General features: G+C 39.8%; 1 protein-coding gene and 4 long non-coding RNA genes across 5 annotated transcripts in view; 2 read left to right on the plus strand and 3 right to left on the minus strand.

Moving 5' to 3' along the window:
* Positions 1–13,900: 13,900 nt before the first annotated feature.
* On the minus strand, positions 13,901–15,265 carry LOC103094708 (uncharacterized). Its single transcript, XR_460074.3, has 2 exons — positions 15,162–15,265; positions 13,901–14,319 (listed from the first exon to the last, which is right to left on the minus strand). It is a non-coding gene; the product is annotated as an uncharacterized LOC103094708 (long non-coding RNA).
* A 39,784-nt stretch (positions 15,266–55,049) lies between these two features.
* On the minus strand, positions 55,050–92,725 carry LOC103095015 (uncharacterized). Its single transcript, XR_460075.3, has 3 exons — positions 92,547–92,725; positions 63,007–65,514; positions 55,050–62,480 (listed from the first exon to the last, which is right to left on the minus strand). It is a non-coding gene; the product is annotated as an uncharacterized LOC103095015 (long non-coding RNA).
* A 32,480-nt stretch (positions 92,726–125,205) lies between these two features.
* LOC103095139 (uncharacterized) lies at positions 125,206–184,077 on the plus strand. The gene is made up of 3 exons (XR_460076.3): positions 125,206–129,455; positions 179,820–179,957; positions 180,138–184,077. It is a non-coding gene; the product is annotated as an uncharacterized LOC103095139 (long non-coding RNA).
* Positions 184,078–198,529: 14,452 nt separating this feature from the next.
* On the plus strand, positions 198,530–234,526 carry LOC130453885 (uncharacterized). Its single transcript, XR_008911530.1, has 3 exons — positions 198,530–199,372; positions 231,347–231,429; positions 233,981–234,526. It is a non-coding gene; the product is annotated as an uncharacterized LOC130453885 (long non-coding RNA).
* A 50,169-nt stretch (positions 234,527–284,695) lies between these two features.
* The window catches only part of PCDH15 (protocadherin related 15), a 1,570,906-nt gene continuing 1,567,243 nt past the window's right edge, over positions 284,696–288,358 (minus strand). Inside the window, exons 34-35 of the mRNA XM_056795634.1 lie at positions 288,173–288,281; positions 284,696–286,706 (exon numbers count right to left, since the gene is read on the minus strand). Coding sequence (XP_056651612.1) covers positions 285,780–286,706; positions 288,173–288,281 — 1,036 coding nt within the window. The 3' untranslated portion in view covers positions 284,696–285,779. The remainder of the gene's footprint in view (positions 286,707–288,172; positions 288,282–288,358) is intronic.

Consider the following 288,358-nt stretch of genomic DNA (forward strand, 5'->3'; position numbering starts at 1 on the left):
ATGTTTCAGTTGATTGGCACAAGTCCCTATACAATGAAAGGTCGAGTCACAGAATAAAAAATACTTAAGAAAACTGTTAAAAGTCATGCTTCGTTGACCAGGTGCTCACCCATAAGGACCCCATTGGATTTAGGTTTTAAAACAAGGATCTTCGGCATAAATGGTGGAGGGAGGAAGAGCTAAATTATTCACCTTATCTTTAATAATACGGAGTGTTAGGATTTCCTTGGCCCCAGCCATAGAATGCTAGAGTTGGAAGGGATTTCTGAGATCATCTGGCCAAACCCTCTCATTTTATAACTGAATAAGCAGACTTTCAATCCAACCATGACTACACATAGAGCTGGTCATAGCCTTGCTTTTGCCATAACCCACAAGTGTTCCGCTTCCATGTTCACTAACTGAATTTCCTTCATCTGATCATAATCGGTTGTTATTTCACCGCTCCTTCTGCCTCGCCACTCCAAACTGTGATCTTTGTCCTCATTGTGATTTCCAAGCCCACAGACTCTCTGCTCCTTCCCAGGGCATCACCTCTACACTGGTGAAGCTCTCTTCCTCTTCCTCATGCTGACCCCTTTGGTGAACACGCTCAACTCGACATTGTCCTGTATTTGGAGTCTGTGTGCCCTTTATCTATTGAAAATCTTGCCCTTTGAAACTTCAGTTTCACATTATACCAACCATCTCTTGCTGCTGAATGAAGCTGGAGAAAATTCTAGAACTCGACTACCTGGGTCTACTAGAACTTTATGTTGCATAATCTCAACTGGGTACTTACTGTGAAAAGGCAGTCCTTGTATGCTCCCATAATTCATTTGCCATCCCACTCACTCCAGCAGCCTTTTAGACTTTCTCTTCCCCCCTGAGACCTCCCAGGACTCTCCCTCTTCCCATCCTCTCAGCAGAGAGGCTTCAAACATAGTTCACTGAACAACAATTGAGGCCATTTTCAGACCCGTAACAAGGAAAACCCTTTCCCATGCTGTCACTGTCAGCAGATTTCATCCTCTCTCAACTCCAGTTTCTTCATTCCAGAATCTTCATTCTTTCCATCTACTAACTGCTTCCCTGCTGCCACAGAGAGGTCCATGGCTCCTGGATCCCCAGACAGCCCTCGTTTCATCCATCCATCTCTGCCGATTGTCATCGCATCTCTTCTTGTTTGTCTCTAAACTTCCTTCCATTCTCTTTTTAACTCTACACAGTCTGATTTTGGGTCTCAGGGTTCAACTGTAACTGCTGCCTGCCTCACTGAATTATCTCATTGGAGGACCTCTTCTCAATGGCCTGTTTACTCCACTGAGAGGGTTGGACAAGTCGCTCTTTCTCTGCTTTTGGCTCTGTTGATCACCATATCCTTTGTTCTCTCCTCCCTAGGTTTTTGTTAACGTGGCTCTCTCCTGGTTCTACTCCTCCTTTCTCTCCTGAATCTTCATGCAGGTCATTTCTTTTAGTCATAGAGGCCCTCTAGGCCACTATTCACTTTGTGATTTCACCAACTCTGAGTTCAGTTATAATCTCAATCCCCCTCCCCTTATCCTGTCCAGTCAGTTAGTTACCAATCCTTATTTCTATATTACCGTCTCGCATTTCTTCCCACTCCAGTCCATTCTCCGCTCACTTGTCAGAGCCTAGCACAGCAGCAAGCACTTAATAAGTGTTTAGAAAAAAAAAAAAACTAGTTGATTGACTCTAGAAAAATTAAATAATTTTAACACAGAGTCATGATAGAACCAGCATAAAAATTCAATTTTCATGTTCCTCCTCACAGGATACTACTTTAAAAAAAATATACATTGGGTATTTTTTTCTTAATTAAAAACAACATCATTAACATTTTTTTTTGTTCAAACCAGAGATTTAGAGGAATAAGAATCAAAGGAAGCCTAGATTTGACAGGACCCTACCATATTCTGGGTAGATGTGGAGATGTCATTAATTCTAGGATGGGGTCAGAGATAAGAATCCCCAGGCACAATGGACCAATAAGCGAAAGCAACATCTCTCAGGATATTGGTTTATGTTTTCATTTCGTTGGCTTATGTTCCATTATGATAGAACTTCATATAATGATAGATACAATCACTTTGTTATTTTTATTTATCTCTTTTTCTTTATCAGCAGAGAGGATTCAGTTTCAGAAGAAGGGATTTAAGGAGGAGATACACACATATTATGTAAAACCAAAACCCATTAATAAAGAAATGGACCTTTAGTTTTATGCAGCTCTTAAATAAGGGAACATTATGAATCATAGACTTGGGGCTCAAAGATAACTTTGAGATTATTTAATCCTACCCTCTCATTTTATAGGTGAAGAACCCCAGAGATGGGAAGCAGTTTGCCCAAGATATTAGGGATAGAAGTTGGACACAGTTTTTGTGATTACAAACCCAGGACTCTCTCCATTACATTCCACTCTTCCTTTTCACATTCTATGTCTTTGCGTTGACGTGCAGTTTTTGCATTCACAGAATCATTGATCTTAGAGCTAAAAGAGATCTCAGCTGTCAACTAGTCCAACCTGCCCCCATCTAGGACCTACAGAGTCTGAAATGAATCATTTAACTTTGTTGAATCTCAGTTCTCTTCACTGTTCTGTGGAAGGGTAAAAATTCTTCCACTGCCCACTTCATAGGGTTTTTGTGCCAAAATTACTTTGTCTACCTTGAAGTGTTATGGAAATGTGACTCATTATGAATCATTGTCATCTGCTAATATTATACCATTGTTCATCCCATCTTTGTTCATCTTCATTTTCTGAACATAGCCCTTTTGTTTTGGTTAGCATTGCTCAGTTTTGTTTTGTTTTTTAATTAAAACTCTTACCTTCCATCTTGGAGTCAATACTGTGTATTGGCTCCAAGGCAGAAGAGTGGTCAGGGCTAGGCAATGGGGGTCAAGTGGCTTGCACAGGCTCACACAGCTGGGAAGTGTCTAAGGCCAGATTTGAACCTAGGGCCTCCCATCTCTAGGCCTGGCTCCCAATCCACTGAGTCACCCAGCTGCCACCCCGCCCCCCATTTCTCAAGTTTTATTTCCATCTGGGATCTAACTTCCCTGACACTATTTCCAGAAATTCAGACCTTTCTTATTAGTCCTTGATGATTTGTTTTCCCTTCCACCTTTTTCTTAAATGAAAAAAAAAAACTTTGCAAACCTCATTCAATAATCTGTGTCTATCCTGTTTTTCTGTTTCTTATTTCCTACATATTTTTGAATTCCTTTAAATTCTTATATTTTGGACATTTAAGTTGCTCCTACTTTTCCTTACTATTACAAATAATACAGTTATCAATATCTGTGAACATATAGTCATTTTAAAAACAAATAAACAGTATCCTTAGTATATTTTTAATTATGGGATTATTTGGTCATGGTCATAGACTTAGTGCTGGAAGGAACCTTAGAGACCATTTAGTCCAACTTACTCTTTATATAGGTCAGGAAATAAACACAGAGAAATTAAGTCTAAGGTTATGATTATTATATACCTCCAGGAGTATCCTATAATATACTCTAGAATGATTCCCCCCCCCCAGTTTTGAACTCTCCTAGTTATGGATGATGATCTGTTGATGGGTATATGTCTGATCTAGGGAAGTATTTCTTATTCATATTTATATTCTTCTTAGAAACTAATAGAAGGCCCCACAGAAGTGACCAAATACATTTTTATTGAAAGAACAGATGAGTGAAGATTTCAGAAAAGTCTAAATATTTAAAAAATATATTTAATATAAATATAAAAATATTATATAATACTAAAATATAATAATATAAAATAAAATAATAAAATATAAAATAAAGTGCAGTGGAAAGACACATTCAACAAAAAACTAAAAAGATTTTTAGTTTAATCATAGATTGGCATATATTCTGTTACATTAGGCAAATCACTTAACCTCTCTAGGATTTACTTTCTTGGGGATTCAGTCGCTCCCCTCATGTTGTGAAACTGGGTTGGGTCCTCCCGTCTTTTTTCTACATCTTTTACAGGTAAGGCAGAAACCTGGTCCTTGTTTGCCTGTGGTTTGGAAATCTCTGAGATAATGCAGTTGCTAGGGCAGCCACCATGTTGGAAAACATGCACTGTGCAACTATTCTGGCAACCATGTGCTGAGTTTCTTGGTGCCCTTGATGCATTCTTCTTCCTATTATGGAGGAGTTCCAGCCTTTGATTCTGTGGGCATGTTTTCCAATCAAAAACCTTTTATGATGTCTTGGGGAGGGACTGGATGATGATGTCACCAAGAGTATCTAAGTCATGTGAGAGAAGAAGCTAGTATCTTATGCCCTCTCTTCTGTCCTTGCCTAACTCCTGAGTTGCTTGTGCTTAAGCCTCTGTCTATCGGGCTTAGTCTAGCTATCTGGCTGCTTCCTTTCTTGTGCCCATGCCTTCTGCCCTGCTCAAGTTCTGTGACATCTGTTTCGACTGTAAAGGGAGTCTGCTGGCTGGTTAGAAATCTTGAGTGGTCATTAAAAGTTAATATTTTAAAACAAAAATAAGGCCTCCAGAGACCTTGATTCATTACAGAGTAGATAACAGACACCTAAGGTGTTAGGGTTTTAAACAGGGCAAATAAACACACATACACACATATGAAATTATTCCTTTATTAGGAGCGAAGAATTTTTCACAGCAAATTTGATGGCAGCTTGCCATTAGTTGACTTAAGATCAGATATGTTCTTGGTGGTCTTTAACAAGCAAGCCTTCTACCTCTTGAGTTTAGTTGAGGCAGAAGGGCTGAGGAATAAATTATCTAGAGAACAGAACCAGCCATGGAAAGAAAACCCCAGACATGGAGAGGGAAGCTCTCTGCTCCCTAGGTGGGGAGAAGAAGAAAGGGTAAGGAGGGGATTCCCCACTGCCCCAAACATTGACAAAGCATCTCATGGCTGAGCTTTTGTCCAGGAGGAGACATCATGCTCAGCAGGAAAGATGATAGCTGAGTCAAGTCAAGGCTCTCAAGCATATAGCTTTGAGGGGCATGACATGGCAGCAGAGAAGAGAGTCAGTGATACATTTTAAAGGGAATTAGCTGGTGCAGGTGGGATTTTGGCCTTGGAAAGGTCACTGTACCTGGACTGGAAAGTGCAGTGTTAGGACATCATGAGATGAAAGAGGCATTGGGCTCTGCAGTGGTGGTGGTATGTATTGCCTTTGCAACCTGTCAACCAATTGTAGACCTCTCTACTGGTCAACTCTAAGTATGTGTTGATCCCCCACCCCGATGCTATGTGAATTTATGGGAAAATGTATCCTAGGTTCATGGAGTAGCTAGTGGTAGGGAAATGATGTATAACTACTGTTCTTAAAATGCCATCTCAGTTAATGCCTTTGCTTTGAGCTATTTGTGGCAACTGGTGGATTATTAAAAGGAAGCACATTGGTGGGGACTCATGACACTTTAAGGAATGCAGACCACAAATACCCTGAGCCTGGGGGTAGCAACCCACCTGGTGACCTAACCTATGAATGCAAGTGGAGTATGGCCCCAGAGGGGGTGTTACGTTTCATCTATAAAATGGAATTAATACCGCCCCAATATTTATCACTGTGTTGGTGTGAGGATGGAATAAGATAAATAGATGTGAAAGCACTTTGCCAGTGCAAAGAACAGTGTTGAGGAGCCCACTCTAAGAATGCAAGGTATTAAAATAAATTGAAAGCAGCTTAAGGCAGTACTTTTTTGTACTGTGAGGCACTCGAATGAAGATATTGTTCTGAAAGAACATTCTTGCCCTCTTGAGACACCCCCTCCTTTTAAGGTTGCTCAATTGGCAATTATGATTCCATTGTAAATAGTTGGCACTTAAATTACTCATAATTTTCAAAGAATGTAGTACAATGGATCCTTCAGTAGGGTTTAGGGGGGTCTAGCAGGAGGCCTAATTTTTTTTTATATCAGGTACTTAAATGTTTGGCATGTTTCCATAAAGCCACAGCACAAAGTTGAAACAGACTTGGCTTCAAAATGCAGTTCTGCACCCATCATTAATTTTTTTTTCCTGGCCTTTTCCTTGCACTCATAAAACTGCTAAAATGGCCCTTATTGCCAGCACATTGATAAAAAAAAAGCTCATATAGGAGCTGAAGATCAAAGTAGAATTTCCTCTGACTATTGTTAACTTTTGGTTAGATGAATCTTCAAAATGCATTACTAATGATTGCTTCCCTTTTTTTCCTCCTCCTCCAACCCTGTGAACTGACTATGGTGATCTAATCTGGGTATGGAACAGGGCGGGGAGGGAGACAATGAGAAGAAGCCACAGGAAGAAAAGAAAAAAGTAGGAGGGGGAGGAGATAGACAGAAGAAAAGGTGAGCCAAGAGCCTGGAAGGAAATGGAGAAGGATAGGCACTTGCCAGGTTGACTCACATTTCTCTATCAGAATTTATATAGGGGAGATTTCCCAGGGCAACAATTGCTTCTCTTTGGATACAGTGACTTGTCTGTTGTGAAGTGGGCCAAAATGTCCCCCATCCCTTATCTTCCCCCCCTCCCCAGCAGAGATGGGGCCCAAGCACAAACTGCAAAATGTCCAGGGCTGGAAGAGTTCTTAACATTAGTTCAAACCCTCTTTTAGAGATGAGAAAACTGAGCTCCTCCAAAGTGGTGACTTGTCAGGTCAATGGCATCGTAGATGTAGAATTATAAAGACCCCTCAGAGGCCATCTAGCCCAATTGCTTCATTTTATAGATGAGGTGATGAGACCTAAAAGGTGAAATGACAGGCTATAAAGTGTCCGACTGGAACCTGAGTCAGGTTTGACATAAGGAAACACCACATGAAGAGATAAATGGAAATGAACAAGATGCTCTCAGTCTGGAGAGCTTTAAGCAAGAAAGCATCATCCCTTGTCAAATACAACATAGAGGGATGGTTTGGAGGTATACGCTGGCCTAAATGGCCACTGATAGCCCAGCCCACGAGGAAAACCTTGTTTCCACATTTCTTTGACTCTAAATCTGTCCCCTAAATTGCATTGCCTAGTATAAGAAATGACTGAGCCAGGATTAAAACTAGGGATTCTCATTCCCAATCCATGTGTCCTGAATGTCAGGGGGGATGAATTTTGTTTTTCTTGACAGCAGTTCTGTCTTTGACTGAGATTTACCTGTGGACTGAACTCTTGCTATGTCCAAAGTAGGTAACCACAGCAAGCAGCTCATGGTCCAGCCTCAGAGGAACTTGTGACACTTGTAAATGGGAAAGTGTGGTTCCAGTTCTCTGTCCCAGACTGTCCTCCATCTCTGGGTCATCATGTGGCCAAGAGGACTCTGGAATCTGGTAACTAGGTCTTACCCCCCACCCCAGTGGGTCACTTTGATTTTGTGGAGGCAGCTGGATGAGAAGGGTTGCTAACACTATGGATCTCCCTCCCTCCCTTCCTTACACCTTAGTCCATTCAGACCCATTCCAGGTTACCTGAGTGAGAATAACCCCCAGGATTCCTTTCTCTTCACCTTACTCCATCTCCAAAACCTGTGTGTGTGTGTGTGTGTGTGTTGTTGGAGGATGGGGGAGTTGGGAGGTCAAGGAGATTTTGTCTTCTGTCAATACCCCTGTATTTCTGATTGAACTCAGGTCCCTTACCTCTACAGGAGGGAACCTAGCATCCAGTTTCACTCAGTTCCTCAGGTCTAATCGCTATTTCCCAGTGGTAGCAGGCTGGATCCCTTCCATCCTGGAAGAGTAGAATGGCTGCTCTTATCACTTTTGTGAGCCAAGAGTCATTAACCATCCTGATGAGTTAAAGGCCCATTAGGCCTTGCATCTGCCCTACTGCCACAGTTTCTAGATCCCTTGGCACATCTGCTCTGCTAATGTCATTTTGCCCTAGTGCTCTGCCCATAGGACCTTTGGACCTTTTGATCTGCTTTGTAATTGAACTCATATATTTGATTAGTTTGTGTTCCTTGAAAGGAGGGATTATTTCACTTTAACAATTCATATCACTGGTACTTGGCAAAGTACTTAAAAAATGTCCTTCCTTCCTCCCTCCCTCCCTCCCTCCTTCCCTCCCTCCCTCTCTCCCTCCCTTCCTCCCTCCCTCCCTCCCTCCCTTCCTCCCTTCCTTCCTTCCTCCCTCCCTCCCTCCCTCCCTCCCTCCCTCCCTCCCTCCCTCCCTTCCTCCTTTCCTTCCTTCCTTCCTTCCTTCCTTCCTTCCTTCCTTCCTTCCTTCCTTCCTTCCTTCCTTCCTTCCTTCCTTCCTTCCTTCCTTCCTTCCTTCCTTCCTTCCTTCCTTCCTTTCTTCCTTCCTTTCTTCCTTCTTTCCTTCCTTCCTGCCAGCCTTCTTTTTCTCTCTCCCTTTCTCCCTTTTTTCTCTCTTCCTAGAAAAAAATCCTGTAACTTTCCAGTAAGAATATATAGGAAATCCGAATTTTTAAAATAATAGCATGTGTACATGGTCATTTTGGTTTTAAAAATTAGGAAAAATACACCAGGGTTTGGGTCAATGATGTAAACAGACCTGGCCTATGATACTAACTGAATGACCTAGAACAAGTCATTTACTCTCCCTACCTCAGTTTCTTCATGTGCTTGAAGAGGTTGGACTATGTGGTCTTTCAGTTCTTTTCTAGCTCAAGATCTAGGATCCGTTATATCCCAACCAGAACTCTAGTCCACTTTGAACAGTTCAAGTTCTGGCCAAGGACTATCTTCCAGGACTGGCTGTTTGAGAAAGGATTTGACCTGTTATTCCTCATGGCTCCATTTTGGCCTCCCCCTTGTCTGTGTGATGCCCTGTCTGTTGATGAACTACAACTTTTCCTTCCTAATGGGAATTTAAAATCTCTATCTTGGGACCTTTACTACCTCTGATAGATTTATAAGTTAAAAAATGTTTGCATTGTTTCTTTGTCAGTTCTTTCCTCTTCTTTGTATTATTAGAGAAGAAGAATTGAACATGCATTTTCTTTGGCTTTTCATCATATACTTAAACATTCTGAAGTTTCCTAGCAGGCCTATTTCTTGAGAGCCTGTTACAGCTGGTTTTCATTCCTGCTACTAGGTGGCCTGCAGAAATACATTTTTTTACATGTATGGATTTTTGTGGGGGAGGGGTAGAATTGGTACATAAAGGTAGATCTCCATTTTTGTGCATGCATTCCTAGACGTAAAACATTAGAAGTGAATCATTTTTTACCAAGAAAGGAAAACTAGATGTGACAATTTCCTTTAAAATTATTTTAACTTGCAAGTTTCTTGTATAATTACTTTCATTTCTGAATACATCCCTGTTCCTTCCCTACCTAATGAGCTGTCTCTTATAATGGAGGATCAAAAAGACATAGAGAAAAGACAGGGCAGCCAAACAACCACTAGATCCATCGAACCAAAAAGTACCTCCCATCTTACGTGCCAGAGTCCGTCATCTCTGCAAAGGAGAGAAGCTGCTGTATTTGACAGCTCCACTCCATGGCCAAGCGTCTCTGCTTTTCTGATTGAACTTTTTTTGTATTGCAGACTCTGATGTTCTAGCTTTTGTAGTTCCTTAAAGCTGGAAGAGCCATGAGAGACTGGGGGTTCTGAATCTTTTAGTGTGTGTCTTGTATACTTCTGATAGTTGGGTGAAGCCTACAGACTTCTCAGGATAATGTTTTAAGTGTGTAAAATAAAAGACAGAATATTACAATGGAAACCAATGACATAAAAGTGGTTTCTTTGGTTTTGTTTTTGTGTTTACAAAACTGATAGACCTTGGCTTATCCAATTGATTTAATTCAACTACCTTGTTTTATTTTTTTACTTTTTTACTTGGATTTTTTCCCAATTGTTTTAGGAACATTTTTTTTCTGACATTTTGCAATTCAGATTCCCTTCCTCCTTCCCTTCCCTCCCTCCCTCCTCCAGGTGGTAAATAGTCTGATACAGGTAATATCAATGCTTTCGTGCAATGTATATGCCCATAATAATAATTTTTTAAAAACCTCATGAAGGAAATAAAATGAAAGATGGCATGCTTTGATCTGCAATCAGATTCCTTATTTGGCTGTGAATAGGTTTAAACGTTTTTTTCAGCATAAGTCCCTTGGCAACCCCCTCATTTTGGAAATAAAGAAAACTGAGGTCCAATGAGTCAAGTATCTTCTACGAGGTCACTTAACAGCCGAGATGAGACTAGAACTGAGGTGTCCCCATTCCCAGTCCAAGTCCTGATATAGTATCAATGTGCTCCTCCCCATCCTGACACAATAGCAGCTTGTTTTAGAAGATAATTCACTGACATAAATAGAGATGTCCAATAGATTTGACGTGCTCTCCTTTGGGGGGACCCCATTTGCCCTTCTGCTGGGGTCCAGGAAACTTGCTCCTTATGCCTTTTTTTTGATGATCTCTCTCTCCCAGGGCTCCTAGCTACTCTAAGCTGAGCTTCCTTTCCTTGGCAGAAGATCTGCCCCAAGTGATGGACACAAAACACATTTGTCTGAAGGATCAGCAAGTTTGGGAAGGTTACATTGTGGTGAGGGACAAGGGGAGGAGCCTGCTTTCTAGAAAGGTCCAAGATCCTCGCCTGCTCTGATCTCAAGCCTGATCCAAGCTCAAGTTGCTTGGGGAAACCTGTGTCCTTTCTTTCAAAGATAATCAGTAACAGACATTCAAGTGTCTGCAGAAAAGGGGTGGGGGAAGCTGCTGCCTGCCTGGATGCTCCCCAGGGAGTGGGGGGGGTATTGTGAGGAGACAGACAGGCTGTGCGTGGCAGTGGCAGCCCCCAATGACGCACACCATGACAGGAGACATCACATCATAGCTGGGGCTCCGGAGTGGCTGCAGCCATTGATACAAAGCCTTGTACCCCAGAGCTTGCTGCTACTTCAGCCAGAACGGCGTCCCACTCGATAATCAGGACCATGCCAGCGTTCCTAGCATGCACTCCTCACCCTCATTAAAATGAAATGGAAAGGCAATTAAAATCCCCATTGGAAAGCAAATGGGGCAGCTCCCCATTTCCCTTGTCTCTGCTTTCTACATGGAATGTCTTCTTGACTTTTGGGGGACTCCTTTGTCACTCATCCAGAAAATGTTTTATGGGGATTGGGTGTGACGAGTTTTAATTTTGAAAGTTGTTTCAGTGGAAAATTGCCCTCTTGATGATTTGTGAATGGAACCTTGTGGGCCACTCGTTCTAGCCATCAGATAAACTTAAGAAGTTTTAGTGGACTCATAGAAACCTCAAGCTGGACATCCCTTCAAGGTCATTGACTTCAGTCATCTCATTTTACAGATGAGGTAACTGAGGCTTGACATTCCGAGATGGAAAATATTGGAAAAGCAGTGTAGACCAATGGTTAGCCCTCCACACCTGCCATCAGAGGAGAATCGAGTACAAATCTTGCTTCTGATGCTGAATGATTCCAGGCAAGTCCCAGCACCTCTCTGAGCCTTGTTGGATGAAGTAGGCCCAAGAGGTGATACACGTGAGATCCAGAATAAGACCAAACATACACGTTCAAATGTTTGAGTTGGGAATAATAATACTCCCAGAATATACGTCTTGGGAATGACTGTGAAAATCAAATCAGACATATGCAGCTCTTTCTGTGAAACTCAGCATCGAAGCCAGTTCTTGTTATGGGATCCCAAATCCAGAACTAGAAGGAACCTCAGAGGTCTTGGACTCCAGCGCCCTCCCTTTTCCATAGGAGGAGACTGAAGTTCACAAAGGTTAAGTGAATGTTCTCTAGATTGGATAAGTATCCCTTGTTCTTCCAAGAACTTGAAAACTAGTTAGGTATTTGGACGGCACTTGGTCTCTCACGTCAGGCTCATGATTCTTCCTTGAGAGACACTCTGGATAATGTTATTGCCATTGGGCAAATGAGGAAACTTGGGATCAGTTAGCTTCAGTGACTTGGCCATGACCGCCCAACAAGGAAGGATTCGGACGTAGGTCTCCCTGACTGGAGGTCTACTACATTCCCCGATTGTGGAAGGGACTGTTAACTTTTCAAAATGCCAACCAGACACTAACATGGAAGGATTCACCACTTTCCAACACTTGTTTTTCTCTATTCTTGTGATCCGTAGACCACAGATCCTCTTCCAGTGTACAAGATCAGACCCCACCATGATTAGGTTTCAAAATGAGAGAGACCAAAAACAACATCGAGGGGTGATTTTTAACGCTGGAAGAGCCACCCACATTTGGTGCTTCTATATTTAAAGTCATCATGCCTTGAATTACTTTCCAGGCATTTATGTTTTCTTTCCTTTTTCTTTTTTGTTCCTCATTTTCGACTTTACTTTCTCCACATAATTGAACTTGAGAATCTATCTCCCTGATCCTTGGGTCTTTGGATCCCTGAGGAGCCTCGGAGTCCTGTAGCAGCATTTCATGGGAGTGTTTGGAGCAGTGAACAATGTCTTGGTCTGCCTAATTCTCCTAGTCTTTATCAAGCCAGAATCTTTCTGCCTCCTTACGGTGGGACCCAAGCTCCCCACCGCCTCACAAGACATCACAAGCCTCTCTGAAGTGGGCAGTATTCTATGGAAATGCACCTTTGGAAGCCACTGATAACAGGGTGACCCCCCCCCCCTTTACACACACACACCTTTGAATTTCTGAGTTCCTTTGATGGAGCTCAAGCAGAGATTGTGCTGGTGGGCTGGCATTTGGATGGGGCTCAGTAATGTAAAAGAAACTGACTCTGGTTGACTCCAGAACTTTGTTAACTCAGTGACCCATCCTGACTTCAGAGGAGTGGTGAAGAAGGCAGAAAAAGACTGAACATACATGTGCAGACATGACCAATGCAATACATATATGTACATGTATGTGTACATATATGTATATATGTCTCCCCCCTCCCCCACCTGCATTTATTTGTTTGAAGGGAGGCCTGTATATATGGGTATGGGTGAGCTGAGATACCAAATAGGAATGTCCTTCTTCCCATCTTCCCCCAGAACAGGAGAAAAGAATATTGGAAAAGCATTTAAAAATACATAGAAGAAGACACAAAAGAAATTCAGAAGGAGACACAAATGGAGCTATTTGATCTTGCCTCTTAAAGTTTATATATATATATATGTGTGTGTGTGTGTATATATATAATACATATATAAACACAAGTGGTAACCAAAAGGAATTATTTTCTTACCCATTCTTTGTTTCTATATTGCAATATTTCTGTGCATAAATTTTATTTTACATTTATTTAATTTTGTTCACTTATTTTATTTTTATTTTATGTATATATTAATTTATTAATTAAAAAAGAAATTGTGTGAAATTCACGAAGGGGAATTTTCTTGGAGTTTTGTCTCCTACCAAAAGGAGGAAGGGTAGCTCCTATCTTAATGGTCAGAGGAAGCTTCATTGAGGAGAATAGATTGACAGGAAGCAAGCTTTAAAGCAGAGATGGGAGGGCTTTAATTGCATCTTGAAGGAAGTCAAGGAAGGCAGCAGCTCAAAGAGAAGAGGAAGAGAAAGCCTGGCATGGGAGACAGCTAGTGTAAATGTATGGAGTCGGGAGATTCATGGTTACACATGACCAATGGCAAGTTAGGCTATTTAAATGTATTCTAGAATGCTTACAGGAAACGGAAGTGTAAGAAAAATGGAACTTTAGGATGGGGCCAAGTCATGTAAGGCTTTAGATGCCAACCAAAGTGTTTTAGATTAAACTTAGAAGCAATAGGCAACTGTACTGAGCAAGGGTGGCATGGTTAGACCTGTACTTGAGGAAAATCATGTTGGCAAATGGAGCGTAAGATGGATAAGAGTGAGGAGAGACTTGAAGCCCAGAGACCAATTAGAAGGGTCCTGGGACAGTCCAGGCAAATGGAGACAGGGGTCTGTAGCCAGGTGAGTAGAGAAGGCAAAAAAATAAGAGGTAGCAAAGGCAGGAACAGCAGATTTGGATAAGAAATAAGAGAGGTGCTCTTCTTATCACCATTTTAATCTGGCACAGTTCAACCTAATACAACCAATAAGTATTTATTAATCACTGATTATTTGCAAAACACTGTTCTAGATATTTAAAGACAAGGGGATAAAACGACTTGACCCTCAAGGAGTTGGCAGTTATTCAGATTGCAGTCAAGGGCTGCCTCCAAAGCAATACAGGTCCTTATCATGGCTGTCGCTATATATCATTTTTCTTTTTAACAAATTGAAGGTTTGCAACAAGTGTTCAAGCAGGTCTTTTTGGGTGCCATCTCCCAACGGCGTGGTGTCTCTGTGTCCTATTTTGGTAATTCCTACAAGTTTTCAATGATTATTTTATCTTTTATGGTGATCTTTGATGTTACTGCTGTAATTCTTTTGGGGTACCACAAAACCTATCCATATAAGATGATGATCTTAAGAAAGAGAGAGAAAAAGAGAGAGAATGTAAATAAAATATATATCATTATTTACATAATCTATCTATATGTGTATATATATGTTATAAAAATAAATAAAATGCTCCTCCAACTGGCAGTTCCTTCATCTCTCTCCCTCTCCTCAGTCATCATTATTCCCCTGAGACAGACAAAAAAATTGAAGAGTATTATTAATTGCTCAAGCGGTGATAGCTTTTGAGAAGGTTGACTCCAGTTTCTGCTATCTTAAAGCATTCCATGCTACAGAGAAATCTTTCATGAAAAGAAAAGCCAATTGAGGCAGCAAATCCCATTGTTTTTCTATTTTAAGACATTGCCACAGCCACTCTAACCTTCAGCAACCAGCACCCTGATCAGTCAGACCACAGACCTTCCACCAATCCAAAGATGATGTTTCACTGAAGACCCAGAACGTGGCTAACATTTTTTTAGAAATAAAATATTTTTAATCAAGGCGTGCCCATTTTTAAACTAACATAATACTATTACACACTTAATAGACTATAATAATTTAAATGTAACTTTTATATGCTCTGGGAAACCAAAACATTGAGTGATTCACTCGTTTGAAGTGGTCCAGGAGTGGAGCCCACAGCGTCTCTGAGTTACGATAGACAGCTTGGAGTAGCTGCTTGAAAATTAGCCTCGGAACTTGGAAAATCTGAGTTCAGATCCTCCCTCTGACACCTACTGGTTGGGCTACCATAGTCAAGAGGTTGAACCTCTCAGGGCCCTAGGGCCTCGTGCTGACCTGCTTTGGAGGAGGCCATTTCCTCCCTGGGGATACCCAACCAAAGACCAAAGAAAGCAAAGACAACCTCAAATATTTGATATTGACTGTTGGAGACTTTCCTATCTCTCCTGAGGTCCTTGATCCTTGCCTCTCCAGCAGCTCTGATAGAATAAGTGTTTAAGTGATGGAATGAATGAATAAATGCTATGTTCTCACATATTATTAAGTCACTCAGGACTCTGTTCCGTGACTCCCTGAGGCATAAAGAGGTGGAAGCCACTTGCCTGGTGTCCCACAGCTAGTTAGCGTCTGAGGGAGGACTCAGCCTTGGGTTTGCCAGCCCCCAAGTCCCTATCTGGGCTCCTCTTCCTTTCATGTGACATATAAAAAATAAATCTCAAATGCCTACAGAGGAGGAGGTCCAGGGTACCTGCTTCTCAGGTTTCAGTCGGGGGCTGTTTACAGGCCAGATTTTTTATTATGATGGGTTGATCATTTCCCATCCGCAATGGCTCAGCGCTTCCTTGGCAGTCAAAGGCAGGCCTGTTTTCATTCCTTGTCTGCACACTCAGAGGCTGTGAATCTTCAGGCAGCGCCCACTCCACCCTCCACAAACATTTCATGGAAATCAAAAACATCTGGCACTCAGCCAGGCAGCCAGCCAGCAGCTGCCCCCTCTGGCTTTGATGGTCATCTAGGGAGATGGCCAGGCAGCTGCTTTAAAGGAGCTGTGGCTCCAGAGCAGAGCTCCACCTTAAGAAGCTCAGAGCTTTGAAGAGGCCTTTTGTTTTCATTCGTTTCCAGAAGGAGTTCCATAAAGGCTGGAGTTCCCTGGCCCTCATCAACATGGCGGAGTCCATTAATTCAGTGCAATGACCTGTCAGCTTAGTGGGGACAAGACTCAGGGGAGCCCAGGCTTAGCTCTTGCTAAGCAGCTTTGGAGTTCCCGGGCTGAAGGGGCCTCAAGAGACCAACCTGGCAGTCACAGGATGGGGTCTCCAGGGTGGCTCCCCTGACCTACCTTTTCAAAGTTCTGCTCATTCACCAGGGGATTTCTGTAGTGTTATCAGGGCCCTTTGAGGCTCCCCAAACACTCCATTTCCATAGAATACTGCTTCAGGGAGGTCTCTGATGTATTCTGTGGGGAGTTCAGGTCGCACACAGCAGGAAAGGGAAAAAAAAAGAATTCTTTCTCTGGAGAAGTTTGAAGGTTTATTCAGACCAAGACAGTGTAAACACCTTTTCCCCAAGCTCTGCAGGCTGTATTTGCAACCAGTTGCCACCTAGAACAGGATAGCTGTCGCAGTGGCATCAAAAGGGCAAAGAGCATCAAAGCCCCTGAATGCCAGAGTGCTGGCTTGGAAGAGATCGTAGAGACTCCCATCTAATCGAAGGGACCTCAGGGGCTCCCAGGGGAGTTCAGTAGCTACCTACTCCAACCCAAGACCAGGAGAATGTGTGTTACCACCTTCCACAAATCTAGGCATGCAGGGAGAGCTCATTCTCTCCCAAAGCAGCCCATTCCCCTTTGGGACAGCTCTAACGAACAGCAAACTAACTATTCCTGACATCAAGCCCATGTCGGCCTCTTTGCAAGGTCCTTTTAATGTGCCCAGACAGAGGCAATCCAATGACTCTTCCACATGGCAACGTTTCAGATCCTTGAAGAAGACAATCACACCCACCAGGCCTCCCTTCTCCAGGCAAACTTTTCTCCATTTGGCATGAGCACAAGGCCCTTCATCATCCTAGTAGCCCTTCTTTGGACACGGCAGCTTCCCAACGTCCTTTCCAACTGTGGTGTCCAGAATAAAAATTAGTGCTTTAGTTGTGGCCCAATTAGAGTCAGAAGTCTTGGGTTTGAATCTCAACTCTGCTCTCTGCCTAAAAGACCTTAGAGAAATCATTCTCCTTCTGTTGGACTCAGTTTCATCACTTTTAAAATAAGGAGATTGGACTTGATCAGGGGCTGTTCACCTTTTTTTGTATCATGGACCTCTTGGACAGACTAGCAAAGTCTGTGGAGTTTTCTTAGAATGATTTAAAAAAATAAAACTCTCACCTTCCATCTTGGAATCACTACTGCATATTGGTTCCAAGGCAGAAGAGTGGCAAGAGCTGGGCCATGGGGGTCAAGTGACTTGCCCAGGATTACACAGCTAGAAAGTGTCTGAGTCCAGATTTGAACCTAGGACCTCCCATCTCTAGACCAGGCTCTCAATCCATTGAGCCACCCATCTGCCCCCAAGAATGATGTTTTAAAATGTACAAGATAAGATGCTTTTAATTACAAAAGAAGCCATTCATAGTGAAATATCACCAAAATATTTTTAAAATATATTTTCATGAATTCCAGGTTAAGAATTTCTAGACTAAATGATCTTTTTAGTAACTTACTATAATAATGGAGGTGACATAAAACCCTTGGCCTCAAGCCAAAATGAAAAGCTACTAAAACTCAAGCTCAGTGCCTGCTCCTCCTTCACATATTCACTGTATGCCTCATCAGTTGAAGTCAGTGATTCCTGGATCTTGTGCTATCATTTGCCACCCCACAAAGGGAACCTCAGCCTGGGTTTGGCTTCCTCAGCTGTCTAAGGGCTTCTCAATGGACTCTTGGACGTGGACTCTTATTTCATCTTCTCCGAGTCAGGCTCATCAATTGTGCCAATCTGAAGTATTAGTGCTTGCACCACTCTCTGGGGACCTCATCCCCCTCCTTGTTAAATCTTCTTTGTCATATCAGAAGACATGGACTTCATTCCACTAACTCTCTGTTTGACCTTGGACAATCCACCTCCTTCCTCTAGGCTATACTTTTATTACCTGTCCCCTAAGGAAGTTGTGCTGGCAATCCTTTGGACCCTCCCCACTGCAACTGTCTATGATTGTGCGCATTCTAACAGTCATGATCTAGAAACAAACCTCTTGCATTTCTTGTACAGCCCAAAGGAGTGACTCAGATGATGGCCATTTCAGACCAGATTAGCAGGAAGGGCAACGTCCTGGGGCAACATTGAGGGTGATATTTTGGGCCAGGAGCCCCATATTAGGTACATGCCTTCACATAAAGCTGTTCTGGTCTTGAAACTTGCAATGGGTATTACTGGCTAAAGATTATTCTCGTGGATGCCTGCATCTTAGGTTCATCAGAAGCTCACGTTTGGTATTGAAGAGTGCTGGAAAGTTCTCTTTTGTTGTATTGCCCAAGAAGCCACTGTATTAAAAGGCACATGAGCAGAAGATCCTCACCTATTTGGGTCATAGATGCTTTTAGAAGTCTGGTGAAACCCTTTTTAGAATCATATTTTAAAATATATAAACAAAAATACCAGAAATTAGATGGCTCAGTGGATAGAGTGCTTGCGGCCTGGTGTCAGCAAGATCTGAGTTTGAATTTGGATCCAGGTACTTATTATTAGCTATGAGATTCTGAATCAGTCACTTAATCTTTGTCTACCTCAATCTTCTTATCTTATCTTAAATGGATATAATAGTAACATCCACTTCATAGGGTTGTTGTTGGGGACAAATGAGATAATTATTTGTAAAGCATTTTACAAACCTTAAAGCACTACATGAATATGAGCTACTATAGAAGTGTTCATGTCTGCTGTTTAGTTGTTTCAGTTGAATCATCATGATCCAATTTGAGGCATTCTTGACAAAGATATTCAAGGTTTTTGACAATTATGTCTCTAGCTCATTTTATGGATGAGGAAACTGAGGTCAATAGCATTAAGTGACTTGCCCAGGATTATGCAGCTAGTGAGTGACTTAGACAAGATTTAAACTTAAGAAGATGAATCTTCTTGTTTCCAGACAAGCATTTTATCCATTGCTGCCCATATCCTAGCTGCCCATAAATGCTAACTATAGAATTACAAAGAAAACATGTCCATTGATATACTTTTAGTAGACCTTTGGACTATTCTAGCCATTCTGGAAAAAAAATTATAACAATACTCCAAGAGCTATTAAACTGGGGTATCTTTGAACCAATGTGTCTTTACAGTTAGCGTGAGACGTTGTTCTTCATGTAGCCACCAGATGGCATTGCTAGCCACTAACCTGATCTTCTTTATAAAAAGACCAGATTCTGAAAAATCCTACCATGATTTGGGTAGCTTTATGCTTCATCTCAATCTAAAAAGTGTGCCAGAGAAGTACCACCTCCTTCTATGGTCTCCAGTAAATAAGCGACTTCCTTTACATTGCTCTCTCTTTAGTTGGATGATTGTATTTATTTCATAAATAACTAGGGATTGTGTTTAGTTTAGATTTCTTTGTTGAGATCCTACTAACTGGAAACCTACTTCCTCTCGGACCTTTTATATTAACGGAGTTCTGCTCATTTGGCCTTGGTATGATGGAGTTAGCCATGCCAGAAATAAAGAGATGTGCAGATCCTGTATAAAATGGTATGCCCCTTAGTGTTTGATTGGTTAAAATAATTAAAATAATATATAAAAGGAGTAGGAGCTTTGGACTTGAAACTCACTTCCCTTCCTGAAGTCATGGCCTTAAACTACCTCTGCTGGTGGAGACAGAAACTCCTGTGGCTCTTTTTTGTCTGGGTTTTCTCTCTGCTCATGCTCGGCCTCCAGCTTCTCCTGTCTTGCTGTTCACTTCTCATCCAAAGGCATCATAGTCTAATAAAGAGGAGCTGGGGTCAGGGTCAGAGCAGACCTTCTCTCCCCCAATTAGCACTCTGTCTTTCCATCTCTTTAAAATCTCCCTGTTCCACTCCTTCTCTCCTTGAGCTCACAAACAAGGAGCTCTATTACTTTCCCTGTTTTTGTCATCCTTGAGTCTGCCTGCTAAAGTGAACATATTTGTGATCGGCAGAAAGACTTCCGAGTGACAGAATCTGGAAAGTTATTCATTTGAACCTGAATCCATTAATGAAGTATTCTTCAGCCATCTGTTGGTAAAAAGTTGAAGCCCATGTCCCACAGGCCAAGAAAGAGATAAACATTTTTGCCTTTTCCTAAAAGAGGGATAGATCCAGGAGTGGTACAGAATGGACCACTTCATTCAGAATGTTGCATCGTTCTTTGAATTTATATCCTAGCCACCAAGCCAGACTCAGTAGGCATTTGGCAATCCTTCACAAAAGGTGTACGATAGAAAAATTCTGTGTTTTGCTGATGAAGCTGGCCTTGAAAAGAGCAGATTCATCATACTTTGCTCTAGTCATATGTAGGACGGAGTTTGTCTTTGTTAAAGGCTTACAATGGGATGGGAAAAGAGCTGGCCCCGACAGCAGGAGGGACGTGGTTTCAGATATGAAGACTGATTGATAGGATGGTGATATGGCATCATCTCGCCAGCAGTGATACTGATATCATTTCATCACACATGATCGTTGTTGTCAGGTACTTGAAGTACTTTCTTTTGGGGAAGGAGTCGGCCTTGTTCTTCATGGCCCCACAGAACATGAGCAGGAGTCCTGAGGGAAGGTGTAGAGGGACAGAGTCAGGCTTAAGGTAAGAACCAAAAAACCTTCCCACCAGTTCGAGCTCTGCCCAAGTAGGAAGGGATGGGGTACTTTAGGAGGTAGTAGCACTTCAGTCAAGGAGCATGGGCAGTGTGACCTCTGCCAAATGGGTTGTAGAAGGACTTTGTGGTTTCTGCCATAGGTTGGACAACATATGTATGGAGGACCCTGACTGACCAATCTGGAAATCCTGGCTCTGTACTTGCTAGTTGAGTGAGCAAGCGATGAACCGTGCCCCCGTGAGTCTCAGTTACCTTATCTGTAAAATGGAAATGGCAATACTTATATTCCCTGATTCACAAGTTTGTGGGGAATCAAAAGCTTTCATAACTACTTCCTGCATTATGGAAAGGGCCAAGGCTCGAGTTAGAAGCCTTGCTTTGGAATAATCAGAGCTCTGTCATTTATACATTTGAAATCTTGAGCAAGTCCCTGCCTGTTTCCAGCCCTGCCTCAGGTTCCTTCCCTACAAAGGGAGATTATAGCTCAAACTCCGAAAATCATACACAAATGTAAGCTGCCATTATTGCCATTTGGTACTACCTAGCCCGGAAGCCAAGTCCTGCAGTGATTCAAGGCCCTCCGTGTCTGAATGAGATCCCAACTGTGCTCCCAGTTCTGTCAATGGTGGCTTTGTTTTGTTCTCTTCAAACTTGGAAGTATATCTATATGTATGAAAATGGTAGTTTTATCCCTGAAGATAGACCAGGAAAAAGAAAATGCCTCTTTTCACTTTAACCCTAAAGAAGGGAAAGGTTTGTTTTGTTTGTAAAGCCCGTCCCCCTCTCATGTCATGGGAAACTTGGAGTCGGAGAATGCTTTCAGAAGAATAGCAGCGTTATTGCTGTTCAGTAGACACTGACGTCGCCTTGCTTTCTGTTTAGAGTCCCCAGAATGCCAGCCAAAGCCACTGAGTCCTCTAAGTGTGTGCATCCCATCTACCTCCTGCTGCCTGGAGAAGCCAGTGGTGAGTGTGACTATGGTAGTAGCACCTGAGGTTGGGAGATGTGTTGGAGACAGAAGCCAGTCAGAGACAGTTGAGGAATAAGCAGTTGAGAAAGTAGATGTAAAAAGCGGGGACAATATTAAAAGAGAGGAAAGAAGGCAAGAGGTTGAAAGAATGATCAATTCAAGAGAAGATCTTTTTCTTTCCCTGCTTTGAACTGGGGACATTCCAGCAGTTATAGCCAGAGGGTAAGAAGGCAGTGGAGAAGGAAAAACTGAGAGTGGAAGAGCCGTAGGGAATGGCCAATGAGGCAAGTTTCTGAAAGAGAATGGAGATGACAGTCAGCAGTGCAAGGAGAAGAAGAATCTTTGGCAAAGAATAGGACATCTCAGCCTCCAAGAGGCGAGGACAGGAAGGAAGGAGACTTAAGACTCCTCACATTTAACACTAGAGAGCTTACAGAGCCCTTTGCATACATTGTTTTATTTTATCACTATGATCATGTAAAGGTGATACTGTTATTCCCTCTATTTGACATAGGAGGAAGCTGAGAAGGGATACATAAAGTCATGTGCCTGGGGATCCATGACTGGGTATGTCAGGGAAACGTGGACTTTACAGATAGCTGCTATCAATCCTATTATTGTTGTTGTTACTATTATTATTGCTATTACTAGCATTGCTACTATTATTTTAGTTATTGCACTATGTATGTTATTGCTACTATTTTATTTATTCTATTATTATCCTCTATTATTATTACTTCTACTATTGTTGTTATTACTGTCTCTGTTAATATTACTATTATCATCATCATCAACTCATTCTTTTCATTTTTGGATGGAAATCAGGTTAAAAAATATTCTTAGAATGAGTCATTGCACTGCCTTCCTATTTATTCCTTTTTATAGATTTCTTCTTTGTGGATCATTGAACAAGTGGATAAAATAACTTTTTTTTTTTTGGTAACTGAATAAAAGAATTGACCTCCAAGCCTATCTTCTCTTGCTCACTGAAAGCATCTTCAAGATCATTTGGGTACTTGGCAGAATGATGGGAACAGGAATGAGGATAATGACTTTTATAATTTTTTTTGGACATATGGGTTCAAATCTCAACTCCAGGCTGTATGACCTTAGAAAAATCATTTTCCTTTCTGTGCTTCAATTTCATTCTCTGTAAAATTGAGTGGTTGGATAAGATGAGTTCTGTGGGCCCTTCTAGATTAATATGAACATGCTTTGTATCTCTAATTTCAGATCTTGTCCTACTCTCTGAAATATATGGGACTATGAGTTCTACTTCTTTTATGGCACCATGAGACCGAGAAGATGTTTAATGAATGTTTGTTGGTGAAGGAAGTTTATTTTTGCCCAAGGCTTGTGGCCTCCAGGAAAAGTCTGATTTAATTTCCTCAAGATCTGGCATTGTGTGATGCACTTATTTAAATAGGATGTGTAGGGTTGTTTTTATTCTAGAGTCTGGCACAAGTCAGAGGAAGTGAATAAGGAAATGTTAGAAATTGGCCTAAGGACTTAGACATTTCCTTTGACCTCAGCAGCTATACTTAAGCCCTATTTTAATGCCTAGAAACTGGCCTGTACATCCACTATTGACATTCTGATGTCAGTTTAAGATGTATTAAACCTTGGATTTAATATGATTTCTATCCCAAATTCTTTCCTCAAACTTTAAAGAAAAAAATGTGAATAAAAAAAAGACCTTTCTATTACTTTCTGTTTCCTTATTCTGATTTTCCAAGTTGGAAAAACATTGAATTGCATTATTCTCTATCTAAGTTACCATTGTTTCTTCCTTCTTTCTTTCTTTCTTTCTCTCTTTCTTTCTTTCTCTCTCTCTTTCTCTCTCTCTCTTTCTTTCTCTCTTTCTTTCTTTCTCTCTTTCTTTCTTTCTCTCTCTCTTTCTTTCTTTCTTTCTTTCTTTCTTTCTTTCTTTCTTTCTTTCTTTCTTTCTTTCTTTCTTTCTTTCTTTCTTTCTTTCTTTCTTTCTTTCTTTCTCTTTCTTTTTCTTCCTTCCTTCCTTCTTTTATATCCTTCCTTCTTTATCTCACATGACTGAGATATTATTCTTGCTCTCATTCACTGATATCTGGTGTTGTGTCTGGGTTCTCAAAACATGTTCTTAGAATGTACAACAAAGTCTCAGAACTGGGTGCTATATCAGAGATGCATTCCCACCTCCTTCCCTTTATTAGTTACTTAGAAAATTATCATGCATTAAATATTTATGTGCTAGACAATGGAGTAAGCATTGAGAATACAAATATAATTTCAGAAAAAGACAGTTCCTGCCCTAGAGGAGCTTGCATGGTAATGAGAGAATATAACACAAAAGAGGAAGAAAAGGTGAGGGATAACAAAGGTCATAGCCTAGTGGAGGGGATGTAGGGTGGTAGGTAGGTAGTCCATTTTGCAGTCTGGGAAGGAAGGGGACTTGACTAGCCTGTACATCCTTCTTAAATATAGACTTTTGGAAGAGCCATCCAATCATAGGAAGAACCTGAAGGAATGGAAGGCACTTTTGTGGTGTGAATTCCAGGGCTAGAATGAGTTTCAAGGATGAAGAAATTTCTGGGGCTTGGAGAGAGGAAGTCTAGAGGGAGGCTTGGCTAGGAATAAGGATAGTTGTAATCAAGCACTGTGAAAACATTGCAAAATTTTAGGTCATGGTTATACAGACACCTACATTTACCCTTGACTGCTTCCCTCCTAGTTAGCAAGAGATAACACAGGGCCATGATACACCTGAATCATGGAACTCCAGAAACCCAGATGATTCTTTAGCATTCTTTCATCTCATTTCCCTGATCTAACTTCAATTCTCTAAACAATATAATAGGTAGTCAACCCAAGGGGATTCCAGGTAGCAGTCCGTCCTCTTTCTTAAGGCCTCATGTTGCCCTCAGAATCCATGGTGTGTGGTGGTTGACTTAGCTACATCCTTGCCGAGCTAGATGGTTCTCTTTAGTTTAGTTACCATGGATTGTTATGTTTCTCACTGGAGCAGGTGCAAAGCATGTGATGATGAATCTTTTTTAATGCAATTTTCATTGATAAAGTCATATCTGTCTCTGATTTTAAACCATCTGACATGGTCAACATCTTTGGCATCAAGAATTTTGCCTTTCTGGAAGCAGCTAGGTACCTCAGTGGATTGAGAGCCAGGCCTAGAGATGGGATATGTGGGTTCAAATGTGGTCTCAGACAGTTCCTACCTGCTTGACCCTGGGCAAGTCACTTAACTCCCCATTGCCTGTCTCTAACTGCTTTCTGCCTTGGAACCAGTCACTGATTCTTAGAAAGAAGGTAAGGATTTAGAAGAAAGAGAAGAAATATTTGCCTTTCTGTCTTCACTGGCTGTGTGTGGCGGAAGAGGTATAGGCTTTAGTACTTGAAGAAGCAGGCAGGGATAAAAGTTAGTCCCCAGGATGATGACTTTGGAGTCTGGACTAGAAGCAGCGATACTGGGCTGGATAGCATTGCCATTCCTGGAGGTCTTGCTTCAGGTCGCCACATTTGCTATCTTTGAAGAGAATCCCTTCCCATAGTAATACTCATAATAGTCTAATCTGATAAGACACTTTCAAAGAGTTCATCGAGAATATCATAAAGAGAGAGGACATTTCATTGTCTGCAACATTTCACTGTAAATTTAAAACTTAATTTTCCTACAAATACTTGGACGTTCATCCCCACCTTTCCATTCTTAGATACATTTAACATGTAAAACATCATGAATTTAAGCCATTTATCCCTGTTTAGTCCCTCACCATAGTTTATCTTTTTATACATCTCTTAATTCCTATGTTGGAACTTCAAAATTTTTCTGTAGTTCTGGTCTTTTCGTCAGGAAGGAATGGAAGTCCTCTATTTCATTAAAGATCAGTTTTTCTCCCCTGTAGCATTATACTCAGTTTTGCTGGGTAAGTAATTCATGGATGTAAGCCCATATTTTTTGCCTTCTGAAATATTATTCTCTGTTGTTTTATACTGATGGTTTCTAAATTGTCTGTGATTTTATCTGTGGTTCCTTGGTACTTGAATTCTTTCTTCCTAGTTGTCTGTAGTATTTTTTCTTTGACTTGGAAGCTCTGAGTTTTAGTTATGATGTTCATTTTTTAGTTTTATTCAAGGGATGACTGGTGAATTTTCCCTGTTTCCACTTTTCCTTCTGATTCTGAGAAATTTGCAAAGTTCTATTCTATGATTTCATGAAATATGAATCAAGGCTCTTCTTTTGATCATTGTGTTCAAAGAGTCTGATTAATCTCAATTTTTTTCCTTGATATGTTTTACAAACCAATTATTTTTCATTTTTTGGCCTTTTGACTTCATCTGAATTAGAATTTTCAGGGAGTTTGTTTCTTGGACAAGGTTTAGTATCTCTTGTACCAAACTGCTACTTCCTTTTCCAATTCTTTCTTCTATAACTCTCATTTCTTTTCTAATTTTTCATCAAGTACTCTCATTCCATTTATAAAACAAGTAAATATCCTAATCTCTTTTTAAAACTCTTGTTTTATCTCTTCCATGGATTCTAGTTTAGTTTGTGCACAAGCTGTATTATTCTCAGAGACTTTGCTTATAGATGTTTTACAATCATTCTCTTGTTTTGTATTTGTATCTTGAGTATCCCTGCCACCGTAATAGCTCTTTGTGGTGGGTTAATTTTTTTTATTTGTCCACTCTTTCAGCCTACTTTTTTTGACTTAAGACGATGATAGGGTTAGATTCTACGGCCCTTCTGGAAGGGAGGTCTAAACTGGTCTTCTTGCTACTTTTCTGGGAGTATTGAGTGCTAATGCATCAAGATTTCAGACACAAGCTGGAGATATGCCAGTTTCCAGTGCTGTCCGAGGGATCTGATCCAGAGGAAAGTCTGGTTTGTACTCTGCATGTTCCTGACTTGGATTTGGGTCTGAAAAAGAGTAGATGCTACTAGACTCCACTTGTAACAGCTGACTAGAAAACTGTTGGTTCAAAGTATCAGAATTGTAGTCTCTGCTTTGGTCTAGCTTTCCTGGCTTGGTTATTCTCTGCAGGTTAGGCTTGATGCTAGAACTGAGTTCCTGGTTCGAGTTTGGGGGTCTGAGCACCACTGCTGCTGCTGGTGGTTTCTTAGCTTTCTTCTTTCTTGGTGTACCATATAGAAGCTCCAAACGTCCAAAAGACACCATGTCCAGGACTCCTTGTCACCCCAAATGGAGGTGTGAGGACAGAGATGCCCATTTATACTCATCCTTGTGGCAGGGCCTTGGTATGAGTCCTAAGGTACCCTGGTATGGGTCTGGGCCTTCCTTTGTGCTGGGGCTCAATCTTTCCCCCTGGGTGGATGCCGGAGTGCCCATATTTATTAATTTACGTGGCTTATGGTCTGCTTTGAGTTTTTCTAATCATACTCTCTTTCCTGTTTCAGTTTACTTTTAAAAACCCTGTCTGTGTTTCCTACCATCAATCATTAATTTAGCCTTGATTTGTTAATACCTCTGTCTGGGGCCTGATGTTAGCGACATGATTGTGCCATGGGCCGATGTCTCATGTCATTAGCTGGAGTTTCTGCATTGGAGGCCTTCCGCCATCCAGACGAGGAATTGTTTTCTATGAGCTGTCATGTCGAGAAAGGTCATTATCCTAAGAAACAACAACAACAACAAAAGCCCCAACCCCGACCTAATTGACAGAGTCAGGCACGTCCGTCCCCTAGGCTTGGCGTCAGGGCTCTGAGCAGTTACCAATTGATTTCTATCAGCGTTGTGTGAGATGATAAATTTTAATCAAAGCATTTTGCTCTCTGTAGGCCTGCCTTTCCTTTCCATAATGGACCTTTCCCATTCATGCTTTCCCTCATCTGCCTTTTTATGACTGTGATGGGCTTTGATTTACTTCAGGCAGGCTGTGATGCTCTGGATTCAATTATTCCATTTAACTTGAAATAGACATTGCTACAAGTCTCACTGATACGGAGACCATCTGGTGTCGATTAATTACATCAGGAGGTGGCATGTGTGCGGGGATGAAGAAACCGAGCACATCCGAGGCTCCATTGGCTGCTGATAGATGGACTCTCTCTGCCTCTCTGTCCCTCCCTCTCTCGCCCACCTCTGTCTCTATCTGCCTTCCCCCTCTCGTCCTTTACCTCTCCCTCTCCCTGATGTCCTCTTTAAACAATATCAAAGCAGAGCCAAAAACCTTGAATAACCTGGACATCTTCTTGATTCTCACTGACTCAATGCCATCATTCCTGGAGCCCCGAACAAAGCCTCCAGACACCAAGCTTTCTGGCCAGTTGATAATGTCTTTGAGGACAACTTTGATTTATCAGGAGATGCATGTAGTGAATAGAAACCCATTTCCTCTATGGCATGTGCAGAGAGTTTAATAAAGAATGTCTTAAGGAGATCTGGATAAAGAATTGATTTCACTTGGAAAAGTACAACTTTCTTTCCCCTCCACCTTAAAAGAAGCCTGTGTATTCTTTGCCCATTTGGGTAAATTCCAGCCACCAGTTTTCATTCATTTATAAAACCTACATATGGAGATGATGATGATGATGATGATGATGATGATGATGATGTCTCACATTTATGTAATACTTAAAATTTACATACATTATCTCTTGGGAGCTTCCCAGCAACCCTAGAGATTCATGCAATTATAATGCCCCTTTCCCCCCTCATGATCAAGTTGTAGCTCAGAGATGTTGAATTTTATGATAGCACAATAGAGTACAGAACCTGCAATCAGGAACACCCGAGTTCAAATCTACCTTCAAACACTTATGAACTGTGTGACCTAGACAAGTCACTTAATCCCTACTTGCTTCACTTTCTTCCTCTGTAAAATGAGATTAATAATAGCACCCACTTCCCAGGACTGTGGGGAGGATGAAGTGAGATATCATGTATAAAAAGCTCAGTAATTAAAGCACTATGTACATGTTTGCTATTATTGTTGTTGTTGTTATGCTATAGGTCAAAGCACAAGAAAATGGCTGAAGCCAAATTAGAACCAAGATTTTTCTGACTGTGACTCTAGTAAGCATTCAATCTACTATAAACTGCTAAGAGTGATGATGGAAGAATGTAGCACCAGGACAGGAATAATTGATTTGCTTTAAATAGGAATCAGGCATGTACTCTTTTTATTTATTTATTTTTTTAATTTTAATTTTAATTTAAGTTTTTAATTTTTTAAATTTTTAAATTTTTTTAAATTTAAGATTCACTTTATTTTAACAAACATTATGGAGTTATATTCTTGGCCCAATGCTAGAAATAGGGAGAAGTATAACAGTCTCTTGCCCTCAAGAGATGTGCAATTAGTGGTCTGTGTTCAAGGTGAGGGTAAAGAATAAAGCTTTTGTACCAAGAAATCAATCCAAAATCTTTTGAAGAGGAAGCAGGGATGGGAAGAGGTTTGGGAAAGGACTAGTAAAGAAGGTAGTGCCTTGAAGGAAGCTAGAGGATTCTATGAATAAGTGAGAGAGGTGTGCTTTTCAGGCATGGAGGACCACTTGGGCAAATTTATGGAACTGGGAGATGGAATATTGTCTTTGGGGAAGAGTTAAAAGTGGAAAGATTCTGAAGAGTAGTATGTAATAAGAAGGAAAGTTAGGTGGGAGTTAGATTGTATAGGACTTTAATTGTTAGGGTAAAATGAGTATTTTATAGTAGTGACAAATTATGGAAGATGTGTGTCACTTAATTTCCCTAATTTTGCTGCTTAGAATTCATAGCCCTCCCAAAGACACAAGTGTATGTCTTTGTACAACCTTACCACTAATGACTATTCCCATCTTAGTTATTTTTGCCAATTTGAAGAGTCTGAGATGAAACCTCCTGGTTATTTTGATTTACATTTCTTTTGTTATATGTCATTTGGAAAATTTTTTCATATAGAGGTAATAGTTTGCCATTCTTTTTTTGGGAATCATTTGTTCATAACATTTGATAATTATTGGTGAATGCCCTTTGATCTTATATTATTTATGTTAGTTTTTTTACATATCTTGGCTATTGGACTCTTAGAAATATTTAAAACCTTTTCCATCCAGTATGCTTCTTCCCTTCTTGTCATAATTGCATTCATTTTGAGCATTCAAAAGAAATTCAATTGCTAATTGCATTTTTCTCATCTCTTTTGTAATTGCCTCTTTTCCTTGATTTGTTAAGTATTTACTTCTGTGTCATAGCTATGAATATTACTTGATTTGGTTCTGTTCTAACTTTTTAATGCTGTTATCTTTAATATTAAAGTTACATGTATATATGTTGAATTTATTATGGAATATTATATAAGGGTATTACTTAGATCTAATTTCTTCTGCCAGACTGATTCCCTGCCTTCTCAACAATTCTTGTCAAATATAGATTTTTTTCCCTCCTAGGTAATTTATATTTTTCAGGTCTATTGAAAAGTGGATTATTCTTTCTTATTCTTCATTCTCTAGGATGTTCCACCAAACAATTTTTCTATGTTTAATCAGTACTAGATAGTTTTAATGATCACTGCTTTATAATATAGTGCAAATTGCTAAGCTGTCTTAATTCCTATTTTATTTCATTATTTCCTTGTTTTTCTAGATCTCTTGTTCCTCCAAATGAATTTAGAATGTCAATTTGGCAGTATGTGGAGGCTGGATTGGAGAGAGGAGCAATAGGGAGGCTAACTAGGGACTCCTTTAATCAACTTGGGAAATGTTAAAGTCATCAACTATCTTAAAATTTATTTTTCTTTTTAGTTCCAAATTTTCTTCCTTTCTCCATACCCTCTCCCACCAGTGAGAAAGTAAGAAATATGATACTCAGTATTATACATATGATGTCAAGTAAAACAAATGTTCTCATTAACCATGTTGCCCCCCACACCCAAAAAAAGGTAAGAAAAATAAAGTGAAAAGAATATGTTTCAATCTGAATTCAGTTTTTACCAGATCTCTTTCTGGAGGTAAATAGCATTTTCCATCATGAGTCCTTTGGAATTGTCTTGGATCATTGTCTTGATCAGAGTAGCTCAGTCATTCATAACTGATCATCCTTAAAATATTGCTGTCACTGTGTAGTGTTCTCCTGATTCTGCTCACGTCATTTGCATCAGTTCATATGATTTTCCCCTAGCTTTTCTGAAAACATCTTGCTCGCTATTTTGTTTTAGCACAATAGTATTCCATCATGATCATATGCTACAACTTAATCGACCATTCTCCAATTGATGGGCATCCCTTCGGTTTCCTATTCTTTGCTACCTCAAAAATACCTGAACTCTGAATTATCAATCACTTGATCAATAAATAGGTATTTATTAAATAACTACTATGTGCCAGGCACTGTGCTAGGAACTGACAATATAATTTTTTTGAACCCATTGCTATGTTGATAATATTTGCATTAGAGTGTTCATTTAGAGTCTCTCCTCTGTCATGTCCCCTCAACCGCTATAATTTTTTTGAAATGAGCTTTCATTCTAATGGAAGAGGAATCAAGTACTTATAAAAATATATGTTGAATGAAAATCTACACACTTACAGGAATGTATGGGTGTTTAGGGAGGACTACCATCTGTGGTTGGAGAGCAGCTGTTCTATGCACCATGGATCCACCTAGTCACCCAGGGAGGACTAGCACCCCTTGTAGGAGAGCTTGCCAAGCCCTTTCTGGGGCTGCTCATCCACCTTTAGTCTCCACCTTATATCCTACTCTCACCTGTGGCTCCAAGAAACTGTAGCATGTGCAGTGGCAACACTGGTAAAACCATCTCAGCAGACGGGCTAAACCAGGTTGAGAGTAATCAAGATTGCAAACGCATCAGTGAGTTAGGGGGATCCTATGAAGGCTGTCCCTTACAGAATGGGTGGAGGAGAACAATTTGGTCCAGTGGTCATGAATGTGACTGAAGTGGGTACTGTGGAGTGCTAAGAGCTTGGTCAGATTTGGAAGAAGCCAACATCCTCCACTGAGTCCTGTGCCACAGCCTATTGTCCAAACTTTTGTCTTGCAACTAGACTTAGTGGAAGAGAGTGAGACAAATAATGGCTTTGTGTAACTGAGCTTCACTTAAATCCAATTCATGAGGAGTCAAGACATGGCTCTGTGAGACCACTGGTCGTCTTGGAAAGGAAGGATAAACAACATCTAATAAGTGCTTAATCAATGTTGATTTGAAGTGAATGTTTGATGATTAAATTTAATGATTCATTCCCTGTCTCCATGCTTTTGCAGTGGCTGTGCTCCCGGCTTAGAATGTTGTCCCTCCTCACCTTCTCCTCTGGACTTCCCCCTTCTTTCAGCTCAAATACCATGTCTAGAAGAGGTCTCCCTGGGTCCCTCTGGCTGATAGTGACTTCCCCCTTAAAATGACCTGTCTCTATAAGTATATACACAGCTCTTATAAGCTGAATACAGATTGCTGGTTCCGAGGCAAGTTATTTAAGGGCAGAAACTATTTGCTTTTGTAACTTCTTGATTTAGTTTACCTAAAGTGCTTAATTAATACTTACTGCATTTTTAAATATAATTGCCTAAGGTCTCTGTTTACAAATACACAAAGGAAATATTTACATTTGTGTTTCTTTTCCTCTTCCTTGCCCCAGGGTCAGTATAACTTGTTTATTTAAAATACCACAGGGAAAAGTGAAGGTGGGTTTGAGAAAGGTATTTCTCTTAATCTAGATTCCCCTATTTCCAGTGCCTAATAACAGCTAAAATGCCCCTTTATGTTAGATCACTAGGTAGGAACAAAACAGATGCCACCTTCTGAATTCAGCCTGGGCTAAAAAAAATCACCAGGATGGATTCTGGAGAGGCTTGGGCATATAGCCCACCTATGGGCCCCTTCTGACATTTAAAAAAAATTATTACATATTAAAAGGATATATGGCAGTGGCAAGATTGCTGCATTTGGAATCAAAGGACCTAGTTCAAATTCCTGCTTTGCCACCATCTATATAGGGGAACTGTGGCAAGCCCTTTAGCTTCTTGGGGTCTGAGTTTCCTCATCTATAAAATGAGGTGTTTCGGATTTGATATAGAATTGTAGAAACTGATTTAGCTGGAACTTCAGCAGCCTCTAGTCCAACTCAACATGAAAGGAATTGGCCCTCTAATATGCCACCACTTCTTGAGGCAATCCTTTTCTTTATTGGATTGTTAAGAAGCTCTTCCAGACATCACACTGAAATTGGGTTCTTTATAACTTCCCATTATTCCTGGTCATCCCTTCTGGAATCAAAGCGCCTTCTACAAATTTAAAGACCTTTAGCCCTGCTGAGTCTTCTCTTCTCCAGTTAAATCTGCCTCATTCTTTCTGCAGATCCTCATATGGAATGAAGATGAGGTCTTTTACCACCCTGGCTGCCCCTTTCTGGGCATTCTCCAACTCATCAATGTCCTTCCTAAAAAGTGATGCCTAGAACAGAAAACCCAGTTTTCTCCTGATGATCTCTGGAATCCCATGAGAAGGCCTTCTGGATAACTGGCCAAAGATACACCATTGGCACTGGAGAATAGAAAAATCACATAAAAGTCCCTAGAAATTAATCCAACCAACCAAACTAGGGATGAGCCCGTCACTTGACCGGGAGATGACAGATCTACAGTTAGTCCTTGAACCCACGCTCCAAACTTTTCCATTCTGGTAGGGCCTGTCAGAGCTTGTGTCCTGCTGGCATGCTTCAAGTTCCTATGGTCTCCTCCCTGCCAGGGGAATAAATCAGTAAAGTAATCATGGGAGTTTTGGGGCAAGAAACCTGTGGTCAATCCAGATCATTGCCTTAGCGTTTCTGAGGGTCTCTCCACTGGCTGTCGATGCCATTTCCCCTCTTCATTATCTCAGTGGAGTCTCTCAACTTCTGAGAAGGGTTGGTAGAATGAATGAAATGATAACTGAATTATCTTCTTACAACACCTCTACAAAGAAACAGAGAACAATTAATTCAGCAAACCCTTCTGAAGTGTCTTCATTCCAGATGTATTGGAATGAAAACTGCTTTCTAAAGAGGACAGACCTGGCTCCAATCCACCTTCAACATATGCTAACTGTGTGACCCTGGACAAGTCTTCTAAATTCTTTAAGCCTACTCACAACCCTCTTTTAGTGGAAGTTCTGGAGCTGCTGATGAATTGGTTTGGCCGAATGAGTGTCCTCACTGATAAAATGATAGATCAGCTATCTTTCTTTGCCACCCCCATGGCAAATAAGAAGAAGAAGGAGGAGGAGGAGGAGGAGGAAGAATAGGAGGAGGAAGAGGTGGAGAAGGAGGAAGAGAAGGAAGAAGCAGCAGCATTGGGTGCTGGAGATCTCTGGGACAAAGGGAAAAAGAAAAACAAAATAGCCCCTGATACCTTCAAGGAGTTTATATAATATTAGAGAGAAAATATGGACAGAGATAAGATATTATATTTGCATGTAAATTATAATATATTACTTGTAATCTATGATATAATATATTCTATAATAAACAGTACAGACCTCAAGGTCTCTGTTATTATACAATTCTTAATAATTCTGATATTCTCCCTCAGATTGCTAGCTAGCTAGCTAGCTAAAACCCTGGGAATTTGAATCCAACCAAGCAAGATAGTCCTGGCTCTCAAGGAACTTATATTTTAATTAATCCTCATACTACCTAAGAGGATCAGGAAGACCTGAATTCAAATGCTGCCTCAGATACATTACCTGTATGATCCTAAGCAAGTCACTTAATCTCCTTTGGTCTCAATTTTCTCATTTGTAAAACAAAGATAATAACACCACCTGCCTTCCAGGGTTGTTGTACAGATCAAATGAACTACTATGTAAAGTGCTTCATAAATTTTCAAGTGCTGTAGAAATGCTATTAGGGCAACCAGGTGGGGTAGTGGGCAGAGTGCTGGCCTGGAGTCAGGAAGATTCATCTCCCTGATTTCAAATCTAGCCTCAGAAACTTCCTAGCTGTGTGTCCCTGGGCAAGTCACTTAACCCTGTTAACATCAGTTTCTTCATCTATAAAATGAACTGGAGTAGGAAATGGCAAACCATTCCACTATTTTTGCTAAGAAAATCCCAAATGAGGTAACAGAGTTGAGCATGACTGAAAATGACTGAACAACAACATAAATGCTATTATTATTGCTATTAATAAATAATTATTATTATTGTGGAAGAAAGTTTATAAAGGAGAAGTGGAAGGGGGTGAGGCAAAGTGGGAAGTGACCAGCAAGGAGGAGGGCTTGTCCACAGGGAGAATCCAGGGGAAGTATGACTGGCCGGTCTCAGGGAGGTCTCCTTTGCTGAAATGGGAATCACCATTCAGGGAAGGAAGATCTCACCTTGCCCAGCAAATTCTTCTTAATAAGGTATAGATATATATTTTTGTCTGGAGTTTTAAACGTCTTTATCCTTTCTGTCTCATGGAATTTCCAGCATCCTTATTGCTCACATCTTCCCTAAGGTTTAGGTTACCTCAGCACTAAATTATGATACAGAATTGACCTACGTTGTTGAAGACCATCTTCTAGGGATGGACCGCGCAGCTGTTGTCCAAGAGATAGCCTAGCAAAGTTCAGAGAGGCCCCACATCAGCTTGGCAGTAGGCAATGAATGGCTTTGGGTGACTACCAAATTCTTGAAGGTTCTTCCTTAATTGTAGGGAGCTTGAGATCTGTACTATTTCAGGCACGTGGGGCTTGAACCCATTACATATCTTTGAAAAATTTGATGTGTTAAACTTCTTTCTTCTTGCTCATTTATACTATGGAAAAGCATTGTGGATCCTTTGCATACTTGTATGGGTGCAAGAGTTGAGGACCAGAACTGGAGTGCCCAGGGCTGCTGGACGTTTTAAATACTGATTTGAATAGAGTTTATTTTTATGATTATGTCTGCGGATGACAAAAAACTGGAGGAATAATTGGGACACTGACAGATGTTGAGATAACAGGGAGCCTCTGGAATCTTACTGAATAGGGGCCATGCTATGGCCAGCTTTGTGCTTTAAGAAGAGCACTTTGATTAACTGAGTGGAGTATGGCCTGGCAAGGGGAAAGACTGGAAGAAGGAAGAAGCGGAAGACAATGAAATAATTAAGGCATGAGGTCATGATGTCCTTCATCAAGGTGGGGGCAAAAAAAATGAGCATATACAAAAGGTATTGTAAAGATAGAACTGACAGGACTGGCAACACAGTGGATATGAGGTGTTAGGGTGATGGGAGCTGAGGTTGACACTGAGGTTGCTTAGGAAGATACTGGCGGGAGTACAGAGATTCGGGGGAAAGATACTAAGTTCTGTTTTGGAAAGGTCAAGTTTAAGATGTCTATGAGACATCCAGTTGTAGATATCCAATAGGCAGTTGAAGATGTGAAATTAAGAGGGTTAGGCCTGGATACATTTGAGAATCATCTTCTTAGAGATGATAATTGAATCATGGGAGATGATGGGATCATGAGGCAAAATAGAGAGGAAACCTCTCATCCTTCCTTCTGCTGAGAAGAGAGCTCCCTTCCTTCCTTCCTTCCTTCCTTCCTTCCTTCCTTCCTTCCTTCCTTCCTTCCTTCCTTCCTTCCTTCCTTCCTTCCTTCCTTCCTTCCTTCCTTCCTTCCTTCCTTCCTTCCCTCCTTCCTTCCTTCCTTCCTTCTTCCCTTCCCTCCTTTCCTTCCCTCCTTCCTTCCCTCCTTCCTTCCTTCCTTCCTTCCTTCCTTCCTTCCTTCCTTCCTTCCTTCCTTCCTTCCTTCCTTCCTTCCTTCCTTCCTTCCTTCCTTCCTTCCTTCCTCCCTTCCCTCCTTCCTTCCCTCCTTTCCTTCCTTCCTTCCTTCCTTCCTTCCTTCCTTCCTTCCTTCCTTCCTTCCTTCCTTCCTTCCTTCCTTCCTTCCTTCCTTCCCTCCTTCCTTCCTTCTTCCCTTCCCTCCTTTCCTTCCCTCCTTCCTTCCCTCCTTTCCTTCCCTCCTTCCTTCCTTCCTTCCTTCCTTCCTTCCTTCCTTCCTTCCTTCCTTCCTTCCTTCCTCCCTTCCCTCCTTCCCTCCCTCCCTTCCTTCCTTCCTTCCTTCCTTCCTTCCTTCCTTCCTTCCTTCCTTCCTTCCTTCCTTCCTTCCTTCCTTCCCTCCTTCCTTCCTTCTTCCCTTCCCTCCTTTCCTTCCCTCCTTCCTTCCCTCCTTTCCTTCCCTCCTTCCTTCCTTCCTTCCTTCCTTCCTTCCTTCCTTCCTTCCTTCCTTCCTTCCTTCCTTCCTTCCTTCCTTCCTTCCTTCCTTCCTTCCTTCCTTCCTTCCCTCCTTCCTTCTTCCCTTCCCTCCTTTCCTTCCCTCCTTCCTTCCTTCCTTCCTTCCTTCCTTCCATCTTTTTCATGTCAGACTTTCTGCTTGGAGCTAGAAATATAATGTAAAAAAATCCAGTACTTTCTGAGAAGGAGCTCGCATGCTGTTGAGGGTGGAGGAGAATAAGTACAAAAAAAGAGTAAATAAAAAATGTATACAATGTGAAAACAAAGACACACACACACACACACACACACACACACACACACACATATTTGGGCATTAGCAGCTCAAAGGATAGCCTTCCTCTAGTTTTCCTACCTAATCTTAGCTTGGGAAGGATCTGGGTTCCTTTGAAGGTAGAGAAGTGGAAGGAAGGAATGTTTGGGGGCTTGGAGTCAGGAAATTGAATACCATGTACATGGAACATCCCAAAGTCCAGTGTGGCAGGCATGTAGAATGCAGACAACAGGATGATGTGTGACAGCCCTGAAAGGCAGTTGGAGATGGTGCCAAGCTGAGGAGTTTACATTTTCCTTTATTTTTATTTTTTTTAACCCTCACCTTCTGTCTTGGAGTCAATACTGTGTATTAGCTCCAAGGCAGAAGAGTGGTCAGGGCTAGGCAATGGGGATCAAGTGACTTGCCCAGGGTCACACAGCTAGGTAGTGTCTGAGACCAGATTTGAACCCAGGACATCCCATCTCTAGGCCTGGCTCTCCATCCACTGAGCCACCCAGCTGCCCCCTACATTTTCCTTTAGAGACAGTCAGGATCTGCCATCTTTTGTTGACCTGCCACAATATGGTTCCGCTTGTGATTTAGAATGGAGACTTGAAGTGGACTTTGAGTTAGGGGCTGTTGCAGTAGTCTGGGGCGGGGGGATGAGGATCTGCATTGTGGTCCCCTTGGATGTCTCCCTCGTTCTCGGTGGAGGTCGCCCCCATGTCCAATAGATGCCTCCGACATCACTAGGGGTATGCTCCCTCCTTCCCCCCACCACAAATGTCCCCCTCAGGCCTTGGCTTGCTACATCTATGGCTCAAACGCACCTCGAAATGAAAGGCTGTTTTTAACCACCCAAAGGCCTTCCCTGATGGATCCCTGGAATGTCCTGGGTGTGCCAGCTCCCAAAGTGCTCAAGCACAGTGTGGTAGTGGCTGCCTGATGAGGCCTTCTCCAGACCCCTCTCCTTCCCTTTCTAAAGATAGAGCAGCGCTCGGCGATGAGCTCCTTTTGGCTCTGAACAGGAAAAGCTCCTGCTTGTGGCATTAGCAAGTTTACAAATCACCATCATTATCCTCAAGCCAGTGCCCAGTCACAAAAAGGAAATCACTTCTCCGGAAATGATGGGTCTGACGGATTGCCCTGAAACCCCCCACAGTAAAGGCTTGGGGGCTGGGGAGAGGCCGGGCCGTGGGAAGCTCTCGTATGTCCTTTGCCTGCTTGAACTTTGCGAGTTATCTGGGGGGGGGTTGCCTCCTGGCTGATCTCCTTATCACTCATTGACTCTGCTCCTTAGATGAAAGGTGCTGCTCGATCCAACAGAGGAATGCACTCCCTCCTTCCTCTCCCTCCCTGTGAGCATCGCAGCAGCAGATGGATCCGGTTTTCTGCTTTTGAAAGTCATTTCAGATAGGATCCAGTCATAATACAGAGTGTCCCAAAAGTCTTCGTGCAGAGTTAAACTTATAAATAACTGGACTCCAATTTGGGGGAGACCTTGTATATATATCTAAAATCACCCCCAAGAAATCATGCTTGAGCCCTCGATCATCGGTCATGACTTTGAGGGGCTGCTTTAAAGAGAGCCAAATTGTCCTTTAACAGAAGAGGAAAAAAGGGATGTTTATTTTTCAGAGTCACTTGAATGGTGATAACTCAGGGCCTGGGGCGGGAATGGCCTCCACCTGGGGACCAGCTCTTGAATGAGGACGCTCTCCCCTCCGGCAGGCCAGCATCTTCTCTGCACCAGAGCCTGACAGAGCTCTGCAAGGTGGCGGGATTTGTCCGCCACATCCAATGGGTGTCAAAGGCACCGAGCCCAAACCCTGCTGAATGGCTCTCTAGCGGCCCAGATGGGGTCTTTCTTCTGTTTTCACTTTGGAGTGAGAAAACCCAAGGAAGCATTGGTGGAGTTTAGAACTCTGGACTTGGAATCAGAAGACTCGAGTTCAAATCGCTGCCTGGATCTTTACTTGTTCGTATGTTCATATGATTTTAAGCAGGACCCCTCACCTCCCCGGCCCCCGGGGCCACCAATGAGACACCTTATGAGACACCTGCCAGCTCTCCACCTAGGATGCGAGGACGGAGCTTTGGGGAGTGCAAAGAACCCTGGGGGAGCGGTTGGGATGTCTGGACTCAAAGGAGGGGCTCTGCGTGACTCCAGACAAGCAGCTAAAGCACTCTTTGACTCTTTCTTCATCTGTAAAATGGACATAACCATCACTGGCCCAGAACTTAGCCCATATGATCGCCTTCGAGCCTCAGAACAGACCGGGGGGGATGTGCAATGGTGAATTATCAATCCTTATTAGACCAGGACAGGAGAGCTGAAGGGTTAGAGACAAAACCCTGCATTCCAATCCCACCTTGAGTCTGTGAGGCCCTGAGCAAGGCTTGGCACTTTCTGCTGTCCCAGGAACACTTTCAGATCTTAAATTGGGGATCGATTTTTCTTTGGATTAACGGAGAGAGTAACTAGGAACTCTCTAGGCTCATGAAATCACAGTCTGGGTCTGAAAAAAGTATATAAGACGTGTTTCCTAAATACACACACACACACACACACACACACACACACACACACACGTATCAGCTCTCTCTGCTTCTGTGCTTCTGGCTCCAGGCATTTGTGGTGGTTCAGTTCATGTCTTTGTCATTCTGACTCTTGGGGACTCCATGGACAAAATGGGGTTTTCTTGGCAAAGATACTGGAGTCATTTCCTTTGTCAGTTTGTCATTTTCTTTCCAATGTGTCCCCATTTTACAGATGACTTCTGAGATACCTGCCAGCTCTACACAATGGTGTCCAAGGTCTCAAGTGATTCTCCTGGGGTGATCCTTAAGGTTTATGTCAACCCAACATTTTAGCTACTGAGTGCAGGGATTGTGCTGGGTACTGAAATGAGAGAGACAGAGACAGAGAGGGAGAGGGAGAGACAGAGAGGGAGAGACACAGAGAGGGGATGAGAGAGAGAGAGAGACAGAGACAGAGAGGTAAAGAGACAGACAGAGAGACAGACAGAGAGAGGTAGAGAGACAGAGAGGGAGAGACACAGAGAGAGAGACAGACAGAGAGGGAGAGACACAGAGAGACAGAGAGAGGTAGAGAGACAGACAGAGAGGGAGAGACACAGAGAGACACAGAGAGAGACACATACACACACAGAGACGACAGAGAGAGACAGAGACACAGAGAGAGAGACAGAGAGAGAAACAAAGGAAGGAAAGAAGGAAGGAAGGAAAAAGAGAAAGAAGAAGGAGGAAGAGGAGAGGATGGAGGGAGGGCGAGAAAGAGGAAGGGTTTGTTGACACATTAAGTAGTTAATAAATGCTTGCTAATAAAATTTATATAGAAACTTGAGATTTGCAAACAATACATATATACATACATATATTATATATGTATACATATATATTTTTTTCATTTGACCCTCACAACCACTCTTTTTAATGATGAAGAAACTGAGGCTGTAAGAGGTTAAATGACTTGCCCAAAGTCACACAGACAGTGTCAGAGGTTGGTTTTGAATTCGGTTTTCCCTGATAAGTCCAGGGCTTGTTGACTGACAGCCCTCATTCTTCCTTGGGGAGCTTCGATTCTACTGAGAGTGATATGAATCTAAGATTTTCAAAATAATTTGAAAATGCACAATTTAGCAACCTTTGAAAGATTCTCAGCAAAATCACTTTGTGCTTTGAGATCATATTGCTGCTAAATTCTCACCTAGAAGGTAACAGCAATGTTTCCCCTGTAACTAAAAATCACTGCATAGCTTTACGTGAAGGCATCACGGAGGCCAAGAATTGGTCATTACAGCTCCAGCATTTTCATCCCTCTGAATTTTTCTTAAAGTGAAAAAGGGAAAGTCGACAGTCAGAGATTTAAGGGCTTTAGTTCAAAACTTCTGGACTGATCTTTGCTCTAACTTCCTGATAATGAGGGACAAATTACGATGGCTAATCAAAACCATGCTGAATCAGTGCCTTCCAGCTGCCAGTGCCTTAGGGTACCAGTGTGGGGTGGGAGGGAGTGATTGGGCTCACAGAGGTGACAACAACAGAAATGTGTCTGACGACACCATGTTTGCTTGGTGGGTTGGTGGTTCCTCCAGTCTGGGCAGAAGACAGCACAAAAGGCCAAATGGGATATTGACTGGGCTACCTAACCCTCATTCTGAAAGAACCCAGTGGATGAGACAGGGCTTCCTTCCCCCTTTGTTCCTAAGATCATTCCTGGGAAGTGAGAAACCACTGGCCTTGTCCTTCAAGGTTCTCATTTTAAAAAGCTTTCATGACATCGTCACAAAAATCCTCAACATTTCTTTATTTACAAGTTTATGTAGCAAACATCAGTGGAACAAATAAGAGTGTAAGTGTCTACAGATGTTCAAATTATTGAGCTAGGAAATGAAGATATAAAGAAAATAATAAAAAATAACAGTCCGTGGCCTCAAGTAGCTTATCTTCTGTTAGGAAGAAACAGCATGTTCATAGAGAAGTAAACAAAGTCATCTCATGGAGGCAAGTGATAAGGGGAAAAATGGGGATTAGTAAAAGCTTCCCATTGGAGTGGGTCCTGGGGTATTTACTTTTTTCCCCTTTTAATTGTCTTCTTTTCTCTGAAAGAAAAAAGAAAGCATGAGGATCCCCTCTTAAAAGGATCTTCCTGGGTTCAAATTTTGACCTCAGCTGCTCTGGGCAAGTTGCTAACAAAACCCTCAACCCCATGGGTTAGCTCTTTTTTTCTCTTCTGCTTTGGAACCAACTTGCCATATTGATTCTAAGACATAAGGTAAGGGCTTAAATTTTTAAATAAAAGGATCCGCACATATTCTCTTTCCTATTTTCTTAAAGTTTGAACTTAGATTTACTTCTGAAAGGACATGGGAAAAATTATCATCATTATTGCTACCTCCACCACCACCACCATCATCATTTTTTGGTATGGCTTTCTTTCCAGTAACATGAGCTACAGCCTCTCTTCAATTTAGCATCTTCAAGATCCCTTAGAGAAATCAGTTCATCTTTAGATGCGTCAGGTTTGCCTGTGCGGTAAATCATAGTTATATTCTTGAATGAAATGTGAATGACTTAGCAGGTAAATAAATACAGTGTTTTCGATCATTTGGTAATCATCCTGTGGTACTCCCTTCCCTGCCTTTGACTACCTAAATTAGCTCAACTTTACTTATATATTCTGATGTCATCTCAAAATAATTTATAGTTGTTTTTCTTTTTTTTTTAAACCCTTACCTTCCATCTTGGAGTCAATACTGTGTGTTGGCTCCAAGGCAGAAGAGTGGTAAAGGCGAGGCAATGGGGGTCAAGTGACTTTCCCAGGGTCACACAGCGGGGAAGTGTCTGAGGCCAGATTTGAACCGAGGACCTCTTGTCTCTAGGCCTGGCTCTCAATCCACTGAGCTACCCAGCTGCCCCTATAGTTGTTTTTCTAAAATGCAACATCTGAAATTAGAAAGTTTCTCAGGTGACTCGATTTTATTTCTGAAATCCTTATAATTCTAAAGGAAAACATTCTCGCAGAAGTTGGAACTCCAAACTTTAAAAAAAGAATGTCAAAAATTGTTTTTACATATAAGGGAAAAATAAAATATTATTGAAAGAAAGAAATATAAAGACAACATTCCCATTAAGATCCTAGAGAAATGGAATCTCGATCTCTCATGGCAATCCATTACACTTCAGGAGAACCAACATTTTAATGACCTTTTTCCTTAGTCTACATTTGTCTCTCCGTGACGCCATATCTAGCAGCCAAATGGTTCAGACGACAGAGCTCTGTGACTGGAGTCAAGAAAGCCAGAGTTCAAATCTGGCCTTAAATACTCCCTTAACTTCTGCCTGATCCTCTGGAGAAGGAAATGGCAAACCACAGAAGAATCTGTCAAGAAACTCTATACTGGGTCACAACGAGTTGGATAAGAGTAAATGATTGAACCACCATGACTTCATACCTATATCTCTTTATTTTCTTTCATCATATTTTATAATTTACTTATATTTAAATATCTAAGTAGATCAGAGCACGTGTCAGAGGTGTTATTTACCTAGATTTTAGCAAAAAAACTTTTGATAAAACAGATGACTTTTATGGAAAAAGACAGAGAAGAATGGGCTAGACTGTCGTTAGATGGGTTTGAAGCTGACCTAATAAGTAGACTCAGAGAGGAGTTAGTCATTAAAGGTTTGCTACCTGCTTGGAAGGAGATCATGAGAGACGCAGCCCATGAGTCTGTGCTTGGCCCTCTGCTCTTTCACGTTTTTATTAAAGGCTCAAATAATCGCCAGGCAGCCTACGTTTACAATTCACAGATGACACAAAGCGCAGGCACTGCCATGCGCCACAAGGATTCAGAAGGATCACGGCAGTGGAGAGCTCTGGGCTCAGGCTAATGACATGGACTAGAACAGGGATAAATGGAGAGTCTGGGATCCAAAGCCAATATCGGAACCCTATTGGGACAGTGGGGTGAAACCTCAACTGGGCTGGAAAGCAATGCTTTGCCTTTCCTGGACAGAAGTTTAGCCTGAGATGGAAGGACTGGATGAAGAGAAGCAGAGAGTTTGAATAAACGGCAGGGTAAAGAGCCTTGTTTGATTTTCTGAGCACCACAATTGAAGAAGACCATTGATAAACCCAAGAGTGCACATGCTAAGAGCGACTTGTAGCTGAATGATGAAGAGGGAAGAGCATATATGGCCCTTGGCTCGATGGACGTTAGCCTCTCAGGGCCAATTCCTGACCCCAGATGCCCAGATGTGAACACAGCAGCCCAGATGTGGTCTGAGTGGAGAGATCACCTCCTAAGCCCTGGACACTCTTCTCTAATACAGGCTGAGACTCAAGCAGCTTTCCTGGCAGCCGTGCCATCGACAGTGCCATTCAGAGGATCCGTAGCCAAAAATGGCTTCTCCCCCAGATATGTGGTCTCTGAAAGAACACCGTAATTCAATTTGTAAAGAAAAAACATGTTTTTGTTGCAGAAATGCAACACTAATTTATTGAAGTTGTGGAGAGAATGCTTTCAATTAGCAAAGCATATCAATATGACGTTTAAAGTTTGAAGAAGCAAGCCAGGACTGTAGGATTAACCCTGCATGTCACTTGGCTGGTTTGAGACAGTTTATGCAACACTGGCACAAAGGTGTGGATCTGTTAGGGGGAAAAAGAGTCACTAGTAGAGTTTGTAAGCAACTCATTTTCTTTTTTTTAGAATTAGTTTCATTAATTTTTTTCTCTAGTAGTATGCAGGCATGTTTAAAATGACCACGTCCAAAATTAAACCTTCTCTTATACAAAAAAAGGGAAAAAAATCCCAGTTTAGTTGTGTGTGTGTGTGTGTGTGTGTGTGTGTGTGTGTGTGTGTGTGTGACACTTTGCTCCCCTAACCCCATCCTGCTCCTAAGAGGAAGTATCTTTCATTATCTGTTCCCTAGGACCCAGTATTGATTTTTATAGTTATTGATAGATGTTTCTTTTTCACTGAATCATTTCTTCATATTCTGATCCTGCTTATTTCACTGGCTGTCAGTTTCCAAAAACTGGTCTAAGCCTCTCTGAGCCCCTCAGTTTGTTATTTTAATAGCATGGTACCCTGCCAACCCATTTGTTTGCCGTAGTTTGCGATCGATTCTCCAGCTTCCACTTTTAATCCAAATATAGTGAGTAAACATTGACTAAGGGCCTGGTCTACTCAAGGCGCCCCCCCCCTTTTAAGCACCTAAACCCTTCGGGTGGTGGTGTGTGGCTGCTGTGAGTCACACATCCCCAGGCTTTCCAACATTCTGAAAGTAAGAATCACTAGCAGCAATGGCCATGCAGGTGGTACGGACAAGTGAGGAGGCTGAAGCACCTTCTAAACCAGGAGATGCCAGCACAAGAGCCATCAGTATCGTAATCCAAGAAATGGAAGGCCAGTGAGACTGGTCCCGTCCCAGATACACAGAAGGAAAGAAAGCGCAGCCAGGCCTTTCTGGCTCCAGGGGGATCCTGAACATGTCTGTCCTTGCTTGTTCTCTTTTCAAAGAAGACCAATGATGTCATCATGATGATGTCTTGATTTCTGGGGGAAGTGGGTTTTAGTGAAGCAGATTGTGCAAAGTCATCAGCCTCACTTCCAGAATCAGGACCATCAGGAGGCCGGGCCAGTGACCAGGGGTGCAGGGGATGACCATGAGCTTTTTGACATTTAACCAAGCTCTATGCACTCTAGAACACTGGCTTTCCCTGCCTTCATGGCTGTTGGAACAAATTGTTCTTGTCTGCCTCTTCCACCAGGAGAAGTCTTCACTTGCTTGGGGCAAACATCCTTTAGATTGCCCACAGGGGTAAAGCCTCTCCATTGTCCTCCATTTGGTTTTACTGGAGTGGGGCCACTGTACAAGCTCCAACTTTTCGGAGTCACAGGTGAGAGTCAGCTACAGGACCCCAAAGGTAGGCGAGCAAAAGTCTCGGCAATCCTCTCACCCAAGGGACCAATTAATTTCTTCTAAACACCCCATATACCTAGAGACTGTGCCAAAGGCCTCTAGCCTCCTGGAGGGACTCGTTTCCCTTTGTGCTTCTGAGAGGGCATTAATAAGTCTTGTACGGAGTGGGGAGGATAAGGGAAGATAAGATGGGCTCTCCCATATTGGAGGGAGTCACCATATTGGTGAAGTCATGGGATGATTGGTGTGTACAGAGTTTAAATCAATTGTTCCAAAAGTTTATGGTCTATTGTGTGTGTGTGTGTGTGTGTGTGTGTGTGTGTGTGTGTGTGTGAGCATATGTTTCAAGAAAGTACCAGACTTGGCCCAGGCCAAGTCTCTGGGGAAGTTTGAAAAAGCAGAATATGTCATATTTTCTGTTAGGGATAAGAAGGGAACATGGAAGACTTTGAAGGTTTATTTTTTGCACAACTCTTGGATTGAATACATTCAAGTCTGCCCTCAGTGCTTCTACTTTGGCCTCGTTTCTCCAGCACGTAAGCTTCTAGAGTACAAAGTTGGACTGCACATGTGTGTATGCGTGTGTCTGCTTTGGTGAGTGTGTATCTGTGAGTCGGTGCACTCCCACTGTTTGTCTTCCTGAGACAATTTCAGGCAAATGTTGTGTAGAATTTGTCTCCCATGAGCCCTCCCTCTTTTCCGCCACTTTTTAGTTTGTCTTTGCACTGTGAGATGGTTTTTGAAAATGCTGTGGCGGATAAGAAGGAAGCTATGATGTCTGTTGGTTTCTGAGTTAGTGCCCTTTAACAGTGATTCAGTGTTCTTATTAAGATTGTTTTATCTAGTTCCAGGCCTTCCCAGAATTTCACTGTGGCAGATTTTCTGTCACTTAAGAGAAAAAGAAATGAAAAGGAAATTCAGAGCCATTCTTCCTCCTCCGATATTTCCTAGATGGATCCATTTTAGATGAATCTGATTGACTTCAGTAGAAAGAAGCCTCAATCTGCTCAGGTTTCTGTCACTTTTTTCCCCAGAGAAAGGGATCTTTTATACAAGGATTTCAATTGAGACTTGTTTCTTAAATGATTTCACAATAGCTCCCTTCACGTACTTTACTTTCCAGACAAACTGGACTGTCTGTTTGCTTCTCCCCAGACTCAATAGTCTCAGGCTCTTCTGCATTCCAGGAGTACTTTCCCTTCTCACCTCTGTCTCTTAGAATCCCTTGTTTCCTTTAAAAGTCAACTTAAAAACCACCTCCTACCCAAAGTCTTTTCTGTTCCCCACACCAGTGCCTCATGCCTTCCCTCTGATGCCTTATGGCTATTTCATATGTGTTTATTTGGATACACATTGTCTCCTTTGATAGAATAGAAACCCCTCAAAAGCAACGACTCCCTTATTTTTGTCTTTGTGTCCTCAATGCCCAGTACAGTGCCTGGTTCGAGTGAGCAACCGTGACTGACTGGCATCTGGCCTTTTGCTTAGGGGCCTTTGGTAAGGGTCAGCTGCTGCCTCTTTGGATAGCCTAGACTACATTATGATAGCTCTAATTATTATAAGACTTCCCTACAAACCTGAGTTTGTTCCTTTGAATCTTCTATCTCTTGTGTCTATTTGTGCCTTCTAAGGTTAAGCAGAGCAAGATGAAATTCTCTTTCCCATGATCTCCCTTCAAATACTGGAGAAGAATGGGCATATCCATATGAGGTCTTGGCTTTTCCTGGATAACCATTGCCATTTTCTTCAAGTGTTCCTCATTTAGCATGTGCTGTGGGCTCTCTCACAACCTGTACTCACGCTCCCAGGGTGGGATCCTTGGAGGGATAGTTGCCCAGTTCTTCTCTCACAGTCTTCGGGGTATAGTCTTCAGTAACTTATAGGAATGGAATTTGCATGACGAATATTTGGAAAGACCATTTAGTAGGAAGCTTTCTTCATGAGCCAGAAAAGCACCACAGGATCCTGGGTAGTGTGGGCGCAAACTTCAGGTACACAGGTGGTGAGACCTATGTCTACAGAGTCCATGTGACAAAGGGTTCTCCTGACTCCTGGCCTCCTTCGTTGGATTTTCATGAAGTTCATTCTTTCTGTTGGTCTGGCAGCTCAGGTTAAGCCCGGTCAAGAGTGTCCTGGTAAATATTAACAACTCTGCTCCAAAAATCAACTTCATAAGTCAAAGAAATGAGAGGCATAGCTTGTAAGGAATTCCTCTGCCCAAGGGTTCCCATTTCTGATGACTGTAAGTTGAATATCAGTCAACAGTGTCATATGGCAACTCAACAAGTTGATGCTATCATGGGCTTGGCTCGTTGCTTAATAAATGCTGGTTGAATAAAAAGTGAAAAATGTAAATAAAGGAACAAAGAGAAGGCAAGCAAAACACAAAGTCAGCATGATTCACTCCTCATTTCTGATTTTTAAAAGGTGCCCTAATGGAAAGGTTGCTATGAAGGCTAAGTGCATAGATCTGACTTTTCCTTCCTTATTAGATTAGCAGTTATTCATTTGTATTCTGTTACATCTTTGTAACAGCTCTAAGAGTCTTATCACATATTTTGTGATATGTCAGAATGGGAAGAATGTTATAAAAAGAGAAGAAATAGAGCAAGAAATAGAATAGATCAAAAGCCAAGAAACTAAAATAGCCTGAAAGGTGTTTCTTTTAGGGGGAAAAACCTTTGATCATGACAAAAGAAAGCTCAAGAAGGATGCAATCAAAGGTAATTTAATATTGTTATATCATTATCAACTGCAACAAAAAAAAAATCCAAATTGATTCAAGGATTGATCTAGCTTATTTTGACATTTGTTTTTGTTCTAGTTACATTTTTCCCACTCTAGAGATGGTCAGAAAAGCCAGAAACAATTAATGGAATCTGGTTTTGTTATGTAAGCCCCTTTGAATCATTAGATTCAATGAGCTCAGCTTTTTGAGTCATGGTGAATGGATTTCATGGCACTTCTCAGAATTGTTAAACTCATAGATTACTCTTCCTCTGATGAATCCATCTGACATCCCATTAAGATCTTCCATAATCAGATTTCCTGAGCCATCAGGCAGTGACTGAGACTGAGTACATATATGCCTGATGTCCATGGAAATAGTTAATTCAGTTAAATAACCAGGAAATTCCAACCCAGCATAGTGGTCAAATATGATTTGCTGTTTCTTGGGCTAACTACAACAACAATAATAACTCTCATTTGTATGGTACTTTAAAGTTTTCAAACCTATCACATCTCACTTAATTTTAAATTCGATTGAAACCTACTAGGATCCAAAAAAAAAAAGGAAGAGGAGGAGGAGAATGAGGAGGGGGAGAAAGAGATGGAGAGGGAGAAATAGTCACTCTTTAAGAAGTTTACATTGTACAAGGAGGATACGACATATATGAAGATGAGAAAACACAAAATATATACGGAGTAAGGCAAATATAACTTCAGGAGGGAAAACTTAGTAACAGCTGAAGGGGATCAGGAAATCTCTTGAAATGAACTTTCTGAACTTGAAGGAGATGAACAGATTCTCAGATGCACAGCTTAGGAGGGAGTATTTTCCAAGCATTTGGTATGGCCTCTGCCAATGCACTAGTTTCTTGGGATTTTTTTTTCAAAGATCAGAATTGGATGTGATTCCATTGATTGTATTGGTGTTGAACTCATGAAGCACACTTCATACAAGGAATTTCTCCATGAGAGCATAATGAAGGATGGCATCAAAAAAAAGTGTGATCAGAAAAGAATGAAAGACTGGTCACGGACCACTATTCTGTTCTACCTTTAGCTTATATTACCCTCTTCCAGGCATTCTCTGTTGCAACAGAGATAAATTGCCTCCTCCTCTGAAATAAATCCTTCACTTTTCTGCCTTTCAGCTTTTGATTAAGCCTCTTTCTTTTTGTCCATTAATTAAAGCTGCTATTAAAGTTCAGCTTCAGTGCCATCTCCTCCAGGAAGCCTTCCTTCATCTCCCTGTAAAGGATGACCACATCTCTCAGACTGTGCTTAGTGGCTGGTTGTTCTCTGATAAATTCACAGTGCTTGGCACATAGTAGATGCTCATCAATACTATTTTTTTAAACTGTTACCTTCCATTTTAGAATCAATACTGTGTATTGGTTCCAAGGCAGAAGAGTGACGAGGGCTAAGCAATGGGGGTCAAGTGACTTGCCCAGGATCACACAGCTATGATGTGTGATAGACCAGATTTGAGCCCGGGACCTCCCGTCTCTAGGCCTGGCTCTCAGTCCACTGAGGTACCCAGCTGCCCCCTCACCAATACTGTTTGACTTCAGCAAGCCTGTTTCTTAGTGTCTCTCATCTCTGGGTGTTTTATCTCCCTACTAGAATTCGAGCCTTTGGGAGGTCCAGGACTGTGTTTTATCTAACCTTTGAACCTCCCCCCAAAGCTGAACATAACCCTCTTCCCAAGTGAGCTCTTAAAGCATGTTTGATGAGAGAATGAATCAGAGACCTGGGACTGCCCTGGGTGAGACAGAGATCAGCCGCGCCCCTGACCCCAGGGAAGACGAGGCTGAATCTAAGGGCTTGTGGAATGACTATTTGGGGCTGCCCGAGGCTGGGGGCGGTTCCCGTGCAGTGCATGGCCCAGGCAGGAGCTCTTTGGAATCCTCCGTGGAGACAAGTAAACACTGTCCATACCGGCTTGCCCTGCTCGTGGTCCTGAGCCCTGTGGAAACATGGCGTCTGGGGGGAAGCGGGGAGCTGGGGGCTGAGCCAGGACTTCTGCGAGATGGACCCAGCCCCCCCTCCCCCCGGAAGCCAGGCGCCTAGGAGCCACAGGAGCCCGAGGAGCAAGCGCTCCCATCGCCCTGCTGGCTTTTGTCTTCCATTCCCTCTCAGAGCTCCCTAGTCCTCTGGCTTCAGATGGAGTGGAAAGGATGCGCTTGAAGCTTTCTCAGAGGAGTCGGTTAACTGGCCAGCAGCGCCCCCTGGCGGTTGAATTTCTTAGAATTCAAACATAGTCATCAATCACATCATTCACTTCTCTGAACCAATCGCGGCACCTCTAACCCGCCAATTCCCAGAACTGGAAGGAGCCCCAGAGGCCGTCTAATTCCTCCGTACCTGCCGAGGATCTCCTCCACAGCCCACGGGGCCGGCCGTCATCCGCGCGTTTCTTTCACATCTTTGTTCAGTAACATCCACAGTGAAGTGCTGGCCCGGATAACTTCCTCTTTCCGTAGAAAATGCAGCCTCTACACTACAGAGACTAAAGGTTTGGCAGGAAATGCTGCTCTCCGTGCCTCCCACAGGATATACGTTTATGAAGCCGTCATACCTGTAATGGCCATCCATAGTGCCTTGGATGAAGGGCCTGCCCTTCTGGGGAAGGTTTGAGGAAGACCTGAAGGCAAGAGAAGGTCCCGATGGATGGAGCATCCACCTGACCATTCCCTTGGCCAGCCACAGGATAGGGATTTCTCTAGAACCCATGTGAAAATGGGGGATGATAAACAAGGACGGGCTAATTCCGTAGTGAGAACCAGGGACAAGAGAAAGATGTCAAATCCTTCCACCGGTGGTCTGGGGGGAACCACATCCAGGATGCCAGGGTGTGACTATCTGGTGATCTGAATTATGGACGGGAATGTTAGAGTCCACAAAGTCAGAGATCCACTAGAATATCAAAAACCAACATAGTTCATATTTATTCGAATTCAGTATGGATTAGGAATGGAGCAGGAGACCAAGATCAAGCCAGACTGATATAGTCCTTTTGAAAAAAGAGTTCATCATAGATTTAAGAGTGCTGGCCATGAAGACAGGAAGTTCCCCTTCTGAGCTATACTGCCGTGGCTGAGCCACTTCCATTCTTACTACTCCATTTTACCCTCTAAGATTACAAACTGCAGAGTAAATGCCAATTTTCATAGGTAGAGTTGCCTATACCAGGTCCATTCTATGGGAAAAAAATAGGGCAACAGGGATATGGCATCTCCTATTCTGGCATGTTTATTCTAGAGTTTGAATAAATGGTTTGAATTAAAGGAAAAGATTGAATGAAAATCACCAAATGAATATATAAGAAAATATATTATTTTTTTTCCTACTCGGGTCAACACTAGGGACTTGCTCAGCTCCTTTACACCATTTTCAGGTAGTGTCTGTATTTAGCATTCCATAAAGGAATGTGTGGATTGAGCCACCTTTCATCCAGCCAACATCAGGCCAGTCAGGAGTCCTTTGGAGAAAAGGGGATTCCAGGAAAGGTTTTCCATGACCCCTCCTTTTTTTATCCACCCAAGAGGTTGAGGAATGAAGCCATTTTAAAGAAAGCTAAATGTCTAAGGTGCCAGCTCCACTTGAACTTGATGCCAATTGCTTCAACTCTAAGAGGAAATTATTGTTATTTCCCCAAATTCCATTTTGCATCATTGAATCAATATTATTTTATGATGAAAATGTCATTTCCAAAGGTAGAGTATCTGAAAAGGTACTTTGGGGAAGGGAATTGACCGCCTAGATGTTAGGTCCAGGATCTTTTGAGACTGTGTACTGCACAATTTATCCTAAGAAGAAAGGAATTCACATTTTAAGGGGATCCTAGAATGATAGAGTTAAGGCTGGGGAGCACCTTAAAGGTGATCTAGTCTACCGTACCTCCCTCCCATCACCCCTTTATATATGAGGAAACTGAGTTCCAGAAAGAGCAGGTTAGACAGATCCAAGATTTGAATTCAGGCCCTCTACCTCCAAGCCCAGTGTTCTTTGCATTGTCCCATGTAGTAACATACCAAATAAGGACAACAAGACTGGTTTTGGATATTCTCTCTCTCTCTCTTTTTTTTTTAATAGATGGGCTGTTTTATGGTGGGGTGATATTTATGGTCAAAGAGTTTTGTCTTGGATCAAAATGTAGGTTTTTCAATAAATGAATTAACCACCTTCCAGCTTGTAGAATGTACCCATTAGCATAATAACAAGATTGAATTTACTATTGACTTTCTCCACCTTTCACAAGGACTTGGCTCTGTTCATATTATTGTCCTTACATGTGGAATATAAGCTCTTCAAGGGCAGGGACCAGTTTCTTTATGTCCCCAGTACCTGGCACAGTGCCTGGCACATAGTAGGTGCTTTAATAAACACTTGTTGATTTTTTTCCAATCAAATGGAGAGAAGATGATTCATTTGGACCCTTAAACTTCCCTTATCTCCACAGAAGATGCTCTGAATAAATGCTTGGCATTTGTACAATCTTTATAAACTGAGGTCCAAGCTGATGGAAGTGTAGCTCACCATTGGTTTAGAAAACAAGCCAATGTTCTTGAATCCAAGATGGAGGAGGTATGCCGAGACAAAGTTTCCTCTGCACATGCAAAAGAGAGCTGAGTTTTAGGGCCTCCCAGAGCCAACAGTCCATTGGTTCTGGGCGCAGCAGTTGAACAATGGATTGGCAAGCTGTTCCCAAGGACTAGGGAAGGACTGAGAGGCCGAGTCTCATGGAGACTAGTTGAAGGAACTGGGATGCTTAGGCTGGAGAAGAGAAAGCCGGGCTGACGTCTTCAGGTATCTGAGGGGTGATTTGTCTGTCTCTCTGTAGACCTGGGATGTGGCTGCTTTCATTTGGTCCCCAAAGGCAGAACCAGAAGAAATGGGGAGACGTTATCAATAGGAACATACAAGCTGGAGAGGAGGAAGAACTCTTTAAATATTAGCAATACCTCAAAAAGCCAATGGAGGAGCAGCTAGCTGACTCCATGGATAGAGAGCCAGGCCTGAGGGATCTGGGTTCCAATTTGGCCTCAGAGACTTTTTTAGTCCCGTAGCCCCTGGGACAAGTCCCCTCACGCCCATGGCCTAGCCCTTACTCCTCTGCCTTGGAACGAATATACAGTATTCTAAAGTGGAAGGAAAGGATTTAAACAAACACCAACCTTAAGAGTTAGTGGATTCTCCCTTCCTAGAACATTTCACTAGACCTGCCTCTGCCTCCCCTAGGCTTTTGAAGGAATAAAGGGAAGTGTTTATGAAGTCCCTACTGTGCGCCAGGTTCTGAGCCTGGCATTTCACAAATGTTCTCTGTTAATTCTGACGAGAAGCCTGAGAAGTAGGTAGCCATGTTAACCTCCATTTTACAGGGGAAGACACTGAGGCAGACAGGTTAAGTGATTGTAAAGCCTCACACATGGAGCAAATATTGGAGGCACAACTTGAACTCGGGTCCATTGCTACAATAGCTGCCTCGTTGCTTTTTTGGATCCAAGGGAGACCCTTCCCTGGATCCCGGAGGAAGTGTGGAGGAAAGTTCAGAAACTCGAATTCAGAGCCCAGGACCTTAGGGGCTATATGGGGTGCTGGAACTTCCCAAGCAGCATCAGCATCTAGGCAGCGCGGCTTCAGGAACAGCTGAGAGCATGGATTCTTCCCGAGAACAAGTGGCGGCAGGAAAAGCTGGGAGGAAGCTTCGGAAGCAGCCCTGGGGAAAGGGAAGTGGGGCTGGTGCCGGTGTGTTGGCCATGGCCACCCAGCGGGACCAGGTTTGGTGAGTCCTGGCTCCAACAGAGGGAGCGGAAGAAGGCACAGAGCAAGGGATCTTCTCTGTTCTGCGTTGAAATAAGGCTGCGGAGAAGGCTAGGTCTCTGCGAGGACTCCCCAGATGATGAGTATTCATTCCAGTGAGCATTTGTTTACAAACAACCCAGGGGGAAGGCCAGACCGTGCCCCCTCCCCCCAATTTCCCATCACATCACGTGGTTCCTTTGGAAGTCACATGGTACCTTTACACTCGCCACTCCAGGATCATTTCAAATCGTCTCTGACTCTCCATCTTCCTCTTGCTTCATTGGTGGCCCGTCACAGTCCGAGACTTCTCTCTTACCAACGTGAGGCTTATGCCGTGGTTGCCTGGGAGAGAGCCTCGATGGATGAGAAGGTGTGGATGGGTTACAACTGGTAATGGTGGAAGGAGATTCCAGATCCCTGAGATTCTGGATCCTCCAAAGGGTTGAAAAGTCTTAGTACCTGGGAAGGTTCTTCATAGGCCAAATGCTAATCAATGAGCCAACAATTCAGAGTCCTCCCTGCACTGTGGTTATTCCCTGAGACCCATTCAGACAGGTCTGAGCTCTAAACCCACGGCTGACCCAGGATCTGTGCTCTCGGGAGGACTTGACTTGACCTCTCCTTGTCTGCAAAAGGAAGGCTAACTGAGAGACAGGCAGCAGATAGTCTTTCACTAAGAAAGATCTGAATTCAAATTGTGCCCCTGACTCTACAGACTGCAGAACTCCTGGGAAGGGTACAAAAACCTGTCAGTGCACCAGCCAGCTCTCTAAGATCATACATTTCAAATGAGTGGTCAGCCTATATCAGTGGTGGGAGATTCCCTGTTAAGAGTTCCTTAGACAAAAAGAAGAGGAAAGGAAAGGAAAGGAAAGGAAAGGAAAGGAAAGGAAAGGAAAGGAAAGGAAAGGAAAGGAAAGGAAAGGAAAGGAAAGGAAAGGAAAGGAAAGGAAAGGAAAGGAAAGGAAAGGAAAGGAAAGGAAAGGAAAGGAAAGGAAAGGAAAGGAAAGGAAAGGAAAGGAAAGGAAAGGAAAGGAAAGGAAAGGAAAGGAAAGGAAAGGAAAGGAAAGGAAAGGAAAGGAAAGGAAAGGAAAGGAAAGGAAAGGAAAGGAAAGGAAAGGAAAGGAAAGGAAAGGAAAGGAAAATCCTCTCACATTCATCCTCCTGTGATTGCTGTACTTTGTAAACTTGACCTTGAGGCAGAATTATGAGCCCTCTTGATCACTGGTTAGGTGGTCCTGGTTTCTTTGACCTGATGACAGATTGCTCATCTGCCACAAGAATGAATGAGTCTATTGATGCTTTGTAGTGGAATCATTTTTTCTAACCTTCCCTCCATTTTTTTTAACAAATCAGTAAATCTCTGCCTCGCTTCTCCCTCTAGCCTCCACCACTCAGATTTGACTTTTGCCATTTGTATAGTAAAAATGTTATTTCTCCTGGTTTTTACATCAAAAGATCAAACAATTCTCAGCTAGTAGAAGTTCAAAGATTCTTATTGTCATATATAGAAAATTTTCAATTTGACCGTGTGGTAAAAAAACAAAACTGAAAGCTAAGTGGTGACTATTATTATTATTAGAATATCCTATTCAGTTCTTTGCATTTGATTGAGTTTCAAACTGGTCAAAACACATCTCCTAGGTTTCTTCATGATATACTCTTTTTAAACCACTACATAAACTGAGTTGATGGTGTCCCATTCAAAGGAGAGAGATAGGCTGTCAGGCCTACCCTACCCTTTTCCTTTTCCTTTTCTTGACCTTCAATTTGTTAAATTTCTATGGTTGGATCTGAATATTTAATTGGTGGTTGCCAGGGATTTAATTTCTAAATCCCAAAATGAATTACTCAAGTAAATGGAATTAATGGTAGTTTATTTTACAATAGAGCAAAGATATTAAGGAAGAGAGAAAAGGGGAGAGAGAGAGAGGGGGAGAGAGAAAGAGAGAGCGAGACAGAGAGAGATAGAGACAGAGAGACAGACAGAGACAGAGACAGAGACAGAGAGATAGAGAAAGAAAGAAAGCTCTGGCTTCCTCTGAGCCAGGCAGAAATTCTAAGGTACCAAACAGGGGAAAGGAGTCTCAAGGTGATGGGCCTTTCTCAGAGGTTCACACCTCCAGAAAGGGCAAGGAACTAAGTCAGTCTTTATACTCACTACAGTGACTGTCTAAAAGGAAAGCAGTCTGAGGTCTCCCGCATGTCTCCAGGGGTCCAGTTCCACAGCCAAGTGTCTTCACTCCAAGTCTGAGTGTCTGTCTTCCAGTCTCTCCTCTGAGTAACTCTTCATTCTTCATTGATTCTTGTGTGCCTCTGTTTCCTCTATTTAAAGAACTTTTTCTCTTGTGTCACCTCCCCTAAATTTTTATGTCTACCAATCACAGCAGATGCTGCTCTCCAGGACTGCCCACTTAATGTATGAAATGGGTGTCCCACCTTTTGTAGTTAGTTTACACCTTTTTGGTTAGTTAACACCTTTTTGGTTAGTTAACACCTTTTTGTAGTTAAAATGGGTAGGTCTACTTTAAATACTGAGTTAACGCTTTTGGGATTAAAATTTAAAAATAACCAGGGGATTGCAACTTAATCTTCACAATCAAGGAAGAGCTAAGTATCTTCAATCTGGGGAGAGCTAAATCCAATCTTCACAAATTCCATTCCCATCCTCAGTTTCCTTTTCTTCTTCCGTATCTTTATGCTCATCTTCTTTCTCCTCCTGCTTCCTTCACCTTTTCTCATCCTAATCTTCCTTCTTATCCTCCTCATCAAATTTTGACTCTGTATAAGAGAGGACTTCCTTACCATTAGAACTGGCTAAAAACTGAGTATTCAAATAAACTCAACATCACTTGTTAGGGAAGGTGTCAAGGGCATTCTGCTTCAAGTACAGGCCAAACTGAATGACTGCTGAGGTCTCTTCCAGTTGTGACTCAGTGATTGCCTTTATCTTCTTCAAACACACATCATGTGCCTACTAAGCATACAGCACTGTGCTAGTCAGAGTAGGGTCTTTTGAGGAAATTCCCAAGCAATCTTTGGGCTTCATCTACTGGCATTTCTGGAAATTTGTGTTTATAAGGAGTTTTCTGCAAGTATGCAAAAATACCACAATCTCAATTTCTCCCTATGTTTTCATGCTAGCTGGCATTTTTTTTTTTGGTTATTGATGCCATTGCTGCTGTGGCTCCTTTTTATGGTCTTCTGACTCTTGCCATGGCTCAGAAGGAGGCAGCCACTTGTGAATCTTTGAAGGCAAAACTATTAATGGTTTGGCAACTCTAGCTTAAGCCACAATTTTGGTTCTCATGCACAATCACCATTAAATGGGGAAAGGCGGAATTTTTCTTTTACCTTGGCCTAGCTGTTTTAATCTGTGGGAGCCATCTTTTTTTACAGTGAGAAGATTTGCCTTACTTTCTCTCGAATTTCGGGAATTCAAGCTCTAAGTAGTTTCCCAAATCAGTTTTCTTTTGCAACAACAAAGTAAGGCGGTATATGTGTAACATTTACCATTTGAAGTGGTGAGTCAGATGTCCAAATGCTGAGATTTGGAAGGAATGTTCCAGAGGACTCATGTTTTCCAATGTTGCTTCCCCCAGAGTTTGGGTTTTACATATGACCCATGTCACCCTCAGCCAACAAACAAATTTCCATATTAGTCAATTCCATAATGATGTCCAGAAAGTCCCCCCAGAAGAAGAGAGTTGAGGTCATATTCCTGTCCTCCCCAATCGTTGTCAAGCAAACTGCCACATATGCTGGGCACAAAAAAGGAAGACGAAAAAAATCATACCAAAAAATAATAGCATGATGTTTCCATGGATCAACCTGGACAATGAACAGAAGAAGGCTTGACCAGCAGGAATAAATCCTCTGTGTCATTTCCCTCAGTGATGGGAGTTGAAATCTAGCCATGCTTGCTCAAGGTGACTGTTGTCTTTGTTTGCCGCACAGTGTCCAGCCAATATATCAGTGGTCTACCTTTCTTTTCCTTAACATTGCAAGGGTACTAGTGGAGTTCTCAGGCTATCACCCATGGCTTTTGGATTTACCATCTGGCCAGCCCATCTTCTCTTGTGGTCCTCTTCTTTTTGATGCCTCATGGTATTCAGAGTTTCTAAACATTGCATCCATTCACACTCACCCTACACTCTTCTGAAGCTTCCTGTGTGACTTTCATTTTAAATCCTTGGAAGATGGCAGCATTTTATGTCTCACTGCTATGGAACAGCATTGGTAGAATGTTAATATCAAAAATATGAATTTTTTCACGGGAAGCTTAGGGTCAGTAAAAGAGTTTTACTGTTCTCCAAAAGAAATTCAGACTGTTCTTTCCCTCCTGTTCTCTTGTTCTAACTCATTGACAATCTGTATGATCTGTCCCAGATGTACATGTGATTAGACAAGCTCCATAAAGTATCCATAGAAATGCATATTGAAATTGAGGAAAGAGATCTTCTTCCATTCAGCCTTTCCTGTGTGAATGAACAGGATCTTCCTTTGAGTGACTGCACCTTTCTTCTAGTGTGCTCCACAATATTATGGAGCTTGAAGTGGTTAACACATGGTCATTCACAAAGAGAAGTGTCTGGGGACCTTTTGATGATCTCCCCCATCAGGTAGCAGTAGCTCTGGTAAGCACGCACCTTCTTGAATGCCTCAGCAAATATTTATTCCCAGAAGGCCGTTAAACAGAGCTATTGCCATTGTCATATCTCCCAAGGATTCTTGACTGGTTGTTCTAGTCCTATTTTTCCCTATATAAACTCCACTGGTTTCATTAATGTTCCAGAAGATACCCTGGCGGCGGCCTCATATTGTCTCTCTTAGCTCTCGCTCTTGCTCTATAAGATAACTCCTTTTTGATCATAGATGAGCTCACCTCAACTTTGGCACTATTTCTTAAATTCCAGATATTGTTAAAGTTGGCCCTAGTCTTCATCTGCTCATCGTTCTCCTTTGTGTCACCCATTATGATGAGATGTTCTTCACTCTACCTTCCTGTGAATGTCACCAATGTTTATTGGCACTTCTGGTTTGGGGGATGGGGAGAGATCAGTAGACTAACTCTTCTGTCTTATACCAGCATAAGAATGCTTCCCAAGCAGGTAACAGAACAGAAAAGATGGCTCTACCATCTAAACGGGTGTGAATTCTTCTGATTTAATGCTCTGGTTTGCTCTAAGTTACGTGGATTGGATCGGGTGAGATTGCTTTCTACCCTTTTGATGGGATTGCCAGTTACTTTCAAGACTAACTAGCTTCATCACTGGCAGAATTTCCAATGTCCCTAGACATAGCTTTCCTCTTGAAAGGAGTGGAGGAAGGAAGGAGCCGAGACCCTGATTTGGGTCTTATTAGGATGCATATAACTAGGAAGATATGGCCTGCCAAGACCAGAAGTTATTGGCATGGCTATAGCCAGGTCTCTTGCAAAATTTGTTTGCTCTTGACTCTGCTTTCTGTCCCTTCCAACTAACAAGGAGAGGAGGTATCTCCTGGTGCTGCTGTGAATGTCCAGCTTCTCTCTTCCTTTCAGCAATGGGGTGGCAGCAACCGCTTGGGGCTCTGCTCTAAAATGGGCTTTGGACCCATTCCCTCAGATTCCTTCCCTTCTCTGTCCCTTTCCCTAGGGTTGAAGAGAAGATTAAAGATGATACTATGCAACTCATGCTTGGCACCTGTTTCCTGTTGTCTTTTTCTCCCTGCTAGGACTTGGGATGTCCATGAATCTTCTTGCCCAAGTTTGTCCCACTGGACCTGGGAGGTATAATCTAATGCCATTTTCTTTTTAGGAATAATTGTGTGTCTTTTCTATTAAAAAAAAGTTTTCTTCTTGCCTTTTGTTCATGCATAATATTCATTCTCCCCCTTTCCCCCTTGCCCAGCAAGCCTTTCCTTGGAATAGAAACAAAGAACGAAAAATCCAAACAGTCCAGCAGACGTGCCCAGCATGTTAACAGTGACTACAGCATGCATGCACATTTTCTCTTCTCTCCACCGAGGCCAAGCACGATCATCACACAATCTCTGCTTCATTTCATTGTTCTTCCCATATCTCTTATATTGTGGTAGCATTCGCTCACCTCACTGGCCATCATTTCAGAGGATTGCAAACTTTCAGCCCTTGGAGCGGGCTAGATTATGCCATACTTTCTGGGCCCCAATGAAGGCTCCCTCTTGTTCTGTAGTCATGGGGCTCAGGTTCCAGGCGCCCTGTGACCTACGTCTAGTGGCCCCTCACTAATCTGTGGAGGCTGCAGACACATTAACAGGTGGGAGAAATGCGGGTTCCCCATCCTTAAAGGCTACTTAAGGGCACAGCTGTGAGGCTGCTGAGACGGAGCACCCCATGATCTGCAGCTGCATGGTAGCCCTGGGAGAATATTTCTTGAAGGGGGGTGTACATAGAGGGGAAAGGAAAGAGAATTAGCATTTATTCTGCCCGTAATATATAACAGGCACTATATTAAGCACATTAGGGATATCATAATGTGATCCTTACAAGAACCCTGAGAGTGAGGTGCTGTTATCTCCCGTTCTGAGCTTGACAGAACTTCAGTGACTTGCCTAGGATCACACAGTTTAGTAATGGTCCTAGGGTCAGATTTGAACTCAGGCCCAGTGCTTTATCCACTGTGTCACCTACCTTCCAGAGGAGGGAGAAACATTTTATAAAAATAAATGTGATATAAAACATAGGAAGGTATCTCATATGTACGTACACACACACACACACACACACACATATGTAAAGGTCCTCTGTGTGGATGGTACTCCAGGGTCCGGCTTTATAATTGGCTGACAATGAAAGAACATTGCAGGAGGGGGTCTCTCCTTACTCAGGAAGGTCGAAAGAGAAGGAAGGGCGGACAAAGCTGACCATCGCAGTCCCCCACTCAGGAAGCTTCGGTGTCTCGCTCGGGCCTCTGGAGCAGAACATCCATCTGCAGCTACGTGCTTGAAGCCCATCAATCTGACCATGATCTCTCTTTCCAAGAGGATGGACCGTACTCCAAGCTGGCCTACTTGCTCTGCTGTGTATATGGAAGTTGGTCTCCCTTTTCCTTGTCCTTCGTATAGACTCCCCCCCCCCCCCAGTGCCTGGGATGCCTTCCCTCCTCTCCTCTTCCTCTTGGTATGTTTCAGTCCTTTCAAGTACCCCCCAATGGATGGGGAAGGCATTTGAAAGGGCGAATGATTGTGATTCTCTCTGGGTTCCATTCACATTCCATTTACATCACTTTCATTCTCTTCTCTCTGACCACTTTGGTGACTTTCAAAGAGAAAACATTTCAAAAACTGGACTCAAACAATAGGGGCTGAAATCAAGGGGACCCGCTGGACAGAAACATGCCGCTTTACTATGAAACATCCCCATGATTGAAAACTACCCATATGTTAGGTCTCTTTCCGAGAGTGGGAGAGCAAAAGTCCTCTGTCCTGTCAAGGTCTCTAATATCCTAGTACTGGGCATTCCAGCCAATTCTGGACATTCCATTCCATTCAGCAAATGTGCCTTAGTTACCCACTGTGTGTGGGGCACTGTACTGGATCCCAGGAATGCAGAGACCACCATGCATTCAATCGGAGCTTCCCCCAAAGATTGTAATGGCATAATGTCGGCGCAGTAATTAGGGGTGCAGGGGATTCAGGGAAGGCCAAATGGGAGGTGGCACCGGAGCTGAGCCTGGAAGGAAGATAGAGGGGAGCAAGGGGAACCTTTTAGGCATAGGGTCTGGTCCACAAGGCGTGAACACAGAAGGTGAATAGTGTATAGGAGTAAAAGCAAGTAGGCCTCCTTGACTGGATCAGAGTGAAGAGTCAGGGAGATGAGGAGGTGATAGGAAATGAAGTTGAAAAGATAGATTAGAGACAGATAATATTACCCTCATTTTACAGATAAAGAAGCTCAAGGCTCAGACTGTGGCCCATGGTTATGTATCTACTAAAGTGGCAGGATTGGCATCCATAGCTCCATACAGAATTTCTAGGTGAGTGCAGAGAGCGTTCTATTCCTACAATTTATCCAAAGAAATGTGCTTTTCTTAGTCCTTGGCACTGTAACCATGTGGTTTTCATTTTGAGATTGAGCCACAAGAAAAAAACCACGTGTTTATAGTCTTGAAACAGCAAAAGGAAAATTCATTCTCTCGGTGTTTTAAAGAATGAGAAGGGTATTAGCAATGACTCGAGACTTTTCTTGGTTGTTGACTTGAATTCCATTTTGACATTCATGATTGTTCAGCCAGCAATTCAAGAGGCAAAGATAATGGCAAACAATCCACATTTTGACTTTCGCTTGGGGAAAAATAAGCCTTTAGATCCATGATGTAATGCTCAACCCCAGCCCCCACAGACTAGAACAGCTCAATAACTCCACGGAATGATGATTCTAGTAGAATGAAAACTCTTTGAGGTCAGGGACTGTTTCAGTTTGATCTTAGCAGTGTTACCCACTGCATGGCTGAATGCCCGAGTGAATGATTCTTTGCTTCATGAGCTGAAATAAAGCAAAGGCATATTCGGGGTGAGAGCGAGAGTTTGCCAATGAAGACTAACTCTAGAGAAGATACATCAAGGGCATCCTAGAGATGTCAGATCACAATGGGATGGCTTGGGTGGCCTTATGAATTGGAAGGGACCACATAGGCTGTCTAGTTCGGTCCTTACATTTACCAAGAAGGAGGAGGATAAATAAAGTCATTTACCCAGAGTCACAAGGGCCGACACCAAGTTGGATGGGCAACCACGAAGGGTTAGAAGCAGCCCCAATCTGTAAGGCTCTCCTTGGGCCAAGAGAAGGGCTTCTTCCACAACATCATATACCTCTGATCTGTGTGAACCCCTGATCAGAAGATCGGAGGCTTCTTCATATCTCCCCTTCCTTCCCTTTATCCTCAAATTTGGTTCTCTAACTTGCAAATTGGTGATTCAGGTACTTTATATTAACCCAGAAGTACCATCAAGGACACATTTTCCACAGATACATGTGCACAAACCCCACGATGGACTGACATTAATTTTACCTTGTCTCCTTTCCACACCATCTTCCAAATGGAGCTAAGGTGTTGGGTATCCGTAGGGGGGAGGGAGAGTGTTCATTGCCACCTGGTTTGGGTCGTCTGTCTTCCAGGGCAAGGCAGATAGAAAACGTTATGGGTGAAGAGCCTAGACTTATGTAAGTCATTTACTGTCTGGAGAACTCGCTCTCACTTACGTTAGGGCCTGGCAGAAATCCCAGCAGGAGACTGGATCCCGAGTAGATGCGATTGCAGTCCATCCTGAGTGCAGGGGGCCCTTGCAGCTGTGGGAATAGATTGGGGCCGGAGTCCACTCTCCAATGACTCCCCCGAGCCTGGTGGTTATCACTCAGAATGTGGGTATGAGAATAGGATCAGGGAGGCAGGCTCAAGCTGCTGCCTTCTGATCCTTCACTGCTTGCATGAATTTGTGGCTGAATCACTTTGCCTGCTCATCCCAGCCAATTTTTCTCTGTCAATCTCTTTTTTTGTGATTTCAGATAATTAAAGTGAAGAAAATGGGGGCAGCTGGGTGGCTCAGTGGATAGAGAGCCAGGCCTAGAGATGGGAGGTCCTGAGTTCAAATTTGGCCTCAGACACTTCCCAATTGGGTGACCTTGGACAAGTCCCTTAACCCCCATTGCCTAGCCCTTACCACTCTTCTGGCTTGGAACCAGTACACAGCATTCATTCCAAGATGGGATGTAAGGGGTTGAAAAAATAAAGCGAAGAAAAAAAAATATATATATAGGTAACGTTGAAATAAAAAGTCAGAAGACCTTCAGATCTTTGGCCAGGAGAAGACAGAAGATGTGCCCACTGTCACACGATAGGAGGATGAACAGAGCTGAGCTGGCATGCCAGCAGGCCGCAAGTGTGAGAGCATTATTTGAACGTATAGAGGGAGTCAAGACGGAACTGTCTCGTAGTGTATATGGAAATGTCTATTCCACTCGCTATTTGATCGCTTCAGAATGAACTTTTTATAACAAATCGAAGCTTCTTGAGGGCAGGGAGCTGTTTTCTTTTTTCTTTGTAGTCTCAAGGCCCAATACAGTTGCTGGCCCACAGTAGGCGATGGGTAAATGCCTATTAATTGCTGGATTGATAGGCGGCTCTCTGTCGAGACCTTCAACATGCCTCAAGTCCTTTAGACCCATTATCTGGTTTGAATGTCATCTCCAAGCAACCGGAGGATGTACATGTTATGGGTGATTGTGGCCCTGCAGCCGAGGCTCTGATAGGGGGTCCCACGGCTCCAGGAAGAGTGCTAAAAGTCCCAGGGCACGAACGTCCCAGAAACGAGTGGCTGTTGACTTGGGTCCCAGAATCCAGAGCCTCTTGGCCTTTCATTGCCTCAGCCTCCGGGCCCTGGCCCAGATGTCTCTCCCATCTCCTGTAGCACCTGGCTCCAGGGCAAAGCTTTGTTCAATGCTCTAAGTTGATTTAGTTGGTAAACAGTCCTGAAGGAGGATCGCAACTGCTTCATTTAAGAGAACAGCCCCAGGATTGTCTGGGCTGCCCTGTGGACGAGGCATTAGCTGTGCTCTGGTTGGCTGCAGAGGGCAGAATGCAGAGGACTGGCTGGGCATCGCAAGGAAGTGAGAAAGACGTAGAAAAGACGTAGAAAAACTGTGGGCCATCCCAGGGCAGGCCAGGCTGCCTCAGGAAGTGGGGACAGGTGGTGGGGGCCGCCCACAGGCCATCTTCAAGCCAAGCCGGATGAGGATCCCGTGTGGGACCAGGCTGTCTTGCTTACGTTCTCCTTCCAACTCTGAGGTTCTGGGACATTATTCATTGCACATGGTAATGGTTTAAGGGAAAGTGATAATAGTTAGCATTTATATAGCACCTACTATGTGCCAGGCACTGTGCTAAGTGTTTTATGATAATGATCTCATTTGAGCTTCTCAACAACCCTGGGAGGTATGTGCTACCATTATCCCCATCAAAAGATAAGGAAACGGAGACAAAAAGAAGTTAAGTGACTTGTCCAGGGTCACAAAGTTTAGGAAGTCTCTGAGGTTGGATTTGAATTTAGGTCTTCCTTATTCCTACCTCTGCACTCTATCCACTGTGCCACCTATGTGCCCCTAAGTGTCTTTATTTTTAATTTTTTTTTTCTAAAGCCTTCCCTTCCATCTTAAAATTGGTTCTAAGTATTGATTCCAAGACAGAAGAGTGGTAAGGACTAGGCAATGGGGATAAAGTGACTTGCCCAGGGCCATACAGCTAGGAAGTGTCTAAGGCCAGATTTGAACCCAAGACCTCCCATCTCCAGGCCTGCCCCCCCCCCCATTTACTTTAAGTTTAAATTATACTCAGCTAATGAGGAAATCGAGCTGCCAAGCTTGGGTGCCTTCCCAGCATTCCATGGTTCATTGGTCAGTGTGAGATGTAGGACTGGAACCCAGATCTGTGGGACTTTCAGGCCAGTGCTCTGTCCTCTCCACATTCTCCATGCCAGGCTGAAGTGAGGTTGTCTTCAGAACCTTCGTTGTGCCTGAAAAACAACTACAACAAGCATGTGTCTGACCAAAGAAAGAAAATGAGTGTTAGGCAAGCGGTCTTCTGGCCTGATTGCTCCCTTCCCAGGAGGGCTGTTTACCCAATGGCTCATTCAACCACCTGAATAGAATCTATTTATTTTATTCCTTCTCGGGGCTGGGCGGGGTGGGAGGAGGCCGGAGGAGAGTTTGGGGGACCTTCGCCAGGGCTCTGGGCTTTGGGCTGTAAAAGGGAAGAGAGAGGGAGGACCAAAGGAAAAGAGACATGATTGTTCGGTGGGCAAGTATGCTTGCAGGATTGTTTCCTGTGGGTCCGCGTATTTAGTACATGCGTGTGCGTGCTCACACACACACACACACACACACACACAGGAGACGGGCTCAGGAATGTGGTTCTTTTTATAGCTCCATCCTCTGTGTGAAGGGGGACCCTGGCGACATCTGAGCTGCGAGGACTGCCAGCGAGCGGAACACAGTAGTGATGGCGCATCCCTGTCTGAGAACTGGGTGGGCAGGAATTTTTCATTTCATAAATCATTACCAGCAGCTGCTCCGACTGCACAGCCCTGGGAAGCTCTTAAACCAATAAAAACGGCCCAGAAAAGAAGGGAGAAAAGGGCCTTCCCTTTGTCCCTTCGGAAAGGCTTTCAGGGCTCCGGATTCAGTTTTTTAAGAGGCCCCAAACTCCCCGGTTACTGCTCACTCGCAGGCCAAGTCCTCATCCTGGGCATTTTGTTTTCCTTCTTGATAAAGACTCTGAAGGCCGCCTGGAGCAGCAAATCCGTGCAGAAGCCCTCCTTTCATGGCTCCGGCTGAAGGCGGTGCTTCCTGCCCAGAATACTCCATCCCTGTCTTGCAGAGACATATCTGTCCTTGGACACTCCCTGCACTCTCTCTCTCAGGCCAGTGGTGGGCAGGAGGTTCTTTGCATGTCTTTCTTCACCCCTATTTAAGTAGCACAGGTCACAGCACATAGGAGCCAGAGTCAGGGAGCCCCGAGTCTAAATCTGACCTCAGACACTTATCAGCTGGGTGGCCCTGGCTAAATCCTTCTATACCTGCCTCAGGTTAGGGGGATCTGTAAAACGGGGATCAGTCATAACAGCTACCCCACAGGGTTTGTTGTGAGGATCAAATGAGACATTTCCTCCTCCACCCCTCCCCCAAACTGGTCCAGGCCACAAGAATCCCTGTTTTGTGGCTTCCTTACCCCATCCTCATTCCCCTCAAAGGACTCCTCCAAGTCATCTTAGCTACGTGGCACACAGATACGTGACTCACGTCCGCTGGGGAAAGTGGCTGGAGCACACCCTTCTCTAAAAAAAATGTGCCATAGCAACCAATCAGTCAGCAAGGGTTGATGAAGTGGCTGCTCTGTGCCAAGCTTTATTCTATTGGAATACAAAAACAATACACGAAAGTCCTTGTCCTCAGGGACCTCATGTTCTGTCAGGGAAAACACACAGCTTAGTAGATGAGGGTTTAGCCTCGTTGTCTGGCACTGATTACTTAGTTAAGATCCTTCAGATATCTCAGAATGGCGTAGGAATAGTTGTATACAAGAATATGTTAAATCAGGATATTATATATAATATCATACAATACAATATCATATAATATCATACAATATATCACATCATATAATATAATATACCATATCATTTATATCATATAATAAATATAATATAATTAATATAATATAATGTAATATAACATAACATAGCATAACATAACATAGCATAGCATAACATAACATAACATAACATAATATAACATAATATAACATAACATAACATAACATAATATAATATAAAATAATATAATATAATGTAATGTAATGTAATGTAATGTAATATAATGTAATATAACATAATATAAACAGGTTACATCAGAAACATTTTCTGTTGAGTGTTAAAAGAATTTTGTGCAATTACTTATCTTTGAGAGAAAAATGATATGTGACCATAAGACACATATAACTCTACTGAAGGTTTGTTATTTGTTATACGACAGCACATGCATATAGGATATATTCTGTAATGAAAGTGAGTTGTACAAAGGTTTGGAAGAGGAAAAAAAAGAAAATCTTTGGGTAAAATGGAAAAAAAAAACAGAAATAAAAAGCACTATGGATGTACATAGAGAATTATGTGTATTTATGCAATAATATCTATTCCTATTGAATAAATATAAAATAGATGAGGAAAAATGAAGTTAAGTGACTTGCCCAGAGTCACACGGGTAGTAATTTTCAGAGTCTGTATTTGACAATTCTACTCTCTGCTGTTTCTTTGTAAACAATTATATTCCATTTATGTTTTCATGAAGAAGGCCATGATGGTGACATTTTTCACAAAACAGCAGACTTTTATTGTTAGGAGGAACTTCAACAAAGTCCATCTAGTTTTTCTTGTACTAGAACAAGAACTAGAACATTTAGGAGAAACATAATGGGACCCAGCAGTTAAAATAAAACCTAAATATTGTACTTTGGGGAGACACCACTGAACTTTGTCTCTGGAGACCTTGTGGCCTCTCTTATGTAGCTCAGCTCCAAAAGGAGGTGTTTGCTATCCTCTTGGCATGCTTTAGCATTAGGTGATGCCAAGAGTAAATCATCCATATATTGTATTAAATTACTGTGTTTAAATTTAATGGCATCAGTATCATGACCTTTTTCTTCTTTATCAATTCTGCCAGTTAAATATTTTAATTCTTTCTGGATCTTTTCTAGCAGATCATTATTTTTTTTTATTATTTAAAAAGGAAACCCTCACCTTCTGTCTTGGAATCAATACTGGGTATGGCTTCCAAGGCAGAAGAGTGGTAAGGGCTAGGCAATGGGGGTTAAGTGACTTGCCCAGGGTCACACAGCTGGGAAGTGTCTGAGGCAAGATTTGAACCCAGGACCTCCCATCTCTAAGCCTGGCTCTCAATCCACTGAGCTACCCAGCTTTCCCCTAGATTGTTAGTTTTTTATTGTTTTTCTTTATTGTCTTTAAAGACATAAGCAGCAGGTTGCCTCAACTCATCAATATCCATTTGAAACCACTTTGGGTAATGTGATTTAAAGTAATCCTGAGCTACTCTCGAACAGAGAACATCTTTGGGGGTGAGAGAGAATCCTCCACCTTTCCAAGCAGCCCATTCTCCTTGGGCTTAGCTCTGATGGTTACAAGCATTTCCCTCCCTTAAACCTAAAGTTGCCTCCTTGCAGCTTCTACTATTTTTTTACTTTTGATAATTTGCCAGTTTTGCTTATAATGCCCAAGCTATTTGTTTGTTTGTTTATAGGTTAGCCAGAGGAATAATCTGAAAGATTTGTTGCAATCTCTGTCCAAATGCAAACCGTCTTTACTCTTTACATCCCAAGTCAGCAGAGTATCCTGTGGGTCATTGAGGTGGAAGAGTGGATAGAGTTAGAGCCCTGGGGCCAGAGGACCTGAATTCAAATCCAGCCTCAGACACCAACTAGCTGTGTGACCCTGGGCAAGTCACTTAAACCCCTTTGCCTCCATTTTTCATATTTAAAATGACCTGGAGAAGGAAATGACAAATCACTGCAGTATCTTCATCAAGAAAACCCTCCATGGAGTCCCAAAGAGTTGGAAATGTCTGAAAAATGGGCGAGCATCCCTGAAAAAAAATGTCGATTTGCTCTTGTAGTTGCAGATAGTAGCTGATATCTTCTTCTGAAGCCATCACCAAAGGAAGAACACAGGGCACACTAGATATTTAAGCCCATCTTTTAATTTTTCATAGCAATCATGAAGATGAATGATTAGGCTGAGAGTGCCAGCTGGATCCTGTTCCTGGCAAATGGCCTTCCATTCTCCATATCCCTGGGTTGGTGCTCGCTCAATAGGTTTCTGATTGGATTTTCCTGAATTCGCCCAGTGCCGATGTTCTCCTACCATCATGTAAACCACACTGGACGGCTAACCGTTGTAATTAGGCTTGGAGAAAAATGAGAACCAACTCAGTGGAAACTGGTGTGTTCGAGATACTGGCTGAGCTCTGGCTGTGTGGTTCTTTGCATCTTCTTTGATCAAAAGAAAGAGAAAATCTGTGAAAATTAAATCCATAAGAGCCGGCCCCTACGCGGGAGAGTGCGATGGAGAAATACTGATGCAAGCCGAGACTCGAGCCAGAGATTCGCTTTACTGTCCCCAAAGGGCAACCCATTCGCGAAAGGGTGTGTTGCACAAAGAGAGTTTGTGTCTCTCTCATTATGGCTCTGAGCAGCAAGTATCACTGGGCTCGTTTCCTGCCACTCTGGGCCCCTGGGAAACAGTGTCTGATTATCATGAGAGAATGGAGTGACTGAGCTCAAGTCGTTCTCCTTGATTATTGCAACTGGCTCCGAATGGGCTTTGGATCCTCTCAGATTTATCCTTTGTCAGGTGGCCCCATTTGTGCCCCCCAAGTCCAGTCTGTTGCTGCTCTTCCCGAGAAGCTGGTAGTAAAATACAAACTTCTCCTCTGGGTGTGGAAAGCCTTTCTCATGTTGCCTCTAAATATCCTTTCCAGTCTGACGTGGTCGTAGACTCTCGTGTACTGGGCATCCCTGCCAGATGCTCCTCCTCACCGTCCCCCTGACAGGAGGTGATCCCTTCAGCCTTTGCACTGGATGCCTCACACGGTTGGACCTCCCTCCACAAGGTCTCTCCTGATCCTTCCAGACTCTGCCCCACCCCAAATTATATTTACTTCTGTAAGTTTTGATGGAAGGTAACATGGCGCAGTGGATAATGAGGTCGTCTTGGGGGGTGGAAGACCTGTGTTCCAGATCTTGCTCTGACCCAGAGGAAATTTGCTTAATTGAATTTAGTTCTCCCAGGAGACTCTTTAATACTAAATTTGGGGGTGATTATTAGTCTGATCTACCTTTAGAAGAGGGATTTCCTTTCTGGCAATTCCCTAAGCCAATAAAATCATAGTTTTAGCTCCTTCCCTCCCATCCCCATGTTGATTTTTTAAAATTAACTTATCCACGTATAAACTGTTTCTCAGAAAGGGAGGCACACACACCTGAAGGGACTGTTCAATTTTTTCTTTGAATCTCCAGGATTTAGTTTAAAACAATAAGCATTTATTTATTAAACACCTTCTATAGGCCCGACATTGTTCTAAAAGCTGGTAATATAAATGCAAACAAAGAAATAAACCCCTGTTCTCTCTTTAAAATTACCTAGGAATGCTCAGTGGTTTGAGAGTCAGGCCCAGAGATGGGAGGTCCTGGGTTCAAATTTGACCCCAGACACTTCCTAGCTGTGTGATTCTTGGCAAATCACTTAACCCCTATTGCCTAGCCCTTATCCCCAGTATTGATTCCAAGACAGAAGGTGAAGGTTTAAAAATAAATAAAATAAAATTACCCATGAGCCTCAATGAATAAATCTAATGTTTTTTCCTCTTATATCTCACGTTTTCATTTTATTTCATTTCTTTTTTATCTGTATAGAGATTTTACATTATTAATCACCTCTTCTTCATGATACTCTCCTCTCTTAGTTTCTAATGACACTGTTTTCTCCTGGTTCTCTTCTGACATCTCCTCAGGTCCCAGAACAGAGCAGTGGAAGTCATCTCCAGTAAGTGAATCTGACCTGGGTGAAGATCTAGCAAAGCACACTGAGGAGGAATAAGTGTATGGCGTGTCAGATAGGACAGAAGAAATAACAAGAAGAGGAGAATATTTGACTCAGCCAAAGGCTGGAGAAAGGACAAGGATAGAAACTGAGGAAACACCATTAGATTTGAAAATTGAGAGACCGATGGCAACTTTAGAGGGTGTAAAGCTGCTCAAAGATGAGGCTGAAAGCTAGAATACAGAGAGTTAAAGAAGTAGAGACACTGATTATAGACAGACTTCTGAAGGAGCCTGGCCACAAAAAGGAAGAGAGATATAGGATGACAGTTACTGAGGATGGATGGATCAAATGAAGGGGTTCTTTTTTGGAAGGAGAAAACACAGGAATGTTTTGTTAAAAGATATTTTATTTTCCCAATTTCATGTAAAAACATTTTTCTACATACGTTTTTCTGAAGTTATAAGATCCAAGTTGTCTCCCTCTCTCCCTTCCCTCCCCCTCCTGGAGATGGTAAGCAATTTGATCTGGGTTATACATGTATTATCATGCAAAACATATTTCCATATTGTTTATTGTTGTAAGAGAATACTTATAAAGCCAAAACCCCAAAATAAAAACACAAATAAACTAAAGTGGAAAATCTCATGCTTTGATCTGCCTGCCAACTCCAACAGTTCTTTCTCTGGAGGTGGAGAGCATTCCTTGTCATAAATCCTTTGGAATTAATTGTCCCGGATCGTTGTATTGCTGAGAGTAGCTATGTCAGTCACAGATGATCATCATACAATATCGCTGTTGCACAGGAATGGTTCTGAACAGTAGGGAGGCACACAGTAGACAGGGAGAGATCGATAAATGGGGGACATGATAGGCTGTGATGGGAATCCATGTTCATGTAGAAAGGTTTTCCTTGGAAAGAACCACCACCTCATTAGGTGAGACAAGAGTGAAAGGAAGGGAGAGTGGCTGAAGGCAATTGAGTGTTGTGAGATGAAGTGGAAGCAAAGGGAGAAGATGGAATTTTTTTTACAAGGTCTAAATTTTTTCAGTTGAAATATGAGACAAGGTTCTCAGCTAAGAGGGTGGGGAAAGGGGGAGCCAGATGCGATATGAAAAGGGATATGAAGGTCTGGAGAAGATGCTGTGACTAGTGGGATAGTGAAGTGATTAGGGAGGTATAAAAGCATTGCCTTGCTGCAGTGAGAGCCCCGTTGAAATTATGTAACAAATTTGTAGTCAAGCCAGTTTGCATGATATCTTGGTTGGTTTTTTTTTTGTTTGTTTTTTTTTTTAGATTTCATTCAGTATCATGCAATTAGGAGAAAAAGTCATGGATGGAGGGAATAATCTAAGGCTGAGGCTAAGCAGATCAAGATCTTCCATAGAATTAGGGTACAAGGGATTGGAGAGAAGGCAGTGTAGAGCTGAACTGTTTCTCCAAGAAATGTCTTTTCCCAGGGAAGGGAGGAAAGTAGCTCAGTCAGGGTAGAGGAGGTTCTGGGAAAGAAGAGAGCGACAGAGGAATTAGAGGTCACTGTGAAGATGAAGGAGAGGGTTTGGTGTTGCAAGACACAGGGAGAGGTGGATGACACCAGTTTAAGGTCAGGTAAAGGAAATTCAGATTCATGATGTAGGAGAAGCTTTGTGGGTCATAGGAAGATCAAGAGTATGACCATCTCTGGAATAATTGGGTGGGAAGCAGATCTAGATCATAGAAAATGAGTGAGTTGGGAGGTAAGGATATTTGAGGGCATATAGTGTCAATATATGAGTTCAAGACCCCTTGTATGAAGGCAGGAGTTGAGGAGAAGAGAAAGACTATGATACAGGCACTGACATATGTGAGGAAAAAAGCATGTTTTAGATGTCAATATTGTTGTTGTTGTTTAGTCATATCAGTTGTGTCTGATTCTGTAGGATCCTGTGGACCATCCTGTGTCCAATGAGTTTCTTGGCAAAGACACTGGAGTGGTTTACCATTTCTTTCTTCTGAAGATTAAGGAAAACAGAGATGAGTGACTTGCTTAGGGTCACACAGCTAGTAAGTAGATCTGAACTCAGGAAGATGAGTCTTCCTGACTTCAGGCCCAGAAATTTCACCACTGTACCACCTGGCTGTCCCTGAAGAGATGAGAGAATGTTCATCACTGAGGATTCATTTCAAATAGTGTATCTTTGTCTCTAGGGGCTCAGCCTCCCTGTAGAACCATCCCAGAGCATCCAATACCAGTGAGTAGCTGGAAAGGGTTATAGGGGAATAGACCCCACAGAGGCACAAGACTACACATAGGGAGTGGTAGGAAGTGGGAGAGCAATGGACCCTCCAGACCAGAGGGGCTAGGAGTCCCCTAGATGTGCTGACTGGCTGGATGTTAAGTCTAGAATTCTTCAGCCACCCTAGCTTCCCTTTTTGTTCAATTATGAACACACCATTTCACTGTTACTAGCTGTCATGATACCACCTAATTCTCGTTGATAACTGTCACCTGGCTTGGGTACTTCTGTCTTTAAGTACTTAAAGATCTAGATGTGTTTGTCAGTGGATTCTTCGTGGCATGAACCATACAGAGTAAATCAAAGTTTTCATTTCCCTGAAGAACCATAGCTAGAAATCTTTGGACTCAGGCGGCATAGGGATAAAGAGGAATTTCAACTGTGTGCAGCCCTCACGGGGAAAATGTGCACCCAAGGGGGAAGCTAGATGGTTCAGTGGATAGAGTCAGGCCTAGAAAGGAGAGGTCCTGGGTTCAAATCTGGATTCAGACACTTCCTAGCTGAGTCACCCTGGGCAAGTCACTTAACCCCCATTGCCTAGTCTTTACCACTCTTCTCATTTGGAATCAATACTCTGTGTTGAGTCTAAGACAGAAGATAAAGATTTTTTTTTTTAAAGGAGCCCCTACAATTCAAATGATCATGTGAGGGTGGAATGAGCAGTTTGGAGTAAGTTTGTCTAAGGTGTGGTCACTAGGGCTAACCAGTGTGCATTGGAATGGTGCTCTCCACTTTGGGGCAAAGCCCTAATTGTCCAGCCTAGATCTGTGTCCATTCCCCAGATCCCAAGCTCGACATTTGTAAGTTATTGCTAATCCTCGTGGCATTTCCCCTTTTCATTCACATTTTCAATGTCTGACTTCTCAGGGGAGATTTTATTCATTAAGTTGAAGTGCGTCACTGTGGAGAAGCCAAGCTCAAGGCCCCTGTGTGCTTTTGGGCAGCAGCAGCAGGTTTAATTTACTTATTTTTAACATCGGAAGCATCTGAGTTCTTGCTTCTCTTCTGTCCTTTCTTTGTCTTTTATAGAGCGGATCCTTAGCTGACTGCCTCGGCTGTGTGCCTGGGTGTGGGGGATTGGGCAGGGGGTTATAATATTTCTAAAAAATCATATTGGAAGGGAAATTATTTCCCCACAAATATTCAAGTGATGGACAAAGTTGAGGAGTAAAGACTAGGATCTGAGCACGATCGCAGCCTTAGCCCGCTGTCATGGGACTCAACTCTTTGCCAGACATTTTCTCTGGCAGTTACTGCTATTTCTCTGTATTTCCTGAGGTTTCCACAACTAGCCATTTTTAGGAGGGGACGGTAGTTAAAATAATAGTGCTTTTAAGGAATCTGAAGATTAGTGATTAGGATTGTGGCCAAGGGGTGTATTTCCTGCTATCTGTGAGAACGTAGGATGTCAAATTCCCTCATAATTATTACAAAAACAAACCCCTGTATGATTCTTTTTTCCTAGAAGATTGATAAGAAAAATTCTCACTAGACCATAGAGCCGCAAGAGCAAATGGGCTGTTATTATGTCTTAAGAGAACAAAACAGGAAACCAACCAATCGTCTCCAACCTTCATCTCCCCTCAAAAGTCAATTTGCAGGGCAGAATGAAACATCCTGGAGATGTGAGGGCTGGGAGCGAGGCTTAAAAAATGTCAGTGAAGAAGGTTGCTTGTAGGTCATCTTGGGGCTTTTCTTCTTTCCCAGATAACATCTGGAAAATACTCTATTTTCCTACAGATTATTAATCGCAAGTGGTTTAAAGTGGTTTGGGCAATAATGAAGACACATTTACAACTGGTTAAATGGAAACATTCAAAGAGTAGTCATTAATGGTTTCATGCCAACTTGAAAGGAGGTGACTAGTGGTGGGTCCAAGAGATCTGAACTTGACCTCGTACCATTTAACATTTTTATGAATGATTTGGATATAGGTAGAGATGGGACTCTTATTAGATTTAGAGATCATCACACACAACTGAGGTAGCTAACTACTAACCTACAGAGGACAGAATCAGGATTCACAAATATATCGAAAGCCTAGAGTGTTGGGCCAAATTAAAGTAAGGTGGAATTTGATCTGAAGGTATCAAGTCTTATATTTAGACTTAGAAAAAAAAATCGACTTCACAATGCAAGATTTAGGAGATATGGGTAACCATTTCAGTTGGGGGCAGGGGGAATAGAACACCATGAACGTGGCAGAGTGGAGAAAAAAGTGGATTTGAAGGGAGAAGGTGTAGATTTGAATACTGACTGCTACTTACTAGCTATGAGACCTTGAAAAAATTGCTTTCTATTTTTTTGAACCCTTGCCTTCCAATGTAGAATCAATCCTGTGTATTGGTAGTAAGGCAGAAGAGCAGTAAGGACTAGGCAGTGCAGGGTTAAGTGACTTGCTCAGACTCCCACAGCTAGGAAGTGTGTTTGTATACCTGGCTCTGTATCCACTGAGCCACCCAGCTGTTCCCTGATTTCTATTTCTGTGCCTAAATTTTCTCTTCTGTCAAATGAGATGTAAGACTGGATGGTCTCGAAGATCCCATCTAGCTCTAATATCTCACCATTCTAGGCATTAAAGTAGGGCATGTTGATGCATCTTGGAGATTTATAGAAGAGATAGTAAAGGGCCAGAATTCTCTCCTCTTTCTTCATTTGTAATTACCTTCTTAGATATCTCAGCCTCAAATTCTTAAGGATTGCTTTAAGAGCATAATTGTCAGGGAAAGATTGGTCTATCTGAATCTCCCCATTTATTCTATTCAGAAGATAGCTAGGAGGCTGCAAGCAGGGATAGGTGATGGAGCTCCATTCCAAAAAAAAAAAAAAACAGTTGTTTTTTCCCCCTTTCTTAATTACCTTTTGGTGATTCTCTTGGGTTCTGTGTTTGGGCATCAAATTTTCTGTTTAAGTCATGTTTTTTTTTTCCTTAGGAATGCTTGAAAGTCTTCTATTTTATTAAATGATACTTTCTCCAACAAGAATATAATAAATTTTGCTGAGTAGTGGATTCTTGGTTGTAGACCCACTTCCCTTGCTTTCTGGAATATCATATTCCATGCTTTCTGGTCTTTCAGTGTGGATACAGCCAGGTCCTTTGTTATCCTAACTGTGGTTCCATGATATCTGAATGGTTTCTTCTTAGCAGCTTGTAGTATCTTTTCCTTGGTCTGATAGTTCTCAAATTTGGCTGTAACATTCCTGGGCATTGAAAATTGGGGATTAAAGCAGGAGGTGATCTGTGGGTTCTTTCAATCTCCACTTTTGCCTCTTATTCAAGATTCAAGAATGTCAGGGCAGTTTTCTTGGATAATTTCCTATAGAATTATTGTCTGGGCTTTTTCTTTTGTCATGATTTTCCTGTAGTCCAGTAATTCTTAAATTGTCTCTTCTGGATCTATTTTCTAGGCCTACAGTTTTATCAATGAGGTGTTTCATATTTTCCTCAATTTTGTCATTCTTTTGATTTTGTTTTATAGACTCTTGTTGCTTTGTGAAATTATTTGCTTATAGTTGTTGGAGTCTAATTTTTAAAGACAGAATTTCATCCCTGGCTTTTTGGTCATCCTCCTTCTGGTCTGTTTTTCTTTGTAGGTCATCTTTCACTTTTTTTGCCTCATTTTCAACCTGGTCAATTCTGGCTTTCAAGACACTATTTTCTGATTTTAGCTTATGTGCCTCTGTTTCTAGATGACTTATTTTGCTTTTTAAGTTCTTTCCCCAATTGTCTTCCTCCTCTCTTAATTGTTTTTTGAATGGTGTTTTGAGTTCTTCCAAAGCCTGAGTCCAATGTGTTGGAGTTTCTGAATTTTTGCTTGGTGTTCTTTGATCCTCCTCTGTTCCATTTGCTCTTTGTTCATTACCTGGATAGAAGTGGTCTACTGGAATCTCTTTTTTCTTTTTCTATTTTTTTCTTCTTTGCTCTCTGTCATTGTCTGTAATTTTGCTCCTCCAATTATTTGCTGGATCTGTGGGTTTGGGCTGTTCTGTCCTGAAGGGGCTTCTTCTCTGCTCTGCTGATTGACTGGATTAGGCCAATGGAGTATTAATGAGCCCTGAGGTGAGATCTTCCCCAGCTGGCAGAAGAAGCTGAAGGTATAGGTGAAGGTGTGGAGGCTTTAGGGAAGCTGTGCTTCTTGTACTGTTTTCAAGGTATTCCCTAGTGGTTGCAGCCTTCCCCAGTCAGCTGGATTCTTACCTAGGCTCTTAGGGCAGTCTGTTGGGGAGGGGTGTTGGAGATTGAGCTTCCCTGCCCTCTGAAGGCTTCTTATCTGCCCTATTGATTGACTAGATTAAGCTGAGGTGTAGCTGGATGTGTCCTGAGGCCAAAACCTTGAGAAGGGGAGGTCCAGGATGGAGAGTGGTGGTTGCCACTAGGCTATCCTCCCCTTCATGTCTCTCTTCCAGCTGCCTCCCTGCTGGCTATGGTCAGAGCCCTGAGCCTGGCACAGCTGTGGCAGCAAGGCACTCCCTCCGGGCTGGAGCCCTTGCCCAGAGATTTCAGCAACCCCCAAAGACAGCATAGTAGGTGGGGGAAGGGTCATGGGACCTTCCTTCTTCCTTTTCCTTAAACCTGAGAATTCAGCCTTCTCTGCATACCTTTTAATTTGGATCCAGCAGGAGGGCCCTCTGGCTCTGTCCTGTTGCTAGATTTGGTTTTCTGTCTCCCTGCAGCACTTTGTTTTTGATTGGCCTGGAGGGGTTTTCACAGAGGGCTGGACTTTTGTGGCTTCTGAGTCGCCATCAGGCAGGGAGCTGACCTTTCCAAAGCCTTCAGACCTCATCAGGGTGTCACATTGAGCTGGCGCAGAGCTAGTGACTGGGGTTCATTCACTGGGAGGGAAACAGCATCCCTCCAAGAGTCCTGGAGCATCCCAGCCACTCTCCATCCTTCCTGGTGGTGATCTTGTTACTCTCTCCCCTGAGAGAGTGCAAGCTCCTTTAGGGCAGACACTGTCACTTGTGTAGGTGTTTAATAAAGGCTTGTTGGTTGGGTCATTGACCTTTGAGCCTAGCGATGGCTCTATACCCTCTCCCTGCCACAAAGCCTAGCAAGGGCTGGTGGACGCCCATAAGACTTTAAGCATAGAGATGCTCTTTCTGGAAGACTGCTCGGAGGAAGCATACTTTTCTTCAATGTCAGTGCTTGGGGCAAAGCCCCCCCCCCCCACTCTCTCTTACGTAGACTTCGGCCCTACAGCATCCTATGTTGCTAATATGTCGAATTTCTTCTTTCATAGTCAGGAAAAAAACAAAATATTGCCTCGCGGTTCTGTAAGCAATAAGTCATATGGAACACATGATTGCAGTTTCGTTGCCCTATTTATAGAATTTTATTTCCAAACAGATGTGTGTGCAACATGTGTGATATATGTTTGGGATGGGAAATGCCTAGTTTTTCCCCAGTTAGGCATGTCAAGTAAGAGATAAATCATAGATTTGATTTTTTTAAAGCAAGAACCTTCATAGGATTCATTTGGTTTTTAATCGGTTTACTCCCCCTGCTGGCTTCTCTCTGGGAAGGTGTCATTGCTTCACCCAGCTATTTCCTTCCCCAAACAGACTTCAAATCCTATTCAGCCTTAATAGTCCTGAAGTACAACACATTTGCTTTCCTTGGGATGTTGAAGGACTCTGCCAAAAACCTTATTGGCTGTGCTGTTGGGGAAACTCTCCTATTGAAATAATTTGATCGCAGAAGTGCTGTGTTGATGCATTCATAAAATTCATTCATCCAGTGAAAGTGGGGCCTTTCACTGAAGCGATCTGGACCCCTTAGTAGATAGATTTGGGCATAAACTGTGGGAAGAAAGACCAATCTTCCCCTTGAACCAAATCCCTAGGGATGAAACTTGCTTTCTCCTTAGCTAGTCCCATATAATATCAATATTGAATCATAGTTTGTGAGTTGATGAGAGAGAGAGAGAAAGGATGAGAGAATCAGGGAATCCTAGTATGAAACCTGGAAGGGATCTTAGAAGTTTTCTTGGCCAATTCCTCACTTTTTTAAAAAGGATTAAGCTGTTTCTGAAGAGGTGGATTCAATTGCTTAAAAATACACAGGTAGTAAATAGATGAACCAGGATTCAAACTCAGGTCCTCTGACTCAAAATTCAGCCTTCTTCCTATTACCACCAACATGCGATTCATATAGTACATTCCATTTAATGCAAAATGGTAGGGTGAAATGAGGAGATCTGTGTTCAAATGTCAATTAGTACCTGTGTACTGCTGGGCAAATCACTTCCTCTCTCTTGGCATCTATTTCATTCTCTATAAAATGAGGGGATTGAACTAGATGACCTCTGAGGTCCCTTTTAGCTCTAAACTGATTGGTGTGTGACTTTATGATGTACTAATAAAGGACATTTGATTTCTAAATTGAATTCATCATTTTCTTTTTAATTTTCCAATCATTTCCACTCTCCTTTTCAGCAAAAGCCAAGGGATTTTGAAACTGGAGAGTCAGGAGGAAGAGAGGACTGAGATTCTATTCTGGTGCCTCCTTATGACATGGTGATGAGTCAGGGGCCTCGAAGGCTGTCTTAGGTGAATAAAAACTCTGATGATTCAAATGAAAAAATCAGCTCTTATCAAATCAGAACCCTTCTGAGGCTGGCACTGACACTAGACTGCATCCGGAAGCTGAGGGCAGGCAGGGTATCTCTAAGTTACTTTTGTAAGTATCGAAGCCCCTGAAGATCATCTCCTAAGTTATAAAATCTTCTGGCCATGCATAGATAGTGAGTGTGAGGAACAGCCTACAAGGCTGCCTGGTCCAGCCCCATCATTGAGAAGACATATTTATGCTGAAGAAATCTTCCACCCTCACTATGCTGCAGCGATAGCAAAGGGGAGGGTGGGTCAGAAGATAAGGGTAGGAACCAAAGAGAGTGGGATGGGGAGGGGGGAGAAATGAGGAGAGAGAGAGAGAGAGAGAGAGAGAGAGAGAGAGAGAGAGAGAGAGAGAGAGAGAGAGAGAGAGAGAGACAGACAGACAGACAGACAGACAGACAGACAGACAGACAGACAGAGACAGAGAGACAGAGAGAGAGAGACAGAGAGAGAGAAGGGAAAGAGAGACAGACACAGAGAGAGGCAGACAGAGAGAGAGAGAAGGGGAAAGAGAGAGACAGAGAGGGAGAGAGAGGGAGGAAGAGACAGAGACAGAGAGAGAGACAGAGAGAGAGAGAAGGGAAAGAGAGACAGACACAGAGAGAGGCAGACAGAGAGAGAGAAGGGGAAAGAGAGAGACAGAGAGAGAGGCAGACAGAGAGAGAGAAGGGGAAAGAGAGAGACAGAGAGAAAGAGACAGAGAGGGAGAGAGGGAGGGAGGGAGAGAGAGACAGAGAGACAGAGAGAGAGACAGAGAGAGAGAGAGAAGGGAAAGAGAGACAGACACAGAGAGAGGCAGACAAAGAGAGACAGAGAGAGACAGAGAGGGAGAGAGGGAGAGAGAGAGAGAGAGAGAGAGAGAGAGAGAGAGAGAGAGAGAGAGAGAGAGAGAGAGAGAGAGAGAGAGAGAGAGAGAGAGAGATGAGGGTGGGCAGTGGGAATGGAGCATAGGGCTTTAGGACTAGAGTTAAGAAAGATTTCTGAAGAAAATAAAGGATCAATTGAGTTTTCTTTATTGTGTGTGGGGGTGGGGGTGGGGGGTGGATGGCAGAATATCTTTTTTTCTCCCATATGTGGAGGGTTTGAAGAAGGATATTCTAATGCCAGAAGGAATTCATAAACTTTCTTAAAGGGATTAATGTGTTTTCTTCCTAGTGGCTGTGGCACAGTGCCCAAGCATGTCAACCAAAGAAGCTCTCCACCAAGACCTCTGTCTCCATCTGCATTTTGAAAAGGAATGGCCATATCAGAGTGGGATGGGAAGAGAATCACACTCATCTTCAAGTCTGACTTCTTTCTTTGACTTTCTTTGAGGAGGGAGGTGAGTGGGGTGGGAAACTATCATGTATTTGATTTATATGCTTAAATATTCTGGCCCCAAAGCCGAAGAACTTCAGAAGCCATCTGGTACCAGATCCTCATTTTCCAGATGAGGAAAAAGAGGCCTAAGGAGGTAAAAGGATTTGCCAAAGGTCATGCAGGTAATTCCCAATAGTAAATAAGCATTTATGAAGTCTGTCTACTATGTGCCAGGCATTGGGAATAAAGATAAAGAAAATGAAAGACAATTTTTGCCCTTAGGAAGTTGACAATTTAATGGAGGAAGACAACACATAAAAGGATGCTAGGATAGGAAGGGGGCAGGGTAGGAAGCTGCCAGAAGGTACAGGGTTGATTTGAAAGATTAGAAACTAAACAAAATAGCTGATGGGAACTGGAATTATTGGAAAAGTCTGAGCCCTCTAGGAAAGGAAGCCTTGAGAAGGATGCATTGCACTTTGTTGTTTAGGAGCTGTTGAATATCAAAACTGAAACAATCTCCATGATGATTTGATGAGATTTCAGGTGATGAGTTTTACTTTAGGGGAGGCATGATGTTTGTAGGGTTGAAACTAAGAGGAGTAGCTGATGGAAAATGTGTAAGAAGTGTCAAGGTGATCTGGGTTCGAATAACACCAATAGAAATTGATGCAAGACTTTTAGGTTTGAAAAGTGCTTTACATACATGATTCATCAGATCATAGATCTCAAGCTGGAAGAGATCTTGGAGACCAAAGTTCAACCTCTTTGTTTTAAAGATGTGGAACAGAGACTTAGAGAGGGGAAAAGACATGGGTCAGGACACAAAAGTGACATTAGGAGGTAGAATTTGAACCTGGGTACTTTGTCCCTGGATCCAAGATCATAGTCCCTTCATTGCTGAGACTTAAAACAATCCTGGGACTTTTTGCTATAGTATTAGCCCTATTCAAAGAAAGAGGAAATTGAGTCTCAGAGGTTATTTGATTTGTTTATGGCATAGAGGAGTGACTGTCAGGGATGGCCTTCAAGCCAAGCTCTTTCTCATGGATAGAATCCAGTGCACCACAGTGATTGCTAACACTTATCAGGGAAAGAAGGAAGGAAGGAAGGAAGGAAGGAAGGAAGGAAGGAAGGAAGGAAGGAAGGAAGGAAGGAAGGAAGGAAGGAAGGAAGGAAATAAGGAAGGAAGGAAGGAAGGAAGAAAGGAAGGAAGGAAAGAAGGAAGGAAGGAAGGAAGGAAAGAAGGAAGGAAAGGAAGGAAGGAAAGAAGGAAGGAAGGAAGGAAGGAAGGAAGGAAGGAAGGAAGGAAGGAAGGAAGGAAGGAAGGAAGGAAAGGGAGGGAGGGAGCAAAAGAGGGAAGGAGGGAGGAAGGAAGGAAGGAAGGGAGGGAGGAAGGGAAGAAGGACTAGAGGGAGGGAGAGAAGGAGGGACATGATTTTGGGATAGATTACATCTTTTCAATGATTCAGTGCCTTTTGATGGTTAACCAGTCAATATCAATGGACTGAAATCCATTCACAATTAGGGTTTTGTGCATTATTTCCCTTCATGCACCATCCAAAATGGCTTAGACAATGTTCCATTTCTATGTCTTTGCACTGGCTAGTTCTCATGCCTAGAATGCCCTCCCTTCTCACCTTTACCTCTTAGAATCCCTGATTTCTTTAAACAATCAATTCACACAGAGCCTTCTACACGAGCTTCTCATTTTCCTCCAGCTGCTAGTATTTTTCTCCAAATTTTATTGCACTTATTTTGTATATATTTTATATCGCCTTACATGTGGACACATTATTTCCTTCAGTAGAATGTATGTACCTTGAAGGCAGAGATGGTTTCATTTTGGATGTGGAATCTCTTCACCTGGCACATTCTCTCGAAGAAGCCCCATTGGACATTTCTTCTTTGAGAATATTCTGGCCTGGAAATCCAAGGGTCTCGTCTCAAATCTCCAGTCTACCTTTTAGTTCCTGAGAACCTGAGGCAATCCCTTCTCTGAGATGGAGTTATTTTCCACAGTGAAATGGTAATAATGGCACCTCTACTGATTGCTTTCTAGGAGGCTAGAGTGAAATCCTGGATATGAGATCACTTTGCAGATGTGTAGTATGAACTATAATTGTCATTATTTTTCTTATTGAAAGTAATTGAATAGGGTGACCCTCGCTTACTCACAGGCTTCTAAAACCTGGTTAGGTACACTTCTTTTTCATTCCTTTGTAGGTTAGACGTGTCTGACTCTTTGTGACCCTCTTTCTTGGCAAAGATACTGTAATGGTTTGCCATTTCCTTCTCTAGCTCATTTTAAAGATGAGGAAACTGAGGCAAACAAGAGTTGAGTGACTTGCTTGGTTGTCCAAGGTCACACAGCTAGTTTCTGAAGCTGGATTTGAACCCAGATCCTCCTGATTTCAGAGCTGTTGCTCTATCCACTGCATCACCTGTTTGGCCCATGAAGACAGCTAAAGCAGACGTTGTGGAGCATTTAGAGCTTGGTCAAACATCAGAGAATTCAATGTCATCCACTGTATCCCTAGCCATCGCCAGTTGTTCTGACTCGTCTTACTACCGGACTTAGATGGCTCTGGAAGACTGAGGCTGGAGACTGTGTAATCCTGCTTTACTTCAATCCAATTCCTGCACAAGTCAAGACATCACTTTGTGACATCATGATCCTCTTCAAAAAGGATAAACAATGACAACAACAATAAGGTCCATTTCTGGTCAGATTAATCTTAATTAATAATTAAGATATGCCCGTAAATATGCTCTCAGTGCAGCTATAAATTGGTCTAATGGTTCTGGGAAACAATTTGTCATGCTGAATGTGGTTATCAAAATATTAAACCCAAAATTGAATAGAAGCGAGATTAAGAGTCCTTCCTCTGATAGCCTATGGTTTAAGCAGTTGCCAAGCTAATCAAGAGTTTGTCAAGGCAAGTGTTAGCCAGGGCATCTAGTAATTAGAAGAAAAGTCCTACTAATGAAGGAGCCTCTCCAGGCACAAAACCACAAGTCTTGATGGGAGAGAACGATTTGGTAGTTTGTCAAGAACTGTGGACTGTGAGAGTGTTGGCTAGTATATATAGCATCCAATTACAATAATTAATTCATTTGAAGCTTTGTGGGTGACCTTTTTATCTTTGCCAATTTTCTGAGTATGAGATAAAGCCTTAGATTTGTTTAAATATATTTATTTCTGTTTGTATTATTTGATTTAGAAAACTCAGAGCCCTGTGGATAGCAGCCCTCCTTCTTTTGAATGCTGTTTGTTCATGCCCTTTGATGTCCTGGCTCTCAGTGAATGGCTCCTGGGCTTACCTATGTATATATATATATATATATATATATATATTATATATATACATATATATATGTTATATATAACATTACCTATGTATATATATATATAGATATATTATATATATGTTATATATAACATTACCTATGTATATATAGATATATTATATATGTTATATATAACATTACCTATGTATATATATGTTATATGTAACATATATATGTTATAATATATATATATTAGTTCCCTATAAGAATTTTATCAGATATTTGATGCAAAAGTCTTTTCGCCCCAGTATAAAGTTCCACTCTTTATCTTGCTACATTGATTTTGTTTATGCAAAAAGTTCTTTAACATTTTATGAAGTTGAAGTTGTTTATTCTTTTTTCTCAGAATTTCCTCGATCCCTTCCCTTTGTTTAGTTAACAATTCCCCTCTTCGCCATATCATAAAGAGTGCTTTCTTCCATTTGCATACACACATGTATACAAACATATACATACATGTGTGTACGTATGATACATAAATCACACATCCTATTAGTGTATACATATACACAGAAACGAGTGTTTAAATCATTTTTCTTTTATATTTAGGTCTCACATTCACATGGAATTTTGGATCCTTAATGGGGTCAGATGTTGGGCTGACCCTATTTCCTCTCGAGCCGATTTCTAGTTTTGGTTCGGTGGCGAGCCCTTCTCGAAGTGGTTTAGAGTCTCCCTGGCCTAATGAAGCTGATTTCCTTATGATCTTTTGTATCTGTTCTGTTCTCCCCAGTATTCCCGTCATTACACACAGATGCTTCTCATATGAGTGATGTTAATGATAATCAAAATGTCCACTGACTTCCTTTTATAGCACAAACATGTTCCAGAAAATAGAACCGATGTCTTTGATGTTCAAAACTTCCTACTGCTTTGGGTTGTGCACATGTAGGAAATGGCATGATTTTGATGTATCACTTGTTCTCCTTAATCCTCAGGAGCTCTTGGTTAAAGGGTACCAAACCAACATTTTCTGTCATATCTCATGATAAATCGATTTCAAGAAAGTGACGCAGCCTGTAGCTAGCACGTTATCAAAGGACCTTCGTGGAAAGGGAAAAAAAAAGAAAAATGTTTCCTACGTGCTCGGTGAAATCTTGAGCCAAGAAATATGCAGATTGATCTCAACCTTTTCTCTTGAGGGCAAACAATAAAATGAAGGAATAGAAATGGACCGGTCATAGACGACGACTCAGCAGCACATTAAAGATCTAGCAGAGCCTCTCTGCCTTCTCCAGTTGAACTGGGGGCCCTGAACACGGAAACCACACGGGTCGCGGTAATTGAGATCATATGTTCCTTATCAAAGCTTCCTAAAAAAACATACACAAAAAAGCCAACACACACACACACACACACACACACACACACACACACACACACACACACACACCAGCTTGAGGGAAACTGCATAAATGTGTGTCTGTCGTGACCACAGTCTTCCAATGGGCTTCCGCACTGGAGCCTCCAGCTAATTTGTTGACTTCATTACTGAAGGCACAGGAAGGTTAGGAAGGGTGATAATCGGGTTTTCACTGATTGCTGATCATTGTGGAAAGCAGCCAGCATGATGCAAAAGGAAACCTGTGACCTTAAGGCCCAGGAGATGGAGAGTTGAGACAATTATGCGCATAATTCCTAATTCCGGTAACATTAGCTGCCTACAGTGATTCCATTATGTGGATCATTGGGCCACCCCATTTTTTCTGCCTAAATATTGCCTGAATGGTACATTTTGAGCTGTAATTGAACGCCTTTGTCTCCTCCATCCTAATAGGGTATTTACTATTAAAAAGTCAAATTTGGGGTCGGGGTGGAGGGGGGAGAGCAATGCATCATCTTGTATTTTTAAAAAATCTCATGGCCAACGATCCAGATCATTAATGGTACACTGGTGAGATACAGAACCAGGACTCGGGGTTAAATACATGAAAATATATGACTACAAAAAGAAAATGGCCTGTGGGAAAAGATGGAAAAACCCAGTCTCCTTAAACCCTGTTCAGGTTCAAGTCCACGAAGAAAACATGAAACATTTAAATGCTGAGCGACAGTGAAACTGCACGGGTTTTCCTTCTGATCACTCCTGTTTTTGCGAGGCTTTCGCTTTGCTCCAGAGTTTTTGGTGGCTTCCTACTTGCTTATAGCAAATCTGAATTCAGCAGAGCTTCAAACCCTTCACAATCTGATTCTGATGCTATTTTTTCAATCTTCTTTCTCACGGCTCCCCAACATTCACCCCCAGCTAGGGAAGCCGCGCTCTTCCTCGTACTCTGAACTGAAGACCAGAGAGAGAAAATACCTTGATTAAAGTCACACAAATAACAAGTGACAGAGCTGGGAGTGGAACATGTCCTCCAAACCCAAGTGCAGCATCCGTTTTGCCATCCAACTTGGATGGAACCTCCTTACCTCTCCAAGTAAAACAGGTGAATCTTTGAAAGGAAACGATCAAGGAATATGGTCTATACATCACCAAAGCAGTGGTTCACAACAAAACCACTTTACTTCATGTTCTGCGGCACAAAAATTGGCAGTGTCAGAATTAAGTGTCATCAGAGAGCAGCAGAAGCCCCCATCTGTTGTACACCCAAAGAGAAGTCATTCAGCCTTTGCTCCCATTCTTCCACCAAGAGGGAAACTGCCAGCTCTGTAAGTAGTCCATTCTGGTTTGAGAAAGCTCCAGCTGTTTGGAAACCTTTGTTTATATCGAGCTGAGACCTGCCTCTTTGCCACTTGTGCAAATGGTCGATTCTAGTTCTACATTCTGGAATTGAGTAGAAAAAGCCTAAATCCCTCTGCCTCAGAATTTCACACGTGTTTAAATACTGTTCTGGATTATTGTCTAATGTTCTCTGTGTGCTGATCTTGGCTTTCCAACTGGATTACAAATTTCTTGACACCAGAGACCGTGCCTGGTATATAGTAGGAGCTTCATAAATGTTTATTAATTGGCTGAACCAGTAGGATATCCTCTCCTTAGAATGTAGCAACTCAGTTTTGTTTCTGTAGTCTTAGTGCCTAACGTGCGGCACTGTCCATTGTAGTGCTCAATAAATGCTTGCTAATTGATCAATGGATCTAGTTTTCATTTTGGCTTGCTTTAGACACTATTTGTGTTTTCTAGTTGTGTGGATCTCCGTTACCGACTCTTCTCATTTCTTCCTCTTTATGGCCACCAATCATATATCTATTCATAATTCTTTCATCCATTTAGTAGTTTAAATGATATTTTGGCCATTTCACTCAAGGGGGAAAAAAGGATGCTAGCTTCCCTTAGTTGTGAGGCAAGAAGATGATGACTGCCCCATAGGCAGGCATCTGGGAAAAGGCAGCCCTTTCCCTCTTAGACCCATCTGCTATTTATTAAAGATTGTGTTATAGACAGTTATAGTCGTTGATCAAATCGGGAAAACTGATATTTTGTTGACTATGTGGGAATTTACACGATAATGAAACATTTTCTAGAGGCAGAGATAAAGGATTTAGTTTCTTTACTAGAGTTTTGGGGACAAAAACTCTAGTAAAGAAACGAAATATTTGGAAAGTTGGAAAGAATAGGTTTATCTAATAGAAAAAAAATAATAGCAGGACTAGCTGAAGATAATAGAAGTCCCGTCTACATGAAGAGTCTGTAATCTGATAGTGACAAAATGGGCTTTGAAGGCAAGGAAAGAATGAAGAAATGTGCCTGGAATGTTTTAGGGTTTGAGTTTCCCAAGAACCATACTGAAAAGTCATATGCGGTGGGCTTCTTGTAATAGCGAAATAATATTTCCACCTGACAGGTGTGAATTTCAATAGTATTGATCACCTCTTTGGAGACTTTGGGCATAAGAACTAATTCCTTCTTTTTGTACGGATTGTATTCTCATGGTCATAACAGAGAGAGTGTGGATGTCCCCATCCTATTGGATACCTAGAAAAGGAAATTGTCTTAAAATATTCCTGGGGCAACTTCTTCAGATGATTGGCCATAGCTTATTTGCCATGTGCTCCCTAAAGGACACTGTCCTGCTGGTGTCCGGCATTTAACAGATGTTTAATAGAGAGGCTGATTAAGAATAATAGAAGGGAAAACCTTCTAATGATTAGAGCTCTTTCAAAGTGACATGGGCTATCTTCGGAGGGAGTTCGCTTTCCTTCATTGTAGGGCTTCAAATGAAGGCTGGATTAGGAATATTGTTAAGAGACGTGGTATTCTGGTAAGAGTTGAACTAGGCAAGCTCTATTCCTAATAGGAGAATCTCAGATATTTGTGAATCAATCAAAACAATGTTTTTTAAAGCGCTGACTATGTGCCGAGTATTATGCTAAGGGTTGGATCCAAACATAAAAAATAAAAACAGACCCTAACCTGAAGAGGATAGAGCATGTAGGTGGTGCAGTGGGTAGAGTGCTAGGCCTGAAATCAAGAAGACTCAAATCTGGCCCCAGGTATTTAGTAGCTGAGTGACCTTAGGAAACTCACTTAACCCTGTTTGCCTCAGTGTCCTCATTTGCAAAATGAACTAATGGCAAACCACTCTGCCAAGATATCCATAGAAGGAACTGAGGGGGGCAGCTGGGTAGCTCAGTGGATTGAGAACCAGGCCTAGAGACGGGAGGTCCTAGGTTCAAATCTGGCCTCAGCCACTTCCTAGCTGTGTGACCCTGGGCAAGTCACTTGACCCTCATTGTCTAGCCCTTACCACTCTTCTACCTTGGAGCCAATACACAGTATTGACTCTAAGATGGAAGGTAAGGGTTTAAAAAAAAAGAAGGAACTGAGGATCTGAATGCAGATTGAAGCATACTATTTTTCACTGGATTTTTTCCATGAATTTTTTCTCTAGTGTAAGCAATATGTGTTGCTTCACAACATGACAGACATGGAAGTATGTATTTTATGTTAATACATGTACAAATGATATCATATTTCTTGATATGGAGGGAGGGAGACAACATGGATTGTGAACTGTTAGAAATTATTATTAAAATTATTATTATGAAAATTATATCAACATGTAATCTAGAAAAAATAAAAATAAAAGGTTTTTTAATGTATCTGCTAAGAAACCCCCAATGGGGTCTCAGAGAGTCGGAGAGGACTGAACAACAGGGATCACCTGAAGGAACTTAGGTTTTGGTAGAGGTAGATAGTCCAGATGAGGGGGGATGGCCACTGGGACTGCTCTTTGTGGATTGATGGTCTTGAGATCCTGTCTTCATTGGATCAACTCTTGCTATAGCTAGAAGGAACTTGCGAGTTCATCTCATCAAATTCCCTCTTGTTGTGGATTAAATGATTTTGGGTTTCTAGGCTCCACGTGGTTACCATATGTGCCTTTGACAAAAGCCTTACTAGGTACACTGAGGAAGGGAAAGAGGCAAACATAGTGGAGTCTACATTGAACAGTATTATTTTGCTTATAGAGATGGAAAAGGGGTGATGGAGAACGGCACCTGTATAGCTTCAGGTGAGGGTTCCAGTCTGAAGAATGGATCACGATAAATGGAAATCATGGGCCATCTAGTCCTCTTTGGCTCCAATCACAGCCCTTGTAACTTGGCAAACCAAAGCATTCCTCCCTGGCTACTAGTCCCCCATATGTGTGATTTCTATCTTGTGACTGTAAGCTTCTCCTAGGCAGGGCTTGTTTTGCTTCCTTCTGTTTTCAAACCCAGGGCTTGGCACAGTACCTGGCACATAGTAAGTGCTTATGAAGGCTCTTTTCATTCTGTCTTAGAAAGTGCAACCAAGAACTGGTCATATTAATCCAGTTACGTCTGGCTAGGACAGACAGAAGACAAAAGGATCATTATTTCTTTGTTCTGGATCACTGGGCTGCTCCTAATACCACCTAAGATCTCAGGAACTTCTTTGCTGAATGAACTAGAATGCATCAGATGAGTGGAGATCTTTCTGATAGCAGAGAGCTTTGTCTCCGGAAGTTCAATTGAGAGTCTTAGTGATGGCAATAGAAAATTTTTAAAAAATTTAAAAAATAAAGAGAGCCTCAATACCACATTAAATTTAAAATACTTATTTAAAAATAAATTATAATAGATTCACAGTTTCATGCACAATCCCTCCTTTCTGGCCTTTTTTGCATAGGGAACTGTTCATATTTTTGATGGTTTTCTACTATGTAACAAAAGAAGCAAAACTCACCACCTGACACCAGCCTACCTTTCTTGCCTCTCATATACCACCTCTCCTATATTCTTTGGTCCAGTCAAATTGACAAAGCTGGCCCTTTGATGGTTGCTTGCACACAACACCCTCAACTTTTATCTCTGCCTTTGTGTTAGGTTCTTCCCTACTGCCTGGAATGCACTCACTCCTTTCCTTTATCTCTTACAATCCTTTAGGTTCCTGTAAGACAATCCAATAGCTACCTTCTTCATCACTTCCTTTCTTGGCCCCACTTTACTTCCCCAATTACCTTATATCTCCTCTATATAAAGTTTATGTATGCTTACATATACACATGTTTTGTCTATTTCTTCCCCTGATCATATATGAATTCCTGGAAAGAAAGGTCTAAATTTTTCTTTTTTGTCTTTGGAAAAATCATTGGCATCTAGCATGGTGCTTGGCATATAGCAGGCTCTTAACGAGTTCATATTTGTTTGATGGAGAGATTGGCAGGATCCACTAAGGAGCCACTAAGGATATTTTCTACTGAATTTGCCTTGGATAACCTAGTCTTAACCACATAACACTATAAGGTATCAGAGTGGGACTATAATGAAGTAATACTATGTCATGTCATTACATCTTTAATTACCACTGGGAATTAGATGATCAGAGGCAGTTAGCTAGCAAAGTGGATAAATGCTGGACCTGGAGTCAGGAAGACCTGAGTTCAAATACTATATCAGATCCTTACCATCTATGTCACTTAAATCTGAGCAAGTCACTTAACCTCTGTCTCCTTCAGTTTCCTCAACTGTAAAATAGGAAATAATGCAAACACTTGCCTTCCCTGGTTATTTTAAGGATCAAAATGAAATCATATTGTATTTGTAATGTGCTTTGTAAAGCTTAAAGTGTTATATTAATGCTAGCTATTATTATTATTATTATTATTATTATTATTATTATTACTATCTTGAAAGGCTACATTAGGGAGGTTTTATTTTTGAGGCAAGGTACTTTAAATGATTCCAGTTTAGATAGATAGAATTTCAATATTGGACCTATGAAAAATATTTTGTCAGTCTCTTCATTTGACAAATCATGAAAACAAAGTCAAGATAAATTAAATGATTTGCCTGAGTTCTGAGGGACTGGGACCAGAACTAGAACTTGATCTCCCGAGTGATTGTTATAGAGATAAGTCAGATTTTTTTTCCTAGGGGGGTATTTTCTTTCCAGAGACACTATGCACTTTGGGGAAAACATCTATTAGCAAAATTGTTAATGGACTCACTAGCACTACAGGATCTTGAATGAATTAACGTAACTAATCAAGAGGTTAGTTTATTGCCAGGAAGTAAATGGTGAATCAGGGAAGACAATTCAATGGACATTTAGATTGTTTTAAATGGATTCCTTTATATACTTAAAAAATTCCTTTAGGATAATGCTTGGGAAAGAGTAATTTATAATGGGAACACTTTTCAAGCAAGTTTTACATGTCAGCAAAATGTTCTTAGCAGTACCTGAAGTAAAAGAAGGAGAAAAGGAAGGAAAATAAAGCAAGGAAGGAAGGAAGAAGGAAGGAAGGAAGGAAGGAAGGAAGGAAGGAAGGAAGGAAGGAAGGAAGGAAGGAAGGAAGGAAGGAAGGAAGGAAGGAAGGAAGGAAGGAAGGAAGGAAAGAAAAAGAAATATAATTGTAACTATGGTACTTGTTGCATACCCCATGGACTATTGAGTCCACTCCCCCACTCCCTTTTCCCCACCTATTTCTATCATTACCTTTAAAACACTTTGATTGATTAAAATGCATCAACTTTTCCTGCTGTTGGGATATATCCACCTTCTATATAAAGATGGCCAGGGTGTTCCACTGAATATCCATCAACCAGATGCATATCTTAGGAGAAAGAGTCCTAGTTTGGGAGATGGAAGACTTGCATTCCAACCTTGGTTTGGCCATTAACTCATTGGATCAATCAACCAACCAACCAACCAACCAGCATTTATTATGAGTTCACTATGTACCAGACATTCTATTAAATAATGGTCATAATCAGGCAGGATAGTGTTCTTTCCTCGAGAAGCTTTCCTTAGGGGAGATAACAGCCATGGATAAGTATATCAAGATGTACAGAATGAGTAGTGTGGAGTTGGAGGATATTAGTAACTGAGGTGATTCGGAAAAGCATCATGAAGTAGATGCTACTTGAACTGAGACTGGAAGGAACTGGGTAATCTAGGAGAAGTCATTCAGCAGCGATTAAGCAAGGAAACGGGTACTAGGAAAGGAGTCAGAAGGATAGCAGATTCTTGTCCCATCTTTGCCAGTTATGTGACCTTGATGAATGAATTCCCAGTTTACAAGCCTAGGAGCCTGGGAGAATGATGATGGCCTTGCCAGAAACAGGGAAGTTAGGAAGAAGGTAGATGTGTTTTGGGGGAAAGATAACACATTCTGTGTTTTTTTTTTCTTCTTTAAAGCCTTACCCTTCTGATTTGGAATCATTTCTGAGTACTGGTTCCAAATCAGAAGAGCAGTAAGGGCTAGAATTTGGGGAAAGGTGATTTGTACAGGGTAACATAGCTAGGAAGTGTCTGAGAAAAGATTTGAACCCAAGTCTTCTATCTCTGTGCTTGACTCTCAATCCACCTAGCTGCTTCTAAATTTTGTTTTAATCTTGATTAGTTTGAAAGATCTCCTAGATGTTGAATATATCCAGGTGGAATATCGAATAGACATTTGATGACGAAGGACTTCATCATTAGGGTTAGATTTGTAAATTTGGGAGTCAGTGTCATAGAGAGGAGATGACTGAGAAAGATAAGAGAAAACAGAAGAGGAGAAGAAAAGAGGAAAAAAGAAGAGAAGGAAGGAGGAGAGAAAAGAAGTGCTAGAATGGAGCCCTTGAATATATACTCATTCAGGGAATGGAGCACAAATGATGATACAACAGAGTGGACTGAAAATAGACAGAGAGGTAACGATTCAGGAGATAGACAGAGCACCGAAAGGGATTTACTCTTTTTACTTCCTCTCTCAGTTTTTTCATCTATCAAATGATGAGGGAGTTGGACACTTGTCACTGAAGTTCATCCTTTCTTGGAATGGTAATATTACCCTTCCCTCTGGACCTCAGTTGTCATACTTGTAAAACAAGGGGATTGGTCTAAAGCAGGGATTATTTCCTTTATTTTATTATTAATTTTGCATCATAGATCCCTTTGGCAGTTTAGCTCTGTGGCCCCATTCTCACAATAAATTGAAAAAATGTTGAATTTCCATTAGAAATTAGTAATGATAAAGATGTAAGTTTTCCTGTCAGACTGATGAAGCCTACCGAAATCTGTCGATTGATGCTTTAAAGAATCCCTAATCTAGTGTATCCATGATTTCCCTGTTTGCTTTATGATGCTAATTCTCTACACATAAACAGAGTTTCAAGTGAGAGGAGGCAAAGCTAACAGGATCATTGTTCTTCCCTCCATTACTGGGCCCTGGAATTGACCCAGATTATTCTGCAGGTATCTCTCCTGGGTGAGTTCCCAAATCTAAAAGTGCAATTCGGTGTTTGTACTGCCCAATGATGAGGATGCGGAGGATATCACTTAAAGGAATCTGTAAATTTTTCATGGTGGGGGTGTAACCTGGCATTGCCCCCTCCCCCTGTGTTATAAACACAGCAGTCTTACAATGTCCAGTTTGCTCTGCTTACATGGTATTAGAGAGTCAGGGGAATGGGGATGGGTGTCAAGACTGATTGGAAGCAAATGGGAATGGCTTGTGGACCAGGGACCCTCTTTAAGTAGTCCACCAGGATTTGCCAAATGTCTTCCGTGCGCCATTTTGCACAAAGATGCAGGGAAAGAGAAGGGGACAGCCCCATTGTCTGGCAGCAGCTTTCATAAAGAAGCTAAATGACATGTTCCTTGGACTTGGTGTCTTATTTTCTGGCTGGAGAGGTGCAGTGACAGCCCTCCCCTGTCATTGGGTCATCATTCAATCAATCAACAAACCTTTATTAAACACCTTTTGTTTGCTGGGTGCTGTTTTGGATACTGGGGATAAGAAGACCAAAATGAAACATTTGGGACATTAACATTATTGCAAGGTTTTAATGTCCCCGTGTCTTTGGTCCTCTGGGGAAACAGATCCAGAGGTACGTGAGACTCTCTTCTTGACTCTCAGGTACTGACAGTCCAGGAGAAGGAAAAAGGGTAGGAGGGTCCAAGCCCATTTGTGATGTGTCATAGGGCTGAAAAAGAGTATCAGGGCCCAACTGGGGCCCCCCGTACCCACTCCTCAGTTTTCTGGATTCTCCTAACAGATATAGCATGGAATGAGGGAGAACATCCAGCCGGACCCAGAGTTAGGGAGATGGAAATTCAAATCCTGTCAACGGGTTCAGATCTTGGCTTGGAGGCCAGGAGCCGCCTGAGCATCCTGCATCACCGTTCACTTACGTGATAATCAAACTGGTCCCATCTTTGATTTTTAAACTGAATTCAAACTCAAGTTAATGTAGGGGGTTTTGTTCAGTTCAGTCGGGTCTGTCTTAGGGCGCGCACAAACACAAACTGAGGCTGCGAAACACCCCGGGCTTTGTGTTTGTTTGAAGCGGACCTCTGGCCTGCGGATCCGCTCGTTCTTCCGAGTGCATCACGTAGGGCACTGAGGGAATGAATGGTCTTCTCCAGCGTGTCTTGCTCTTGGCCAATGTGAACCTCTGCACCCGCTCCTGTGTATAAACATACATCCATGCAATTCACACGCCGATAAAACTGACGGGGAGAGCCTCCGGGGGCCCCAAGGATGCTGTTTCTAATTCCTGAATTTGGGAGCAATCAGAGCCTTTGATGAAGGCCTCCCTGTATTAGGAGCCTCCACGAGGACCTCCTTCTGACTTGGTGCAGCGGCGAAGTGGGGAATTGCTGCGATTTCCATAGCCTCAAACCCACTGTCCAAGCCGGCCGGTGGCCGGTTGGCTTCCCCATCGGGCTCTCTTCCAGATTCACAAATGGAGTAAATGACCGCCTTGAGGGCGGGCCAGATGCCAGGTCTGAAGGTCCTCCAATTCCATCTTCTCCTCCCATTCTCCGGGCGATCCCCCGCCCTCGCACACCCTGTCCTGTTATCTGTGTCTTTCAAGGCAGAAGTTGTTCTTTTTTTCCTTTTGAGACTTCAGTGCAATGCGAGACAGAAGGGCTCCCGTCAGCTTTAACTGCCCGCCTCTAGACCTGCTGGCACCATTCACAGGGAGGGGGGGGGGGCTCGGACACTCCTGGAAGATGCTCCCCTCTCCGGAGCCCACAGAGGGCCACAGGCGAGCCCTGTTATTAATGGCAGCAAGTCTGGCTTTCCCGAGTGATTGATCCCCAGGGCTGAGGCCAGATTCTGCCTGGATCGCACCCATTGCGTGGGTCAGAAGCCATGGAGGGCTGCCGGGCCTTGTCATTTAGACAGACCGGACCGAACCAAGCCCCCTGGGCCCCCCAGTACTTGTACAGCGTTGAGGGAGTTTCGCAGCTCTGTTCCCTGCCGTGCTGCCTATTTCTGTAGCTGTACCTGCGCCGAATCTGTGCCTATATCGCTCTGTCATCTAGATCAAAAAGAATCCATAGCGGGGGCAGCTGGGTGGCTCAGTGGATAGTGAACTGGGAGGTCCTGGGTTCAAATCTGCCCTCAGATACTTCCTGGCTGGGTGACCCTGGGCAAGTCACTTAATGCCCATTGCCCAGCCCTTATGGCTTTTCTGCTTTGGGACGGATGCTTAGAATTGACTCTAAGGTGGAAGGTGAGGGCTGAAAAACTCATGAATACACGTAGCTGCATCTCTCTGTATTTGCACCAATATCTGTGTCTGTGTCTAGGCTCTGTCTATTAGCTTAGGCGTAGGTAAAGCGGATGGATCTAGTTCAGAAGACCTGGGTTCAGCCCTGCCTTTGGTGACTCACTTGCCTCATTCACCGAGTAACTTAGATTCTAAGAGCCTTCATTTCCTCCCCTATAAAATGGGCACAATAATCCTGCGAGGCTCAGATACAGTGACATTTTACACATTTTACATCAAAGGACACCTCAGTTGTACCTTCGGCTACATCAGCTTCTTTTGGAACCTGTGATTTCAGGGGACTTGAGAACCCCCAGAAAAGAGCCTCCCTCTGCCCGTGCGGATCCGTCAGTATTCCACCACTGAGAGTCCTGGAAAGCTGCCTGGGACGAGGGAGCTGACACCTCCCACGGCTAGTACTTGCTGGGAGAGAGGACTCGAACCCAGATCCTCTGCGTCTCTCTCTGCTCTGCCAGACTCACTCCTGACTGCATCCATGTCGGTGTCTGTCTCTGGCTTGATCAAGACATAAATTCAACTCCAAAGACTTTTATTAAATGCCCAATGATGGACGAGGTTCTGTGCGCCGAGTGCTGGGAGTGATGGAGAGGAAGCCCTTGGCAAATGGTAAAGCACGATGGAAATGCCAGTTATTGTTATTATTATTATTTCTGGTGGTGATGGATAATAGCAGCAACAGCAGTAGAGATAGTGGTGGGAGTGGGAGTGGTAGTGCTAGTAGTAGTAGTCGTCGTCGTCACAGAGAACCAGTTGGCACTGGTGGATAGAATGCCAGGACTAGAGTCAAGAATACTCATCTTCCTGAATTCGAATCCAGTCTCAGCTTATCAATAGCTCTGTGACCCTGGACAAGTCCCTTTATCCCGTTGACCTCAGTGTCCTCATCTGTAAAATGAGCTGGAGAAGGAAATGGCAAAGCACTCCAGGATCTCTGCCAAGAACACCCCCAATGGGGTCACACAGAATTGGACCAGATGGGAATCATTGAATAACAATAAGGAGTAGCTTTGGTATTAACCTAACGTCTGGTGGTGGCTTCATTCTCTGAGCCTTCTGTTTCCTTTCCTAATTAGCTCAAGCAGCATTTATTCAGCAAAACAGGGGGGGCTGGTCAATGTTTAACAACAGGCTCTCCAGAAAAAGAAAAAAAATGCACGTACACCCCTCATTAAGTTTTGTCTGGATTATGAACATTTTCTTAAGTCTAGGCAATCAATCAGACAATAAATCAAATCCTGATTTGTAGCAGGGGCTCATTCCTAATGTGTACATGCTCACAGTGAACATTTAACAATTGGCTTTTACTCAGAGCTGACCCTAGAACACACCCCTCTCTTCTCTATTGGTGTTTAGATGGTGCAGTGGATAGGCTGCTGGATTTGGAGAGAGGAAAACCTGAGTTCATAATCCTTCCTGGGATGCTGCCTAGCTATGACCTTGGACAAGTCACTTAACTCAGTTTCCTCAGCTATAAAATGGAGACAACGAAACAGCTGCTGCTCCACCAACGTGAAAGTCCTGCATAAGTGTGAGATATTGTCTACAGCTTTGTGTTCTTGTCCTTGTCTAAATCTGCACTTCTGTAGCTCCCGCTTGATCTACATCCAGATCTCTGTAGCCATTCTCAGGCCCGTATCTAGAGCCTTTAAGGCTCCTGCTGAAGTATGTTGTGGTTCTCCCCCAGCTCCAGCCCAGCCTCTGGAAATGCCTGACAGCCCCCGGGCAGCCTGCACTGGCACGGTTTGGGCTGCCGCTATTTTTAGGAGGCTGAGCTGTCCATCCTACATCCTGACCACCTGAGAGACCCGGGCAGACAGAGACAGACAGAGACAGAGACAGAGACAGAAAGGATGTAGAGACAGAGACAGACAGAGACAAAGGCAGAGACAGGAAGGATGGAGAGACAGAGACAGAGAGAGACAAAGGCAGAGACAGGAAGGATGGAGAGACAGAGACAGAGAGAGACAAAGGCAGAGACAGGAAGGATGGAGAGACAGAGACAGAGAGAGACAAAGGCAGAGACAGGAAGGATGTAGAGACAGAGACAGACAGAGACAAAGGCAGAGACAGGAAGGATGGAGAGACAGAGACAGACAGAGACAAAGGCAGAGACAGGAAGGATGGAGAGACAGAGACAGAGAGAGACAAAGGCAGAGACAGGAAGGATGGAGAGACAGAGACAGAGAGAGACAAAGGCAGAGACAGGAAGGATGGAGAGACAGAGACAGAGAGAGACAAAGGCAGAGACAGGAAGGATGTAGAGACAGAGACAGACAAAGACAAAGGCAGAGACAGGAAGGATGGAGAGACAGAGACAGAGAGAGACAAAGGCAGAGACAGGAAGGATGGAGAGACAGAGGCAGACAGAGACAGAGACAAGAGACAGGAAGGATGGAGAGACAGAGAGATGAGGAGAAACAGACACAGAGAAAGAGACGGGGAGACACTCAGAGATAGAGCTAGAGACAGAGAGGCAGAGGGAGAGAGACAGACAAAGACAGAACCAGAGATGAAGAGACAGAGATGGGGAGAAGCAGACACACACATGCACCCACAGTGAAACAGAGCCAGAGCCAGAGGCGAGAGCCCTTGGGCCGGCCGGAAGGCGAGCTCCACTGGCCAGGCGCAGCTAATGAGTAGGTTGCCACAGATGAAATGTGGGGGACTCTTGCCTTGTCTCCTCCGGCGGCCGGCCGGGCCCACAGTGACGGCAGGCCCGGCTCCACGCTGGCGTCAAACAGTCCCCCGGCATGCAGGCAATTTAAATTATTACAAGGCAATGCTGGACGCTCCGAGTGCGCAGGCCGGGCACCAAATAAAGTAATTACGCCTAATTAGGCAGCCCCCAAAGTGACGGCCGCCGCCTTAGATGGAGCCTTTTGTTGACTTAACAGAGGACAGGTAATGAGGGGACTTCAAAGTGTCGGGGCGAAATGGCTGCTTAATTAGTTGAAAGACTCGATCCGAAATCCCAGCAGCAGCAGCGGGGGAAAAGCAACCGTCAATTTTCTTTTGTTGGAGGAATCCTGATAAAGATGCCGAGGCTCCCAGTAGGAGCAGCGGCCCCTTCACCGGACCCGTCAGCACTCTGGATGGCTCCTCTGGGTTCAAGTCCATCTCCCTCTCCTGCCCAGAGACGAGTTCGGGTTTTGTCAAGGACTGAGAAATGCCTGTGCGGAGGGCATTTCCCAGCACTGGCCAAGGGTGGAATCGGGCTACAGGTCTGGAATGGGAGGTTTCACTAAGGGGCAACTAGCAGAGATGACGGGATAAAAGGCAGATCTGATCGAGGCCGAGAATGGTGAATCTGGACCATTCAGAAGCCCCGGGCCCAGGACAGGAGCTGGCTGGCAGGGTGAATGGCGAGCCCGTCTACTGAGGCCAGGGTCAGGCTCCCTCTGCAGTCAGGTTCTTGTGGCTGGAATGGTCCCTGCCTAGCATAATGTCCCAGGACCTTAGCTGTCTCCCAGGCCAATCCTCCCTTCTTACAGATTAGGAAACTAAGGCTCTTAGAATTTAAGTTACACCATGAATAGCGCTATTGGCGGTGTTGGGAGTGCTTTGGAGTTCTGGAGAGATTTCTCCCAAGAGCCATCATCTTCCTGTACAGTTGGATAGCAATGATAACCCTGAAAAGTGGAGAGTCCGGGAAGATGTCCACTTAAGAAATACTTATTAAGAGTCTATTGGACCTGGGTTCAAATTTGCCTTCAGATACTTTCTAGCTAAATAATTCTGGGTAAGTCATTAACTCCAAATGCCTAGCCCTTGTCAATCTTCTCTCTCTCTCTCTGTCTCTCTCTCTCTCTCTGTCTCTCTCTCTCTCTCTCTATCCCTTATCTGTCTGTTTGTCTCTCTATCTCTCTATATCTATCTATCTATCTATCTATCTATCTATCTATCTATCTATCTATCCATATCTATCTATCATCTGTCTGTCTCTCTATCTTCCTGTCTATCTGTCTATCTGTCTATCTATCTATCTATCTATCTATCTATCTATCTATCTATCTATCTATCTCTATCCCTTATCTGTCTGTTTGTCTCTCTATCTTTCTATATCTATCTATCTATCTATCTATCTATCTATCTATCTATCTATCTGTCTGTCTGTCTGTCTGTCTGTCTGTCTATCTATCTATCTATCTATCTATCTGTCTGTTTGTCTCTCTATCTTTCTATATCTATCTATCTATCTATCTATCTGTCTGTCTGTCTGTCTGTCTGTCTATCTATCTATCTATCTGTCTGTCTGTCTGTCTATCTGTCTATCTATCTATCTATCTATCTATCTATCTATCTATCTATCTATCTATCTATCTATCCATCCATCTCTATCCCTTATCTGTCTGTTTGTTTCTCTCTCTCTCTCTATCTATCTATCTCTATCCCTTATCTGTCTGTTTGTCTCTCTATCTCTCTATCTCTCTATATCTATCTATCTATCTATCTATCTATCCATATCTATCTATCATCTGTCTGTCTCTCTATCTTCCTGTCTATCTATCTATCTATCTATCTATCTATCTATCTATCTATCTCTATCCCTTATCTTTCTGTTTGTCTCTCTATCTCTATCTATCCATATCTATCCATCATCTGTCTGTCTCTCTATCTTCCTGTCTATCTGTCTGTCTGTATATCTATCTATCTATCTATCTATCTATCTATCTATCTATCTATCCATTCATCCATCTATCTATCCATTTATCTATCCATCTACCTACCCATCCATCCATCTATCTATCTATCTATCTATCTATCTATCTATCTATCTATCTATCTATGTCTATATCTATCTCCATCTTATTTATTTATCTATCTTTATAGATAAACAGAGAAAACAGGTTTGGGATTAGACCTGATATGTCATTGATTCAAGGAACTCCCAGCTGAGGAAACCCCCTCTACCAAATACATTTAGTACCTTCTCTGCTGCTCTGTCACAAGAGCTTCCTAGAGCATCAGAGAGAACTTAATGGACTTGCTCAGGGTTCCTGAATCAGTAGATGCTCATCACTGAACATAGAAAATAATTTCACAATAGGAAATGCACTAATGCCCAGAGAGATCAGGAAAGACCTTATGTGCCTGCTTTTACCTGAGCTGAACCAACCCTAAGAGGAAGCTCCAGATCTTAAAAAGCAGAGAAAAGGAGAGAGAGCCATACTGGGTATGGAGAGGTGACCTGGCCAAAGGCATAGGGAGAGACTTAGATGATTGTATAAGGCTAACAATTAGATGGACAGTTTCGCTGGCAAGTAGAGGTTGTTAGTGGAGAACTAGGTGAGGGCAGGTAGAGGCAGGCAAGCTGAGGAATTTATGTTTTATTCTAGAGGTTTTAGGGAGCCATTGAGAATTTTTGTTAAACAGGACTGTTATAGTCAGACTGATGATTTAAGGAGATTATTTTGGCATTTGGGTGAAGGGGGGATTATAGAGGTGAAAGATTAGAAGGGCAGCCAAGAGATGATGAGGATCTGAACCAGAGTGAAGTGGAAATTGTTCATTTAAGTCATCATAAAATGGGGAAAGGATTGAAGGGGAAAGTGGGTGCTAGGCTATGTGGCATGTTAGACAGGGCATAAACTGAATATTAAGAGACTTGAATTCTAGTCTGGCTCTAGGACTGACTCACTGTGGGACATAGAGAACATTAATTTTTTTCTTTTAGCCTCAGAACCATCATTTGTAAAATGGAGATTGATCTTACACGTTCCTCCTGCCCTGAATTCTTTGATCTCATGATAATTCAGTTGACATTCAAAAGTACATTTTTTTTAAAAACCCTTACCTTCTATCTTGGAGTCAATACTGTGTATTGGTTCCAAGGCAGAAGAGTGGTAAGGGCTAGACAATGGGGTTCAAGTGACTTGCCCAGGGTCACACAGCTGGAAAGTGTCTGAGGCCAGATTTGAACCTAGGACCTCCCGTCTCTAGGCCTGGTTCTCAATCTACTGAGCTACCCAGCTGCCCCCAAAAAATACTTTTTGAAAATCCTTATCTCCCATCTTAGAACCAACTGGTTCTAAGGCAGAAGAGCAATAAGGGGTGAACAATGGGCATTACATGACTTGTCCAGGATCACATAGCAAGGAAGTGTCTGAGACCAGATTTGAACCCAGGATCTCCCATCTCTGGGCCTGACTCTCAATCCACTGAGCCATCCAGCTTCCTTCTCTATAGAAAATCGCCTTTGATTTATTGTCACCTATTACTGGAATCTTCAGATTGGGGACAGATCAAAATCGATTTTGTTCAGCGATTCAGTATGTATTCTAAGATATCCTTATCATATACTGTGGGGTGAGCCCTGAACTTCTCAGAAAGAGCTTGCACGAGTGGTCTCAAAGGTCCCTTGATAGGAAAAGGCAGGACTTTCCAAATGAGTGCTTCATGTCCTCTACTTGATCCGAGTTGGCAGGGGTTAGACTGTCATTGTCAGAGCCCAAGATTAAGGCCTATTTTCAACAAAGCTTTGCTATAGAGCAGGGTTGCTGGTCAGCCCTGTGTTGTTAAGAATGCTTGCTCACGAGTGTCCTCTTTGCCTGGAGTGCCCTGCCTTCCATTCCTCCTCTTCAGAGGCACTTCAAAGTCTGCTTCCTTCATGACGCCTCCCCTGGGCTTCCGTGATAGCCCCTTGATTTGATTTGCTTTTGAATTCTAGTTCTCGGAGTCTGGGTCTTCTCTCCTCAGTTGGGTGGGCTTGCTTCCTGAGGAGGGCATGGAAACTCATCTACACCTATAGCCAGAGGACTCAGCTTCGAGGCTGGTCTCTGATGCCTATCAGCTTTGTGAACCAGGAGAAGATACTGATCCTCCGAGCCTTCATTTCCGCTTCCTGAGTTACAGAGTTGTTGGAGAAAAAACACTTTGCAAATCTTAAAGATCTGTATAAATGTGAGTAGAAATTTAACTTTGGCCTTCGCTCAGGGTTTACTACTAAGTGGACAATAAGTATTTATAGAATTGAATATTTCCTGAACTAAGAAAATCTTAATTTATTTAATTTTTAATATTTAATTAAATATTTAATAAAATTCATTTAATTTTCATTTGCTTTGTCAATATCCCTGACCTGCGGACATCAATCCTTAATCAGTCTCTGAGGTCACACTGAGAATGAGTAACACCCAATGGCATTCAATGCTGAACATATTAGAAGATAGAATTAGATCGGAAGGGACATTGGAGGTCATTGAGTTGAGCTTCTTTTTACAAATAAGGAAACTGAGGCCCAGAGAAGTTAGGTGTCTCATCTAAGGTCACACAGCTAGTGGCTGAGGTGGGATATAAAAGCAGCTCTCCTCGACTCCTCACTGCTTCTGCACTATTCTTGCTCTAAATTTGCTTTTCCGGGTTTCAGTAGGAATAGAAATGTGGGGGTAATGGATATAGAGATCGTTCTAGATCCTAGAAGATGGGGGTTCAAGTCCTTTCTCTGATAAAGACTGACTGTGGGTTGTGGCTCCCAGAGGATTTTCTAAGACTATAAAGAAGGAATTCTTTCGAGTAACAACACCCTAGTGAAGCTACAAGCCTATGCATGCCTCGTTTTGTCCTCTGTGCCTAGATGAAGTCTAGAGCTGGAGCTCTTCAACGTTTGGGTGTCTTGAACCCCTTTGGCAGTCAGGGGATACCTTTGGAGCTTGCTAGAATGATGTTTTTTTTTTTAAACCCTTACCTTCCGTCTTGGAGTCAATACTGTGTATTGGCTCCAAGGCAGAAGAGTGGTAAGGGCTAGGCAATGGGGGTCAAGTGACTTGCCCAGGGTCACACAGCTGGGAAGTATCTGAGGCCAGATTTGAACCTAGGACCTCCCTTCTCTAGGCCTGGTTCTCAATCCACTGAGCTACCTATCTGCCCCCTAGAATGATGTTTTTAATATAGCGGTAATAGTAGTAGTAATGAGGAAGAAAGAAGAAAGATGTGGAACTCTATTCCTGATTATTAGGGACCCATGGGCTGACATGGGATTGCAGCTTGGAAAAGTGGGAAGGGGCTCAATTTTAAAGTCAGGGAACCCGCTTTGGCCACAGAATAACTGTGTGACCCTGGGCAAGTCACAACCTATTTCTCTGCATCTCAGTATGAAAAGGGGGTTGGACTCGATGACCTTTAAGGTCCATTCTAGCCCTAAATCTATGACCGTAAGAGCAGAATTGAGGGTTATATGAGCCTCCCCTTCATGCTAACAAGCCTCTGTTTCTTTTGGAAGTGGAGTGGAGCTAATTGGAAATGACCTCACAGAAGAGTTTTAAGTAACAACAACAGAAAAGTGATGAGCCAGCATGCAGAGGCACAGATGTACCAGGGCCATGTAAGTCATTAATCAGTCTGGGCTCCCAGAATGGATCCCATCCAGAATTATCTGGGTTAGCCATCACTGCATTCCCGGATTCATTGAGTAATTGCCAATATTCCATTCCACTTCAAGCCACAAAGAATCAGGGCAGACGATGTCAATTTTAAGCAGCTCAGAGTTGAGGTTTTAAAAAATGATTATCTTATCTCCATGGGGAATCTTTACATTCGTAATCTCCTTTCTCCAACAATCCCCCCTCTTCGATTTCTAGATGTTTCTTAAAGAAGTCTGCTTCGCTCTCCCGGCTAAGCCAGACGGATGTAGCGTCCTGAGCATCTGCCAACTGGATAAAAGAGCGGTCTGTTCATCGGGACCCACATCGTTCTATGATTTAAATCCAGAAACACTGACTACGTGCCGCCTGCTAGGTGTCAGATCTCTCATGTAGCCTAATCCCTCCATGGCATAGAGAAGGACCCTGAGTCTCAGAGGTTGTGACTTACCGAAGTCCTACGGCGACATGGCCATGCTGTCCTCCCTGAGAGAGTGCCAAGAAGGGTCTTTGGAAGGCTTTTGTGGAGGGGTCTCATGCCAAAGGAGGGAGCAGCCTGGTTTATGCCACATGCGGAGTGGCAGGAGGATCTGGGGAGGTTTGACCCAAAGAAGAGGAGACTCGCGGAGGCCAAGACTTCTGTTTTCCATCACTTGAAAGATTGCTTTTTGAACAACTGCTTGAGCACATGGGTCGATGGGGATAGGATTGGGGATGCAGATGCTCATCATCCTAGTGCATCTGATCATCCTAGTGCAAATATTAATAATATGGGAATGGGTCTTGATCAGTGACACATGTAAAACCCAGAGGAATTGCTCATTGGCTACAGGATTGGGAGGGAAAGAACATGAATCATGGAACCATGGAAAAGTATTCTAAATTAATTAATTAAATAAAATCTTTCAAATAACAAAAGAGAGAAGTAAGAAACACTAAAAAAGAAGAAGGAGAAGGAAGAGGAGGAGAAGGAGGAGGAGGAAAGATTGTTTTTTGGAAGAGGAAAGTCTTGCTGAGACTGATCCCAAAAAGAAGAACCAGGAACAAAGGGGGATCATCCACAATTGGGTCAATTGAGGCTGTGTACCTTCTTCAGATAACCTTGCCTTCACATTACCTGACAATGTTGCCATGGAGTCTTCCTTGTAAGAATGGCAGCCAAACAGGTTACCCGAGTTCTCCAATGGTTGTGACACTGGATTTGAGTGGATGAGTGCAAAAGAGAAGTTGTAGTGGCTATAATGGGGAGTCTGGGGCAGCGACTGTAGGCAAGAAACTGGCTAATGCTTCCCCAACAAGCCCAAGTGGTGGTCACTGAGCTCAAGCAGTGATGCAGAAAAAAGCTGCTTCGGTGCAGACAAAATCAGCTTCGACATGTGTATGAAATAGACTGAAGACCTCTCTGGTCTTTATCCTCCTTTCGCCCATTCACATCTCCAGTCTGCGATCCAGGGACCGGGCATCCTTGTTCTTCTCATCTTGAAAACTCCATCTCCCAACGGTGGCCCCGTTTTCTGGCTGTCCCTCTGCCATGCCTGGAGTGTCTCCCCTCTGGTCTCCTGGATTCCTTGGCTTCCTTCAGGCCTCAGCTAGAGTCTCTCATCCTGCAAAATGACTTTTCCTACCTTCTTTTTCGTTTTTAACCCTTACTTTCTGTCTTAGAATCAATACTGTGTGTTGGATCCAAGACAGAAGAGTGGTAAGGGCTAGGCAATGGGGGTTAAGTGACTTGTCCAGGGTCACACAGCTAGAAAGGGTCTGAAGACAGATTTGGCCCTAAGACTTCTTGTCTCTGGGCCTGACTCTCCATCCATTGAGCCAGCTAGTGTCAATCCCCCTCCTCCTAGAATTCCTTAATGATCGATAATCCCTACCTTCTGTTAATGATCTCCAATTTATCCTTTGCATCTTGTCTGTACATAGTTGTTTGCATGTTGTCTCCCCATTAGACTGGGAGCTCTTTGGGAGCAGGGCTTGTCATTGCCTTCCTTTGTATGCCCAGCCCTTAGCACTGAGCCTGGTATATAGCTAGCGGGTCCCTACTATGCCTGTGGAGTGAGTGGGCTGGTGAACTGCATGTGCCAGGGACCTGGTATCATTGCCTGAGATGCTGTGGTAGATCTGGTTCAAAACTGGAATGAAGTCAGGCCTAGAGACAAGAGAGCATGGATCAACTCTGGTCTCAGATGCTTCCTAGCTGTGAGACCTTGGGCAAGTCACTTCACCCTCATTGCCTAGCCCTTAACGGTCTTCTGTCTTGGAACCAACACTGGGTGTTGTATGGAGCAGTATTGGTTTTAGTATGGAAGGAGAAAGGGTTTTTAAAAAGTGGAAACAAAGTGACCTCTGGCAGTTCAAGAAAGGGATGTGGCCGTAGCTGGAGAAGGGCATTTAGATCAGGGAAGGAAGTGATCATCCAAGATAAATCACTGGTTCAGTTGCACCCAGCCTGCTAGTGCTACTCACGTCTCTGCTCTGTGCTTAGCAGCCAGGTGAAGGAGCTCTACCCCTTCCTCTCCCTCCTATTTGTACCCAGGTGACCAAGAGGCTCCCTACACCCGTGGCCTTAGTTCTCTGGGCCAATTCAAACTTGAAGACAATTTCGTGGACCATTTTGAGGATCTTGACTCTCAATCCTAGCCCTAATATTTACTAGCTGTGAGAACCCACTATGCCAAATCACTTGATCTTGTAGAGACCCAATTTTCCCAGCTGCAATATGAACATAATAGAATTTATTTCAGAGGGTTCTGGTGAGAATCAAACAATTGTGTATGGTCATGAGAAAGACATTTTTTTTCTCTCTGTGCCTCAGTTTCCCCATTTTCCCATTTATAATAATAACAACAGTATGATCCACAAGATAGGGAGAAAAATGCTTGCTCCCTTTTAAGACTGAGCAAGGCGGGTGAGTTGGGTTTGGTGTCAGAGGATGGAAGCTCACATCCTAGATGATGGATATAAAAGGCTTTGTAAACCTTCAAATGCCATATAAGTGTGGGCTACTGTTATAAATGAGATAAATACATATAAACTACATTTAAAAATAATTTCAGTGGGGGGAAGGAGGGCACTACTGGAGGTAACATTCAACCTGGAAAGAAGCTTGGGATTCCTAGAGGTGTGATGTGAAGACAGAGATTAGGACCTGAGTTCAATGATCACTACAATCTCTCAAACTTTAAACCTAGAATCTTGTGATCTGTTTGAATCTCAGTTTACTCTACTGTTAAATGGGAATTGGCTTAGATAAACCTGAAGCCCTCTTCTAGCACTAATTCTATGGCCCTTAAAAGTGTGAATGATTATAGAGAAATATAACATAATAAGAAATAAGTGGGAGTTATTATTAAGGAGAGAATTGACTTTGGCTGAAATAACTAAGTAATAGAGTTCAATGGTTAAAAACAATTAAAAAAAAAAGAAAGCAGTTTTAGAATGAACAGATCTTGGTTCCAGGGGCATGCCATCCTAGTTCCTGTTTCCAGACCTAAATAAGGGTCTTTACTGGCTATTTCTGTGTGACAACTTATTGAGCTGATAAATTGTTTTCAGTTTGTTAACCACAGAGAAATTATCTTACTGTATTTCCCCCTTAATGCAAAACAGACCAGTGTACTGTCCAGAGGGCTTCCTGCGGAGGCAGGGCCATTGAGCCGTCCAGCCTGGCCTCGTCCCTCCCGGCTGTTTGTCCCTGCTAATACCCACAGAGACAACAGCCTGCTTATGTCACAAGCCACATCTGTCAGGGGGAAGATTGATGTTTCTCCTCAGCTTAATAATATCTGAAGGAGGCACCAGGCCTCCTTCTCTTTAAAAGCAAGGAGTCTGAAGGCCAGTTTGGAGAGAGGTGCTTTAAAGATCAAAACCAGACTTCTGACAGTGATGGGTGGGCTCAGGGATTGAGACTGACAGCGTCAAATCTGTTGGATGGGGAAGGCAATAGCCCCTGACCTACAGGGAGGGACACGCTCCATCCTGCTGGCCCCAATTACAGGGAGGCGAGCTCTTAAAAGGGGTCACATTCACAGACAACGCTTGAAGTCTTACTGTAGAGAACACTGGGGGTGGGGGTGGGAGATAAAACAGCCAAGGACAGACAGGATGTGAATTAGGAGCAAGTACAAAAGTTGGGGAAGGAGGACATGTTCTTTTCTTCTCCTCACCGCCACCCTCCCCACTTTCACTTTTTAAACTATTTGCAAATGGGTCTGGATTTTCCTTCTGGGAATGCGGAGTCAGGAGGCTGGTACAGCAGAAGCAGAGACAGAATCAGATTCTGGTGACGTGGAGGCTGAAGCCAAGGGCAGCAGACACCAAGATTTCCGGTTCTATTTGGGCTTCCAGCCCCACTGGAGTGAATAGAATGGAATGCTCTTATTGCATAGGAACAGAGCAGAGCTCTAGGTCCAAAAGCAGGCATGCCCCAGTTAGTAAGCCAATGATTCCCAACATTTTTGGGCAATAGAAATTGCCACTCGACTTCAAATGAGCTTGGAGACCGCGTGGGAGCCGCCAAGTGAAGGATCTGAGAGAGACAAGGAGGGATTTTTAGAAAAATAAGAAAATGTCTGGATAAGAATCACTTTTCTATTATATGCATAACCATCCATCCATCTCTCTCTCTGCTTTTGACTTTCTGTTTATCTCCATCTCTGATTCTATCTCTGTTCATCTTTGTCTCTGACTCTCTCTCTCTCCCCCTTTCTCTCTCTCTCTTTCTCTTTCTCTCCCCATCTCTGATTATCTCTGTCTCTGTCTTTCTGTCTCTAATTTGGTCCCTATCTCTCTGTCTCTGACTCTCTGTCTCTGTCTCTTTCTGACTCTCTCTCTCTCTCTCTCTCTCTCTCTCTCTCTCTCTCTCTCTCTCTCTCTCTCTCTCTCTTTCTCTTGCTCTCTCCATCTCTGATTATCTCTGTCTTTCTGTCTCTAATTTGGTCCCTATCTCTGTCTCTGACTCTCTGTCTCTGTCTCTGTTTCTCTGACTCTGTCTCTTTCTGACTCTGTCTCTGTCTCTGTCTCTCTCTCTCTCTCTCTCTCTCTCTCTCTCTCTCTCTCTCTCTCTCTCTCTCTCTCTCTCTCTCTCTCTCTCCCCCCATCTCTGATTATCTCTGTCTTTCTGTCTCTAATTTGGTCCCTATCTCTGTCTCTGACTCTCTTTCTCTGTCTCTCTGTCTGTCTCTCTCTCTCTCTGCTTCTGTTTCTGTTTGTCTCTGACTTCCTTTCTCACCACTTGGTTATTTAGTATTTTTTAGTACAGGAGTTATTTCTACCATACAGATCCTTGCCTTTTTAGTCTCTGGGTGAACAGAACCAAGGAAACTGTTGGAATAGGTTAAATTGGCGGGCCAGGCTTGAGGCCCAGAGAGAAGTTGAGAATCTTTCCCATGATCAGCTGGCTAGTAATGATGTCAGAGGCAAGATTCTGAATGAAGGTAAGGAGGTAGAGCCCATTCCACATCCCTGTATTCACAAGCCTCATGTTGAGTATTTTGCACTGAAATTTCCCTGCTAAGTTGCCAAGTCCTTATCTCAGTCTCTCTTGTTTTGGTCGGATTTGTTATGGCTTGTGTGTCCCTTAGCAGAGCCAATCTTCTGCTTTCTTAACAGTGTGTTTATGGTCATACTTTTACAATCTATCAGATCAAAAGAATCACAAATCAACTATTGAATAACCAAGTGGAGTTAAGATTGGATTGCAGTGACCAAATCACCTTGCTGGTTTGCTAGCATTAGGGAGGGCCCACCAACCTCATCAGCCTCAAGGCAGTTGGATTTCTGGCTGGAATGGGACTATAGATTGAGAACTGGAAAAGCTTTCAAGGTGACACCTAAATCTCATAACTTTTCAGGAAACCGGGCCCCAGAGAGTAGAGATCAGTCACTTGATGAGCATGATTAAATGGCAGACTGTGACTTGTCTAAGGTCACTCACTGGCTCTGACTTGTCAGAGCTACGTTTGAGAGTTAAGTTCTTGGACTCCAAGTTGTTCCTCCTGTACCACAGCTGTTTTGGTTGCTAATGATTTGAGAAATCAAGAAATAAAACAGCTTCGGAGCTGGAGCAATGGTTTCCTGTAGGCATCCATGGCAGGTGTTGGATTTGGTCATTGATTTGTTGATATCTTTTGAACTTCACTGAATTCAGGAATTTCCAGAATGTTCAGAACTCCCAGACAAACTGTCTGTTGGCACTAAATCCAGAGACATTTAACAGTGAACTAGCCTAGAGTGAGCTCAGTGACTTCTGAGGGAGACTGTGGAAAAAAATAAAGCAATGCAAGCTGGAAAAACTCACCTTTTGAGTATTTGATCCATCCTATAAAGAATAAAAAAAGCTCTTTTAGGAAAATGTCCCTATTTTTCACAGCAAGGGCTCTCAGCTTCAATAAGGGCTGCTTTTCTTGATCTTCACTGATGGGCTAGAGGCAGTAAGAAAAACAAATTAATATGCCCATTGCGTCAGATAAGGAACCTGAGGCAAGCAGAGGTTCAGTGACTTCCCCAGGGACTCAGCTAGTAATATTCTGAGGCCAGATTCCAATTCCAATTCCTTTCTTCCTTCCTAATTCCAGGTTCTAGGACTTGGTTTTCCAAAAGCATGGGTCTAACCATGTCATTTCTCTCCTCAAACTCCACTGGCTCTCTATTAACTGTAGCATCACCTATATACTCCTCTGTTGTTCATTTAAAGTTCTTCACAAACTGCATCCATTCTACCTTTCCACTCTCCTCAAACATCTTTTCCCTTCACACTACCATCTCCTTTATGATCGATCTTGTATTGATTTTGGTAGAATATGATACGGTGGAAATAGTGAATAACAGTGTTAGATGAGGCTGCTTCCAAGGGCTTCTTCAGCTTGAAGGCTAGATTCTCCTGTAACAAGGGTGTGAGGACTACTTGCTTCTTGGGCACTGAAGGTCAGAAGGACAAGCATCCCTGCCCCACCTTGCTCAGCCTTGAAAGTAATTCGGGACTATCATAACTATTGACCCAAAGGGCAGAATGGAGTCATATCCTAGAATTCCTAAAGAGAAACAGAGTCTGTGAAAGACACATCAAGAGAAAGGAGATGGTCCTTGAGAGCTGAGCTAGAAAAGATCGGGAATACAGGAGCAGCAGGCAAAAGGAGAAAGGAAACACAGGGCTGAGCTATGTCAGACAAAAGAGTGAGGAGGGCCATGAGCCCCTCCTGATGCTATCAGAATGTTAGGAATTTTGCTCACTGGGGGCTCTGAGCTATTAAAATGGCACTGCTTTTTGCTGAATATAAAATCCAGAAAGCAGGAATGTTTACACCCTGTTCTATTTCCCCTATGTTAAAAAATACAAAAAAAATAATTAAGTGTTAATTGATGTAATAGGTTGTGGTTAATTAAATTAAATTGACCCCAGAGTCAAAAGAAGTAGGAAGGAAAGTATGAGTCACATCATCTCCAGGATCACCCAAGGCCTCCAATGTTGTACTATGATTCTATATGTAAATTGTCTCTCCTAGCTAGACCGTAAGCTCTTGTTGGAGAAAATCTCTATTTCACTTCCATCTTTGTATCCCCAGCACATAGTAAAATACCTGAAATATCAAAAAGTGTTTCATGAATATTTGTTCATTGGTGGATTGATCTGGCCAATCTGACAAAAAACAATTATTTTCCTTTTCCTCTCCTCCCCCTAATATTGCATGACAGAAAAAGCATTGGCTTTGAGTCAAAGAATCCCAGGGTTTCAGGTCTAGTTCTTTCTGGACTGTCATTTCCATTTTCTGGCCTTCAGTTTTGTCATCTGTAAAGTGGAGGGGTTAGGACAAATCATCTGGAAACTTCCTCAATTCCACGAATAATTTTATTCTTGAAGAAGATCCTAAATTCCAAGGGCGTAAAGAGTAGAGGTTGACCCATTTGTGACTTTAGGCAAAAAGTTTTGAAGTTATGAATCTTTCTCATCTTCTGTTTTGGAACTCCAAGGGCGAAAATGCGTTTCTGGTTGAACAACTAGTTCTCATAACTTGTCTTTTCATTTCAAGTTTGATGGAAATGATTAACTCTTTTGCATTGGCTAGTGAGGCTTGTAATCTCTATTATACTCATATTTCAAGTTTGATTGGCAACATTCTAAGTCCTGGCCACAGAGTCCAGGATGCCAGAGTGTTTATAATCTTGTGGGTTACCAGCAATGTGGGAACCTTCGGGGAGGGAGATCTTTGAGCAGATCTGCAGAAGTGGAGTGCCACATTGTTTAGGCTTTGAACACTATATAGTGATTGGCTGGCACCCTATTTCTCCTAATGCATGGTCTGACTATCCTAGATAATTGTAGAAAGCTTGGCCCCGGAACATCATAACGTGCCACCATCGTCTATACCTACCTTTCTTCAGTCTGTCACCATGTCTCCTTTATCTCTGCCTCGAAGAATCCCAATAACTCTTCCAAGATGCTCAAGTGCTGTCTTTTACCCTAAGTTTTTACTGATTCCTCAATGTTTTAGTTACCTACATTTCTTAAAGTTATTTTGGATATGGGGAATCAGACCGACAAACAACAACTGGCAGAGAAGGAGCTGGTGAGTGACATAAGCTCCTATGCTGTCTGCAGAATCATTCTTGGCTTTCAAATTTCCTTTCTTGTATATACCTGGACACCTTCTTCCTCTATTTGAGGGACCAAGTGGCACAGGGCCTTGAGGGTCAGACTTGAATTCAGGAAGGCCTGGGTTAAGTCCTGTTTCTGATACTGACTAGCTGTATGAGTGGACAAGTGAGTTAGCATCCCAGTGTCGGGCAATTGTGGTGATCCCAATTATTCCAGGGCCTTCTCATGCCAGGAGTTCCTTGTATTGGGGAAATCCTAACAAAAAGCAAAAGGAAAATGAAAATTGTATTAATTTACATACAGGTTAATCCCTCTCTTTCCTTCCTCCCTCCCTCCCAGCCTCCCAGCCTCCCTCCCTCCCTCCCTCCATTCCTTCCTTCCTTCCTTCCTTCCTTCCTTCCTTCCTTCCTTCCTTCCTTCCTTCCTTCCTTCTTTCCTTCCTCCCTCCCTACCTACTTTCCTTCCTTACTTCCTCCCTCCCTACCTACTTTCCTTCCTTCCTTCTTCCTTCCTTCCTTCGTTCCTTCCTTCCTTCCTTTGTTCCTTCCTTCCTTCCTTCGTTCCTTCCTTCCTTCCTTCCTTCCTCCCTCCCTCCCTCCCTTCCTTCCTTTGTCTTCCTTCCTTCCTTTGTCTTCCTTCCTTCCTGTTTTCCTACCTTCCTTCCTTCCTTCCTGTCTTCCTTCCTTCCTGTCTTCCTGTCTTCCTTCCTGTCTTCCTGTCTTCCTTCCTTCCTTCCTTCCTTCCTTCCTTCCTGCCTTCCTTCCTTCCTTCCTGCCTTCCTTCCTTCCTTCCTTCCTTCCTTCCTTCCTTCCTTCCTTCCTTCCTTCCTTCCTTCCTTCCTTCCTTCCTGCCTTCCTTCCTTCCTTCCTTCCTTCCTTCCTGCCTTCCTTCCTTCCTTCCTTTCCCTTTAAATATTTATTTCTTAATTATTATTTTCTTGGACAAATATTAACATTTTTGTAACCTGTGAGCACTCAGTACTCATGTAGCAAAGAGGCAGGGAAAATTAGGCAGCTGGGAGAAAATACACTGAGGCTAATTCACATATAGGAAAGTATGTGTTGATGATAATATATCTGGAGAAGCAAAAATGCCACATTCCATCATGACAAGAAATTATACGAAATGTTTTTCTTCCAACTTGAGGTGACTGGGAAAATCAGCTATCTGGCCAACTGAATGCTTTCTCTCATCTCATTCCCAGAGTACTCCAGTGGTGAGCTGTGGTAGAGAGAATCAACATTATTTCCTTCATTTCAAATCCCCGCCTTTAATGAATGTTTACTGTGTCACCTTGGATAAGTCCCTTGACACTCCCTGCCCCAGCCTCAACTTTCTTTTCTGTAAATAATAGAATTATGTTAATTTCCTTCTGAGGAAACCCATGCTCTAAATAATCTGCTATTCTTCAGTAACTTTGAGATCTTGTCTTTGTGGATATTTCCTTTAATATCGTAAAGAACATGCTTGTCCATTGGGGAGACTTTCATTTAGGAAACCACATGCTTTAGCTTTATGAATCCTAGTGTTAGACTCTCTCTCTAAATCCCCTTCCAACCAGATAATAGGATCCTAGATCTAGGGCCAGGAGGAGTATTCAATGAAGTTCATTCAGATGAACTCTAATTTTATAGATGAAAAACAAAGTTCCGGAGAGATCAGGGGTCTTGTTCCAGGTTCCAGAGCAGCCGAAGCAGGTTTCAGACATAGGTTCTATGATTCCATGTTTGGACCTCATTCGACTTTATTGGGCTGTTCCTTGTGACATGATCTCTTGGAAATTCAGTTTGATTTTGGGGTTGAATCCTCATCCATCCAAGCAAGAGCTCAGCTTTCACAATGTTGCTGAGTGTACAGTTTCTAGCTGATATCTTGCTGAAAGGGCCTCAGGTTTTCTTTAGTGAAATATTTATGGACTTGGATCATCTTGTAAGTTGTTTTGTGTGGTTACAGTTTACGGGACATTCCAGTCAACTGGAATCCATGCTATTTTCCCATTTTACTACAGTCCTCACCCCTCTCCAGAAAGAATTTATGCCTTCTCCTAAATTTATGGGAGCCCTTTACAACTCCTGCTAAAAGAAAAAATAAGTCAGCTTACAATTAATCCCCTTACAGATACTTTATGAAATCGGTAGTGACTCGGTCCCTTCCTTTACTACAGTCTGGGAGGCCTTAAAATGTAATTTAAGAGGTGAGATTATGAGCACTTCCTCATTCAGGAAAAAGCAGGAGGAAGAAAACAAGTCTCAGGAAATATAAAAGCTGGTGAAGAATGATTATTCTGTGGTCATTGTGAAGGGAGGGAGGGGAGAACATGTGAGTTGTGTGCTTTCCAAATAGAGGATGGCAGCTTACTGGCTAATAAATTCAAATGCTCCCTCATGGGGGTGAGCCAGTTTGAATTATGAGGAATCTCCCCGAATCACTGTTTAATCTTGCTCTTGCTGCTCTGCGGAGACACCAAGTGATAAAGAGCCCCTTAACAGGAGATGGGGGGCTTCGAGATTGTGAGGAATGTGAAGGGCCCTCTAAGAAGACAATTAGCACTCTGGAAAGAACGTTAGGGACAAAGCCAAGATGGACGATGGCAGGGGAAGCCCAGAATGAGTACGGCCAGATGGAAGCGATATTCCGATGTTCTGCAACTTTTAATAAATCTCCAGTGGCACCTGTAGGGCCCCTTCTCCAGGCCATGCTCTTCTTTCCTTCTAGGTATCTCTGAGACTAACCTGGAGCAGCTGCGACTTACAGCAGGTGAACCGGACTCTGGGTAGGTTTATTTACTTTGTTGTCTTTTAAGCGAGGAACAGTCTCGTTGGAGTAGCAGCTTTGAGTGTCCCGTAGCATCACAGGATATAGACGTGGCGTCAGAAGTCCTAGGTGCAAATCTAAGCTGCATCCCTTCCTACTTGAATGAGCTTGGACACGTTTCTTTGGCTCGATGGACCCACGCTGCCTAAACTAGAAAATGAAGGGTTGGACTAAGTCACCTCGACTGTCTCTCCCAGCTCTTGGTCTAGGAGATCTGGCAGAGGGCTGGAAGAATAGAGAGCATCTGTCTCCTCAGAGAGTCTCAGGGTTAGAAGGAGACCATCTTGTCCTCCATGTCCTCCGCCTCTCTGAAACCTCTTCCCGTGGCTCCTCCTTTCCTTTGGATAGTCTCTCAAGATCAAGCTCCCTGTTAGGACTGCTAAAATCATCGATGCCCATGTCAAAAAGCCTCCCTTCCTTCAGCTAACAGACACACGTTTGAGCTGGGGAATTTGGTTATGAGAGCAGTTATTCAATCAGCGATTCAATTCTGCTCTCATCATCCCGACGTCTACCGATTCTGCCAACCTTGTCCTCTCTGAACAGGAATAAGTGGCCCTTCTCTCATCTGATCCTTGTCTACGTTGGCCTTTAAAGGACCACCTCCTCTCTGGGCAGCCTCTTGCAGTCCAGCCCCCTTTTCCCCATCCTAAGGACCTATTATAGATGCGCCCCTTTCCCCAGTGTGCCATCCTGGCATCGCGGGATCATAGCAATAGAGACTGAGCACCGGAAGGGCCGTACAGACCTGAGCTTCCAACCCCATCGCTGTAGAACTCCAGCAGAGTGCCTAAGTGACGTTTCTAGGGTCCTGCAGCTCATAGTATGGGAGGCAGAATCTGAACTCGGGCTTGCCTGGTGGATGTGAGAATTGGGAAGCCTCTGCGAGTGAGGACCTGGTTGTCTCGTGGCAATGAACGCCACATAGAACAGGTTTAGAGAACAAAGAACAGAGCAGGTGATGGACCTCCGGCCACGACAGGAGCTGCCCGCGGCCCAGCCCATGACTGACTGTCGTGAGCCCAGGCACGCTTGCTGAACAAGTGAAGAACTGTGTGAAGGAGTAAACGCAGCGTGTGGGGTCGGGGCCAGAGCCTGCTGTTTCCAGCCAGGGTTATTTAACCAGAGCTGGAAGGGGGGAGAAGGCACATGGAGGGGCCAGCTGAGTCCTGTCCACGTAGGCTCCGAGAGCATCTCCATCCTTTGGCCTTAAGGGCGTCTGCGGGTGGTACCCAGAGGGGGGGCAGGAAGCGACCCTGGGAGGGGATGAGGAGCCCAGTGAAGGACCAGAAGCTGCTGGGAGGCAGAAGGGAGCACCTGGGCCACCCACACCCCTACGGCCAGAGTGTCCTTGGTCATGTCCCCACCGTGTCCCCTTCCTGTTTACATGGGGGGGTACTTACCCAGTTTTGTGTTTACCCAGAGTCTAGCTGCGGCACACACTACCTGCGTGGCCTCTGCTGCCTGAGAAGCGGCCAATTCCCAGACCACACAGAGCTGGGCCTTAGCCTGAGCTGACACAAGGGCTGCCTTGTTCCAGAGAGAGGGATGGGCGCCCCCCAGATGAGGAGGGTCCTTTCTTTGGAGGAGAAGCAGCCGTGGCTGGCCAGACTCAGCCTAACCTGACACAAGGGAGGCTCTATTCCAGGGAGAGATGGACAGGTGCACCCACACACGGAGGCTCCGGCCTTCGGAGCAGAACTAGGCTGATCTGGCCAGACGTTTAGGGAAACAGGCCCTCTGGCCTCTTCACTGCACCTTTGGAGCACCGAGTGCCAAGGGCGTGCTGGAGTATTTTGGGGTAAACAAGGAAAAGGGCAGGTCCTGGACAGGAGAAGAGACAATCTCTGCCTTTTTGCTCTTTGTAGCATGACTGAAGGCTTGCAGAGCCCCCTGCCTCTCTTATCCCTGTTTTGGCCCACTCTCAACCCCAAATCTTCTTGAGCTCATAGCTGCTTCTCCCTGTCCCTCTATCCCCTTAGACCTGAACTGATTTTGAAGGCCAGTGTTCTAAATCTGGGCTGGATTCTCATGACAAAGAACGTCACAACACAAAACTTAGAAAGCGATCTCCAAACAAGCCTCGTACCCATTTTACAGACACAGAAACTGAGGCTCAGTGACATTCAGTGGTTTGCCCAGAGTCCCCCGGCTAATAAATCTTGGAGCCAATATTCTCCCTCAGACTTCCTGACTCCATAAGGGCTGACTTTTCTCAGCCTCTCTGGTGGATCATTAAGATAATTGCACCTACTTAAACTGGTTGCAGACCTTGTCAACATTCAAGATGTAGTAGAAACAAGATGTGTTTGAGCAGATAACTGTGACCTGCTGACCTATAAAGGTGAGTCTGAGAACTGTAGTTACAAGCTCATTTTTGATGGACTAAATTCTAATTTCTAAACGGCAGAGTGGAGCAACATGAATACCAAATGTAAGAAACCCAAACATTTAGACATTTGTGGCAAGCAGATGATCTTGTAGTGGACTGCAGATGTCATAGGAGACAAGAATGGGATTTGACATCCAGGATCGTCTCTCCTATGACGTCTCTCCTATGACTGTGGCAGGAGAGGGATGGAGGGTCCCAGCAGAACTGATGGAGAATGTGGTTTTCAGTTTGGATTTCTCACAAAGGATGCCTGGATTGTAAGCTTCCCAAGGCAGCAACTGCCTTTTGCTTCTTTTTCTATTCCAAGGACTTGAAGTTCCTGAAGCATGATAGGTACTTAGTAAATGTTATTGACTATTGACTGATGGAAAAGCATCTAGAGGAGGAAAATGGGTCTGGGGAAGGTTCTTGAGTTCTGGGCATGTCATGGAACTGAAGGAACTGCAGGTGTTTAGCCCAGAGCACAGAAGATCCAAGAGGAGGGATGCTTTTCTCCAACATAAAGTCAACAAGTCTTTTTTAGGTCCATTTCATTCACCAGGCTCAGTCCCAATTGTGGGGCACACCAGGAAAGACAAAAGCTTCCATCCAAATGGAGGAAAAAAGGCAACTCAACAACCAGTGAAAATGTACTTGGGGGTGCTGGGGATGGATTGCCTTATGTGAGGAATAGCAAGGAAGACAATGTCACTGGACCATAGAGTTCACAGGGAGGGATGAAGTGTGAGAAGACTAGAAAGATAAAAAGAGAACAGGTGAGGAAGGGCTTTAAAAGGCACAAGTAGGATAGTATATATGATAATTGAAAGCCATTGGAGTAGGGAGGATTATGATCAGACTTCCCCTTTAGATAGATGGCTTTTGCATCTGCATGGAGGGAAAAATGGAGTAGTACGAAGCAGAGAACCTAATCAACAGACTCTATCAGGGGAGAGCTGGTGAGTGCCTTAACCCTGGTGGTGGAAGCATCAGAGGAAAGAAAGGGATGTTGAGGATGACATGTAGATTGTGAGCCTGGATAACTGGAATGACAGTGACTTGAAGAATAATATGGGAAATCAGGAAAAGAAAGGCTTTGGAGAATAAAAGATAATGGGTTCATTTCTGAATGTGTTTAGTTTAAGTTATCTACAGAGCATACAATTTGAGATGTCCACTCAACAATTAGAGATGTGACTCTGGAGGTTAGAGAAGTTAGGACAAGATATGTACATAGGAGAATCATCTGCATAGAGATGGGAGCTGATGAACCCACCAGATGAAATAGTATGGAGGAAAAAACAGAAGGGATCCAGGAGAGAGACTTCAGGAATATTCACAGGCAGCTGGATGAAGAGATAGAAAAAAAAAACACTGAAAAGAGTCAGTCAGATCGGTAGAAGAACCAGGAGAAAATATGATCATAAAACCTTAGAAGAAAGTATTCAGGAGAAGGAAGTGATGGACAGTGTTAACAGTTGCACAGAAGTCAAGAAGAATGAGGTTGGGGAAAGATTAATATATTTGGTAATTAAGAAATCATCAATAACTTTTGAGAAAGCAGTTTCAGTTGAATTATGAAGTTGGAAGTCAGACCACACAGGATTTAGCTAAGAGAAAAAACAGAGGATCTGATCATAGTTTTTACAAAAGGTTTAGCCATGTATTCGAAGGCTGTCCCATGGGAGAGGGATCAGCCTTTTTTTTAATCTATATGTCTACATTGTTTCCCTCAAAAGAATGTGAGCTTTTTGAGGGGAGAGAATGTTTCCTTTTCTGACATTTTTATAGGGTTACTTTTTTCCCAGATTACAAGTAGTACAATTTTCAATAATCATCTCTTGATCCATGTTCTCTTCTTCCCTACCACCCCTAACCACTTCCCAAGATGGCAGATAATATAATATAGGTCATACATGTGTTATTATACAATGCTTATTTCCATGTTCATCATATTATGAAAGAAGACACATATTGCTTACACTAGAGAAAAATTCATGGAGAAATTGAAGTGAGGAATTACATGCTTTAGTCTGTATTCAGACTCTGTCACTTCTTTCCATAGCAGTGGATAGCCTATTTCATTATGTGTCCCTTAGAATTTTCCTTATCTTTGCATTGCTGATAATACTTAACTCATTTATAGTTGATTATTGTACTTTATTGCTATTACTGTGTACAACATTCTCCTGGTTCTGCTCACTTCACCTGGTACCATTTCATATAAGTAATTCCAAGATGTTTTGTGATCATGTCATTTATTATGGGATAATAGCATTTCAATACAATATGAGATCATAATTGCAACCCCTGCTCTTTAAACTTTGCCTGAAGCATAGTAGATTTTATCCTAGCCCTTTACTTTTGTTCTGTGGGTATCTCCCTGCTTTAAATGTGTTTCCTGTAGATAGCATATTGTAGGATTCTGGCTTTTAATCCACTCTTCTATGCTCTTCCATTTTATGGGTGAGTTCATTCCATTTCCCTTCACGACTATGATTATTGTGCATTTCCCTTCATCTCAATTCTCTCTATATCCTCTTCCTCTCCTTTCAACTTTTCCCCATTTACAAATATTTCTATTTCTGACTGCCACCTGAGTTCATCTTCCTTTTGTTCACCTCCTCCTTTTCTTATTCTGCCTCTTCTTCTTACTTCCATACAGAGTGTTTCTTATAGGATGGTTTTTTTGTAACTGACTTTGTACAAATGTTATTCCTTCTTTGCACAAATTCTGATGAGAGTAAGATTCAAATATTACCTGCCACTCCCCTCTACCATTTCCTACTCCATTGTATTGATTATTTTGTACCTCCTCATGTGAGATAATTTACTCCCAATTTTCTCTCGGTTACCAAAAGTGTATTAAATACCTTAAGTTTCTCTTGAATCATAAATATCTTAATCTTTTTGTCTTTATATCCCCAGTCAATACCCTCTATAATGAGTGACATTTCAGAGGGGTTAAGAAATACTTGTTAATTGATTGGTTGATTGAAATCTGCATGATTGGTCTGAATACCTACCTGGGAAAATCACAGATTACTTCCAATATTGAAATTTTACTTTGGTAATAATCATCCTTTCTTCTCAACTTGAGTGCAAACCTGTTGAGGAAAAGGCTGTGTTCGGTCAATTTGTCAAAATAGTAGGTGACATTTATATAGCACTTTACCCATATTGTTTTATTTGAGCTTCACCTAAGAGGCAGGTACAATAGGTATTAAGTATCCTCAGTTTACAGATGAAGAAACAGGCTTAGAAATGTTAAAGTGGTTTGAATAAGGTGGGATTTGAACTCAAATCTTTCCTGAATTTCAGCCTGTGCCCTATCTACCATATGGCATTGTTTCTAGATCTTCTATAGGACCTGGCATACTATTGGGGGCATGGAATAAATGCCTAATTAATACCTGTAAAGTCAGTATCAGATTCATGTGAATTATTTTTGGAACCATTCTCTTTTCCCACATGGCTATTCATATTCTTTCCTGATGATCTCCAAACATGATGTCAGTACTATGTAACAATGGTGGCCACAGGAATATATTTCCGGTCTTCTACATCATCACATTTATACTTTATCTCAAGTTGCCAGTAATTACCAAAATGGTTTTATCATGACATTTCCAGGAATTTCTACTTATAGCCCATATTTCAGGTACAGCTCTCTCACATTATTTTAGCCCTTCTACTTCCATCTTTGGCGAGAACTCAGAAAAGTGTGAGGTAAGGGGTAGGGAATAAAAACAGAAAATGATGAAAAGATAATTATATTCCTGGCTGGACTAAAGTAATGGCTCTAAGAACTGATAGAGTAAAGATGTCATGAATCATGTAGAAAAAAACCCAGCTTCAAATTTAAGTGGCTAACCACAGAAAACTGGAGGTAAACCAATTAGCCTTTAAGAGACACACATAGAATCCACAAATGCTCATCATGCAATTAAACAAACAAACAAACAATATATATATATATATATATTTAAAAAACCCAACTTACCTAAGTAGGAAAGAGGGAAAGAGATAGTAATTGGGAATATGACTATGAAAATAAGTAGGGCGTGAGCATGTTAGGAAATGTTGGCAAAAGGCTAATTGTGCCAAGAGGAAAAAAGATGGTGTCATCTGCTAAAGAGTACTCAGTGTGTTATCTTGTTTGAAAAGATTTCCTTATTTGACTCAGACTCATGAGTGATTTCAGATTTTATTGAATAAAACAAGATCCCTATTCAGTTAAAGGATGGTCTTTTTCAGGGAGATAATCTGAACCCAGAATGATTCTTCCTGAATGTAAATCCATTATCACCTCTCCTTAATAGATCTTAGCATGATTTTCAAATTAAAGAGACAAGTAGAATTCAAACATCTTAATATTTCATTGATATACATGGATGACATCAAGTTCAATGTTGCCCAAACAACACATTAAACAGTTCCTTTGCTAGATTTTTGTTCCAATGACATCAAAACATCATCTTGACTCAATAAGTATAATATTTTTAACATAAACCAAGGAAGACTGGAGACAGAATGCATCTAGCTTAAACACAGAGCTTGCATTGAAACAATGATAAAAGTGAACTTCACATGCCTTGATCTCTTCTAGGCATTAAAATAAATCAGACAAGCCAATGTCTGAATACATTAAGAAACTTAGTGGCGTCTTTGAATTGAGTTAAATGTGAAGAATGCATTTAAAGCAATTCACACCCATGCAATATTAGTCAATATATATTTTCAGAACTCCAAAAGGGACCATAAGAAATTGGAAAGTATTCTCACAAAATCCCATACATCACTTCATTATAGCAAAAAATGTCCTCATTAAAAATGAGAAAGAGGATTGACAGGCATCCTTAGAACACACGATAATCAGGCTAAAAACAAACAAGTGGAACTTATGGAAATGCTTTCAGAGCAAGCAGACATCACTTCACAGAACAGTTTTAAAGACTGGTAGTGGAGCTCTTTGCCATCTAGTCTTCTCATTCAATTGAAATTGTACTCTCTAAAGTTATCAGTAGTTTTCTAATTGCCATATGGGATCTCCTCTTTTCAATCCTCATCCTTCTTGGCTCACTGTAGCTTTTGACTCTGCTGAGCATTTTCTCCCTCTGGATACTTTCTCTCAGGGTTTGGTGTTCCTGCTCCCCTTTATTCTTCCCTTACTTGTCTGATCACTCCTCAGTCAACTTTGCTGGTCATCATCATTGGTATCTTGACCCTTAACTGCCTGTGTTCCCACCCAAAGTCTTTGCCCTGGCCTGGGCTCACTTCTCTTCATATCTTAACTCTACCTCATCTCATCTATTTCAGTGAGCTCAAATATTATCTCCAAATCTCTCTCTACAGTGCTAATCTCTCTCTTAAGCTCTAGTCCTATAACTGATGTTTGGTAGACATCTCAAACTTGAAGAGTCCAAAAGAGAATTAGTCATCTTTCCCCCTAAACTCACCTCTCCTCTGAAAGAACCTTCCTATTTCCTTTGAGGCCACAATGGTGCTTCTAATCACCCCCATTTGTATTCTTGGAATCATCTTGTCATTCTTCCTCACTCCACATCTACACTCTGATGCCTAAGTAGTGTTTTTCCCTCACAATATTTTTCTCATCCTTCTCCTTGATTCAAGTTTTTCCTCTTTTAGTTTAAGAACTGTAGTGACTCCCCTTATCTTGAGTCAAATGTAAACTTTTCTATTTGACATTTAACTCTCTTCCCAAAGCTACCCCCAATCTTCTTTTCTATTACTACCCTTCATACTTTCTATCATCCCAATGAGCTGGTCATCCTCCACACGAGATGTTTTATCTTGCTAGATCAGTGCCCATAGCTAGCTTTCATTCCCTTCTTTTTTCATCTCAGAGAATCTCCACTTTCCTTCAAAGCTCAGCTCAAGTGTCATCTTCACCAAGAGGCTTTTCTTGGTCCAGGATGCTAATAATATCTTCCCCCTAAATTATCTTGTATTTATGTATTCATTCGGCATATTCTCCTGTGTGTGCATTACTTCCCCCCACCTCCCTTCCAGAAAATTTAAGTTCCTTGAGGGCAAGGACTACTCTATACTTTACTCTTTGGAGTTGCCAATGCATGACATTTAATAGATATTTACTGACTGCTTTATTGAGATGGGAAATTTTCTTTTATATTCTAAATGAATCATTTAAGGAGGAACTTAAGGAACATAAATTGCTTGCAAGTGAGAAACAGCCAATATTTGTGTAAAGCAACTAACAGCTTATTTTTTATGTAGGAAATTCCCTTTCTGATACATGGCATAGCAAACTGCCATCATGTGAAAATCCACTTAGGTTGCAAAATCATGCTTTAACTCTTTGCTCTGTGATTTACATGATTTAACTTGATCTCCTGAAGAAGATCACACAAGACCAGAAATACAGGCATGTGGTCACTTGGTCTCTCCCTTATCAAAACTGCTTTGACAAGAATCACATAATATAATGCAGTGGGAGCTGGGTGTCACTCTGTTGGTGACATCAGGGGTCCCTCGAAGTCACTATACACTTTGGATCCTGATGCTTGAGAGACATCAGTAATGACATGAGGATGAGCCAGAGGTTAGAAACATCAGAGGACATTCTGGAAGTGATGGCTGAGTTCAGAGTAAAGTTTTAGGATATGGCCATTGTGTCCTGTGGCCATTCACCTTATTTGTTAACATTCTCTCCCTCTTCCTTAATTGATTGTGTAGGTAGTTATCTGTGTGCTGTGTATTCACAAGGAGAATGGAAGAGTCCATTTAGAGAAAAATCCATTTTGCTTTGAGGTGAGAACCACCAGGGGCTGGCACAGGCTAGGAACTTATTGGCTGGAATGGACAGTGCTGCTCTTTTCATATGCTTTCCCTTCAAATCTTAGCGTTCCCCTTTTCTTTGCTACTCATTCAGTGTATACTTCTATAAAATGAGAAGGGCCATGTTTTGAACTCACAAATAGAGCAAAGAGAGAGAGAGAGAAAAGCAAAAAGAAGAGAAAGGCTTTTCTGGGATCGTTGAGAATATATTGGAAAAGTAAAGTAAGAGAAGAGAAATTAAGCATGAAGTATGTGTGTATGAGAGAGAACCAGCCAGCCAGCCAGAGACAGGAAGTCAGAGAGAAAAAGAGACAGACACAGACACAGACACAGATACAGAAACTGAAACAGAGATAGAGACAGGCGGACAGAGACAAGTTCAGTTCATTGTTACTTTCTTCAGGCAGCTTTTTCTGATACCCCTAATTGTAAGTAGTTTTTCCCTCCTCAAAGTGTCAGGCATATACTTTTCTCCATGCATATTTTATCCTTCATTTTTCAGCAGAATGTGAAGGCGAGGACTTTTGTTCATGGTTTTTCTTGATGAACATTGTTTTCCAGTTATTCAGTTGTGTCCAACTCTTCTTGATCCCATGAGCCATAGCATGCTAAAGATGTTCATAGAAGTTTTTTGGCAGAGATACTGGAAAGGTTCGCCATTTCCTTCTCCAATGGACTGAGGCAAACAGAGGTTAGAGACTTGTCCAGGGACACACATAGCTAAGTAAATGTCTGAAACTGGATTTGAACTCAGGTCTTCCTGACTCCAGCACTCCATTCATTGAACCATCTAACTTCCACTTTCCTTGAACATATAATATGTTTAATGAATGTCTGATGAATTGAAATGTGGCTAATGGATAGTTTGGCCCAGTGGAGAGAGCACTGGACTAGAAGTCATTAAGACCTACCTTAGACACATACTAACTGTGACACCATGACTAAGTGGTCCATCCACAGTTTTTCATTTGTAAAATGGAGTCAATAAAAGCATCTACTTCTCAGGATTGTCATGTAGATTCAATGAGATTGTGTACATATAAATGTTGCTGTATATACATTCACACACATACACATACATATATGTATATGTTTGTGCATAAACTTTAAGTCTTAAAACATGATACTAATAGCCATTATAATCATGGCATATTGCCTTCCTATAGTGTACGTTATTTGTCTTTGTTTCCCCAGAGGTGCCCAGTGCCCAGGACTTAGTAAGTCCTTTCCAAATGTTTAGTGACTGAATGAGAGACATCATCTAGAATTCATAGCAACAGATAAGATGATGGTGGGAGGGAACAAAGGAAGGAGGGGAGTGAGGGAACACAGAGAGTATGAATTTTGCTCTACTATCCATGAAATTTTGGTGATGAATAGCTAAATCACCTTCCTAACTGCTGCCACCCATTCTATATTTCCTTAACTTGTCCTCAGTAAGAGGCTGGCTGAGCCTTGGATACTCAGCACCTCCCCACCTCCCTCAGGCTCCTCTCTCCTCTGAGCAGAAACTAAGAGCCTCCCAAAGCCTTCCTCTAGAGGTGACAGGATCTGGACTTGCAACTCGGCTTGGTTTCAGCTCCACAAGACTTGGCCCCTGGTGTCCCTCTTCACCCTTTCCAGCTTCCTTTTATTTTAATTGCTGTCTACCAGTAGACTGTAAGTTCCCAACAGGCTGAGGCTGTCTTTCTTTCCCCTGTTTACATCCCTAGTGCTTAGAAGGCACAGTGCCTAGCACACAGTAGGGGCCTCATAAATGCTTATTAAATTGTTTGTTTTTCCAAAAGGGAGCAAGCTATGTCTTTCCCCCTAACCCTGGGCACCATTTCTGTAGAGAGATGCAATTTAAGCTCTGTACATGAGCTCTCTTATTATTTATGAAATAAATTTATCCCAGCGGCACTCTCATTTTGGAGCAGGGAAAGCAATCAGCCAATGTCTATCCATAAGGGCGTAATCGAATGACTAAAACCAGTCCCCGTGCTAGTTACAGGCATAGACAGAAGGCAGCCCGACAGTCAGGCGTTGGTGCTGGTAGCTGACAATGCCACACACCATGATCATCTGGGAAGCCCTGGAGTGTTCCTTGGAGATCAATTTCAGTGATTTGATGACATGTTTCCCCTCACCCACATCACTCTGCCATTTCCCCCCTGCTCATACTTGACCAAACCACAAATAAATGCCGAGCCCACCATTTCATATTTCTCCCCTTAAATGTTCTTCCACTTATTTTCCTGCTGACTTGGTGTTCTTAGGAACCGAGTACCTTACAAATGTTAAAGAGGGCAAATAGTTTCTTTTTTAATTACTCTCCAAATATTTACATCCTGCAATACATCCTGTGATTACAATTATACTTATCAGCTTTCCATCCCAACCCAAATTACTGCAACATTAAACCTTATTTGGGGTTATAATAGCAACAAGAAAATGCAACAATCTTACTTTGCTGAAGAGAAGGAACTTTATCATTTATTAGGTTTACTCGCCAAAGGTTCTTATGCCTAGAAACAAATGGGCTATCCCCCTTTGCTTCCTTCATGTAAGCTCAATGTGAAGGGGGTTCATTGAGTCTTTGAATTTGTCTCCCAAGCACCTACTTAGCACAATGTCTGGCACATGGTAGGTACCTAATGAAGGCTTGTTTACTGGCAGATAGAACATCTGATGGGATGTTTAAAATAATAGCTACCATTTATATAGTGTTTTAGGTTTTCAAACTCCCTATGTGACATTCTCATTTGGTCTCCCCACCAAATCTGTAAAGTAGGTGCTTGTACTCATTTTTTTTTGGATGAGTAAGTGAAGGTCAAGTAACTTGCCTAGAAGCACAGAAATTTGAACCCAGGTTTTCCTGACTCCAAGTCTAGCTCTCTAGTTAATATGTCACCTGGCTTCCCTAAGAGAGCTAAAGAAAAGATAGTTTTTCCCCAGTGTTGTTTACTATAAATATCATAGCCCCGATATTCTCTCAGGGCATTATTTTCACTTTTTCTTTGTGATGCCAACCTTTCAGATTGTACTTGGACAATATCTATATCTAATCTATCTAAATCTATATTTATATCTATATTTATTCATGAATTTTGCTTGCTTGATTAATTGACTGATTGATGACTTACTATATCAGAAAGTAATTTAAGGGAAACTTTTACAACAAATTATCCTGCCAAGCACCAGGTTATGGAGTGAAAAGGTAACAGTAGTAGTCTTTGGAGTTAATTGGCTAAGTAAATGTTTCTGTAATTCTATGCATTTAAGATATTATTTTTAAATCATCTTAACACCAAAAGAGATTTTTTTCTTAAAAAATGGAGCTTTCTGTTTCCAGAATTATAGAAGTTCAGAGTTGTAAAGGATATCAGATAATATCTAGAACAAAAGTATCAAACATTTGTCCCTTCAGCAAAGTGGGAAATATTTTTAAATGAATAAAAATACAGTGAAACAGATAATGTTAATATGTAGTTTTCTAAGACAATATATGATCCCCACAGATTCTAATGTATAGTTTGAGTCTGATTGATCTAGACCCATTTGTGTACATAATATGAATCCATTCTACCACTTCTCCACTCTTTGCTTGAATAGCTCCAGGGAGGGGAAAAGCCCAAGGTAGCTCATTCTCTCATTGTTTGGTTTCTCCATCCACAAAATCTAACTTTTATTTTCTGAAAATTCTAGCCATTGCTTTTCATTCTACTATGTGGTTTAGGGAGAATAAATACAATTTTTAATAACAATGACTTCAACTCTTAAAGCCAGCTATAATATACTCCTTATGTCTTCTTGTTTTTCATTTTTTCTAGGCTCAATATTCTAACATCCTTCCAACAGATCTTGTATTGCAGGAATCAGTGAGAAAAAACATATACTTGAAAGGTAATTACCATATGCCAGTCTCAGTGTTGGAATTTGATATGCAAGAAGCTAATATCTGCTCTCAAGGGGTTCACATTTTTATTAAGAAGACAGTGTCAATTAACAAGTCAAGAAGTATTTCTTTTTTAAAAGTTTATTTATTTATTTTATTAATTTAGAATGTTTTCCCCTGGTTACATGATTCATGTTCTTTCCCTCTCCTTTTCTCACCCCCCTCCCATAGCCAACAAGAAATTATGCTGGTTTTTACATGTGTCATTGATCAAAACCCATTTCCATGTTATTAATATTTGCACTAGGGGGATCATTTATTCTACATCCCCAATCATATTACCATTGGACCATGTGATCAAGTGGTTGTTTTTCTTCTGTGTTTCTACTCCCACAGTTTTTTCTCTGAATCTGGATAATATTCTTTCTCATGAGTCCCTCAGAATTGTCCTGGATCATTGCATTGCTGCTAGTAGAGAAGTCCATTACTTTTGATTTTACAACAGTGTATCTGTCTCTGTGCACAATGTTTTCCTGGTTCTGCTCCTTTCGCTCTGCATCACTTCCTGAAGGTTGTTCCAGTCTCCATGGAATTCCTCCACTTTATTATTCCTTTGAGCACAATAATATTCCATCACCAACATATACCACAATGTGTTCAGCCATTCTGCAATCGAGGGACAGCCCCTCATTTTCCAATTTTTTGCCGCCACAAAGAACACAGCTATGAATATTCTTGTACAAGACTTTTTCCTTATGATCTCTTTGGGGTACAAACCCTGCAGTGCTATGGCTGGATCAAAGGGCAGGCAATCAAGAAGTATTTCTTGCTTATTTCATGATAGGCACCTATAAAAGGTTTCAGTTGTACTTTGAATGAAGAGTATGGAGTCCTGAGACATGATCTCAAAGTTATTTTAATTCAAGATGAAGAGCCATGATATATTGGAAGGGGTATTTGAGCTTGGCATCAGACCTGATTTACAATTCTGTATCCTGCCTTTTCTGTCTGTATAAATGGGGCGGATCACTTCTGTTTCTGGGCCTCATTCTTCTTATCCCTAACATAAGGAGATTTATTATTGAATGAAATGAACTTCAAATTCCTTTATTGCTCTGTTATCAATAGACTACTGTGTTCTAAAGATCCTCCTGGCTCTGCCATTCTATATTCTAGGCTCTGTCTTCCTATCTGAGATTTCATCATATCTTCTTTGCATGCATCTTTTCTATATGTATTTATGCAAATGTTGTCTTTCCTATTAGAATGTAAAATTCCATGAGAGCAAAGACTTTTAAAACATTTTCTTTGTGTCTACAGTGCTTAGCAGAGTGCTTGGTATATAATAAGTACTTAATGAATGCTTGATCAGTGAGTATTTTGTGTTCCAAGTTCCCTTGTGGCCATCATTCTGTGTTCTATGAGTTAAACTTCCTTCTAATTTTGATGTTTTGTTTTTGTGTGCTAACCTCTCTTCTAGTTCTGACACTCAGGGATTCTCCAGGAATAAACCTTCCAAAGTTCCCTGGCCTTTGGCAACTCGCTTTTTCTTTTGATTTACTTGTCAGCTAGGGTTTGTCGTGACCATTCTGATTTTGCTTGACCAGTCTCTTAGTGTAACAACATCTAATGATAAGCTGAACAATTCCTATAGTTGCCTATGGGACCCATCACAATCAGTATCGATTCTGAGATGGTGAGCTTTCATGGCACAACAGTGACATCCAGTGCCCAAATGAGTTTATCAGAAATATCCCAAATAATATTTCATTACTATTCTTGTCAATGAACAGTCAGATCACCCAGGACAGAGAGGGTGAGTCACACAGGTCTTTTATCTATGTCTACCTGAAAATCTCCCATTCCCCAAAGATGCAAGGGCTTAAGATCAAAGAATCAAAACTCTGAGGGGATTTAGAGTTCATTTTATCTAACCTACTCTTTTTATAGATGATGACACTGAAGGTCAGAAAAGTCATATGACCTTACTATAGACATTTAATGTTTGAGGCAAGATTTGAAGCCAACTACCCTACTGTAAGGCAGTCATTCCTTCTTTTATGCATCCCAACATTGTAGTCAATAATGTTTCCAAATCAAATGGAATTGAAATCTAAGTGGAAGATACATTTATTAGTTACCTGTTGGGTGCAGAGCATTATGATAGAGTTTGGGAGAAATAGAGTATTTACATTAGAAACAGCCAGGACTCATCGCTTCTCGGCCTTTTGGCTAAGATCAAGTGTAGAAACAGCCAGGACTCTCAGGGATCTTGGAAGTAAATAGGAAGGTATGATGCATACTCAAATACTTACAATATTACATAATCCAGGGTAGCCATGTTTAACAAGACGGGATACAAAGACGGGATCATAAAAGGTCTTTACCAAAGAGGGAAATGAATAAAAAATAGATGGAGGAGGAAGTCACTTCATTCTAAGCATCCATTTCTTTATCTATAAAATGAAAGAATTGGATTAGATGAATCTAAACTATCACTGATAAAGGATGAAGAACAATTCTTTTGGGAGGCAAGTGAAAAGAAACATTATAATCATAGGAAGTCATTTGACCAAAGCCATAGGAATAGGAAATCCAAGGATACTTTCTTCAAATGCCAGAGGTTAGCCATATTTATCTATTTATTTTTGATATTTTGTTTTCTTAATTACATGTGATAACAATTTTCAACATATATTTTCTGTAATTATAAGGTCCAAAATGTCTCCTCTTTTTCTTCTGTCCCGCCTTCCAGAGATGGCAAACAATTTTTTTTCTGGGTTATACATGCATTCTCATTCAAAATATACTTGCATATTTGTCTTTGTTTTAAAAGAATATTCATAAAACCAAACCCCCAAAATAAAAACACAAATAAACTAAAGTGAAAAATTATAAGCTTTGATCTGCATTCTGACCTCAATATTTTTTTCTCTGGAAGTAGACAGTATTCTTTGTCATAAGTCCTCCAGAACTGCCCTGGATTACTGCATTGCTGAGATGAGCTAAATCTTTTACAGTTGTTCATTGCACACTATTGCTACTATTGTGTACCATATCCTCCTGGTTCTGCTTATTTCACTCTGTATCAGTTCATTTAGGTCTTTCCCAGTTTTTCTCAAATTAACCTGCTCATCATTTCTTAAAGCACACTAGTATTCCATCAACATTGTATGCCTCAATTTGTTCAGTTACTCTCCAATCAATGGACATCCGCACAATTTCCAATTCTTTGGCACCACAAAAAGAACTGATATATGTATTGTATAAGTAGGTCTTTCCCCATTCTTTTGATCTCTTTGGGATATCAACCTAGTACTGGTATTACAGGATCAAAGGGTATGTATAATTTTAAAGCCCTTTGGGCATAGTTCCAAATTGTCCTCCAGAATGGTTGGATTAGTTCACAACTCCACTAGCAATGCATTAGTGTCCCAATTTTGTCATAGTATCTCCAAAATTTAGAACTTTCCTTTACTGCAATATTGATCAATCTGATATATGTGAGATGGTACCTCAGTATTCTTTTAATTTGCATTTCTCTAATGAAGAGTGATTTAGAACATTTTAATATGATTATTGATAAATGATTTCTCTATCTGAAAATTGCCTATTTATATTCTTTAACCATTTGCCAATTGAGGAATGGCTTCTATTCTTATGAATTTGACTCAGATCTCTCTATATTTAAGTTTATCTTTAGCATAGAGTACATAGAAGATTTTAGTATGAGATAAGGCTACATAAATAGAGCAGCAGCAGATTGTGGAGGAGTTTGAATGTCTGGAAAAATACTATTTATCTCTACTTGGTAGGCAATAGAGAGATATTGATAATTATTGATCAGAGGAGTGACATATTCTAATAGGGAAAGTTATACTAGCAATAATATGGTGGATGGGCTGGAAAAGAGAAAGAATGGAAATAAGAGTTCTGTTAGGAAGCTATTATAATAATCAAGGCTAGTGGCAAAGAGTATTTGTACTAGCATAGTAACTGAGATGAAAGGATAGACATAACATAACAGAGGTAGACTGACCAGGACTTGACAACAGATCATTGATAAGTGATTTTGAAGAGAGAAAAGTAAAAAAAAAGAAAGAAAGAAAAAAAAATAAAAGAAAGTTAAAAAAGAAATAATGGAGATTAAAGTAGGAACAGATTTTGGGGGAAAGCTCTTAAGTTTAGTTTTGCATGGACTGACTTTGGGATAGCATGAGGGTTGTATAGACAGGGTCATCCCAGAGATAATTGCAGATGTGGGATGGGGAATGAAAAATAAAAGAGGTCAGAGCTGGAGAGCAAGATTTAGTCTTCATATATGTAACTGACGCCATAGAAATCAATTAAATCGCCAAAGAAGATAATGAGGGGAAAAAAGGAAAGAACAGAGGCTTCTGAATAGAACTCTGAGGATTATCTAGCTTCAGGAACTCAGAAGAGGACAAAGAATCAGCAGAAAAGATAGAAAGGGAAGGGCTGGAGATTGTGTGCTATCTCTGAATTTAAAGGAAGAAATAAGATCCCAATGGGGACATCCAGCATTTGTCAAACACTGCAGAAAAGTCAAGACTATAAAGTCCTGAAAAAAAGTTCTTAAGAGTTAGCAGTTATCAGGTTCCCTTGAGAAAGCAGTTTGAGGAGAATTATTGGGAATGTCATCCAGGCTACTAATGATTTAGGAGAGAGTGGGTAGTGACATCAAGTATATGCAGCTTTGTCAGGAAGCTTAGCAATTAAGGGACAGAGAGATAAATGGGGAGTCAGATGATGTAAAAAGGATCTGAGACTTTTCAGTCTTGTTTTAAAGGTTAGAGAGAATAGATATAAATGAATCAGAGGAGAATGGAGAAAGACAGAAACACAGAGAATGACAGAAACAGAGAAAGAGGCAGTGAAAGAGAGAAAGAGAGTAAGTGAACGATAGAAAAAAAGAGATAGACAGACAGAGATTGCTAGAGTAATGTTCTGGCATAAGCAAATAAATGTGATTAAGTCTCCACCTAGAAGTACTAACTGCTCCTCTTGCCCTAAGATAGAGAACAAAGAGGAGAGACTGAGGAATGATACTAAGACTTTTGGATAAGTGGTGAAGGACAGCTGAGAGAGAACATGGTAGGTGGCTTCGGTATTTTTGGTGAAAGGAGAAACTGAGTCATCTGCTACAGATGTAGAAGGTTCAAGACTGTTTTGTGAGAGAAGAAATAATTGTCACTGTTAAGAATGAAGGAGGAAGTCAATAAAAGTAGAATGGAAGGACATGAAGTGTCTTAAGATAAGGCAACAACATGACAGGGATTTTATTTTCTTCAAGAGCAGAACAAAGGTCAGTAGCCCTTTTCAGCACTCTGCATCATATCCATCCTCTGTGATTTTCATTGAACCCAAGGGCAATGCCTGGGGCTCTGCAGCAATGTCCCCAGCTAAGCCCAAATGAGCATCTTTGCAATTTGATAAAATAAAGTCATGAGATTGTATGTCAGTTCAAGGAAACACAATAAGAGATAGAAGGCATGATCATAACTGAAATGAGAGTGAGACTGAGGGACTCAGAAGAGACAATAGGATGAGTTGTTGTAAGTCATGGGGCCACCCATCCACAATATGGTGGTGGATCAGCTGGATACTTGCAGAGGGGCTATTCAGTTCTTGTCTTCTCTGCTAAGGACAACTATTTTTGGACAAGAAAGAATGGAACACAGATCACTAGGTAGAAAGTTGAAAGCCAAGATAAGTAGGGAGATTGAAGGAGTGCATCTAGCTATTCTTGATAAGAACAAGTCGTCAGGCCCACATTAATTATTGAAATTGTTCAGCCACTATGAGAACCTTTGGGAAACTACAGGGGATGGGAGAAGAGACACAGGAAAGAAGAGAGATATGTGTCCCAATTTTCAAAGAATGGGAGGAGTGGGGCATCAGAGTATGAGCTTGACTTTGATTGTCCTGGGAAAATTCTAGAACCTGTTAAAGGGATGGTTAGTCCCATGTGTTGGGAACAATTGGTTGAAGGACTTTGAAGTTTTTAACTTGAAAAACAGGAAGCCCCATAATTCTCCAAGACCTGCATTATCAACTGCCTACTTGTTATTTTGAACTGGATGTCTCTAGGTACCTCAAACTCAACATGCCCAAAGCAGAAGTTATTATCTTTAGCCTCAAATGTGCCCTTTCCTGAACCTCCCTATTTCTGTTGAGGGTGCCACCATCTTGCCAGACTCTCAGGTTAACGCCATTGAATCTTACTTGAATCTTACTCTAACACCCCTTTTCCAATCAGTTGCCAGATCTTTTCTTTCATCCCTACTTTTCTCTCTTCATGTAGTCACAGCCATAGCTAAACCTCCATCACCTTCTTCCTGGGATATCACAATAAGCCCTTCTAATGGCCTCCCTGCTATGTAGCTCACACCTCTCCAGTCCATCCTCTACAGAGCTGCCAGCGATATTCTTAGAGTACAGATCCTAGTTACTTTTATACTCAATAAACTCCAGGGGTTCCCCATTACTTCTAGAATCAAATATAAATTTAATCGCTTAGCATTTAAAAACTTTCACAAATTGATCCCAATCTATCTACCATGCCTTATTCCACATTACTTCCCTTTAAACTCCCTGCAGGAGTCAAATGGATCTTTTCACTAGTTATCCCTCTTTCCCCGCATGTGCTCTCTCCTCACTCCAACTCTGAGAATTCCTAGTCTGCCTCAAGACTTAATTCCAGTGCTACCATCTTTAGGATCCTTTTCTTGGCCACCACCCCACTGCCCCCTCCACCAGATAGTGTCCTTCTTCCCAAATCACTTGACATCTCTTTTTATATACTTTTTTGTGTGCATCTCGTCTCCTTCATTAGAGTATAAAGTCCTGGAGGGAAGGGACTTTTTCAATTCTGTTTTATATCCCTAGCACTTAGCTCCCAGGTTGTTGTTATTGTCTGATCCAATCAGGATCTTCATGACCCCATTTGAGATTTTTTTGGCAAAGATACTGCAGTGGCTTGCCATATCCTTCTCTAGCTCATTTTGTTGAAGAGGAAACTGAGGCAAACAGGGTTAAGCGACCTTTCTAAAGTCACCAAGGTAGTCAGTGTCAGAGGCCAAATTTGAACTCAAGTCTTCCTGAGTCTAGACCTGGCACTCTATCCATAGTGCCACCTAGATCCCCTAGTAGCCCTCAAACTATAGTCTTTATTAAGATTTTTTGAGGGGTAGCTAGGGAGCTCAGTGGAGCTCTATCCAGTCTCCTGGCCTGGAGACAGGAGGTCTTGGGTTCAAATGTGACCTCAGTCACTTCCTAGCTATATGACCCTTTGAAAGTCATTTAACTCTAACTGACTAGCCCTTAACACTCTTCTGTCCTAGAACTAATACTTAGTATCAATTCTAAGACAGAAGGCAAGGGTTTAAAGAAATAAAGACTTGTTGACTGATCAATTGATTGATTGATCTAACTAAAAGAGCTTGCTGTTTGGAGAAGAAAGACTAACATCTGCTTGTTTCCAGAGGTCTGAATGGAGAGAAATAGGAAGAATCTGCAAAGAAACTATTTTAGTTTGATATGAAGAAAATCTTTGGGGAATAGTGAGGTGGCACAGTATATAGAGTTCTGGGCTGGAGCCAGGAAGATTTGACTCATATTCCTGAGTCCAAATCTGGCCTCAGACATTATTGGTTGTGTGACCATGGGCCAGTCACTCAACCTTTTTGCCTCAGTTTCCTCATCTGTAAAATGAACTGGAGAATGGAAAACCATTCCACTATCTTTGCCAAGAAAAACCCCAAATGGAAGCAAAAGGAGTTGACTATAATTGAAAAATGACACAGCAACAAAGGAATTCAACACTTTGTTGTAGGTTCTCCCTCTTTGATGGTACAGAAACAAGTACTCGATGATCATTAGTCAATTATACTTTTAAGGTTTTTTTTTTGTTGTTGTTGTTTAGATGTAGGTTGTGATTAATGACCTTTGAAGCTCCTTCAAGCCAAGAGTCTATGATTCTCTGTTTGACAGACAGCTGGGAGGGCCCTGATATGGTTTTCTGGCTTGTATTTGTGGTGGGTGAAATCAGACTGATTTCCTGATTTTCTCCAATGATGCTCAGTAGCCTCAAAGCACTATTGGAGAAGTTGAGTGACTGATGACTATTATCCAAGATTGATTCTGTGAGACTGTGACCAAGTGTGATTATACTCTTTAAAAAAAAAACAAAACACTTTAATCTGCTCTCAGTTACTTCAAGCATGTGGTAGGAAACAGTTTTGAGCAAAAGATGTATAAGTTATGATTTTTACTTGGTTTTCAACAATATTTTTGTTCTCTAAGCAATTTGTGGTTCAATCATAATCAAGTTCTTTCCTCTGTTGTGCATCCTGAAAGGAAGAGTTTTATGTGGCTACAGTCCACCTATCCCAAGTGTAGACACACAAAAGGCTGGATGCCTGCGAGTAATACCCAGCCACCACTGGCATCCTCATGCTATGGTGCAAGAGGGACATGATTTGGACATAGTTTTCAGATATCCCTTTGCAACTGATATCTTGCCCCTGGTAGTAGGCCCAGAAGAGTCTAAGGGCATTCTGAATATCCTGAACTGAAAACTATTGTTTGACCCACAGACTTTTATCTAAACAGGGTGGGCAACTAGTTAGAGGAGAAACCAGCAAGACACCTATATAAGAATCCCAACCCTATCATTTGTGAACTGGGTGAACAAATGATTTCACCTCTTGGAGCCCTGGTTTTTCCATCTGTAAAATTGGAGATGATGATACTTATACTAACTTCCTCACTAAATTCTATTAAGGAAAGTAGTTTCTGCTCCTCAAAATACTATGGAAATGAGAACTATCATTGATGTCCTCCTAAAATCTCTGAAAGTATTTTCACTGGAATGCTTTTCTATTGCTATTTTCCAAGTCCAGGACTGTTCTCTTTCAGTGTAAATACCTTATTTTGAGGGCCTTACAGTAAATCAAGAACTCAGGGAGAAACTAAGGAAGTCAAAGTTACTCTGCATGTATCATCTTATAGAAATAGACAAATACATGAATAATCTTGAGATATTGGTTTCAAAATCTATTAACAATAACACTGTGATGGTGCCAGATGAGTTAGAAGTGGATTGGAAGTCAGCAGAATGATTTGTTTCAAGTGAGTCATCGAGAAGGGGTCATTGATTAATTCCTAGCTTGTTCTCATATGTCTGGCTATGGTTCTCTTGGTTTGGAATTTAGGGGCAATCTCTTTCCATTTAGATGCCTTGATTTACTCCAATCAGAGAAGTTAAATAATGTTAATTATTATTTCATTTTCCATCAGTTATTGAGAGAGGCTTAAAGTCTCAGTCTCATTTATCTCCCACTGGAATTCTCCATCTGCTAGAAGGGAATATTTATGAAAATTGCCCATGTACTAAGGCACAGAGTTATTATGAATAAATACCCAAAGGATGAAATTAATCTTGATAGACCATTATATGATAAAAAAAAAAAAGGTCATTGGTCCATTGAAAGGGGATGTAGCTTTCAGAGATTAACACTGAGGCTGGAATCAGGAACAATGGGCAAAAGTTTACTTCTAGACTTATTTATTTCCTCAAAAAGGCAATGTGATTAGAGAACTCATGGCTTCCTAGCTGATTTTGTGATGTGATCTTTACTGTGCTTGAGTAGGCTGGTGCTTGGAGAGTAGATGCAGTCTGTGGCCAGACCTGGCAAAGCCAACCGATTTGCTCGAATCTTCCTTTTATCCTTAGTTACTTCTCAGTTGAAATACAAATTCCTGTGTTTGAGAATCACAAACCTTTATAAACAAATTCCAGTTTGGTTGTTTGCAGATACAAACTGCGGAAGATCATGAAGCATAAGACTGTGATCATCTTGTGGAAGAAGTGAGTTCTCCCTCTAAGTTAACACCCCAAAGCAAAGCCCTATTCATCCATCCTTAAGCTTTCACTATTAACCTCAAAGGGTTGTTATGAAGGCATAAAGGACTGGAGGAGTGGGAGTTATTATCCTCTAGGTGCCACCATCCATCCCATCTAGACTGGATTTCCCCCCCCAAGTTCAACCTAGACTGCAGGATAGGGTTTGATGCTTTTAGACCCCCTAAAGCAAAAGAAACCCCAAACACAACTTTCTTCTTTTGTGTACATATAAAATACATTACAGTGGAGTGAATTAGGGACAGTACCCCCCAGCATATGCTCATTTCACTCTGCATTAGTTCATCAGCATATTGATAGATTTTTCTGAAACTACCTCTCTCATCATTTCTTATGGCAAAATTGCATCCCCTCATATCCATACCTTCTATTTTGTTCCATCATTCCCCAGTTTGTGAGAATCCTATAGTTTCCAGTTCTTTGTCATCAGAGTGTGTGTGCATTTGGTCCTTTTTCTCTTTCTTTGATCTCTTTAGTAGTCATATTGATGGGTCAAGAGGTATACACAAATTTGGGATTGAGCTCTAAATTCCTTTCCACAATGGCTGAACCAATTCATAGCTTCATGAGCCGTGTACCAATGTTCTTCTTTTTCATATGGCCCCTCTTTACATTACACTCTTCTTTATTTCGGTCATCATGTATATTGGTTCCAAGTTAGAATAGCTGTAGGCAATGAATGTTAAGTGACCTGCCCAGGATCACAGAGATAGGAAGTTGCATGTGAGGTCAGACTTGAGGCCAGGATCTCCCATATCTAGGCCTAGCTTTCAATCCCCTGAGCCACCCAGCTGCCCCTTCTATGATTCTTCTTTAAGAAAGAGAGGAATTCTAGGAAATAGAGTCAGCATGAGAGTATATTCTAAGAAGGGTGGACAACTAGACAAAGGCATGGAGATGGGAGATTGAATGTTATCTGGGAACAGCAGAGAGAGGGCCAGTTTGGCTAGAGCATTGTGTGCAAACACAGGAGTCAGGTATAATGAGGTAGAAAGGATAACTGAGCTGAATTGTGAAGGGCTTTAAATGATTAGAAAAGAACTTAAAAATTCATCCTACAGGAATTGAGGAGCCAGTTTATTGAGTAGGGAAATGACGCTGTCAGTTTCCTACTTAAGAACAATTGCTTTAGTAACTACATGGAAGAAGGATGCGACTGATAAAAACGTTGAAGTAGTGAGATCATTTAAGAAGGTTGGATTGTCCAGTAATGAGCAATAACTAAGTTTTCATAGTGAAAACCTTAGAAACCAGTAAACACTACAAATCAGGTCTTGGTTTATCATTCTGTTGATTGTCTAGAGTTAATAAAGTAATGGAACAAATATTAATAGTGCACATTAAATTTAAAAGTGTCAGGAGTCCATCATTTTTAATTCTTCAGGGAGGACTGGGGCTGACTAACATAGGACATCATGACATCTAATGTCTCTGTTTTCTCATTGAAGGCATCAGTAAGTAATGGGTTTATTTCTCTCTTCTTTTTCCTTCCTTTCCTTGTGTCCATTTCATTTCCCTGAAACTAAGAAAACATCACAGCATATAGGTTTTACAGTGCTAAGAAAAAAATATCTGATATATGTTATAATAAGAACAATTCCATAATAAATGAATCTAAGTCTGACCCAATAATCAGTGTTGGATCATCTAGGGGAGGATCACAGTCAGTTTGACCTGGTTTAGAATTTTCATGTTCTTTAATTCAGCGATTCTTGACTTGTCATCAGGTCTCCTGGGGAACTTTGATTCTGTGACAGTGATCTCCAAATCCATATGCACACCAGGCACTATCCTTTTGGTCTTTATTGAACTCCAGTGAAATTTGAAGCATTATTTGCATAGTAAATTAGCTAACCCATCTTTTGTAAAACTGGTTAAAAAGTATGTAGAAGAGAACACAAGAAGGAACCACGTTTTGTTTGCAGTGATGACAGGTGTGGAATTTTTCTCCACCAAGAGGGTAACCTGACCCTGACTTCACATCACTTCCTAGTACTCTTGCTGGTGCATTGATCAATTAAATGATCTGACTAAGATGGACCCAAGATGTGTCAGAAGCAGGATTTAAATCCCGATTTGAGGGTTACAGGGGATTTATGCGGTCTAGAACCAAAAGTGACCTAAGAGAACATCTCATCCAACCCTTTCATCTTGTAGATGAGGAAAATGAAGCCCAGGGAATTGGAAAGAGGAGACTTCTTGATGCCAAGCACAGCACTCTCTCCACTATTCAGGGTCTCTGTTATGGCATACTTACATTCGTGGGTTTTTCCTATATGTAGATGTTAATGTCCTTAATAAAATATACATTGATTTAAACATGTGATTGAAATAAAATCAGCTTTTTGTCACCTGCTTTTTCTCAATAAATGGATACTAATGGTACAATTAAGCTTATGTGAGATCAGCAAAATGAGGGCTCCTCATTCCAGGAAAGGTCAGGAGCCCCTGTCCTCATTACTGCATGTAAATTTATTTAATAGCTGAAGCCTTGGCTTTGTGCTTTCCTTTTTTTTTCATAGCCTTCAGCAGAGTATGGACTCAATAAATGCTTATTTAATTAACTGACTCACTGAATGGGAGCTATGAAAAAAATTAGATTATTAAGTTCAATCTTTGGTACATATACCAAATTGAAAATGTTCCTTTTCATATTATTTTTCTAATAATGTAAAGTAAAGATCAAACATTTAAAGAAAGTAGAATTTTGAGGAAAAGTTGAATTAGGAGATATTTTATACGGTAAAAAGATGAAAGCTTAAAGTTGGTCTTTAGATATAGTCTTTATATGTGGCTCCATATTTACATAATTTCCAGTGCCTTTCTGTATTGTGTTTTATGTAGCAATTGGAGAACTGAAGTTAATTTTGGTCAATAAATTAATTATTTATTGTAATTTTTATTTTAATTGTAGTATAATTTTTTGTAAAACTTTTTGCAAATTTGTTGTACAAATTTCCTGTCTCTGTGCATCGACTTTTCCACTTAAATCTCCTTCACGCACAAGTGTCTTTCTGCACACTCATCTATACACCATAGATGAAAACGCACAAAGACAATCGTCATCCTCGGCTACCGAGAGACTACTACTAAGTAAATATTTATGAAGTTCCTACTATGTATTGTGCATTGTGATAAATATTGGGAATATGAAAAAAGAGCCCCAAACTGTCCTTTGCATCAAGGAGCTTGCCATCTTCAGAGGGACATAACACACAAAACAAGAACGACCTGACAATTGAGATAGTGCTCCCTTCACCTCAGGAGCAGCGTCTAATGTTGAAAGTCAAGAAATAGACTTGAAAATGAGTAAAAAACAACAAACAAAAGAACTTGCCTATAACAAGATATTATGGTGACAGGGAAGATCAAGACAACAATTCAATAAGAAAGTAACAATGTTCAAAGAGCTATATTAAAAGCCACAAAAAAGGCAAACATCATAGATCCATAAACTATTCCTTGAAGAGGTCAAAAAGGTTTTGAAAAACCAAATAAGAGGTGGGAATATGGTGGAGCTGGGCATGAAGTTTCCTTATCCTCCTAATGCACCATACAAACAAACGAAAATAATTCCAAAGTATCAAAGCTAAAAGCTTAAAATACAGACAGTGGTCAGGAGTGAAGCTGAACAACAAGGAACAACTAAAGAGGAAGGTTTCTGACTTCCCTGGCCTCTATCCCACTGATGCAGGGCCTTTGGCCAGGATCAGAGTAAACAGCATGGAATTGACAAAGTAACCTTACCTTGTTTACCAAGCCCTGGAGCTTGTATCCCAGAAGATACCACTGGAATTGGTCTAGCAGAGGATTCTGGGATCAACTGTATTTGTTGCAGCCTCAGCTCCAGAGATCCCTATTTGCCCATAGCTAGAGATTGAAGGAGTGGACACCACAGTTCCCAGTCTAAAGGTCCCAGGCTCTAAAAGCCTCTGAAGGCCAAGGAACTTGGACACCTGCTCTATCCGTGGCAGTAGAAGAGGAGGAAAGAGGAAGGATTACACATTGGTGAATGCAGTTGCTTAGGGACTGGGGCCACAGCTGTGGTCACTTCCAGAAGAGTGGAGTCTCTGGTTATTTCCACAGGGGTATGTGAACAGTCTACTTGCAGTTGTAGTAGCAGCATGGCTTGAGGGCTCTGTTTGGAGCATCTGAGGCCAATCATGGATTGGAGCTTTAGTGTGAGACTCAGGAGTATATAATACCCTTGAATATTAAAACTGGAATAGCTAACTAGATTGAGGGGGGAAAACACACACACACACACAAAATCTTGAAACTAGGCTGGAAATTCAGCAAAAATCCAATAATTAAGTCTATTGACATGGCCACTAAAATTTAAAAAGTGAGCAAGCAAAGGACCTAACTTTGATAGCTATTATGGGAATGGCTCAAACTCAGGGGATAGTGAAATTAAAACACCTACTTCAATAAAAGAAAAGAAATACATTAATTGGCCAATAGCTCTAAAAGAACTTTTGGAAGATTTTTAGAAAGACCTCAAAAAACAAATGAGAGATTGAGGAAAATTAGAAAATAAAAGAAGAGCAATGTAAGAAAATCAAGAAAATTATCAAAGATCACACAAATGGAAAAAGAGTGAAAGATTCTCCTGGGAAAGTCTAAAGCAATCCTAGAAATCATCAATGAAAACTACCCCAAAATTCTAGAATCAGAGAGTAAAATAGAATTTGAAAGAATTCACTCATCACACAATTCACTCAAAGAAACTCAGATGAAATTGCACAGGAACATCATTGCTAAGGTCTGTGGTTCCCAGGTTAAGGAGAAAATACTACAAGCAACAACAACAACAACAACAACAACAACAACAAAACAATTTAAATACTGTGGAGCTACAGTCAGAATAGCACAAGATTTAGTAGCTACAACATTAAAAGACTGTTGAATATGAAACATAATATTTTGTAGAGCAAAAGAATTGGGCTTACAAGCAAGAATAACATATCTAGCAAAGTTGAGTATAATTATAAAAAATAAAAATGGTTAATTAAAGAACTAAAAGAGTTTCAACTATTTCTGGGGAAAATCCAGCAGGAAATTTTATCTATAAGAAGCATAAAAAGGTAATGAAAGACTAATCACAAACAACTCAAAAGGTCAAACTCTTTGAGTACCCTAAGGGAAAATGTCATCGATGGCCCCTGGGAATTGCATCATTGCTTGGATATTTTGAAGAGGTGTTTATGGATGAGAGACTTGAGATCAAGTTGAATGTAATGGAATGAGCTGAAATGGTAGGGGAATAGGTGATAAGGAGATAAAGTGGAACAGATAACTTATATGGAAGAGGAATGAGTATATGAACTGCCATGGTAAAGGAGAGGAGAGGGTGAAGGGCTGATAGTACTTGAATCTTACTCTCATCAGACCTGAGATAAAGAGAGAACAACATGCACAATTATAAGGATAAAAATCTTCTTAATATACAAGGAAACAGGAGGTTCAGGGATAGGATAAGAAAGGGCCTGGGAGCCCCCTTGGAGTACTGAGGTAATAAGAGAAGAGAAGATGGTTTAAGAGAAAGGAGGGCAAGAGGATGAGAAAAAAGAAGAAAGGGAAGGATAGCTAGAGGTTAGCACACATAAGCTAAGGTGATAAGGGAGGGACTCTTAGGACAAGATAATGGAGAGATTTTTTGAAAGCTGGATAGAATTAAAAGATAATGGAGAAAGAACAAGGGAGGGATCTTTGGTAATGTGGGCCAATTTGGAACTAGGAAGGAAAGGGGGAGGACAAGGGAAGATTTTTGGGAAGGGATGTGAATTGAGGTATTGGTTAAAGGAAACTGGACATCTGAGGAGGGACATGGGAAAGAAAGGGGAAGGGTGATAAATAGTGAGGAATAATGGAGTAGATTGAAATGCATAGCCAGTAATGGTGACATTGAATATAAATGGTATAAATTCACCCATATGGAAAAACTGAATAACAGAAAAAAAAATAGGACCTAACAATATGTTGTTTACTAGAAATACACTTAAAATGAGAGGCACACATAAATGAAGGTGAGAAGCTAGAGCATAATATATTGTGTCTCAGCTAATTCAAAGAAGGCAGGGGTAGGAGTCATGATCTCTGATAGATTGGAGGCTAAACTGGGTATAATCAGAAGGGATGAAAAGGGTAATCATATTATGTTGGGGGTTACTATGGACAATGAAGAATTATCAGCATTGTACCTGTATGTACCAAATGGTATAGAATCCAGATTTTTAAAGGAAAAATTAAATCATACAGTTAAAAATAGCTAACAAAATAATACTAGCAGGGAACTTTAATTATCTCCTCTTACAACTAGGTAAATCTAATAAAAATTAATAAAAAAGAAGTTATGGAAATAAATATAACCTTTGATAAGTTAAATATGATACATACCTGGAGAATCTCCACATATCTACATGAGGCTAGTAGCAGCTATAAGATTGAGCATAGACATAATCCAAACATTGTTTCTGGTGGGACAACAATGGTTTAGAGAATATAAATATTATGCAAAAGTCCTCCTTTAACACTCATCATACTAGGGAAGTTATCATTTATTCCTGAGTGGTTGTGGCACTTAAAACAAAATTGTTTGAACAAAAGTTCCTCAGAGTATGACCAAGCTGGAAAGACTTAATTTTGGAAAGGATATGGTTTTGACAATGGATCATTTCTGCTGCCTAAGGACCAATCTAGGTAAATATGGCTCTGGTAATGTATTTTAACTGAGAAACAGATTGGTTAAATTGATAAAATTGAATGTTGATAGGAACATGGAGAAGAAAGCCTAATACTACCTTCCTAGAGAGCTATGGACATTTTTTCTTTATTTTTTTAGAAAATAAAATAATGGAAATATACATTAATATACATTAAGAGCTGTAAAGCATTTCATGCTCATTAAACCAAGGATCCCATTACTAGAATTAGGCCCTAATAGCAGTATTGAGGACATAAAAAGTTGGGTATGTATGAAAATATTCATGGAAGCTTTGTTTACAATGACAAAATAATTGTAAATAGCACAAATACAATGATTGGGAGAAATGACTGAATAGATTGTGACATTTGAGTGTAGTGGGCTAGATTATATTATTAGAAATGATAAATATTGAAAAGATAAAGAAAATAAGGAAAATATATGAAGAAATCAAAAGAGTAAGAATAATATGTACTATAATATTATTTTTAAAATAATAGCCAATGTGGGAAGCACAGCTCCCTTCAACCTCTACATCTTCACCTACACCTGCAGTTTCTGCTGCCAGCAGGGGAACCTCAGGGCTCATTAATACTCTATCAGCTTAATCTAGTCAATCAGCAGAGCAGAGAAAAATCTCCTTCAGGACAGAATAGCCAAGACCCACAAATCCAACAAATGAACAAAGAAGCAAGATTATAGCCAATGGTAGGGGAAAAAGAAGGGGAAAAATTGAGTAAACAACAGAAAAAGAAAAAAGGAAATTATAATCAACAGTTTCTATCCAGGTAATGAACAAAGAGCAAATGGAACAGAGGAGGACCAAGGAACACCAAGAAAAAATACACAGAAACTCCAGTGAATTGGACTCAAGCTTTGGAAGAACTCAAAACATCACTCAAAAACCAATTAAGAGGGGGCAGCTGGGTAGCTCAGTGGATTGAGAACCAGGCCTAGAGATGGGAGGTCCTAAGTTCAAATCTGGCCTCAGCCACTTCCTAGCTGTGTGACCCTGGGCAAGTCACTTGACACCCATTGCCTAGCCCTTACCACCCTTCTTCCTTGGAGCCAATACATATTGGCTCCAAGACAGAAGGTAAGGGTTTAAAAAAAAAAACAATTAAGATAGACTGAAGACAATTGGGGAAAGAACTTAAAAAGCAAAATAAGTCATCTAGAAACAGAGGCACATGAGCTAAAACCAGAAAATAGTGTCTTCAAAGCCAGAATTGACCAGCTTGAGAATGAGACAAAGAAAGTGAAAGATGACCTACAAAGAAAAATAGACCATAAGGAAAAGCATGACCAAACATCCACAGATAAAATTCAGTCTATAAAAATTAGAATCTGACAACTAGAAGCAAATGACTTCACAAGATAGCAAGAGTCTATAAAACAAAATCAAAAGAATGAAAACATGAAACACCTCTTTCACAAAATGATAGACCTGGAAGTAGAACCATAAGAGACAATTTAAGAATTATTTGAGTACCCAAAAATAATGACAAGAGAAAAAAGCCTGAATATTATTCTAGAGGAAATTATCCAAGAAAACTGCCCCAACATTCTTGACCAAGTGGGAAAAGTGGAGATTGAAAGAATCCATAGGATCACCTCCTACATTTAATCCCCAATTTTCAATGCCCAGGAATGTTAAAGCCAAATTCAAGAACTATCAGACCTAGGAAAAGATACTACAAGCTGCTAAGAAGAAACGATTCAGATATAATGGAATCACAGTTAGGATAACACAGGACCTGGTTTCATCCACACTGAAGGACCAGAAGGCATGAAATATGATATTTCAGAAAGCAAGGGAACTGAGTCTACAACTAAGAATAAACTACTTTGAAAAATTGACCATATTCTTGCAGGGGAAAGTATAGTCATTTAGTAAAATAGAAGACTTTCAAGCATTCCTAAAGAAAAGACCAGACTCAAACAGAAAATTTGATGCCTAAACACAGAACTCAAGAGAATCACCAAAAGGTAATAAAGAAAGGGGAAAATTTTTTTCAGGGACCTAATAAGTTCAAATGATTTATATTTTTATAAGAAAAGATGATGTTGGTACCGCTTGAAAATTGTTATTATCATCAGGGTAGCTCGAAGAAGTATACTTAGAGGGTATAGTGATAAACTGTATAGGATGATATGTCAAAAAATTTATAAAAAATCAGGGGTAAAAAAGAAGATAATACTAAAAGAAATTGCAAAAAAAGAGAAAATGGGGTAAATATATATTGCATAAAGAACCGCATGGGGGGAGGTGGGGAGAAGACCAATACAATGGAAGGGTAAAAGAGGTTGGAGACAGTCTCCAAGAAAATTTAGTGGGAAGGAACAGAAGAGTTCAAATGGAAGGCAAACCTCCAACTCTAAATTAAATCATTATCACCATCATCATCATCATCAACATCATCATCTTCATCACCAACATTTACATCCTCATCAAGATCAACATCATTGTCATCATAAGCAACATCAACAAAAACATCAACATCATTGTCATCAACAACACCAACAAAAACAATATCAACCTCATCATCAACCTCATAAACAACATCATCAACATCATCACCAACATCAACAATAGCATTAACATCATCAACATTATCTTCAACATCATCAACAACATCATCAGCTACATCATCATTTATAACATCAACACCAATGTCATCTTCAACATCAACATCTAACTATCCATCTTTTCTTGGCCCAGGAAAGATTTTTTTCTGGGAAGCCTAATCTAATAGCTCCCTATGCATAATATTGAATGAGTGCCAAAAGACCTAAACTCTAGGCTTCAGTGCCACTATGTGTTCTTTAGGAGTAAAAACAAAGCCTTCTTTTCCTGGACTCAGTTTCCTCAATGTATGAGTGAAGCATACCTGGACTTTGCATTAAGTTAATCAATTAAATGAAAGAATAAACCAGGTGTAAATAAGAAAAAAATGCTTTCTGTAACATGTTAGCAAAGTTCAGAAAATTAAAACTCTTGGTATTAACTTGGCCCCTTATTAAGTCCCTGCATGACTAAGGCACTTTGCTCCTTCTCAGATTGGAGATGTTGACTGGATCAGCACCTTTTCATTTCTACACCTAGGACCTCCTTGCCAATGTAGTTTATGCTTAACATGTTCAAATAACACATTGATTCAATGCAAAGAGCACTTAATTAAAATGTAATAAAATATTAAATAACAAGGGAAAAGATCCCATATGCAAACAGGAATGATTTCCCAAAGATTCTCCATGCTGTTAGAGGGAAAGAAACATTTTCTGAACCTTTCTGTGCTCCCAACTCAAAGTCTTCTCATAGCTTTTACTGTTAAGAGTCATTCCTCATTGTAGCTCTATTTTGTTTGTTGCTAGAGGGTTTTTTTTGGGGGGGGGGCTGGCATCTATGACTAAGTTGCTTTTCTGCTGAGTTATTGTCATCTACCAGATGGCTTTTTCTATTACTTGGGTTACTTCTAGATTTGGGGAAAAATTACTATTCCTACAGCCATCTGAGGTCTCTTGTTAAATAGGTCCATAGATATACCCATTCAGTGCAGAAAGGAGTCCTTAAATTCAGTATGTTCTTCTAGGACAGACAGACTATGACCACCATCAGGATTTACTCCAGTCCTGCTAAATGTGTGGGTGTCAATTCCTTTTAAATTTCTACAGTTTTCTCTCCATTCACCAAGTCAATATCTTAGTCAAGGCCATGATTCTCTCTCACCTGTACTATTGAAATAGCCTCCAATTTGCTCTCCAAACATCCAGTTTCTCTCCTCACCAATCTATATTCCATTTAATTAGCATGAATTAGTACTAAAGGATGCCAGGTCATGTTACTTCCCTACTTAGTAAACTCTTAGTGTCCCTCTCTTATCTCTATGCTTAAAAAATAATTTTTAGTTTCCCTTGTGAGGGACAGTCTTTCACAATGCAGTTCCATTCTTCTTTTCCAGATTCATTTCTCCTTCAGGTATTCTACATTCCAGTAAACTGCCTTGCTTCTTATTCTCCATATAAAACATCCCTTTTCTTGTCCATCTCATAAATTTTCTCTCAGGCCTAAAATATATTTCTGTATCACTTCTACTTTTTGATATCCATAACTTCCTTCAAAGTTCAATTGCATCCTCTGGAAGAAAAAAAATACCTATCTAGGTTACCCACAGAGCTAGTGCTACCTCTATAAAAATAATTTTGCTTTTATTTCATATTTAATTTTCTACATATGTGTTCTTTACTCCTAGTAGAATATTAGTGCCAAAGAGAAAGGTGGTTTTGGCTTAATAAATACAAATAAAAAAATAACAGCTAAAATTGGGACACTAATGCATTGCTAGTGGAGTTGTGAATTGATCCAACCATTCTGCAAGACAATTTGGAATTATGTCCAAAGGGCTTTAAAAAGAATACATGACCTTTTTTGGGGGTCTATTTCCCCATTCATATCTCCTTCGACCCATATCATTAAGCTGTAGTTTTTCTTTAGTGTTTTTACTCCCACAGTTTTTCCTCTGGATGTGGATAGTGTTTTTTTTCTCCTGTACCCTTCTAGGTTGTTCAGGGTCATTGCATTACCACCAGTGGAGGAGTCTATTACCTTCGATTGTACCACAATGTGTCAGTCTCTGTGTACAATGTTTTCTTGGTTCTGCCTCTCACTCTGCATCACTTCCTGGAGGTCGTTCCAGTCTCCATGGAATTCCTCCACTTTATTATTCCTTTTAGCACAATAGTATTCCATCACCAACATATACCACAATTTGTTCAGCCATTCCCCAATTGAAGGGCATTCCCTCCTTTTCCAATTTTTGCCACCACAAAGAGCGCAGCTATGGATATTCTTGTACATGTCTTTTTCCTTATCTTGTACATATTGTTTTACCTCTTTGGGGTACAAACCCAGCAGCGCAGTGGCTGGATCAAAGGACAGACAGTCTTTTATCACCCTTTGGGCATAGTTCCAAATTGCCCTCCAGAATGGTTGGATCAGTTCACAACTCCACCAGCAATGAATTAATGTCCCACTTTGCCACATCCCCTCCAGTATTCATTACTTTTCTTTGCTGTCAAGTAAATGACCTTTTATCCAGCAATACCGCTAATAGGTTTGTACCCCAAAGAGATACAAAACATGTTGAACAAAAATATTTGAAGCCATGATATTTGTGGTGGCAAAAAAATTAGAAAATGAAAGGATGTTCCTTTGATTGGGGAATGGGTGAACAAATTGTGGCATATGATGATGATAGAATTCTATTATGTTATAAGAAATGATGAATTGTTTGATTTCCATAAAAACTGGGAAGATGCCCATGAACTGATGCAGAGTGAAATTAGCAGAACCAGGAGAACATTGTACACAGTAACTGAAATATAACATTTTGGGATAATCAAATGTAATAGTCTTTGCTACTAATAACAATGTAATGATTGACAGTCCTGAGAGACTTATGAGAAAGAATGCTATCCACATCAAGAGAAAGAAGAAAAAGCTTATGATTTATCTCTTGTTTATATGGGTATAGGACTGGGGTTTTGGTTTTAAATGATTATTACAAAAATGAATAATGTGGAAATAGGTATTGAGTGATAGTATATGTATAACCTGATGGAATTGCTTGACAGTTCTGGGAAGGGGGAAGGAAGAGGGGAGGGAGAGAACATGAATCATGTAAACTTGTAAAAATAATTAAAAATGAATACATTTTAAAAATAACAGCCACAAAATTTCAAGAAAAAAAGTATCCAAGTAAAACAAATCTAAAGTGAATTCAAAAGCAGAGGATGTTTATATTAGCACAAATAGAATTTACATGTTTTTAAACAAATTATAAACAAGTTGAAGTTTATAGTTTTTTTTACATTATTTAAAATTTTTGTGGTGGCAGTCACTACCATATAATAAAAAAATTGAAGAAAAAACAATTAAGAAAAGTAAATGAAAATGTGAAAAATATGTAGAATTTGGAAGGATGCAAGAAAATAGTGAAAAAAAGTTAATAGTTGGTAAAGAGACACAAAAATTACACCTAAGAAAACAAAAAGCAAATAGGCCAAATGAAAAAGAAGCTCAAGCAGAACTGGTCAAATGAAAAATATATATACAAAAGGTTACTGAAGAAAATAATTTCTTAAAAATTAGAATCAATCACATGGAAAGTAATGACTTTATGGAACATCAACAAATGAAATAAAATCAAAAGAATGAAAAATAGAATATAATGTGAAATATATTATTGGAAAAACAAGTGATATGGAAAATTAATTGAAGAGCAATAATTTAAGAATTGTTGAACTATTTGAAAGCTAATATATAAAAAAGAGGATAGACATCATATTTCAAGAAATTATCTTGGAAAATTTCCTTATATTCTAGAACAAGAATACAAAATAAAACTGGAAAAAATACATTGAATAATTCTTAAAAGAGATCCACAAATGAAAACTCTCAGGTCTATATACCTAAATTCCAAAGTCCCTAGGTTAAGGAAAATATATTGTAAACAGCCAAAAAGAAACAATTCAATTACCAGGGAACCACACCCATGATCATACAAGATTTAGCAGCTTCCACCTTAAATAATCAAAGGGCTTGGAATGATATTCCAGAAGGCAAAGGAACTAGGGTCATAACCAATAATTACCTACACAGCATAGCTGAGTATAATTTTTTTAGGGAGAAAATGGATACTTAATGAAATAGGACTTTTAAGAATTCCAGTTGAAAAGCCTAGAGCTTAATAGAAAAATTAACTTTTTAATACAAGACTCAAGAGAAGCATAAAAAGATAATCATGAAAGAGTTATCATAAGGAAATAATTAAAATTAAAATGCTTACATCGCTATATGGGAAATGAACCTGGTAGAGCAGATAGAAAGATTATACATAGACAAATGGCATGGGTGTGAGATGATTTCATAGAATGGTTAAAAAAAAAACAACAACAACAAGGGGCGAGAGAGATGCATGTGGGAAGGGGAAAGGAAGAGGAAGAAGAGCTGAGATCTCACATAAAAGAGACATTAAACACCTTTAAAAATGAAGTAGTAAAAGGGAATAGAATGGAAGACTACACTTGAGTTTTACTCTCATCAGAATTATCTCAAAGGAGGAATAAGATAAACACTCAATTGGGCATAATAAGTACCCTACAGGGAAGTAGGAGGGGAAAGAGATAAGAGGAGGAAAGGGGGATTGATAAAAAGGAGGTCAGATTTAGTGAGGTAGTAGAAAAAAGCAAAACAAGCTTTTGAGGAAGAACAAAGTTAAATGAGAGTGAATAAAGGATAAACAAGAGAAAAAATAGGATGGGAAAAACCGACAGTTAACAAACACAACTGTGAAAGTGAATAAGATGAACTTACCCATAAACTAACAGCAGAATCAATTAAAAAAACCGAATCCAGCAATGTTGTTTATGAGAAATACTTGAAACTGAGACATATCCAGAATAAAAATAAGGTGCTGAAACAGAATCTATCATGAAGCAGCTTTGACAATCATAATCTCAGACAAAGCAAAAAACAAAACCAGATCTAATTAGAAAGCACAAACAGGGAAACTATATTTTGCTAAAAATATACCATAAACAATGAAGAAATATCAAAACTGAATATGAATGGACTGATTGGCATGATGTCCAAAATTCTTGAAGGAAAAGTTGAATGAATTGCAGTAGGAAATATAAACTAAAACTATACTAAAGAGAGATCAAAACTTTTACCTTTTAGAAATAGATAACCATAAATTAAACAAGATAAAATAAACAAATTATGAAGGTGAATAAAATTTTAGAAAAGTTTTATATGATAGAACTCTAGAGAAAATTAACTGCAAGTAGGAAAAAAATATATACATTCAGCTGCATATGACAACTTAAAAGAAACTGACCATTCATTAGGGCATAAAAACCTCACAATCAAATATAGAAAAACAGAAAAATTAATTGAATTCTTTCCAGAGAAATAAAACTTATATTTAATAAAGGGTCATGGAAACATTGATTAAAATAATAGGAAACTCAATTATATAAACTCAAAGAATGAGTGGCCTAAAGAGCAAATTATAGAACCAATCAATAATTTCATTAAAGGGTATAACAACTAGACAACATACTAAAGTCTATGGGATGCAGTCAAAGCAGTCATTAGTGGAAAATTCAAAACTCTAAATATTTGTATCAATAAAAATAAAGAACAGGTAAATGAACTTTGCTTGCAACTAAAAAATAGAAAAAAGAACAAATTTAAAATTCTCAATTAGACACTGAATTAGAAAGCCTGACAATCAAAGGAAAGTATGATGAAATTGAAAGTAAGAGAGCCATTGAACAAACTTAGAGGCTGGTTTTATGGGGGAAGTAATAAAATAATGAAGCCATTGGTTAATTTGATTTAAGAAGAAAGAAGAAAACCAAATTACTAATATAAAAAATTTAAAAAAGGACTAATTTAGCACCAATGAAGATGAAATTAATGCAATTACTTTGAATTATTTTGCCCAATGATATGCTGATAAATATGATTGTGAGACTGAGGGATCAGAAATACGGTGTTGCTCTCTACATTAATAGTGAAGGTTGTGATAAGGGTGTGGTTGGATGGTTTAAGAGGGAAAATAATGACTTCTATTTTGAACACATTAAGTTTAAGATGTCTATTGGACATTTAGTTAGAGATGTATGTGAGATTAGAGGTCAGCTAAGAGATTAGGGCAGGATATATAGATTGGAAAATTACCATACAGATTATAATTAAATCCATGGAGTTGATGAGATCAGCAAATGAAGTAGTGTAGTGACAGATGAGGAAGGTGCAGGTCAGAGTCTTAAGGGTACACCTAGGTTTAGAAGGTATGATTTGGAAAGGATCTAACAAAAGAGATGGAGGAATGGTCAGATAGGGTGAACAAAGAGAGAGGCATTCTGAAAACCTAGAGGGAAGAGAGTATCAAGGAAAGGAAGGTGATAAATAGTGTTAACGGCTGTAGAGAGATCATGGAGAAGAAGGATTAAAGAAGGCTATTATATTTAGCAATGAGATCATTAATAACTTTGGGGGGAGCACTTTTTGTGGAATGATGTGATGAAAAATCAGATTGTAGAAAGTTGAGAAGAGAGAAGAAAGTGGAATATGTATTGTACATGGCCTTTTGATTGTATAGAATTTTAAAATTAGATTTACATATTGAAAAAACACACTATGAACAACTTTTAAATGTGAAAAAGTTGAAAATTATATGAGCAACTAACTGAACTTGGAAAAAAGTATGCTCAGTATTCAGGCAATTAAAACAACCTATCTTTTTCTTACTCTGAGTTCCTTCCATTGCTTTTTGTACACTCATTAATATTCTTGTCCATAGTTACAATCAGTATGTATACTGATCTTTCTTTTCTGTTCTACTTACTTGAAATCATTTCCCATTTTGGGATATATTAAAGACATCTGACTGTTGTTAGATTGGTTTGTTGTTTTATTAACGACAAATAATATTGATCTCTATCTTAGTCTAGAGAGTTCTCTTTGACCACATTCTTAATGTATATTCCTAATGTAATGGAGGGAGAGAAATTGAGTCTCCCACCACTGAATTCAGGACCAGAGTGTGGTAGAGATGGAATGGAGCCAAAGGTAGAAAGAGGGTATAGATTGGTTTCCCTCTCTCTTTCTCTGGTAAACCCCACTCTGGTTGCCTTCAGAATCACAGGTTCCCTCAGAGACAAGGTTGAAATCAATACAAGACAGACAGCTTCTGATTCTCTGAGGAGAGAAGTGTAACTTTCCTCCCCACAAATTCCAAATCTCCCTTCTTGGATACTACGAAGCAGACACTTGATCTAGCAAATAGTTATTTATTCTAATTGAATACCTGAAAGGTAGGGCAAGTGAGTTGTGGGAAAAGGCAATAGGAAGGTGGGAAATACAAAGTCCCTAAATAACAATTGAATCCCTTCTCCCCAAATCCTGCAGGGTCAGGCTTTGTCTGCCTGGCCCTCTGGGGTCAATTGTGTGAGCTGTCCTGACTCCAAGCTGTCCTAATTATGATATTAAATTCAAGGCTATCTAGAGGGATTGAGAAAAAATCTTCTTATGATGAATGGCTTTCTGGCAAAGTCCTATTCAATTCACTCTGGTTTGTCTTCCACTGGATATTGGGGTCAGGCTTCACATGGTGATGCTCTAGGCTCAGAGGTTCACTAAGATCAACCTCCCTAGTGGGCTTCCCAAAGAGAAGTGAATTCAAGTGTTTGGATCTTCTCAGTTCCTCTGTTCCTTCTCCAGAATTTTCTCTCCTTCCTGCCCTTCCCCTGCTCAAGTTGGTCTTCCAGCATAATGAGTCTGCTTTCCTCTCTTACACTAATAATGGAAGGATACTGTCAAAAAGTAGAATTTTTTTGGACATTCTTGCATGCATCTAAATTGTCCTACAGAATGATTCTACCCACTTGTAATCGTATCAGCAATGGACAAATGTTGTTTTTTAGTTATTTTTCAGTCATATACAATTATCCACGAGCCCATTTGGGGTTTTCTTGCCAAAGATACTGGAAAGATTTGGCATTGCTTTCTCCAGCTCATTTTACAGATGAAGAAGCTGAGGCAAAGGGGACAGAATTAATAATTATGAATTTGGCATCTTTGCCAAAAATATTGCAAATGCAAATGAATGTCAGAGAGTCAGACATAACCAAAAATGCCTAAATACCAAACAAAACAACATACTCTTAAGATTCTAAGTTAACTACAACCAATCAACCAGTCAACAACTATATATTTTTTGACCATTTACTTTGTGCCAGGTTCTACTACTGTTTTAGGGCTGGTGTCAAAACAAAAAATAGATCCATCTTTGCTTTTGGGGTGTTTACATTCTTTGGTGGGAAACAACAATATATACAAGATAATTCCCTCAAAATAGTTTCTGGGGAAGAAGGGAATGAGTAGCCAAGGATGATGAAAAGGAAAACCATCATGTCAAAGGTGATATATAGAAGATGCATCAAAATGATATTTCTAAAAGTCCAAAGTATTCTCAAAATTTTTCTTTTATTGTTATATTGGAAAACATTCTTCTGGATGGGGGAACAAAAGTGTGAAGTATACTGTAATACAAAGGAATTAATTTAAAACACAAAACAAAGAGCGAAGTTGCAAAGCCTCTAAGTTCTGATTAATCTTATCAGATCTCTTTTGTGTTTCCTTCACAAATGCAAGACCTTGATCTTTGTTTTAGTCCACCCTCTTCTCCCATTGATCTTCTTTATCTAATCCTAGGTTAGCAAGCCCAAGCTAGGTTCTTTTGAATTCACATTTATCCTATGTGTGGGGATAATGGCCTAAATTGGATTCCTCAAGTCTTATCACCTTCCCTTTGGGCCCAATGAGTGAAAAAATGAGTGTGCTCAAGCTGCATCTTTTATATCCCAGTGAAATCTCCAAACTGATCTTCTAGCTTAGCACCCTCAACTCTTCAGGCAGGAACATTATTTCCCTTCAGGTAGATTTGTCTCAGTTAGGTCCTTCACACAGACAACTTCTGAGGTCAATATATCAACATCTCTAAAATCAATCAACAGTAAATACACATTTATTAAGTGCATACTATGTGCCATACACTGTGCTAAGTACTAGGAGTTCAAAGAAAAAGTGAAAAATAGTCCTTGCCCTTTAGGAACTAACATTCTAAAAGTGAAGACATTCATATATAGGTATTGTGTTGATTTAGAATCTTGAACCCTAGAGACTACATTTCCCATAGTCCCCTTTTCATTTTCCTGTTTGTGCATCTCCTTACATGGGGGAGTTTCGAGTTTCTGTTTTCTGCCCATGTGATCTCTTTGGTTCCATGGTGGAAGAGGGAGGAGTGGCTTTTGGTTTTTGCTAGCCTTACTTCCTTATACTTCAAGATAAATATTTAATAAATATTATTAAATATAATACTTGGAGTACTGGATATTAATGTTAATCTTTATAGTATATATAAGCTTCATTCAAGCAAACACCAAGGAGTTTTAAAAGGGTAGCAAAATCTAGAAAATAGAGTGTCATTCAAGAGAGAACTTAGAAAATGAATTAGAATATCAGAGATGAAAGGGATCTTAGAACATGGTACATAGGGCATGAGAATTGAAAGAGAACTTGAAACATCATCTCCCTCAATTAGAATGTAAGTTCCTTGGGAGCAGAAGCTGCATTCTTTTTCTATTTAAATTCTCAGGATTTAACATGATACTCAATATAGTAGACACTAAATAAGTTCTTTTTCATTCATTCATACATTCACTCGTTGACTTCATGGTATATAAGGACTGGTTGAAGGAAGTAGGAATGTTTAACATGGAGATAAGAAGGCTTATTAGGAATGTGCCACCTGTCTTCAAGTTTTTGAAGAACTGCCATGTAAAATCTTACCCATTCTACTGAGCTTCAGAGGGCAAAAATGAAATCCAACTTACTTGAAGTTCATTTCCATCTGACCCTGAGAGGGTTACACTATATAGAAGAAAGAGATGAACCTGGAAGTATAAGAACTGGAGCCAAATCCTTCTTTTTTGCAAGCCTCTTTATCTCTGAACCTCAGTGTCCTCATCTGTCCTTCACAGGAGTGAGGGCAGAACTTAGAAATGGAAGTTCTTGGGAAAGGAGGAGTTAAACCTTGGCTAAGATCCCTAAGTCATATTCCATCTTTGTTAAATGTCCTGGTCAGAGGATATTAGGAACACAGTACTAAGAGCTGGAAAGGACCTTAAAGGTCATAGAATCATAGATTTAAAGCTATACAGGACCGTAGAGGTCATCCAGCCTAACCTAATTTTACAGAGGTGGAAACTGAGGCTTAGAGAGGGGAAGTGAATTGACCAAGGAAACATGGTTAATAAGTAGGAAAACTGGAATTTGACCCTAGGTCTCTTTAGTGTAATGAATGAAATTCTCTAGAGGCTTTATTTTTACATAATAAAATATTAATTTATTAATGACTACTCAAGATTTCTAACTCTCCAGCAGATCCCCTCCACAATCCAGACAGATTTCAAAAACTTAGGTGGGGTCCCAAAAGATAGAAGTGAGTATGAGCAGCTCACCTAAGCCAGAGAGAACAGAGGTTTAAGTGCAAACAACTAAATGGCTAGTTTGGGCAAGCCAAAAAAAGTGGGAGTGTGGCCAGAAGAAAGGGTCAAAAGAGGATGACTTCTTCTCTCACATATCTTATATATCCCTTGTGACATCATCATTCCGTCCCTCCCCAGGACATCATATGGGGCTTCTGATAGGAAAATTGTCACAGAGGAAGGGGCCTCAGAGACCTCAACTCACCCCTCACTACCTCATCACAGGAAGATGTGGGTCTCAAGAGGATGCCAAGACATCCTCTACCTTACCATGTGGTTGGTCCACCATGGTGGCTAGAGCTGATTTACTTGATTAATGAAGAAAGTTCTTGTTTACAGATACATAAGAAGCAGGTCTCCACTCTGCCTGTAATCAAAATCAGTCCAGTGATATGCCTTTAATGCTGTTGGAATCAATCCAGTTTCATAGCCTGGGGAAGAGACTGAGCTTTAAAATAAAATTGTTTTAGGGGTGCTTAGAAGGGAAACCATTTCTCAAAAAAAATTTTTTCAATTCAGTATTAATTTTCCACATTATCCCAAATGCATTATTCTTTGATTTGAACCAGGCTGCTTCTCTACTTTTCCATATTTTTTATTTAGTCTTATCTCTTAATTTCATAAAGTAACTAAAGCCGGAGAGGGAATGTCATTTACACTGGGTTACACAGCTATTAAACAATAACCAGAATTTGGAAGACAGGACAGTGCAATGGAAAAACAGCTGAATTTTGAGTCAGAGAATCTGGGTTTGAATTCAGACATTGTGGGAAGTAAGAGGGGAGGGAAAGAAAATGAATCATTTAAACATGGAACAATATTTAAAAATTAAAATTAAAAAATTAAAACAAAAAATTTAAAACAAATTCTTATATTGCCATCAACTAGCCACTCTAATTTTGGAATACACAGGTTTTAGTATAAACCTCTTCCTTAACAAAATAATCATTTTCTTTGCATTAGTGGTCCTGTTGTTGTAATATATCTATGAAGAAAGAATGGCTCTGATATATTTCTATGAGATAAAAATTTAGAGTTGAAATGAATCTTGGTGATAAATTCATCACATTTTTTCATTTTTATTGGAGAATTAGAGAAAACTGAGTTAAAAAAAAGTAAAATTACTTGCTTAAGGTCACCTAGGTCTTAAGTAAAAGATCTTAGAATTGAACTTAGGTCCTTTGGTTCCTAATCCAGGGATTTGACCTGAAAACAATTCCTATAAGAGCTAAAAAGGGTTTTAAAAAGCAAATAAGAAAGATATAGGGAAATTGGAAAAAGATGTTAGAATTATTGAAGAAAATAATGAAAAAAAGAGTTAACAGCTTGGTAAAGGAGTACGATGTAGCATTCAAATTTTTACCCCATAAAGAATATGAGACCATTTTTCAACAAATGCTATTATTTGTTAATAAATGCATGCATCTGTCAAAAAAAGGATAATTCTTTTACTGGCCTCTTAAGTGAAAAGAGGGCAATTGAGTCTTGTCTCTCACTTCTAAAGAGAATTGTATCTTCTTTTTGATTGGTCTAAGAACTTGATCTTAGGACTTCTCCAGACAGTCTAATTGGTGGATATTTTGAGGGAAGAGGTGGACTTAGAGCTTAGAAGTCACAAGTTTTGTAGGAGGTTTCAGCATGACTGTGGGGTGGGTATGATTTAAGAGAATATTATTTCACAAAAATATCACAATTCATTATTAATTTTCCACAAAGTACAAACATAACTGAAAAAAAGTAATATCTTAAAAAACAGAATAGGTCAAATGGCAAAAGGAGCATAAAAATCACCTGGAGGGGAAAACTACTTAAAAGCAGACTTGTCCAAATTGGGGAAAAAAAGATGTACAAACATTCATTGAAGTAAGGAACTCATTAAAAGGTAGAATTGACTAACTGAAAATGGAGGTACAAAAAGTAATTGAAGAAAATAGTTCTTTAAAAATTAGACCTGGGAAAGTCTTTGTGAGATATCAAGAAAAAATAAAACAAAATCAAAATAAAGAAATAATAGAAGAAAATGTTAAATATTTCACTGAAAAAAGTAATTGAGCTAGAAAATAGATTGAGGAGAGATAATTTAAGAAAAATTCATGATCGATAAAAGACACTAGTTATTATAGTTTAAGCTATTTTCAAGGAAAATTGCCTTTATATTCAGAATGTAAAATAAAAATGGAAAGAATCCACCAATCACCTCCTCAAAGAGATTCCAAAAATATAAACTCCCAAGAACATTATGGCCCAATTGCAGAGCTCCTAGGTCAGGAAGAAAAATTTCAATAATTGACCAATAAGAAACAATTCAAATAGTCAGGATAACACAAGATTTAGCATCTTCTACCTTAAAAGATCAGAAGGCTTAGAATATAATATTCTAGAGGACAAAAAAGGTAGGATTACAACTAAGAATTTCTTGTCATGAAAAGAACTGAGTATAATCCTTCAGGGGAAAATCAATATATAATAAAATAGAGGACTTTCTAGCATTCCTGGTTAAAAGACCAGAGCTGAATACAAAATTTTCTTTTTAAATACGACTCAAGAGAAACATGAAGAAGAGTAATCAAAAGGGAATCAATAAGGTAAAATTGTTTACCTTTCTACTTAGAAAGATACCTTTAATTCCTAAGAACATGATCATTATTAGAAGGAATATATGTAGACAGAAGACATAGTTGTAAGTTGACTATGATGTTATGTTTAAAAAAAATAAATTAAGGTATGAGAAAGAGGAAGCACTTGGAGAAGGGAGAGGTAAAGTAAAGTAAATTATTTTACATAAAAGAGACATGACAAAGCTTTTATGGTGAAGGCGAAGATGCGGGGAATGGCGGGCACTTCTTGAAACTTACTCTTAATGGATATGTCTCAAAGAAGAAATAACATATACACTCATTTAGGTATAAAGATTTTTCCTGCCCTGCAGGGAAGTAGGAGAGGAGGGAAATAACAAGAGGAGGAATGATGGAAAGGAAGATTGGCGGAGGCAGTGGGCAGAATCAAAACACTTTTTAGGAGGGACAGGGGGAAAGAGAGAGAAGGATAAACAAGAAAAAAGTAGGATGGAGGGAAATACACATCTAATAATCATAACTGTGAGTGTGAATGTGATGAATTTTTCCATAAAACAGAAATGGTTAGCTGAGTAGATTACATAATTTAGACATACAGGGTGATAGATACCATAAGTAAAGATGGGGAGTACTTTACCTGTCCGATAAATTTGAGAAGGAGGAATTTATGACCAGAATAGATAGAGGGCATTAAAGTATATAAAATGGATTATTTTGGTTACATTAGATTTTAAAAGTTGTTGAGCAAATAAAACAAATGCAGCCAAGATTAGAAGGAAAATAGAAAACTGGGGAAAACATTTTATAGCCAGTTTCTCTGATAGGCCTAATTTCTCAAGACAACTGAATCAACTTTATCAGTACACAAGCCATTCCCCAAATGATAAATGGTCAAAGGTTATGGGCAGGCAGTTTTCAGAAGAAGAAAGCAAAGCTATAACTTTAGACATATGAAAAAATGTTCTCAATCCCAATTACATGTAATAACAATTTCAAACACATGTTTTTTTTTTTTGCAATTATAAGATCCATATTGTCTCTTTTCCTCCCTTCCCTATACCCTCCTGGTCATGGTTAACAATTTAATCTGGATTATGTATGATCATGCAAAACATTTTTCATATTGGTCATTATTGTGAGATAATACTCATATAAAATCAAAACCCCAAAATAAAACCAAAAATAAACTAGAGTGAAAAATAGTATACTTTGATCTTAGTCACTATTGATTAAATAATTGCTAATTAAAGTTAAAACAACTCTTAGGTACTACCTAATACTTATCATATTATCTAATATGATAATATGACAAAAGGAAAAATGACAAATGTTGGAGGGATGTAGAAAAATTAGGCCATAAAGGTACTCTTTAGTGGAGTGGTGAACAGATCCAAAAATACTTGTCTCAGCTTATTGTGTGATACTGGGCAAGTCACTTAAATGTTTCTGTGACTCAGTTTCTCTATCTATAAAAGGATCAGGTTGGGTTTCTTGGCTCCCAATATCCTTTCAAACTCTAACTTTATGCTCCTGTGAACCTGATAAAAATGGTAGTCTACCACACCAGGTAGAGATGCTAGAGAAATGGCAGGATCTCCATGGCTGTCACAGAGTGGAAATGTGCACCCTTATATAGCAGGTCACACAGACTAAACCTAGATGGTATGGACAATTCTTGATTTACTCAAGAAGGATGAAATAACCATGAATATACTACCTTAAGTCCTATATAATTAGAAATTGTGGTCCTGATTCCAAGAGGTAGTGGAATTCAAAAATATTCAAAGAAGGATGACATATTGCTTTTCTGCAAGCAATGAAAAAGAAAACAAAGAGAGCTAGACTAAGGCAGGAATGGCTTGAGTTTAAATTCTAATCCTGATATTGACTAAATGGTGGCCCTTGGTCACTTAACTTCTTCAAGGGTCAATTTTCCTTCTCCATAAGAGGTGGATATTACCAATTGCCTATTCCATTTGGTTATTGTGAGAAAAGCACTTTTAAACTTAAAAGCTCTATAGAATTATGAACCCTTATCATTTTTTTTTATTTTAAAAATTATTTTTATCTGGTCAATTTCAAACCTTATTCATTGAATAAAAAAATCATTTTCTTTTCCTTCTTCCTCTCCCGCCACCGAGCCTCCCATAGCCAATGCACAATTCCACTGGGTATCACATGTGTCCTTAATCCGAACCCATTTCCATGTTGTTGGTATTTGCGCTAGGATGTTCATTTAGAGTCTACATTCCCAATCATATCTCCTTGGCCCCTGTAGTCAAGCAGTTGCCTTTCTTCTGTGTTTTTGTTCCTACCATTTGTCCTCTGCTTGTGGATAGTGTTTTTTCTCCTAGATCCCTGCAGATTGTTCAGGGTCATTGCACCGCCACTAATGGAGAAGTCCATTACGTTCGATTATACCACAGTGTATCAGTCTCTGTGTACAATGTTCTCCTGGTTCTGCTCCTCTCGCTCTGCATCACTTCCTGGAGGTTGTTCCAGTCCCCATGGAATTCCTCCACTTTATTATTCCTTTGAGCACAATAGTACCACAATGTGTTCAGCCATTCCCCAATTGAAGGGCATCCCCTCATTTTCCAATTTTTGGCCACCACAAAGAGTGCAGCTATGAATATTCTTGTACAAGTCTTTTTCCTTATTATCTCTCTGGGTTACAAACCCAGCAGCGCAATGGCTGGATCAAAGGGCAGACAGATTTTTAGCGCCCTTTGGGCATAGTTCCAAATTGCCCTCCAGAATGGTTGGATCAATTCACAACTCCACCAGCAATGCATTAATGTCCCTACTTTGCCGCATCCCTGCCAGCATTCATTACTTTCCTTTGGTGTCATGTAAGATAATCTGCTAGGTGTGAGGTGATACCTCAGAGTTGTTTTGATTTGCATCTCTCTGATTATAAGAGATTTAGAACACTTTTTCATGTGCTTATTAATAGTTTTGATTTCTTTAACTGAAAACTGCCTATTCATGTCCCTTGCCCATTTATCAATTGGAGAATGGCTTGATTTTTTGTACAATTGATTTAGCTCCTTGTAAATTTGAGTAATTAAACCTTTGTCAGAGGTTTTTGTTATGAAGATTGTTTCCCAGTTTCTTCCCTTCCCAATTGCTGCCCTTCTGATTTTAGTTACATTGGTTTTGTTTGTACAAAAACTTTTTAATTTGATGTAATTAAAATTATTTATTTTACATTTTGTGACTCTTTCTAAGTCTTGCTGGGTTTTAAAATCTTTCCCTTCCCAAAGGTCTGACATGTATACTATTCTGTGTTTACATAATTATTGTTTCCTTCTTTACATTCAAGACATTCACCCATTCTGAGTTTATCTTGGTGTAAGGTGTGAGATGTTGATCTAAGCCTGATCTCTCCCACACTGTCTTCCAATTTTCCCAGCAGTTTTTATCAAATAGTGGATTTTTGTTCCAAAATCTGGGATCTTTGGGCTTGTCATAGACTGTCTTGCTGAGGTCGCTTATCCCACGTCTATTTCACTGATCCTCTTTTCTGATTCTTAGCCAGTACCAAATTGTTTTGATGACCGCTGCTTTGTAATATAGTCTGAGATCTGGGACTGCAAGGCCTCCTTCCTTTGAATTTTTTTCATGATTTCCCTGGATATCATTGATACTTTGTTCTGCCATATGAACTATGTTATGGTTTTTTCTAGTTCAGTAAAAAAGTTTTTTGGAAGTTCCATGGGTATGGCACTAAATAGATAGATGAGTTTGGGTAGGATGGTCATTTTTATTATATTAGCTCATCCTACCCATGAGCAATTAATGTTTTTCCAATTGCTCAAATCTAGTTTTAGTTGTGTGGAGAGGGTTTTGTAGTTTTGTTCATATAGTTCCTGTGTTTGTCTAGGCAGATAGATTCCTAAGTGTTTTATATTGTCTAAGGTGATTTTGAATGGGATTTCTCTTTCTAATTCCTGCTGCTGAGATCCTATCATTCTTTATATGTGGGCCTCCAAGGTCCATGCCAGATGGACGTAAGGCTTCCAGGATAAAGGCTTGAAGCTAGCTTAGTCTGCTTTGCCAGTTCATTGTCCCAGACCCCCCAAAGATTCCCTGTGCATCTGACCTTGATGGCATCAGTTGACACTGACCTTCCAGACACATCAGCCTCCGGGTTAATGACCTGCGAGCTTTGATTGCAGCTGCCCTCTTTATACTTTGTTTATTCCTATGGCATAGCTCCTGACCTCTGCTTTATGACTTCTAACTGCTCAGACATCCATTGAAGCCTAGCCTCCATGGACAGCAAGAGCTCCAATTCCATTCTATCCATGTTCAGTTTCCTAGTCTTGAAACACATAATATTTATCTAGAATATCCTTTGCAGAAGTTTTTGCTTGATTTCTACTTGTCTTCCGGTGTGTTTATTTCCAAATGTCTCCAACCCCCCTGGCCTGGATAACCTCCTCCATGCATCTCTGCTGTCTTAAAAACCTCCTACTTTTAGAGAGCTTCAAGGGCTCCACTGTGTACACAATCTTGCAAGTAGACAATGGAGTTGATCACATCTGTTATCTCTCATTCCTTATGCTGCTTTTAACAGGCTTGTGATCTCTGGAGACACAAATCCACAGTCTGAGAACTCCAACTCAGCAGCCCTTTGAAGCCTAATGAAATTTTCTAGACTGAGTGAGCTCCCATTGAATACAATGGCTTTCTTGAATTTTTCTTAATCCCCAGAGGGACCATCAGGAAGCCCATAAAGTCAGCAAACTAACATCCTTGGTGAGCAATTATGTATAAAATTCTCATTATTTATAAAGCTTCAATGAAGCTTCATGATTATGCTGCTTTGAATCCTAGAGAGTTATCCTTTGAATTCCAGATCTTGGAGATGGTGTGCATCCTAAGTGGCTATGTCTTTCCAGGAGTTGGTCTTTCCAAAGGTTTCTTTTCTTCTTTTTTTAATTTAAAATATCTGATTGAGGATCTGCAGGTCATTATTGTTTTAATACTAGAGTTTTAAAAAAATGTGGTCAGAAGTGATTTTATCAAATGGTCAAGAAATTAAGGAGTTATTTGTCCCACTGAAGACAAGTGAGTAGACTGGCATCTCTCCAAGAATGTCAAAGGAGTGACTACAAATCCTCGAGTTAGGAAAAGCAAGTAAAGGTCTACATGGTTGTAAGTGACCACCAAAGATATCCAGGACTATTGAGACCAACGATTCTTAATGCATACTGAATAACGGAAGGTAGTGGGGGGAGGTTAAAAGATATGGGTAGTATCAAGTAAAGGCAGGTCTGAGATCTGGGGTAGACAAGGCAGTGATGTATACTACAATGGACAATCCAGAGTTCCAACAAGGGGGTTCATTCTTAGGAAAGTTCAAAGTTTGGAGATGACATGAATCAAGAAGCTGGCCTAAAAAGGCAATACAAACCGGAGAAGCAATGCACGGATTCTGTTCAAGTGAGTGAATTCAGGGGAGGGGAGTGAATGGAGGAGAAAGGAAGAGAAGGGAAGGGAAGATATGAAAAGAGAAGAGGAAAGAAAAGGAGAGAGGAGAAAAGAAAAGAAAAGCCACTGACCACTGTAGGTGTTTTGGTCACGATGATAGCAGAGGAGACAATTGAGCTCATTGAGAATATTTATAAACCAGACAGTTGGACCCATCCCGATTTTCTTGGCTCCCCAGTTCCATAAAACACAAATAGTAGTTTTATTATCCCCCTTGTGTTGTTTTACAAGCTTAATGGTGGGGGCTGAGGTTAATGTGCAGTCAGCACTTTCAGACGGGCATTCTTGAAGACATTAGCTCAGAGAGGACAGCCTCACCTAAGCTGACTCCCTGAAGCATCTTGTTGCGGGAAATGCCATGCTAGTGATTATGAAGGATGACTTCATACCTCTGGACCAACCACATCCTACCATTACGGTAATTCTAATTGTAGTGAACTGAAGAATCAAGGGGAGGAGGGGAAGAAAAGATCTTCCTTCTAGTAAAACAAGAAAACAAACAAAAAAACAACTTCAAATATTCTTGGCAGGCCTTTACACTTTAGTCTGACTTCCATGGATTTGGCCAGCCAGATTTCCATTGCTCATTTTCCTTCTCACTATATTCCCACAAGTACCACTGTTCCCCCTTATTTTCCATTACTTTTGACATACTATGTCGTCCCTCCAGGTGTAAGACTAATCAGACTGAATAAAATCCTGTTTCAGATTCTGAGCTAAACTTCATTGTCATCATAAAACAAAAGTCTTAATGTCTGTCTACTTCTACTGAATGGCTATAGTCAATTTGAAGTTCCCATTCTATCTTTTACCATCTAATTTATCTTTAAGTTGAACCTCTACTACATGGATTACATCCCACCAGGTCTCAGGGATGAGGTCAAATTAATTTTTATGCATGAATTCATCATTTCTAGTTCATTTTGCTTATTGTCTCCGCTTTGTGTATTTTTATATAGACTCTGGAGCCCTGACTATGTAACTATTGGCTCCTTTCTTGGATTTGATTTCTGGGAACACCTGGATATTTCAACTCATAGCTGTTTTATTTTTTGTTTTTTTCCTCCTGCATATTACTTTTTTAAACACAAGCTATTTCTTCTTCTTTAGTTCTTTTTATTTTGTTAGTAGTCTCTCAGTAATCGAGGATGTCGATTGTCTTTGTGCCTTTTCTTCTATGGTGTATAGATGAGTGTGCACAAAGACACTTGTGCGTGAAGGAGATTTAAGTGGAAAAGTCAATGCATGGAGACAGTCCCACTCTCTTGGCGTTGGAAGCCTGGGTCCATTGGCACGAAAAGTCATTACACCTGGAGACTTCCTCTTTTTATTTTAATTTTTTCTTATTCACCAGAGTTGCCTTTCATCTGGCAAATATAATCCTATTAGAATAGTAGGTGAATTCCATCTCTGGCCGAGGGACTTCCATTGTTTTATTTTAAGACATGATCCAGAAATCTCAATCCCATTCAAACATTCTCTTCTTATCCAGTTTTTTATCCCTTTTTTGAGATCTCTGGACTGCATTGGGCAAAAATAAAGAAAACACAACCTGCACCCCTTTGGTTTTCAATTTTCACTCAGGACTTTTCATCCTTGAAAATGATTTCTATTTTTCTTCTGATAGTAACATTTGTACTTACACAAATCATCCAAATGGGTCATGATCTTTCATCTGACAAGTCTGGGAGGTTCCATTTTGATCATTTGATTTTTTTGGAAGATGAGGTCTGATTACTGCTTGAAATCAACAAATAGCCTTATAGCCCTTAAGCAGAAAATCCAGTCTCCTTCATGTTTCCTTTTTTGTCTGCCATCTCCTACATGATCCTTCACTTGTGACTGTGTCTTGGGGTTTATTGTGCCATTTTTTGGTGTACAAGAAAAAAGCATCCTACTCAGGGCATCCAACTCCCTCCTTCAAAATAAGAGCCTCAAAGTTCTTTTTTTGTTTGTTAGTTTATTTCCAGTTTATGGACTCATTTCTGCTGCTTGTGCTAGTCTTTACTTGACAATCAGCATGAGAAAAAAGAACGGTTTTCCACTAGCCACTACCACATCATTGGTTATGGCAAATGGATAATTTTGAATGTTATGGATAAGTTCCCTTAGCTTGGCAGTATACTTTCCAGGGATGTCCACTTAGGTGAAGAGACCCATTGCCAGAGCTAGCTCAGTGCTTGGGAGGTTCTGAAGGAAAGTGTGGGAGAGAAAAGGTATTAGGTTACCCACCAAACTGAAGGTCTGCAGAGCCATTGTACTGACTTCTTTGTTGTATGCCTGTGAAACCTGTATAGTGTAACAGTGCCATGCCAGGAAACTTAATTGCTTCCATTTGAATTGTCTTAGGAAGATTCTGGAGATCACCCAACAAGATAAGATGCCAGACAGTGAGGCCCTTTATCTAGAAGAACTCTCAAGCGTTCAAACTTCATTTCAGAGTTTTGGAATGGGCTGGCCATGTTGTCCAAATGCCAAAAGTATGTTGGTCTAAAAGACCATTTTATGAAGAACTCACATGAAAGAAGTGCTTACATGGAGGTCAGAAGGGGCAATATAAGGACACTCTTAAGGCTCTCTGAAGAACTTTAGTATCAATTTAAGACAAGGGAGATGCTAGTACAGAACCAACCATGGTGTGTCCACATCAAAGAAGGTGCTGTGCTCTATGAGCAATACAGAATTGCTGTAGCTTAAAAGAAATGGGAGATCTACAAATTTAGAGACTTCTCTATCCCAAATATTTATTTATATGTGCTATTTGTGCCAACCTATGTCAAGCCTTCTGAGCTTAATTGGACACGGTATGTTGACACTGACATAATGAGGTCATTTCGATCCTCTTCAAGTATGAAGGACAACAGCAATATTCTCCTTCCCCTTCTGCACTAGATGTTTTCCTTCCATTCTTCAGCCTCTTGAGAATGTTCAGATAAGGTTCAATTTCCTTTCTGTCACTTCAATTCCATTATCTCCCTTTTTTCCTCATTGAAATCTCACTTACATTAAAAAACATAAAACAACATTTTAGTGACCTTGGTAACCTGGAATTTGGAGAGGTTGTCCTTGAGCCTTTTGCTGACTGGGACATACTTACCAGTTAGGTAAGTCACTTAATCTCTGTGCCTCATTTTTATTAATTATAAAATGGGAACCTGACACTGCTAAGGTCCGGGATTTTACCCACCACCATGGAAGACTACGGACAATGCAAACAGGCAGGGAGAGGCCATTTATTGAAAAACTGATCCGCGCATCAGTGGGAACCTCTACCATCAGAGTTCCAAGTTGCTTCTGACAGGCTGGGGTTTAAATACTTTTTCATGAATAACCTTTGTTGGAAAGTTGCTTTTTGCACCTGGGGTCTCGCTGTTGAAGTTTATCAGGGACCTTGGACAGGCCCCAGCACAAGCTGCCTTCTCTATAGCCATCCTAGGACTTTTTCTCTCCTTAGAGCACTTGCCACAGGGTCCCAGAAGCCTTCTTTTTCCTTAAAAGACAAGTTTTCCCCCATTTCAGATGAGAGAAATTTTGCTTATCAGAAATCCACAAACTAATCTCCATACCCCCAAACAAGCCTTTAATATCCCTGCAAGGCTGATCACTCAATTATTTTCATGTATTTACACATCAGGTGTAGTCACATAAGTGCTGAATTAAGTAGTTCCCTATAAATCAGGGCTGTACCATCTCCTGGACCTAGGCCATCTGAAAGACTAAGACAAGGTCATGCAGGAATCACTTCAGGGTAACTGTCCAAAGAATCATGTGTGATTTTCCCACATGCATCACGTTATATATTATCCCTAAGCTATAGAGCCAATTATGAGAGCAGAACATTCATCTGTTCCCTTTCACCTTCTCTCTCCCTTTCTGTTCCTTCAAAACCCTCTGCTTAAAAGCAGAACACACCATCCATTCTTCCTTTACAAACCCACATACTAAAGCTTTATGGACTTTAAATCAACGTCCCCTTCTTCCAAATTCAAACCCAGCATACCTCCCCACTTTCTCCAACATGCTTTTACTATCATAAGTCAAACAACCAGCCCCCTGGTATCACTTCAATTGCTAATCGGTAACCCCAAAGAATTCTGATTTAAAGGATTACATCATTGAACAGTCTTTAGCATAGAGCTCAACCATTATAAATTTCAGTTCATAGTACAAATTGGTAGACTGAGGTAACAAAATATGTGGTTGAGTCAGGTTTACAATGAGGTTTTGTTAACATCCAAACAATACTTAAACACATTTTAGCAGCCACTCACATAACAATTATAAATTTCTGAGCAAGCATTTGCACATATGTGCCATTTTTAACACCCTACCTATTCTTTGGCTATTGTTTGCCACATATATCCTTATACAGATCAAAATGTAATCAAAATATCAACCAACAATCCCCAGAACTCGTATGAGGTAACCTTGTCAATTACATATCACTCAACTCATTTTATCATTCTGGACCTGGAATGTTTGTAGTGAGATTCCACGGCTGCAAACAAGCTTTTTTTGGTCAGCCAGGCCTGGCAATATTTGCTTGCTTGAGCACCGTAAACCCTCCGTTCCTACAATTAAAATATACTCATCTGAAAGTTCCATCACACAGCGGTTGTTGACTCTTTGAAGCCCCCATGTCAGTTCATAATTTTATAAGCGCTTCTTTCTCCTTCCTGGGTGCAAGGAAGGGGTTAATAGCTTTTGAGCAATTTTATCCCAAGGCTGCTGGCCTTGACTTAGATTTTATTACTTAGCAACCCTGGCCCATTCGTCTTCAACCAGTGACTAGCAAAATTTTGAATTTATCAAACCTCCTTCATAATAATTTACTCTCAGTGAATTTTAGTTAGAACTCCACAACTTCCAAATAACTGTGATTAAGTTCTTTAGCAATCTTTCAGTGTGTAACCAAGCTGAAGTACAAAGCATTTAGATCCTTCATTTTAGTTTTCTTTTAGCTCAAAATATTGCTACATACTTGATTAAATCCCAATTTATAATTTGTTGTATCATAATATCAACTAGTATCTCTATTCATTACTCTCATTGAAATGGAGCACTTCATAAAATGAATCCAGACACCCCAAAATCCAATTATTAACTTATCTAGCTAGGTTATAAGATATGAAGTTATTTCCTTTCCCATGGACTTAATCACCTTTCCCTAGCTACATGTTACTTGGCATTCCAGCCTGACCTCTCTGATATATCTGAAGCTAGACTGTATTTAATCCTCATGAAAAGCCCTCTCGATTACAGGGCTGGTTGAGACTTAGATCTCCCTCCAAACCAATGTCCTACAGGGCTGTCATGAGAATGAGAAGATATTATATATGTAAAAAGCCTTAGAAACCTTAAATATCTAATGTCAGCCTATATTATTATGTGATAAACCAAATCCAACTGGTGTTGGGAAGTATGGACTGCTGTGAGATTTTTTTGGCTTCTTTCTTATGAATTGAGCCTGGAACAGTAGAAAGATTCATGTATCTTGAAGTAGAGGACATGGGTTCAAACCTTGCCGTGGCTACTTGCTACTTAAGATCTGTGAAATCTGAGACAAATTGTTCTGGACTTTTAAAATCTCTAAAAAGTAAACTTTCATCTAAGTTTCCCTCTGCATTTAAAATTTATAATTTGAATGGTATTGCCAATCAATTGGCTTTTATGATAGATTATGACAGACATCTGCCTATGGGAACCTAATCAATGAATAAACAAGCATTTCAGCCCCTACTATCTTATGCTATGTGTTAGGATACAAAGACAAAAATTAAACTGCCCCTGCCCTCAAAGAGATCACATTCTATTGGGAGAGATAGATATGTCCACATGTAGTTATTAATATATAAAATATGGTCTATCAGCATTTATTAAGTGCCTATTGTGTGTCAGGCACTTTGCTAAGTATTGGTGAGACAAATACCAAGAAAGTAACACTTCCTATACTCAAGGATCTTATATACTATTTACTCATCCCCTTTCATGAAATTGATGGATAATAAACAATTGAGCATTGTTTAGGCCATCTTACCATGGAGATGGGCCTTAGCAATAACTCAAGTGGTAGTTCAGGAATTATAAATCAAAGGTGAGCCCTAAATGATCTCTTTGCATTCCCAGCTACTTAAGAGACTACAAATTCTATAAATTCAGGGACTTTGTATTGCCTGAACTTTCTCTCCCTAAGACCTAGCTCAGGGAAGATGCATCTGGAATACTTATATGTTGAATTACTCAGAACAGAAAGATAAAAAAAGATAAGTCTTGGGAAAATCATCAACTGGTCTTATGCTTTGCAGTAGGTCCATGAGCAGGGAGTTAACTTCAGTAGCAGTTGTAGTGAGGGGAACTTAGAAAAAGGAAGAGCTGTTTGGGGACTGAGTTCTGTGTGGCACTTCTTCTTTATTTCACTGAGTTGAGCAGCTTTAATGGAGTCAGTCAGACTGGAGGGTAAGTCTACTCCCCACAGCTTCCTTCTAAATTGATGGATTGAAATTCCCTTCCTATTACATAGACTGTAATAAATAATGGTAATCTGTGTTGAATATATTTCTAGTTACAAGAGATAATCTGTGTGGAAACTATTTCTGGTTGTAATAACTGGAATGTACTCTGGCAGACTGGAGAACTGCTAAGGGAACCTGAGGGATGCCTATTTGTTATGGAGATAGAAGTACTTCTGAGAGACAGATACTGCTAGAGGGGTGCTCTGGGGTATTCTGGGGTTGCCTATTGATCACTAATAGCTAATAAATCAAGATATTTCCTACCCTATTCCTCCCTCAATGCCACCCTTTACCTCCCAGCTTTCCACCCATGCCTTCCTGCCCCTTTTTTCCCTCCCCCCTGTTGGTCAGCCACCTTTCTTTGTAACTCAAAGGTGAACTGTGAGGTATAGAGAAGATACTTTTGTTCTCTTTCTCAGGTAAGGAGGTTTATTGGGAAAGATAGGACAGGATGGAAACTGAGATAAGAGGGATGAGGTTGTCCCTAATCTACAAGGAAGGGTTATGAGGGTTTTGGGAAATGTCAGTCCAGCCCTAGCTGTGACTCAGGGACAATCAGAGAGTGTGGAGGACAAGTATCTTTCTTCTTTTCTTCTTTCTTCAGTCAGATAATCTCTGCTTTTTTCTTACTTTATCGATAATAATAATGGATAAGGCATTGGCTTCCTAAGCCAGGGATTGTGGGTTTGAGTCCTATCTGGGGTGCCAATTGTAATAAATAATGGTAATCTGTGTTGAATATATTTCTAGTTACAAGAGATGATCTGTGAAACTATTTCTGGTTGTGGTAACTGGATATTCTGGCTGCTGTGACTAGAGAGCTACTGAGGAAACCTGAGGGCTGCCTAGTTACAAAGGAGATAGATGAGAGATGCTGCTAGAGAGATAGATACTGCTAGAGTGGATTACTCTGGAGTTGCCTATTGATCACTACTGGCTACTAAATCAAGATATTTCCTACCCTTTTCCTCACTTCACCTCCCAGTTTCTACCCCTACCCTTCTGCCTTCCTTTCCTCTCCCTCAGTCTTAGCCAGCCACCTTCTAAGCAACCCAGGGGAACTATGAGATTTCAGAGAAATATTCTTTACTCTTCTTTTCTCAAGTAAAGGGTGAGAGGGATGAGGGTGTCCCTAATCTGTAAGGAGAATTAGGAGGGTTTGGGAAATGTCAGTCTAGTCACAACTATGACTCAGAGACAGACAGAGAGATGGAGAACAACTGTTAAATCTTCTTCCTTCTTCAGTCAGATAATCTTTGCTTGGGTAATTCAAGTCCAGACTCTGTCAAAAACCACAAAGGTCTCTCTCTCTGCCTAGGTATGGAAAAGCCAGTCTCTTTTGGTCAGGAATCCCAGAGAAGAGGTTTCTCCCTTGGTCAGTAACCCCAGAGAAAATAATCTCAGTTCATCTCCTCTGGCCAGGTCCAACTGTCTCTCCTGGGAACATTCCATTTAGAATCTTCATCTTGATTGACAGACAGGTCCCCAGCTTTGTTTCTTGCATTCTTGGCTTGTCCTGCAAATCCTCTCTTTCTTCATGCCTCTTCCACAAGACTCTGAATCACTCTCTGTAACAATTCAAAGTATCTAGTTTATTTTTGATATAGGGTTATAGAAGGAATGAGGAAATGAAAAAGAAGGAACAGGAAAGAAAACAACAGACGGATAAAGGAAGGCCTCTGCTATTTCTTCCCTAATACAACTTTTGAGGGCTTGACCAAGAGAAAATAGAGTTCCTGTCCCAAAGGTTGGCCTCAGTTGGGCATTGAGATGTTCATTCAGTTCAAGGGAAAATGATCTGGAGATGAGTATTTTCTTCCATCCAGCTCCCCACAGAGTCCCAGATAAGAAGAATAGATCTTTCTGGCTCCAACAGTTTTTTGAATCTCCATGGAACTCTTCCATTCCCTCAGGTCCTATGAAAGTTACATTTACTCCTCTTCTGAGGCATCCCTTCAAACTTCAGATTTCCCTTGCTCTTGGCCATTCCCTTATTCATACAGTGTAGAGGCTGCGTCCATCATTTAACATTCTTGAGAGAGGAAGATGCTTAATGGAGTTATCCATTAATTCTAGGATCAATTACTATCTTCTCTGGTTGACAATGAAAGTAATTGATAACCTTTTGCTGCCCAACCTTTAAGCCTTATTGCACAGAACTGTCCCTCAACTCTATCATGTAGTTGAAATGGCCTTCATGTTGTTCCTCAGACCTGATACATCTTCCATTTTTGGGCCCTGTCCCCTATGCCTATAATGTTCTTGCTCCTACTTCCACATTGTGGAGTATGTAGTTTCCTTCACAGATGAGCCTGAATGCTCCCTTGAACATGAAGTCTTGCTTGATTCTCTGAGCTATAAATGCTTCCATCCCTAGAAAAATCTTCTTGTATTTCCTTTTTATATGTTTTATGTCAACTTCATGATGTCTCCTACAATAGAATATAAGGTCCTTGAGGGTAAGGACTTTAATTTTTTTGTCTTTGTGTCTCCATATCTGGCACATAACTAGGATTCAATAAATGCTGATGATAAATATTTCAGTCAATAACATTCATGAAGTGCCTACTATGTGCTAAATACTGGGCTAAGATCTGGAATTGCAAAAAAGGGCAAAAGATAATACCTTCACTCAAGAAGCCTACCATCTAAAAGAAGAGGCATTATGGAAGCAACTATGTACAAAATGCAATACACAAGATAAATAGGAAATAATCAACAGAGGGAAGGCACTAGTAGTGAGAGATTAGGAAAGGATTTCTGGAGAAGGCAGGATTTAAGCTGAATCTGAAGAAAGACAGGGAAGCTAGTAGGTGGAAATGAGGAAGAAAGACAAACTAGGCATGGGGGATAGCCAGAAAAAAATGTCCAGAGATGAGAGATGTAGTGTCTCATTTGTGAACAGCAAGTCCAATATTATTGGACTGAAGTGTATGTGTTGGGGTATAAGGTATAAGGAGGCCGGAAGTGGGGCAGGGCTAGGTTATGAAGGGCTTTGAATGACAGAAAATTTTGTATTTGATCCTGGAGGTGGTAAGGAGCCTGGAGTTTATGAAGCAGGGGAGGAGGTGACATGGATAGACCTATGCTTTAGAAAAATTATTTTGTTGGCTTGGTTGATGATGGACTGGAGGGAGAGGGACTTGAAAGCAGCCTCCATGTTATTATAATTATCCAGATATAAAGAGATGAGGGCTTGCATCAAAAGGCTAGCAGTTTAGAAGGGAAAAAGGAGTGTCTTGGAGAGATATTACAATGGTGAAATTAGCAGGTCTTGGCAACAAATTGGGTAAGGGGGGCTGAGAGATAGTGAGACATTCAAGATGATACCTGAAGTACTGGAAGGATATTGTTGCCTTCAATAGTAAAAGGGAAGATTGGATGGGAAGGTTGGAGGAAAAGATAAATTAAATTTTGGACAAGTTGAATTTAAGATATCTACAGAACATCTAGTTTAAGTTGTCTAATAGGGATGGAAGTCTGGATAGAGACTAGGGTTGGATAAGCAGATTTTTGAAGTATAAATATAAATATTATAATTGATTCTATGACAGCTGATGAGACCACCAAGAGAAGTTTTAATTTAGAAGCTGAAGAGAAGAGGACCCAGGAGAGAACTTTTGAAAGACACCAATGCAAAGGTGGACAATTGTGATCTAGATGAAGAATCAGTAAGGGAAATTAAGGACTGTTCAGATAGGTAGAAGGAGAGGAGTATCAAGGATAAGAGGGAGGTTTGATTGCATTCAAGTTTGCAGATGTTAAAAAGGATGAGGATACAAAAAGGGCCATAGATTGTTGATTGATTGATTTCTAGGAATAATACTAAACTAGACTATTAAAGAAATGGTGTTAGAAAAGGAACTGGTTATTAAAAAGAGCTAATATAATGTCATCTAGAAAAGACTATGCCATACTACAAGTATTTCCTTTTTCATCAAAGTAATTAAGCAGTCAAATCAGAGAAGTGCTATGGATATGATGTGTCTAGATTTTGGAACATTTGATGAAGTATCCCATACGGTTATGGAAAACATGAAGACTCATAGACTAGACCATAGTATGACTGAATGGATTTGGAACTGGTCAAAGACTAGTCATTTGTGGTTTGGCATTGTCTGTGTAAAAGGATTTTAGTGTGCCCTTTGTAATTCTGAGAGACAAAGTTCTGAGAATGATTAATCCATTTATGAGTTAGTCTATTAAGAAACAATATATTGAGGTTATTGGTCTCTTTCCATTACCGAGGAGCCCATCTGAGGGTCACAAGGCCCTTTCAGTTCTGATGTGTTTTCCTTCTGATTGACCTGACAGTTGGCAATCAGGTAATTAAATGAGATGAATGCTGTGGCTATGGCGTATCCAGATTTTAGCACAGCATTTTTTTAAAGGTGTGGCCACAGGGATGGCTAACTGGTTACCTTTCTCTGGTGTCACAGACAGTGATATGCTGAGGATGATAGCTGGTTGGTTGGATGATAGCTGGTTGGTTGTTTTCCTTCATCTTGAAAAAGAAGCCAAATGACATCACTGGTGATGTCTTTTGACTACTGCATAAATGGGATTTAAGTGAGGCAGTTATACAAAGTTATTGGCCTCAAGCTTTATTCTAGAGTCATAGGAATCCAGTGCAGAGACAAAAGTCAGGACAAGTAGCGATGGATGGAAACACAATGGATGATTTTTGGCATCTTCAATGCTTGACCAAGCTCTGAGTACTTCATCTTGCTTTCATGGCCATTGGAAAAAATTGTTTTTGTCCACCCCTTCCACCAGGGGCAGTCTTCACATGCTTAAAGTAGACTCTCTCTAAATTTACCTAAAGAACCAACTAGTTTGAGGCCTCTTGGTTATCTTCAATCTGGTTTAGCCCACCTGTTGAGACAGTTTTGCTGGTGTATGACCAATGTGAACACATCAGCTTGTTGGAGTCACAGGGATGGACACCAAAGGAGAAGGTCAGTCCTGAGAAGTTTTCTTCTCTAAATACAGTCATTCCTCACTATATCGTGGTTTACTTATCATGGCTTTATTGTGTCATGAGTCTTAAAAATATATATATCTAATTTTGTATTGTGGCGTTTTTACTATAGCGTGGGATTTTGCAGATGAATACCTTATTGTACACAATGGAAAAGCAATATGGCACTACTGCTTGTGCAAGCTTCCCAATGTGATATTGTACACAACACATAATTGGCTGATGGAATGAAAGGCAACCAACCACAATGCTGTGTTCTGTATCCTAGGCACTGATTGGCTCAATGACTGTAGATTAATAAGAGTGTGGGAAAGGTTTATAGGAGAGTGGGAAGGGTTTATAAAACCTCAAAATATATGTAAATAATAAAATAAATGTAATGCTACTACTTAACAGATTTTCACCTATTGCAGTGGTCTCTGGAATGTAACTCCCATGATAGGTGAGGGATCACTTTCTCCTACACAAATCTGACAGTATGTCATTGGGACCTCCCCTGGCAAACAAAAGAACTTTGATTGGTAGATAAGTTGGCTTTAAGGGGTGTCTGATTACACTCTCCTCTGATACTCAAGGAATACCAGTTGCTTCACAAGAGATGGACTCCCTGCAGCAGTCTTGGCTCAACCAGGTTTTGACTGACTTGGTTTTCCTTTTGTAGACCAGATCACCACAAACTTTGGTAAAGGAAAAGCAAGGATGCAAAAGTCATCTTTTGGAGAGAACCTTAGCTCAAACTGACTTCTGTGTATGAGGTAAACAGAAACAAGGGGCCTCACCCAAAGTATTTTATAAGCAGGTATCGTGGGACCTGGGAGTGATTAGCTTACTCAATTGTGCTCTTCTGAAATGGAGTCTGAAGAAATAGATGGATTCCCAGAGAGATACTGGCAACTAAATAAGGCAATCCAATATTAATCTTCCTCATTAGGGGAGTGCTCCTTTGACGTATGCTTAACTCTGTGCTATTTAACATTTTAATCAATGACTTGGATAAAGACAAAGATATCTTGCTTTTTAAATTTTTCAGATTAAAAAAAATTGGCAGATGGCACACATTTCAAATATACCGTATAATGGATTTGGGATCCAAAAGAATCTCAAAGAGAGAGAGCATTGGCTGAATCCAGAGATGAAATTCACAAGGGATCGATGTAAAGCTTTCCAGGTATAAGTTGAGGGAGACATTGTTGGGTAGATATTTAACTGAAAACAATATGGAATTATTTTTGGAGTGCAAGTTCAATATGGGTCTATATTGTGATATGGCAGCCAAAAAAAGAAACCTGGAAAAGTCAGTGTGGACTTGGACTTTATAACATTTTTTTTGTTTTTTTCTTTTTTGCAGTGGCAAAGAACTCAAAACCAAGATGAGGTTAGCCCATTGTTAAGACAGCAGGTAAACCAATTATGGAATACAAATGGGATGTAATACTATTCTGTTTAAGAAATGATGAAGGGGATAGTTTCAGAAAATCATGGAAGTCTTGTATGAATGAATGAAGAAAGAAATGAGAAAAATCAGGGAAGACAAATGACTTTGAAAGACTTAAGAACGCTGATAAATACAATAAGCCATCACAATTCCAGAGGACCAATGACATACCTCTTGGCAGAGAGTTAATAAATTCTGAAATGTGATTTTTGGACATTACAAAAGTGGAAATTCATTTTTCCAGACAGAGCGTAAGTCTTCATAACCTTTTGTCTTTCTTTGTTCCTCTTTGACCTGAAATTGCCTGGTCTCTTGTGTTTTTATTCCTCAGTGGCTAAGAATGATATCCATGTTCACAACCTTCTCTGCCTGGGGTCATAAGTACTATGGAGGCAAATCTGAGTGTTAACTGAAAGAGATCCAGAAGGAAGTGATGCTATTATTTGCTATTAGGGCATAAAATCCCAAGGAGCAATGAGGAAATTTGAGTGCATAGGACGAAAGAAGGCAAAAATGACATGGAGAGAAAGTTGTGCTCTGTGTCTGACAAAGCAAATTCCCACATTTCTCATGCTCCAAAATCACGCTTCAGTTTGTACTTGGCATTTCTTACCTCTCTGCCAGGAGATATGTTCCAGTATTATGATGGTTTATTTCGTTGATCAGAGTTCTTAAGTCTTTCAAAATTGTTTGTCTTCACAATATGAATGAATAAATTAGTTCCTTGGTTTTTTTCACTTCTCTCTTCCTCAGTTCATATGTCTTCCACATTTCTCTGAAACTGTCCCCTTCAGGAGTCAAGGCTCAATAATCAAAATAAACTGAGTTCAAATTCTGCCTCAAATGCTACCTTTATGATTCTGGGTTATCCAGCCCTGCAGCAGAACATGCACTAAAGCACCAGAGACTTTAGTTTTCCAACATTTGAGAGTTTAGACTAAATGGCCTCTAAGATCTCTTTTGCAGCTAGGTAGAACCATAATGTACAGATTTCTGGGCCTGGAGTTAGGAAGAGTCTTCTTGTATTCAAATCTGGCTTCAGGCACTTACAACCCTGTTTGCCTCAGTTTCCTCAAAAATTGGAGAAGGAAGTACATGCTTCTACACTATCTTTGCCAAGCAATGCCCAAATGGTGTAACAAAGAGTCAGATGTGACTGAAATGATTAGATAACATCAGCAACAACACCAGTCTCTTTTGGCTCTAAATCTATGAATCTATGAAACTCAAGTCTAGGGGGGTTAAGGCCCTTGACCAAAGTCAGATAAATTGTGGCAGAGGCAGCTGAACTTATAACTTTTTACTCCACAGTTAATAGTCTTTCTGATCCTTCAAGGGGGTTCTTAACTTGGGATTTGGGGAATTTTTAAACATTTTATTTTTAAAAAATCCATATTGATATAATTAACTTCCTTTGTAATCCATGTATTTAATTTTATTCCTTTTAAAATATTATTTTCAGAAGGGGTTCATAGTTTTATTAGGTGGCCCAATGGATCTAAAAAAAGGATTGGGGATCCTGGCATTGCCCTCTATTGTTATCTTTTTTTTTTTAAACCCTTACTTTCCATCTTGGAGTTAATACTGTGTATTGGCTCCAAGGCAGAAGAGTGGTAAGGGCTAGGCCATGGGGGTCAAGTGACTTGCTCAGGGTCACATAGCTGGGAAGTGTCTGAAGCCAGATTTGAACCTAGGACCTCCCTTCTCTAGGCCTGGCTCTCAATCCACTGAGCTACCCTGCTGCCCCACCTATTGTTATCTTAACTGCATTTTGTCTCAGTTTACAATGCAGACCAGAAGAAATGTTGAAGACTTAGGAATATCATGGGAAAAAATGTGTCCAGTTTCTAAAAATTTCAAATCAATTCTCTGTCTGATTTTTAAAACAAGGAGAAGGGCAAGAGGCCAATGTCATAGAAGTATATTATCTAACTACAAGACTGGGGAGAGGGAAAGAGAATGATGAGACCTCATCCTGTTTTAAACAGACTTGCCTAGAGTAACGCTTACTTGAGTTTTTGCCAGAAAATGGGCAAGATGGGTAATAAATTTAATGTTCTCTTTGCTTTGTTCAGAGAAGTGATTTTAGGGAATCTAAAAAGAGCACCCAAGTCAGAGCAGTAAGTCATAGTTTCTATGTGGAAGATGAGAACGAAGAAATATTGTGAGGGATGTCAATGATGCTACTTCCTCTTTGTTGTCCATTCTCTGTAGTAAGTGAAAGGCATCAATGTTCAAGCAACTTGACTAAATATATTTTCAGACAAGGAGACAAACTCACTATATAATTTCTGCTGCTGTTTTCTTGCAGCCACAATCTTTCCATTTTTTGAGCTGCTTTAACCCTTCCTGTCAACATCCAAGTCTTAAGGCTTTAAATAGCATGTGGAAAACCATGTTGGCACTGGACAGTAAACCTTGCCTAGATTACTCGAAGGGAGCTTCCCCGGCAGGAATCAGAGCTGAATTCCAGAAGTCTCTAGCAAAGAGCCCATTATTAGAGTTGTTCAATGAAGTTCACTCAGAAAATGCTTATTATGCACCTACTATGTGGCATACAAGTTTCTGGTCTGCGTCATGGGACTGTAGATTTGGCTGAGGACACACAGTATGGATACAGACCATCAAAGACAGAAGAAAGTCAACGCAACTCAAATTCTGTGAGGGAAGGACCCTAGCAATTATGAGAAGCAGTCTAGGAAGGAGTGCCTGAGCAGAGCTTTAAATGTACCTAGAGGTTATTAGGAGCAGAGGTGATGAGAGAGGTTAGCCAGGGGAAAGGCAGAGACATGGAGATGGAATGTTTCGCATAGAGAACAGGAAGTAGACTCCTTTGACTGGAAAAGAGAGCACACGAAGGGGACCTGCATGCACAAAGCGCAGAAGATGGGCTGGTACCAGATCAATGAGGGTAGGACTTCTAGTGCCACAAAGGTGACCGGATTTTCCTTAGGAGCTCTGGGAGGAGCCATTGGATCAGAAGAGTGGAGGGCACTTGTAAGGAAAAGTCTTTGTAAACTCTAAAGCTTTGTAAAAATATTGGCTATTATAAAATGAGTTATCCAGCTCTTTTTCTGCCTTATGAATACAGTTGAAAGTAAACATATCTCCACGTAAGTGTACATATCTGTGCAGATTTCATGTATACACACATTTGAATATTTCACATAACAACTGTGTACCCAATTTGTTCGATTCATATAGCAACCTGACATTGTTTTATTGTTATAAAGATGAAACTGAGGAACATGATTTCCTTTTTTTAGTGGAAAGAAAAAGATCATTTAAAAATAAATGAGAACAGAATTATGGTAGAGAGTGTCAGGCCCAAACCAGATCATCTCTCAAGTGACAGAGTTCAAAGACATGATGAGAGAATTTTATTTTGAAGTTGTACTCTTCAGCTGTGAGGGTGCCTAATAAAGAGCCCAATTAACCATGCCAAAGGAGCAGTCATTGAGTCCTCCACCACTTTAAGGCATCCCAGAAGCCCTGGCTCACCATTATCAGGTTGTTAAAACCTGGGAGGTTGTTTGTTTTTAGTTTCTTTTCCCCCCCTTTTTAATTAAGGGATTAAACAAAGGGGTGTACTGAAAAGCTGACTCCATAGTCACAGTCTCAAGGAGTAGAGAGGAATGAAAAAGAAGAAGCTATATGAGGTTGTGGTCTATTGATGAAATGAGAAAACTGGGTTCAAGTCCTACTTCTGATCCTTCAGAGTCATGTGCCCCTGAGCAAGTCATGTAACCTTTCTGAGCCTCAGGACACTCCCAAAGATCCAAAGTTTCCAATGGACTATGGTCTCTGTGGAGTGACTTTGTCACTAACAAAGGCATGACATCAAACATGAGAAACAATGTTTTTTTTTTCTATTTTAGGAATGTATATTTGTTATGAATTGGGGTTAAACTCAAGATTGAACTTTATTTCACTTGCTTTTAGAGATCATTTTTATTTTTATTTTTAAGTTAATTTTGTTTCCCTTTAGTGACTATTTTTATTTTATTTCTTTAAATCCATACCTTCTGTTTTAGAATCAATGCTGTGTATTGGTTCCAAGGTAGAAGAATAGTAAAGATAGGCAACTTGCCCAGGGTCACAGGGCTAGGAAGTGTTTGAGGACAGATTTGAACCCAGGACCTCATGTCCTTAGGCCTCGTTCTCTATCCATTGAACCACCTGCCTTCCCTCTGACTAATTTTGAGAGGAAAACACTATTCCATCATAAGTCAGCTAATTTGATGTGGAAGTCTACATCTTCTTTGAAGATAATGAAATGAAGAAAATAAGAGGAGTTCTTCAGAAAAAAGATAGCGAGGTCCAGTATAGAACTCCTTTTATCCTCCCTTTATCTTAAATTTCTCATCTGTAAAATGAGACTACTAACAATTACACTGCTAACAATGGCTACTAACACAATGCTAATAATGCTAATAACAGATCATGCCATGAATAGGATACAGGGCCTGAAATCAAGAAGACCTGACTTCAAATCTAGCTGTAGCACTTATTAAGTATCATCTTGGGCAAGTCACTTAACCATTGGCTATTTCGGGCATCTCAACTTTAAAATGAGATAATTATAATGTCTACTTTGGTGGCTTACCATGAATTAAAATGCTTAGCACAGTGCTTGGCCTTGGGTAGAGTTTCCTTTTTTTGCTAACTCATTGGAAGGAAAGGTTTTTGCAAATCTTCAAGTGCTAATAAAATGGGAATTGTGATAAGGGCAAGCAAGATATGCGAAAAGAAAAATGTGTTTCTATGACTTAGAAATCTAGACTACTCAAGTAATGATTGCTTATTGATTTATTGAATGTGGGGTTAGGGAGTGTAGATATGATTCCATGGTATAAGAACCTTCCAAATGAAGAAACTGATTCCAATTGAGACAGATAAGAATCTTCTCTGTGGTGGAGACTCTGGTAGAGCTGCCTGGAGTCTTAAGAAAGTTAAGTGACTTGCCCAGGGTCACACCATCAGTGCATAGTAGAGGTATGAATTAAGCTCAGGTACTCCTACATTCTGGCAATTACAACCTTCTGCCTTTCTTGAATATTTATACCTCTCTTTGTATAAATCTTCATAGTGTGCTAAAAATGCTATCATGAAGCATAAAGATCTGTCTAGAAACATTATATTATATGCAGATATTTTTGCCAATCGTTGAATTCTTAGTTCTATATCTCTTATAGATGTGGATATAATAATTACATCCCTTCCATGATGATATGTTTTCCAGGTTTTAAAATTCATCAGACTCTGGAATGCCACCAGGAATGCTATAGGCCATAGAGATGACTAAATATACTGCAATTTGGCAATAACAGCTGATTGCTTTATGCACAGAGAAATCAAAATAATAGGATGAGGCCATTTTTGCCCTTTGAAAGGAAAAAAAAGCCCAACAACAAAAAACAAATGCAGGACTCAGAAGTAGAAGGATCCTGCTTTGGGAGATCTTTTTTTTTTTTAATTTGGAAAGTTTTATTTAATTAATTAATTTAGAATATTTTTCCATGATTCCATGATTCATGTTCTTTCCCTCCCCTCCTCCCATCCCCCTTCCATGGCCAACAAGCAATTCCACTTGGTTTTACATGTGTTGTTGATCAAGACCTATTTTCCGTGATCCTGATATTTGCACTAGGGTGATTCTTTAGAGTTTACAATTTCAGTCATGTCTCCGACAAAACATGTGATTAAGATGTCTTTTTTCTTTGTTTCTGCTCCCACCGTTCTTCCTCTGGATGTGGAGAGCATCTTTCTCATAAGTCCCTCAGAATTGTCCTGGATCATTGCTAGTGGAGAAGTTTTAGGAGATCTTTAAGAAGAGACACTGACATGCTGTGATTGCATAAAATAATATGTAATTTTAAAATTCAGAGAAATTATGAAAATGTATTTGGGTGGGGTGCCAACTATTGTTATAGCCATACTGAAGATAAATTGTTTTTGTTGACCTGAATTAACTTGTAAGGTAGTTACTGGTATCTGTTCCATATCAAGACTTTTCCCATCATATATTGTGGGTCAACATAAGAAATTAAATGGGAATTTTCTGAGAGTTTTGCAGAAGGTATAGATGACATCGAAGGCCACACAGAAAACCGCAGAAAGCCAGAAATGCATGAAATATGTCTACAGTATCATATGTAAACATATTTTATCTTTTGGAGTCATAAATATGTATCATTTCTTTTTTAAAGTTAAAAAAGCTAGTTTGCAAAAAGAACACTAAAGGCAGCAGATGACACACAAAGATTAGAAATGTTAATGTTGACCTACATGTGATGAAGGTGTTAATCTGAATTTTACAATAAAGGTACTATAAAGACCCCATACAAGAAAAAGAAAAAAAATTCAAACTTATCTGGTGTTAAGAAAGGAACAAAAAACTTTACATGGATTATACAGATTTTGGTGGTGCTACAGTCCTAATTCCTGTAATGTGGAAGGGAAACCTGTAGTTAATATATGCTGGAGATCTTCATTTCCCATCTGGCTATACTCTTTTGAACTGGACTCCATCATGCCCCAAGGAACTTCAGCTTTCATGGGAAGATTGCATCAGCTTTGGTACTCACACCTCATCAGGGCCCTCAGGACACTCTACTTCTGATTGGAGGGTGAAAGAGAAGCAAGGAACTCCCAAAGTCTGCATTTCAAATAGGGGCCCTAGGCAAGTCATTTCTTTATTTCCCACTCCTTTGGACTAGACTCAATCATGACCCAGAAATGTGAAAGTAATCCTCTCTTCCTCCTCCTTCAGCTTTCTTTTATATGTTGTCTTTTCTTTGAGGGTAGAGACTATCTTTCTTTTTAAATTTTGTATCCTCCCACTCTCAGAACAGAAGCTGACACATAGTAGGTGCTTAGCAAATGTTTCTTGACTGACTATCAAACCTGGTTACTGAGAATAGTAATAAAGTTACACTTCGAGGTCTGATGTTGCCAATAAGGAAATAATTCTCTAGAAATAAACTGGCACTAAAGCCAGTAAGGCACCCTTTGACAAATGAGTTAGAAACCTCCATGCACTTAAATATTGTTCCTTGTTAGAAGTTTAATTAAGGAAGTCTACATAGGCAGAGTCTGACTTATTAGAAAGTTTTTCTCAGGGTTGATAGTTACTCCTCAAGTCTAGTTTTCTTAATCTGATGGCACAATGTCAATGACTTAATAATGTAGCAATTAAAAACCACTTGAGGATTAAAAATATCAGAATAAGGATCTCCAGGTCATTGGGTCCATTCTTCAGTTCAGCTCATTAAAGTCTAGGTTGCTCCTTCTAAGATTTGAACAACTCTGCTTACATCCTTATGACTAGAGTCACCCAGCATGATATACACTAACTTTTAATTCAGAAGACCTGTATGCTTTGGCTTCACCATTTAATTCCTCCATGATTGACCATGAGGAAATCACGGTGGCATAATTTGAATGAATAGGAATGAAGTATGGAGTCTTTAGTTCCAAAGTCCCACACAGTGAGCTGGGTGATCCTAGCCATAGCTAAGGGATGCTTATACTTAGCATGACCTTGATGAGTGGGACTAAAGAATGGGCCAATGCACATTTGGAGTCAGTGGAGTTGGGGCCAAATTCTCTCTGTTTTACTTATTGGCTCTGTGACCTTAGGGAAGCTATGTAATCATTCTGATTCAATTTCCCCATTTCTGAAATGGGGAGGGAAGTTGATTAGATGACATCTGAGTTCCTTTTTCTCTTTCATTCTGAAGATCTTATGACCCCATCCATCTTCCTTAAGAGCTTAAATGAGATAATCTTAATTTTTTCTTCCTCTTAATTCTTATAATTTTATCATCCAATTACTCTTCTTTACTCACAAATCTGACTCCATCATTTAAGTCTTTTCACCTGTCCCCAAGGCTTTTAGTTACAATGATCTACTATTGGTCTTCCTTCCTGAAGTCTCTCCATCTTCCTTTTCATCCTTTACACAACTGACTGTGTAAGTAATTTACTTTAAGTGAGGAATTAACTGTGCCGCTTCCCTACTCATTAAATTTCAGTGAGTTGCAGCTCTTACTTGAGGGTATGTAGCATGTGTGGAAAGCTTGTTTGGATTCTTTCCAAACTATGTAAACCGCATATCCACTTTGGATTCCTCTATGTCTCTAGGACTCCTTCAAGGCTAAAACAAGAGCCTCTTTATACATAGTAGGTGTTTAATATTTGTTAATTGAATTGATTGCATTTTTGTGGGTTTCTAACACAGAACTGAACCCTCTGAATGAAGCTGAGTATCTGGCATGACTGCTGTATACATGTTGGCTTCCACAGCATTATGGAATGTCATAGATTTGCTTCACTTTAACTTATCACATGTCTAGATGATGCACTGCTTTCGAAGAAATATCTAGATACAACATACCAAGGCTCAATCATTTAATACTATGCCATTTAGCTTTGAGCAAGACATCTTATGACCTAGAGAGGAAAAAAGAAAAGTAATAAACTGAGATATTAATTTTTGACAAAAGTAAAAAAGGGTTTTTCCATTATACTGAAAAAAAGGAAACATGAATGACATCCTGTCTAACACTGACCTATCTATCACTTTTTGACCTTCTCTGTTTACAGCAACCACTTCAAAATAAATGCTAGAATTGTCTTCAATTTTTGTAATTGATGCATTTTTTGTACCACAGTTATTTCTTAATTATAGTAATTCTATCCACAGGGTATCAAGTATGCCTGTTTTCTCACAGCCTCGCCAACATAGACTTTTAATTTTCTTATCTTTTCAGTTTGCTTTATTTTGGCCACTTAAAAAAACAAAAACAAACATAAACAACAGAGCTAGAGTTCTCTTTTACAGAATATAGTCTAGTCCTAAATTAAGCCAATGTGTATTTTTAATAAGATTAACACCAAATTGTCATCTAGCTTTTACACTTAGAAAACAACAGCAAATGAATTTTATCTTGCGTTTTAGGCTTGACCAATTAAAGCATCTCAGGACTCACATTTATATACAAGACTGTCTTTCTTTCCTACAGGAAGAAGAGATGCATCAATCTCACAGGATTTCAAGGGGATAACTGTGGTCCCACCACAGTTGGTAGGGTACATGCTCTTATGCTAAAAATAAGTACATGAGAAAAATGGCTCACAGTGAGCTTTACAGGCATATAATTAGGTGAGCCCAGATTAAGCTCCTGTTGCATTCTCCAGATTTTTGGAAGAAAGCTCATGGCTGGTAATGTTATCCCTGGAAGAGAGCCAAGATTCAAAAATATCAATTTGTTTCAAATGATGCTACATGTAAACAGGGTAATGCAGACAGAGAATGCATTTATCTGCTAGACCACAAAGGTTTTAAGGTTGTTTTTCTTTTCAACTTCTGTTTTAGTTTTTATTATTCTTTAGAGATGGAGAATGGGAGGGGAGGGGGAAACAAAGATAGAGGGGAACTAATTCACTATTATTTAAATCTAATCCATTCATCTAGGTATTCACCTTTAAAAAAAAAAAACAAAAAACTATGCATTGTATTCCCCAAAACTTTTTTTTTTTAAACCCTTACCTTCTTTCTTAGAAGCAATACTAAATATTGATTCTAAGGCAGAAGAGTGATAAGGGCTAGGCAATTGGGATTAGATGACATGATCAGAGTTGCATAGCTAGGAAGATGCTAAGGCCAAATTTGAACCTAGGCCCTTCTGTCTCCAGGTCTGGCTCTCTATCCACTGAGTCACCTTCCTCCTCCCCAAAGATCTTTTTGATGGACTTAAAAAGTATCATAGATCTTCAATGACTAGTTTTTCTTGGACTTGGATCCTTTGTCCATTATGAATAGCTGTGAACTAAGGGTACCTGGGCCATTTGCTCTTTTTCCACAAAATTATTTAAATTGGAACATATTGCTTTTTTCAACTATCCTGCTGTAGAGGACCCCGGATAATTCCAGAGAGTTGTTCCAATGACAACTCCAAGTTCAATTCCCTTTCAAAGGCAGCTTATGGAGTGTAAAGTGTTTTACATTTGAGGAGGCTCTTAAAATCCCCCAGACTTTCTCTGAAGTGAAAAGAAGGCATTCTGTCCATATTGTTACCTTGAGTGTTTGTAAGGGAATTGTTGACCTTGTTATCTCTATTTGTGGAAAATTAAACATGAACTATATCTTAGTTATATTTTAAGATCTCAAATAAATACTAAGTGGGACTTAATAAGCCCCAAAAAGATGTGCTCTTCTTTGGTCAGTTCCCAGTATCAAAAATAGTATGTGTAAGCTCCCAGAGGTTTGATGGACTCTGGGGCATTGGTTATAGAAGGACATTAGTGGCTCTCTCTTTTCTAGCCTATGATGTCTTTGAAAAATACTTTCTTCTATGGACAGGTAGTCAAGTAGTCTTTTCCTGAAGTAATCCAATGAGGGAGAAGCTGTCGGCTCCCAAGGCAACTCATTTCCCTTTTGGATAGGTCCAGCTCTTAAGATTTTTTTCCTCCAGTGCCAAACATAACTTTGGTTCTTTGTAACCCAAATCTATTGTTCCTGAGTCTGCTTTCTTGGGCCAAATATCATGTTTAATCCTTCTTCTACAGACCAATCTTTGAAATACGTGAAAAGAATAAAAAAAAATCTTCTCCCCAGTTAGTTCAGCTAATAATCATTTGGTGTTAATCCAAGGTTCTCCACACTCCTGATGACTATTCTCTGGATACTCTCCAGCTTCCTGTGATCATAAAGTGAAAATAATTTTTGTTTTTCCCAACTGTTTCTGATTTAATGTTAGAATGACATGATTTTAGGGCTGGCATAGATTTGAGAGGTCAACTAGCCTCCTTCCCCCTCTTCTTTTATGTCAGTAATCTGATACTTCATCAGAATGGGAACTCCCAAGATGGAGCCTCACTTCTCTGGTGGAGATTATAGCTCTTTTCTAACTCATATCTACAGTGAGTCTACCTGAGGTTTAAGGCTTTGCCCACAGACACACAGCTAATAAGTACTAGAAGTGAGATTGAAAATAAGGTCTTTGGATTCCAACTTCAGCCCTCTTTTGACTTAACTTGAGTTGTCAGACAAAGTCATGAAAAAGCCACATGGCTAAATTCTGAAAAGTATACCCACCCCTCCTCTCATTGGATTTCTTCACTAGGTAGAAAGAACAGGAGGAACCTGGAATCCTTTTGAACCAGTTTCTACAAATGAGACTCTCTTAGGTATTTTTGTTTTCATTTGGTCATTTAAATTAATACATGTTAAACCCCTCATTACAGGAGAAGAAAAGGCAGTTTGTTTCTTCTTTCAGTCTCATATAGCTAGACATTTTGAAAACAAGGTAATTCAGTCGTTTCTAGGAAAAAAAGTATCTGTAAGTTTGATTGAACCCCCCTTTTTTTCTATTCCATTCTCTCTTCCCATCCCTCATCCCTAGTAAATTTGGTTTATGTGTGTAGCATAAGCCAAAGTAAGTAAGCAGTTAATAAACAAGAGTTTTCTATACTCTGGAGTTGGCTATATGTTTAATAAAATGGAATGAGCTTCAAACCTCAGCTTCGCCACTTCTTAGCTGTGTGACACTGGGTGAGTCTTCCCGAGGTCTGAGTTTTCTCATCTATAAAATTGTAATTTGGTCAGAGTTGGGGAGGATGATGTCATTAGGTTTCTTCTCCCTCTAAATCTGTTATCCTATATTCATTTTTGAACTTTGCTTTTCTTCTTACTTCAGAATGATGGATGTGAGTCATCTGGACTTAAAGGGTAACACAATAAAGCCACATTACCTTTCTGAAAGGCATATTTTATAGAGATATTACATCAAAAAGGAGGGACAGTTAGTTCCGCATGTATCCTGCTTTATCCCTATTAAGAGAAATCCTTCATCATTGATTTGCATTTCCAGGGTCCTAATGGCTGCTTGGAATGAGATAATCCCTTACACAGTCAGGAGAAAAGAGAGACAATATAAAAAGGAATTTTCCTACTTAAAATTGTTAATACTTTCCCTGCTTTTCTGGCCTTAAAGCTACTTACTGGTTTGTCTAGGTCCACATGACCTGTTTTATTACTCTTCTAAGCAGTCTTTTTCTTTCATTCACTCTTTTCTTTTTTCAGTCCATTATATAAAATATTTAAGATTAATCTTTCCAATAACGGTGGCTGTCATTTACATAGTGCTTTAAATTTTGTATATCAGGGATTAGACAATAAACATTTATTAAGCAACCACTATATACTGTGTTAAGGACTGGAGATAAAAAGAGAGACAAAAGGCAGTTCCTGCTGTCAAGGATCTCAGTCTAATCAAGTAAACAAAATTCAAATGGCTATGAACAAATGAGAAATGGACAGGATAAATTCAAAATAATTGTCAGAGAAAGAACTAGTTTAAGGGAGATGGGGAAAGGCTTCTTAAAAGAGGGGCAATTTTAGCTGGGTCCTGGAGGAAGTCAGGGAAGTCAGGAGGCAGAGATGAAGAGGGAGAAAGTGCTAGGCCTGGGGACATCCAGTGAAAAGGATGCCTGGAGTCCAGAGATTGAGTGTCTTGTTGAAGAGAGAGCAAGGAGGCCAGTGTCCTTGGATCTCAGAGTACATGGAGGCATATTGGATATTACTGGAAAGCAGGATCCTTAAATAAATCTATGAGATGGGTCAATAAGAGAAGGATCTGTAATCTTGAAGATGTTGGACCTTCTTTCACTGAGGCAGATCATACACTGGTCTGAAGTGTATAAGTCTTAAAGAGCTTTTTGAGGCTCAGACACCAAAAGTCATCTCAACTCATGGAATCTGGGTTGGAAGGAGCTTCAGATGCTGGCTGATCCCACCCCTTCATTTTACAATGGAGAAAACAGAAGTCGAGACAATAGTCTGGAAAGTGACCACATGGGGATCTTTACACAGCTAATACGTGTCAAACGAGGGATCTGGACACACTCTTCATGCCTATTTGAAAGATTTGGTCCCCTGTAGTTTTCCAGCTCAAAACATACCTTTTTCATTATGCTACGTTTTGCTCAGATACCGTCTATACTTCTTCCTTGTTTACATAATAACATTGATCAAACTTCAATTTTAAGACCTTTACAGCTGGTGCCTAACATGTCTTTTTGGTCTCATCTCCCAATCTTCCTCAATAGCAAACTCCAGGACATCTAGACTTTCACAGATAGAAGTTATTTGATAGACCATCTTGCCTAATGCATACATTTGAAGGAGCTCTTCAAGTCTACTTAAATTAGTCTCTTTCCATTTTCCCTCCATTGCTACTGGGTCTAGCCTAGCTTCTATTCTTGCTTTGGATGTCCCCCACCTTCCTTCTCCCCAATCCTTCTCATTCCTCCCTTCAAAGTCTAGCTTAAGTCTCATGTTACATAAGACCTTATGATACCTGGGGATGCTTTTCTTTTATAGACTCTGCAGTACTTACCAGGTCAGGACTGAAGTCAGGAAGACATCTCCTTGAGTTCAAATCTGTCCTCAGGCACTTACTAGCAGTGTGACCCTGGAAAAGTCACTTAATCTTGATCACTTCAGTTTTCTCATGTATAAATGAGCCGGAGAATGAAATGATAAACCGCTCCAGTCTCTTTGCCAAAAAAACCCCAAATAGACTCACGAAGAGTCAGACATGATTGAAAAAATTATTAACAATGAAATAGTATTTGCTGTATTTTGAAGCCCTAGACTGGAAGCTGAGAAACACTTATATCTATTAATGTTTGTGGATGTGACAGTAAGGAAGCCGTTTAGCTTCTCTTGGACACAATTTTTCAAATGAGAAATTAAAATGAGTAGATTAAATTATGTCCAAAGGAGGCATCTGTTAGATCTAAGATTTTATAATTGTATCTTTCAGCATTTGTTTACAGATCCTGAGCAGTTCACTTCTCTCCTGTTCAGAGGTTCCCCCCCCCCGCCCCCCCGGGATAGTACATAGTTTAGAGTCAGAGCATCATAGGATCATAGATTTAGTGACAAAAAGAATCTTTGAAGTCATTGAGTCTAGCTCTTTCATTTGATTGATAAGGAAGCCAGGGCCCAGGGGTGTTAAAAGACTGACCCAAGGTGATTTAGGCAGTAAATGTAAGAGGCAGATTTTGGGTCCCCATCATTCTGGCTGCAAGTCCAGTGTTCTATCTACTATTAAAAGAGTACAGGGTCCTTGTAACAAACTTCTTTTTATTCTGAGTATCAACTACCATATGGTAGTACAAAAAAGTGGATTGAGAATTTGGGTGCCAGTAAGAACTTCATTGAAGTCTTGTCTTGGACACATATTAGCTGTCTCACTCTGGGCAAGTCCTTTAATCTCTCAGGGCTCTGGAGAAGTCTCTAGATTTTGAGTGAAAGAGAAGGTACCAGCTTATGTGGATGGAATTTCCTCACCTGGGAGTTCCCTATACTAATGAAATCCCAGGTTCAGTCCCTATCCCATAATAATTGGAATCAATGAATCAGTAACTCTCTTTAGCGCCTATCAGACAATCTGATTGTGGTCTTCCAAAACTCAAAATCATATACAGTTCCTCTGCTTACTCTTATTAACATCTAGGATTAAAAAAATCACTTTACAGATCAAAAATCAGCTTCATATATATGGGCTCCACTCCAATGTGGAGTCTCCTATGCATATGGTGGGATTATATAAATTCTATGATAAATATATGAGATTTTTCTTGCACTCCAACCCCAATGAACAGAAGTAACAAGATGCTCTACACCCTGATATCTTTATCAGCTGAGATACACTTTTGATTGAATTACAAAGTAACTCAGTTAATCAATCAAATGGATGAACTGAGTATGAAGTATAAGGAGGCTTCAGATAAAATCTGATGATGAAATGTTTTAAGATTGATTTTAAAAAAGGACACATCTCTAGTTCTAGGTTTATGATAGAAGGTATTCAAGCCAGAAAAAAAGGATAAACTTTATTAATCTGGTTCCTTTGTCCTATAACCAGAGGGCAATGGTGGTGGGGTGGAGAGCTATGTTACTGGAGAAGAACAGTTACAAAATCAACTAACCAACCGACCAACAATAAGTGTATCCAAATTGTAGCTGAGAAAGAAAACAAATAGACTTGCTGAGATAAGAGAAGTGATTACATCTCCCAATATCATTTGCTGAAACATGAAATTCTAATGAGTCTTGGTAGGTCATTATCACCCTCATACAGGGATCTAGGTGGGCCTCAGGATAGTTAGTCTATAAGTATTTATTAGTGCCTGGTATGTTCCAGGAACTGGATCTGCAGTCAGGTAGACTTCAATTCAATTCTGGCATCAGATGCTTATTAGCTGTGTTCTCTTGAATAAATCACTTACTCTCCTTTTTTTTTTATGTTTTATTAGGTTTATTTATTTATTTTTTTATTTAAACATTATTTTATTTGGTCGTGTTCATACATTGTTCATTGGAAACAAAGATCGTTTTCTTTTCCTCCCCTCCCCCCCCCCCCCCCCCCGCCTTTCCCTCTCCCATAGCCGACCATGATTCCACTGGTTATCACATGTGTTCTTGACTCGAACCCATTTCCCTGTTGTTGGAATTTGCATTATAGTGTTCATTTAGAGTCTTTCCTCAGTCTTATCTCCTCCAACCCTGTAGTCAAGCAGTTGTTTTTCATCGGTGTTTTTACTCCCACAGTTTATCCTCTGCTTGTGGGTAGTATTTCTTTTTTTTTATTTAAAAAATTTTTATTTTTACACCCAAACCTTCTGCTTTGGAGTCAATACTGTGCATTGGCTCCAAGGCAGAAGAGTGATAAGGGCTAGGCAATGGGGGTTAAGTGACTTGCCCAGGGTCACACAAACTTACTCTCCTTCTGCCTCAGTTTCCTCAACTATAAAAATAGAAAGAAGAATAGAACCTACCTCCCAAGGTTGTTGTGAGGATCAAACAATATATTATTTGTAAGGTGGTTTGCATATTATATATTTATATATGGATTTTCATGATTATTATCATAATCATTTTTGTTATGCACTTAGAAAATCAACCTTTATGTCATCCTATTAATTTAAAAAAGTGCATTAGACCGAGAATGGAGAAAACTGTGCTCTAGTCTTAGCAACTGGCCATATGACATTGGTCAAGACAGTTATCCTGATTGTGTTTCAGATTGTGTTCTGTCTCCTGTAAAAATTGACATTGTTAGACTAAAATAAACTCAATTAGATGAGCACCCATTAGAGTTTCCTTTGTTTAAGACACTGTACTAAGGGCTAAGTATATAAAGAATGAAAACTAGTACCTGGCTTCAGTGACCTTCCATTTAAAGAGAAGCTGAAGATGTACACGCAGCTTAATAGATGTGACCATATTTGAAGAGAAAGAAAGAACGAACTAAACAAGCACTGTCCCTATTTGCTGCATGTCACTTGCTTACTTGAATAATGATGGTTGGTCTAACAGTGTAGTTTAGACAGAGGAGTGCTTATTTGGAATCAGATGACTCCCATTCTCACCCTTGTTCTGCTCTTTTATTCCCTGTATGATCCAGACCAAAATGATCCGACTTTTCCAAGCCTCAGTTTACCTCAGTTCAAAATGAGATTTGGGACTTGGCCCCTTTGTGCTTTTCAGCGCTAAATCCCATGAGATCTGACTCTGAGTGACTGAGAGGTAAAAAATTCAAAGGACCAGTTGTTTTGTCTGAATGATACCAAACAATGGACAACACATGGTTTCTATTCCCATAATACAGATTGAAATTGTTTTGTTGTTTCTGCTGGAAAGCTGATATTTTCATATATTTTTTTCTGGATGAGTATTAATTTTGTCAGAGAACTCATACCTATAGGCAGTCAAACAATTTATCTGGTTTGGAAATCTAACTTTATTTCTAATACAGCCATAGTTTTAGTTAACAGATAGAGTTCTGTGTCAAGAATTATGTAATTGGAATGAAAGGAGATGATTTTGGTCCCCTTCTTTGATGCTTTATGCCTCTGTAACTGTGGGCAAGACATTTAACCTTCTGGGCCTCAGTTTCCATATCTATAAAATGAGGGAATTAGACTAGATGGCCTTTGAGGTCTTTCTCAGCTCTAAGACTATGATCTTGGAATAGATTTGTTATTTTATCCATGTAGGCTGTCTAGTAGATAGAACACTGAATATGGAACCAAGAAGACCTGAGTCCAAATTTATTAGGTGTATGACCCTGGGCAAGTCATTTAGCCTCTGTCTCAGTTTCCCCATTTGTAAAGTGGGGACAAAAATAGCCTCTACTTACTAAGATTATTATGAGGATCATGTGAGATAATACTTGTAAAACACTTTGCAAACCTTGAAGTCTGACATAAATGTTAGTGATATGGATAATGATGATTGTGGTGGTGGTAGAGGAATACTTGTGGAAACTCCCTAGAATATTTCACCAGGAGTCAGTGGATCAGGCTTCTAATAAAATATTCATACTATAGCAGGTCCAAATTCTGCAACAGTTGAGTTGGCCCCGAATGCAAAGACTTTGGCTACTCTGAAAAAAGATTCAGTGAGACGGGAATTAAATCTAATGAAATTTATTTTCATTCCATGCCTTACAGTTTTATTTATATTTTCATTTTCATTTTTTTAAAACTTTCCTTCCCCTCTTGGAATCATTACTGTGTATTGGTTCCAAGGCAGAAGAACAGTAAGAGCTAGGAAATGGGGGTCAAGTGACTTGTCCAAGGTCACACACCTAGGATGTGTCTGAAGTGAGATTTGAACCTAGAACTTCCTATCTCTAGGCCTGGCTCTCAATCCACTGAGACACCCAGCTGCTCCCCACCAGTACCTTACAATTCTAAAAGACATAGGGTTGGGGAGCATTAGAATTGGAATAAGAAGGGATAATAGTAGTCTCTCAGTAAGGGATGACGATTGTCTTTGTGCGCTTTCATCTGTGATGTAGATGAGTGTGAACAAAGATATTTGTGCATGAAGGAGATTTCAGTGGAAAAGTCAATGCACAGAGACAGTCCCACTCTCTCAGCGTTGGAAGCCTGGGTCCAGTGGCACGAAAAGTTGTTACACCTGGAGACTTTCTCAGCTGGATTGGATGGCCGTGTTGTCCTTTGTGCTCCAACATGCTCTAAGCACTCCACAGTGCTTTGCTGCGTCGCCATCTCAGCCGTTGAACCTTCTTATTGGTTTCTTCTGTCTGTTCAGCCGAAGCAGTCTTTTGATGGTTAAATTCCAGCACTGCTCCTCCGTGCCTCTTTTTTTGCCATAATTATTTAAAAATTAATGTCTGTTGCATGAAAATAATTCTCTTGTTTTTTTTTTAAAGAAAAAAAATAAACTCCAAATTAACTGGAAAAAAATCATTTGCTTCATCCTAGGACCTAACTTCCTCCTCAGTATGATGAGAAGGTTAGATTAAATGTTCACTTGGCTTTAAATCTTGGGTCCTCCAGTAATCTGATTATCTTTCTCTCCTTTTTTTCGGAAACTCTCCTTTGTACTTACCACATTCTGCTCTGTATCATAGTTATTTATGCATATGAACACTGTATGTATACACATATATATTTATATCATTTTAGGTTTATTTCTTCTTATATTTATTTCTATAGCACCTCTTATGCTACCTTGCACATAGGTAAAGTTAGGAAAAGTTTGAGAATCTGGGCAGAACTGAGCTTCCTAATATTCTATTAGGTAGATAGAGTAGGTATTGGCCACTCCCATTTTACAGAAGAGGAAAGTGAGGCTCAGAGATGTAAATAAGTTCCACAAACTTACAAGGCTTGTTGGGGACTGAAATGATCCTGAAATTCAGCTCTGTTGATTCAGGCCCATTGCAATTTATATTCCTCCCATCATCTAGCAGACCTACTTGGCGTTTTCTCTAGGATCCATCCTCATTTCCATAGTCAAATTCATCGTGTGGTAATTGACAACGATAACAAAAATGACCGAAACAAACCAATTGGCCTTGTCACATGTAGTACAGCCGGTTCATGTAGATAGTCATGCCTGGGGCCCGAGCAAATTGTCAAAGTAATGTAATAAACATGAGGTTGTTTAACTTGAAGGCCTTGAGTTTCTAATTTGTTATTGACTTCCCTAAATGAAACCATATCCTTTATTTTTCAGGCCAAGAAAACACTCTGCAAGTCGACAGACGTTCTTCACGGACTATGTTCCCTTGAAGGAAACAGCCTGGAGATTTTGTATGGTGGGTCCTGGGGATGAAATACTAAGATTTTCTCAGTGCTGAAATGGTTCTATTGGTGAGCTAGTCAGGAACATTTGAAATGTTTTCACCCCACCGGGGTCACATTCAATGGGAATGTGAAGATCCCATTTGAAGCTGCTTGCCACCAAGCTGTTGATGAACTAGCAGAGATGCTCTCAAGTTTACTGATCTATTAATAATCCTTAGAAAAGGGTACCTGCCATGAGGCGTCATGGAGACGGTCGGTCACTGGATGGCTTGGCAAAACTCTCATCTCTTCATAAGGATCTGGATTCAAGTTTCATCTTTAGCCATTGCAAATTGCATACGTTTATAGACGAGTCTATCTTTCATTCTGTCTGTCCCTCTCTGTCTCTGCATCTCCGACAGTCTGTCCATCTGTCTACTTCCCTATAATAATAATAACCATAACTAACATTTTATAGCACAGGCTAAGCACTGAGCACATGCTAAGAACTTTATAAGTATTAGCTCATTTAATCCTCATAATAAGCCCAAGGGGCAAGTGCCATTATTATCCTCATTTTGCAATGGAAGAAACTGAGGCAAATAGACTAAGTGACTTTCCCAGGTCTCACATCAAGTAAGTATCAGAAGCTGGATTTGAACCCCAAACTTTCTGACTCTGGGCCAGGCACTTGATCCACTGCACCATTTCTCTCTCTCTCTCTCTCTCTCTCTCTCTCTCTCTCTCTCTCTCTCTCTCTCTCTCTCTCTCTCTCTCTCTCTCTCTCTCTCTCTCTCTCTCTCTCTCTCTCTCTCTCTCTCCTCTCTCTCTCTGTGTCTCTCTCTCCCTTTCTCTGTCTCTGTCTCAGTCTCTGTCTCTGTCTCTGTCTCTTTTTCTCTCTCTCTCTCCAGTTCTCCAAACAGACTTGATTACAAACACAGACCATTTTAGAGGGGGCTTTTCCTCCAGGAAAATGACCATTGAGGAGTTTCTTTCCAGTTCTGAGATCTTGAGATTCTCCAGTTTTGTGATTCTGTCCTGTAGGCCTTCATGTGGGTGGCTGCTCTTTGGGTACATGTCTTTGCCCTTTCACTGCCCCAATTCAAGCCAACCATGAAGATTGTTCCCTCCCCCAACTGAACCTCAGCTGGAGCCATTGATTCCAATTTCCAGCACTACAATTGAGGATATCTAAAAACAGACATGTGTAACCTGGGACATTTTGGGGCCTGATATAAATACAATGGCCAGGAGCATTTAGCCACAACATTTCAGCCTTTATTCTTAGGTAGACGTAGACACTAGCAGGGGTGTGGAGTCACAGTTCCTTCAGTTGCTGTAATCTGTATTAAAACCCTTGCCTTTATGATGCAACCTAAAGATTTCTTTTATTTTCCCCCCAAAGAATCGCTAACCTTGCTAACACTGTGCATTCACAAATGAGCATTTGAGTGTATTTTTGTGTGCCTGAGCCAGCTTGCACTGTTCACCGTCGTTCCTAATAAGTAACTCTATAGCTGTCTATAGTTTGTCTAGAAACATCTCACCTGTCTTTGGGGTCTTGTTAAAAAATAAATCTTCTCAGATTGACTTGACAATCTGGAACAAATCCTCGATGTCAGATTTCCATAGAGTCCTCTCAAAATATATCAGACTCCAGGTCTGAATACATTGGAGAAAGGATCTTCTACCTTTGCAGGATTCCTAATGCAAAGCTGACTCGCTATAGTACACACCCAATACATTTTTACTATTCTCTGTGAGCACGTGTGTGTATTCGTTCATCCTTGCCCATTTTTATCATTTCTAGAAGTTTCTAAATCATTTTGACCATTTCGCCAGCTCTCGAAATTTTGCTTGTCCACCATATTCCTGGGGGAATATGGCCCCTCCTATTGCTAGTCAGTCCACTTTGTGGCTCCAGGTGTGGTGGGGAGGACCCTGGAAATCCCTGTTGATGGAAGGACTGTATTAGCAAGCTTTGGTGATTAGGAGACTTTATGTCTTTGCTTGAGGAGTCTATCCCAGCTTTGCCCCAAAAGAAACCACACCCATCCGAGGAGGAGCTGAGGGGGCTGCATTTTTTTTTTTGTGGGTTTGCTGTTGATCTGTTTCCTGATGTAAGAATTTACTATAATTGACAATCAGACTGGTGATATACAGGATGCTTTAGTCTAAATAACTTAAGGTGCTTGTTGGGGGAAAATAGAAAGCCTTAATTGAATCAACAGAAACATGAGATTGTAGTTAAAGGCAAACAGCTCCAATGCACAAAAGTAAAGGCAAGGGGGGTGGGGCTGTTTTTAAGGACAGTGTCAAGCAGGAGGTTAATGTGAGTGTCTGGGTTATTTTTTTACATAAAAGAAAACAAATCTTCATGGTTGAGGAAATGGTGGTTCACTTGACCTGGATCACCCAGTTTGTGTGGCTGCATATCTCCCAGCTATTGCACGGTTGACCAGTTCTGTCATCTACTTTGCATACGCAGACAGACCCAGACGCCATTTGGCTCATGGCTCACCATAAAGGTGCAGGTAGACGGATTCTGGAAGTCTGGACTCCATCCTAGATTTAGATACCAACAGATCTGCAGCCCTGGTGGGAAAGAGGCTCAGAAGGTAGGAGGGATCGCCAGGAGGCTCCTAGGTGCAAATCACTTGTGTGAACAGGCAAGACCAGAACCTTAAGAAGATGATTCCATGGATCTGGGACTCTGGATTCTGCTCCTTTCCATTCAACCTTCTTTGATTGTCTACTATGGGCAAGGAAGAAAGGAGATGATAGGATGAGGGGAAGACTAGGAGTTAGGAAGACCAGGCTTTGAATCACTTCCTTCCTCCCCATTCTTCTGGCTATAGGATGTTATAAAAGGGGGACTCGGAGAGGAGGAATGACCAGATCTACAAGCTTTCTATGTTACTCCGGGATCCCCTAATCTGAGGAAATCCTCTCTATGTGCCTCTGATAGGACGGGGTGATCCTTCTTTAAAGGCACTTTTATTTCCACCACCTCATTGCAGAGCATATTATCTAGCGCATTGTAGACATTTAACAAATGCTTTTCGATGAAATAAATTAGCTGGCTAGCTAGCGATATGGATGGATGGATGGATGGATGGATGGATGGATAATAGATAACAAGATTAGTGAGCATTTATTTTGTTTTCCTTTTGGTATTGTGGAAGTGTGCTAAATGCTGGGAATACATAGACATGGGTATGGACAGTATATCTATAGAGTCATTGATAGAAATAGATATAAATATAGGCATGGTCAGCAAGAGAGCTAACATTCCCCTTTTCCTCATTAGATTCCTTTCTATTTATTTTGTACATGGGTACACATACACCCTGTGTGAACATGACGTATCTAATCTATGCAATCTCTCTCCATTTCTCTTTGTCTCTGTGTCTCTCTCCCTATCTCTCTGTCTCTCTCACCATTCTCTCTCTGTCTCTGTCTCTCTCTCTCCATTTTTCTGTCTCTGTCTCTCTCCATTGCTCTGTCTCTCTCCCTCCCCCCTCTGTCTCTCTGTTTCTCTCTGTCTCTCTCTGTGTCTCTCTCTATCTCTCTCTGTCTCTCTCTGTCTCTCTCTGTGTCTCTGTGTCTCTGTGTCTCTGTCTCTGTCTCTGTCTCTCTGTCTCTGTCTCTCTCTGTCTCTCTCTCTCTCTCATATCTCTATGTGTATACTTCTACTTGTTTTCCCCAGTAGATTATAAGCTCCTCAGAGGCAATGGATTGTCTGGTGTCTCACCCATTATATTGTGATTCCCTGGAAAGTTGAGACTGTGCTGGTCTTCCTTTGTACCCAGGGGGGGTTGGGAGGGGGGTCGGGGACTTGTAGCTCAGTGCTTGGCACAAGGAAGAGGGACATAAAGACTTCTTTCTTTCTTTGTGTCTCTGTCACTTACTCCCTAGTAGCTTCTTAAAGAATGTCTGTTGATGGCTAGATTGGGTTCAACTGGTTTGATTGGGTCCAATGCGTGCTCTTGTCTTACGTCTTCTTAACATGAGTTACACAAGCTTGTCGGGTGGTCCTCTGGCTTCTTTTGTGTGCATTCAAAAAATGCACTAAGAGGACATCATTATAACCGAATATCGAGGAGGAGCTCCTTGTGCCTTGCTGGTCAGTGTCCTGGATTCTCTTCCCTCACCCTCTCTGATCTCTGCTTTATTAGTATAACAAAGCCCTTTTCCATACCTTTTCCTTTTCCCATGTCCTCCATTCCCAAACTCCTTAACATTTTGTTTTCTTTGATTGGTCGATCTGGTGCCACGGCCATTCTGAGCCGATCCCTCATTATGTTGCTTCGAAGCTGAATGATCAAGGAGGAAGCATCCGGGGCCTCGCCAGCCTGTCTGCCTGGTCCACTGGGCCTGGCCCGCCTGGCCCCTGGGGGTCACTAATGGCTGATGTTCCTCTAATTATAGCCATGTTTCTTTCTGGGCCAGTTAATGGGCTCACGGCAGGGGGCGACTCCGCTTCCTGACTAAGAGCCCACCTTCATTACTTTAAACTGTACATCAGAACACTGCCATCTTAGACTAACCCAGGAGACCCCGTCTCCCAGGTCTGCGGCAGAGCTTTCCTTCTCTAGCCATGGAGGATGGGATAATGAGGCCTGATTAGGAGCAGAAAATATGGAAAGCCTCCATAAAGAGAGATGGGATCTATGATAACGAGCTTCCAGAAGGCATTTGTGCTTTTGAGGGAAGCAAAGGCAGGAAGTCCAGTCCTGGGATTCTTCCCTCTACTTTCCACTCTCAGGAATCTCCTTCTCCTGCCATTCCTTCAGGCCTCCTGGAAGGTTTTGGGGTCCAGGGCTTTTGGCCACCTTGGAATGAAGGAGCGCCTTCCCCCTGAGCTTACCTCCGAATTAAGTGCTGTCTCCTTCGGATGTAGCCATTCACATGTTGTCCCCCCAGTTAGATTGTGAGCTCCTGGCCTTTTGTTTTACCTGGGCTGGGCTGGGCATTGTAGCCCAGAGCCTGGAACATAATAAGAGGGACATAAATATTTTTTGCCTTGACTTATTCTGCTCAGTTGGCTCAGTAGAGAAAATGCAGATTCAAATGCAGCCTCAGACCTCACTGTGTGACCTTGGGCAAGTCACTTAACCTCCATTTGCCTCAGATTTTTGAAATATATATTGAGGATAATAATAGCACCAACCTTCCGAAGTTGTTGGAAAGATGGAATGAGATAATTATAAAGTGCTCTGGAAACCTTAAAGCACTACAGAAATATAAAGTGTTTGGCATAGGACTTGGTACCCAGTAAACACTATATAAGTGTTAGTTCATACGCTCTTTGTTGCTGTTATCCACCATATACTAGTTTTCTGAAGAATACCCAAGAAATCCAAACAAAAGGGTAATGAATTCCCCATCATTGGTGCTATTCCAGTGGTGGCCAGATAACAAGTTGGGAAGGCTAAAGTTGCCAAATAATGCTATTGTAAGAGTCCTCTTTGGATGAACTCTATGTCGTTCCAGCCCTAAGACTGTATAATTTTTTATGAAAGCACAGATAGGAAATGAAGGGGAGAAGGAAATGATTCCTCTTCATGGATCCTGGCTAGATAGTTCCTAGATCTACTATGAAGTCACTTCAGGACCTTTCTTTGCTCATAACGATCTCATAATCTTTGGAGACTTCAAAGCATGGGGAGTGGAGCTAGAAGAGACCCCAGAGGTTAGATAGTATAAACTCCTCATTTTATGGATGAGGAATCAAGGCCAGATCAATTAAGGGACTTGCCTTCTAACCCTTAAAGTGCTGTATAAACATGAGCTATTATTGTCAATGTTGTGTATAAACTTATCTATGTGCATATTATCCACCCTATCAAAATGTGAGCTCTTTGAGGTTAGGGCAGGTTTTGGCTTTCCTTTGCTTTAAAAAAGCTTAACACTGTGCCTGCTGGATGATTGCCTGACCTGTGCAGTTTGGATTTGGAGGTTGGTACCAGGATTCTAAATCCTGCTCTCTTCTGATTGCTCCACACTCTCTCGCTTTCATCCCATCTATATTGAGAAATGTTTGAGCTAGATATGTCTGAGTCCTCTATCAACTGAGTCAGGATCTTATCTTCCCTCCCATGCCATGGTGTATGACATCAGAGATGGGGAGCCAGTTGGATACCCTTGAGGCTACACATTCATTCCTTAAAAAAATAAAATAAAATGAATAATCTCCATCTGTCATGGTCATGGCTAGATTGAATTGCCTTGGAGTATTCCAAGGGCCCAACTGGTTTGGCAGTATTGGCTATAGCCTAGATGGAGATAACTAGACCCTGCCCTCATTGTATCCTTCTCTTGATGCTTCTGCCCCCCATCTTCCTCCAATTTGGAGGTTTGGGCTCCCTTTGTCTCTAAACAAAGTCTCTACTTGTTTAAGTTCCAATATACCTCATTAAAAATCAAGGGCCTTAAGAATTCACTGGTCATCTGATTCTTTTGTGAGACCCCCACGAATTCCCAACACTCCTACAACCCCCTGGGACAAGGATGAATTCTTTGCGCATGGTTGTCCACTATCCAAATCCTATCCTCTTTCTGACTTTTTCTAAGAAGGTTTAGAGGAATGTTAGTGAATGGCTTGGTCTGAAAGGTCATGTCCAGTGGTCTGATTCATGGCAAATGTAGAGAACCATTTTCTGAAGCGAACACAAGTCGGCTCTCTAGTTCTCCCTTCTAAAATGCAGAGAATTCTCAGCTTCTGACTCCAGTAGAGCCAATCATCCAATGAAGACATAGAAACTCTGTACTTAGGGTCCCAGAAAATCATGGGTAAGAAATGTGGGAATATTTCCAGTGGGAAACAGAACTCACAAAGGTTAATGTCTTGACCCTTTTGTCATTGACAAGGACCTTTGACCAAATACAGAGCAAGGTAAATGGACGTATAGCCATCCTTGAAAGGAACTTCATCATTCTCAAGGAACCCAACATCCCTCTCTTCCTTCTTAATTGCCAATTTTCTCACCATTCAGTGCCATGTGTAAGAGAGGTAGGTGTGTAATGAGGGCTGATTCTCACACACTCCCTTCAGTGAAATGTCCCCTGTTGAGGGAAATATTCAGGTTCACAGGAGTAGAACCCCACAAGGTACCTGTGCACATTTGAGAACATTCCAGACATCATTAGTGGATGACAATATAGCTCATCTTCCCAGGTACAAAGCATTCAGGGATGTCCTGAATGGCATTTACCTTAGGCCTGGCTTAGGGCATGGAGCAACCTAGCATGTGGGCTCAGGCAAGGGGTTATATGTAGTAATCAATTCTGTAGCTCACAGTCAGAAAAGAAATAATAGTATCTATAGAGCACCCGCATGGGGGTGTGGACATATTCGTTATTCATTGACTAATACTGACCCAACACAAGATGATTGTCAGGTCAACCCTTCATTCATCGTTTGCAGAGGGTAGAGTGTATCAGTTGTTTTCAAAATCATCCAGGGCTTTTGGAGCAAAATCCAACCCAAGTAATCCCATGCAAAGCAATCTTACTCCCTTTGGTCCACTGTAATCCTATCCTATGGAATCTAAGCCAATGTAACCTGCTACAATGCCATCTAAGCCAACTCCATCTACTTCAGTCCAGGCCATTCAATTCCCTTCACATCACTGCCAAGAACATTCATCAGTGCCTGCTATGTTTAAGGAAGGCATTGTGCCTCTGGGGTCGAAGACTATCAAAGCAAAAACAAAATAAGGCCTGCCCTCAAGAGCTTGCCTTCTGAAGAAAAAGAACAGGTGGGGATAAGAAAAGTCCATGCAAAGTGCTTTGAAGAGGGACAAAACATTTACCATTTGGGGTGGGGTGGGGGTCCTCAGGAAAGGCCAGAATAAGACTTGGCCAGTGAACAGGGACTTCAAGTTTATTAGTGTTTTATTTATTTATTAATCCCTTATGCTAGGCATTGTGTAAGACACTTGGGAATACACTGAAGCTCACCAATTCCTTTCCTCAAAGAGCTTCATCCTAATGGTGGAGGGAGGCATCATGGATAACCATAGGGATAGTGAAGACACTAGGAGACAGCAAGGGAGAAGTGGGGATGGGTAGACAGGGAAAGCAGATCATACACTGGTCTGAAATGTATAAGTCTTAAAGAGCTTTTTGATGCTCAGACACCAAAAGTCATCTCAACTCTTGAAAAAGATGGTCCTTGAAGCCTTGGACAAGTTTTTGGGTTCTAAGCAGTAGAAATGTGTTGTCTTCAATATTGGGGAAGTCAGTCCCTGACCTCAAAGAACTTACTTTCCATTGTGATGATACAAAAAGGTAAACATGTAAGCGAGTCTAAAATAATCCAGAGACAGAGACAGAGACAGAGACAGAGATAGAGATAGAGATAGTCAGAGACAGAGAGAGATACAGAGTGAGAAAGGGGGGGAGGGAAGGAGGGGGAGGGAGAAAGAGAGAAAGGGAGGGAAAGTAGAGAGAGAGAGAGAGAGAGAGAGAGAGAGAGAGAGAGAGAGAGAGAGAGAGAGAGAACTAACAGGGGGATGAGGGAAACATCATGTGCTTACAAAGATTAAGGTGATGCTAGGATTTGACTTACCTGACAAACTACCTTCCCTCTCTTCTTCAAAGTACTCGGATGCTTCAGTTTTGATGAGAAAATACCATTTCACAATGCATCTTTTTCAAGGGTTTTCTTTATTTTTCATCATATAGAGTAGATTTCTTTTATGGGCCCCCACCCCACCCCAAATGGTAAATGTTTTGTCCCTTCAAAGCACTTTGCATGGACTTTTTTTATCCCCACCTGTTCTTTTTCTTCAGAAGAAGGCAAGCTCTTGAGGGCAGGCCTTATTTTGTTTTTACTTACTGAGGTCTTTGACTTCAGAGGCACAATGCCTTCCTTAAACATAGCAGGCACTGATGAATGTTCTTGGCAGTGATGTGAAGGGAATTGAATGGTCTAGACTGAAGTAGATGGAGTTGGCTTAGTTGGGATCATAGTAGGTTACATTGGCTTAGATTCCATAGGACTGGATTACAGCAGATGAAAGAGAATAAGATTGCATTGAATGGGATTACTTGGGTTGGATTTTGCTCATAAAACTCTGGATGATTTTGAAAAAAATACAGATATATGTGTATATATATATATATAGGGATCACATGCTGATAAATTTTAAAACAATCATTTTCTGACATTTTTCTATCCATGTTCTTTCTCTCTCTTCTTCCTCAAGACAGCAACTAATATGATATAGTTTGTACATGTACCACCAAACAGTACATATTTCTATGTTCTTCATATTGTAAAAGAAGACACAAATTGCTTATAAAATGGAAAAAAAATCTCATGAAGAAATAAAGTGAAAATGATATGCTTTAATCTACATTCAGGCGCCATCAGTTTCTTCTCTGGCAATCACCAAAGCTTCTTAACACCTATTTTGCCAATTACAGCCACAGACCGCTGCCTGGAGCATGGAGACTTATCCAGGGTCCTATAAGCTGTATCAAAGGCAGAACTTGGACCCTTCAAGTTCTTCATAAATTAAGAACTGGAAGAGACCTCCAAGGTCTCCTAGCCATCCCAGTGCCTCCCTTTTCCAGCTGGAGACATAGATGCCCGGGGCACTGAAATGCTTTCTCTAGGGTTTACTCAGCACTAAATCTCTGAGGCAGGATTTGAATTCAGCCTCGCTGACCCCCAAACCCAAGCTCAAAACGCGTCTTTCTGCTCTGCCTTGTTCCTGATGTATTACGCAGCTTATCCTGAGGACAACTGTGAGGCCACACTATGAGATTGATTCCTTTAAAAGGACGGGAGATGTGCTCAGACCTGCAGTGGGAGACTGGGGAATCGTTCCGGGAGGGCTGGTTCAAACAGACCGGTCTGAAGCCCTGTGGTTCGGAAATGATCAAGAAAAAGGAAAATAGACAAATCTAAAGGTTCGATGAACCCCAGACTATCTCAAAGGTGCCACAGCCTCCCCTCTCTGTTCCATAAACCACGAACCCTCTATTTGAGCGGATCTGAGAGGGAATGGATTTAAAGAGATTAATATCGGGGCTCCCTCTGCTGGCAGATGTTGAGTACAGCACCAACAATTTTCATAAAAAGCTCAAAGCCTGATTACCACGTTAGCCTGAACCCTTTCCCAAATAATCAGTCCTAACGCCCACAGTAGGGAAATTGTTCGGGGTTTGAAATGGTGGCCAAGGAGATACCATAGAGGAAAAAGGATCTTCCCTTCCCTTCCCTTTCTTCAATGTTTCCTTTTACAAGTGAAATCTCTAGTACAGGAGAAAAGGCTTCTGGAGTCTCTAGACCTATAATCTACCTTTATCTTTCAACTGTAAGGTGAGTAGAAAAGCATTTATACTGCCTTCTTCATAGGGCTTCTGGGAGCGTCAGATGAAGGAGGCAGTGCAGTCCTGAAGCAAGAACAGGAGACTTGGGTTCAAATTTCCACTCTACCTTTTATTCCCTGAGTGACTATGGGCAGATCACTTAGCTTTCTGACACTTTCCCTTCCTTTCCTCTGTTTTAAAATAAATATGATTCATTTAAACATTAATATTATAAATTATTATAATATAAATATATAACATTCAATATAGAAATAATATATAAATTATTATAATATAAACAGACAATATTATATATAATATTAATATTATAAAACAAATAATATATAATAGAAATATATGACATGCAATAAATACAAATATAAATAATTATAACATAAATAATTAATGGCCATATTCTACATAATTTTAATACTATAAAATAAATAATATAGAATATAAATACATAATATACAATATATAAATAATATACAAATCATACTATAAATAATGGATATCAATATTATATGATATTAATATTATAAAATAAAGAATATATGATATAATATGTAACATATAATATATAAATTATATATAAATTATCATAATATAAGTAATTGATAGCAATATTATATGACATTATTATAATAAAATAAATAATATATGATATAAATATATAACATATAATATATAAATACAATATAAATAATTAATATTAATATTATAAAATAAATCATGATATGTATTATATGCATAATATAATATATTATAAATATATAAAAATAATATAAAATAAATTATAAAATAAATAATATATATGAATATATAACATACAATATGTAAATAACATGAATAATAATATACATAATTAATGTCAATATTATATATAATATTAATGTTATAAAATAAATATAATATAATATAAATTTATAGCATGCAATATATAAATAATATATGAGTAATTATAATTAATACCAATATTATATATAATAATAATATTAAAAAGAAATAATATGTAGTATAAATATATAGCATACAATATGAATATATAACATACAATATATAAATAATCATAATATAAATGATAGATGTCAATATTATACATAATATTAATATTATAAAATTTATTTTATAAATAATTTTATAAATAAAAATTAAATGAAAAGAATGAGCTCTGTGGCCTCTTGGGTCTTTCTCAGTTCTGAATTTATAATTCTTTAAGCATGTTTTGAATGGGAGGAAGAATGTATAGAAGAATGAATGAATGAATGAATGAATGAATGAACATTGATAAGTTCTATGTGCCACATACTGTGCTAAACTCAGGGGTAAACACAAAATAAAAAAAATAGTCCATTCCCTTGAGAAATGTCCATTTGTCTAGGGGATACAGCACATAGAGGAGAGTGGTGGCCAATAAAGAGAATTTGGATCATTTTCCTCCTGAGAGACAGAGGGAGAATGAGTTATTCTATAATACAATGGATATCCCCTTTGCAGAAGCAATAGGGCTCTTGACTGTCCAGAGTAAGTGGGAGAAAGGGGAGGGTACTGAATGGATGCCAGACATGACCAGATGAGTGGGTGGCTGTGAAGGTGAAGCAGGGGCTGAGATCTGGGGTCACTTAGAGAGAAGAGTCCATATAGGATATTTTGTGTTCATTCAGTCACCAAACAAGATGGTGGGTTCTTGGGACAAGACTTTCAAAAACCCCAAGGCAGAGCAAGCCAACTTCCCTGGGGGTGTGACATGAGGTGGTTTTGCTGGGAGAGGGTCAGGGCAGGAGTGGCAGATGTGCAGTTTAGGTGACCAGGTGCATGACTGGATTGTCTGTGAACGTGATCCCATTGCCTGCAGAGTATGGCTTCTGGGTTTGAAGCTTGCTTCTGACATTTACTATCTGTGGGACTTTGCAGCAGGTTTGAGCTCCAATTCCCTTATTGGGCAACAAAAGTGGTGATAACAGCCCCGTCTCAGTGGATTTTTATGAGAAAATATTCATAAAAGCTTTGGAAACTTTGAAGCTCAGTAGTGATTGTTATTGTCAGAATTGGTCATCCCCATTGCAGAGCCTTCAAAATGGATGCTTTGTACAACTCAGATGCGCATCTCTGTGACTGATGAGAGTGCCTGTGCTGGCCAGGGCATTTTCAGTGAAAACAAGAAGACCAATCCAAGCTGATTTCTTTAGCCTCCGGATCGGTCTTTCCAACTTAAGTAAAATATACTATGGAGGAAGATAAGAAGTCATCTAAGTAAGTAAATGGCTGTCAGAGTGTAAGTGAGAAAGGAGGGAAATATTGGTGCTCAGATGCCATGGAGATGCCTCAAGGAAGACTACATGGCCTCCCAGCACTCATTTGGAGGGAAGAAGGGTGCAACCCCAGAATCTCTTGCACCACTTCAGAAGACAGAGGAGATTCCCAAAGATAAGGAACCAGCAGGAGAACTAATATAAAATTCTGACTCATGAAAACTCCCAAATATAACTATTGGATTCTTTCTCCAAGTTCTGTTGCCTATTTCCCAGAATCCTCTATGGATATTAATTTGTAAATTAATTTGTGCCTTAATATAATTTAAAGGCAAAATCGTAAATCAGAAAGACTTCATCTCTTCTAAGATTTATGCTGGCAAAATAGAATTATGTTAAATACAACAAACAGACTGATTTTTTTTTTTAAACCCTTACCTCCCATCTTGGGATCAATACTGTGCATTGGCTCCAAGGCAGAAGAGTGGTCAGGGCTAGGCAATGGGAACAAGTGACTTACCCAGGGTTACACAGTTGAGAAGTGTATGAGACCAGATTTGAACATAGAACCCCCTGTCTCTAGGCCTGGCTCTCCATCCACTGAACTACCCAACTGCCCCCTCAAACAGACTGAATTCTAAAGGACTAAGTTCTGTAAATCCAGGGACTATTTCAAACTTGCAGGCTAAACTTCAAGCTCTTTGGCCCAATATTTGAAGCTCTTCGTGCCCTATATTGCAGGTGTCAATTTTGTGTAAGCTGTTTGAGTCAAACTTGCCTTCTTGCTATTCAACACACATATTGTTTCATCTTTTGTCCTTGCTCCATTCCTTTTAATTGCATAATCTATTCTTCCTGCTGAGATGCTCAACTTCCTCATCTCCACCTCTTACAATAAGTAGCTTCCTTCAAAGCCCAGTTAATTCATCACTTCCTTTTGGAAAGCTTCTCTCTGATTTCCCCTACTTCTTGGTATTGTCTTTCTCATCAAATGATCATTAATATGTACAGCAATAGGGCAACTGGGTGGCTCAGTGAATTGAGAGCCAGGCTCAGAGATGGGAGGTCCCAAATTCAAATCTGGCCTCAGACACTTCCCAGCTGTGTGACCCTGGGCAAGTCACTTGACTCCCATTGCCTAGCCCTTACCACTCTTCTGCCTTGGAGCCAATACACAGTATTGAATATAAGACAGAAGGTAAAGTTTTAAAAAAATGCATACCAATGGGAGAGGCAGCATGAGATAATAAATAGAAAGCCTGCTCCAGATTTAAGAATTAGGCACAAGTCCAGTCTCTGTTGCACATTGACCATATAATGTTGGGAAAGTTTCCCATTTTCCCAGGTTGATCTCTAAGTCTCCTAGTTAGTGGTGAGGCATCAGTCAGCAGCAGCAAAGATAATCCCCATGACAGGAACTCTCTGGACTGATAACAAAAAAATCCACTTATATCCGTTTCGTTTTGTCCATTTCTTTTTCTTTACCAAAACTCTAGCCTAGTACATTGCTATTTAGTTGTTCAGTAAAACTTTCGTGGGCTGGATTAGATTGAAATGAGAAATCTAGTTGTATCCAATGACTTATTTTATTAAAATTTATGTTATGAAAATGGAAGATGACATGATAAGTTTTTTAGAAATCTTCAAAGACTACCTCAAGCCTTTTATGCAGACTTTAAAGGCAAATAAGCCATAGGCAATAAGACTCAAAAAGTAATTTAAAATTAGAAATACTTTCATGTTTAAGTGATAGCTGGGATGCTTCAAGTGAGAAAAGAGCACTGGGTAATCTGTAGGGCGATAAAAACTAGAATTCAGTCTACTTCTTTGTCTCACATTGGAAGGGAATGCTCTAAGGTATCTCTGCTGCTTGACCCTTAGGGAGGAAGGCATGCATGATTCCAAAGCTTCTGATATTTTTTGAAATGGTCTCTGATTTTCCTCCCTCTGCTTTTCTGATAGTGATTCCTTTATAGAAACGGTCTTTCATAGAGCTAATGACCCAGATCTCTTCTTCTGCAGAACCGTATTCCATACCTCCACATTTTGACTAAATTGTAGCTGGGGATGCTACCATTTTTGGCTTCCATTTTTGGTTTGACCACAACGCTTTACAGACAATAGGTATATTAGAGATGCTTGCTGAGTTGTTCAATCAGATTCATTTCCTCAATGAAAGACTTCTATGGATAGTTTTTTATTTGGCTCACAAAAATGTATGAAGATTTCTTTTAAACATGACATCTTGTGGGCATGAATCAATGGACACTAATGGAAATTCAAAGTGTTCAATCTATCCCATCTTGAAAATGAAAACTGCCTCCCAATTGTTTTTGATATTCTAATATAATAGTCTCCAAAGTGATTGTTCTAGGTTCATGAAAAGCCCCTGACACCATCTGCTACCTTCAAATACCATTGCCTACCTGTTTTTCTTTATCCTCCTAAGTCAAAGGATCTCAGAGTTGGAAGGGACGTGAAAGGCTGCTTTGACTCACCATGATGGGATAACAGAACTCTCTCTAGAAGACATCCAACATGTCAACTTGTAGCTTCTGTTTGTAGACTTCTAGTGTGGAAAACTCACTACTTAGTGATATAGACAATTCCATTCTTGAGTAATTATAACCATCATGAGTTTTACTTCCTATAAAGCCTGTTTTCTTCTTTGCATCATTTAGTCATTGCTCCTAGTTTTTGATTCCTCTGAGGCCATGCAGAAAAAATCTAATCCCTCTTTTATGTGTCATTCCTTAAGTTAGCTAAAGGAGCCTTTTAGCTGACCTTGTGCTCTCCCCTTCCCCAAAGGATCGCAAAGACTTTTCTTTGTCAAGCTAAATCTAGATGGTTCCTCCAACTGATTTTTGTATGGCATTTATTCAATTATTTCCTCATTCCACTTTCATCCTCTTTTGGAAGTTTATCAGAGTCCATCAAATCAATATCCTTCCTCTAATGTCAACACAAAGTTCCATATATGGGCTGATCAAGGCAGAATACAAAGGGATTCTCATCTCCTTTTTGATTGTAATCTATGTCTTTTTTCAGACACCTTGAGATCATGCTGGCTTCTTTGGCCACCATTTTGCCCAAATCTGTTGACCACCACCACCACTACCACTATTCTCCTCATCAAACTAGGAATATTACTTTTAACCTCCTATACCTGAATACTCATTGATCCTGAGCTCCATGTCCAATTTAGTATTTTAAAATAATTTTTAATTTTTCATAGCAGCATTTTTAAAGCTGTTCCTCTCTTGTAAATCAGAGTTTAAGATTAAAATTATAAATTTGGGGCTGAATTGAAGTTTTTATTGGCACAAATAAGTCTTCATTAGGAAATATCGTCTGTCAATGCTAATTGATACCTGTTTAAAAATTTACATCCTTTGAAATGTGCCAGGGTCCTGAGAAGTTAAGTGACTTCCTCGGGCTCCTATGCCTAGGTCTGATCAGAAGTGACCCTCAAACCTAGCACTTCCCATCTCTAAGGCTGAAATCAACCTACTTCAACATGCTACCTGATCTGGAGAAAAATGATCACAAAAGGAATGGAAAAAGACAAACACAGTCCGATAAGGAGGGAGTAGAGATCTCAGCCCTACTTTTTTTTTGAACCCTCACCTTCCATCTTAGAATCAGTACTGCGCATTAGTTCCAAAGCAGAAGAGCAGTAAGAGCTAGGCAATGGGGGCTAAGTGACTGCCCAGGATCACACCACTAGGAAGCGTCTGAGGTCAAATTTGAACCCAAGACCTCTTGTCTCCTGGTCTAGCTCTCTCCACTGAGCCATCTAGTTGCCCCCAGTCCTATGATCTTAATGACAACCTCTTTGATGACTTGGACTCTTCCTAGTTTTCTTAACTTGTGAATGAATACACAATCGTTTTTTGTGTATTATAAAAAATATGTAAAAAATATTTTACCAAGGTCAAAAGAAATAGTATAAGTAGGAAACACCCAACAGCAACTTAAATATACTTTGAAGATTTCAAGGGTTAAATAATAGCCACCAGGTACCTCTATCTTTGCTCCCAAGTAAAAGGAAATTAGGTGTACAATTAAGAGAGGAGCCTGATTCCTGAAATATGAAGAAAATACTGACTTATGGGGGAGAGAGGCTGCTTTCCTATTAATTGGCTAAGAGGGAGTTACAAAAAGCAGGCTCAGAGACGCTCTCCCAGATGCCTATTCTTACCTTTTCCTTTCCAAAAAATAACCGAATTCCTGTTAAATCTTGTCTCTTCCTAAGTTTAACATAGCATCCCAGGAGGGAGGGGATAAGCTCATTTTCCTGGGCCAGCCCACAAACAGCAACCACAGAAACCACAACATCGGGCCCTGGAGCCAGACAGAAGTGAACCAAACACTCAGGGCCACTGGGAGAGAAATTACGTTCCCACGCCTGGCATCTGGGGCTTGTCGCTGCTCAGCTCCTTTTATGAAAGGTCACCAGTAGTTTATCGACATTTGGAGGAAGGGAAAGATACTGGATGGGCGAAATCCTTTAAGGAGAAGGAGCAGAATGTTTCTGACAAATACACAGGGATGGGTGTATGTATGGAGGTACAGGGATGGCTTAGACCTGAAGATGCATCAGTGGAGGGAATGGCCAAGAGAGGTCATTCCTTCTTGGGGCAGTTGTTGCAGTTTAGAGCCTTATGGAGTTGCCTGAGGCACTGAGGCTTTGAGTCACTTGGCCCAGGTAACACAGAGAATACCTATCAGAAGCAGGATTTGAACTCAGGACTTCTTGACTCTGAGCTAGACTTCTTTCTGTTGTGTGAAACTGACACTCAAGATACACACACACTCACACATGCACACACACACACACACACCTAGACCTATCAAATATATGTATGTGCATGTGTAGGATTGTCTCTAGGTTTAAATGCAAATGAACATATGGGCATACACTAATTTGGAGGCAGCCAAGATGTCGTCGATGCAGAAATGGCCTCAGAGCCAGGCGGGGTTCCATGATATTGGGCAAGTCAGGACTTGAAGTGAGACACTGAGTAGCAGGACTGACAGAAGGAGTTTCTTCTTCTGAAGGTTCTCCTCGTCCATCAAATTCCAGGTTTCCCTCCGCCTCCCCTCATTGTTGGTGTTCTCTCCTTCGTCGTCTTTGTCATGGGTTGGCATCTCTGTGACCCTGCCTGCAAGTGGTCACCACCAACCGGAGACCATGGAGGGAGAGCGGAATTTCTTATTTGTCTTGGTGTCCTTAGCATATATATATATACACACATACACACACACACACAAACACATACACATATATACATACAAATATATGGAGAGAGAGAGGGACTGAGAGAGGGAGAAATAGAGAAATAGAGAAAGAGAGGGAGGGAAATATGGAGAGACAGAGAGAGATTAAGAGAGAGAGAGAGAGAGACAGAGAGAGAGTTTTACATCTCCAATTTTTCACTGGTTTAGACAGTATTCACATTTCCATTTGCCCATACTGATGAAATTATAGGTTTTGACCGCTCTTACCTTAACTGCCTCTCACATAATTTAAAAATATTTTATTTTTCCCTGATTATGTATAAAAACATTTTAGCATTCAGTTTTTAAAAAATGTTTTTAAGTTCCACATTCTCTCCCTTCTTTCCAATCTTCTTCCTTCCTCCTCCTCCCTCCTTCTTCCCTAAGACAGTAAGCAATCTGAAAAAGATTTTATGTGTAAAGCATTTTTCCATGTAGTCATTTTGTGGAAGAGATCTCAAATTTAAAAAAAAAAGTAGAAAGTGAAATATAATATGTTCTTTCTTGGGGGACAGATGAAATTTTCCATCATGAGTCTCTACGATTGTCTTGGATCATTGTATTGTTGAGAATAACTGAGTCAGGCATGGTTGTTCATCAAAAAAATTGCTATCATTGTATACAATGTTCTGGTTCTTCTCACTTCACTTGGCAGCAGTTCATGCAAGTCATTATAGATTTTTCTGAAACCATCCTGATTGACATCTCTTGTAGCATCACATCTAGTATGCCATCACAATCCTATGCTACAGCTTTTTTTCAGTCATTTCCCAATGAATGCACAGCATCTTGATTTCCAATCTTTGCCACCATAAAATAAACTACAATAAATATTTTTGTACAAATAGGCATTCTCCCTTTTTTTTTATCTCTTTGGAATACAGACCTAATAAGGATAGTGATGAATCAAAGAATATGTACAGTTTTGGAGTCCATTAAGCATAGTTCAAAATTGTTCTCTGGAATTATTGGATCTGGGTGCAACTCCACCAATAGTGTATTTATATGCCAATTTCCTCTCATTATTTCAAACATTTATAATTTTCCTTTTCTGCTACATTAGCTAATCTAATAGATGTGAGGTGGTACATCACTGTTGTTTTAGTTTGCATTTCTCCAATCAAGAGTGATTTAGAGAAATTTTTCATATGACTAGAGATGACTTTGATTTCTTCATCTGAAAATGGCCTGTTCATATCCTTTGACCATTTATCAGTTGGAGAATGATTCTTATTTTTACAAATATGACTAGTAATATATGTGAGAAATGAGATCTTTATCAGAGACACTTGTATTCAATATTTCCCCCCAGCTTTCTGTTTCCCTTCTCATCTTGGTTGCATTTGTTTTGTTTGTATAAAAACTTTAAAAAATTTTACATTACCAAAATGATTCATTCTACATTTTATAATGTTCTCTTTCTCTTGTTTGGGCCCAAATTCTTATGTGTTCCCCTAATTTACTTACAGTATTACCTTTCATGTTTAGATCCTTTACACATGTTGACCTTATCTTGGTATGTGGTATGAAATGTTGGTCTAGTCCCAGTTTCTGCCATACTGTTTTCCAATTTTCTCAATGAGGTCTTGTCTCAAAAGCTTGGATCTTTTGATTTTTCAAACACTAGTTTATTGTGAGCATTTATTACTAAGTTTTGCTTACCTAAACTATTCCACTGATCTCTCAAATAAAATTAAAGGAGACCCCCTTCTAATCTGTCTTTTCATGAATGTTCCTTTGAAATAATAATGAAAGCAACATTTACATTTTGCTGTGGTTTTCCAGGTGTCGTACCTACTTTTTCTTTCTTGAATCTTCTGACTTGAACTCATGATTTTGGCCCCAAGTCCTTGCCTCTTCTTAACTCCCTTAGTTATATCAAGGGCACATTTATATAGCACTTACTATGTGCCCATCACCTTGCTGGGTGCTTTAAATTGACTATCTCATTTGATTCTTACAACAACCCTGGGAAGTAGGAGCCATTATTATCCTCATGTTACAGATGAGGAAACTGTGGCAAATAAAAATTAAACAACTAGCCCAGGGTCACACAGTAAATAAGTGTTTGTCTGGTTTTTAATTCAGGTCTTTGTGATTCTGGGCTCTATTCTACTCTGTACTCTATCCACTACACCATCTAGCTGCAAAACTTGGTTCTGAACATATATTTTTTCAGTATCGGAGATAAAGTCCCTCTTTCCTCCTTTGAAAAAAAAAATGTTCCTGTTAGAGGGTCAGATTGTAGGAGAATTGGATTTCTCTCTTGTCCTTCTTTTCCTCCTGACTTTCCCATTACCACTGAGGACAACATCATACTCTCAGCCCTCCAATTCAAAACCTAGATGTCATCCTCAACTCTTTATTGCTTCCTATCCAATCAGTTGACTTTTTTTTTTTATACTTTTCCCTTTTTTCTTAAAATCAATACTAAGTGTCTGTTCCAAGGAAGGGAAGTGGTAAGGTCTTGGCAACTGGAGTTGTGACTTGCCCAGGGTCAGGGGTCAAATTTGAATCCAGCACCTCATACAGGTCTGGTTCTCTAACCAGTGAACCACCTAGCTGTCCCCAGTTAATTCTTAATTCTACCTTCATGATGCCTCTTTTATATAACTGCCCTTTCCTTTGACACTGTCACTCCCCAAGTTGAGATCCTCATCACCTCCTGCTTGGATTATTGCAATAACTTTTTGGTTAATGTCCCTGCCTCAAGTTTCTTCCCACTTTAGTCCATCCTCCATTCAGAAATCCAAGTGAGCTTCCTAAAGAGCAGGTCCAACTGGGTCATCCTGCTAATCTAGTAAACTTCAGCCATTCCTTAATATTTATGGGGTCAAGCATAAAATTACTTCGTGGATATTTAAAGCCTTGGATAACCTGATGCCATCCTACCTTTCCAATCTCTATACCCCTTGCCCAACTTCAGGCAGTCTGTAATAGAACGGAACTAATTTCTTTGCTATTTCTCACGCCAAACCCTCTATCTCCCAACTCTTTGCATGGCCATATTTTCACAGGAAGTGAGTGTCCCATGCTGAATTTCTGTCCCTCCTCATATTCATCTCCTGCCTTCTCAGCCTTCCTTCTCTAGGTAAAACCTGACCTTTCCCCGGGCTCCTCGGTTTGAGTGCCTTCTTCCTTGTTATTTTATGAATATTTTATGTAATTATATAAAATAATATTATTTTATGTTGTTACATTATATTACATTATGTTACATTATATTATATAAATATGTTATAATATAATAATATAATTAAATAATTATTTGACACAATTATTTACACACTTCTCTCTTCACTAAACAGTGAGTTCCTTGAGAAGAGTGATTGCTTTTCTTTTTCTTTTTACTCGAGTAAAATGCATGTAAAATGACATGCAGCAGGCACTTAATACATGCTTACTGACTTGCTGACCAAATGATTTCAAAGTGTTTTTCACCATATGAAATGTGTGATCTTGGTTTTACAACCAACATCTTCTTCCTCTGGACTCTGGTGACATCTTCTGGACACACTTGGGACTAGGCAGGAGAAATTTTCCCAGTGACTTTAGGTAGGTTCAGCAGAAGGAAATCATTAGGAAAAGAGTAGAATGAAATAAGTTCCTATTTCCTGTTTTTCATTATTTGAAATGCCATTTCACTATTTTATGGGACTTTTTAGGCAATCCTTTGTGACTGGAAAACACCCCTTGTTCATTTTTTGCCCGGGAAATCCTTAGTCTCCTTCAAAAGTCAGGTCAAAAATCCCGTGCTTTCCGTAGCTTATCCCTCAGCTGTCATAGCTCACTTCACTCCTCTGAGTTACACTCTGTGTATATTTTTCATTAATTTTTATGTATTCAGGTTGCTTGAATTCATCAGAATGAAATTTCTTTCAGGGTAGGACTGATTTTGTTTTGAGGTCTTTATTCCTCTCTGTGTATAATTCCTGGTACACAGTGAGTGCTGAATAACTGCTTGTTGATTCATGGATACTGTCCACTAATTTCTTTTATTTTTCAGTGTGTAATTGTAATAGAAAAGATTCTTAAAGGCTTTGCCAACTGAGTCCAAGATTTGGAAGGATACACCAGGCTGAAAAAATGGAGCACAATGATGGACGCTATGTCTGCTATCTATGGATCAACCTAATTGAATATGTTTGTTCATCCCTGAATTGACAATTAGGTGATGATTTGTGGTCTCAGGAACCCATTAATGCTGTCAAAAGAGATATTTCATTCAGTGGTCCTTTAACAAACCCTGGAGGACTGTATGAATTTCAGCTAAGGTCCCCCTTTGGAACTTTATTGGGTTTTATGGCCATTGGGTTGCTTTCAACCCCTGAAATTCTATGATTTTGTCATCCTTTGTATCTTCACCACCATCACATTCCTCCGGCTCCTTCTTCTCACTGCTATTATCATCATTTCCACCAGCAATCATTATCAACATCACCATTATCCCTATCACAGTCACTCTTCTGCACCTCCTGTATCTCATCACCATCACCATCATGTCATCTGGCAAGCCCAGGTCTCCAAATCTGAACTTTACATTCAGTCTATGTAACATCGAGTTGGGAGTTGGGGAATTGCCCTGCTCAGAGGATTTAAGGAGCCGAGGAAACTTAATCACATTAAAGCAGCCTCATTGTTCCCATTTTGTTTGACTTCTTGAGAGCCCTGGGCTGACTACAAAATACATGCCTAGTCTGTAGTCCTACATTTCTTTGGTAACCTCTTTGCATCCCAAATAGGCAGGAAATAGAACAAAATCTGAGCCCTGAACCTATCTACAATGCCTTGCCAATTCCTTCTTCTTTCTTCATCTCTTTCCTACCTATTGTGAACCTTGGCATCCCGGGCCATGATATGGCCTGGCTTTGAGGCATAAAGCAGTCTGGACGAAGCTGGTGAAAATTCCCCGAGTATTTTTTGCCTCAAAAAGCCTTCGTGAGCTTTCTGTAGTGTAGGAGTTCTAGGTGTCACCAACCCTACGGTATAGATTCATCCCTGCTGTTTGCTAACTGAAGCGCAGAGACTTTAAGGAACTTTCATAGAGAATACAGACATAAAAATTGGGAGAGAGTTGGTATGCAAACCTGAATCTGGGTCCAAGGGCAGGGTTCACTCCATTCTGCTGACTGGTGAAGGAAATGGCATTAAGGCAACAGAGCATTGGTCTTGGATTCAGGAGGTTGTGTGTACACACTCTGGCTCTGACAGTGGTTGGGTGACCCTAAGCCTTCTCTCAGTCTCCTTTTCCTAATAACGATGCTGCTGTGGGTGATAAAGATGAGAACAGAAAAAACGTTAACAAATCATCTCACAAAAGGCTCTGCATAAACTTTATCTCCATTGCAATTCACAACCATTTGTCATTCCCCTTTTAGAACTAGCATCTTCCCTCTGTTGATGATCTCTGATTTATCACACATTTATGTTTATGTAGATATGCATCCATCTCTCGATCTTGTTTGAACAGAGTTGTTTGTGTGTTGTCTTCCCACTGGGATGTGATCCCTCTGAAAGCAGAGTTGCTTTCCTTCCTCTTTCTCTGTATCCCCAGTGTGTGGATCCAAGCAGGGGACTCGTTAATGTTTAATCACTGACTGGCAGTTCTCCTGAGAGAAAAGCATTAAAAGCATTGTCCTTGATATTTTAAAAGAGGAAACTGAGGCTCGGAGTTCAGTTCTTTGAATAGAATTAGGTGGCCAGTAAATAAATATCTGTGGCATGATTTGAACCCTGGTCTTCTTGTCTACCGGTCCATTGTTGTCGTTGTTGTCCACTCATGTCTTTTCTCATATCACTTAGCATTGTTTTTATCCAGAGTTTGTTATTGTTGATATGACTTCATCCACTCTCTGATGTCTCATTGCACGAGCTCCCTCTCTCCTCTTCTTTCTCTCCCTCTCCCTCTCTTCTCTCTCTCTCTCTCTCCTTCCTCTTTCTTTCATTCACTTGTAGTTCGTTTTTTATATATATCAACACCAGTAGTATATTCATCTTAAAATGTGTGCCTTTGCCTTCATGGGAAGTTTGAGGTCATGGAAGGAGCCCCAGCTGACTCTCCTCATCCTCCTCTACTTTGGGCCCTACCTACTGTTTACCTTTACTGATATTAAGGCTAATGGATGAGGTCTCTAGAATATCTATCCAACAGTGTGTTAAAATCTTTGCAATAGGATTCTTTATCCAAGTGGCCTTTCCTGTGTAGATGGACAGTGAATTGATCCTTTCTAGGGAGCTCTACTATGCTCTGGGATGCTGCAATCAGCACAATATTATCGAGATTAGTGCATGGGGATCCTTAGGACTTCTCCTCCTTTCCAGGGGTGAATACAGGTGGTTTTGTGCCTCACTGGGTGTCTACTATCACCCAGCTTTTGTGTTGCTGGTCAGAGGAGTTTCTGTCACTACATCTTACATGGAATCTTAAATGAGTTCCATGGATGGGTGGGAGTTATCTCTTGCAGGGAAAGCTATAGGGTAATATCTCATACTACTGGAACAAATGCTCTTTTTCAAAATCAATAGGCAATAAGCACAATGGATGTTCTATTGGGTGCATCTTCCAATGAATGATGAAGTGGCATAGATATGGCTCATTGTTAAATATTGCTAGGAGAGGCATGCTTATTCCTTATTACTATGATCATTGGACATTCTCTAAATTTCGACATAGATGACTCTCATAAAGATTCCATACAAATGGTAGAACAGCCATGCAACTCGGCATTAATTGCTGTTCTCCCATTTATGTTCTTTTTATGTACCAATAAAGAATCCAAGACTCAGATCCTCCGTCTCCTCTCCCCCCAGTGGCTTTGGCGGCTTCTTTTCTTCCAAACACCCTCTTTAACTACTTGTCACCATCCTCACAGTGGTATCAACATTAGCTCGGATATATCAATCCAATCAGACTTTTTCCATCTTTTTTTTTCTTTACTGTCATATCTCCTCCTTTAGGAGCAAGTTCTAAACTATGTTTTAAATGTTGGTTTCTGTTATGATCACTTTTAGTTGCAACAGACCCCTAGGATAAATTAGTATCAAATTTACTTGGAATACAGATAGCACGAACAGCAATCCAGCCGGCTTCCTAAAAGCTAACTCTTCTCCTCCTGGTCTCCTCCTACCAGTTCTACTACAAGAGAGAAATATAGAATGTACACACCCTGAGGATCACATTCACCCACAATTACAAATCCAAAAAGAAGGCAGGGTCATACTACAGAATATATACTAGCTCTGGATTCAAATTCAAAACCTGCCTCTGACATTTATTACTTGTGTGACTGTCATCAAATTACTTAACTTTCTTTGGCCACAGTTTCCTTATATGCCAAATGGGGAGATTAGACTAAAAACCTTCTGAAGTCCTTTCCACCTTTAGACCTAAAATCCTGTGATCCCTTCTATTCACTTTCCACATTTCTAAAGTGAAAGGGTGGGACTAGATGCTCTCAAAGGTCTTTTCTCTTTTTAAATCCATTATTCTGTGTCATTTTTTTTCATGAAGGCATAATAACGTCTGACTTGATGTTCATTCATTCATTCCATTAAAATATATTGGACTTTACTGCCCACTTTCTGTGCCTGATATGGTAAAAAGTGATGTGTGAAAAGGTCTAGCCACATTGACCTTTCATAAATCTTGGGAAGTGAAATCATGGGCATGCCTCAAACCACCTCGGTTTCCCTTTTTCATTTACAAAGCTGGAATTGAGAAACTAGAGGGGCAGTGTGGCATAATGGATAAAGGATAGGACTTTGAAGGAAGGGAGACTTGGAATCGAGTTCTGTTTCTGATAGATACTGGTTAGAAGATCATGGGAAAACCATTGAATCTCATCGTGTCCCACAGACTTTTCTGTACGTATGAATGATCAGCCTGTATTGATAGAGGGAATTCTCACATGTGGAATTTCTTAAATTAATAAATCACAAATTGGAAATCAAAGTTCATTTTCTATCTAACTGTATTTGGGTCCAATGTATATTTTTGAGTCTAGAGCACCACTGGGGGGCAACAAAGATCATTATTTTACCCTCTGATAGAGAAAAGCTTTTCTTTTTCTCTAGTCCAAGTTTATGTGCTTCAAGGGTCCAGGCATTTTCTCCATACTGTGTCCATGCAGCTTCAGTGTCATGGCCTCTCTGAATCGGAAGGGATCCCAGTGTTTGCCTTGTCTAACCTGTAGCTAAAAAAGACAAACCCCCCTCTTTATCATAATGATGTGCTCCTACAGAATTTCCTCAAAGGCTTCCAGGGAGAGGGGACCCTCAGCCTCCCCTGACAGCCCATGCTCCTTTGGGACCAAGCTGGTTCTTAGGAAGCCTCTCATGGTAGCAGACTGAAGATATTTCCCTCCCAGCATCTTCCATCTAGTACGTTTAGGTCAAGAATTCTGTTCAACAAATGCGCTACATGCCTGCTTTGTATGCTGGGTGGCTCCTGGGGATATACAAAGAGAATGTCATAGTGCTGGCCCTCAAGGAAGTTATATCTCCTAAGGGCAAAAAAAGCAACTCATGGACCCAGGAAACTGTGAGGTTTTCCTCCACATGATGCAGCCTCTGAGACCAAACAGAATTAGGCTCATCCAGCTTCTAAGTTCAGCTCTTCAAGCATTTATACTGCAGAAACTCAAACTATTCAGGATGGCGTGGGCCCAAGTTTGTGATGCTGGTAGGTGCCATGCTCTGAGACTGAACAATGCCCCAGTTCAGAATCCTAAACTGGTTGAGGTAGCTACGGGGCTCAGTGGAATGAGCACTGGGCTGGGAGATGGGAGACCTGAGTTCAAATCTTATCTTAGCCACCAGGTGTGCCACCCTGGGCGATCACTTAACTTTTTTGTCTAATTCACTGGAAAGGAAATGGCAAACAGCTGAAGTACCTTTGCTAAGAAATCCCCATATGGGGCCATGAAGAGTCTGACTTCACTGCACAAATAATGACAATAAGACTAATTGAACTAGAAGCCCCTTAAAGATGATCCAATCGAACTTAACTTGATTTTATATCTAAGGAGACTAATGCCTTGAAAAGTAGAATGACTTCCTTAGTCATACAAGTCATAAATTATGTACACAACTTCTGATGGAACCCCAAGGTCCAGTATCACCTTTGGGGTGCCAGTTGTGCCCAGATGCCCCCAAACCCTTAAGAGAAATAGAGAATGCACATGCCCTGCGGGTCACATTCCTGAAAGGGCAGTGCCCATTAGAGAACATTGATATAGAAGAATAAAAGCATCCCTTAATAGTCTTGTGGTTTGCTAACCTGGGAAACTTGCCTCTTTTCCTCTTGTTGAATGTCTTTGGTTTTGCACAATTGGAAAAAAGCCAGCAATTATTGCATTTATTCTCTTTTAAAAAATTTGCTAGCTGCATACAAATCCAGTGTGATCTTCTGTACAGTCACATCTATTCCCTTTTCTCTTCCACGGTTCTCAGGTTCTCTTGTCTTGCCTCCACTGCTATGTTAACATGGATACTACAGTTATACAGTTGTCCAAGGCTTCTCTGACACTTCCCACCCAGATGCCACCTCTATAGCTCACACTTTGATGACCGAATCAATCATCTCCTGACTTCCCTGCTACAAATCACCAGTACTTCATGCCTTCTTACCTTGGGGGCATCTTGTTCATCCACTCTCCACTGCAGATTCACCCATTGGACCCCAGGCTTTTCCCTTGGATGTGTCAGTGTGTTCCATCAAGCCAGAGGACCCTGGCATGGCAGAGGGCCTTTTGACCACACATTTGAATGTACATCTTATAGATCTCATCCAATAGTACGGCTATTTGGGATGAGCAATAATGATGGACAATGAACAGGCCCAGATTCGAAAAGGAGGAGGAGCAGAGTGGGCTAGATTGATTTTTAGGAATTGCAAGGCATTTTTCTCCAATCTCAAGCCTCCCATGACAGCAAACATACATCCTATCAATATAAACATTTGACTATGTTTGAATCAATACAAATGTGTATCTAATGGCAGGGAGAGCTGGAACCACAGTCTGTGGAAAACCAAAGATGAGCATTGCAGAGGGAACAATTCAGAAGCACATGGTGGGTACGAGCAATAGAAAGTCAGCAAGGAGCTCTGAAGGAGTCAATGTGTCATCAAAGAACTGTATGACAGAAAAAGAAGTTGGACTGGGGAAACAACGAGAAGGAGGGATTATAGGGGCAGGTCAGCAGGCTGCACTGGCACCCTCCCATGTTGAGAGAGAGTGAGGAAGTTCTCCAGCACATCGAGCGGACCCCTGTGGCAAACATTAGCGATGAAATGGACAAGAATTGCCCCAATGGGAAGGCATGGACGAGTTATGATCTGCAGGATCAGAATCAGTCACTGAATTATTGAGATCACCAGCCCATTTGAGTATTTGCATAAACTGTTCTTGACCATTAGCACATAGTGCCAGGTAAGGAGTCAAGAATTCTTTGGATCAAACCCTGATCGTGACAATTAGCCATGACTACCTGTGAGTTAGTTAAACAGAGAGGTCCAAAGAAACTCTAAGACTTATCTATCAAGTTCAGCTCTAGTTTGAGACTTAAAAAATCACTTACAGAAAAGTGTCAATATTGTATTCATTAGAGGGGAAAGTTCCCATACAAACTTAATCATTTATTGACATGAGACAAAGGTACCCATCACACTTATGGATTCTTTTATTTTTTTTAATTGTCCCAATATATCGTTTGTTGGTGATGTTCAGTCTTTTCAGTCACGCCTGACTCTTCATAGCTCTATTTGGGATTTTCTTGGCAAAGAAATTAGAAAGGTTTGCTATTTCCTTCTCCAAATCATTTTATAGATGAGAAAGTCAAGGCAAACAGGATTAATTAATTTACTCAGGGTCACACACCTAGTAAGTGTCTGAGGAGAGATTTGAACTCAGGAAGATGGCTCTCCCTGACTCTGGGCCCAATACTCTATCCATTGTGCCGCCTAGATGCCCAAATGATAGTTTTACTGAAATTGAATATGTAAGTGTAGGTGACTAGTGTTTAGTCACCAAGTTTCATAGTACCCATTTTTGTATTAAGAACATTAAGTTCTTAATACATTAAGTTGGATTTTATACTTAGAGTCCTTAATTTATTTCTGGGGCCAGTTGAATGATAGAGTCCGTACTTCCATACAGGTACCACTATTGACCTAATGTGGCAGATAAACAAGCTATTCTTCTACTGGAGGAACTAAGCACAGTGTACAGAGAATTAACGTGTTTCATTGATGGAAATATCAAAATGAGGTACAGTTGTTGGTTTGAATTGGGAGACTTAAATCTTCTCCCACATTTTCTGCCTGATTCATTTGTCTCTTCCTCAGTCGTTTCTTTAATTACAAGTGTAATGCAGGCCAATATTTCCCAAGTCAATTTTTATGACTGAACAACTCCATAGCAGACGGATTCACAATAATACATATTATAACTGAGCAGGAATGGCTGTTGGAAATTAATATTTGATCCATTATGTCAGAATGATTCACATCTTGGTTCTTTACTAATCAAATTGAAGAGAAAAGTATCTGTTTTATGAGAATCTCTCTTTAAAGAGGTTAGGAAATTGCATCTTGGGCTGGAGTTTTCTTTGTAGACTCTTATTATCACTCTTGTGTCATGGAACTAGAAAGGATGGCCTCTAGGGTGTAAACATTTGTCTTCCATTTGTCAATTAGCTTGTAATCAGTTCAATAGACACGAGCTATTCATCTTTGATTTCTTTAAAGGCAGAGGCAACCTCAATAATAGGTTGGAAATAAGTGATGAAGCTGCAATGCAAACCCAGGTCCACTGACTCCCCTTGTCTCTGTTATCCCATAGGGAGGCAAAGAAGCTCTGGGGAGTTAACAGGAGGCTTTTCACTGGGGCTTTTCCTATTCTATATCCATCAGCAAATTGCTTGGAGTTTCTATGTGCTGTTCCTCACTCCTACAATTTAATAGATCCAGCTTCCCTAATCATACATTCCTTGATTTTGATATTTTCCACAATCTAAAGAGAAATCCATTGGTCTTTCTGCTATATGACACTGACTCTTGACCTTTTGGAAGCCATTCAATTATAAAGCACTCCAGAACCAATCTTTAAGCTTTCATTCACACTGGAAGACTGAAATTCCAGAGGATGCGCAGATACTTCTTTTTTGAGCATTCTAGGGCTAGCTGTGAGGAGGATGGAGGTTTTCTAATGCTATTTTCATGAGTCCCTACTGGCTTACCAGTCAAATTTAATTACCATAAGTAAATTGGAGGTATTTTCAAAGCAGCTAAAAAATCAAGTCTCCCCCCAAAACAAAACAAAACAAAACAAAACAAAACAAAACAAAACAAACAAAACAAAACAAAACAAAACTGGGAGTACATTGTCCTCTGGCTCACACAACTATCATGGGAAAGTGAGTTTGACCTATAAAGCATACATGGTTAAAGGGTAAATTCACAGATTCTGGTTACTGTAAGTCATTCTCCCTTTCTTATGAAGTTCTTGGCACTTGAGTTAACTGTTGTGCTCTGACTGTTGATTCCTTTGCAGAGTACTGAAGTAGTCTTTCCTCAGTGGGTCTAGTTTGTCCTTGATTCATCTTTTGGCTTCTAATACAAATGCTCTTTTCCACCCTCACTGCTCTGGGCACTAGGAAGGAGGCCTGGAAAGAACTGCCAAGGTTGCAGTTGTCCTTAATCTATTGGCACCTCATCACCTTATCAATCTTTTGCCACCTTTTCTAGCTGAGAAGTGATGACTCTTACAATGATCCTGGATATAAGACTTCTCAAGGGACATATTGAATTGAGGAAAATCTATAGATATACAGAGAAAGCCTAAAAGAAGTCACATTCACCCAGAGTTACTGCTCTCTATGGATAAATCTCACTTGGCTCACTCTTCCTCTTTCTAAGACCACTCCCTAGAGTAGACCACCTTAAGAAATACCACGCAAAAAAGAAAAAAAAAGAAATAACAAGTAAGAAGTTTTAACTTTGCTTGATTTTAGATATTTTAGGAGTGCCAGGATCCAGAGAGTATAGCCTGTGAGTTATTTGAGTTGTAGAGGAATTAAATTACTTGTCCCAAAGCCACACAGTGGCAGAATTAAAATTTGAACCAATCTCTTCCTGACTCTGAGTCCATTACTCTAGCAACGATACTAAGTTGCATTATGCATAATGGGCTCTTAATAAATGCATTTTTATTTGAATTAAACAGATATTGAAAGCAATGTCTTGAAGGAATGAGACCTAAACTGAATGTTGGAAGAAAATTAGAGGAGGGTAAAGGATATAGAACTTTTAGGAGACAGAGGAGAGGGAATAGTGCTAAGGACTACTTTGGCTTCTTCATCATTCTTTTTAGTGGTCATTGTGTTCAAAGACAGAATGGCTTCCAAATTTCTGAGCCTTTAGCTCAGGGCAGCTCTTTTCAATAAAAACCTTTGAGCAAATTCCTTAGCTGGAAGGCCCTTGGATTTCCTGTAGATCACCCATTCATCCTTTCTCTAGAAGAGATGGCCAAATACCTAGACAATCACGCTGTAGCTGTTTTCTTTCAGAGCTTGGCTGGCATATAACATCTTTGAAATGGCCATCTGGTAATTGATGATGTGACCACCATGGGGTCTCTGGCCCCATTTTATTTATTTCTTTTATTTTTTCAGTTACATTTAGAAACAATGCTTGATAATTTTTTTTCTGACATTTTAGGATTCAGATTTTCTCTCCCCCTTCTGTTTCTCCTCCCCTTCTTCCTACCCCAGGTAATAAATAGTCTGATATAGGTTATACCAGTGCTTTCATGCAATACATATTTTCTGGCCCCATTTTCTCAGCAGAATGTAATTAAGGCTATAGAATCTACTCATAGTTAAACCTGCCTTCAGATAGAATGCGTGAATTCTTTTCTGTTTGCAAACTCATGAGGCTTTTTTAGCATTTAAGTCTAATTTATATTCTAGTAAATCAAAATCCAATCTCCATTTTGTGCTCACATGTTCATCTGCTACTGAAATTCCTTTATAACAATGATGATACTAACATTTTCTTAAGTGTTTCAAAGTATTTTAAATGTCATTCATTCCTTACAACAAATTGCATCTTCCCTAAGATGTAGTGCTGTTATTACTTTTATTTTACAGATGTGGGAATGGAGTCTAGGACAGATTAAACTTGACAGAAATGAAGAAATTGTGGCTGAGAAGCTATATCACAAGGCTAGCTAGTAAGTATATAAGGAAGAATGTGAACTTTGGTCTTCTAGACTCCAAGTCTATCACCTTCTATTGACATCCTAATTTGGAGTTACTTTCATAAGCTTAAATTATTTTAAAACTAGAAGAAATCATCTTATCCTAAGAGAACCTCATGTGTTTTACAGAGGATGTCTTAGAGCTTGGAAATGACTTAACTAAGCACCATGAGAACATGGTGCTCTTTCTGATTCTGATGAATCCTGCAGCTTGCCTCTACTTCTTTTGTTTGTTTGTTTGTTTATTTATTTAATTATTTAAGAATATTTTTCCATGGCTACAAGATTCATGTTCCTTCCCTCCCCTCCTCTCACCTCCCTCCCATAGCCAAGGATCAGTTCCACTGGGTTTTACATGTGTCATTGATCAATACTTTTTTCCATATTATTGATATTTGCACTAAAGTGATCATTAGAGTCTACATCCCCAATCATATCCCCATCAAACCGTGTGATCTATGTTTTTCTTTTGTGTTTCTACTCCCACAGTTCTTCCTTTGGATGTGGTTAGCATCTTTCTCATAAGTCCCTCAGAATTGTCCTGGATCATTGCAATGCTTCTAGTAGAGAAGTCCATTACATTTGATAGTGCCCCAGTATATCAGTCTCTGTGTACAATTGTTAAAGAGATTTTCTTAATCTCTACCTCTGTCTCCTTAAGAGGCAAGAGAAGAGGGTTTCTAAGTGGAGCAAAACTGACAGGAGTCAGTGAGCCAGAGCTGAAGATTCTGTTAACAGGGAGACCAGGAAGGAATGCTGACAATTAGGGCTTTTGCCTCTGGACCTGGAGAAAGCAGAAGGTCTATCTCTGAGACAAGGGCCTACTGGCAGTTGACTACTGACAGTTGGGAGATAGAAACCATTGAAAGAGTTTGTGGGTGGCGGCTGTCGATTATTTAGGAAGATAGGTAGTTAGTGCATCAACTTGAGATAGTATAAGTTATAACAGGCCTGGTGTTTGCCAGACAAGAAGAATCTGTCCTTTGAAGTTAGAGAAGGTTATTAGAAATTTTAGATAGTATTAGGAATTTAGGTATAGTCATAGAGAATTAGAATAATAATCTCTCCTCTTTTTCTATTTTCTATCTGTACTTCTTAAATTAAACTAAGTGTTTTATTCAACTGCTCTCCTCACTTTTGTCAAACTCCTACTTTTAACCCTTACACAATGTTCTCCTAGTTCCATTCATTTCACTCTGCATCAGTTCCTGGAGGACTTTCCAGTTCACATGGAATCCCTCCAGTTCATTATTCCTTTGAGCACAATAGTATTCCATCATCATCAGATGCCACAATGTGTTCAGTCATTCCCCAATTGGAGGGCATCCCCTCATTTTCCATTTTTTTTGCTACCACAAAGAGTTGCTTCTACTTCTGAAAAAACAATCTAACTTCTGAGCTAGGTTAAAGATGGCATTTTCTCTTCCTTTTGATTACACTAGAAGGCCACTGAGATATGCTGTAATTGAGAATCTGTGAATCTCAGTTCTTGTCTCTAAGGCCCTTTCTTACTTTAAAAGTCTATGATTTCATTATCTATTATTTGACCTTTCCAGGCATAGCCCTGGGAGTATTCTTGTGAGACTATATTAATGCCATATTAATATAGCATTTTTGTGTTGATCATGACATTTTTCTTCTGAGGGACCAAAAGCCCATCCTGCTTCATTAATGTCTCAAAGCCCTTGTTTACCACAGTTGATAAGGTGTTAATTGTTTTTAAAGGATTATCACAATAAACTTTTAAGTACAGTGTCCTCAGTATTCAACTAAAAGTAGAGATTCAGCACTTGTTTCCTTTCATACTTCTATGTCCCTGGCCAATATTCTAGCTCATCTCTTTTTCTCGAGCCCTCATCCCATCAAGCAGTGCTATGTATCTACTGGCTGCATAGAGGACCCCATTGCAGTGTCTGGCCAAAGCCTGCACTGCCCTCTCTCTCAGACCCTCTTATTTCCTATATTGTAGCACCTATCTATCTTAGGGACTGTTGAGGAAAAGAATTTTATTAAATCAATTCAAAATTGATTTAATTTTATTAAATCAAATTCAATTAATTAAATCAAATCAAATCATGAATGGCTGAAATTGTAGGAAGAACTTTAACATTTGTTTCAAAAATATGGCAAACATTGTTTTATTATATTTTGCTTTATTGAACTTTGTAGATGATTCATATTTTACAAATTGAAGATTTGAGGCAGGTTTTTTGAGCAAGTTTATTGGAACCATTTCTCCAATAGCATGTACTCAGATTGTCTCTCTGGGTCACATTGGTAATTCTTGCAATTTTTAATTTCACTTCTTGAATTGAATTCAATTTTTGAAATATTTTAAACCATTTTCATGGTTATTATGTCTATTATGGTGATCTATGATCGGTGATCTTTGATGTTGCTATTGTAAATTGCTTTGGTGTGTCACAAATCATACCCCAATGAGATGATGAACTTAATAAATGTTGTATGTGTTCTCGCTACTCCATTGACTGGGAAGTTACCTGATCTTTCTCCCTCTCTCTAGACTTCCCTATTCCCTGAGACACAAGAACATTGAAATTCAAATAAAGCACAGAGTAAATTGAAGGGGCAAACTTTATTGTTGCCTTATTTTAAGAAATGGACACAGCCATCCCAACCACTCTGATCAGTCAGCAGCCGTCCACATCTAGGCAAAAAGATGAAGACTTCTGGAAGGGTGAGATGAGGATTATCCTTATTTTGATCAATCAAGTATTTTAATAAAAAGTTATGCATTGGACTTCCGGTTAAGATGGCGGCTTAGAGAAAGCTGAAGTTCAGATCTCCGGAAAACCCTTCCTGACCGATCTCAAACGATAAGCTCCTAAGGCGCCGAAATTCAAAACGATCAACAGCACAGACCCTGGGAACCCTCCTCCTGGACCTGGACCCGGTTCAAAAGGTACGGCTCCCCGTAAAAGCCAGAACCCGAGATCCCTCGGACCTCAGGGGTAGGAGCGCAGAGTCCAAGGCTCCCGGAAGCGGCAGCCGCGCCGGGCTCAGAGAGCAGGGTCTGAGGAACAACAACCCTCAGGGTCTTCTACCCAAGTCCCAGTCCGGGTGAAAGTTACTGCCTGGGGCCTCCGCTGCAGAGAGCTGGTCAAAACAACAGCAACCCTCAGGGCGGGCAAGACAGCCTCACGGGCTGGATCCTGCTATCCAAGTCTCAGTGAAAGTCTGTGCTCTCGGAGCTTGGGGAAGCGGCAGCCCATCCCCCCGCAGGCCAACGAAACAGCCTCACGGCCAGGGATTCTGAAGGCAACTTCCGGAAATCGAGCCGGGGGAGAGTGTGGCCTCGTGGTCCGACCCTTCCATTCCAGTTCCAGTGAGGCATATTCAGTTTAACCCAGGGAACGCTCATAGAACCAACATCTGCCCAGGACTAAAGCCTCTGATCACCAGACAAAGACAAGAAAAGCCAATCCTCCACGTTCAGAGATGACAAACTCCACAGAAGCACAGAAGCCCCAAAATACCAAGAAAAATAAGAAGAAAGGGGCGACTCTGGACACATTCTATGGAGCCAAAATACAAAATACAGAGCAGATAGAAGAAGATATACAAGAAAATTCTCCAAAATCTTCCAAAGGAAATAGAAACTCTCCACAAACCCATGAAGAATTTGAATCAGAAAGGACCAAAAAGATGGAAGCCCTCTGGGAGGAAAAGTGGGAAATGATGCAAAAGAAATTCACGCATCTACAAAACCAGTTTGACCAAACTGTAAAAGAAAACCAGGCTTTAAAGCAAGAACTAATAAAGCAAAGCCAAAACACCAAGAAATTAGAAGAGAACATAAAATATCTCACCGACAAGGTGATAGATCTGGAAAACAGGGGGAGAAGAGAAAATTTAAGAATAATTGGACTCCCAGAAAAGCCAGAAATAAACACCAAACTGGACATGGTGATACAAGATATAATCAAAGAAAATTGCCCAGAGATTCTAGAACAAGGGGGCAATACATCCACTGACAGAGCTCACAGAACACCTTCTACACTAAACCCCCAAAAGACAACTCCCAGGAATGTAATTGCCAAATTCCAAAGCTATCAAACAAAAGAAAAAATCCTACAGGAAGCCAGAAAAAGACAATTTAGATATAAAGGAATGCCAATCAGGGTCACACAAGACCTTGCAAGTTCTACGCTGAATGATCGTAAGGCATGGAACATGATCTTCAGAAAGGCAAGAGAGCTGGGTCTCCAACCAAGAATCAGCTACCCAGCAAAACTGACTATATACTTCCAAGGGAAAGTATGGGCATTCAACAAAATAGAAGACTTCCAACTTTTTGCAAAGAAAAGACCAGAGCTCTGTGGAAAGTTTGATACCGAAAATCAAAGAGCAAGGAATACCTGAAAAGGTAAATATTAAGGAAAGGGGAAAAATGTTATCTTCTTTTACTCAAACTCTCTTCTATAAGGACTACATTTATATCAACCTATGTATACTAATATGTGGGGAAAATGTAATGTATAAATAGGGGGTAAAGAAAGACCAAATAGAATAATGGTTCTCACACAAAGATTCACAGGGGAAGGGGAGGGGAAGAAAACTCCTATAAGAAGGAGAGGAAGAGAGGGGGGGGAGGTTTACTTAAACCTCAATCTCAGGGAAATCAACTCTGAGAGGGAAAAACATCCAGATCCATTGGGATCTTGAATTCTATCTTACCCAACAAGGGTAAGGAGAAGGGAAAACCAAGGGGGGGAGGGGGAGAGGGAGAACAAAAAGGGAGGGAAAGAGAGGGGGGAGGGGGAGGGAACAAAAAGGGAGGGACTAAAAAGGGAAACATCAAGGGAGGGGACAAGGGGGACTGATTCAAAGTAAATCACTGGACTAAAAGGTAGAGCCGAAGAAGAAAAGGTTAGAATTAGGGAAGGCAATCAAAATGCCAGGGAGTCCACAAATGACAATCATAACTTTGAACGTGAATGGGATGAACTCACCCATAAAACGTAGACGAATAGCTGAATGGATTAGAATCCAAAACCCTACCATATGTTGTCTTCAAGAAACACACATGAGGCGGGTTGACACCCACAAGGTCAGAATTAAAGGATGGAGTAAGACCTTCTGGGCCTCAACTGATAGAAAGAAGGCAGGAGTGGTAATCATGATATCTGATAAAGCCAATGCAAAAATAGACCTGATCAAAAGGGATAGGGAAGGTAATTATATTTTGTTAAAAGGGACTCTAGACAATGAGGAAATATCATTAATCAACATGTATGCACCAAATAATATAGCACCCAAATTTCTAATGGAGAAACTAGGAGAATTGAAGGAAGAAATAGACAATAAAACCATACTAGTGGGAGACTTAAACCAACCATTATCAAATTTAGATAAATCAAATCAAAAAATAAATAAGAAAGAGGTAAAAGAAGTGAATGAAATCTTAGAAAAATTAGAATTAATAGACATATGGAGAAAAATAAATAGGGATAAAAAGGAATACACCTTCTTCTCAGCACCACATGGCACATTCACAAAAATTGACCATACATTAGGTCACAGAAACATAGCACACAAATGCAAAAAAGCAGAAATAATGAATGCAGCCTTCTCAGATCACAAGGCAATAAAAATAATGATTAGTAATGGTACATGGAAAACCAAATCTAAAACCAATTGGAAATTAAACAATATGATACTCCAAAACCGTTTAGCTAAAGAAGAAATCATAGAAACAATTAATAATTTCATCAAGGAAAATGACAATGGCGAAACATCCTTTCAAACCTTTTGGGATGCAGCCAAAGCGGTAATCAGAGGCAAATTCATATCCCTGAAAGCTCATATTAACAAACAAGGGAGAGCAGAGATCAATCAATTGGAAATGCAATTGAAAAAACTCGAAAGCGATCAAATTAAAAACCCCCAGCAGAAAACCAAATTAGAAATCCTAAAAATTAAGGGAGAAATTAATAAAATCGAAAGTGATAGAACTATTGATTTAATAAATAAGACAAGAAGCTGGTACTTTGAAAAAACAAACAAAATAGACAAAGTACTGGTCAATCTAATTAAAAAAAGGAAGGAAGAAAAGCAAATTCACAGCATTAAAGATGAAAAGGGGGACAGCACCTCCAATGAGGAGGAAATTAAGGCAATCATTAGAAATTACTTTGCCCAATTATATGGCAATAAATACACCAATTTAGGAGAAATGGATGAATATATACAAAAATACAAACTGCCTAGACTAACAGAAGAGGAAATAGAATTCTTAAATAATCCCATATCAGAAATTGAAATCCATCAAGCCATCAAAGAACTTCCTAAGAAAAAATCCCCAGGGCCTGATGGATTCACCTGTGAATTCTATCAAACATTCAGAGAACAGTTAACCCCAATACTATACAAACTATTTGACATAATAAGCAAAGAGGGAGTTCTACCAAACTCCTTTTACGACACAAACATGGTACTGATTCCAAAACCAGGCAGGTCAAAAACAGAGAAAGAAAACTATAGACCAATCTCCCTAATGAATATAGATGCAAAAATTTTAAATAGGATACTAGCAAAAAGACTCCAGCAAGTGATCAGAAGGATCATTCACCATGATCAAGTAGGATTCATACCAGGGATGCAGGGCTGGTTCAACATTAGGAAAACCATCCACATAATTAACCACATCAACAAGCAAACTAGCAAGAACCACATGATTATCTCAATAGATGCAGAAAAAGCCTTTGATAAAATACAACATCCATTCCTATTAAAAACACTAGAAAGCATAGGAATAGAAGGGTCATTCCTAAAAATAATAAACAGTATATATCTAAAACCAACAGCTAATATCATCTGCAATGGGGATAAACTAGATGCATTCCCAATAAGATCAGGAGTGAAACAAGGATGCCCATTATCACCTCTACTATTTGACATTGTACTAGAAACACTAGCAGTAGCAATTCGAGAAGATAAAGAAATTGAAGGCATCAGAATAGGCAAGGAGGAGACCAAGTTATCACTCTTTGCGGATGACATGATGGTCTACTTAAAGAATCCTAGAGATTCAACCAAAAAGCTAATTGAAATAATCAACAACTTTAGCAAAGTTGCAGGATACAAAATAAACCCACATAAATCATCAGCTTTTCTATATATCTCCAACACAGCTCAGCAGCAAGAACTAGAAAGAGAAATCCCATTCAAAATCACCTTAGACAAAATAAAATACCTAGGAATCTATCTCCCAAGACAAACACAGGAACTATATGAACACAACTACAAAACACTCGCCACACAACTAAAACTAGACTTGAACAATTGGAAAAACATTAACTGCTCATGGATAGGACGAGCCAATATAATAAAAATGACCATCCTACCCAAACTTATTTATCTATTTAGTGCCATACCCATTGAACTACCAAAATACTTCTTCACTGATTTAGAAAAAACCATAACAAAGTTCATTTGGAAGAACAAAAGATCAAGGATATCCAGGGAAATAATGAAAAAAAACACATATGATGGGGGCCTTGCAGTCCCAGACCTCAAACTATATTACAAAGCAGCAGTCATCAAAACAATTTGGTACTGGCTAAGAAACAGAAAGGAAGATCAGTGGAATAGACTGGGGGAAAACGAGCTCAGCAAGACAGTATACGATAAACCCAAAGATCCCAGCTTTTGGGACAAAAATCCACTATTCGATAAAAACTGCTGGGAAAATTGGAAGACAGTGTGGGAGAGACTAGGAATAGATCAACACCTCACACCCTACACCAAGATAAATTCAAAATGGGTGAGTGACTTAAACATAAAGAAGGAAACCATAAGTAAATTGGGTAAACACAGAATAGTATACATGTCAGACCTTTGGGAGGGGAAAGGCTTTAAAACCAAGCAAGATATAGAAAGAATCACAAAATGTAAAATAAATAATTTTGACTACATCAAACTAAAAAGCTTTTGTACAAACAAAACCAATATAACTAAAATCAGAAGGGAAACAACAAATTGGGAAAAAATCTTCATAGAAACCTCTGACAAAGGTTTAATTACTCATATTTATAATGAGCTAAATCAATTGTACAAAAAATCAAGCCATTCTCCAATTGATAAATGGGCAAGGGACATGGATAGGCAGTTCTCAGATAAAGAAATCAAAACTATTAACAAGCACATGAAGAAGTGCTCTACATCTCTTATAATCAGAGAGATGCAAATCAAAACAACTCTGAGGTATCACCTCACACCTAGCAGGTTGGCTAACATAACAGCAAAGGAAAGTAATGAATGCTGGAGGGGATGTGGCAAAGTAGGGACATTAATTCATTGCTGGTGGAGTTGTGAACTGATCCAACCATTCTGGAGGGCAATTTGGAACTATGCCCAAAGGGCGACAAAAGAATATCTACCCTTTGACCCAGCCATAGCACTGCTGGGTCTGTACCCCAAAGAGATAATGGACACAAAGACTTGTACAAAAATATTCATAGCTGCGCTCTTTGTGGTGGCCCAAAACTGGAAAATGAGGGGATGCCCATCAATTGGGGAATGGCTGAACAAACTGTGGTATATGTTGGTGATGGAGTACTATTGTGCTCAAAGGAATAATAAAGTGGAGAAGTTCCATGGAGACTGGAACAACCTCCAGGAAGTGATGCAGAGCGAGAGGAGCAGAACCAGGAGAACATTGTACACAGAGACTAATACACTGTGGTATAATCGAACGTAATGGACTTCTCCATTAGGGGCGGTGTAATGTCCCTGAACAACTTTCAGGGATCCAGGAGAAAAAAAACACCATTCATAAGCAAAGGATAAACTATGGGAGTGGAAACACCGAGAAAAAGCAACTGCCTGAATACAGAGGTTGAGGGGACATGACAGAGGAGAGACTCTAAATGAACACTCTAATGCAAATACTATCAACAAAGCAATGGGTTCAAATCAAGAAAACATCTAATGCCCAGTGGACTTACGCGTCGGCTATGGGGGGTGGGGGGGAGGAAAAGAAAATGATCTATGTCTTTAACGAATAATGCTTGGAAATGATCAAATAAAATATATTTAAAAAAAAAAGTTATGCATTGTTTTTTAGGCATACTATTGGATACTTAACATATAGTATATATTTAGTATAGTATAAACATAACTTTTATATGCATTGAGAAACCAAAAAATCATGTGATTAACTTTATTGCAATCCTTGAAGCAGCAATATCTCTGAGGCAAGCCTGATATTTCTTCCAAAACAAGTGATATATAGGGAGAAGTTTGATCATCATACATTTAATAGAAAGGAGAGTTTAAGTTGTCTGGAGACAATATCCCTAGTAAAACATTGAGTCACTGGGTTAAAGTTTGAAAGGTTTGTAAAAAAGAAATCCCTTTATCTCCAGGGATGTGCACCATCAGGGAAGTTCCATAAACAAGAAGAGGGGGAGGAAGTAAATTTCCAGGAATGAAATCTGGGAAAATCAAATCTTTGAAGGAAAGAAGGGAATTCTACCATTTGTCCTCAGCCACAGACCTAGACTGATTCAGATTAAGCATTGCTGGACAGCTCTGCTTCATTTGAACTTTCAAACAACCTTGTTAAGTATCTGCTATAGGTATTATTTCCAGCTTAAAGGTGAAGGGGATAGAAGGTTTCTCCTTTAAAGTTTCAAAAATTTGCCCATTCACACAACCAAGTTTGTCAGAGGCAGAATTTGCATGTGTATCTTCCTTATCTCAAAGTTTAGACCTTTTGTAATAACTAGGCAGCACTGTTGATAGAATAGTGAATTTGGAATCATGGAACAGATACTTAATAATTGTGCAAATGACTTTAATTTGATCTCTCTCAACTTCAACTTCCTCATCTGTAACATGGGGATAATAATAGCAACTATCTCAGAGTTGTGAATATAAATTAGATAATGCATGAAGGTGCTCTGTAAGCTATAAAGCACTATATACACTACATACCACATATATATGTTATTTTTAAAGAACTTTATTGATTATAAAGTTTAACTTGTACTATTTCATTTAATTCTCACAACATTGTACAGAATAGATTCCTCTTTTAGAGATAAAAAATTGAAATTCAGAGAAAGGAAATGACTTGCCCTAGGTCAAATAAGTAATAAATGTCAGAGCTGGTGGTGAAACCTGGGTCCTAACCCCAAATCTATAGTGCTTTCAGGGACCATGCTTCATAATAGCCGACCCAAGGTCTGATTGCCTCCTGAATCTGGCAGTGCTTCTCTCCATTTTCCATCCATGTGAGCTGAAGCAAATAGCAGAAATTGACCCAGTCTCCCAAAGATCAATAGATGCTTTTTTGACTTCTCGCTCATTGATTGCCCAGAGTCTGAGATAAATCACCTGGAGCCCTTTTTGTCATTACTTAAAGCATTGGTGCCAGGATGGAATTCCTGAAGATGCACACACACACACAACATGATTGATGACTCTTCTTACTACCTCTCAAGGTATTTTTCTTAGTAACTTCTGAAGTAATATAGAAGATTCTGATCATTCATCTAAACAAACAAACAAACTTTTATAGGCAAAGCTTGAGGAATGATGTCAGCTTTGAAACTATTATAAATTTGATTTGTATTTGATAGGACCTATAGCATAGATTATATAGAAAGCTCCATATCAATGAAGATAGGTAATTCCTTAGTTATTCAAATAAAAATATTTAGAGTTTATGAATAGATATCCAAATGTTTTAAAACAACTTTAAATTAATATTCATCAATCAGCAAACAATCATTGTATGACAAACACTGTTGGGGAAGTGTTGTTATTGAGTCATTTTAGTTGTATTTAACTCTTTGTGACCCTATTTGGGGTTTTCATTGCAAGGATACTGGAGTAGCTTGCCATTTCCTTCCTTGACTCATTTCATGAGGAAACAGAGGCAAACTGGGTTAATTAACTTGCCTAGAATTTTAACTCATGAAGTATCTGTTGATCTCCATGCCCAGCACTCTATCAATCCTACCTAGCTAGCCTAGGGCATGTTAACAGAAATATTTATCAATAACTTGGGGAGAAAAACACTAACCACTGAAGGAATAATAATTTTTTAAAAAAGCTTCTCATAGGATATGCCCCATTAATATCCACAACATTTTAGGTATTTTTTCATATTATCTCCCTCAAATTACTATGTAAATATGAATTGATGGTTTATGTATTCCTCTTTCCATTTCAAGTCCCCTCTTCCTTGAGTCATAAATCAAATAGTGAGTTATTTGGACCAAAGAATATACCTTGGTAACTTTTCTTTAAGAATTCTGAGTGGATTTCTAGTTGGACCAGTTGGGTTGCTCTAAGAGTTTGCTCTCCAAACTCCTTTGAGAAGAAGAGTTGGTGATCTTCACTCACTAATGAACATTTTCATACTTGGTCATATTCTCCATATCCAAGTGATTTTGAATTCAGTTTAGACAATCATAGAAACTCAATTCCCCAACTCCACTACAACTCCTAGTTTTCATCCTTCTTAACTTTTCTGCTCCAAAGTTTCAATCCAGTACTACTCAATCATTCCACTGCACCCCAGGGGATGTCTGTTTTATAGGTAACAAACTTCTCTTTAAATTAAATCATTTCCTCTCCCACTATTTCCATGTACCAGCTCTTACTGAGCCTGGCTCCTCTTAATGCAACAGCATCCCTGCCCACCCTTTCCATTAGGAGTGAAACTATACTCATTCCCCTTTGCTTATTGGTTGAGGCTTGAAGTAATCCTTACTTTCCATTGCCATTTCCAGGTTCTCCTATCTTCATAACTCAATAACTTCCTTTAAGGTTATTTCCATGTTTATCTATCATGTTATCAAAATTCTGATTATGTTTCTGATTCCAGATTCAATATACCTACTGTAGTACCAAATCATTAGCCTAAGTAGTAGTAGTAGAAATAATAATAGCATTTATATAATATATAATAGTATAATATAATATAATATATATATATAATATAGGGGTGTATGGGGTGCTCAGGGAGGAGTGGTATCTCTGGTATGGAGGGCTTGTCGTGCCCTCCTAGGGCAGCTCTCCAGCCTCTGACTCCCACCTGACACCCAGTTCTCGCTTGTGGCTCCCAGTAGCTGTTAGCGTGCGGCAGCAGCCACACCCCGGGCAACGGCTTCAACAGGTCGACAGGCCAGCTAAACCTTGTGAGGGTAGCCATCGGGTCGTCGGCCCCTGGTGAACTAAAGCTTTGCTCACCCAACATGTGAAGACTGTTTCCACTGAACAGATGGAAGAAACCAATAAGAAGGTTCAATGGCTGAGATGGCGACGCAGCAAGGCACTGTGGAGTGCTTAGGGTGTGTTGGAGCACAAAGGACAACACGGCCATCCAATACACTGAGGAAGTCTCCAGATGTAACGACCTTTCGTGCCACTGGACCCAGGCTTCCAACACCGAGAGACTGTCTCTGTGCATTGACTTTTCCACTTAAATCTCCTTCACGCACAAGTGTTTTTGTGCACACTCATCTACATCACAGATGAAAGCGCACAAAGACAATCATCATCCTCGGTTACCGAGAGACTACTACTACTACTACTACTACTACTACTACTACTACTACTACTACTACTACTTACAGACTTCCAAGTCACTCCCCTTCTTTCCTCAATGAATCAGAAAGTCCCAAGTTCAAATTTGGCCTCAGATATTCACTAGTTGTATGACTATGGGTAGGTCACTTAACCTCAATTTGCCTTAATCTATTGGAGAATAAAATGGCAAACCAATCCAATATCTTGGCCAAGAAAATCCCACATGGCATGCTAAAGAATTGAACATGATTAAGTGACTGATCACATCAACAACAACATGTGGCTCACAAATTTTCTCTCCTTCCCAAATCCTGTCTTCAAACCAGGGAACTTCAATTTACATATTGATTCTTCCTCTAACATCCTATCCACTTGGTTCCTTCATCTACTTATTTCTCTTTATACACTCCTCTGACTTATCTCAGCTCCACCAGAAATGGCCATACCCTTTATTTTGCCATTACCCAGAAATATTCTTCACATTCAGGAATTCTGAAATTCCTTCATCCAACCACAATCTATTGAATCTTTACCTCTCCTTTTGTCTTGGTTTACAAAACACCAGTACTCTTCATCCATACAATTTACATGCTCCATTCCTTTAACCCCTCAATCCTCTCCCATATCACCTTCCTTCTCTCCCCTTTTCTCCATCTCTGCTCATTAGTGAATCAAATCAACTGTAAATTGTTCTGCTCTGTTAAATTCTTAGGGCCCTTATCATTTCAATAATTACACTCTGCCAAGTTGTAGTCTTATACCTCTCCAACATTCACTGCCTTCATCTCTACACATGAGTTGTTGAACAAAGGTTAGCAAAACAAAACAAAACAAAACAAAACATGCAACCATTCTGACTGGGTCTACTACATATTTGTTTTATATAACCACAGTTAGGCCCATAATTTTGCTAAAAGAATCCCATACCTTCTTAATCAACTCACTCTCCTACTCTTCAGAGGAGATTTTTTCGAACTTTTTCATCAAAAACCTCCCATGCATCACTATCTTCGAATCTTGGCTAAGAATATTGCCTTACATTTTACAGGAAAAAAAAAATGAAGCTATTTGTTATAAGCTCCCTCTTATCCATCTCATATCACTCATACTTTTTGCTACTATCTCTTCCTTTAGCTATCTCCAATAATCAGGTAACTTCAGTCCTTACCAAGTTCATTCCATCCTATCTCTTCTAACAGATTGCTCCCCCACCTTTCCAACTCCATCACTTATTTTTGATTCCTCCCTCCCTACTAGCTCATTCCCTATTGTCCACAAACATGCCCATCTCTCCTTTGTCCTGTAAAAAAAACCTCTCACTAGATTGTTCCATTTCCACTAACTCATATTCCAGATCTCTTCTGCCTTTTGTGGTAAAACTCCTCAACAAAGGCTATCTACAATAGGAGCATCCATTTTCTCTCTTCTCACCTCGCTTCTTAAACTCTTACAATCTGTCTTCCAACCTTACTATTACACTGATCTTTCTGAAGTTACCCAGGATTTCATAACTGTCAAATTCAATGGCTTTTCCCCAGTCCTCACTCTTCTTGACCTCTTTGCTGCCCAGGACTCTACTGATCCCTCTATTTTACTTGATAATCTCTTGTCTCTAGATTTCCAAACCAGCATTCTCTTCAGATTCTCCTCTTATCTACCTAACCACTCCTTTTCAGTCTTCTTTGTTAAATACTCAAACAGATTAAGTCTTCTAACCACAGGTGTCCCTCAGGGTTCTATCCTGACCCCTCCCCTCTTCTTATTCTATGATACTTCACTTAATAATCTTATCAGCTCTTAGAGATATAATTCCCATTTTTATTCTAATGATTTTCAAATTCATCTGTTCTTCCTCAGCCTTTTTGCTGATCTACAATGTCTACTGTCTCCTTTCAGATGCTTTAAAGTGAATGTCCAGAAGATATCTTAAATTCAACATATCCAAAGTAGAGTTCATCTTTCCCCTTTTTAATCATACTCTATTGTTCTGGATGGCAATACCATCCTCCCAGTGGCTCAGGCTCACAACCATCCCCAGCTCCTCAGTATCTCTCACTCCACATATCCATATTGTTGCCAAGGCAGTCAAGATCAATTATGAGAAGTGTGACATCTCTTGAATATGTCCTCTTCAGCACCACTACTTTAGTGAAGATCCTAATTATTACTTCACACCTGGACTATTGCAGTCATCTGATCCCCACTCCAATTCATCCTACATCTACCAGTGATCTTCCAAAAGCACAGGTCTACCAGTACCTCCCTCACCTGAATAAATTTCAGTGGCTTCCTAGCACCTCCAAGATCAAAATTTAAAAATCTTGTTTGTATTTAAAGTCTTTTATTAACTTATCCCCTCCTACTTTTCCAAGATTTTTATACCTTATTCCCTCCTGGATCCAGTGACATTAGTCTCCTAACTGTTTCAGGAATAAGATATCCCATCTCTTACTGTGTGTATTTTTTCTGGGATGTTCTCTCTCCTTACCACTACCTGTTGGCTTCTGTGACTTCCTTCAAGTCCCAAATAAATTTCCTCCTTCTCAAAGAAGCCTTTCCCATGCATTGTCATTTTAGTTCTCTGTTGTTTTTTTTCTTTTCATTCTGTATATTACTTGTTTGTATATATTTGCTTGCCTGTTTTGTATTTCCCAAAAGATTACAAGTTCCTTGGTGGTAGAGACTACCTTTGTCTCTTTTTGTATTCCTAGTGCTTGGCACAGTGCCCGGAACATGGTAGGCATTTAAAAATATTGATTGTCTGATTATCTTCATGCCATTCTATCATTAATACTTCCTTCCACAAAAGAACCTGAAAAACTTCCCAGGACATGAAGGATAGATCATAAACAACTTGATTGACTATATCGTAACCGACAAGACAGCAATATTGACTAATGTGGGAGCCATTTCAGAATCCACTGTATATGTGTAGTCAAGTCATTAACTGGTTAGAGCATATGCCCATATTGGTGAAGATCTGGCACAGGGCAGAGCCGGCACTCAGGGAGCTGCTCCGTTCTCCCTCTTCCCAGGGCTGAGGGCATTTTTTGCATGCCCCATCCCTCTGTCCAGCTGCCCAAAGCAAGTACTTTCTCCTCAGGTTTGCCACCTGATATGAGAAGATCAATATGCAATTAAGTAAAAGGAAAAAAAAAGATGAGAAGAAACTATGTGTAATGAAAGTCGTTCTAAGCTGAGCTCTGGGGAGAATGAGGAATAGCAGGTCAAATGCTGAACTGCTTTAAAAAAATTTTACTTATGTCATCTGTTATTTCTATCACACTCTTCTTGTATACATAGTAAAATGGGAAAAGGGCTGGAGTTAGAAGTGAGTTTGAGTTGTACCTCTGCGACTTCTAATCTGTGTGAATTTAGGTAAGTCAGAACTAGAGAGGTTGTGGCTCTCAGTCTGTTCATTTACAAAATGAGAGGGTTGGACAAGTTGGCCTCTGAAGAATTTGCTTACTGCTCTCATCCTGGTGCAAACCCTCATTATTGCAAAATGTAATGATTACAATAGCCTGCTGGTGGGTCTGGGCCTCAAATCTCTCCCTACTCTACTATAACTTTTAGTTAGCTACTAAAGTGATTTTTTCTAAAATATCCTCTCCTCTTGCCAATTCATTCTTTTTGTGACATTTCTTTCCCAGATCTCTTTGACCGGAGGACTCCTATCTCAGTCTGGTTAAGAGGCGGGTCTTTTCCATGCCAGGAGTCCATCACTGGACATTAAGAATGACAGCACAGTAGTGCACTTTCCTCCACAAGTTTCTGCCTAGCTCATTTAATTGCTTCACCAGCCAGGAAGCTTGTTTTCAGTTGAATAAAGAACTTGCCTCTACTGTGCTTCATTCAGAAAGGGGGGAGAAATAAGTTCGTAGTTTTAATAAAGATCAAACTTTTTTTTTTCAATTTTTCATTTCATTTAAAGTCAAAAGTTGTTTTGGGGTGCCCAAAAGGGTACAGATTAACATTAACTTTGCACAGTACAAGTACAACCATGCCACCTATCACTCAATAAATTCCAGTCAGTGCCTCCCTATTTTCTTCAGGATTAAGTACAGAATCATCTGTTTGGCGTACAAAGATTTCCATAAACTACCCCATTGAACCTTTCCATTTTTCTCACACCTTACTCTTCTTAATATAGTTTTAATGTACTGACCTCCTTGCTGTACCTTGAACAATATACTCCATCTCTCATCTCCTTGCATTTTATTCGGCTGTCTCCCATAACTAGAATTCTCTTCCTCTTTCCTTATGTTACTTCAAATTCCAATTAAAATTGTACCTTGTACAGGAAGTATTTCAAAATCTCTTATTTTAGTACCTACTTTCTTTAAATTATGTCCTCTATTTTCATGTATGTAGCTTGTTTGCACATATTTATTTGCTTGTACTATGACACCTTGCGGGCAGACATACTCTTTTGCCTTCTTTTTTGTAGCACCAGCACTTAGTATAGTGCCCAGCTCATATGAAGCACTCAGTAAATGTTTATTGACTGACCATCCAACTCTAAACCTATGATGCTCTTTGTTCTTCAGTATTTTTAGTCCTATCTGACTCTTTGTGACCCTGTTTGGTGTTTTCATGGCAAAGATACTAGAGTGACTTGCCATTTCCTTCTTCCCGTTTATTTTTTTTTAAACCATCACCTTCTGTCTTATGCTTGATACTAACTATTGGTTCTAAGGCAGAAGAGTAAGGGCTATGCCACTGGGGTTAATTGACTTGCCCAGGGTCACAGAGCTAGGAAGTGTATGAAGCCATAATTGAATGCAGAATCTCCCATATCCATGTGCATTTTTCTATCCAGTGAGCCACCAACTGCCCTTCCAGTTTGTTTTACCCATGAGAAACTGAAACAATCTATATTACTTGACTTGTCCAGTTACATGGCTAGTAATTGTTTGAGGCCAGATTTGAACTCAGGAAGATGTCTTCTTAACCCCATGCCTGGAACTCTATCCATTACACCATCTAGCTGCAATGTAGGATTCTATAGGCCCATGATTTACTTCTCTTTCTTTCCCCTTCTGGCATATATTAAAACTATCTCTGTATCAAAGAAACAATTATGGAAGACTTGTATCTGAATTACTATATTTAATACCATGTGTAGCATTCTATTCCCAAGCTCCTAATCTCCCTTTCAAAGAAATATAGTTCTTCTCTCTTCCTTGGGAATAAGAATATTTATTTCAATGAATATGAATTCAGTTGCCGATTGTTAATTTTATTATGGCTGGACTAATTTTTAATTGGTTGCCAGGGATTTAATTTCTAAATCCCAAAATGAATTACTAAAGTAAATGGAATTTATGGTAGTTTATTTTACAATAGAGGGAATATATTAAGGAAGAGAGAAAAGGGGAGAGAGGGAGATAGAGAGAGAGTTCAAGCTTCCTCTGACCCAGATAGCAATTTTAAGGTCCTAGACAGGGGAAAGGAATTTCAAGATGATGGGCCTTTCTTCAAGGCTCACACCTTCAGGAAGGGCAAGGAAGGAATTTAGAACATTGTATATAATAAAAGAAATATTATACAATGATCAACTGTAAGTGATTTGTCTATTCTCAGCAATACAATGATTCAAGACAATTCTGAAAGACTTATTATGAAAAATGTTATTTACCTCCAGAAAACATACCATATGTCTAAGCGACGCAGCCTCAAGTCTTACACTAGGTTCAAGTCCTTTGATATTGGTGTAGAAGTTCATCAATCCCACATGGATTGGTTTCTTTTTGACCTGTGTGCCCTTTTGGCATTTTCAGGTTAAATCTATGCTTGTATGGCACCATGTAGATAAAAGTATGTGCTCCTTTTTTTGTCCTATTTCCTAGAATCAAACACAAACACAAATCACAGTCCCATAATATTTATTAATAAATGGCAGGTTTCCATAATCTAAAGCTTTTTGGGTATGCATTTTTATGCTTATGCTAAGCAAATGGATATTTTAGCTTATTGTAAAAATCAAAAATAGTTAAAAGAAAATCTTTTCACTACAATTATATGTGCTTCAAATGAAAAAAATGAGAGAAAAGAAAAAGGAATAAAAATAAAATAAAATAGTGTATGGTACAAATAAAGTACAATAAAATAGTACAGATCCATCAATAGCGATGTCTCATCATAATCAATAGTTAAATACTATCAATATAGTCAATTATTCATTATCAACAGAAAGTATAATCAGTCACAGAGGTACTGTGGAGAACCAAATCCAATCTCCACACTTTCAATATTGTTATTCTATACATGAACATAGTCATGCATATTGTTCTCCAATTACTTTTGCTTGAAGTGGAGTTCTAGTTCCTATCCCTCTATATCGAGGGTTGTTGTCATCTAAAATCATATCAGTGACAGTGTATCTGTGATTTTGTTTGGTCATTTCTGTTATTTGAAATGCTAATTTCACTCTTAGTTCATAGATCTTTCTCTGTTTTTTTTTTCTCAGAATTCCTCATAATCATTGTTTCTTATAACATCATTATATCCATATGACATGTTTTTTTTTTCCTTTCCCTTTTTCGGTACTCACTTTTTTTACACTATTTTAAAGAGAGACCTTATTTTTACCAATTATATAAAAATAATTTTTGACACTAATTTTTAAATTTTTTGAGTTCTAAATTATCCTCCTCCATACCTATCCTCCCATCCATTTGTTAAGGCAAGCAATTTGGTATAGTTTACACATGTGTAGCCATGCAAAACACATTTCCAAATTCATCTGGTTATGAAAGAAAATCTGAACTGAAAAAAAAAATAAAGAAAAAGAGAGTTTTATAAAGTATACTTTGATTGGCATTCAGATTCCATTGTTTTTTTTTCTGGATGTGAATACCATTTTTCATCATAAGTCTTTCAGAATTGTTTGATATCATTGTATTGCTGATAAATAATTTTATCATTTACAGTTGATAAATCATTTGCAGTTGATTACTGTACAATATTTCCTTTATTATATACAATGTTCTTTTGGTTCTATTCATTTTATTTTTATCAGTTCATGTAAGTCTATCTAGATTTTTCTGAGAGTATCCTGCTTATTATTTCTTATCACACAATAATATTCCATTGCAATTATATATTACAACTTGTTAGTCATTCCCAAATTGATGGGCATCCTCTGCATTTCTGATTCTTTATTACCACACACACAAAAGTTGATATATATTTAGGACCTTTTCCTTTTCCTTTTTATTTTTATCTCTCAGGATTCAGACCTAGCAATAGCATTATTGATCAGAGGGTATAAACAGTTTTAAAGCCCTTTGGCATATTTGCAAATTGCTCTTCAGAATGATAGAATAATTTCAAAATTACATTAACAGAGTATGATTATCTCAATTTTCCCACCTCTTTCAACATTTAAAATTTTTCTTTTCTGTCATATTAGCCATTCTGATAGGTATTAGATGATATTTCAAAATTGTTTTAATTTGTACTTCTATATCCAATAGGATCTTTAAAGATACTTTTTATATGATCATAGATAGCTTTGATTTGTTCATTTTAATGTTAAAACTACCTGTTTATAACCTTTGACCATTTGGAAATTGGAGAATGATTTGTACTATTATACATTTGAATCATTTCTCTAGTATTTGAGAATGAGGCCTTTCTTAGAAAGATTTGCTCTAAATTTCTTCATAATTATAATTACTGTTCATTTTCTTCATTCTATTTTCTCCATTCATCCTACTTTCTCTCCTTTCACCCTGTCCATTTTCAAAAGGATTTTGCTTCTGACTACTACTTCCTCCCATCTACCTTCTTTTCTGTCAAACCCCCTTCTATTATCTCCTTTCCCTCCTACTTTCCTATAGAGGAAGGCAACTTTCTATACCAAATTGAGTTTGTGTGTTGTTATCTCTTTAAGTCATTTCTGATAAGAATAAAATTTAAACTCTCTCCTCTACCGCTTCCCATTTTCCTTTCCACTATAAGAGATCTTTCATACCTCTTTTATGTGTGGTAATTTATCACATTTATCCTCACCTTTTCCTCCTCTCCAATCTACCATTGGGGGTTGTAATCACAATAATAAGAGTGTATTCCCCAAAATCATTCAAGTTCAACTTAAATTTTTAGGTGCATTAATTGTACTCCATTCCTCTTTAATGTTTTCTTTTTTAGCGCTATGTGTAAACCTTAAAATTTCTTAGACTTATGAATGTTGGAAATTACACCATTGGGAAATTTCATACTTGGAAAAAATTTCCTACTGATAGTAAGAACTCTATTGGAATGTGAAAACCCTTGGCATGGGAGGGTCCTTCTCCTCCCTACTTAAGACTACTTTAGGACAGAAACCTTTTGCTAAACAATGGAAAGGGCTTTGACCTATGCTTAAGCATAGAACAGGAAGTTCTTTAAGTCATGATTGATTTCAGAATTGATACAATAGAGATACTTGGAATGACAGAACCAGGTCTTGGAACTTACCATCTCCACCCTATTCAGTCTAACAGGATTTAGGAAGGGCTGCAGCATAGATCAAGATTTAATTATTTGAGAATATGACCTTCAACAGACATGTGCAAAGGGGTCAGATCTCTGGGCGGTCCTGGGTTTAGCTAGAGCCACCATTGGCACAGGGGAGACATCGACAGTGATTGGTAGATGTGAGAACTGAGGGGAGGGGACTTAGATGGTTTCCTTAAAGATAGCAGGGTCTGAGGACAGGGAGGGGAGAGTTTTTTTGCTCTGAGAGAGGTGGCTCTGGAGGAGGACTGAGGAGGTTGCTCTGTTGGAGGACCAGGAGAGAAGGCTGGCTCTGAAGGATGAGAATTCTCTGGAAACATTTCTTGAAAGGAGGCTCTCTTGAAGGTGGAGCCTGAGGTTGGCATGAGAAGCCTTACCTAGAGAGATCTTGGGTGAGTGATAAAACCAACTGACTGATTTATTCATTCTTATTCCTTTCTTACTTTCTCCCTTTTTCTATTGATTAATCAGTGTATTATAAATTAAATTTCTCTATAAAACCCAGTTGGCTTGGGCATATTCATAAATTGGGAATATATTCCCTGGCAACCATCTTATATTTATATAAAACCAAGACACAGTAGAAAACATATTTCAGCGGTCATAATTGATATATATATTTCCCTTGCTCCCAAACATTTTAATTATCACAGTTTATGGCTCCCACTCTCTTATTTACAACTAATTAACACTCAAAACTATTTTAGATCTAACATATGGAATATGAAAACAAGCATTTCTTGCTTTGCTATGTAAAGTAGAGACAATATATAATAGTAGACAGTCAGCCTTCATCAGGAAACTGGAATTCTAGTCCTGTGTGATCATTGAATAACTTATTTAACCTCTCATGAAAGATAATAATTCTTTAGTGGCTCAATATAGTAGGCACTTATTAAGTACTTTTATGAATCTAAGTTTTTTAAATGTTGTTTGGTTCAATAGAGAGAGTCATTTTCTTTAGGATTTCAACCAATGAAAGCAGAAGCCCAATCCCTCCCCATAAGATGCACTAAAATTGTAGTTTTTAATTGGTCAAGAGATCCAGGGATATGGATAGGCCCGGGTGCTGTGGTTAAGGACTCCTGGAGGAGGAAACTTCCTCTACTAAAGAGGACTACCAATTTCTCTGTATCTTTTAGACTTTGTTGCTTATAGCATTGTGAAAGGATGTGTCTAGATTCATACAGTTAATATGTATCAGATCCAGGATTTGAACTGAGGCTGAATCTCTAACCACATGCAATAATAACTCTCAGTGACACAGTAATACTAGACTCCTTTATTTTGGTACTCTATCCATTTTGGCAGCTGAGAATGATATCCAGATATATGTGTCAGTATACCTACCATTCCCACAGTAATTGACTGCTTTATATCAATAGTCCAATATGGGTATAGAAACCCTGGGTGCACAGACATCTCTCTGGTGTCAAGAGGAACTGTCCTTTTCAGCACTGCATCTCTGCCAATAAGTTTCAGAGTCTCTTCTTCTGTGAATTTGTAGACAAAAGCAATGACAACTTGCCATCAACAAGTACAAATGTAAATATACAAAATGTGTGCATATGTGTGAATGTGCCATGAATCTCTATACACGTGGCTTGTCTTTACACTTCTAAAAATGATTGCAAATAATGGAGTAATGCCAAAGCACTGCCTTTAACTCCAGGCAAGAATTTGTGGGTGTAAAATCACTACCTGTCTGAAATTTCTAATTGGAAACACATATTTTGCAATTTTGGTCAGTTCCTTTATGAAGCTGTCTGAAGGGAATTGAAATGCCAAATACTTTTCATGTCAGATTGTGGAGCAGTCAAGTTTTCTTTGCTTATTGCTCTTTCATTAAGAGAAACAATATCAGGCTCAGGCAAGAATGAGGGATGAATGAATGGCAATGTTCTGACCACGTCATTCATCTCCTTAATAATCTCAATGGATCTCCATGCTTCCAGCATAAGATACTGATTACTCCCTATGTATTTAAAATCTCCCACAAATTTTTATGATCAATGATTTATGAAACCATTTGCCAGTAGAAACATAGTTTTTATTCTGTAATCAATCAATACCCATTTTTATGAGCCTACTTTGTGCCAGGTACTGTGCTAATGAACTAGTCCTAGTCATCTTTTTAATAGTTCTAAAAGTTCAGGTCTAGATAAAGTCAAGGAAGTGACTTTTCCTGATATAATTCCTGATATTCCTAATATAAAAGTATTTAAGACATTGCTAAATTGATCTGCTGCAGGGGGAGCCAAGATGATGGAGTGGAATCAAGGCAACCTGGAACTGCTCTGAGAATTCTCTCAACCTCAAAATAGTGACTGAAAACAAATACTAGAGTTATAGAACCAACAAGGAGACAAAATGAAGCAATACTCTTGCAGAAAACAACTTAGAAGTTAGTCAGAGAGGGTCTATTTCACTGGGGTAAGAAGGGAGTACATCCAAAAGCAAAATTGTGCACCAAAGAGTGCAAGCCACCCCCAGCCCCCACTTACTGCTCCAGGTTCTGAACCTGGACACAACCAACTTCAAGATTCTGAGTCCTTGCCTAAGCCAGAGCAGAGCACCCCACACCTTCCCTTGAACTTTCAAGCCCTTATACAGTCTTTCAGTGAGGCCCCAAGCCCCAGTGCAAGGCAGTCTGCAGTACAACTGGTCTGTGTAAGACATGAGTGAACCAGAGCCCTGCATAGATTTGAGGTGAAAGTGTGAAACACCTTATTGAAAAAACAAATGACTTGGAAAATAGATCCAGGAAAGAAAGTTTAATAAATATTGGATTACCCAAAGGCCATGACCCCCCCCCCCAAAAAAAAAGCCTAGACATCATATTACAGGAAATTATCCAAGAAAACTTTCCTGATATCCTTGAACAAGAAGGTAAAATAAAGATTGAAAGAATCCATAGATCACCTCCTGCATTATATTCCCAAAGGACAACTCCCAGGAACATTATATCCAAGTTCAAGAATTACTAGATCAAGGAGAAAATACTACAAACAGCCATAAAGGAACAACTCAAATATCATGCAGCTCCAGTCAGGATTCTACAGTATCTGGAAACTTCCACATTGAAGGATGGGAAGACTTGGGATATGATATTACAGAAGGTAAGGGAACTGAGTTTACAACCAGGAATCACTTACCTATCAAAACTAACTAGAGTCTTTCAGGGGGAAATTTGGACATTTAATAAAATAGAGGATTTCCAAGCATTCCTGAAGGAAAGACCAGATATAAACAGAAAATTTGATGTCTAAATACAAAATTTATGAGAAGCATAAAATATATGAATAAGAAAGAGAAAAATGTAAGTTAGAAGTTTGCATAGAAAGACAATGTAGTAGTAAGCTGTTTAGGATGATATGCAAAATAAATAAATAAAGGGGTGAAAAAGAGGATTGCATTAAGAGAAAAGGAAAGAGAGAAGTAAAATGGGGTAAATTATATCACATAAAGAGATGCAGGGGAGGAAGTATTAAAGTAGGGGGAGGATGAAGGTGATTACAGGTAATATTTAAAATTTACTCTTTTTGGAATTAACTCAGAGAGGGGGAAAAATAGCCAGATACATTATATTATTGAATCCTATTTTAACCTATGGGGAAGTAGAAGGGAAAATAAGAAAGGGGTGGTAGAAGGGGGAGCAATATAAGTCAGGGTTGTTAAAATTAAATTTAGTTTCTCTACTAAAAGTATTGTATTTTTAGGGGTTTATTAAAGATTATTAGAATTAAGAATTAAAGAAAATACAAAATAAGAAAGCACATGCTTAGGGCACAGAACCCATTCAAAGCCACTCACATCTTGCCTGTGTGTAAAGAGACATGTGTGCTTAGAAGCGGAAGTAGAATGAGTAAGTAGGCAGTACAATCAGTTTAAATACAAATTGTGTTCTCTGGCCCAGGTAAGCACTCAGGTAAGATTTTAGGGAATTCTGGGAACCACCAAGGACTTCTGGGAATCGAAGTCTGAAGTTCAAATCTCCATTTTTACAGGGTGAATGGGGGGGGGTGATTAAAAGCAAAACACTTGTGTGGAGGGACAAAATGAAAGGAGGAATTCTGGGAAGGATTAAAAGAGGAAAAGAATTTGGAGGGGAATGCACAGATAATCATCATAACAGTATATGTACATGGGATTAACTCATCCATAAAATGGAATACGATATATGAAAATATACTAGAATATGCTAGAAATTCTAGCTTTAGCTATTATAGATGAAAAAAATTTAAGGAGTTAAAGTATGCAAGAAGGAAACTAAACTATCACTTTTTTAGATGATATGTTGTGATACTTAGAGAATTCTAGAAAATCACCTAAAATTAGTTGAAATAATTAATACCTTTAGCAAAATTAAGGATAGAGAGTAAATTCACATGAATAATCACCATAGATATATTTCCAACAAAGAGTTAGAAAGAGAAATTCAATTTAAAATCACTCTAGCCATTATGAAATTTCTAGCAATACATTTGCCAAGAAAAATGCCAGAATTATATGAAAACAATTCCAATACACTTTTCACAAAAATAAATTTAGATCTAAACAATTGCAAAAACATTAATTGATCATGACTAGGCTGAGCTAATGTAATAAAAATGACAATTCTACTTAAACCAATTCAGTGCCATACCAATCAAACAATCAAAAAACTATTTTATAGAACTAGAAACAAAATAATAACAAAATTCATCCGGGAGAACAAAAGCTCAAGAATATTACGGGAACTAATGAAAAAAAAAATGAATAATAGTGGCCTAGCAGTACCAGATCTTAAACTCTACGATAAAGTAGTAATTATCGAAACAATCTGGTATTGGCTAAGAAATAGAAAGGTTGATCAATGGAGTAGATTATGGGTAAATGACTTCAGCAAACGAATGTTTGATAGACACAAAGATCCCAGATTTTGGAATAAGAATTCACTATTTGACAGAAGATGCTGGGAAAATTGAAAAATAATATGGGGAAAATAGGTTTAGATAAACATCTCATACCCTATACCAAGATAAGTTCAAAATGAGTACATGATTTAAACATAATGCTATTATAAGTAAGGAGAACAAAGAAGTTTGCCTGCCATTTTTATGGAGAAGAGAAAAATTTATGACCAAATAAGAGATAGAGAACATTACACAATGTAAAATGAATACTTTTGATTGTAATAAATTTTTAAAAAATCATACAAATAAAACCAATGAAACCAAGATTAGAAGGGTAGCAACGAACTGGGGAAAATGTTCATAACAAATTTTTCTGATAAAGGTTTCATCTCCGAAATACATAAAGAACTAAGTTAAATTTATAAGAATCCAAGTCATTCCCCAATTGACAAATGATCAAAGGATTAGAATAGACAATTTTCAGATGAAATCAAAGCTATCAATAATCATAAAAATTTTTTCCCTAAATACCTCTTGCTTTGAGAATTGCAAATTAAAACCACTCTGAGGTACCACATTATACCTATCAGATTGTCCAATATTGTAGTAAAGGAAAATGATAGATATTGAAGGGAATGTGACAAAATTGTGACACATTGCTGGTGGAATTGTGAACTGATCCAACCATTCTAGAGGGTAATTTATTATTACCCTCTTATTAATCCACAGAGGGCTTTAAAATAGCACCTACCCTTTGATTATATAATACCAATCTGTATCCTAAAGAGATATTGAGAGGATATCCATCAATTGGGGAATGGCTGAACATATTGTGGTATATAATAGTGATGGTATATATTGTGTGGTAAGAAATATTGAACAGCATGGTTTCATAAAGAGTTGAAAAAGACTTACATGAACTGATGTGGACTGAAATAAGCAGAACCAGGAGAACATTGTACACAATGAAAGCAATATTGTGAATGATAAACTCTGAAAGACTTAGCTACTCTTAGTAATACAACAATCCAGGACATTTCTGAGGGTCTGACAACAAATTTTGATTTGGGTTTTTATTTTGAAATTTTGCTTTTATATAAGGATTATTTTACAAAAATGAGCAATATGGAAATATGTTTTACATAATAAAACATGTATAACCCAGATCAAATTGTTTACCAACTCTGGGAAGGGGGAGGGAATAGAGGGAATGAGATAATTTGGATCATATAACTTCAGAATATTTATGTGGAAAGTTGTCATTAAATGTAATTGGTAAAATAAAATCTACAAAAAATACATTGATCTGCTGTTGAGTATTAAAAGGAGGGTCTGCAGTACTAATTCAGAGCCAGGGTCTTTCAGACTCCAGGATTAGGTGATGTTTTCCTTTAAATACTGCCAATTCAAACAGCAGACACAAAACTTAAGTACCCTGACATTGTTCCTCTTGAGAGGCAAAATGATAGTCACAGATTTAGGATTCTGATTACAAGAAAAATCAAAAGAGAGTTTGGAGGGACTCTTCTTTCAACCTCAGGAAAGTGAACAGTATACAGGTCAAGTTGTCCCAGTGGATGATTAGAGGTTTGCCCTGTTAGCAAAAAAAGTAACTAGAATTATTTAGGATTACATCTGGTGCATAGAAATTAGATGGTGATCCTGTCCATACTCAAACTCATTTCCCCTCATTTTTACATTTTACTTTAATGTCACCAACATAGAAGGATCAAATATATACTATAAACCTCAAGTCCAAGACCAAGGACATATGGCTTGCTTGGGCCAATCTGCCCTGTAAAAACATGCATAGTGGAAAATCCCAAGTATACTAATGTTTTTTTTCTTTCATCCTTAAAATAAACAAAGGCGACCTTATGGAGGACTTCAAATAAATTAATGCTTGGAATAGTAGTCCCAACTGCCACTCTATGTATATTCCCCAAAAACTAAGGAGAGGGCTTTTCAGTTTCCCAATAAATGAGAATCTGGAACTCAGCTAGAGTTTAATTAAAGGTATGGTTACTGTTTGATCTCCTTGTTATTATTAAAATTTTAAGCATCTTGCTTTTGGGTAAGAATATCACTTTATTGACTAGGCTTACATTATAATAAATAAATAATGTTAATAATTCACAATGACCAAAGGCCAAAAAGCTCCTCAAACAGATCTATAAAGACAGTTTGGGAGCACATCATTTTGCTCCTCCCTAGAATATCCCCAAACCTTTCTGAATGATGAACTATTAATGATGAACTTATTCATGGAGACTCTCTATCCCTCACCACTTGCATAGATAATGGAGTCAAGAAGAGTCTTTATCTATTATCCAGATTTTACTGGGGGAAGAGAAACAATTCCTTGGAATTCTGAAGAACAAAGGAAATTCAAAGATCAAAATTGATTGGATACTGTGATCCAGGACCTTGACACAGTAATTTTTTCTAATCCAGAACCCTGGTTTTGAGAATAACAGTATATAAAAATAAGTTCTTACACCTCCATGTATTTATGTAATAAATCTTACCTTACTCCTTAATGACTATTGAAATGTTTTATTTTTTTAAATAGTAGCTTCATTTCTGAATATATCCTCCTCTGATCACCCACTTAGTAAGCTGTCTTTTATAAAAAGAGAAAAAGAAAAAAATATAGAGAAAGATAATCAGGTCAACAAAACCAACCAACACATTAACCTATCTTTCTAATATGTAATAGTCTTCACTCTTAGCCTCTCACCCATGTAAACGAAGATTGGAAGCACATTTTCTTAGCTCTTCTCAAGGGTCAAATTTGGGTCTTAATCATTAGACATTGTTCAGTGTCATTTCATTGTCATTTTTGGTCCTTCCATTTTGAAGACTGTTGACATTTGTGTAATTCTCTGTGTGATTATTTTCTATACGCTACAGTTCAAAACTCAGCAGCAATTGGATTCTCCATTGAACCATTCCCAATGTCATGGGAAGCTTTGCTGTTTAATAAGTATTTCAGTTTTCACATTTAAATTCATGTGGAAAGTTTGGAATTGTTCTGCTTGGCCCCAGAAGAGAGAAGTGGGAACACTGGTTGAAAGTTATAAATAGTAATTTAGTTTTTATGTGAGGACAGACCTCCTAACCAATAGTGACATCCAGAGTGGAAGGAGCTACCTCATGAGGAAGTGAATTGCTTTTTCCTTGAGATCTCCAAAAGAGGCTGGATAAGTATCTATCAGGGACTTCATAGAGAAAATTCTTGTTCAGATAAAGGGTTGGATGAGACCACTACTAAAATCTGTTAAATTTATGGTTTGACTGAATATTTAATTGGTCACCAGGGATTTAATTTCTAAATCCTAAAAATGAATTACTAAAGTAAAATGGAATTTATGGTAGTTTATTTTACAATAGAGGGAAGATATTAGGGAAGAGACAAAAGGGGAGAGAGAGAGAAAGAGCGAGCTTCCTCTCTCTGAGCTTCTGCGCCAGGTAGAAATTCTAAGGTCCCAGCCAGGGGAAAGAAGTCCCAAGCTGATAGGCCTTTCCCATAGGCTCATGCCTCCAGAAAGGACAAGGAAGGAAGTCAGCCTTTACACCCACCATGTTGTCAGTTCAATCAGCAGATTCTTTTATCAGCCTCAACTCCAGCAGGCTTCACTCCAAGTGTGTCTCTTTCTAACTCCAAGTGTCTCTTCTTCTCCAAGTATCTTTTTTTACTACAAGTGTCTGTCTTCAAGTCTCTCTTCACTCCAAGTCCCAGTGTATGTCCTCTGTGTGCCTCTGTTTCCACTTTTAAAGACCTTTTTCTCTTGTGTCACTTCCCCTAAATTTTATGTCTACCAAACACAGCTGATGCTCCACTCCAGGACTGCCCACTCTTTCACACATGGGTCACAGACCTCCCACTCAGTGTATTAAATGGGTGTTCACACCTTTTTGTGGTTAAAATCTCAAATGGATAATCTCCATATTCAACTTTAAGTACTGTGTTTACACTTTGGGGATTATAATTGAAAATTGGATAGGAGATTACAATTTAATTTTCATAATCAAGGAAGAGCTAAGTACCTTCATTGTTATAATCAGGGGAGAGTCAAATCTAAACTTCACAAATCCCTTCCACTTCTGAAATTCTATGAGGTCAGTAATAAATTCAATCCATTGTTGATTATTTATACACTACTTTCAGTATGACACTGAAAGTATACAGGACTTAGAATAACTCTAATGGAGAAAATGTTTTATCACTTAGGAATCAAAACATGGTCCGATTGGCTTAAACACTGCTTATACTTTGCTGAAATAAAAATTTGTTATAGACAGAAACTGCAGAATTAAGAAGTAAAGAAGGGTTCATGTGGTTGTCCTCTGCTCTGGTAAGATACATCTGAGCTTTTTATTCTCTACTGGGTTCCACTATCTAGGAAGGACATTAATAGACTGATCAACAGGAATGTGGACTGATGGAAGGAAGGACTGGAGAATTTTTAGCCTGTAGAAGACTCAGAGGACAAAATAATTGCTTTCCTGCATTTGGATGATTATCATGTTAATTAAATATTTTTCTCTTGGTTTCAATGAGCAAAGCTTAAAGTAGTGGCTAGATATTACAAAGGAAAATATAGGCTTATAAAGAAAAAAATATTTAATTATTATGCTTGTCCACAAGCACACTAAACTACTTCCAGGGATAGAGGTTTTCCCCTTGCTCTATGTCTCTAGATAGAGGTGCTATAGACTACTTATCATTCATTGATCTTGCTCTCCCAGAGATTCTTTTTTGATAAATTCACTGGTATGGTACTTCCAAAAGAGAAGATTCTGTAATTCACTAATAGGAAAGTTGTTTGTGAAAGTTGGCATCAGAAACAAGCCTCAAAAAAATACAATATAAAAGAAATTATTGTCTTCCCTTTGCTAAACTAAGTGGATTAAGTAATCACTAACAGAATTTCCCTGGATACTTTTTTCCCTCCAAACCAAATAGATTTCTTTATTAGATGATGGAAGTAATCACTAGGCTTAGATGGTCATGTGAGGGTTTTTGTTGTTTTCTTCCTATGGTGAAAGGTGAGATACACAAAGAAAAGTTATTTTGATTTGCTTTAAGTGTGATTTAAAAATTTAAAGATTGATTAAGAGACATTTGAGGGCTCTGTACATGGTTTGACTTTCAAAGGAGGTTTCCTGTTCCCTCTTTTCTATTCCCTCAAAATAAGAACTATATCGCTTCATGCCATAGGAGAATAGCAATAACAATAACAGTTACTTATACTTATAGAGAATTTTCCTATTCAAAAAACCGAATATGCTTTATTTGCTACTCATAACAACTTCTGATGCTGTGATAGACAGGTGTAGGGAGTGGAGAGCTATCCTTGGAGCCAGGAAGACCTGGTTTTCAGTCCTGTCTCTAATGTATATGAGATGAGTGATTTGAGGCAAGTCAATTCTCAGTGGTACAGACCAGGGCTCCAATTTGGGAACTGTGTACCTCCTTAGCTGTATGACATGATTTCAAGGGTACTGTAGCCTATTCCTAAGAAGCATCTGATTGGGTCATATCTCACTCTCTGCATAATAGTCTATTTTGACATTTGTTCCAACATTGCTAGATCTTTTGCCTATTATCACCTTTTGTTTATGAGTTCCTTCTGGAATCTCTATTTTGGTGAGGTGCCCAAGCCAGTCAATCTTCGTTACTGTTCTAGATTTACTTCTGATTTTCTAGAAATCTGTGTAGCCAGAGGCCAAGACACTTTAGCTCCATCTCTTTATTGCTGTTTTGTGTATTGTCTTCCCCATTAGAATGTGAGCTTTTTGAGGGAAGAAGCTGTCTTTCTTTGCTTATATTTGTATCCCTGATACTTAGCACAGTACCTCGCATGTAATAAAAATATAATGAAGACTTGTTGCCTTGTCTATCAATCAACATTCTCCCATTCAACCCCCTTCTACTGCTGATCTCTGGTAGTTATATACTCTAGGCCATTTATAAACTATCTTGCATGAATCATGTATCCTCGCCAACTACACTGTGAGATTTAAAATGGTTGAGGTCTTAAACTGTAGTGATCAAAATAGTGGAAGATATAAATTGTGATAGATATAAGAGAGGGTGAGTAAATTTGACTGCAGAAATATGTTTCACTACAGTGTCTTGGTTTTTAAATCAAATATAAGGTGGTCGCCAGGGAAATATTCCCAATTATTCAAATACCCAAGTCAATTGGGTTTTATAGAGATTTTAATTAACAATACAATGAGTAATCAAAGAAAGAGAGAGAGAGAGTAAGAAAGGAATAAGTATGAAGGGCCTCAAGCCAATATGGCCTAGACCTGAGTCTTAAAAAGAGAAATCAGTCAGTTTTTTATAACTCACCATAAGATCTGTCTAAGTAAGGATTTCTAATGACACCAGGCCAGCAGCATCTCAGCTGCTTTCACCAGCTCCCTCCTCCATCTGAATGTTTCAGAATCACTTCTCAGCTCTTCCCTGAGCTCTTATTTTTAAGGGCAAAAATCTTCTCTGTCACCTCCCCTAAGACCTTACATCTACCAATCACTGTAGATGTTTCTAAAGGACCGCCCATTTTGAATTCACAGCTGAGTAGTTTTAATCTCTTTAGTAAGTCAGGAAAAAAATGCTGCTGTGTCAACAAATTTCATTAGAAAAAACCTCTGAATAAGTTATCACCCTTTTAGGTTTAAGTAGTTTACAAGTTGCCCCACCTTTATAGGTACTTAGTATCCCATTGTATCAATTCTAAAACAGTCATGACTCAAAGGACTTCCTGTCCCTTCCATAAGCATGGATCAAAGTACTTTTCATTGTTCTCAAGGAGCTCTCTGTCCTAAAGCAGTCCTAAGTAGGGTGGAGTAGGGATATTCTCAAGGCAAGGAGCCCTCACATTCAAGTAGAATTCTCACTATCTGCTAGGGAATTTTTTAAGTAGAAGATTCCCCAGTGGGGGAAACCCCTAACATTCATAAGTCTGAGAAATTTTGAGGTTTACAACACAGACAAAATGTTCCAACATGTCCCAACAACACTTAATCCAAGGCCATCTCATATCTATGGACTTTGTCTCTTTTGGGAAGGGTGTTACAAACTGGGACAGGGGCCTGTTGGTAAGAGACTCAGCACTCTTCCATTATTAGGCAAGAGTGAGTTATATTCACTCATAAGCAGGTATGTATGGATTTTGATCTGCATCAACAGGTCACATCCCTTTCTTTATCTCTTTCCCCAAGCCAAACTCATTTATTAATTTCCCTGTTACTTTCAAGGGTAACTCTATCCTTTTAAGTCCTCAGGATGATAATCTGAGAGTTTTTTTCAACTTCTCTTCCCTTTCCTCCATAGCCAATTGTTTGCCAAATCTTGCCATTTCTATGTCCATGGCATAATAACATTGATATGTTTCCTCTCCATTCACATAGACACCACCCTGGTGCAGTCACTCAATACCACTTGCCTGGACTAATGAAAATAGTGTTCTAATTGGTCACTCTTCCTCAAGTACTTTCTATCTACCAACCCTTCTCCAATAAGAATTCTAAAATAGAAATGTGACCCTGTCATTCCCCTATTCATTGAACTCTAATGATTCTAAACCAAATATTTAACTTTTATTAAAAAATCTGTTTCCATTTGCTTTGTTGTTCAGGCCTTTTAGTCATGTCTACATGACCTCAGATGAAATTTTCTTGGCAGAGATATTGTAATGGTTTGCCATTTCCTTCTCCAGCTCATTTTTTAGATGACGATCTGAGGTAAACAAGGTTGAGTAACTTTTCTAGGGTCATACAATTACTAAGAGGGTTAGAAAGATGAGTCATCCTCATTACAGGTCTAGCACTCTATAGCCACTGTATCACTTGGCTTTCCTCATGTGTGTTTTACAACATATATAATAGTATAATTATATGTATATATATAAAATATATATATATATAATAAAATAATGAGGTGCCTTATATTTTTTTCCACATATAAAATCTAAAAGCTGTAAGTTGGAGTGCATGATCCAGATTACATTGACTTCCTTATTCTAGGAATATGACTCTGCATTCCCTCTCTCCTTTCCTTTATATTTGCCTCCTATGGCTGGAATACTTTTCCTCTAAATCTCCAAATCCCAGCTTCCCTAGCTTTCTTCAAGGCTTAGCTCAGATCTTCTGGAGAAGACTTTTGCTATTCCTTTACCATCCTCTTTGCTGCTAATGCCTCTCCTTTCATATTACTTTCACAATATACCTACATAGTCATATATTTATTTCCTCATTATGAATATATGCTATTTGAAAGCCAGGATTTTTTGTATTTTATTTTTGGTATCCTCAGTGCTTAACATGGTAAGGTGACCTTTTAATGAATACTCTTGACTTGATTTGTGGACCAGTGGACAGACCTAGGGGAGATATTTCAAAATAAAATATACCTGATTCAAGGGAAATTTTCCTCATTAACTAGTCCCTTCAAAATGGAACTAACTGATTTGAGGAGTGGATTCCCTATCCTTGGAGGGCTTCACCCACTTTGGAAAACATGTTGCAGAGGGGATTCATGACTGATATGGCTTGAACCAAATGTCCCCTGAGGTCTCTTCCAATTCTGCGATAATATCTTTTATTGCTGTGAAATCATTGTGTGTGACTTTCATAACATTTTATTCTATGTGGATTGACTTACAGTTTCCTGTGTTAAATACTAATTTTTTAATATTTTAATTTCCCTTATTTCTTTGCATTATTTTTTTTGAACCCTGCTGAGACTCTTGACACTTTCCAAAAGAGTAGTGTTAGGAAATTTCATTAAAGCTCAGTTTCTGTTCCCTTCCAGATCATTAATAAAGATATTAAATAAATGGAGACCATAGCAGTGATCCCTGAGGCCCCTGTTAGTGCCTCTATTTTACCAGAGTTAATTTACAATGAATGCAATTATCAACAAGCTTTGTGTTATATTTTATCCCATAGACAAAATGAAACAAACAAAGCAAAGGTAGTGAGATCGGTATATATTCAACACATGTGAGGAATAGAAATACATTTTAACAAATATCAAAAACATTAAGAAAAATAACTTGCTGCTTCACTCTATTACATTTATGAATTCTATACTTTTTCATCAGATGGCCCCTATTGCTAGAATGCTCTCCCTTCGTCCCCTCTCTGCTTCTTGGCTTCTCTGAAGTCTGCACTAAAACACCCACTTCTGCAAGGTCTTCCCCAATCACCATGTCTCATTTGTTCCTTTTCTCTGTGATTATCTCCTTTCCCTCTCCCTCTTTCTCCCTCTTTCTCCCTCTGTCTCTGTCTCTCTCTGTCTCTGTCTGTCTGTCTCTGTCTCTGTCTGTCTGTCTGTCTGTCTCATTTGCATATATTTGGACTCAGATCTTGTTTCTAGAATTTAATAGTGGTTTGACTTAAATCAACCACCCGCGTTGCTAGGTCACAATTTCTTCATAAATAAAAATTTTCTTCCTATATAAAACAGATAGCATTTAATATCTCTTCTGGAACTAAACCAAGGACAAAATTTAAGTCTACACACAGGTAAATGCAAGGATATACAAATAAAAATGACACCTAGTGGGGAGAATTCAGGAAAGACCTAGAACTCAACACTTTTTAGGGGAAGAGATCAGATATTGCTACCAGGTCACACATTCTCTACAGCCTTATCTGGGATGATAAAGAACTTTTCTAGAAACACCACTATCTGGGCAGGGGTACATCATGGAGATTATGGGAGGACCCCATTTTAGGGTATTGTTGGTAGGGTCTTATTTAAAGTATTTTTATCCCTATTTGCTAAACACAATCATTTGTAAAAACTGGAAAGAATGTAAGTGATTTTGGTATATTCAAAATGACAATGTCTTGGTGAGAAGTCCTGGTCAAAGGAAACAATTATACTGAACAAGTTATCTAGATATTAATTGAAAAGGCCATGGACCCTTGGTTAAGAGGCACGTGTCTCAGCAAAGATTTGACTCTATGCTTTAACTGACATTTTATATTTGTTTTTCCTTGACTTATTTGTGTTTGAGGTTATATGAAATAATTAAGTAAAAGAAAAACAGAGCACATTCTAGTACATGTTGATAAATTGGCATCAAGAAAGGAGGTGGGGAAAAGAGTAGATTTTTTTTTTTGGAGCTTCACATACTTTAATCCCTTTCTTCTCCGCCAAAGTTCAGGCCTTTCTTCTTTGCTACTTGCACCCATACTCCTTATCCTTTCTTGCTCTGCTCTAGATGTCTCCACTCCTTCCTCTCCACTGCCAGACCTCAACACTTCTTTGATGTCTTGCAGTAACTCCTGCTTTTACATGAATTCTTCACAGATTGGCCAAGTTGGTTGTCCAATTGAGATAGACTCTCTGTTGCACATTATTCAACTGTCTTATATTTAAGAAAATAATCCCTGTTTAAATCTGGTTATAATTGATGGCTTGGTCAAGAAATGGTCTGGCTTGACAAAGGTCCTTTTAAGAAGGATGGGGGTAATCCATGGACCCTTTCACTTAACCTTGAAAGGCAAGAAAGACTCAGTCATTGAAGGGTTAAGGGAATCTGAACAGTTCTGCAACAACCTTCTTTTGCCAAGGGTAAAAGATGTATCCCAGCAGGTGATGGACTCACCTGGTTTGCCCCTGCAATCTTCAGCCCAGCTGGTAAATTCTAAGAGGCCTGATCAAAGAGGTTTAGAGAAGTAATTATCTTTTCATTGACTTAGACGTTTATGATGTCTATCCTAATTGAAATATGAGTGTATGTAATGATAATGTATTAGACATAATTGAACTTAATTAACCAAGTAATTAAGGTCAGACCATACTCCTTATACTTTAACCCTCTAATTAGTCATTATAAGGTCGAGTTTCTCTGAGCATTTTTTCTTTCAATCAATGTTTGTACTTTAAGAACAGATGCCCCAACATCCCATGAGGATGCAGCAATATATGTGCATTCAGACATTCAACCAACGTCCCATCTTCAAATCAAAAGACATTATCTTGTGCTCACAAGCCCACCTTGATGAGGAAGTAGGCTGCTTTCAAAGTCAATTTCTCTGTAAGCGATTTAGGAAGTTTTCTTCACTGCATTAATGGGTCTGTGATTTTATCCACATGCACACAACACACTCTCCATCCATCAAACTGCAATCTCAGTATCTGTCTCATCATCATAGAATCAGTTAACAAACATTTATGAAATGCTTTTTGAATAAGGTACTGTGTAAGCTCTAGAGACACATAGAAAGGTGAAACCCTAGTCTTTGCCCTCAAGAAGCTCACATTCTAAGGGTAAACATGCAAACAACTATGAATATATGTGAAGCATATAATGTGGGCATAAGGTAACCATAGAGGGGAAGGCACTAGTAGTATAAACTGGGGAAGGCTTCCTACAGATGGTATGGTTTGAGCTGAGTCTTCAAGGAAAACTGGTATGCTAAGAGTCAAAAATATGGAGTATTCTGGGCACAGGAGACTGTCAATGGAAAGGCAAAGAGAAGGAAGATGGAGTCCTCTGGGTGGGGAACAATAAAGTTCATAGCTGATGGGTGTGGAGAGTTGTAAACTATAAGAAGACTGGAAATGGAGGAGTTCAGATTGTGAAGTTTTTCATGCCAAACAGAGTTGTTTATATTTGAATCTGGAGGTAATCAGTGGTCACTGGAGATTTCTTTTCCATATTTTCTCAGAAATATTCCACAAAAAATCTAACAGGATATAAAAAACTTCCTCAAAGAGTTGTTTTCTGAACAGTTTACAGATAATCGTAGAGCATTTGATGTGCTGAAATGGGATCTGGTAGAATGATCTACACATCCTACCTCAGGTACTTCCTAGCTGCACAAAATGGGGCAAGTTATTAAAAATAAAATTCACCTAAATTTCTCATCTGTAAAATGTGGATAATACATTTGGTGCCTGGATGGAGAATTCTGATGAGGACCAAATGATATCAGTCTATTGCATTATCTTAAACAAAGAGCTAAATAAATGTAAACTAGTAGTAGGAACAATGGCAATAGTGGTAGTAATAATTTTTTAAAGTAGGAAGTTCTCTTTTAGTCTTTCTGGAAGGAAATGGGGGTGGATGATTGAAAATCAGATAATAAGTAGTTTAGGGAATAGGTCTCTAATTGCAATTTCCAGATTAGGCCATATAATCTAACATTTTAAAGTATGTTTTGAACTCCTGAAGGAAGATTGTGTTGTGTCTTAAATTGTAGAGCAGAGAAATATGATCTAAATGAAATCAGTTTGGGTAGTAAACATGACCTTTGATGTTGTAATATTGCTTGCCTTCTCAATGGGTGTGGTAGGAATGAGAGGGAGGAAGAGAATTTGGAACTAAAAAATTAAAGAAAAAGAATGTTAAAAAGAAAGAAAATCAAAGAATTGGCAATTGAACAATTCCTTGGATTCTAAGAACATTTAACAAATATTTCTTAAAGTCCTATTATGTGCCAGGTACTAGGCATTGAAGACCTAAAGATAAAAACAAATTAGCACCTGCCATCAATAAGCTTATACTCACGGGGATAGGAAACACTAGTAATGCAGAAAAGCAAATCCAAAACATATCCAGAGAGTATAGAGAATATGTGAGTATGTATTGGGCTAGTCTTCATAGAGCAGTGGGTGCTTAATCTGAATTTTAGAGGAATATATTGATTTCATGGGAGAGATAAGGGAACCACTGGAGATTTCAAGTGCATTTTTCAGAACTTGTATAATGACGTTGTACATGGCATCCTTAGGGTAGGTGCTGTCTATAGCTGACAAGGAAGAGTCTGCTGAAGACTTTATTTATAGGTTTAACAAAAGACCTGTCTCAGTTTCTGACATGGGACTTGAGCCTAGCCCCCCAAACTCTCTTATTTGCCTCTAATTCATTTTAAAACATTCAAATATCTCCAGTATCTGGAATGATCAGGTGATATCCATTATGGAATATCCAGTTATGGTTCTGGTTCCCTAACAACTCAATTTCACCAAACAAATTAAACAAAAGTCTGCTTTAACCTAGCTTTTGGAGTCTTCTATCCAGAACAAACCAATGATGCCAGAGCTTTCTATGCAGCTGACCTGCTGTGCAGAGAGGTTATTGGGACCTCTCCCTGCTGAGAGAAGCTTTTAACTCCCCTCACTTATCATTTCTATTGTTTTAATGCAGTTTTTAAACCTATAGCCCATGAACTTATTTTTTAAAAAATTGGTAACTATATCACTATAATTGTTTTTCTTTATAATCCCATTTTTGAATAATTTTTTACTATTAAAAACACCATCCTGAGAAAGATTCCAAGAGTTTCACTTTGGATTGATGAAGGAATGTTTTAATGGGAAAAATAGGTTGAAACCCTACTTTAATGAAATTGTTTTTCATTGCCATGGTGTTTCCTCTGATCTTTGAACTGAGATCCCCTATGCTCAATACCTGTTGTCATATTAAGGATGGAGAAACTGAATCAAAATAGTATTATGATTTGTCCAAAGTCAGTGTAGCTAATTAAAGAGAGTGCCAAGGCTAGACTCATGCAATTCTCTCTTGCTGTTTTAGCCACTGAAAAAAAATTTAGCAGGGAACGTGTAGATGGTTTTGAACTCATCCCCAAATCCAGGGCCATTGGTGACAAAATTACTGAACTAGAGAGTTGGAAGGGAACTCAATGGCCAATTCAACCAATAAGAACAACAGTTGAACTGGCTTTTTTTTGTTGTTGTTGTTGAAAGAAGACCTACAAAATGAGGGAACTCTACTACTTCTGATTATCTCATTCTATCTTTGGGAAGTTTTTATTCGGAATATTTTTCACTAATATTCATAAAAGTTAGTGTAAAATTAAATTATATCTCTACTAATAAAATATTACATTTATGGGGTTTATTAAGGATTATTAGAAATCAAGGATACAAAATAAAAACCACATGCCCATGGCTGATTAGCCCATTCAAAATTCCCATGCTTAGCTTACTTGCTACATCATTGCGATGGAAGAGAAGAGAGCGTAGGCATTACTGCCAGTTAAATACCAATTATGATCTCACCTGAAGACAGGTGAGATTATAGGGAATTCTGGGAAATACCAAGGACTTCTGGGGATTGAAGTCTAGGCTTCAAAATCTCCATTTTTAAGGTCTAGGGATATATATATATATATATATATATATATATATATATATATATATATATATATTCCCCCTGGGAAATGTAAAAATAGGTGAGATCACAATTTGTATTTAACTGGCAATAATGCCTCCCACACTCTCTTCTCTTCCATTGCAATGATGTAGTAAGTTTAGTGGTAAGCTGAACGTGGGGAAATTTGAATGGGCTAACCAGCCATGGGCACGTGGTTTTCATTTTGTATCCTTGATTTCTAATAATCCTTAATAACCCTCATAAAAGATAATATTTTTATTATTAGAGATATAATTTAAATTTTACAATAGATACTAATGAAGACCTGCAACTCACTTAGTGGATCCTTTATGGAAGATTTATAGAAGACCTTTGCCAAGAAAACACCTTTTACTTCTAGATTAGAATAGAAATGCCTGTAGCAAGGAAAGGGCTTCCTAAATTGGTTTTTATACTAAATTGGAAATTATATCTTTTTATAACTTCCCTCATTGCTCTTAGTTCTGAACTCTGGGTTCAAGGAGAACAAATTTATTTTTTTTCCCTCCATGGGAACACTTTAATTCAATCAACAAGCCATCATGACTCCTCTTTCACCACATCGCCTATTGTGCTCTTCCCTTCTCTGGGACAAACAGGACTAATTCCTTCAACCAGACATCATATGACATGAGCTCACATTTCTGCTCTATTCTGATATCTCTCCTATTGTCCTTTGGTAAGGTGAAAGAATGAATAGGTTCATGACATTTGGAGAGCTAGAAGACATGAGAAGTCATTTGTTCCAATCCTTTCATTTTACAGAAGAGAAAACTGAGGGCTAGAATAGAGAAAGGATTTGACTATGGCTTTTCATCCAGTAAGCATCAGAGCCAAAATTGGAAGACATATCTTTCAAGTCTCTATCCTATGCCTTTTCCATACTGCCCACTTTACTATCTAGGGACTGAGCTAAATATAAACATTTTATATACATATATGCATATATCCACATGAACATAAACATGCATTTTTGGAGTCTTTACACCACATCTCCCAATATCTGGAATGATCTATTTATTCAGCTCCACCTCTCATACTCCATGACTTCCTTCATGATAGCTCACATGGTATCTTCTGTAAAAGCAGGTAGTTATGTGGCCCAGGGGATAAAATACTGGGCCTGGAATCGAGAAGATCTAAATTCAAACCAGGACTCAGACATTTACTAGCCATAGGACCCTATACGAGTTTCTTAGCCTTTTAATTGCCTCAACTTCATTAACTGTAATTGAAATAATAGTAGTACCTGCTTTACAGAGTTGTATGGATAAAATGAAACAATAGTTGAACAGGACTTTGGAGGCCTTTAATATAATATAAATACTAATTAGTTTTATTGTTGAGAGTCCTCTTCTTGTCCCCCAAACTACTCATGCCTTTCCTGTAAGGCTAAATCACATCTACTTTGTATATATCTGGTATATATCTAAATCATTTATGTTTCCCCTGCCACACTAGAATGGAAGCTCTCTGAGGGCAGGGATTGTTTTTACTTTTCTTCATTTCTTTGGAATGTAGCACAAAGCTTATAAAATGGTTGATACCTTAAAGAGAGAAATTTCACCTTTGTCTCAGGACAAACCATTTAAAAAATAATGCTCTCCAAATCTAGAATGTACTACATTGTCTGGGGATGGTGGGTTCTTCTCAGATGCCTTCAAATAACATATACATATACACATAGATACACAGATCATAGATGTATATACATATATTTATACATACATGTGCACACACACAAATGTAAATGCTGGAAGTTATGACTACTGAGCTGTATCCCAACTCAGTCTGTGATTCTGAAATTCTAGTGTGGGGCCCCATCTTATTAATATTTGTAGATTGAACTTTCCTTGCTTGGATTTCATGGCACTCCTCTTTAAAGATTTTCCTTCTGCCTTTCTAGGTGGCCCTTTTTCAGTATTTGTTTGTTTTTTTGGTATCTCATTTGCCATATCCTACTCCATAAATAAATATGTTTCTCAAGTTCTTGTAAATCAGTCCACTAAATCAATAAGCATTTACTAAGCATGCATGACCCTGGGCCCTTTTCTCTTTTTCCTTCCACTCTCTCCCATGGTGGTCCCAACGGTTCTGATGGGTCCAGTTCTCATTTCTATGCAGGTGATTCCTGAACCCATAAACATATAAATCCATATCTTCCCTAGTTCCTTTTGACACTAATTGCCTGATGGACAGAGCCATCAAAATCAACATGTTCAAAACAGAACTCATTTCCTCCATTATAATTAGAGTTCCTTTCCAATTTCCCTTTTTGTGTCATGGGAATCCTCCTTCTCCAATTTGTCCAGAGTGATAACAGGGATAGAGAGATCTTCAAGCAGACAACCTCAACATTAGCATATCATTGATGAAATCACTTGCCACTCATGATTACCAAGAGAGGACAACTGAGCTCAGGCTGTTGCTTGGCTCTGAGGTGGCTCCAACTATGCCTAGGTTAGATGTATCATAGGTAAAGTCTGCCCTGCTTATTTAACAATACATATTTCCATGACTCCCCACTTTTTTTGGCCTCTCTAAATCTGGTTTCCTAACTAATAACTTTAGGGGTGGATGAGTTAAATAGAAATGTTTATTCTTCATTAATGGTTTTATATGGTGACACATTTTTTTCTGGTATCAGAATAATAACACATAATAACACCTAGCATTTCTATTTAACTAAAGTTTGCAAATTTCTTTGTTATGATAATTCACCTGACTTTTAAATTGACCCTTGGAAATGAGTGTTATTATTATTTTCATTTTATGGAGGAAGAAACTTAGGTACATATAAGTTAAGTGACTCACCAAGCTAGCTGCTAAGTGTCTGAGGGCAGGTTTGAACTCAGGTCATCTTGACTGCTGGTCCAGCACTTTATTTACTGTACCACCTATCTGCATCTCTATATCACAAAGGAACATGTGGAGATTACCTAAGGAATTTGCTTTCTCCCAGAGAGTTTAGTGTGGTATATAGACCCGATGGACATAGAAAACTAAAAGGGTTTGAAGTAGATTACCCTTCTTCCCTTTTCATTTTCTTATGTTGCAGGGGAAAGAATAAGGGATGACTAGGTCATGGCTCAACTTTCATGAATCCTAGTATTTCAGAGTTGAAAGAAAACTCATAAGACACATTATCTAACCTGGAGTGTATTAATCATCGGAGCTATGACAAAAGAAGTGGTATTCCAACTTGAATCACTCAAGTATCTCAGTGAAAGGGCCTGGCAGCTCATTCCATTTTTATAATGTAGCCAAGTGTTGGACTCAATCAATGAGTATTTATTAACTCCATTATGTGTCAGGTACTAACTATGCTTAGAACTGGGGGTACAAAAAGAGACAAAAAATAGTAAAGCTCCCTCAAGGAGCTTACAATCTAATGGGTGAGACAACATGAAAACAAATAGATACTAAGTAAGATAGTTCATTTTTTACCTACAAAAGTGCAAATCTTCCTCTTATTTATCCTTATTCCTGTTCTTTGACCCTTTCCACTTTCCTTCTCCTATCCATTATTCTCCATAAACCTCCTATTCATTCAAATAAGCTTTCTCTTCCCCAAACTAAATATCTTAGGTCTTTCAATTTCACATTGGCACAATCCTAAACCTCCTCATTATTCAGATCATTCTTTTCCATATAACACCCAGTTTATCAATGTCATTTCTAAATTGTGTTGCTCAGAACTGAATGAAAGACCCTAGATTTGGTCTAACCAGGGTAGGGGACCCAAGGCAATCCCTGTCCTGTATGCTATGTCTTTCTTGAGAGTCTAAGAATGCATCCACTTTTTGATCTCTATCTCTGCATTACATTCTCCCTTTTATCCATTAAGAACTCATTTCATTCTTTCAGATTTGAGCTTTACAGCTTGGGAATTTTTACAAAGTACAACATCATAAATGAAAATACAACATATAAAGACGGGCTCTCAAGGTCTTAGCAAACCTCTCCTAAAGGGTCATATCAAATTTGAACTGTCTTTTAGTGACTCCAGAACAGGGGATGTAATTAACTTCAGATAAGGTCGTTGACAGCTTCAGTAGTATAGCTGAAATCTATTCAATATAATATGATAAATTATATGAATGGAGATTTTCAAAAGATGTACATGTAAGGAATATACGCCACTTAGCTTATCTAAGCCAGTTCAGATTTGGGTGAAGGAGCTATTTGTGTCTTTCTGCAAAGGACTGAAATCATATTCTCAAGAGTCAGGGCAATGGGCAGTGTGATCAACCTTGTTTTTCCTCTAGTGTTCCAATAGACATGCTGATTCTTTCAGGTGGGACTCTTCTCTGGATGATTGTGGATCAGGCTGGACTGCCCTCTCTCCCAGTGGTTACCAGTAAGGGAGTACTTGCACAGATGTTTCTGCTGCTGATTTATTGAGGAGCATGGATGAGAACAATGTATTAAGAGATATATATTTCTAAATTTTAATCTACCCCCAAACTCCAAATTCTTTTCACATGAACTTTTGTGCATCTACGTCAGTATACTTTGGATTTAGGAAGTGTATTTTTGGAACCCATGTGACAGATTTCACATTCATGTCGATAAAATGATCCTTTGAAGTTTGGCCTCTTCTTTTAGCCTGTTGAAAAGATTTTGGATTTTGACTTTACCCACAAAAGTGTTAGTTATTCCTTTAAGATTTTCAGCTTTAAACTTTATAATTATGGTATCTCTGCCTTCACCATAGTGATTAATGAAACAGAAGGACCATGGAACAATTCTTGGGACATTCTACTAGAAATCTTGATGAAAGACTCTACTTTAGGTAAGGACATTTAACTAGTAAATTCACCTAACAAGAATGTCTATTCCATTACCTCTTGATCTTTTTAACATGAGGAACTTTGAGAATGTGTTAAATAATTTGCTGAAATATTAGATAAACTGTATCTACAACCTTCCCTCACCTGAGTCTAGTAACTTGAACAAAAAAGCAAATCAGTGTTTTGTTGTGTTTTTTTGTTTTTGTTTTTGTTTTGTTTTGTTTTGTTTTTTGCATGATTGGTTCTGGCTGAAATCATGCTGGCTCATAGTGATCACCACTTCTTTTTATATATGTTCACATTTATAACAGTTTCTACAATTTCAGAAGGAAACAAGAAATAGTCAAACTTTTCAGTGTGGCATTTATAGAATCTGCCATCTTCCAATTTGTGGAAATTGGGACATTTGCCCTTTACCTATCTAGTTATCTTTTGTGTGCTCCATGGTCTTTCAAAGATCAATTTGAGAGAGCAGTAATTTATACTTGCCAATTCTTTTAGTGTCCTGTAGTTAATTCATATCTGAGAACCTAAATTTATGAAGAGCAACTAGTTTTCTCTTAAATTTCCTTCCCTTTAGTTACTATTAGTCATTTTTATTTTGTTACTTCAAGCCCAAACATTGTTCTTCTCGACAAAGAAATCAAGGACCAAAACAAAACTGAGTGATGTTTGCTTCCTTTTCTCTACAATGCATTAGCATTATTACTAATCTGAGGAGTGGCCCTATTCTTTCTCCTTTCCTTCCTTACTTTTAATTTTCCCAGCCTAGCTAAAAAGTTCAAGTGCTTTATAAATGTGACAAGATACTATTAGGCCACTCCTATCTACTTCTTGATGCTCTCTTCCCCTAATAGTATCACAATTTATAATTTAAGCTTTGACCATTATAATAACAAGGGGAAAACAATCAAATCATAGACATTTAGTCCTATTTGAGTGAAAACTAAGAGATTATTTTCAAATTAATGTAAATTTATTGTTGAAATTACATTGTATATTAATAACAGTGCATTTAAATTTTTTTTCTAATTCTCATTCTCCATACAGTAACATAATAGTTAAGGACAAATAGGTGTTTAGATAAAGGAATTGGAAAAGCAATGAACATTTGGAAATTTTTTCCCAACACTTGTCAGCGGTTCTATCTTCTGTACAGGAGGTGGGTAACTTACTATTATTTTTAAATAGATAAGCATGAAAATGAGAAATTGGTAAAATGAAGACTTCTATCATGAAGATTTAGATAAATTAACCAGAAATGATTGTAACATATCAGAGGAACTCATGGACTCAGTGGAAAACAGGGAATAAAAAAAATTCCCTCATCAGAAATGGTTTATAAACTAAACTCAATGGTCAATGGTCCAAATTTTACTGTAGGGTTAAATTGCAGGCATCAATGAACATCTATCCTGAGAGCAAACAGTAGAATTGCTATGTGCCTTCTTTAATAAGTAGAAATGCAGAACTGTGCCCTCTGGAGTAAAGTGCACACAGTAGGGCAGAATGAGGGTTCTAAATTTAAAAACTAAATTTTTGAAAAGAATTTATTAAAGGGAAGCAAATCTCTGGACTAAAAAGATTTACTCGTCCATCTTTGTGGTTTCTTTTTCCTCCCAATTCCCTTTTGATTTAAACATGGATAATGATCTTAACAATAATGGCTATAAGCAGTGCAGATAAGACATTTCATTTTAAGTGTTGTTGTTTTTTTTTCTTGCTGCCCAGTACTCAATATGGTGCCTGGCTTATAATAGATTGTTAAGAATTGTTTCTAGAATTGAACTGAATTAAAAGAATGAATTGCTTAATTATGATGGGCCTGGTGGTTCAAAGAAACAAATGCTGTGAATGAAATTCAAACCTCCCCCCAATGAAATCCTCTTTTTTGCAGTCTGTAAAAGATCTTGTGGTTCTCTGTAGATTATTCAATACTCATATGTTATTACTAAAATGTTTTCAGCTAAATTTTTCATTTACATATAAGGTACCTGTAAATCCATCGGTTTTTTCAATATCATTTCATTTTTTAGAAATTAAAAATGGACTTTTGATGAAGCTTTTGACTAATAAATGCCCTTTATTAGATCATGTGCTCTGATTTTGGTTGAAACAATATGAAAAAGCTGGAAAATGTGATTATCATACACAAGTCATTGTGGCTTGCCTGTTCAATGCTATTTTGATACTTTTCTGGATTGGTGACTTCCAGAATAGAGTGAATTTAAGCTCCCAGAAGGCAGATATTGTTTGCATTTTTGTATGTGTATACTTGATGCCCATGTTTTTGAAGGTACTTAAAAATGCTTCTTGGACTAAACTGAATCTTATCAACAAAGGAATTCCCTTCCCCAGTGCAGATCAGAGCTCATCCAAACTTGTCTATCCTCTGCAATCCTTGATCACATCCTTCAAGAAATCCACTCAAGGATTCTACCCGATTGCTTGAAATATCAATGACCCAAATTAGCTGTCTATTAGTTAACTCTCATTCTTGTAAAATGATCAGCCCATTTTTTCCTTTGCTTTATCATACTATAATACTCTCCTGACATTGTTAAATAGAAATGACAAGGAGCTGTGGTGAAATTAGCTACCTTCAGTTATTTTCTTACAATTTACTAAAAACAGGATCCAACAAAATTGCTAGTCGGAATTCTGAGCTTTCCTTCATTCCTCCTATTCTGCATCTTATTATCATATTGGCTACTTCCTGGGGTTGGCTGACAGAGACAGTGAAAAGTTGACAACTCCAATATGAAGACAAAAAATAGTTGGCCCATTTGCCTGTGTTCTTCAACTCTCTGACTATGAGTGGGATCAGCCATTTTTGGTACATAGGAGAGTTGGCCTTCACTTTTCCATTGAAAACCTTTCTTACTGATTATTAATGAGGGCCACTACTTCAGCCGAAAATATTTGGTCAGACCAATATATTGGTCCTTCTATATAGACAACATATCTTCCAATGTATTTGTACTTGTAACTTCCAATGAATTTGTGTTGCCTTTATGTCAATGAACTACCAATGAGAACTATTCTAATTCCTTAAACGTATTTTGTTAAAGATGGCTATTTAATCCAGTAGCTTGTCTATTTTACCCATTTCTATCCATTCATATTTTAACTTAAAATAACATTCACTTTCTTCTTATGGCCAGTGTTCCACAAAGAATCTCGTGCTTTTGAGATCCAGTCTTGAAACCATAAATTAAGTAGACTATGTCCATAACACTATTGTATGGCCTTTTGCTGGATCTCCTGTATTTTAGGCCTAACTTTTCACTAATTATCTCATGAGATTGTTTGAGAAAGCATTATATCGAACCTCAGAGCCAGCCTTTGGCAAATTAGAAATTGTAAAAGTACAGGAAAAATGGGGTTGGATCAAGGATCATGGGCACCTAGAGATCAAAAATGGAGGCAGAATGACTAAAATCAGACACAAAACTGTAGGGGAAAGGACATAGCATGGGTTGCCTAGATCAATGCACCCAAGGCATAAAGAGAAGATAAAATATTTTGTTTATAGGATTATTCAAAAGACAATGAAGTGTGAGGAATTTTTAGAAATCATTCTGTCCAAAAATGTTCTAACTTTAAAAAATGACCCTAAAAAAAGTTCAGCACTTTGTGGAATAAGCCTTAGCTACAGGGAAAATTCAGATTCATAGTCTTGCTAAAATTCTAGATAAATGAAGTAACAAATATATTTAATTTTTAATGGTTCCCTTTTGACATTGGAGAGGCTCATCTAATCATTGAATATAATAAGCATAAAGATTGTATGTCCTCAGAATTCAGAAATGAAATAATTAGCAGAAATAGCATTGAAAATTATTTAAACAGGACATGAATACCAGCAATGTCCAGATAATATTTTTTGCTGATTTGCATTGGTGTAGGACATTATACAATGTGAGCTCTTTTGAGGGCAAGGATTGTTTTAATTTTGTCATTGTCACTGTTATCTAGGACACTGTGACATAGTAAGTTCTTAATAAATGCTTGATAATTTGTTGAAAGCTCACTATGCTACTCAAGTTACTTATCTCAAAAAAGGGGGGAAACTGGGCAAAACTGAGAGTGTAGGGATGTAATTTTTACCTCTTGGCCTTCATGGAAAGAATTATAATCAGCAAAAGCCAACAATATTCACCAGTTTCCATATTTCTCCTTCACTATATCAAAAACTTAATTTTTATTACAGAAAAAAGTGTAGAATAAAGAAATGAAACTATATTTTCTTAACGAGAGATTGGTTTTTGGTTCCAATTATGTGCTTAGTTTCATGGTGAAATAATCTGGACAAAGAATATGTGGATTCCTTTGGAATGTACCTTTTCCAGCTTTGTTCTTAAGTTGTATAATTGTCCTGAAAGGGGTTGGACATTAACAGGGGAGGGGAAGACAGTGTGGGGTACAAGCAGAAACTGAACGTGGCACCTAGCCATTGTGGTCTTCCAAAGTTATTACATCTCTGATCATTTGTGTTAGGTGATTCTGCCGTGCTTTGATTCCTTAGTGTTCCTGATTTATTCAGAGCTGTGGAACTCATCACGTGTCCACATCACGTGTTCATTTTGAAGTTGTGAACCCAGGATTATTATTGCCTCTTTGACACTTCACATATCAGTAAGCTTGTTGGAACATTAAAGAAAGAGGTTGATTTCCTGCTTATCACCCTTACCTTGCTGAGGAAGAGCAGAAAAAAAGAAAAGGGGACTTCGCTGGGTAAGATGGAGGTGGCAATGCTAACCAGAGTGTGCTATCTAGCATGATGTTTGGGAAGTGAGGGAAACAGACAATGCTGGGAACAACTGCAAAAGAAGAAAATAGAAGCATTTCCCAGTCACCATTCAGAATAGATTGCAGAAATGTCCTCATCTGTTATCACAATCATAAAATCTACAAGTTCGGCTTTCATAAAAAATTCAAGGCTTTATAAGACATCAGTTGTATAAACTGGTTACCAATATAAATCTTTCAATATAAATTTTTCCTTTCCTTTTTGGGTGGGGCCTATGCTAAAAATGCAGCAAGGTGTTAGATACATAGCACATTTTAAGGAATTCAACAAAATATAGGTGATAATTTAGTAAGTTATTTCCTGTTTATTAAAACAATAAATCGATATCAAACAAAACTGCTAAATGTTTAATGATGTACTTGTTTTTTTTAGTGAATTGAATGCCTTTCAAAAAATTGGTGGGAAGAACAATTAATCAATACAAATCCAAGTGCACATCCTTCCTTCTTGTTTAAAGCAGCTCATCCAAAGGTACCACTCATGTGCACGGTAAAAATCCCAATCCTTTTGTGTTCGTGGTGACGATAAAAAGCCTTGTTTATTACAAACTCAAGTAAAAATGAAAATAAAATCTAAAAATTGGTCACAGTTTTGTCATTGGTATGTGGAGATTGTTCCAGGGACCCATCCAAAGCTCTTCATCATCTGACTGTGTGTGGTCGCTTGGGAATTCCAAGACCCCCTTCATGTCTTGACTGTCCATCCTGGACTCCTGTTCTGCTGTGCTTTTGATCCTGCCACCCCCAAGTTTTCCTGCAGAACTGTCTACCCCCATTGGGCCTGGGGCAAAGGAAACCAGAGGCGGTCTAGTATTCAGTTTCTCACTGGAAAATGCCCCTTTGGATAATGTGTTCAGTGGGACACTCTCCTCGTGTGTCACTGCTAACTTGTCAAGCTTCTTAAAGTGCTTCCCCATCTTGACAGGGGAAGGGACTTTCAAATTATTGGTGAGGCAAACCCGGCGGGTCCTCACCACCGACCCATTCTGAGCAATGTAGATGTTGCCGTTGACGTTGTTGTGAATTTGGGGATTGTGCAGGCAGGTCCTCTGGCACTCAGGGGCACTGTCTTCCCCCGCAGAGCTCGTTTCATATTCCCGGTCAACAGCCAACTGGATCATTTTTTTCCTGGCCCACTATTGGAAACAAAGAGAAAAGTTAGCAAGTGAGCACCACCATTGACAAAAGAGACCAGGCTGTTTAGGAAATGGTGCAGCATGTCTTGAGAGATGTGTGTGTGTGTGTGTGTGTGTGTGTGTGTGTGTCTTTTTCCTCTACAATAAAACAAAAACTTCTCAGGTTAGACCTTTTCCATTTGGATACAGATGATTTCTCCAAATGATTTTCCAAATGATCTTTTTGTGCTACTCCAAGAACTAAGCCACTGTGGGGTCACTGACCAGCATGTTCTGCATGTCTATGTCCCATGTTTGTAATGTGTCTTTTTCATATCTGTTAGATTCCCATCATCACGTTCAAGTCTCATCTCAAAGACAACATCCCTTGACAAACCTTCCCTGACTCTCTAGTTAATAGTACTGACTACTGAAGTGACCACGTGTGTCTGTATTGGGAAAGAATGCTAAGCCCTCTTGCTATTATACATGTAGAGTTCCACACCGTCCAGAAAATGGAGGGCGTTCAACACAGGTCAATGCAAACACATCCTCTGAATTCCTGGGAAGTTGCTGCAATATGGATTATTGCTTGCTGACTGGGTCATTCAGGGAAGAGCCTGGTTCTATTGTTAGGGTACACGTGGTCTGCCTCTTCCTTGGCAGATACTCCAACCAGGAATGCCCAAGTTAAACACAAGTGTCAACTATTCATTGAACACAAAGCTATTCCTTAGGTATGCACATGTTGTAACCCCTCCAGAGAAGTGAGTTCTTTGAGGGCAGAGTCTTTTGTTTTTGTTCTTTATTCCAAGGACCTCAATCCTTGATACTTAATAAATGCTTGACCCATTGGATGGACGAGGACTGGATTAAGCCACTTTCACATATCCTATATTACTTTTCAGACATTATTTGATGGGGCGCTCACTTTGGGGCAAGATTTGCTGCCATCTAAGTAAGGACCTTTTTGGATTAAACGGATGTTTTGGGCAGCATAATTGCAGCTCTGGCAAACATTTTTTTTTATCATAAGCTGTAGCCCATAGGGACATGGAAGAGGTTGGGGTTTTTGTTGTTGTTGTTTTACCTTTACCTATCATTTCCAAGGCAGATGACTAGTAAGACCTTGGCATTTGGGATTATGTGAGTCACCCAGGGTCATACAGCTAGGACATGTCTGAGTTCAGATTTGAACCACGTACCTCCCCCTCCACATCTGTCTTTCTATGCACTGAGCCACCTATCTGCCCTTGGAATAGGTTTTGGAAAGCAGTTGTTTGAAGTTCTTTAAAGAAGTCAGGTAAAATGCTGCCCCAGGATCTTTTATTCACAATAAAAATGATGATGGATATTATTTACATTTCTTTCAGGATAGAACAACTCCCATATTTAGTGTTTAACTCACTTGCTATGAGCAGCTAACTTGGAACATTTAAACATTTGATATACCATAGTATATTAAAGTGATGGTGAACCTTTAGGGGGGCCAGTGAACAGATGCATGTGGGAAGAGGAGGGGAAGAGCCCAGTCCTGCATCCCTATGGCTTTCTTGTAATGAACTCTGGGGAACTCTCTACTGGGGTGATCTTCTATGCCCACACAAAGGACTCTGAGTGCCCCCTCTGGCATGTGTGCCATAGGTTTGCCACCATGGGTAAATTATCTTCTCATGGTCACATTGTTCTCTCTCTTAAACCCTTAGCATCTCTTCTTCAAAATTCAGTTGAAACACCATCTTCTTCCTACCTAATCTGCTCCTGATTCTCATAGGTACTAGCTCTTCTATATCTATGTGTATCAAGAGGTGTAATCATAAATATCTCATTATATATGTACATAATCTCTGATAGAATTGTAAGATCCTTAAGGGCAAGAACTTTTGGTTTTTGGTTTTTGTATCTTTTGAAGCATACTAAGTAACTGGTATTCAGTTAGTGTTTAATAACTAGGGGATACAATGCAACTAGGGGATACAATGGGTAGAGTCTTGGGCCTCTAGTTAGGATGACTTGAATTCAAATTTGGCATCAGATCCTTACATGTGTATGACCCTGGGCAAGACCCTCGATCTCTGTTTGCCTCAATATTCTTAACTGTAAAATGGGGATAATAATAAAATCTACCACTCTGGGTTGTTTTAAGTACAATTGGGCTAATATTTGTAAGTGATTAGTACAACGCTTGACACACAGTAGGTGTTTAAGAAATGCTACTTGTTATTGTTGATTGCTTTATCAACACAGTTGTGAAAAAATATATTTGTACCCATTCTTTGTTCTTACTGCACAACTTAAAAAACAGACAAAAGAAGACCCTTTCCTCTTCCCTAAGAGATTATCCTTACCCTTTGCAAGCAATTGAATGGCAATGGACCCTGGTGCTGCCCCTTGGCATAGTGCTTAGAGAGCTTACCTCAGAGTCAAGAAGTGCTGAATTCACATAAAAGCTCTGTGGCTCTGGGTGAATCACTCACCATATGAACATTCTAGGCTATTCTCCAAGACTATAAATTGTAGGGAAGACATTGACCTGGAGTGGTATAGGGAATTTACATGGGGTTTCCCTGTGCCCATTAAACCACAGATTAAGGCCTATCAACCTATATCTGACCATCCTTGTAAAAGACAGGTGAGAAGGGTCCACTACCATGGAACCCATTTAAAAAGTAAACAACTTAATGCCATTTTCAGAAAACAAGAACCTTCCAGATTACTCTGAAGTTGGCCTCACTTTGAATCCAAAGTATTGGTGCTTGGAGTCTATTCTGTAATTTAAGTGAAAAATATATATTCTCTGTGCAACTTAGTATGGAAATTAATCCTGATATCAATGATCAGAAATCTCTGATTTTTACCCAAAGCAGGAGACAGTCTTCTGAACATAGCTTATCCCCTTTCTTAAAAAATGGCTCACAATTTATGTCACTGCCAAGTACTTTCTGAAAATGCTCTTGACAATTTTAGATGATTGGATGATTTTTGGAATTGGACACATATGGTTCTCTCCTAGATCCTGTTGAATAATAATTGTTCATTGGAAACAGTAATTCTGTGAAAAGAACAAAAAGCCATAATATCGTCTCCACTCCTAATATCATGCACAAGAATGGAAGAGGTGAGATTATGGCTACCAACATAATTATGCCATCACCTTCAATATGCTGGGCATCAGTGATAATGCATCAATGCTTTTAAGTAGGTTTCTCATTGGAAAATTATGACCTACTGGTCACTTAAGAGATATATTTTGGCTTATTGATTATCATCCCCCACCACACCAATCAACTTGTGTTGTTGGGTTTTTTCTTTTTTTCTTTTTTTTTAGTCCTTCTAGTCTTAAAAGCGATCAGGATCACTGTCACTGCCCTTCAAGAGTCACTTCAGAGGGCACACAGGGCACACAGCACACAATCACATATCACCGCAAACCCCACCTACTGTTCTGGTTTACAGTGCTGTGTTGTAACCTTCAGCGTCTTTGCCTTTTGCTGGAGGGGCCTCCGCTCCCTCTGCTGGGGGGCCCTCTACTCCCTCTGCCAGGGAGACTTCTTCTCCCTCTGCTTCTGCTGCTGGAGCCCTCTGTATTCTTGGCTTCCCTGGAGGATTGGGCGTGATGTAGCCTTCAGCCCCCATCTGGGTTTCACTACTACTCCTACTACCACTGGACTCTGACTCTTCCCCGCTGGCCTTACTTCCTTCTGTCGATCCAGTTCTTTTACTACCTTCCTCACCAGCTCGTTCCTGAGCTTCTGCATCTGTACTCTCTTCGGGTACAGCCAGCTCACTTTCTTCTCCTTCAGTTGGTTCTGCTTCTTCCATCTTCTCTTCTTCAGATTCCTCTTCTGATGACTCCTTTCTGCGTTTCTTGGGTTTGGGGATCAATTCCTCTGGAGGAATTATCCTCCGGCCAACCACAATGTTCTTCCTTGCTTTCTCCCCTTCTGATTCTGTGGATTCAGACTCAGACTCAGGGGTAGAGCTTTCCACTACTTCTGAGGGGGTCTCTGATTCTGACTCCTCTTCAGAAGTTGTGCTCTCATAAGTGCTCCACTCAGATTCATCACTGTAGTCGCTGTACTCGCTTGATTCCTCACTGGACTCGGATTCCACAGTGCTCTCTGTAGCTTCATCGGGCTCCAGTCTCAGGGTTAGATAATCTCTGTCTTCTAAGCCAAGCTCCCTCCGCCATTCTTCATCCTCTCCTGCCAACTCGCGGACTTTCTTATAGATCATGGGGAATATCTTAGCTCGCTTCCATGCCACACGGGCAGTCTCTGCTGCTGTTGGTCCCTCAATGATCACAGGGACCTCAACCTGGACCTCCTCCACACCAGGCTCTATCACTTCTGGTATGGGCTTTTTAGGCTTCCTTTCCTGAAAATCATGAAAATGTGTTTTGTGATTGGGTTGATGGTTAGGATGAAAAATTGCCCCACACAAATCAAGAAAGGAAGAATCCAAGCAGTGGAATGTTCATACAAGAGATAGACCTGTTTCTAGAGAAAGAAACCAAGAAAGATAGTATCCTTCCCTGCACTGGGTTTTAAATAGTTGGTAATGTGTGATGGACTATTTTGGCAGGCTGATGAAGCCTAGGGATACCTCTTCAGAATATTTATAAATAACTGAAAAAAGGTAAATTACAATGAAAAGTTAATGAAAAAAAGATGCATTTTCCAACTTTAAAGACCCCCCCCCCAATTCTATTCATGGACTAAAGGTTTAAAATCCATTATTTAGAGAGTGCTCAGGAAAATAAGTTTTCTTGTTTGGTACTAGAGTTCACTTCATTAACCTTCCAGAGCCTCAGTTACCTCATTTGTAAAAATAAGAAAGTTGTATCAGATGATTTTTTTACCAACTCTAGAACGATAAGCCCAAGGATTCTAAAAGAGACAATAGAATCATAATTGCTTATCAGAATATTTGTTCTTGAGTTAGGATCTGGCTAAAGTGATAGCAATATTCAGTTTAATCTTGAAAATAAACAAAAAACAACAACTGAGTAAGAAAGTTTGGACCTAGCAAAATAACTTGTTCTGTCTACATTAAATGTGACTGGATTCCTTTGCCAAACTGTTATGAAGTCTTTGATCATCTTTATGTATTACAGAATTCACTAAGAATCAAACTAGATAATGCCATAGGACAAATCCTTATAGATCATATTATATGTTCCTTAAAGGTACCGCTCCCTTGTTTTGTCTAGCAGGGTATCTGGCTCATAGTAGTAGGTAAAAAAAAAATTGTTGGATTAGTCAGTCAATGAGTAATTAGGCACATGTGGCTGCCACTGAGCTAAAAGCTAGGGATACAGAGCAAGACAGAAGATGATCCTTGACCTCAAAGAAATCCCAATCTATCTTAAGAGCAGTCATTTAGATTTTACATAATAGGTCAACTGTTATAGTTTATTTGGGGAAATGGAACAATACAATGTTCCCTTATCAGAAGGGTAGTATGACATAATCAATCCTGAGTTGATTAGAATTAGGGAGACCTGTGTTCAAATGTTGCCTTTGATACATACTGACTGGGTCACCCTGGGCAAGTAAATTAACTTGTCAGTACTCTAGTCAGCTCTTGACAATGGCAAATTGTGGAGAAATTGCTGATTTTGATTTGTTTTGCCAAAACTTTCATCATCTGGGAATTCCCCTTTACTAGTGAAATCTCAATCCCAATTCGATTAACATATGATCTTGGGAAGAAGGAAAGCTGGGTGAGAAAAGCATCTAAACATGGGGACATCCCAAGAATGCCTGATGTCAAGGAGAATAAAAAGACATACTGTAATCCTGAAAGAGTCAGCTCCCAGAGATCACAAAGAGTAGGCTTACCTCCTCTTCTGGATAATATTCTTCTTCTGCTTCACCTGCCACTTCTCCATACTCCTCACCAGCAGGAGGCAGTAGCCGGCGACGGCTTCCATATTGGGGCATCTCATACCTGTAATAGAAATCTACAACTTTAAACATCTTTTGCATCCTTCTCTTGATCTAGCATACCTGATCTCTGCACTCCTG

The sequence above is a fragment of the Monodelphis domestica genome, chromosome 1 (genome assembly GCF_027887165.1).
Source record: "Monodelphis domestica isolate mMonDom1 chromosome 1, mMonDom1.pri, whole genome shotgun sequence".
Classification (NCBI taxonomy): Eukaryota; Metazoa; Chordata; class Mammalia; order Didelphimorphia; family Didelphidae; genus Monodelphis; species Monodelphis domestica.